The sequence below is a fragment of the Brachyistius frenatus genome, unplaced genomic scaffold, assembly GCF_029030835.1.
Source record: "Brachyistius frenatus isolate BFR_SWC_R1_liver_20210118 unplaced genomic scaffold, ASM2903083v1 Contig_134, whole genome shotgun sequence".
Classification (NCBI taxonomy): Eukaryota; Metazoa; Chordata; class Actinopteri; family Embiotocidae; genus Brachyistius; species Brachyistius frenatus.
The window spans coordinates 1-224,181 of NW_027210733.1; the positions used below are offsets into that span (position 1 = coordinate 1).

The window sequence follows — 224,181 nt, forward strand, 5'->3', positions numbered from 1 at the left end:
CATAGCTGAACCAAAACAAACCTTATGAAATAAAATAAAACATCATTAAATTAAGCACCCAAATACCATCCAAAACACAACAGAGTAAAAATGAGTCAGTTTGGATTGTTTTTACAAAACTACAAGGAACAAAGAGGACCATCGGCTTTAAACTAAACTAACAGCAATTTGAGTTATCCACCCAGAAAATCCCACTGGGCTAGCAAATGTGGCTACAAAACCCTTCGTAAACATTGTAGAGACACATACTATGAACAAAAATGCATTGAATCCTGATCTAAAGATGAAGCCTGTGTAGTTATGTTTAAACTCATTTTGTGATATCTGTCTAAAATAAACAATGGACTTACAACTTGAGAAAAAAAGTAAGCAGAGTTTCTGTCCAAAAATCTAAGTGTCAGCAGGTTTCAGTCCCAGGCCTATCTGTCTATGAAGAGATGTAAAAAGAGCTGCAAAAACCTGCCCACATAAGAAAAAATAGAAACATTAGGAGCATTTATTCCAAGGATCAAATGTGCTACAGCAGTGACCTACACCTGGTATTAGCCTGACCCAAGGCCATGGCTCTGTATTTTGATAGTAAGAGTGTAAGAAATGAAATAAAGGTTACATGTTGTGGTTTAAGTTCCCTGAATAGAGTTGGAGGATTGTCACGCTGCTGCTCAGTAGATAGAGTCATTATCTTGGTTATAAAGGTCACAACTGTAGCTAACAGTAATAATAGGCTCTGTATACTAAATAAAGTGCAACAGAACCCATTAGAGTATTTCAACTGCTGTCGTACAATTAGGGTTAGACATATAAACAAAAACTTTACTAAACTCTTAACATATTTTCTTATTTAAATGTGAATTTATTAATTCAGCCATTTTACAAACAAAAATGCAGCTTGTTAGTAGCAGATAAGGGCAATCCAGGAGGCTAAGGAAAGATCTGGTCATTTAAAAAAAACATTAAAGGGAAACAAAAACATATTTACCGTGGCTCCATGTGTTTTTATTTTTAATAACTGTTGACTTTCAGGACTTCTGATTTGTAGTTCCGAAAAAATTCAAAAAAGAAATAAAAGAAAGAAAATAACTAAACAGAAATAGAACTAAAATCGGACTTATACATGTTATGGTCAACAGTAATGTTCCTTCAAATGACGTGTTTTCCTCCTTATTTGTCATTGTGACACTTCTTGTGCACGTGGTTGTCTATCAATCAACACAAATGAGACTGCCCCTGGTTCCTTATTGCAAAAGACTGAGTGCTTCGCAATCATTCTCTTTGCCTGACTTGACAAGTAGCCTAGTATTTCATATTAGAGTATGGTGTGGCAAATTAGTACTCGTCACCAGGCAAATCAAATGCAGCTGAATCTTTGGCAGTGACAGGAAAAGCTTGTCAACTCTGCCAGACAGACTAGAGGGAAGCCAGCCATCATTTCCAGATTATCTTTACCTTTTGAAGTGAATTTAGAGGGTACAATATTATCTTCTCTGCAAAGACAGTATAAGGTACAGTATATTTATGCAGCAAATGGTGCCAAATTGCTAAAGTCAAGGCAAGTTAGTTAACAACAGAGCCTCTAATCATGACTTTGAAAATCAGACCATGTTGGACAAAAGTGTGTCAGTATTCCACACACAGAAGTGGAGCGGTGAAACATTTGACTGGAGCTCAAACTATAATGGCTCAATCTTACACCTGGCACAAAGTGACACAGAGCGTATCCCAAGCGTCTTCACTAGTTTCAGTCCGATGCAGTTGTTATTTTCAAGCCCAGTGCCCACTTTGTTTAAATAGCAAATGTACTTGTGTCCTTCTGAGCGATAGTGGGTGTGTTGGAATGTCAGATTACTGCACGCTGATTGGCTAAAAACCCACTTATGATTAATGAAGGAACTAAGTAATGCCCCACTGAACCATGCGTCTTACTTTGCACTCCACCAGTAAACTAGAAAAAAGTTGATTTGAACACACCCTGGATTCACATATGACAGGCAGACTGCACACCTAAATAGTTAAATTACAGCCCCAGTATTTCACTTTTGTACCATATCCACACTTGTTGTGTGCCTTTAAATGACCTTAAAAACATATTTTAGCTATTTATGGTGTCATTCAGTCAGCAGTTGTGGCAACAGTTTCCATCTGATGTCCAGCTGAGCCAACTTCCTATTGTTAACACAGAGCTGGATGACCCGGACATCTCCATGTAGCCAACTGAAGGTGCCCATTCACAACTATGATCCTCTGTCTAAACAACCAGCCAAGCATCTGCAATGACGAGGAAGTCCTGACACCTTTGGAAAATAACCAAGGTCATACAGCCAGCTGATTTAACTCAATCCTAAAAAGAAGCAGTGAAAAATACATCTTACAAAACAAATAGCGCTTGTATTAAACATAATGCAGATATAACTTATCACATCCTTGCCATTAAACCGACAGGTATGGCAGCATAGACCAGATGCTGGTTGGTTGGCGTTCAACAACTAAATGGGTCCCCAATGTGCAAAGCAGCTGTGTATACAGTGAAAGTATGCAAGATAAGTATTGAATATACATGAAAAATGTGCATTCTTCTGTGTATCATTTAGCCAAAATGTCCATCACATTCAAATACAATCTTCATATGACGTAACTCTCAGCTTCCTTTCACAAATCCCAGATGATAGGTGGAATTTATGCTCAACAGGGTGATACAAACTCAAAGACTCGGTTGTGGCAGGGCCTCTTGTCCTGTTACCTTTTACATTTAGTTGTTGGTATTAGGCTTGAGAAGACGCGTGTGCATCTCTGCATACAGCTGTATGAGACTGACCTGTTCCTCTTCTTTTTTTTAGATCTTATGTTATGTACAGTAAGTGTTAGCTTATGCAACTCTGTGTCATCATTTATACAAGCTACCATTGTCAACATCCTCTGCATGTTTCGTTGTGTCTCTTCTTTTGTTGTCTATTTACATTTCAGCCATTTTTCCTGTCCTGGATGATTTTGTTGTTTTACTCTGTCCAATTACACCGCCATTATAGTATGGCCCATTTTAACAATTTATAACATTTATGGGACTACTTTTTTTAAGTTAAGGTTTTAAAGTAAAACATCAAAAACCATAAGTTTACAAAATAAAGACTCAACTGCCCCATCAATATCATCACAAGATAGTTAAAGGGATGAAATAAAAATGGCAGTGCTTGTTTAATCCCCTTTCTATCAAGGGAGAGGCTGTTCCGAAGGTTTAGAGCACAGATGGCCGACGTGCGGTCCCCTTTGAATTCTAACCCTGTCCTCGGGACAACCACATTCTGGTGAGAAGACCTAAGAGGTTTAACATTTCACAGAAGGACAGAAATTTTAGAAATGCATGCACGGTTTTCCCCCAGTAGATCCTTGCATCTAAATGCACACCTGTATCCTTTTGTCACAAACGCTGCGTTAAATTCTAATGTCTTGAATAGCCCCTTTTGATTTTAACTGTATTTCTCAAATGAAAGAAGCAGAACTGAACAAATTATTTTATACTGTGTAGTGAATTTTTTATTTTTTTTATTTATTTTTTTACAAACAGTTACATTTTTTTAATTATGACTTGTATGTATCTACACAAAGTTTTCTGGCAATGGTGTTGATTCACTGCCAACCACTGTAGCCAACTGTTTAGCAAATAATTAAGGCATTATTGCCAGTAGACAATAAATTAAATCAATATTCAAGATGGCATTTTGTGGAGCTTGTTTATGCTTGTCTGTTGCAATTTTTTTCTCCTTTTTTTCTCTCTCCAAATAAATGGTGTGAGCCGTCCCGTTTGTTGCATTGACAGCTAATTGCCTCGGGGCAGCAGATTCGCTGGTAGAAGGATGGGGAAATCTGAGGGTGTAGTATGAGGTACTTTCTTTTCCACTGCTTATTCATAGCATTTTGGGGAACTACATCACAAGATGGAGTGGGTTTTACATAATTCAAGGGTTTTAAAAATGTTTTACTATTACTATACACATCCCCCCCCCATCACTTGATAGAAACTTACATATGGAGAAATATACAGTAAGTGTGACGTGACTTAAATATACATCAGGGTTCATAAGACCTTTTCTGATGGCTGTAAATGAAACATTGTAAGTATACTTTTTTTGTGTGTGCATAATCTCATGGATTAGTTTATAGATATATGTTCAAAATATTGAATTTATTTATTTATCCTTATTTGTTTTTTTAATCACAAATATTTACATGACATTCTCTAACAAGTGAAATACGACCGCTGTATAAATTCACCAATAACAGTGTCCAGTGATCTCTCAAATTGAATTTCCATAACAATTTAAAACAATTAGCTGTGAAGACTGGTTGATTATTAGGCTCATTCCTCTGTGACAGGCGGCCAGGTTATTTAATCAGTTTCTTCAGATTTTAAAGATCACCTTTCACGGACACAATCAAAATGTGACATTCTTTTGACTCTCTTGAATGTTACCTTTTTCTCCACTTTAAGTATTTCAGTTTTAATATTTACACTTTTAATACAAATTACTGAATGACTGTTCTACCTTACAATAATAGCATGCAAGGAGAGGTTTTAATTTCATACTGATGTTGGCTTTACCAAAGTTATACGGCCACATTGGCTCTCAATAACATTCAGTAAATACATGTTTTATACACTCTCCTATTAGAAGATATTAGATGTTTTATGTGTCTTACTTAATGAAAGTTCAAGCCCAAAACTTTCATGTTAATATTATGTCTTAATTATCTTGAATTATAATAATTCCTTTACAATAGTCAAGAGCAGTAGTGTTGTAGTTACAATAGTTGAAATGACGAGCAGTCCAGCAGCAACTCTTTTATTCCCATTTCATCAAACATGAAAGTCCAACTGGGTATAAGAGAGGCAGCTTTTAAATCCCAGTTCTCATGAGGTGTCAGATTGATCTGTGTGGCAAGAGGGGAATGATCAGGACGAGACACATTTGAGTTGTTGCTTTGGTCAGCCAACCAGGCGAGTGTGTACAATTAAATATTTTACTTTGACATGTATCAACGAAATGTAGTCCCGGGACTGCCGCCCGTCATCCACTACATTCCTCTGCAAGAGAAGCTCTTATAATGAGAAGAAGGATGTAATGTTTTTCTTGTTGTCATTACACTTTGCATGCCAGCTGAATGAACTATGTTACTCCCTGTTTTATTACAGAAATTAGTTATTTAGTCTGGCCTCTGACTATAAGTCTTTTGGAATGACTTAACCGTTAGCTGCTAGCGCCACTGTTTTGGATATGATGCATGCTTGCAGATGCAAAACCCTCCGGTGTGCCAGCAATCACTATACCACTTGAATACCATTTAGAATAACTCTTTGTTATGCAAATACTTTGCCAGATGGCTTAAGATCTTTTAGTATTTGAGTCCTACATGATAGTAATATCAAAACCTATAGGACAGTGCCTGAATGAATGATCAGTCAAAAGGCTTTTTTTGCGATGGTGGAAAAAGTTGACCTCTTTTTGTCTTCCCTGTATATTATTCAGGACGAGTCAACTAGCGGCCCGTGGGCTGGACAGGGTCCTTGTGAAGTTGTATATAGCCACCTGCAGCTGCCTGCAAGTCAGGCCAGCATGTGTCTAATATAATTAAAAACAACTAAGGTATATGAGCTACTTTAGACATCTAAACTATAGACATATAAGGAAGTAAGCATTTAGGAGTATGCATCTTGAGTCCGAGATTATCTATTTGGGTAACCATGGCGACAGGACAGCGTGGGGACAGGGAGGATCAGGGAAACCCCATGTGTGTGTTGCAACAGCATGTGCTGTGATTAAATGCGACAGGAATACACCCGCTCCAGAACCTGCTGTTCACTCAGTCAAGCCTCATACCACTCTGGGCTGGCGGATCACAGAGAAACTCGCAATAAAATGTCTCTCTCAAACCTAAAGACACAAAAAGTTGATTGTAAAAATTGCCATTTCCAGAACATATGAACTGAAAGGTATTTATTTACTCTGCCAGACACAACAAGTAATAGACCAGTGTACTGGCTGCTGTTTGGTATTGATTACATCATATTATTGAAGTGAATGAAAAGGAATGCACGTGACTAGTTTTTTTCCATGTAGTAATATGTCTATTATCATTATACTGTAAAAGTTATTTGTTGCTATTTATTCACCAAGTCTTCTGTATGGCCCACAAGCTTCCAGTGAATTTCCGATTACACCCACTTTCTATTGAAGTTAAATAAACGTGTTCTACATATATTATATACATGTCAAAAATAAAGATGTTAGCATTTAAATAAGCTGTGGTTCTTTACAATAAAATCCTTCTAAAGGAAAGAAAAAGTGGTGGCCTTTCACTGATCTTACTAGAACAAAAGGATGCATTTATTTTTCCAAGCAGTGTTGAGAAGAGATTACTAAATAGTTACTCCAAGTCCGTACGAGAATCAAGTTCTACAGCTTTAAAACATTTCATCTTTGATCAATTGTCTTGTGAAATATGTGAGGAATGAGCTAAAAATCTCTTTTGTAGCGCTTTGGTATGGTCAAAGCAGACTTGGCAGGGAGATAATAGCAATCAAAGCACTGAAACAAGAGCAACAACTAATGGAAAAATATGCTGCAAAACCAGCTCAGTCAAAAATAAAAAAATGTAACGTGGTTATTAATTTTCACTACTCTTACACTCGCATGGAAGCAATGTAATTAACATGAACAACAAGTAAAAGGAAAATTAGAATAGAAGTACAACAAATTGATTGAAAAATAGTAGTTTTCAATGAAATGACATAAAACAGCCAACACCATAGTCGGCCTCTTCATCCAATGTTATCCTATTTGCTAAGCACCTAAACAAAGACTGCAGAGGGCCAAAACATGGACATTTGCTTGTAAGCTTCTCATCACCTGTAAACCCCTTTTGAAGTTTCACAAGGTCCCAAGGAAAGAAACAATCATTCTCTCTACAAAGCTCTCCTTGAAGAAACATGAAGAAACCTTTTGGAAGGTAAACTTCCCTTTAAAATGCTGCATAAGCTCAACACACCAGCAGCAGTGGTGGGCTAAGCAAAGTCTGCTTTTGTCAAATTTGATTGCTTAGATTATGTTTATGGAGGGTCAGTAGAAATGGAAGCTACACTGTTAAATAAATGCCACTATAAAACTCTGGGCATCAGCAGAGGTACAGCTGCAAAAAACTGCGGCACTAAATAAAATAATTGATTTTACTGTGCTTGTCAAGGACAGTTAAATGTATTCTTAAATTACAAAATTGAACGTGAACTGAATGAGATGTTTCTGGCAGAATCTTTGAGTGTCCGGATGGTGTATCAGTTATTAAGTACTGTAATAACACAACAGTGGAACCATGGGAATTTATGTTTCTGAAAAAAATAAATATGCATGACTCTTGTGAGCATTTCCTTCTTTGGTCCCTTTGAAGAACTGCACTTGAATGGTTCATCTTTTTCTTTTCTTTTTTAATTATTTCACACACATGGCTTTGAATGGGCTGTTCATTAACATTTTATGCAGCACCCGATGCTGCCCCTGGAGGCTCTTAAGGTGATGCAGTACACAGACTCATATTATTTGCTCTTTGTCAAATGAGACTTCATTAAAAACCTAATTACAGATTTTAATTAGAATCCTTGGATTATAGTTTTACATTATCAATTTAATAATCATATCCACTTATAACCCTCTGTGTTAACATGTCATCAGATTAGCAACTTTCAGTTTCTGACACATGGGAAAATAATACTCTAAGAGTATGTTTACAGTCGGTTCTATTGAAGAAATAACCCACATATTTCATTACTGATTTATTGAAAACTCACTGAAATAGCAACACTCAGCTCTGTCCACTAAATCATCACCACTAGCATGGTAAGTAAATAATCCAAACACTCTGCCTCCCCCAAAAAAACTGTGAAAATATGTGTGTATAAATCCTACTTGTTGTCTATTCTGGTTTGGACCACTACAGTATTGTTGCTGCTTTGTAACATCCTTTTTTTAGTGAGTTGTATTCTAAGGGTCAACCTTGTTTTCTTTTTGAACAGAGAGCAAGAATGAGCCATTGTAATCCTAGTATAAACATATGCAGAGGCATAATAGTCACCACGGATAAGCACTGACGCATATCAGCGGGGTCAGCAGGCTCAAGGCCACAAGTATTCTTGGAGTAGCACCAACTGAATGCCAACTGGTTCACTGCATGGGTTTACTGAGGGGAATAAACTAATCCAAAGAGTTCAAGCTGCGGTGAAGGTAGTAGAAGTTTACCAAAAGTCATACATACAGAGCAACACTGTGTCCATTGCTAACGTGAGTGTAGTCTCCTGTGAGACAGTCAGCGGCAGGCTGTAACCACTAATTTCCCCTATCGTGCCACGAGTGTGTCGGCCTCTAATGTGATGAAACCAGCCGAGTGCAGAGCACTGTATCACAGTGGCAGTGTGCCAGAGATAACACAGCGAGGCCAGCTGAGACGGTTACCCCTGCTGCCGAATCTCTTAAGAAAAGTCAAACACACCCTACATTTCTGCACAGAGACAGCCAGTCAAGCTGATAACAGCGGAGACTTTACTGTTGCATATTTTAAGGCGAAATTAGAGAGTTAAGCAGCTGAGGCATGCGGTCGCCTGGCGTGTCGGGCAGGGTCTGCCCGGTCTGTCGACATCCAGGTAGTTTCACCTTGAGGGCTACAGAGGATCCAACTAGGTGTTTGAATTGTTGCTTCGTGCTAACATGGACCCCAGTAATGAGGTATTTCTGGCCCTCAGGATTCAATTTCAAATACAAGAATTCATAAACATAAAAGTAACTGAAAGAACAGCCATTTCTCTTTGTTTCGGGTTAAATTCTAACATTAAAAAGGCGGTATCTTACAGTGAAGGTACTGCAACTAAGAGTAAATGGTTGCCAACTTAAAATGTTTTGAGTTTTGTCATATTATAATGAGATTTAACAACACATGGTAAAAGGTTTGACTTGTCAGCGAACAATTCAAACCTAGTACATCACCAGAGCTGCCACCTATCTGTCTATTACACTTGATGCATCTGAGGTCCCTCAACATGTTTCCCATGTCTCACAAATCCAGGAAGATTTTCTTCTCACTCATTAGCTGCTTCTGCCTCTAAAACATCTTAGTCCTATCCTACATATTTTCACCCTGCAGGCTTGCATAATTATTTGTAACAAAAGTGCAACGCCCTTAATACGGAATATTTCAATTCATTTTGGATTTAAATATTATCCTGCTTCCCAGTGGGACAGCAAAAGGTACGATTTATTTTCTCATTAAATATGGACCCATACATTGGAAATTAATCTATTTTCATTTATAATTAATTTAAATAGAAGCTGTAGACCCAATTAGCATAATTATAATATTTCTGCTTCATGCTTCATTTGAAATGATATTGTTTTATGAATGTAAACAGAACACTGCTGTTGTTGTGTATGACTTGAAACACAATAACAGTGATCTTAATTAGATGGAAGGAGAGACATTCAAGCCACATGAAGACAGTGACTGTCATATCATATCAGTGCCTGGAGCATATACTGACTATGTCAAGATACAGTAGCAAGGATATGCCAATCCTGGATGGAAATATGATAGATAGGACAGCACAAGCTGATGTGTGTCAAGCCATGATTATGCACGTCAAGATGCTATTGGTGGAGGAAAAATGAAACTGTCCTCCCGAGAAAAATCGCACCGTCAACAGCATCAGTCATTTCAGCGAACGTTCCAAAACAACACATGCATATGTTCAAGAGAAGAAGCATAGAAATTATGTTCCTCATCCATCTGGAGCAAAAGGGGAAGTGCAATCTTTTCAGAGAACAACAAAGGTCACACAGGGAGGACTTCTGGGTCAAAAAAACCATTGGACTTTAACACGGGACATTACGTATTAGTTGTTTTTTTTAACAACAACAATGATTATTTCCTGACCACAATGAGTTTGAGGTCATTACCAAAACTATTAGCTTGTTGAAAACAATGGCTTGCTGCAAAGCGGCAGCAAGCACCTTTTATAGTTTTAGAGCGACGCTGTGTACATTTTCACATCCTGCACCCAGTTTGTTTCAACAACAAATGTACCTGTGCTCATCTGATTGGCCATTGGTCTTTCCAATAAGGTTTGGTCAGGCACCTTGTTGGTGCGTTGCTATCTTGAGGCAGCTGAAAGCGATTTTACGATTGACCAACAAAAGGCTGGTCTTAAGTCCATGGCTTAGATCGGTAAAATTGAGCCAAAAGTGTTATTCAATTATCCAATGTCAGCGTTATGAACCATTATTATATAATAATGTTAATAATAATAAACTTTATTTGTATACCACCTTTCATACAAAAAAATGCAGCTCAAAGTGCTTCACAGGAAGGGAATTACATGCAGTGTTTCACATAAAAACAGATATAAAGGAACATTTAAAAATATATTTTAACAGATAAAATGCGTAAGATAATAATAAATAAATAGTAATAATCATTATGAACCATTCATAATTAGTTTGACAATATTGCCAGTATAACTTTATTTATAAATCTTCTCTTTGTTCTTTACCTAGATTTATTACTGATCTTGTATTTCAAGTGTAAAATTTACTCACTTTTACACTCACAAATAAGTGGATTATTTTTTCCTTAAAATCTTGTTCAATTTCTCAAAAGACACCCTGTGAGGAACAAGATTCCTGTACATACAGCACTGATACTGTCCAGTGTAAGACGTGTCTTCAAAATGTCAATTTTCCACAAGCCATGAAAATAAAATCCAGAAAATCCTTTTCATCTTTAAGATTCTGCATTTTTCTGGTTGTCCAATGGCTTTTGAAATGACTTGTGTAACATAAAAGTAATGAGAACTTTTCAACCCGTAAAAGAAAATGTAATCTGTCTATCCTTTTATTTTGAAAAAACATCTAAATTCTAACATCATTTTCACTGAATGACTATGACACGATATATTTAACCCGTCTGCTGTGACTACGTGTGCGCATAATCACACATATTGCTGTTACACCTGTGCAGCTCTTAATTAAGCAATCAGCTCTGTCTACAATTGCTCTGTAATGAATGACTTGCTATTTTTCTATCTAAAAGGATGATTAAGCAAGTGTGGTTTCAATCACTCTGTTCTCCCCTTTGCTTTGCTGATACTTCATTTGTATGCAGCCACTTTCATTGCTTGCCCCTAGGAGACCAGAGGTCCATATAATGGTTATTCCAAGAGCTCTGGTTTGAATATTTCAAAGGGATGCAACACAACTGAGAGAAAATTCAGATCAGTACAGATGGATTAATCAATGTTTTGGTATTTTACAAAGGAAGCCTGTATTAAGTTCAAAGAGGGGAAACTTGTTAGCCAAACACACATGGGGGATGCTGTATTATCTACAGCTTCTGTGGAGCTACAGTCTATGCTTCAGGTATTGACATGTTTATAGACTCTTTTGTATTGATCGGTGTGGAATGTAGGGAGTTTAACTGAAGTAAGGAGTTATAATAAAAAGGAAAGGCAGTTCACGCTTGTCTCTCTGTCCACGTTGCCCTGCAGTGCCAAATACACAGGAGAGAGAGCCGGGTGCTAAAAATATAAAATAAGGACATGTGTCTCTCCATCATCCTCAGAGACTCACCTCTCAGTGCTTAACTGAGATCGTGTGCTTAATTATGCGTATAATATGTTGTCAGAGGAATTGTCTCTAAAGTGTGTGATCCAGGTTTTCCCCAGTCGTCAGTGCAAGATAAGATCTATTAATTGCCCTGATACAAACTCTGTGTAATGTCTCTCTGACATATGTGGAGGAGTACTATATCTAATAAATGTTGATCCCATGCATTCAGTAGACAGAATTCAAAACACAGTCAACGATATAAATGTGAATCTGCTATGTTTTTCCATGCACAACAGATAATGTAAGGTGCCAGGTTGAAGTTAAATTGGCTCAGGAAGATTTGGAAACGTCTCAAAATCTGTTAAGTTTTGCTTTTGATTGACTGGAAATGATTTCATTCTGGGTAGTTATGTGCATGACTGAGAAAAATATCAACAGAAACACATTTGAGAGGATTTCTTCATTCCATTGATCTGCATTTCTCCGCTGACATTTCTGTCTTAGCAACCTAAATTCTCAGGCTCAGTATGAATTAGTGGTTATCCTGTATACTATGGCCACAGTTAACTGAACTTACTTTCAGACAAATGTGCTCAATGTATCGGGTTACCTTTCATCTTATAAACAGAATTAATGTTAGGAAAAGGATTTAGTAGGATTACAATCATCAGTCAGTGTCAGATCAGCTGCAGCATTTAAAAATGTGGCAAATTGACACTTTATTTTTTGTTGTCTGGGGCTATTAAAATAAAATCCTGATGTTCAGTAGAAGTAAAAAAGTTTGATTTCTCATGAAAAAATATGATAACAGAAAATCTGTTTCTGATTAATTTGACCTTTTCCTATTCACAACCTGGAATAAATTATATTTCTCTACATTTTCTGAATTTTATATTATTTTGTGACAAACCTGTGCCTCTAGTATGAAATCCCTCCCAATCAAAAAAATAACATAAGTCTCTACATTTAAAGAAAAGGATAATTGCACTCTTAGATCAAGTGCAAATCATGAGTATTGAAGTCATTTCAAAGGGTATGATGGCTTTGGAAGTTAAATATGCATGAAGCTCATAAACAAGATTGTGGTGTACCTATGGCGCAGAGTCAGATTTAGTACTCTACACACGTCATACTGGAGCACAACAAGGCTGCTGAGCCTGAATGCTTAATTTGCGGCCAGTGGGATGCTTTATCCAGAGATATAAACAAGTGCAGGCCCTATTGCATGCGCCGTCACGTGGGGCAAGCATGGGCTGAATTGTTAAACAGTGTATGGAGCCTCCTTGTTAACCCCCAGAGCCAGATTCCAAGCATTCATTCAAGAAGGACTGCAGACTTTGAAAATCATGTTGTGCATGGCGACTGAAATCATAACTCTGAGGGTCTGGGCCGAGCTACACGTCAAGTTTTTCATTATCGTTGACTCTTTGAATCGCAGCAAAAATACCCCATGAATTCAAATGACCCAGACAAAAGCAAAGACGCAAATTAATAAGACATGATTTTCATGTGAGCATCCAGTTTAAAATATTTCCTGCATCTAGAATTGCAGCGCTTATTAAAAGTAAAAAAAATCGCTACTAATAAATTGTCTGCTTATTGTGTGAGGATCACTGCAAGCAAGACATTTAATATCTTAGCAAGCTACCTCTTGCAAACACAAGACTCCAAATCGTACATGCATATCAGCGACTCTTCCATCGAGTACTCAACCAGAAAAATATACAGACTTGTATTTATCCTGACTTATATACTTTCTCTGTGTCAACACCCTGTAGATACATCTTTCTGTGTGTGTCATCCTTTGACTGTGAGCTTTATTTAGGGCCTACATGACATACATCTTAACCTTTTATCATGTGCCAGATTTACACACAGTGCATGCTCTGCAGTTTTACAGTGAACAGCAGAATACCAGCGGTTCGAGATAATTGGAGGCTGGAGGAAAAACTCACCAAGACAGTACAGAGCATATACAAATCAACACAAAACACAAAAATAGCGCTAACAAAATTACTATAAAATGGTAATCACAAGCTCATTCGTGACGATACGACTGATCTCTGCTTAAAGACAGTTTCAACTCGAAATGATTCGACTCATAATCCTTTTTGAGTTCTGTTAGTAAGAAGCTCCACATATTGATCCTGTGAAGTGAGAGGGACAGCTGTCCAAAGAGGATTTATAAAAGTGCACCTCATAGGTCCCCACAGACACACAGTCCTGAGTTACTGAGCCAGAAAACCCAGAGATCACACTGCCATCATGGTGCCTGGTTAATTAGGTATTTATGGATGAGCTTAATTTGAGCAGCCAGAAAAAAATCCTTTTCCAATTGTGAAGTTTTAAAACATAGGAGTCAAGTTAAGTAAGAAAAAAATAAAATAAAATATGGGAAAGTGATTCTGGTGACAGTTTTCTTTTTTTAGCCACTGAGCACACGCCTCAGAAATACTACTTCCCAAAAAGTACAGGAGGAAGGGGAAGTTATTTTCCTTAAAAGATTTCCTTTTTGGAAGTTTTCTGGGATTCGAGTGGGCCGGGTGAAGTGAAAGCAGTTGTCATTTCTGGGTCACTGTGTTGAACCAATGAAGAGGCAGATAAAGTCTCAATTAAAGATAGCATCCATCACTTTCTGTCCGTCCTTAAATGCTATTACATCACAGACTCAGACAATTTCTGAGTGAAAAAAGTCTTCAGTCTAAAAAACACTAAATTATTCAGTCTGCACATCACATGAAGCGAGTTCTTTACAGTTTTAGCACGTGCCTGTCTGCTGTTGTTGAAAGTGCTCAAAGATTAAATCCTCAATTTTTCCTTTGAAATTATTAAAAACCGTAACATTTACAAAATATAAAGTGACTTTCAGAAATAGCCTATTTTGTGCTTTGGTAACATCTGTTAATTTTGTTTGAGAATGATGGACATGTGTGCAATGTCACAACATTCCTGGACTCCCTGTTTGGCTGATGGGAGGGTGTCTGCTGTGCAATCAGGCTCTGCAGGACATCAATCACACACACACATTTCCGCTGCCAGTGGTGCAGTGTGCTTGTTTTTATACCAATCAAAACCTTCCCCCACTAAATTTACTAATCAGCAAGCCTTCATCCAGACACAGAGGAACAAATCAGCTGGTGTAGCATTTGGCTAGAACTGAAACCTGCATATCTTCCAGGGCACAGCACTGGATACCACTGGCTTCGAAGAAACATGGCAGCACACCTCGGCGATCCCAGCCCTGTCCGTGTGCAATGGATCCTCTGAATGTTAAATTCGGCATAGTAAAATAATGTCTTGGCTCCCTCTTGATGGTGCTGGGTGATGCGTTAAAATTCAACTAGCCTCTGTAAGTGACAAAGCTGTGCGTTCAGGGAACCGTTTTGTCCACCACAATGTGATCAAAATATTTGTGCGCATGATTGGAGAAAAAAATACATGAATACTAATATCCAAACCAAAAAAATATAGTGCAAAATTTCAATGAGGAATTAAGGATTTTAGTTGTATTTAGTGCTTACTTACTCAAAATATTTATCCTTTTAGCCGCCCAAAGCATTTATCTGCATGCAGATTTCAGCTTAACATCAGATGTTGCAGAGTTTTGGGTGAATTAAAGAAAGAAAAAAAAAAGTCTGAGTCCACATATTAAAACTTGAAGGTGGCCTTGATTTCCATATTCATGACCTCAGGTGTGTATCATGCAGGATGCTGCTTATTCCCGAGTGTGTCTCCAAGGTTGGGAGCCGGTGCGGTGGTGTGTGTACTCAAAGTGGCTGTTAAGTGTAGTTCCAGAGGTGGTGGAAGTGTTGAGGGTGTTGTTATCGTTGCTGTTGGGTGTAAAAGCTTTATGGCTTTCGACTTGTTCTGGGTTGTTGAAGTGACGTGTGCTGCACTTGTTTTCTACCTTAAGGGTTTGAAACTGCAAAGTTTAAGAGGGATATAGTTTGAGAAGCAAATACAAAAGTGTTTCAGCTGATATTTTCTGAAGCACGAGCACATGCACATGATCCCCTAAATATTTAATGATCTGGCTCAAACCTTTAAATTAAAGCTGAGCTCATTAATGTTTTATATCATCAATAGAAAAAATGGTATGTGTGATGTGAAAAGGTATCACTCGAGAGGTTTAGTAATTGTGACCTCACTGCTCTCATCAACACAAGCATATTTAACATATATGGCGCATTTAGCAGCTAAACATGTAGATATTTCACTCAGGCTGTAGATGTAGATAAAGAATATAGATGAATGGAGAAAAAGTATTTGATTTATATTCTTCAACATGCCAGAGACATGCCTCTGCATCTCTTGCATGTGTAAATAAGCACTTATTTGCTAAGAACAGCTTTATAAGGTGATACATATATTTACTATGTGCTTAATCCACTGCCCTCACAAGACAAGAACAATCATTGAGATTTAAATAACATAAAATGACATATGTTACACATTTTAACTGTATTTTTATTACATTTAATAGCCTTAGTAGTTTATTTTCTACATAATATTAAAGTTGGCAGGAGACTGTCGGTGCCACAGTGATGTAAAAGTGCACATCTTAAAACACAATCATTTGTAGGGAAAGCATCACTTATCTGTGTGCCCTGCTGTCTATAAAGAACACACTATTCATTACAGTCAACCTACAACTACACAGTTAGCACACAGAGCCGAGCAAACGCTTTGCAACACCCAGCCACATCTATGCTAAACAATAGTGGAGTATTGTTCATATAATTTATGACCCAACAGTTTGTCTTCATTTGAACCCTGTAAACCTTTTTATTTATTCTCCCAGACTAACGCAGTTTGTGGTAATATTATTTTCTGGGTGTTCTCTCGAATAAAACACCAGCGTACTTGTTGGAAATCTAATAGTCGAGATGTGAACCTGAGGCGACTGCTCTCTTGCGGTCTCCAGACGTTGGCCCCCACTCTGGCAGGCATGTAAAATATCTGTTTACATTATAGCTTGACAACAGCGTGCCGACATCTCCATTTCCCATGTGACCGTATGAAATAACCCTGTCAAAAATATATTACAATCCATACTTATGACATTTTGCTCTCCTCAGTCGCACAAGGTCACGGGGGTGAGGCTGCAAACGCACTCTGCAGCAAGAAGGCTTTGGTGCAACTTTAATGACGTCTGCAATCATTGACAGTGACGACAGTTTTCAGGCATCATTTTATCATGTTCAAGGCGCAGTAGCTGGAATATAAAAATCTGTTTCTGCTTGAGTCGAAGCGAGTATGCACCGCTTATTCAACTCGTGTACAAAAGGAAAGAAAAAGAAAAGAAATCTCCCCTAACAGCATCCGACTCTGTGAGCTTTCAGTCAGCGTGTATTAGATTTATCACTTTCTTGTCCCTACACCTTGTTGATGCCTCCAGAGTACGACTACATTGGTATGGGAGGGAAGGTCTAAGCTGTGACTATGACATCTTTCTTGGTGCATTATCTTCACACTCAATTTCCTTGGGGTAGATGGAGTGCACAGAGGAAGTGCTTCCACCAGTTAAGTCTTAACATGTAACCAGACATTGCTTTTAGGGGTCGGCTGTTAACAGGGTTGACAATGCTCTTTTATAGCCTTCAGATTGAATATTCCCCGAGTCTCCCACTGCAGAGGCCATGTCATTACAACTGATAGTTCCATTATTTTTTTGAAAAAGTTGGCAGGACTTTTTTATGTTTTGTATTTTCCCTGCACTTAACGGCTGTCAGTGTTTTTATATTTAGTGTGCATACTTTCGCAAGGACATTTTTGGTTATGACACCGTGGCTTGTGCTCTGTGTGCTCGCTTTTTGAATTCACACTCAGGTTTTCCGGATTACTGAGGACATAAAACCCATGACTTTGTGAAAGTAAGGACTTTCACATTCTTGTTATATATAGAAGGAAGAAATTTTATTTTGCCCATAAGGTCAAAGTGTTGTAAAGTGCCACATAGTGCCTCACATTATGTTATATGGCATTTTCCGAGAGTGACTAAACTAACGACATGGAGCTTGTCCTCCTGCATCTCAACAGTTGCAATGTTTGATAAATTACATACGACGAACCAAAGTGTATGTTATGTAATTAATAAACATAAAATAAATTATCACTAATCCTGTCACAATTCTTACATAATTACCTGATCTCAAATATTTGAGCTGAATGCAACCAAGTTGCATAACTGTTAGAATAGTTTCCATTCATCTGTGTAAAATCAGCTGGATGATACAAACAGAAATGTCCTGTGTCCATCACTATTTTCACATCATTTGCCACTGTTTGAGGTTTGACTATCAATTCTTTCGTTACATCATTTGTTCTTCCGCTGTGGTTTAATAGGACATTAGGCTTAAACTATATTAGTGACATCAAATGAACAGAAAAAGACAGTTAAATTGTTAATTGCCATTATAATGATATTTTTACAATTATTATTAATTATGACAATTAATCATCAACTCAAATTGCATGATCGAGACAGCGCTAATAATCACAAATAAATGCTGTATGAATAGAGCAACTTGTGAAAAAAGTGGAAGAAAATATCAAACCTCAATTAATGATTATGACACATTTGTTATCATTCTTATTTTCATAAAAATATTTGTAATGCATTTTTTGTTACATATGACCATTTTCATTTTTTCATTTCACCTTCATGCCTCTGCCTGCACGCTAGCACAAAAACGACCAAAAATAGCTGAGTAACTTCTGAGCAATAGTAAAAACAATTTGCAACACAGTAACCTATCTGTTTATTCAGCCTAATAATGTACATGCAACTGACTTAACTGGCTAACTAGCTAAACTGTTAGTTTAGATTAAAAAAAATCTGCATCTATGTAAAAAGTCAGCGTTACGGTAGCAACAAACCCTGAACTAGGGCAACCACAGAGAAAGACGGTGTGTGCTCAGTATAGGCTGAGGAAAAGGGGTCAATCCCTGGAAATATGGTAAAAGTATCGAGACTCTCAGACTAAAATACATGAATAAGATGAAAATTTGATCAGCTGCGAGGGGTGTTTGGGTTTTGGGCGACATGAGTTACAATAAGGCCGCTTCATAAATAACTGACGTCCATCTTTAATGATGGAGTAGAAAACACACTGTGCCAAATTGCCCCGACTTTCCCTTGTCGCCTCCTCTCTGCTGCTTCATTCCTCCTCTTCTCTGCTCCAAATTACTTCCTGGAGGAGGAGTAAAAAAGCTGCAGGATCCATCCCTGGTCATCAGAGCTCTGCTGGATTTCTCTCTAACCATCTAATCTGGGAATTCAGCAGAGGAGGAATGATTTAGAAGGGGGTGGGGGGAAGGAGCCTGTGCTATGGTGGAAAAACAAACTACATTTCATCGAGAAAACCAAACCAACAGCTCTACTAATCAATCAACTGACAGGATTTGATTATGTAAGGAGGAAAAATGTGACTTATGATAAGAAATAAAAATGCAAGGAGCATGTGGGAGAAGGTATATTAGGAGAATGTATAGGAATATATTCAAAATGAAAAAGCCAACCTTCCATATTTGTCTGGCCAATGTTGCAGAATACAAATTTTCACACCTGGAAGTCCAAAAAAGGTTTGTGTTTTTGGCACATTGTAAACATTTGATCTGGTTAGTTTGGGTTCCACATTGCAATTATGCAAGTTCACCAAAGAACCTTGCATAACATACCTACGTCCTGTCATTATCAGCTGAGTGGGCTGTATCTCCCAATACTTGACATTGATTGGTCCAAAGACTGGCTCGCATCTGACATCAGCGTGTTGTCAGTTTAGTCTTCTATTGTTAAATGGGTGAAAGCCTGCCTCAACTTCCTGCAACTGGTCCGAAAGTCAGAAACATCCCCAAAAAAAATCTATCCCAATGCAAACAAACCAAACAATGTTTGAACAAAGTTTTTGTCCTTTGGTTTGGACTGCGCTCTGACGCACCTTTCAAACCTGTTATTTTTGCTCGCACCAAACTGGAAAGTTCAAAGGTCTGCACCAAACAAGGTAGGTTTGAAAGCACCGTAGATTATAGTTACAAATGGTATTACAGAGTAAGTGAGTGGGGCTTTCCTCTTATCAGACAGTTTTGCTTGATTAGGGCCTGAATTAATTTTAAACACTACAGATATCAGTGAACCATTTCATGACCTCAATACCTTGTCAAAAATCAGAAAAAACACAACAGTGCTTGGGCTGAAAACTCGAGGATTGAATAATTTTTCTGACTTTTTTTTTTCACTTAGGAGTTGCACTGAGAATAAATGAGGTTGTTACAGTTTCTCTTGCATCCTGAAAAAACAGAACTGTATAATTATGGCTAATATGAAGAGCTCCCTTACACACCAAAGGACGGCATTTAAAAGCTTTTTTAATGAGAGACTTTACAAGTACAATTACATGTATTAATTGGTTCCCTCAAAGAATAAATGACAATGACCGGGTAATTAAAAATTGTGGTGTTAATTTCCCTAAAGATAATATACTGTACGGTGCATTCAAAGTAATTTATTTCATTGCTGAAATTATCTCGACGCAGTTTTACTGCTCTCACCTTTAAAGAGGGTACATGTGTGTAGTAAACCCTGAACAGCGTAGGTGGTTTGATCAACCGGCAGTTAAACTACAAATACTAATAAAATCAAAAGAGGCAAATGGGAAGATAACCAACTGTATATTTTTGTTTGTGGGTACAGTACTGGTACATGCAGTTTAAACTGTGTAAAAACTGGAAATAATTTGATGATGAGGATATTTGTAATTTGAAGGTCAAACCATCAGTAATGAACCTGGGTTCAGATATCAAATAAAAAGCTCATCTTTCATTGATGACATTTACTCAATATTCAATGAGAGAGCAGCTTCTGGATCGTTAACATGAGCATGAAAAACGTATCACCACCCACAGGCCAGCACGCTTAGAAAGCAAGGCCGAACACATTCTGATAATGATTCATTTTATATCTATCAGCTTGTCTGTTTGTGTCTGCATACTCCGCATCATTTCATTTAAAATAGCTCAGTGTAGTGTCATGTAAAAGTAATAAGTCCTATGGATCTGTGGGAAAAGTAAAGAAAGTCTGATATAGACAGTCCAATATGTACAGTAGTGCTGTTTTCCAATTCAGCACAAAGGCTGTTAGAAAAGAACAGTGGACGTTTGGTGAGAATACAGATGCAAACCTTTCCAGAGCGAGAGGAGTAACAGTCGGGACTCGCCTGCTGCACCCTGGATGTACAAGCTGTGAGCAGACCTCAGTGGAAAACAGTGGATAATTAGATAATTCAGGAGCAGCTCACATGATCTGCAGCTGCACCAGTCGCAGTAAAGTTTGTCAACTAAAGCTCCCTGAATCTTAATGCTGCGCCCAGAAACTGTGACTGTTATCGACAGTAATAATAACTGTTTAATTGTACAAGGGCCATGATGGGATTGTTTAAATTACACCATTTCTCCAAAATTACTGCCTCCTGTGAGAAGATCAGGATCACTGGTGGTCTTCATCAATTATCCGTCCCATCACTTGCATTTCCCTCTGACATTTTTTTGTTTTTTTTTTGCTTGGTTTATACTGCATATATTCATCTGCTTTACTGAATCAAGCTTAGTTTAGAGAGTTTTGCTGATTTGCTGGTCAGGCTTTTTTTTTCTTTTGCTATATTTTCAAAACCATAGTTCACCTCACTTCATAATAGCTGTAATTTTTCAGTATTTGAATCACTGATATATTCTAATGAATGGTATCCGGCCATAATTACTTGTAGAAAAAAGGATTCGAAGGTCAGAGCTGGCACTGAATCAGGATGAAAGAAATAAAAAGCACAAATACTTTGGCATGAAATTACATTATGACAATAACAGTTCTCTTTTTAGAATTGTATTATTATAAATGTTATTTGAATGCAGTTGTTCTTTTGTGCCGTTTCATCGCTTTCAAGGAGGCAGAGGGGGCATACATGCACATTCACCACCTATTGCATTCACAAAAATTGAAAACACTTTTCAATAAAATGTGAAAAGGCTGACTGCATACTATAGACATTAAATAATTGATTTTTTTATTTTTTTTTTATTTATTTTTTTTTATCTTGGCATGAAAAAACACTTTAATTTTCCCTCAGGCGAAATAATAATTAAAGCTAAATAGAAAAGTAGTTTATTTGGGATCCTGTGGCGTACTGCTTTTAATGGTGCTGAATTCCACAGTATGCTTAAAATATGGAAATATGAACAACTGTGTTTACTGGCTGTAAATGTTTTGAAGGCAGTGTGTCGATACTGTAGTGGTTTAATGTCATAATTAGTAAATTATTTGTATTTTTTGTCAGTAAGTGACATTAAAGTGTTAGGTAGGTATTATCCTTCCAACTTTATACAGTCAGTGTGTTACCATAGACTGTATATAAAAAGGACATAGTCTCTGGGTGTGATAAGTGAAGCCAATAGGAAGTGCCTTAAATTGCAATACCACTGAGGGACACAAGGGGCTGGCTCCAAAAAACATCTGGCTCCATTCAAAAAGCACTAACTTCTCTTATTAAATTAAAATGCAATAAATGTTTTTACAAGTCGTTATGGTGTCATGACCTAAATTCATTGCTTCTGATCAGTGTTCTAGTGGTTCTTCTGAAAATAATTCCATAATTAATTAGATAATAGGCCTTAAAGAGAGGTATGTTCAGGGGAATGGCTCCTTTGATTGACGTGCCTGGGTTATGATCAGATTTCCGGTATAACTGGGTGGGGCACTGTCCCCTCCAGTTCACATACCATGGCTGGTATGATGTAACTAAACTCTGTTGACAGCAAGTTAACAATCAACTATAATTTACCAAAGGATTGATATATAGAAAAGTGGGGTGTGTCTATCGGGTTCCAGAAGTAATAAAACTGTAACAAAATTAAACAAGTTATGGTCAACTAAAAATATGCTTGTTTAATACTGGGTTACTATGTGTGCACAAAATCAAACTAACTCCAGTGCTAGTTTACTATATAGCAGTTCCCTTATTAACAGTTAATGTTATTATAAAAGAAAAACATTTAATCCCTGCCAAATGAAACATACTGTAATGCATAACAGAAGCTAATAGAAGTTATATTTCTGGTCAAGTAAAGCAGAAACCATCTCAGGTTGCTTTGTGTTATTGTGTAACAGTGTTATTGTTACAGAAAATATTTTTCTGGTGCTTGTAGTTTTTTGGCCTTTTAACCCGCTGCCGATCTTTATTTTCCTCCTACTTGGTAGCCGGTGCATTTTGACTAACATGTTTGTTCTGGTGAGCTTATTTTCTTTTTCTTTTTATGTTTTATGGTGATACACAGTGTGCACCCAAATACACACTGTTTGCCATATTTCCCCTCAAAATCTTTATACCTTGTTGTTGGGGAAGGCAAATATGACAATTTTGTCAGCTTGCAAATCTTAAAAGTTGTCTAACCACTTTTCTGACTAAAATTCCTAAGTAATTGCCTAAAACATCTGGGCACTGTAGTTTTGAGTAAACATGACTCAAACAAGAGCATATAGTGCTGTTGGGAGCTATTTTCAGCTGTGGATGAATACACATTTGGTGCACTGTAATGGCAACAGGATGGTGTATGTGGTATTGACTCAAAATAAACTGCAGAGTGTGTGTGTTAATTGGAATGAAGAAGCATGTCACACAGTGCAACAGTGTGGTTCATTGAGGTGTGACAGTAGTCTTGGCCAGCTGGAGAGCTCCAGGGCACAGAGGAATAAAATACAGTGTATGAAACCAGTTTTCATTGCCCTTTGTATCAGACACCAAAATTACATGGTTTAAGAAAAGAAAATTATGGTTTGGGTTCAAATAAATTCTTCAGTTACATAAGTAACATTACTGCACCCCATGAAAGTTACTTTACATACATTACGTAAGGTAAATATGTTATTTAAGTTTACTCACGTACGTTACTTGAAACAAATCCACATTGACTTTTGCTTTCACACGAACAAGGACAGCAGTCTCCTGGGTGAAAGTCCTGTTAGATCCAGCCCCCCCATTCCTCTGACCTTCGAATCGGGCCATCATAGCACTAACACCAAAGAGCACTTTGTATGTATCTCTGAGATGCCTGGTGGGCTTTGGCAAAACGGCATTATTTTACACCCTGGGAATGAGATCGGGCTGTTAGATCAGACATCGGATACATTTGTTTAGGGACGGGAATTTTGAGCAAAAATATTATTCAACATTACCTCGGGTCTATTAGACAATTTTCCAAAGACATCAGAAAGACCTATCCTTTGAGAAAGCTGATGGGATTAGGGTTAATATAGTACTACCAAGTTCACAAGCACAGGAGCAATATTTTAACACTAAATGTATAGGCCACCTAAAAACCAAAACATCTTGCACACATTCCTTTATATAAGCGAAAGGGGAAAAAATGAACTAAAACCAGAGAGTCACTGAGCAGACTGTACTTTAAAAAAAAAAAAAATCCCAGTTGGCAGAGTCCATTCCAAATCATGTGTCACTTCTAAAACCCCTGCTCAGCGCATGGTCAGCCCAATATGTTGATGTCAGATATGCCAGGGGTTTTTGTGTGTTATTTAAAGTCTGCCAAGAGGTACACAGAGGGGAGTGTGTGTCATCACTGCTGAATCCAGAGCTACTTGTTTCACACCATATAACAAACCTGCCACCCCCTGCAGTGTGTGCTGACCAGCTACAAAGCACCGTCTTCCCAGCTGCAGCGCAGAGCACTGCAGGCACTGTTTTGTGCCGACAGCCATCAGACTTCTGACTGTACACAGCTTCCTGCCCCTGACCTCCGCCAGCTGAGGGTGTGCTGAGGCAGGATGTCTGAATATGTTCTTTCTGCTCTGGGCTACACAGCTTACATAAGTCATATGTTGTATCGTGTGTACATCAGTGAATGTTAAATGTCACAATTTCTGAATATTTATGGTTTCTCCATCTAAATTTTGTTCCCATGTATATTGCCAGTACATTTAAAATGAATTGGCTCTACCAGAATCTGTATTTTCTGAACACTCACGAGCTACTTCACCACCTCTGTTCTTTTGTGTGGCTTCCTGCTGAATTGATAATGAGAATCATGATGGAATAATGTGAAGACAAGCACTTTTTTTTTTTTTTTTTTTAAGATGTTCAGCAATTATCACAGCATGCAGTTTTTCTTGTATGTCCATTTTTTTTTCTCTGTTATGCAACACTTTTTTGTTATTTTCACCTTTTTATTGTAATGGTTTATAATAGTAGTAGCTACACTCTGCATATTGTATTCAGTAGCAACATTTTTGTTGGAGTACTAAGTTCTTAATTACTGCTGAAATTTGCACACAGCCAATATTAAAGTATGATGATCTAATCATTATTTAATGTCAAGGTTGGAACAAAGACCATGTTGACTTAAGCGTTACTCAAACTGCAGTACACATGAAATTCTCCAGATAAGCTAAATTTAATGGCAAAGGAAATAGGTAATGACTCCTGGGCCCAAAAGCAGGCATCCATTAACCATAATAGAGAAACAGTTTAAATAGAGATGAAAAATATATTGGCTTACGGCGGTATCAGTGATATTTACTTTGTTATTCCCAAAAGGCTCTCAGAGATATTCTGCATATGTAACTGGGTGCTCCTGCAAATTACTTCGTCATGTGTCATGCAGAACATACTCCGATCGCTGATCCATTTGCCCTGAGAATTCCCCTTTGTTTACTTAAACCTTAATTCTTAGAGCAACTATTTACAGTCAGTTAATAACTGGAGGCTGTAATTGAATTGCATCATTTAACACTCCTCATTTGATGCTTCCACGGTTCATTGCAGGCATAAGAGGAGTGTAATGCAAAATTTCATTGGCAGAGGCAACTGGATTTTGCCACTACCTTGTGATCATATCACATTTTAAATTGTTGCTAACATATATAACATATAGCAGAGTACTGTATATAGTAGAGAGAATAGAGTACAATGTGAGCTGCCCCATTGCTTGTGTAGTCAGCTGGGTTGATTCAAGTTGGAGGTTATCTGTTGCATGAGATGCTCGAGATGGATGACAGAAAAACATGGCTCAAAAGCTTTCTATTGAGACACAGCTTTAAAAAGGTTACACATGGTACACATTTCTATAATCAATCTGTCAATTTCAGTAGAAGAAAAATTCCTGTACGCATACACAGTGCCACACAAGCATAATGTCATTAAATGTACACACAGCCTCCACCAGAGACTGTCTAAATGAATGCAGCTTTTGGTGTGATTTAGCGGTGCACCAGTTATGCAGTTCTGTACCTTATCCGATCTGCACATACATTCATTCATAAGGTTCCTTATCACTGCCTCACATGTGGGTACAAAAATGCTGACAAACACATGAAATTCTGGCACACAAAATAACTCATGGCATCATTGTAAATAACTGCAAAATTCATATTTTGTACAGTAAGCCTTGAACAGACAGGCCTCCATGTTAATTGAGCACATTTAAAAATGGTTTATGTAAATGTTATCTGAAATATCTGAAACCCTACCGACACCCTTGATGGATGGATAGATGATAAATGTGATGTACTGTGAAAAATAAAGCTGTAATGTGTTGGTTGTTTGTCCACATTTTTCAACTACTCACAGGCGTAAATATACACATTCACAGCTGTCATTAGGAGGCCGTGTGACACTTTGCCTCACCCACTTTGTCATATTCAGAGACAATTTTTTTTTTCAACCTACTGTGGAAAGCTTTACTTCACGGCAATATGATGAGTAAGAATATGTTTTGTTCTTCTTTAGGAATCTTTTGAATGTGTATGACAAGTAGGTAAGAAGACGCTGAATGCGTCTAAGTGTGAGATAAAAGATACTATAAGGACTGATATTGTCTCTGATGTTCCATAGGAAATTGTAAGGAGGGTCGAGTGCACACCTCTCCTCCAACATGTCCTGTAACCTGAGAAATAGACCAATTATCATTGTCTCCCCCAACTGAACTACAGACACTTATGACCCTCAACCCCAGTGGTTAAGGTCTGGTTAAGTTTGTCAGCCACCTTAACACTTCCATCACACTTTCTGGGGCTGTAAAAGTCACAGTACTTCTAATATTAACTGAGATGTTCAGTAATTGCACGACAGCAAGTCAAACTTTAGCCAAATTTTTGTTATTTTGTCATTTTAAAAAGTCATATATATAATGTTATAAAGTTGGATGTCCATATTAAATATGGCCATAATTCAAATAATGAGGTAAATCTCTAAAAAAAGCAATTCCTTTGACTGCTCTGAACTTTCAATTCGTAGACAAAATTTGATATACAGCTTGTGATTGAAAGACTAAATCGACTGTTTTGTCACAAGTAATAATACCAACTTGCAAGTAATAATTGCCAAATGTCCTGCTGGAAATCTTTGTTGCAGTGGACGTTCATGTTGTCTACTTTCATGTTCCGAATCTCATTTGGGCTCCAACGTTTTCGAATGGATTTAAGAAATAGATTTCCAATCAAGAACTACAAATATTGATAATAAAGATTTTACTGTTTCCTTTCGGTACTTCCACACCGACAAGAGGATGAAGCAGGAGGGTCACAAGCACTGGTTGGTGCGAGAATGGATCAGCGGAAGGGATGTCCTACCTGTTAAAGGTTGTTTCATTGTGGTAGGATGAACATCAGGGTTAGAATTAAGGTTAAAGATATGATTAGGGATCAGTTGACTGACAGTGCAACAACCAATCCGCAAAGAGGACACTTTAAAAATCATTGGAGCAGCATTAAGCATGTGTGTCCCTCCGGTTGATCCAATCTGGCAACAACAATAAGCTGTGGGTGCTGCCCCTCAGCAGGCTTTCTGGAAGTTATCAAATCAAAGACACTATGCCTTCAGGGAGGAGGCCTCAAAAGAGACAGGAGCTAAAACAGCTTGTTTCAGACAGAAGATGAACTGAGGGGCTGCATAAAGGGCCAGTATCAGATAAATAAGGTATTTTCTTTTTTTTATTGTGACTCCCCTGTCCCAGAATATAAAAGAAAAAGATGAAAATGAGCATAAAAGGTCCCCTTTGAGCATTTAACAAACAACTAATGAAGTCATTTTTCTCACTGTCTCCACTCTGCTCATGACTAGAAAGAACAAGGGGGGGGGGATCCCTACATGATGAACACAAATCATTGTAAACCTCCCATGGAACTGGCACAGGGATTACAGGTGAAGTTGCATGATGCAGTTGATGTAGTGCATGACCTTGACAAGAGGGAACCAGATGGCTCGTCACAAACAAACAAACAGCAGTTGAACATATGTTAGTATCATGGCCTGACCTGGACACAAGCCAAGAAAAATACATTCTTTACTTTCAAGAAGCTTTCGTATAAAAGGACGGCAGCTAATGAAATAATTATTAATAAATGCACAGTGAAAGATCAAACACTGCAAGGTTCAGTTATCCATTAGATTAAAGATTACCATTAAATTATAATGCACTTTTTCATTTTCTAGCAATTTCAAAGACCTCACAGAACACTTTTTTATTCTGATATTATTTGGATTGTAGGTGATGATTGATGGTCATTTTCATTTGAAACCATGTAAACATGATTTTCTGAAAGGTAATTAAGTTTGTTTAAAAATGTGATGCTGTGCATGCACTTAATACAATTCTGCGGGTTCATTAGAAACATGAAATAGTTGTTCGTGAAATATTCTGTTGATGGTGCACTAAATCGTAATTTTGAAACTATTTTTTGTCATTCGAAACCAGATGTTTTGCGTCGTGTGACTGCAGATCCCTTCACAATTGCAGCAATGTCACGTATTTAAAATATTAATGTGAGCAGGACATTTGAGAGATTTAGACATAAGGAGTGAGATATAGTTATGAGCTACTTGTTATTTTCCCCAAGGAAAAAATACTGTATATCGGACCATCTAGAAGTTGTTGTTTTTTTTTTTGTTTTTTTTTTAATACTTAGTTTTGTGCACAATCAGGGCACAAGAATGCAAAACACATTAACATGGTATACAATTAGTGAATGCAAGTGAAAAAAATGTTTTCCTTGTCTTACCAAAATATGAAAGTGTAGCTTGCTTAAAGATGATCATTTATGAGATCAATAAGGGTTTTACTTAACCTGTGTTGATGCTTTGTGTGTAGTATTTCTAAAGCAAATAAACTAACAACATGTATGTACTGTATATGGCATTATGACAGAAGCAGAAGCAAGAAATATTCTGGACAGTGTTGAAGTATTTAAATGGAAATACTAAACTATAATTAACACCAATAGGCATTAAGAGTTGAGCAACAAACTGCAGAAGTAAATCTCTCCAATTGTCTGCTGGGTGCAGGAGTCCGAAGCAATATCCGCAGGCTTACAAGCTAACAAGAACTACTGTCCATGGTGACGCAGGAACAAGAACAAATCTAGAGAGCATCCAAAGTCCCAAGCGGGTTCAATATTCTTCAGTGTACCGACTACAGTTCAGCCTGTACAGGAAGTGTAAAAGGCAACCGGTGTGTAGGAGACACAAGTCAAGTCAAGCTTATGGGTTTTGTAGAACTGAACTGTCTCAGCACAGTACAGCCTGAGTAAACCCCTGAGGGGAAAACGTGTCAGTTACCTCTTGCCTCTTGTGCACAGTACTCAAGTGAGTATTTGAAGTTGCAATTCTTTCATTTAAGTGGCTGGCAGCTACTTTGGTAGTACATAAGAGGTGAATCTCCCAACAAAATAGTTGTGAGAAGGCTTCTTGCCTTTGTCAGTGTCAGACTATTTCCTCACAGCAGAACTACTGGTGTAGACCAGACACACATCAAACGTGTACAAGTAATAGTAAAAAGGATTCAGAGTTTAATTTCTTGTCAGCCCCAGTCAGTAATGCTTGACTGAATAGTTTAAGAGACTTTCTGATGATTTCACCACACTACTGGAGTGTATTACCTCCATTTTGTAAACCAGGCATAGTTTTGTTTCAACCTACTTTCTGTTAATTTACTGCCATTAACCTGATACAACCTGAATTTTAATGCTCATTAGGGGACATCGTTATGCAGTAAGGGTAAGGACACATATCATCGCGGCGAGAGAGGAAGGTTTTATAATTCATGATTAATTTGTTTACTTGCAAAAAAAAAAACAACACGAGAAAGCAGTAAGTAGACTTTGCCAGTGTCAGCACAATGACGTATCGCAGAGGCAGGCCAGGTGTGACAAGGGCGGAAGGAGGTGGGGAAGGCTCAGGCTTGGAAATAGGGCAAGCAAGGCAAAGTTGAAGCAGTTGCGTCACCGGGGAGGAGAAAAATAGTGGTAGATCAAATACATCCACAGGAGGTGGCAGCCAGGTGTGCTAAAGCAGTGTCTCAGGAAAACCAGGGTCAGTGGGTGAAAGGGGGGAAACTCAGCTGGAGATCGCTATGAAGAAAAACTGCATTAAATTAATCATAGGTGCAGCTTCCAGGATGATGTGTTACCTTCTCCTGTAAGTCTGAACTCCTGGATCTTGCCCGTTGTGTTCAGGAATAGTTACACTGAGCCACGCTGTCTATTGTCAAGACTTGTGTTTGCAGCTATTCGTTTACATGTTTAATCTTTATGATATAACAAACACTTTATAATCGAAGTTAAAAAAAATAAATACAAAAAATAAATAAATAAACTTACGGAGAAAGAAAAAACACAGCTCTAAATAATTATTTAACATATGAGTTGTGTCGCTTCTTTCCTCACTTGCACACCCAGATCATCTGTCAGATCGCATGTTGTCTGTTTTGACAGATGTGATGAACTGTCTAAATGCTAGAATTTCACAACTTTCCCTTTTTTTTATGTTGATATTGTGAAACATAATTTCCTCTTTAAACACTTACAGCACACAGTCTCACTTAAAGTGATTTGATAATGGCATTAAAATGTGTTATTTACATGTATATGTGAGAATTCTCAAAGAACTGAGTTCATGTTTTTTGTGCTTTTAATGTAATTATGTAACATATCAGAGTATGTTAAATAGTTAAGTAATGGTTTATGAAAAAATAATAATAAAATGAACCCTGTGGCAAATGGAAATTAACCATCACAAACAAGGTGTTTCTTTCCAACGTAGTGATTGATTACTGCTGCTTCTACAAGCTGCCTTGAGGGTGATCAAGAGACACTGGACTGTTGTGAAAATGTTTCATGATTAATATGCTATTTAGACCTACTCCTGATATGGCAATAATTTTATTTTGATGATACAATAAGAGGAAAAAGGATACAAATGTTTTTTGATGTGTGAGTTTGTTACGTGAGGTGAAGATCCTGGTTGACGCCAGGGAATCAATTATAGTGGCACAATTTATTAGTGTTTGCAATTTCCACCTAATTTATCCAGGGTTTATTTTTAAGTGAGACTGTTAAGCAAATCATTTAATCCATTAATTTAAATTTTTGCATTAGGAGTGTATAATTGTGGGAGACAAATGAAACGTATCCCTTAGATGATACAAGAGAGACTAAAAAAGGAGGGGAAGGAGGAGTTCTTTTAAATCTGAGTGAATCACAAGGTTTTGGTATGTCAAATAGAGATTTTATTGTTTTTAATAATATAAATCTACACGGGTTAACATTTCACGCACAGTATAACTGCTCTTAAATATAAACTGTATTTAAGACTTAAATTTAGAAGTGAATCTGCCCTAGGAGATAAGTCATGTGAAACTCATTCTTGCAAAAAGGCTTCAATAATTCCTTGCATATACTGTTTGTCAAACATGATTTTGACTCATTGTTTGTTAGAAAACAAGAGCACCACTGATGCTTGTGTGCGTTGCTAGAAATATAGCAAAAATTAAATGCAACATTGTTATTCTTTTTGCGAGGTACGAGACTCTCACCGAGCACTTAATTGGGAACACCATACTAATCCTGTGTACGGCCTTTTTCTGCCCTCAAAACGCTAAAATTCTTTGTAGCATAGATTCCACAAGACATAGTAAACATTTCTTTGATATTCTGGTCCATGTTGACATGACTTAATCGTATAATCTCTGCCTATTTATCAGCTCCGCATTCATTATCTACCACATACTTGTGTTCCACTGATTAAGATCTGGTGACTTGGGTGGGAGGCCACTGAAGTCTGCTGAAGTCATTTTCAAGAAACTAGTTCGATTTGACTTTTGCTTTGTCACATGGTGCATTATCATGCTGGAAGGAGGCATTAGATGATTGTTAAATTGTGGCTATAAAGGGAAGTACATGGCCAGCAACAATAGTCTGAAAGACTTGATGATGATTGATTTGTATTAGGGGTTCCAAAGTGTGCCAAGAAAACCTCCCCACCACGTTTGGCTTGGACTGTTCACAATTGGGTCCATGGATTCATGTTGTAGATGCCAAATTGTATCTCTACCAGCTGCGTGCCTCAGCACAAATCAAAATTCATCAGGCCAGATTTTGTATTTCCAGTCGTCAAGTGTCTAGATTTTGTGAACTTGTACCCACTGCAGCCTCATATTTCTGTTCTTGGCTGACAAGAGTGGAACGTGAGGTGGTTTTCCAACCTACCTTGAGGTTGGATCCTTTTCTGCTCAGCTCAGTTGTAAAGTGTGGTTATTCAAGTCAACATAGCTTTCCTGTCAGCATGATCCAGTCCAGCCATTCTCCTCTGACCTCTCCCGTCAACAAGGTACTTCCTTCTGCACAACTGCTGCTCACTGGATGTTTTTTGTTATCCGTACCATTCTGAGTATCTCTGGAGGCTGCTGTGCATGAAAATCCCAAGAGATCAGCCGTTTCAGAAATACTCAAACCAGACAGTCAGGTAACAACCATCATGACACAGTGAGAGTCACTGAGATACTTTTTTTTCCCCCATTCTGAATGTTTGATGGGAACATTGGCTAAATCTCCAGAGTTGTATCTGCATTATTTTATGCACTGAATTGCTGCCATTATGGCATGAATATGTTGGTTTTCAGGTGTTCCTAAAAAGTTCTTGGTGATTGTCTATTATAGCTACATGGATTTGGACACAGCTGTTGTTCAAAAATAATGTAAATGAGGCTGTGAGGTGTTCTGTTGGTCTTACTGTCTTTTTTGCAATTCCCTTTTTCTTACAGCGCAAACACAAAGTTACCAAAAACTTAGAGCGGTATCCATTTAGGTAAGTAGTTACAAGGTCGAGCCTGTGGCAGAGGAGCATTAAGCAACTGCTCAACTCTGTTCCGAGGAGACCACACCTAGCATTTTCTTTTATTATTTATTCATAATGTATGTGGTAGCAAGGTTGTATCTATGTTCAAATTTGAGAGGGGAGATGTGAAAGGTGTTGATCATCTTAATCCACTGTGTAGCCGCTACAATGACCTCTAATAAAGAGGAATAAATTGCTGAAACCAATAGGGATGTAATTACAAGTTTTATATCACCCACAACCGCCCATGATTAAACCTTGCAGCTATGAAAGGTTTGAGCGCCTTGTCCTACTGGTCCATTCTGTGAGTGTTGTGTGGTTAATTGGCAGGGAATCGTCTATTTAGTGTTGTACATTTTTTTATGCATTGATTTTGCAGTTAAATTAGTGAAAACAATTTGTAGAAACAACGCAAACAAGCAATGGCAGATGTATAAATTATTTTTAAGTTGTATTAAAATTGAGAGACACCTTACATGCATACTATTGCGACATATAACAATTTTTCAAAGTTCCCTAAACATCTCACATGGAAGCTACTACTAGATGCTACAATATACCAATGTTCCCTAAACGCCTCACATGCCATCAGTGGATGCTAGCTACCCGGCTGCACACAGAGATGCCTGAAGTTACTGTAGTGCACACAACTTCGACAGGTACGGCCAAACATTTGTTTGAACAAAGTCAAATAAGACATTCGAATGCAAAATATACTTGTCTAAATTGAAACCGAGGGATTTTATATACGTGGGTGAACCGGCCAAGTAGAGGCTACATATGGTACATGCTGTGGCTCACTGACAGTATTAAGATTTACTGCTGTGTAAATGGAGTAAAAAAAAAAACTGCGTTTTAAAACGAAAATGGGTTTGAGTGGATGTAACATAGATATCAAAATGTTGTCGAGAATGACAAGACGGAGGCAATTTGGTTTGTGCCACAAAAGCATCAAAGGTCGGTGCCCAGCCATAAGTACCAGAATTCTTTTGAGATACATGTGTACTTGCTCAAACGTATACAGCAAGCAGCTGTTATGGAACACTAGAGGTGAGCAAGAAATTCAGCCCTTGACTTATCCACTGGGACCAGACCACCTGCAGCACGCTCTCATGCACACCCTGAATGACAGGCACACAGAGGGCCAGTAAAGAGAGACAGAGACGCTAAAAACGTAACGTTCTGACGGTCCACTGGCCCACCGATGTGGCATCCCGCTGGGATTTGTCACAGGAATTCCCAGTGGTCAGCACACAACTTTGGACCAGGTCTCAGTTGAGACCGAAGACCATACTGCTCTGTACTCATAGTCAAGTAGATCACTGAATCTTTTCAAAGCTTTGACACAAACAAAGAAAAAAAAAGCCATTATCTTACAAGAAGTTCAAGAGCACACATTATCAGTTTCTTCGTGGTGAAAAAAATAGAACCTGTGCTGACACAGAAGCATGACATTCAGCAAAGTACATTAAATTATGACTAATAGGCATGCTAAATTCATTAACTCCTATCTGCACCACGTTACAGGGTGGTTAAAATAATTATCCAAAGCTGTCGCAAATTAAAGAATCAATTCAAGAATCAAATCTGTCATGTTATATAAATGTACAATGTTGAAAGAAAGAGTGAACTGTGAAGTTGAACAAGCACTTCAGTATTCTTCTGTCCTGCAATATCATATTTGTTTGCTGTTTAGGGAATACATCTGTGAATTTCAGTATTTCTTGTGTCCATTAGGTGTGGGTTTATTGATCCTCTGTGCTTCTTTCCAACATGAAATTGACCCAGCTATTTTGTATGTCAGCTCACGTAAGCTGCTTCGCCACTAATGAGCTACTGCATCAACGGACTGGTAGATTTTATTCTAGTCTACTCTCCCCGTTTTTGCAAGGCATTTCTAAACCAAAAAGGAGTTTGTTGCTTTACATTACTAATACTTTGAGCTGTGCATTGGATCTGAATGTTACAGCTCTAATACATCGAATGCTACACACTGCCAACTAGGGAAATATTATTTTTCCTTCTCCACACTTATATTTGATTGTAGAGACATAACACATTCCCTAGCACCTTACAGTAACAGCCCTGGTCTGTGTTAGTTAGTATTGGTTGTTTGGCCCGCCTTCTGGTTTCTTCTTCAGGTCCTAATCCTTGGCACTTCCTACCTCATTAAGGGATTATCTTCACATGTTTGGGAGTCTATATAAAGTGGTTTCCTCTCATTTTGACTTACCATTTATAAATCGTTGGTTTAATTACATTGTGACTTTGTGCAGCTCCCTTCTTTATTATCCCTTGGACAGGCTGGGAATAACATAACCCTAATCCTAATTTAAAGTCAATTCTAACCTGAACACTAAAACCAAGTCTTAATCCTCAAACAGCCTTTTGGAGGTGTGTCAGAAATTGAGGATGGGCCCCACTTCCCCCAAATGTCCTCACCACCAAGGTCTAAAAGTCTATTTGGTCCCCACAAACACCCATGTACAAGCACATACACACACACACATGTGAAACTGTTTGTCTGAAATTGATTGAAGCTGCCTGTACACAGCATTTGCTGAGAGCTTGATCTGTCGTTCATGTTCTGTGTGACCTGAGGGAAGAGAGAGTTCTCCAAACCGTGGGAGCACAACAAATTCAATTGAAGGAATTAAGCCACTGTCCTGAACTTTTTTACTTTCTACATCTTATCCCTGTAAATGTACACATATTAATACGAGGAATGTTCATTGAGTATAATTGTGTTTTCTTTTTGTAGTTTTAGAGACAGTTTTAGAGATAGGCCTTTATTATAATATATGTGCAAAGATTTCTGTTAAATATCTAGTGAGCTTTATGTGAAGCAGACTTTAAATAAATGTCAAAGATCTCTGTGGGCACAGTAACACTCAGACATACTATTAGGCCGATTCGAAATGAACTCAGCCTCGCTTAGAAAATGGACAAGAGCAGGCGGCAGCAGCAGGGAGTGGAGGCATAAGTCGGCTGTCAAGTTGGACACAGTCTACTACCCCCTGCTCGTGGATCGCATGTGGACGGACTAGGGCTTTGGGGGAAGATATCAGGTTTGTGTTTTTGGTCGCTGATGAAGTGGAGGGAGATGAGATTTCCCTGGTGGTCCATGAAGATGGACACAAACAGTGAAAGGGATTTATTTCAAGGATTATTGCATTATAAACCAGAAGATAAGGAGCATTGTTAATGTTTAGTTTGGTCCAGTGCTTTTTCTTTGTGTATGTGAAAAGCTTCTCACAAATAAAGTACAACATAATTATCAGTGACAATAAAGTATTACTTTATTTCATGAATTTCAAGAGGTGAACTTAATGAGTTGGATAAATTCTTCAATTAAACAAATTGACCTAAAAAGAAAAAGTTAATGTTACAAATCTTGGTACAAGAAATATCCACGCACTTGGATCCATGCAGTACTTCACTTTATTTTAATATTTCAGTCTATCAGACCTTCATACAGCCATACGAAGAGCATACTGTATATAGTACAACAATGGACAGGCAGGCAAACATAACTAATTTCATTCTAATCACTGACAGAATGCAGTACACTTGTGCACATCCTGGTAGTAGAAATTCCACTTCTTGGGAACTGTTACGAATCCCAAAACTCAACTGCAGGTACGTGTCTGATAAGTCTATCCTGTGTAGAAATCTACATTGTACAACTTCAGACTGTCAAGAGAAGAAGTGGAGGTAGCTTTATGAAGGGCATGTGGAGCCTTAAGTACTATTATTAATGGTATTTTGATCATCTTGTATCTCCTTTCCTTATTAAGATCATTCTACATGGACAAACAGGATGGACTCTGTCTAACCAGTAGTCATATCGTGGAGCGGCAGATTGAACATATCAAATCCCACAGTTTCTTTACATCGCCATTCCTTTTGTTACTAAGTCAATACACACTTGTCCCATCACATTTCTTGTCCCACAGAAGAAACCTTTATCACTTCTCAGCTGGATTTCTAAATACAGTCTGTGCCGTTGATGACACATTTCCATTGTCAAACCACACTGCACCAATCCCGTAGCCTTTTACAACCATCACTAGATTCTCCAATAGTGAAAGGCAGCTCTCATGTTCGTGAACCTGGTGGCTGGCATGACTCCCATGTTTTCCATAACACGGATGCCGGATGGCAACTGGAAGAGGATCCCCTGGCCCTGGTTCCAGAGGGAAAGCACATCATCTGGGATTGAGTTTACCCTCTGTTGCAACAGTTTACGGAGCTGGACAGAGATAATGGGCACCAAACTGCCAGGCATCCAGCAACACAAAAGACTAAATTCAGCTCCTATGCTAATTGAGCATGCTTTAAGCATTCTAAAATCTAAGCTCAGCATGTTGCATTCTTCCCAACATTTGTTTCAAACCAGATGACCATGTTGAAGCAGATGCTCATCTTCAACAGCTCAGTGAGGACATCAATGATCCATTTCCACCACAGGCCAACAACCAAGATGCATCTCATTACAGAGACAGGATTTCTGCTCACATTTCAGGGAAGGATACATGCCCCCGAGCTAGAGTGCTGTATGCCACACGGTGATGTGAGATATTTCAGGTCAAACTTGGTAATGGATATCAAATTCAATTCCCTCATGGTATTTGTGGATGCTCTTAAGCTTTCAGTTAACTTCTGATTGAAGTGCCTCACCATCATCAAGACTCCCGCTGTGCCTCCAAGTGGCAGCTCATGGAAACTGGGTGGTAAGAAAGCAGGCAGAATCAGCGGGGGATCTCAGAGCTTCAGTGGTCACTCAGTTCCTCAGAGATTTTGTGGAAAAAGGCACATTTCTATTTCAACATTTTTATTCCTCCCCATTTTTCAGCCTCACCAATGACTCCGATGCTGCCGTCTCCTGCTCAGTGTGGGCCTCATATTTGATAAAAAAAAAATGGTCAGCTGGTGGGCTGTTCTTCTGCCAGTCAGTGACGTCTGTCTGCTGTGGGTGGTAGTGAAGGGAACAGGCTGCTGTTCTACAACGTCACTGACTTGCTCTACAGGTGAAGACTGTTCAGTAGTCAAAATCGATAAATGGGTTTGTGTGTCAAAGAGTGGTGTTGAAATGATGGTGCCAGGTGGTGATATTCCTACTCCAGAGCTCCCAAATACGTCATCTATTTGCTGTGAAAGGACACAAGAAAATTTAAGTTGAACAGGTTTGCTCTTCTATTTGCTAGTAAATACCAAACAGAGTAAAAATGGAGAATAATACCAGGATTATTAATCAACTGGAAGGCTTTCATTCACATACGTCCAACTGAAGAAGGATTTTTTTTTTTTTTTCTAAAAACAGAAATTGTTGTCCTCTCCTGTTGCCCAACATTTGTCTTTGGCTCTTTATGGTTAAAAATGTTTTGTAGCAAGTTTTTTTTTTTTTTTTTTTTTTACAAATTTTCTCATTTGAGAATTTGTGTCATTTTGTTTGTGAAAGCTTGTTCAAGTTTTTTTTTTTTTTTTTTTTTGTAGGAGGCTTTTTTTTTTATTGTGATTGTATAGGGTTTGGTATGTCCTGGTCAGCTCAAGTAGTTCCTGTGTGTGAAACATTATACAGATATGAGTAGTGTTTGAGACTGATTTTGTTTAAATCCTCAGAGTACAAACCTTTACTGCACCTGCAGAGACCGATCTGTTTGAAAATGATGACCGTTGTGGTGGAAAGCTGGGTAACTCTGGCACATTGGTTGGATGCAGAACTACCATTTGCTGATTCACAGCACAGTAAACAGAAGAAGGCCAGAAAATGATATTGTTTATGTGTTTAAATAGTAATGTATAATAAAATCAAACGAATTAAAAAAATGTACAATACTTTCATTGTGTCTTATAGCTCTTATTTGCTCCGTGATGACAGTTGCATACTTTTTTTTATCCAGAAAGGAAAATGCCATTAACTAATGACCATCCACATAAGTTCATGATGGTTATTATTTGAAAAGGTTGAGGATCCAAAATTCACAACCCACGAGGCAGGTGGTAAAACAAAAACAGGAAATCCAAACACGAAGGGTGAAAATCCAAACAGGCAAAGTTGACAAAGGAACTGTCAGGTACAAAACTGAAGCAGGAGTAATAGATGCAACTTGACTGTCTGGAAATGTGTGGGTTTTAAACTGGGCGGTAATATAATTGTCCACATAATAAGCAAACTGGCTGCAAGTGAGACAAGACAAGCAGAGACACTGGGAACCAGATGATCAACAGAGTGACAGCAGCTGATGCACATTGGGGAACTAACAGCAGGTGAGGTGGGTGTGGCAAGCAGCAGACCAGGCATGGAGAGGGACAGAAACCGAGGACCTCTAGTGGGTGGAAGGAGTGACACAGGGAGCAAACAACAACAGAAAAGGCAGAAAGGCCAAAACCATTACAATGATGGGATTTAGGTATGTTTGTTTTTTACTAAGTTATTTTCAACTTTTCTGCCATTTCTCTGCTGACTGGAATCCTTTTGATCTTTTAAAGTCATTTTGACTTGATCCACTTTTGCTGGTATCTTTTATACCCAGTTGCAAAACAAGAAATCACCAAACACCTATTGATGCCTATTGAAAATTGTCCAGATCCCTCACCCTTTTGTGTCTGAATTTCCACATTGTGCTCATTAAAAGTGATTACTGTTGTGTGTTTGGATGGCTTTGCTTTTCTTCTGCTTTTAGGTTCAAGGTTTTTAGATCTTGGTCCCAAGTTTCACAAGCTTCTCTTTTTTCTCTGGTTTAAAGGAATGACAGTTCTTAAAAAAAAAAACAATAAGAAGGGGGTTGATTTTAGGATTAATGAAAGTTTACATTTTCATGAAATAGGATATAAGTGAAATGTATAAAGCATTGTTTCACAGAATATAGAGTAATGCATCCAACTTCTACTGAGCCAACAATTACTGCATGATTTGTGCGATACAACAGTATTAGTAGTTGTTGTAATAGTTGTAGATTTATTTATATAGCACCTTTCAAAATACAGTTACACACTGCTTTACTATAAAAACAGAAAATAAAAGTAAATACAATCCAGAACTTTTGAGATAAAAAATAAGTAAGAATAATTTAGAAGAACAATTTTAACATTCTTACCTAATTTAGAAAAATATGTATTTTCAAACAACACGTATCACAACAGGCTTCCCAATTATTTCTTATGTATAACCCCCGACACGGGTGGCAGATTGGCGCGTGTTGGCCCGCGACCCTTCACATCCTTTTTGTTTTCCAGAGAAAACGTTTTTTTTTTTTTTTTTTAAATTTCCTGGCCCCTGCAGCAGGTCTTCTCCCGCTGGAGGAGTTCGCCTTCGGGGTTTTTGGTAGCAAGCTTCTACAAGAATCTAACCCCTTTCCTCTTTTCCAACATGTTTTTGGCAGAAAGCCCTGAAGGCAAACTTCTCCCAAAACCATGACAGTTCGACTTCCTCTCCTCACCTTTTGCTGTCGCCATTTCACATTAGTAACTCATTGTTACCAAAAGGTTTGTGGTTTTTTTTGGTAAGGTTTTTTTTAAGGTTTTGTTATTGTATTTGGAATTTTTTGATATAAATACTTTCTGACTGACAAAGGTTGCTGTGAATATTTAAAGTATTTGTTGATCGAGTAAAAATCTGAATCTCTCCAACAAAAATGAAAAATGTCTATGAAATGTCATATTTTTGAGCCAACATCTAAACCACATTAGATCAGATGAGAGCCAGATGTTTCCCAACATGCACTGAGGCTGTGCAGTTGGTGGAGAACAAATATGGCACCTGGCTCCGAACCCTGCAGTCGTCTTGATCTCATGAGGTTACTGTTGCGTATGTTTGCATGACATCAGAGCAAGTTGAGATCAAGTCGGACAGAAATCTAACCGGCACTGTACTGCGATGGCCGCTGATCGATTCTGCACAGGCCTGGCTCATCTTGAATGTGCTTAATAATTAGAGGAACATATTGAATTAAAGGTCTCCCTGAAGAGAAACTAGGGTCTCGTTTGCAAAACTAAACACAAAGTCAATTTTATTTGTTATTGTTTCAAAGATAAGTTGAGTCAAAGTTCTTTGTTTTCAAAGTAAATTATTTCTAAAACAATTATGACAACAGCTGTTTCATCTTATTACTTACATTTCATATATTTATTTTTTTTAAGTCTATATATGTATGACACAAGTACAAAACTAGTACAACCACTAGTGTTGGGCCATCTAAGATACAAAATATCAACATCATCAACATAAGTAACATGACAAGTAACATTTTCTATGAATAATGATATTCTGACTACATAGAATCAAGAACAGAGAGAAAATAGCACAGAGAACAACATTGGCAGCCTGTTGTTGTGTAAGCAGTTTTGCCACTCTAATTTTTCGCCCCCTAAAATATCTTATGTACTGCCGTAAGTTTGACGTAGGTGACTGGGAATCCCCACAAATATATTGCTTCACTTTAATTTCCCTCCCCTTAGCTTCTTTATTTACAGTATATAATGAAGATAAATCAAGCTCAACAACACGAGCAAACTGCTGAAAGTTCATTCAAATATGTATTTTACCAAAGTCTGCTGGAAAATTACTGTCTTGTGACACCTAATTTGAGCCTGGTGCTTGGTTTTGTGAAAGCATCTTAATGTGCACATTAACATTTGAACCATAATGACTCCGTGCAGAATGAACTCATCGGGACATTAGACTCCTTCAAGAATAGCTGGTTGTGCTTCCACTACTGCTGTCATCTGTTGAATGTTGGAGAAACAAGTGAGGTGAAACTTCAGCTTGTCTGTGATGAAAGTAACACAATAATAATAAAAGAGCTTTTTGGTTTATGGCTGTAACATTGGTTCATACTGACTGAACATGTTTATATTTCCTGAGAGGTTTCCATTTATTTTTCATCATATTACTCGACACAGTGATGGTTGGTGAAACACTGGTCAGTGAATGCTGCATCCCTTGGATTATTTTTTGCTACCAACTATAAATTATGTCAATTCAATATAATGTCAGCCTTATATAGGATATTTAGTTCATTTCCCGGGCACGGGCATAAAAGCTCTGAGCTTCCAACCATGCCTTATGAATACAGAGACACTCACAGAGCAGCGACAGTGGTATGGCTGAGTAATGCAGAACACATTTTGCAAAATAGATTTAAAAATGATGAATTCTTCCTTTAATTGACTTGCCCAGTGTTTAAATACTTTTGTCTCAATTGCAATAGCAGCTGCAGTGACCATGTAATACAGCTCTAACTATCTCAAAGATATCGTTTCAAGAATGAAGGGGAATATTTTGGAGTTGTAGCATCACTGTTGAATGATTTTCCAAGAGAAAATTTATTTCTAGAAAAGCCCTGCCAATAAATCAGCGTTACTATAGTTTTGAAAGGAACCTGCCAGAGTGGTAAAATATCCATCTTGATGAGTGTCTACACATCAGACTTCCTACAAAGTTTACAATGCTGTAAGAATTACCTTTAATCACAAAGACAAATCACCCCCAGAGTGTGCGTCTCCTGCATCTGATGAGTCAGCATATCAGTCACAAGTTTTCCCAGGTCGTTACTGTGCCTCCTTTATTTTATTACGTGTTTTCAGCTTGAAGTTGGTGTTGAATAGTAAAAAAAAAAAAAAAAAAGCAGCTGATTTCTACGCAGGGAAGGTCAGTCAAATCCGGCAGCCTCGCTGCACTGCTGCAGTTGTTATTTTTAAAGTTCAGCAGAGCTCCTGTGGCTGTAGGGGCCATGTGATGCAGATGCAGCCATGCAGAACTTCGTTTGGCACGACATCAGTTCATCCTTAACCTTACCTGAGGCATTTGCTTTGACAGATTATCTAAGATGATTCTGGTCTTTTATTCATGACTAAAACAATTAAACCTTGACTGCTGTGATAAATTGCTTATTAGCCTTTTAATTTCCGTTAAATGATAGTTGCCGTAGTTATTACAATTTAGGGAAATCCTTATGCATTGACTTTGTTCTGTTTAATAGCTATATTAAAGTATCGACTTTAACTTGAATAAAGTAAAAACATGTTATTAGATGCATTATGCAAGTTTCATGGTCTGGCATTGTGTGATAAGTACAATCATGCACATACAGTAACAATCACAAGTTTCTTTAAGTTACAGTTTAAGGATTACTTTGACCTTTTGATAAATGTGCTTATTCACTTTCTAGCCAAGAGTTAGATGAGAAGATTGATGAGGTGACCTAATAGTCAAGTGGGTTGCGCACATATCACTTGTATGCAAATACTGACAGCAGTAACAGCCGGGTCCAATTCCTGGCTGGCTGGACCTTCTGACCTCTCTTTTATCACATTTCTTGTCTGTTTAGGCTGTACTGTCTAAAAAGAGCCAAAATTATGAGAAGATTGATATCATTTTAAAAGTCAGTACATAAATAACAACTTCAGTCAGCAGCTAGTTAGCTTATTTTAGCACAAATACTGCGAACAACTGGCCATCCTCTTTTCACAGATAACAACATTTTCTCACTATTAACACATATACGTATGTCTTTGTTTACTGTAAAACTGTAAAAACAACACACTGCTCTTTTACAATGCTTTATGTCCTGGATTATCTTTTGGCCTGGAGTTATGTCATCCCTGTAAAGTTGACCAGCAATTAGCGGAGAATCAATGATGTAACTGTGCCCGGTCAAGAAATGGTCAAGCATATTACCCACCATAAAACCCCGACCTGTTTTTTTGGCTCTTTGTTACACAGAACATGCTAATTAGGGAATGCTGGTACTGTAGGCACCTTAAGACAGAACCAGACAGAGGGTATTTTCCCCATTTCCAGTCCTTAAGTTAAATTAAATGAGGAGTGATTGTCTATTCATTTAAAACTCTTGCAGACATGTTTCTTGTAAAAAAAATTTAAAAAAAAATGTATATTTGTTTGGTATGAAGTAGTTCAGTACAGTAGTATGAAAAAAAACACCTTGCAGTATATTTAGGGCTAAATTTAAATATGAAACTGTATTATAATGTATATAGCAGCAGCTGGCGTTTTCACTGTGTAAGGGGAGTTGCTATTGTTTCCCCCAAGACAGAGCTCTCTTACAATCCATGCAATTTTCTTGTCAGTTGTCTTGTTGTATTTTTCTATCAGAAATCCAAAATCCTGCCACACAGCACATTTAAAATTTGACAGCACCTTGGTTTCAGTTTCACCTCAGTCTATGCTGTCTCCTGCAAGTTTGTCTACTCTCTAATGAGATCAGCCAGCCTCGCTGCTAGTCTGATGACCCATGCCAGGACTTATAGCAAAAATAACTGAACTTTGCTGAGACAGAGTTGAGCAGTCAGATAATTCAGATGTAAAATAAAAAGGGTTACGACCTTAATCAAGAATTTCATTAGAATAGCAACAACACAGCAATATCTACAGCTTGCCACTACCTCCTGTGTAATCAAGTTTTATTAATCATCCTGTTGTCTGATTCTAGGCAGAAAGCCTTTATTTTTATCTTCATGGCACCAGAAAGACTTCCTGGTATGGGCAGGAGACAGAACAGGCCTGAGGCTCATCTCCGGCTTCTACTAGAAAAGAGAAAATCAGGATAGGAGACACTGTGAAACCATGGTGTGAGCATTACTTGGGTGCTGAGGTGTTTTTCAGTGTCTTATGGGGAGTGGTATCGACAGTGGTCACTTTGTGAATCATCGTGTTTCAACACAAAATTGCACAATCCATTCATTATGAATAGATAACATGGCGACAGACATCTGTGTATCGTTATAAATGTGAAATTAACTTTAAAAGGAACGCCATCTGCTCTTGGCAGCTTATTTAATCCATGTGATTCTCACCTCAAGTGTGTAAGTTTCCTGTTAGAGGAAACACTAACCCCTCCGCTAAAAAGCTGCTGGTACTTCACAAAGAAGAATACGCCTACTCAGGCATAAAGTCTTCCTCCCAATCCGACCCCTTCACCCACTGAAAAGGTGTAAAAATAAAAGACTCTTCCTGCTCTCTGTGTTTTGTGCTGTTGACTTTGTCATTCACCACTGGTTCGTGAAAATCAGGCTCTTGAAGTTCATGATAATTACTCTCACGTATTCCTACATCTAAACTGATGGTATCATGTTATCTTATGATCCATTGCTAATCCTCAAATTAAACATCAAACAAAAATCCAAAGGTTTTGTGTCATTCACTCCAGATATTACACGATTAAAATGCCTGCTCTCATTTATTGCATGGATTCTACACCTTCTGTTTAAAGGTCTTATATTATATAAATTCAGATTTCCATTTCTCTACTGATTATAAAGCAGGTCTAGGTGCTATATACATACTGTTAAAGTGTGAAAACGCTCAGTCCACAGAGCACAAATGCAGGCAAACCGTATTCAACAACTGTGTCTTTTGGATGTACTGTTTGCACCTAGGTCATGTCATACGTCCGACCTCAACGCGGTCCACTGTCCAAGACTTCAGAAGAAAACAGAACTGTTATTCTACCGCGGATCTAAAAAAAAAAAAACTACAAGATCGAAGGAACCCTGTGGTCGTCAGGGCATTCATCCTTCAGAGAAGAGTCAGCCAACCAGAAGAGGTCAATACAATGTCCGACACCAGAAATTTAAAAGATTATAGCTTTTTGACAAATTCAGTTATGACAGTTTAGAGCCTGCTGTCCATGGTGTTTAACATCTGTAATCTTGTCATGTGCGCGGTGCATCTGAATGAGTTTCAACAGTGTGCATGTGAAATGACATGAAAATGTCCCTAATTCAAAAAATGCAAAAGCACTGCTCATTTTTCTGGTAGCCTATTTTCCTGGCTCCAGTCTTACCTGCTTGCACTGAGGTAGGTGGAAAGGTACAACTGAGGGTGTTTGAAAGCACAGCATGTGTTACAGTGCAGGTTTTTTTTTTTTAACTCCTTGTTAACCATGAAATAGCGCTTGCATATGCAATAAAAGCTCATGTGAGAAAGTGCAGCAAGTAGTACACTCCTGTTCATTGAATTATGTGACATGTGAGGACCAAATCATTTGCTTTCAAAGGAAGCACCGTCCCGGGCAGCGGTCATGGCTATGCCACTGAAAGATGATTATTTAGTTTAACCTTATACTACTACAAAAAGGAAACGATATTGAGCCCATAATAATATGGAGAAAAGAAAGTATCATTAAAAAGTTTTTTGTTTTTTTTACAGATCAAGGAGTTTTGACACAGTCCAGTGACTTATTTCAACCTTTTCAAACAGAGACTGAGCTCTCCCATAAGGCAAATAATGCTAAGTTTTAACCTTATGTTCAGTGAAGTGTTCATGGTATTATTCTTACATCAGGTCTCAGTGGACAGATGGCCTCTTATAAAAAAAAAAATTAAAAAAAAAACAGGAATAGCCCAAATGTTGTGGTCACACATTAGATTTTCTAATATGAAAGATATTGGCGTACAAACAGCCACAAAGGCCAAATGTACTGTATATTATCTCTCACAACCGGCCTTTCTATTGTATAAGGTTCTTTTTGTTTATCCTCAGCTCTCTTACGATTGGTGTGATACTGACGGCCAACAAAGAACAACTATCCTTGGCATTGGAGCCAAGCAGAGCTAAACTGGAAACCATGGCAACACAGTGCTTGCCTCTCTAATCCCTTGGCCCTGCCAGAGAGTAGACAAATACCTGCACATGCCACGGCCTTTTCAACACCTGCATAAAAGAAAACCTTCCCAATCTGCACAATATGAAAATACACCAGGGAGGAAGGCTTTTGATGGACTGTATCTCCATATCACACAACCCCACAGACAAACAGGACTGGCTGCTGATTGCATCCTCCGTCTTTAACTCTTCTTGTGAAGCATTTGCAGTCTGAAGACAGCAGAATATTTATTTCCCCTTTTACATATAACATATATTACATTTAATAAAATAGTATTTATGACAGTACCTCCAGCTCTCAACAATTATTTTTTTTGCCAAAAAAGTATGCACCTAGCATGTACATTCATGTAAAAATATAATAATCGGATTGCCACAAAAAAAACAAAAAAAATCACAACTCATTTCACAGTAAAACTCATTTCTTTCACTATAACTTGGCTTCTATAAGGTACAAGGTTTGGTGGCTTTATCTCACATTTTATGCTTCTTTTATGATCCGTACATTGAAGACGCACCTACTGTTTTCACCTCTATGCAACTTCATGCACACAATTTCAATTCAATGCTACATCACAATGTAAGTCATGGTAATGTCAAGACCATACAGCATTATAAAGAGAAATGTAGTGAGAAAATAAAAGCTGCAATAAAAACATGAAACTGTAAGCAGTGAAGTAATTGACAGGATGCATCAATTCACATGTCAGCAAATCCCATGAAAAGACAAAAGCCAACAATGAAGCAAAGTGATGATCCTTATTAGTCTGTGGAGCTGTTTCTAAATAAACTATAAGGCCAATATTTTTCACTATCAAGGAACACGTCACAAGGTGCTCAGTGATGTGGTTTTAATATTTGTTGAACAACAATGGAGCAAAATGTCACCAAGGAGTACGCTAAACCCGGCTATACAGGCAATTCTTATTAGTAGGATAAATAAGAAAAGTATAAAAAAATTAAAAAAAACCAAAGTTATCCTTTAAATTGCTTCTCTAAAAAAGATATGGAGACAGTGATAACGCAAGTGTTTTATCTAGTCAAATGTATCTTTCATATTGTCTAGTGATCGGTGAACCTGAAATTCATTTTAATATCAAAGAAGAGAAAAAGAAAAGGCTCCTTTTTGGTTCGTGTCTTGAGTTGACGTCCTTGAACTTTTTCTTCAAAGTCCATTATTTAAAATGGCTAGTGGATAATGTGATGGACTGTGTAATTACATCTGTGATAAATAATTAGTGCAAAATGGTGCTGTTAACAAAATCTAATTAAATTTCAAATGGGAAAAAAAGGTGAGATTGTCTTACACATCTTTACAGTGTCACCATGACCCAGTGTCACTACACTATACAGGCACGAAGACGAGTGTCACAACAAGAGGACCAAACAATTTGGAGCATAATTTGAAATTCAAAATAGCTCAAAAGAAAACATGTTTGTTTTTTACTGTGTTTGTATCCAGTCGCTTTGTGTCTCTCCCCTCCTCAAACAAATGTTCGCATCAACCCTCCGACAGACAAGGACTGATCACCACACAAAACAGGAAGTTTCTCTGCAACGACTTCATCAGCCCAACTTTAACCTTAACATTATGATGATTAAAAATCCAATGACAAACAACCAAGTCAGCAACTAATTAAATAAGAAGAATAGAACAAGAATTCATAACAGATAGGAATGCACACAAGGCTGTCTGCAGTACAGCAGATGCTTGTGGATGATTCACAAGCAACAAGGACATGCTGTAAAAGACTCATTACTGTCACTGCAGCTCCGATTCATCCTCATTCAAAGACCATGTGAAGATCATGTAGGGGAATATTTTTGAAATGGGTTTTAAAATGCGGATAAAGCTACACAATAAATATTTGTTTTTTAATTATTAAAAAAAAAAAAAAAAAAAAAAAGACACTGTCCTCCAGCTTCACTTGTTTCGGCGAATGACCATTATGAGATACATGTGTTTACACTGAAGTGACAGAGCCCTCTAGCAGCATGATGCGTTATGACTTGTGTCTGTCAGGAACGACTCTTTCAAGAAAGAAAATGGCGTGATGGTATGTTGGGCAATAATTCATCAGTTGTTATTGTCACAATATTTTTTAGTAACATGACACGAAAATAATTATAATTAGAAATTTAGCAGAAGTAGAAGTGTTTTGGATAGTGTTACATTGAAGGTGTGGTAAGCAGCTTCATTGTTGGTGGGTAAAATGTTATAATAACCTTCCAACATGTAATTCAAGTGATCTGAGAGAACACAAGACCTTTGCACCTCCTCATGGGTCTGTATTCAGGCTTTAGAAAACCTACAACGACATACAGTAGATCATTGTAATGAGCGGCTGTTCCTATAGGCTTTTCTACAAATGAAGATGTGCATGCACGTCCCTTCAGATATTAAGTCGATTCAATGGCAGAAAATCCTTGAGAAAAAGTTGCTATTCCAGCATTGGCAAGAACAAGGAGACATTAAAATCTCCACTGGGGGAAGCCGACACTGCACTGAGGTTAAGGTCCCGAGTGGCGGGCCAGGATCAGGGGTCATTGACTATAGCTCACAGTAGTCTGTGTACTGTTCACTAAGAAGGTTGTGTCTCATCATCCTCTTACTAAGGAGTACACTTAAACAGAGGATTTATGTGTGGAGGCTTTGAAGTTGTTCACCTTTGACAGAGGTATGCTGAGTAACAAAAGTGACATAACTGCTAGTGAGTAAGAAATTGCTTTGGCTCGGCGGTATAGACAAGATTAAATATGCAGTACGATATTTTTGACCAAATATAATGCTGGTGCTTTCACAAAGTATTTGCACAATACAATGTTTGATAAGTAATCTTCAATACTGTGCATATAATGACTGAGTGGGAGAAGGCAAATAATATAACAGCTACAGCAGTCTGAAAAGTTCAGAAAATGACATCACTTTACTGTAATGCAGCCTTAAAACCAGGAAAAGACAACATTACATGACAATATCCAAAATATAGGGGTGAAAAAAGTATTCATGTCCTTTAAGTACTTACACCACACTGTGAAAGTACTCCACCACAGGTAAAAGTCCTGAGTTCAAAACTACTTAAGTAGAACTATGTGAGTATTATCAGCAAAGTGTACCAGAAGTTTCAAAAGTAAAAGTAGTTTAATCTGAAGTCATGAAACAAGTTGTTTGTCATTTCTGTTCTGTAAGAACATGTATCTCCCAAAAATTTGAAAAACATTCAATTTTCCAGCAAATCCAAGCGGGTTTTAAAACAGTTCATCTTAAAAATGAGAATTTAATCCTTCAGTTTATCAGAAAATGTCATATTCAAATCCTCAGATTTAAAGTTTTCACTGGACAGGAAGGGTGTGAAAAACTGTAATCTTCAAAGTTACTACTGCTCTCAGAAAAATGAAGTGAAGTAAGGAGTACAATATTTACCTCTGAGATTTAGTGAAGTAGAAGTATTAAGTTGCATCAAATGGAAATACTCAAATAGAGAAATCTGTACTTAAGTAAAGCACTTCAGTAAATGTACTTAGTTACATCCCACCACTGCCAAAATCTAGGAGGATATGTAGAGTCATATCACGATATCCATATAGCATCGGTATATTGCCCAGAACGAATTGTAGAACAAGTTATTTATAATGAGCAGTTGACTACATTTGTTTAAGTAAGTTGCCCACTGATGATGTTAAAGAGCCACAAAATGGCTGCGGGTCACAACTCAAACTTAAGTCACTGCTGCTTGAGATCATTGGCAGACGTATACAACACTGTGGCCCCTCAGCACTCCTCTTTTACCTGTCTCTTACAGTCACGGCTCTCGCAGCTTCCAGAAGAAGACACCCAGGGCCTTCACTTCTGTAATCCAGGCCAACCACAGCAGCGTGTACCATCTGCTGCCAGCCTTGGCATGTCACCTGTAACATCTGCTGCTGGACCTCTTTATCGGTGACCCTCAGCTAAAGAGGGTGTCACCTCTGCTTGGCCACGTCCCCTCCTGCCGGGCTGGACCCTGCAGCAAGAACCTTCCTGATCGTGCAGCAACAGGTAACTCAGCAGCTGATTCACCTCTAACTGCTCCAGGTTTAAGCTTCTGTGACTTTACTTTCACTTTCTTTCGTCCGCCAATAGTAACACAAAACTGAATATAATAGACTGACACAACATCGGCACTGCCCTGTGTTTCAACTATAACTCCATGCCTGCTGTGCGTTCAGTACATTGATCTGCAGCGTTTGCAGTGATGTTGGCACAAGTAAAGTCAGAGGGGTGCGACAAAATTAGAGGGACATACAGGGAACATACTGTATGCTGTCCACAGGCGTCGAAACGCCAAGAAATGCACGAATCCTAAATGGATGAAACAGTTGCAATTTGCAGAAATGAAGCTCAGTGTGGTTTTTGTCTTGATCTCTGGCAGCAGAGATGGCAGGCAGAGACACAACAGCTTTTTGTTTGCCAATATGGTCGCAAGATGGTTTACAAGGGATGCACATCCACCACTAATGGAATGAATAAAATGATTTATTTAGTATGTGCTTCCAGGATATTTGATATGCTTGGCTACGTTTAGCCCATAGCCTCATCATAATGAAACAGCAAGCAGTCAGAGTTGCAGAAGAGGTATCTTACTGGAAGAAGAGAGAAGACTGCGCCTCGGGCTCTGTTAAATGATGCTGCTCGTCCACAGTCACACCCTCATTTCTCTTGTTGTCAATACAATGCTCAGTGGCAGAGATGGGTGAAATAAATCTAAATATATCTGATCACAAATTATATTTGTGTTTAAAACAAATAAAAAACAAATAAAAAAATTTTTAAAAATCGAAATTGTTTAATGGTTAACGGAATTGTTAACAAAGACAACGTCACTTTTTTTAATGAGAGCTCTTTTCCTTTGACTCTCCTCAATCATAGTTGCTACTGGTAATACCATTTTTTTGTAAACTTCCAACAGAAAACAGAAAAGGCTGCAGGGGAACTGGGTCCGCTTTCATTAGTTTTCCCTTTTCTGCGGTTCCAGACTGTTGTGGTGGCCTCACTGGTTCAAATTAGCCAACACTGTGCCTCAGGAGTCTACCCTTGTCACAGTTATTTTATCACTGTATGTAGCTCTAATTGGCCAAACAGTTCCAAAACACGCATCAGTATCTTCAAGTCTAGTGACTTTAAAAGACGGTGCATCTTTAGAGACAATATGGAAGTAAACTGGAGACAATCCCCTTTAGTCACTTCAGACAACACTGGTTGTCTGAGATATTTGTTGAGTAATGATTTAAACTTTAGGGCTGCTACTATTTCGCAATATATTGAAATCACCTACCGTATGATCAGCTATGCTCCAACTACAACCATGAAAAAATAAATCATATTTAGGGGTGCCGCATGTCAGATCCTTTATGATGATATTTATATCATCTTTAACATACCCGTAACGATAAAAACAATTAATGTTGCCTCACTCCACGGTGGAGGAGTGAGTTCCAAAAAGGGGAGCGACTTCAGTAATGTGGACGTAGTTTGGTTACAAAAAAGCAAATGTATAATAAACCACAATAATATGCTTGTTTTTACTGAATATTTGAAGACAAACTATTATACTAAAGCTGGCATAGAAAACCACAACATATCGTTTGTTGCTATTTTATGTTCTTGAAATTATTAATAAAATATGTTTCAGTATCCCGTCATATTGTCAAGAATTGTTGCGGAAATTCCCTGAAATATATATTATACACATATAAGAATGTCTCCACTGTAGTATAAAACTTGTACACATAAATTATTTCACATCTACAGTGACGCCTGATCACTACCAGGGTCAAACTGCAGCCTCAAGATAAAAAAAATAAAAAAATAAATCCTCTTTTTTTCCTGACCTCTCAGTCTCCCTTGCGTTTAGTACTGGCCAACATCGCCGACCTTGTATTGACATCAGCGCCACAGGGAAAGCGCTCACCTGGTCCAAGGTCAGGGCTGAGAACTATCGCCGGCCTTTGGCATCATGATACACAGCATTTCAGATGATCTGCCTGCCAACCTCAGGCTGTCACACAATCTAGTTTTTTTGTTTGTCGGGTTACACGATTTACCCTGAATTATCTTCGCACCGTACATCAGTTATCAAAGGCTAGACCGAGTTCCTTTACATGTACATCTTACATGTAAACGCATATATATATATATATATATATATATATATATATATATATATTTTAAATGCATTTGATGCCACTTCAGGTAAGGCGATAACATCATATTCATATGTGTAAACAAAACAGCCTCTACAACCCGATCTTCCACATTGCTCATACTATGTAAACCACAGCTCACTCTGCACGGTTTCAGCCTTCATGGTCTAAACAATCATGCTTGCTTTGTGTTGCTTTTGCATTTAGTACTTTTCTGTCGTGTCTATAATCCATAATAATAATAAAATGGTTTGATCTGTAATTCAGGTGGAGAATCTGGCGTGTCCATGAAGCAACTCCTTTCCTTCTCCTCACACCGCAGTAGTAATCTTGATAATCCCCAGTCGTCCGCTCCCAAAAATCAACCGCACAAAACACCAACCTGCATATTATTTTGTGTAATTTCAAAGTCGCTAAAATAAACACATGCAGTTTAAAGTAGCACAACAAACAAGGAACAACAAAATACCGACACACGGTTCCCCGGTCTTAAATAACTTTATCATCAACTTCTGAGTAGGAAAACATTATCTTCTCACTCTAACTAGCTTGAATGCCGGCCGCTCCTTATTTACTGCCGTGTTTCTCGCTCCCTCTAAGCACAGTGCGACTCTTTCATCACGAGACAGACGCCCCCTACTGACTACTTTGAAAACTACAACGGAATTTAGCGGGGTTACGTCCATTGAAGAAATAGGAAACATCCAGAAAAAACGGAGTAAAGGTGATTACTAATTTGGTGAGTTTCAGACAGGTGAGAAATCTATCAGCATGCCCATTGCTATGTTTTATGCAGGCAGCATGTAACTATTTCCAGTGGTGGAGAGTAACTAAGTATATTTACTGAAGTACTGTTCACAAGAACAATTTTGAGATACTTTTACTTTACTTGAGTATTTCGGTTTGGTATTAGTTTATACTTCTGCTTCATGGGAAATATTAGGTAGGTAGGGAGGTAGGTAGTTACTTTATTAATCCCTGAGGGGAAATTTTCTTCAATATTGTACTTTCTACTCCACCCCTTTTATTTGACAGCTGTAATTACTTTTATGAAGACGATTTCAGGGGATGCAACGGATCATATAACACATTGTTAAAGATTAAACTAGTGGTTTCAAACCTTTTTGTGTTCTGACAGTTTACAAAAAGCAGTGTGTAGTCAGGGTCACATTTCGGATATCTTATTAACAGTTATTAACAGCTCCACCAAATAGTGAATTTTTTCCCTCTCAAACTCTCGGTTCATTTCAGTAAATGTTGAAATGATCCAATATCTGTATAAAGATTACAGAAAAAGTCCAAAAACTGAAAACAGATTTGTTGATCAGAACTTTGTTTTTCTTCTTTCCTCTCTCATGATGTCATATGAATACTTTAATAACTTAAATGCATTTTGCTGCTGGTAGTTTTATTTTAATTTTTCAACTTAAGTAGAATTTTTCATGCAAGGATTTTACTTGTAATGGAGTATTTTTACATTGCTGTATTGATACTTTTTGGTACTGAATATTTTGTCTGTATTTTTCCATGAATCAAGATAATTTAAGTATTTAGAAGTTGAACAGTAGAACTTTAGTAGCACTTAAAATGACACTTACTGATAGCACTTTGTAGTTTGGCTTGAATAAATTGTATTTTCTTGATTCCTGTTGTTCTGGGTTTTGTACCCTCATGGTTGAAATGCACTTATTGTAAATTGCTTTGGATAAAAGCGTCAGCTAAATGTAATGCATGTTTATCTGAAGATAGCAATACTCTCTGTTCTACATCTCAAATCAGAAAGATTTTGCAAGCACTCACAGTGCATTTCAACAAGCCTGTTATATACCAATGAAGTCCACAAATAATACAGATTTGTAATAGCAGTTGTGTTTTGGGTGACTCACCTGCTTCCTGTTATTAAATATTAAGCAGCACAAGCTCGATACCTGCTTGGATTCTTTGTGAGCTCCGTTCATGAGCAGAATATATTCTGCTAAATCCTTTTGCAACTCCTGGTCAGTTCCCTCACTAATCTCTGACAGAAAATCATTAATGTCAAACTGATCAGCTCATCTATTGTAGTAATATCACTCTGTATTAATATTTACCATTACTTCTATATAGCCTTACTGTTTGGTATGTAACATGATTCCTCATATTTCTGAGATAATTCAGACAAATCTATGACTGTCATATGTGTTTTAATGTGACTTTATTCTTTACTTAATATGGATTAAATAACCATACAAATCTGGCTGCTTTCTGGTGTTAATAACAGGCAGCAGTATTAAAATTAGATGTATTTATTTTTTACTGGTTGCATACTGCACTGCTCATCCAATAACACTGGGCAGAGCTCTACCTGTCTGTCCTCAGGGATCTTCCTGGCACTGCCTCATCAATAACTTGGCTGACTGGCAGTGTCTGCTCACTGACTACAAAACACAACAGCTACAAATTAAATTCTTAATGAGCACAACCTATCACTAATTATGGTGCAAAGTCAGTGCGGCGTTGCATATCACTTATATCAGCACATTTCAAAGTCTTATGGGATATATGGCAATTCAAATTTATTTAAAAAGGGCTACATTATTCAATGACAGGAGAGCACTTATGTTGTGTCATGCCCATTGTGGCGATTGTATGCTAAATGCCCTACCTGTTTCATTGCCATCATTAATGAGTCCATAATTCTGTCTGGAATGAGAAATCAATCAACAATGTGAAAAGAAATTATAATGTTAGAAGCTGTGCAGTGTTTTTCTACACCGGAATGGCTTGTAGTGAATTCTCATACATCATCCAGAGTGTTTCCCCTGCAACAAACCTCGAATCTTGCCTCTTTCACATGTATAATTTGCAGCTGAACTTTATGTTTAACCTCTGTTTAAGTTTAATATGTCCCATTGTACTATTTCAATTGATGCCAGCCAGGCAATAAACTACAAAGATTTCCATGACAGATTATATTGAAGTTTCCATCATTAAATCATTAGCTGCATACTTCTTTGTCGATAACGTTTGAACTTTTGAATTTGGCATACAACATCTTAAAGTTTTATGAAATCAAACCACATTTTATTACTATTTAAAGGCAGTATGTTGGTTTTTTTTCCTGCAGAAGCCATAAGTATGTTGACATTCAGTCATTATCTGTCTGTAGTTTTCATTGGCCGTGTCCGCTAATCCCATGCTGCACTCACACTCCCCACCAAAGCATGACACTTCACAGGAAAACGATGCGTGATCTTAATTGTCAGCCTCACTGTTTATTGTTTGCTCTATTCACACCGTATCAGAGCTATATTAAGATGCTGCTGATGTAAACAAAACATCCTCCTGCTGCTGCAAAGTGTTGAACTACTGAAAAACGAGAAGCATTTTGTTGTGAAGCAACCAGAGCTTTCTAATATCCATTTATGTACAAACCAGATGCACAAAAGAAAAGCAATTTTCTTTATTTGTGTCATCAGGGAATAACTTTAAATAGTGCAGGGGGTAAAAAGCAGCCAATGTGGGCTGTTAGACGAAGAGCTGCACACCTCCCAATCCTGAGCGAGTCAACCAACCTTTCTGTTCCCGACTCGTGTAGGAAACTGCTCAAGTTGTTTGTAGCATGAAATCAAATTTCAATTATTTTCAACTAACTTTTTAATTAAAATAACATGAGTTAGTTTGGCTGCAGATACAGTTGTTCTTCTGTTGTATTTCTGAAAAAGCAGCTGCTTAACAAGTGTTTGCTGAAGTATTAAACAATTTAAAAATGATGTAAGCCTCCAGTTTACAACCTACAGGGTTACACATGAATCTGGAGTTCAAGCTTTTGATGGGTAATGTTTTCTTTTCCAGCAAAATAACTGCGGATGGCTGGCCTCTGTGTGAGGTCACGCAGACTTTTAGAAAATAATATGCATTCTACAGAAATGGTGCCAGTCTTGAGATGAGGCATAATCACAGTTGTTGATGCGAGTGCAGAGCTTGCAATTCTTCTGTTCATTAGAATAAAAAAAACAGAATATACATCAACTTGACACAAACAGAAGTCTTACAGTCTGGCATAATTAATCACTCTGTGACACATCCTACATCTAATGAGCTATCCACATTGTAAACAGTTTATCATGAAATGCTTTGGAGATCTAAACTCTGCACAGGCACGGTGCGTGTGGAGTATCTCTCTGTGATCGTATCAAAGACCAGCGCAGTAAGAGTGAGGCTTTTCACTGACAATGTCATAAATAAATAAAGTGAAAAAAGTCAGTGGATCTCGATGTTACTCCTCAGAATTAACGTGATGTTAAAAACAAACTTTCAAGCGTTCCCCATGGTGATTATTAGACTGCAATATACAAGAATACAGTTTAAAAGAGAATCATTATGAATGTATCTAGCATTACATATTATATGGGTTTTAGTAGAAAGTAAAAACAAACAAAAAACAGTTGGGAAAAGGCTGAATTTATGTCAACCCTGAAAATGAAAGTGTATCTTTTAAAATATGATCTTAGAAATAAACTGAAAAACTGACATAAGAGGAGACATTTAAAGTAATTCTACCACTGGAAAACATTCAAATTATATAAATTTCTTCACCCGTTTCCGTCCCTGTTTTGAAGAAATATGTGTTTAACAGCAGTTGTTAGTCTGCTGTACTGATGAGAGGGTGTGATAGATGTATTCATGTGCCGTGTGATGACATTGTACCAGTGTTTACTGCAGGGTGGTGTCCCTGCATGTTGCACTCTTCAGGGGACACAAATCAAGCTTCCATTGTAAGCTCGTCAGTCATCGCTGTGTTTTGGCAAATCGCTCCGCTCTCTCTGTGGCGTCCTGGCTGCGTCGCTTCTGCCGTGTCAAAATAATGATAGGACACTGCAACATTTTAGCCTCATTATGAAGTTTCTCGGTTTGTCTTTCACAATCCCTAATGTGCAAAAGGACAAAAGAGAAATAACAGTGAAGAAAAAGATTTGAACAGCATATTTATATATCATGTCTTTACCATGCAAGTTAAATATTGTCATCATCTTGCCCGAATGTTTTGCTGTATGCATATTGTTGCTTCATAAAATAATATTTTAACAAACTCACACATAAAAGCATGATGAAAGTACATGAAAATATCACAATGTGAGAAGAATAAAATGTTCTTCCAAATGTTAAGAGTTTAATCGACTGTGATGTGGCTGTAAAAAAGGAAATATACCCTCAGTGGAACGAACAGTGTGTGTAACTATCTTGTGTTCTGAAATCAGCAAGAGAAACATTTTAATTCAAATTCATGGTTCATTCAAAGTTCATTTAACTTTTGTTGAAGTTATGAAGATGAATTATATTTGCTAGGTGTATATAAGCTATTCATGAGACGATAAGACTAAGACAGCTTGAATTGCAATATGAATATGAATAAGAAGTTAAATAAACGACAAAAATCTCTGTGAAATTACTCATGTCTCAAACAACAATGTTGATTATTCAATTATAAAAAAAAAAATAGACATATTGTAACAACCTTCCTACTCGAGGCTTCTGCTGTCAGACTTCGGTGTCTATTGGATTAAAGTTACACAAAAGTTTTATGTAAAATCCTCAGTGAGAGCTGCAACAAAACACAAGAAATGATTTTCATGTATTATTCTGGTCCTTTTTCCCTAACTTAAAGGTACTGTGCTGAGTTATTTTTTTATTCAATAAAAATGTATGTTTACATTCGTTTGGTGCTGAAAAATTCACTGTGTGCATTCTTGAGATTTTTATTCTCATAAAACATTTGTAAAGCCGAGGTGGAAACCTGCATTGTTTTTTTCATCAATGTTTACCTGCTAGCTGTCTTCTTCTTCCTTCCTCCCGCTGCTCGTGCATTGGTGCATTTTTCATCATGTTATCACCACCTATAAGCTGTGGAAATAGTGTGAAATTGAGACGTAGGTCCAAATGGTGGCATGACTGCATACTGTGTCACCCATGTATGTGTTCACAAAACAGGGTCAATTCATAAACAATTGCTGAATATAGCGCAATTAACATCAACAACTCATGAGGGTACCTTTAAATTGTGGGTATAACATGAAGACAGGTTTGCCATTTCCAAAAAAATGAGGAAGTGCACACAACTAAGGAGTATGCAGTCAAGTTTAGATAGACCCTATCAACCAGAGCTTTACTGACATAAGTCAATCACAAAGCTAATTGACAAGGAGGGCTTTAAGAGACCACCTTTAAAACTCTGCACTGTCGAGATGTGATCCCACCTTGGACCACGAGTACTTTTCATCTCGTTCTTGAGCGATAGCAGCAGGGAAACACTGAGCTGCACTGCATAAGTTAGCTCATGGATGTGATGAAAAATGACCTGATTCCTGCAGCACTGCGGACCAAATGGGCAGGATGGATTAAGAACACAGGAGCCGCTATCCTCAATTCTGGTATCCTGAATAAAGCTGCCGGTGCTTGCCAGCAAATGTGGAAGAACCTGCCAAATGTTAAGAGAAAAGAGACTATACTATAAAATTGCTGCATATAGGCAGTTTCGCTTGTATGTAACTCTATCATGATAGAGATTAACAAAAAAAAAAAAACATTAGTCATCAGCTGCAGGGAAACATCGAAAGACACCCTGTATCAATCAGTCCTACATCTGTTTGTGAGCTTTAGTTTCCCCTTAGAAAAATCCCAAACAAGCCATCAGCACATCATCTCTCTTAAAACTTGAATTACTCAGTGGCAGCTGTGACCAAGTTGCACACTGAAGCGCTACACACCCGATCCTAAACCGACTGATGAGCGCTGATGTCAGTGCAACACAAACTATTGCTCCCACAGTGATGCAGCGGGTGCCTACTTTACAACACTTGTTTTTATTCACCTGCTTCTTTGCTAAATTGTCTAACACACACAAGGAGCTGAGACACTCTGACTTAGCTTGTTTGTTATTTAAATATTTGAGTGTCCCAATTTGCAAAAGAATCCACTCTGCCCTGCAATTTGTGACTGGCTAGTGTGAGCTTTAAAACTCAGTGTATTAGAGAAAAATGTGCAGCTAATTAGGCTGCAGCGGTTGACATAAGTTGCACAGGCCCATTGATTCCTCCTTTGGGGTGGGAGTATCTCAGCAGATATCATAAACACACACACACACACACACACACACACACACACACACACACACACACACACACACACACACACACACACACACACACACACACACATACACACTGTCTGTATATATATTTGAAAACTATCCAGCTAGAGGTCCATGGGCACCAGCCCAGCCGGGCGGGTTCAATTTCTCTGGTTGCAAATGGATCCGCTATTGTCCAAGTGGCCAATTTATACACCTATCTGAAGCCAGGGTGCTTATAAATCACTGGATGCATATAATTATGTACTCTGTGCTGAAAGGGATGATCCCTCCTGGGATATTGAACATTTGACTTCACAGCACAGTTTACTGCACTATAACTCCTCTTTAACTCTCTTATCACAGCCCTCCCCTTGGCTGTTTTGCTCCTCCGTATCGGCACACACGACTCAAAATGGCCTCACTCGGAAACCCATCTATGGTTAATGACAAGATATCCTCTTGGCACAGACGACGAGCTGATTGGAAACTTTATTGTCTTCTAAGCGGCAGAGAGGGAGCGCTCCCTTCGAAGAAAGCTGGAATCACAAACTGGGCCTATATTACTGCCAAAAATACGTTTTTCCCACCATACCTCAACCCTCACAAGCAACAACGAGCACACAATTTCTCTGACGTCACTTTTTGTTAACTTCTAACGTGTTTCACTCCGGGGCTGCAGGATTACACAGTTACTAAGTGTTGCCTAAACGCAATCAACAAAAGTGTTGAATTCCCAGACCCACATTCTTAGAAAACACAAGCACACATACATACACTCGCATAAAAACACATATTTTTAGCTATTCCCTATTGTCTCTTCACTTCCAACAGCTCTTTCAACTCCAAGAGTTGATGAGTGGGAATAGGTGTTTCTTGGATTGATCCCACGCTGATACAATAGAGCAAATAAAGGAGGTTTATAGAGTGGTGAGCCAATAGTGGAACCATCAGTAAAGCTTGGAGATACAACAGAGCACTGGAAAAATAACCACCTGAGTATAACATAACTAAACAGTTTTTAGTTGTTTACCGCCTTCCCGCAACCAATGTGGGAAGGCTGGGAAATATTTGTTTTTTATTGTGAAGATTTCATTTCGTAGTCACCAAAAAATATTATATATTGAAAACATAATTCAATCCCTAAATATTTGTAAAATAAAAAATAAAAAAAAATTGCTTCAACAGCAATTTAATTCAGTGTTAAAATGAATTCTTGACTTAGCTGTTCTTGAGCTTTCAGTCATATCACATGATCTTCATCAGCAGATTGGATTTTGCTTGGTTGTCATGGAACTGTACATTTTCAAATCTCCTTTTATTCTGTGCACTTGGAAGACATAGATAAATGGATGTCGCACTTGACCAACATAGCTTGAGGAAAGAGGGAGCATTGGAATACACAAACCACTCTGCTGCCTTCACATCTCTCTTAAAGGTGGCTATCTTCTGTAAATCAATGAACCTCCTCGGTATTGGCATGACGGGGAGCTGACTCAGCTTAATTACCCTCTGGTCCGACCTTTAAATCACACAAAATGAGAACAAATAAATAATGACCAGTTAAAGTACCGCCGTCCTGGCGCTTCCGTCAAATTCGGCATGCACAAATGAACTGAAAATTTATGGAAATGCAACAAGCATGAGAGGAGCGTCTTGCATTTTGGGGGACAAATTGAAAGCAGGGGAACACCCGGGAACTGTCTGCCTGAGTGCCAAGTAAGACAGTTAATCTCTACACGGTCCTGGGCCACTTAATTCCCACTGAAATGTGGCACACTCACCCCTCTCCTTCCTACCCCCCATGTTCTTTTCTCTTATCACTGTAATTTGGTGTGCACTGACAATGGGAAATTTGACAGAGCTATTGACAGTAGCTATTCCACAGTGGGCTAATAACTTCAAGATTTCAGACAATGAGGGGAATATTAAAAAGGATTATAGTGTAGCCTGAATAGCAAAAAAAAAAAAAAAAAAAAGATGAGTAGAAGGGCAGATAGTATGGGATGTTATGGCTCCGTCACCCATGGTACCTTTCTTTAATTTATTCAACAACCAGTTTAGGAAAGGATTAAGGCCTTTTAATTTTAACCTGACTTAGAGACAAGAGCTTCAATTTTGAAGATGACCACAATGCAAAAATTGGAATGTAGCTTATAACTGTGTGTGACAGTTCAACTGTTTAAAGGGTAGAAAAATGCCGTGTCATAGGCCTTACTCTTCCTGTATCTGTGGAGGATAACTAGTAGATAAATAATTAATGAAGTTATGTCACATAAAAGAAAGTAATTCTCTCTGACAACGCTCATATCGATACTGCTGCTTTATTTTATTTTTCTATATGAATAATGTAATATAATATAATATAATTTAGCGTACAACTGTTACCCCCCACCTCCCAGCAGCAGTGGAACGAGCGCCCAAAAGTAAGCACCGCAAATACCAAAGTTCATTAGCTAATGGTACGAAGTTTATACTTGGCAGGAGTCCTCAATGACTTCCATAAAGACACTACAGACGGGTGTGGCATCCCGGTGGAAGCTGCGCGGTCCCTACACACGATGTGAGTGCTAGACATAAACACTCTGTGTGTGTGTGTGTGTGTGTGTGTGTGTGTGTGTGTGTGTGTGTGTGTGTGTGTGTGTGTGTGTGTGTGTGTGTGTGTGTGTGTGTGTGTGTGTGTGAGTGAGTGAGTGTGTGAACTGTTCCAAATCCAAAATTCTTATAATAATAATAATAATAATAATAATAATAATAATAGCTGATGAAATCTATTTAAAATGTGCCGGAACCCGTTGCTTCCTCACTAACTTTAGCTGCTGTGGGTCGAGCCTGTAACTCTGAGAATCTCACAACTCACCAAAGTCTGCGAACTGAGTGCGTCTCAAAGCATCGCTTAAACAGATCTGAAGTTTGACAGCTTTATTAAGCGTTTCCTGGACTTTCGTCTCGTGCTTGTTTGGACGTAACACGCTCTGCTTTAAATCTGCTGCTGTGGTGCACATTGATCTGTGCGCTGGATTCGAACACTAACAAAGGCCAATCAACGGCTCTTGCATTCTGCAGAAAATCTGGTAGGATATATGACTTGTATAGACGGCTAACAAGGCTCTTGACTATACAAACTCTCAAAGGGCACTAACCATCCAGTGTGCTCATCTATTAAAAGTTATTTTACAGTTTCCAAGATTAATAGAAATATATGGAGGATTCTTGTTTTCCATACTGTTCAATTTGACACAATAATAAGAGCTAAGCACTTCATACATGTTTCTCTTTCACTTTGGTGGTATGGTGTGAAAGAATTAACTTTACATTCAAACACTATTGAACACCTGCCTCTGAAGGATGAACGTTGAATGTGAAGAGCTGACATTCAATGCTATTAACACTGTATGCCAGCTACACTGTACAAAAATAATTAGTTTTCAAATCTTGTTACTGCACTACCTTTAAACTGTCCTCAGTGACACTCACAGTTTCACTGAATCTCTAATTAAATGTAACACACATGTACAGCACTCTTTGATTAACATGTGGATGTATGACATCTCCAGACTTTAAGTCATAAAAATGATCTCAGTATCTTTACCAAAGTGCAATTTTTGAATGTTTTTTGAATTATTTTTTTTCTCCATTTAATGCAAATATGTTAACACTGCTTCAAATATTGCGTCAGGAAATATTGTACTTATTTTACATTTAAGAATATAACTCTCATTGTAAGTACATCTCAATTGCAATATATTGATAAAGATTAAACCGGTGCTCAGTATCCGATTCATGAAGCTGGTGACCATAAGAAAATAAGCGTTCCCTTTCTGTCATCCAAAGTTGATGTGCTGATCGTGTACCAGGCACCATCATAGTTTTTGTTGCGTTTTATTCTTGGTGAATGAGAGCAAGGCACATTTATATTTGAAAAAAAGAATCGTGATCACAATTCCAAGCAAGATTATGACAAAGTCTCATTTTATCCAGAATCGTGCCGTATTAGGTGTAAAACTAGCATTGCCTCGCTGAATTAGAAAAGGATTGGAGTGCTTCTTCCACCATTGGTCACTTTACAAGGTGAAACTTCTCTGTATTGCATTCACAATTGACTGAATATGTTATAATTAATGTGTGATGACATGCAGAGAAACTGCTCTGACTGTCGTCGCTCTAAAACTTATCTACTGTGAAGTACCATCCATCAGTTATCATGAGATGCTCGGATGGCTGGTGACGGTGTTTGCCGGTGGCATTGTGCAGTGACAAAGCGAGCGGTGGCTCTCGTCTGCCCTCTGGGTCATTAATAGCTCCCTAGGAAATGTTTCTGCCTGGTTCTCATTTATCCATTAATCCTCTTTAATTAATTCTCTTTCATTTACCTTGGTTAGAAGAAATCAATAGCACAGGTTTCACTTAATTTGACAAATGTTCCTTTGCTTTATCCCTTGATGCTGCATGTGCGAGAACACAGTCGGTGTGTGTGCAGCTGAAGTGATGTGGAGATTAGTTAGAAGTGACTAAATTAAGTCATTTGAGAAATTCTGTGAACGACGTTTCAGCTACGGTTTCCAGGCAAATACACCGAAAAATGTTAATCTGAACCTGAACACCAATTTTTTTGAAACCAAAGAAGAAACAGGCTTTTTATTAGTCAGTGTAGTGGTGGAGCTGTCTGACACATTTTTGTTCCCCTCAAGTACATATTGTTTTTCACCAGAGAAAGGCCCTGATCCTTTGAGCTCTTTGTCTCTTCCCCAACATTTATACGCTTTTTCTGAAAGCGCAAAAGGCAGTCCCAGAGGTTTCAATTAGAAAAGTGCGGTGCATCTGAGTGCATTCACTTTAATAGTAGAGTGATCTCCTGAGTGTTGTAGAAGGGTACTGGTGGAAGTGTTGCTCTGTCTCTAACTGGGGTTAATTGGGTTTCTTTCAGTCCGCCAACAACAGTGCATTGAAAAGAAGAAAAAAAAAAAAAAAAAAAAGGGAAAAATGATTTTATTGGTGAGCTGAAAATCTCAACCAATTGAACATTTTGTGTTTCTCCTGATCGACACACAGAAAAACGCTCACTGGTCTTACCAGATTGTCTGTCATCAACCAAACGTTTAAATAACTCGTGTGTACTTTACATCATACTGCTGACCATTTAGGTTATAGATTTGCGGGTGCAACATAATTGCGAGATACAACCATCATCTCATTCACATTCCAACAATGTCATTTTTGATAAAGAAATCATTAGCTAAAGCAAACTACTCGTGGTGGCCTGCAGTGAAAGCTTATGGAGGGCGGAACAACGCAGTGTCGCATACACGACTTCATAGACTTGTGCCCAGTGAAATCCAGGCTTAACGATGATTTTGATGACTTCCTGTTTTTTTTCCATTTTTCCTTGATTTTTTTTTTTTTTAAGCTTCTTTAAGTAGTCCAAATGAGAAAATGGTTTATTTTTGGTCTGTTTTGCGATACTTATAATTTTCATCCTAATTGATCTGTCGCCTACAGACAGTTAATAGTTGGCTGTGTTTTAGTCGTTTAAAAATACACCCACTCTCATAATTGTTTCATATTTATACGTCAACGCATTTCTTTTCTCACTTGAAAGGCCTGAGTGCTACATGTTGATGTAGTGATGCGGTAATGTTTGGGAGGCTGCACAGCATGCCTTATTTAGAAAATTGACCAGATGCGGTGCCTGTGTTTCACTTTCTGCCCGGCTGATCAGGTCCTCGCTGTAGCAGCGCGGCGTGTCGAGCTGCTTCTGGAACACTTGAGAAACGCGCTGCGGGGCGTCTGGTGGAATCAAAAGCGTTGCTTCGAATGGCCGTGATCAGCCTCAGCGTACGTGATGCAGCCGATCTCGCTGGAATCCAACTGTTACTTGATTTCTCATTTCCGAAACTCACCGCTAGACGCCACTAAATCCTGCACGCTGCTCCTTTCAAACTAACATTACAGTAAAATCACTTTAGGATGAGTGATGGTCGATTTCTACTATGGCTTTTGAAAATGTTTTTATCCGGAGTTAAAATTGCATTAAGGTTCAGTTTAATTTCTTCCACTTTAAGAGGAAAATAAATAATAAGCTGTTCTTAAATACTTTAAATTAGGTCCATCAAAGAAAATGACCGGAGTTTGTCAATAAGCTGAGTAACAAAGTAAATCCCTGTTGTTTTTTAGGACCACATAAAGCTGCTGAACAGCCCGTGTTAATTATCAGGCTGTCCTGCCATTGGCATTGAAAGTGGAAAATGAATACGACATTGGCTCAGTTACGGTAGGGCGACTTCATCAATAGCACACATCCATTTTCTATGATGGAGTAGTAAATAAACTGTCCAAGATGGCCTCCATTTTCCCTTACCCTCCTCTTCTCCACTCTTCTACTTCTCACCATATTTCCTGTTGAGGAGGGTTGAGGCAAACATCTTTGCAAGTGGCACTGAGAGCGGTACAGATGCGACCTTTCATGCTGTTATTCCAACATGAAAGCAGGTGGCAATGCAACTGAATAGTATGTGCTTGGAAGTAAAAAATATGTTTTCCAAGATTGGATATGATGCTCTACAGTTTAAAAAAAAAAAAAAAAAAAAAGCATTCTTACATTTTATGGCTCACCGACATCCTCTGGGAGCGCACTGAAGTTTGGAATTAACATATTTGATGTGATTTTTATTTCATTTAAATTAGCTGAAATGAGATGAAAAGTGTTTGTATATGTTTGAAGGGAAGTGGTGACATTAAGGCTGCAGCGCTAGTGGATAAGGTACAAACATTTCATTTAATTAAAAGCCTTATGGAGTGAGGTACTGCCTTCACTGTAAATATCCGTCATGGAATTTTAGGGCCTCTGCCTGCCTTCAAAAGCTGCAGAAAATGGTGCAATTTTTCCGACGTCCAGTCTAAATATAACCATGGTTGCAGTCAATAATTTTACACTCACTATCTTATAAAAGCTGGTAATAAAGGTTCTGGACCGCCCCAGATTGTGTATCTTGTTAAAGGTCTATATAATTGTAATAGCACTGATAAAGTTTCATTGAGATAGCGCATTTCCAACAAAAAGCTGAAATAGAAGTGCTTAAAAAAATGCACGTACAAAGACAGTCAATAAATAATGATGTTGAAAATGGAGCAGGACAGATTTTCTTCAAACAAACAAAGCTCTTTAATAAAACCTGATAGCAGACAGTTTCCTATTTACACATCAAGCAGACACTTAGTATTTATTAGCTCAATGTCTGATTAGAAAGTGATTATTTTCTGTCGGTTGGTTACTGTAAGCATCATGTTTTAAACTGCACATAGTTATTGGACCTCGACCTAATGACTTAGTGCAGCTTTAGGAAAAATGTTACTTTAATTTAGCTACCCGGTCTCACTGCGAAGCATGCGATGCACACGCCCAACCACTAGAGGGAAGCGTATCAATTTCACATCTTTGCCTTGAGAAATATCAGTGTCATGTGCTTTAGGAAAACCAAACCATGTGGAAAACCTCATTGTTTGAATAAGGAAAAAAAAAAAAAAAACTTTGCTAGTGTTGGGGAAAAACCACCTGGTTAGGGTTAGAACAAAAAAATCATTAGTTAGGATAATGGAAAAACCATGTGGTTACTGATAAGAAAAATAACTCCAAAAAACAGCTTTTGTCACCTCCCTAACTCGAATCTGTGACTTATGCCCCCAAGACACCCCTCTTACCTCCTTACATTGATGTCAGCAGGCTTTGTACTTCGTCACATCGGGTGATGTTTGTCCCGGCCTGTCACGTGACCCGCCTATGTTTACGAACGTGCTCTGTTCACGTGTAGACAATTCGAGGCGTGTCCCTTTAGTGGATGAGGTTTGCCGTGATACCGTGCGAGATTTATGGAGGACTGAGAACAAGCGGGAGCCATGATGCAAGGATGTGGTGAACAGCTTGTTAACAAGCATTGAGATTAAACTGCATAGAGCCGGACATTACTGCTGGTTTCATACAGTGGATTGGCATCATTTTCTGAGCACTTGTCGGCTCGATGGTGTAAAAGTGCCGTTCCATTTTTACGACTTCTAACTTCATGCCCAGGTAGCATCTGCGGAGACCCGTGCGTTTTGCCAAAGAGGTTGCGTATGCTAAACCAGAATCCTGCAGCAGTTACTGTACAGAAATATACAGCTTCCCACACAGAACAGAAGTTAAGAAACAATAGATGGCAGAGCAGCGCGAGAGACTTCCCATGGTGCAATAAAACCACATGAGTGGAACTGAACACTGACGATAAAAAATTGAATCGATGGGAGTGCTTCACATTTCCTATCCCATTGACAGATTATTTCATGGATCACAGCAAACAAAACTGAGGCTCATTCAGCAGAGGGAGTGTCTCGGCTCCCATTTTCTAATATGTTCTTTTGATTACTTTAAAGCTGAGGCTGTTTAAGCTTTTGTCAGGAGTAGAATTAGACAGACAGCGCGGGTCGTGGAAACGTTGCAGTCTGACATACTGCAGACGCCAAAAAAGAGACAGGCAGACAGGGAGATTCACATAATCTAAGTAATTATCAGACGTAAATGAACAGAAAGTGCAACCATCTCAAACGAACAAAGTGATTTCACAGATCACTGATGCCCTTTTCTGGAGATGGCAAATTAATGGCTGCGCTATATATTTTTTCCTGTGCAGTGCAAGTCCTCCTGAGTGCAATAACACTGAGCGTAAGGGCTTGCCATCAAAGAGGTGAAATCGTTTTCTGCCCTGGACATAAGAGTAAAGTGAATGGGGGTAACTGATAATGGGATTCACTTCATTGTAAATTAACAGAATCGTGTTAATAGGATTCTGTTAATTTAAGATTTATTTCCTTATTGATTAATTTACTCTTTTTGCAGTGTGTGTGAAATGATGTTAGAGGATAATTACCAGCAACCTTAAATTACAAAAAATTGAATTCCCAGCATGCCATTAATCACACTGACGATCATGAATTAGGATGCAGATTTACTTTGCTCACAGTCGTTGCCAGCAGCAGTCTGCAAAACCTTGTATTTCCAAATTGGCATTGATGCAGTGGTGCGAATGTAATGTACCACTGCATTAATGTAATTTATGTTTTGGCATTTTGCATGATAGGGACATATACGTATTTCAGACACATTAAAAGGTATAAATGTATCTGTTACAAAATGACAAAGGCTTTGGAGGAGGCTCTTTACTTAACATCTATTGGATTAGTTTGGATCAGTTTGGATCAGTTTGTCCAGTCAATACACAACAGTAAATTCTGAAAATACTCCTTCAGGATGTTATTGAACAAGCAATTTGAATCTATAGAAATTCCTCCAGGGAGCATACAATTTATTATCCTGTAGAAGCTGACTGTGAATCTGTATCAATACAGTCGTGTGTTACAGTACGTTCTGTAAAATTTGAATACTCTTTGTCCCAGCCTCCCCTTGACTCTTTTTCCATTCAATCCTGCCAAACTGCCACAGTGAATCATGCTTTGTTGTGGCTGTTGTTTTGTACTTTCTGGCACACAGTCTGGAAGTGTTAGTGGTGGAGGTGGGGGCAACAGGTACTTGAAAGAGGGACAGGTTAGAAATGATTTGTGCTTTGGAACTGCCTCAAAAAATATTGGAGAGGTGCCTTTGAGCAAGGTATCATTCGCCAACTCCGGCTCACAGGAGTGGACTGTGGTTGACAAATAAAAAGTTGCTGAACTACATTAATATAGGGTTTGTCAGGAGTAATTCCTGCTGCATTAGAGTGAGGAATACTGAAGCAATGGGATTAAATGATGATCAAGTTGTCGTTTTATATCCCAGTGTTACAGTCCAACCTCAGATCCCCGTGTAAGCGTTCAAATCGGTGAGAAAGCAAAATGGGTTTATTTTTGGTTACACAAATAAATTCCTCACATAACAGCTATTTTTTTAAACTTGCGTGATGTACGCTAAGAACGTGTTAATGCCATTCAAACCATTATCTTTTCCTTTTTTTCTAAGCCTGACCACATGGTTTTGGTGCCCAAATCTGAAGGCAGTTTAATGGACGTCCGCCAAGCGGCAACCAACTGGTTGTTTTGGGGGCGGGGCCGGAGGGGGGGGTTGGTTTGTGAATGGCCGTTACAAGGCCTCGAGTTCGTATTTACGGTTTATTTTCTAATTATTGTCGGGATTATTTTCAGGTGGACCAGCAGAAAATGAATAAGAAGGAGTGATTTAAGATCGCAACACTGCGATAACCTTTGGAGAAAATGTACTGACTTCCAATTCCATGAGACAAGTTGAATGGGATTATGGGGCCGGTGGCTTTTTGGAGCCAACCTCTCGCGGTATTGCAGCTCAAAGCACTTCCCATCGGACTCATTTTTTTTTTTTTTTTTAGAGCCGGTAGCTTCGTCCACATTTATATACAGACTATGACTCCACTGAAACGGATGTCCTGTAGTGGTGGCAGATGTGTTGCACTCTTTGGTGTGACACTGGGTTGTGTAAATATATAGTGGAAGAGATGCTGGCTTAAATCTTTTCCCTCTTTTTTTGTTTTTTTTTTTGTATCTTTTCCCTCATTTGTTTCAATAACAACACAAAGAGTGCCAATAAATCAGACATTTTCAATAATTATATCAGACACTTTCATATGTGATCCTTCATCTGATGTGTGATTTGTAGCAATGCAACCTCAGGCTGAACAGTCATAATTCATGCTTCTTTTACCACGAGCCCTGGCAGTTAGTAGTTTCTGACATCCTCAAATTTTGCCTGGTTTTGTCACTCTGTGAATCCATCCATGTAACTGCTCTCCCCCCCTCCCTCCCCTCCACCCCTCCACCCACCCACACCACACACACACACACACACACACACACATCCCCTCATCAGTCCAGAATCAAGTCTCACATCCAAACGTCCATCTGCACAGGAATGTCCCAACCTGCTCCACAAAAAGTCACTATTAAAATCTTGGTTGTTTTTTGTTCTTCCTACTCTTTTTATTATGTTTGCTCAAATTTGCAGCCACTGCACATTTACATAAAAATGACAGGGTGCATGATGGCATTAGTCAAAGCAGCCTGGATGTTCTGTGTTACTTAGAATAAAACTGGTTTACTCTTTAAATCATGTGGAATACAAATACATTGGAGTAAATTCAGAGTTGTGAATGATTGTGGGGGGAACTGCACTGAATGGACAAGTAATCTCTAGTCTACTAGTATCTTAAAAGCTCACTTGTCAGTTTTACACTTTGATTTTAGATTGAATTACCAAGATAGTACTTATTAATTAATGACGTTTTTTAGGCACTCGTAGGTGAATTTTGTTGCTTAAACTAACAAGCTTCTGGCTGTAGCTTCACAGCCTGTACAGAAATGAGCGGTATTAATCTTCTCTCTAACACTTGATAAGAAAAACACAAAGCATATTTGCCATGTGTTGACCTAGACTTTTAATATCATACCTTTTTAAAACTACATCACACATGCAGGGAAACAGAAGAATTTAGTGGACTGGTCAGGCAGATTGACTGGACCTATTCAAGTATAAAAAAAAAAAAAACAACATTTCAGTGTCTTTAGCACACCAAAGATGGGTTTAATATATCTATATTTTCTTTTTAATTTTGGACATCCCTCCTCCACAAACATGGTGTTTGTTCTTGGACAAAAGCAATTTGTATGAAATAAACCACAGCTAATGAAATAAACAGCTACTACAATATACAGCAAATTCAGCCTTGTGGTCAATCTGCATGTGGAAAGCAACATATTTTTAACAAGCTTGTCCTCTTACCACAAACAACAACAACAACAACAACAACACTGGTCAATCATTGAAGGGTTTCGAAATAACCTATATTTGCATTTACAGGGACCTCTAGAGATCATTGTGATTATAACGGGAGAAATGGAGGAAATCGGGTGACCGAGTATAAAGAGTGACAAGAGTGTGTATCGGGAGGCACGTTGGGACTTTCGCCCTGAAGACTTCTGTTTCTGTCACATATAAAAGCAAAAGTTAACGTTGACTCATTTTAACTTTCGTAATTAATTTAAGATGCGTCACATACATAATGTAGTTATTTTACCCTTTTTCCTTAATCTGACCAACTAGTTTTGTTGTCTAACCCAAAACAAACATCTTAGTTTCACAATGTTAACCATGTGTGTAGTATTGTTACCGTGGCAAATGTCATCTCGTCAAAGTAATTCTTGAGATTTTGACTTAAACATTCAGCTTGTGATTCTAATAATAGTTTTTTTGTTAATGACATAGATTGTAATGCTAATTGCATCTTATTAACATTTTATTTTACATGGACACGACAAAATGTGGTTCATTAAACTCTGAATCGTGACTTGTCCTCGCTGGTGCAGTTTTCGCAAGCTGTAATGAGTCTTTGACAAAGATGAGCAAAACATCAGCGTAAGAGGCAAAAATTTTATTTCATAAACAATGCAGTTTTTCCCTCATGAAATGGTCTCTTTTTTTTTCCAATTATTCAGCCCTGTCTTGGCAAAACATTGACTAATTCTGTGAACCTTGTTTTAAGATGTTGCCCAAGGGCCTGGAAATTACTTTAATCCTCTTCCTTTAGTCTCTTTGAGAAGCAAAACAAAGGGGCTGATTTGCAGCCTTTGAGATGCGTGCTTCCTAATCAACACCGGTTGAGACCAGTAAATATTCTGGCCTTTTGATAACATTAACACATCTTCCCTCAGTAGAAAACAATAAAGCCCCCCAGTTGTTTGATCGAAACGACTGGTCAGCGCGCACACACACACACGCACGCGCGCACGCACGCACGCACCACACTTACAATTATTTTCGCGAAGGTTACAGACAGAAAGAAGCGGGAAATTTCTGTGAACTGCTTCTCTTCAAACGTTCGGCACTTAGCGTTTGTTTTAGTGTCGTCCAAGACCCATAATTTCTACACTCTACTGGAAACGATCGGATTAGCCGTACACACTACTTATCTTATGCCTGCTCAACTTTCAGTGGAATTATTCAACATTGAAGAGACAAACCACAAAATAAAACCTATGTGCCGCTGCCATCGACGGCGCCCTTATCACCCCGTTCAAACCAGCTCGAGCTGCAGAAGCGAGACTTCAGCTGAGCGTCTCCCCAAATGAAAGAGAAAAGGTTTTAGCCGCCCTCACAATTAGAAGGAGACAGCGAGCTGAGTTTGACTCGATTGCCTGAAGTTATTAGCTCACGGTAATTAAGTTTGCATTATTCTCCCCCAACATCAAAATGATTTTTTTTTTTCAGTCCTCTGTCATTGCGGGCCGGGCGTTTGCTGGTCTGACTCGCGGAGATACCCATGAGCCAACGCTGTGAGGGTGTGAAGACACAGAGTGGGGGGGAGGGGTGGAGATGACACGGGGACAGAGACTGTCCTCGGCACAGTAAAAACCTTCTCGATGACTTCAAAGGTCTGCCGGTGTCTCGGTCGGGTTTTGATTGCAAGTATGTGGGATGTGAATGTTTGAACAACGGTAAAAAGGGCTGAATAAAAGAATACAAACTGTTCACGCTATCATTTTTGCAAACTGTAAATCATGTAAAATATTATTTTTTTTTGACAGACCAGTGTCTGTTTAAACTCTATATTAAAATCATATTTGAAGTAGGAATGAAAGGATGTTGATACTGGGAGACCAAAAAACAACATGACAGGATGTATCTTTTGTCAGTGGCTCCATACCTTGAAGGTGTTCTATAATTCAGTGCTTCACTCCTTCAACTGCAAAAACCCTTTTCTGACAGCGACAATGGTGTGAAACGCAAAAGTCTCACAAAAACAAACAAGCCCAATGCAGGAACATATGTACTGTAAAATGCACTGGCGTCGCCGTGGGACTGTGCTGGCTCTACTTTTTCTGTCAGAGCAGCAGTGATCTGGCTGAAAAAGCCAGCTAAAATAAATACAGCCTTCTCCTCTAACAACTCTGGTAAAAGCTCATAGCCTTTTATTAATTCAGCGGCCTTTACTGCGTTTTCGGATGACTCTACGTTCGCCTGTCGGTGTGTCTCCGGGTATAAATAAATTAGAAACAGTTGCAACTGGAGCTCTAGATGCCAATGACTATAACAATGTAACCCGAAATTCCATTTTTCGTCTCCTTAACAGTGAATTTAGCTCTTGTTTTTTTACATGAATATGTATAGTCGTTGTTTATTGTCAAATATTTGCATACAGTACGCACTGTTCACTGCATATCTACTTGACTCAGCATTAACTTGTCAAATACAGCGTAATGAGCAGAAACTTAAGGTGGCCCAAAGGTTAAAACAGCGGGTGAAGTTAATGAACACTTGTTGCCCGTTACTCACTACCTACCGTTAAGATGCCCTTGAGCGAGGAACTAAATCCTGCTGAGTGGTTGAGGTTGAGACTGTAGTTGTACCATGATGTCTCAGGTGTGACTGTGTGGAGGTTTTAGGAATCGCAGGAAAATAGAGGCAGTGCTCAGCAAACCCAATCTGGTTAAAAAAAAAATTTAAAAAAAAGTTTATACATGCAGCCTGAATTTTGTTAGTTTGCACGCCACCTATACGTGTTCAAATTTGTGCAAACTCTTTCTGACTGTAAACACATGCGGTTTGACAGCAACAGTTGGAATAGTTACCTGTGGACCGTGTGATAGTATTTTGAGCTTCTCGGAAACTTCTTTTATCATCAAACGATCTACCCTTGAGCTGAAATTGCCGGGGGGGAGAACACCTCCGGGGCTCGTCATTCACACCCTCCTGAAGCCACTGTGTTTAGCTTTCCCCTCCAGTGACATCTGCATCGAGGGAGTGATCAAACATATGACATTCATATCTGCATGTGGAGCGGGACCAAGGGGTGTTCAGTTGGGTGCACCGCTAGATGCCACTAAATCATCGAACCTTTAAAATCCACAACCTGCAAGTGGGTGTTAAAGAAATGTTTTCTTGGAAAAAAATAAAACAAATAAATCACACCATTTATCATAACCAGAAATTGTAAAAAAAAAAAAAAAAAAAAAAAATTATTGTTAGTTTTTAAAATATTTAGCAGCCCTTGAACTAATTATGTCAACCAGATGCTTTTGTCAGGAAAAACAAATCTAAGCTTAAAATTGTGATATTTCATCGCAATCACTGTTTACCAATTTTTATTTGATTAAAAATGAATAATAGTCTTAGTTTTTTTTTAAACTCAAAATTCTGCGATGATCAGAGCAACTGAGAAACGTTGAATGTGTTGGCTTAGAACAACAATCATGTGACAAAAATTTCGCTAATTTTAAACTGAACTGTAGGCTGGAGGTTTGTAGAGGTTGTAAAAAGGTTAACTATTTCAATATATATAGGCTCCACACACACACACATATATATATATATATATGTGTGTCCTGTCCAATATTTGTAACACTTGTATAGATTCCATTTTTGTTTCAAATTTTTGTAAAAAAAAAAAAAAAAATCAAAGAAATTCAACTTGTTTTTTTTTTCTTTTCTTTAATGATTTATGATATTATAACAATGTTATACTTCATAAAAAGATGTTGTAGTTCTCCCTACTTCATGATTGAGCTGTTCCCATAGAAGTGCAGGACTTGCTAGTGCAGTGAAAAATTAACTCACCTTTAGCAAACATGTGACAGAAGAAAAAAACAATCGAGAAACTGCTCGTGGTTCAAAGGGTTAAATAAACCAGAGAGACGGAGCGGACAACCGAGACTGATTGTTGTTTGAATACTCATCTGTCGACCAGAACATTGTGTTCTGGATCCACACTGTCTGAATCCAGCTACCTCATACTTGATAATGCTATATCGTGTATTGATTGAAGCTTGCTCTTTCCTGCTGAGGGTTGACTTTGTTGTACTTGTGAACTGAGGTTCATTTGATGTGTTGTTATTCTGGTAATTTTCTAATCTCACTATCCAACAGTTGGCAACAACAATTGACAAGAAAGGGTGACAAATAATGATAACAAGATCAAATCTTACTCTGTGGAAATACTTTTGGCAGAAGTACAAAAGGGTCTGTGACTCTTTAACAGTTCATTTGATATGGCTGAAAATCCCCTCCAGCGCACAAAGCTGACAATATGAACTCTTAACATCACAGTCGCATTTCACAGTCAAAGTAAGAAGAGAATCAGGCCAAAAACCTCCTAATGTGCACTGTCTGAAAACGTGCACATCTCTGTGGATGGCTTCACAGATGTTTGCCTGAAACCTCACAGTTTTTCCTCTTAAAGTGCTGAAAGGGAATCTGACCTTAGTCGGAGCACCTGCCATTGTCCCCGTGAATAATATGAATGTAACTCCATCCTGCTCTCAAGGGCAAAAATACAATGCTGAAACATGTGTATTAGCAGACTTCATTGTGCCTGACATCTCAGAGGACTGTTGTTTTTCTTTAAGCTTTAAGCCGGAGGAGGTTTGAGCAGATTCTGTTATTGTAAAGACGCACAAGCTGCAGAGCTGCAGGTGCCCGGTTACTTTGGCAACGTGCAGCAATACAGCCGAGGAGATGGCCTCTCCTGTTTATTTAATATGTGCTCCCGAATGTGTGTCCCTGTCCGCCCACGTGTTTTGGAATAAGATATAAAAGGTGTATTTTGTAATGAAAGTGGCCCTTTCTGCAATACGGTAGAAAGCGTGTGTTTAGTCAAAGGGAGCAGTCTGTCCTGATTAAGTGTAGTCAGTGCCGGTCGAAACAGAATCCAACAGTAACAACATATGGTAGAAATATTACATCGTTTGTCAAATATGCTGAGATTTATTTATATATGAATTATCATCAACAAAAAAACAGTACGCAAGGTAAAAGTACTGACTGTAGAAAAGTGACACTAATGAGTGTTAAATAAATCTATGAATACTATTATGTCATTTAATAAATGATTATTATTGCAGATGTATTCATTTCATTGGTCAACTTGGAGCTAGATTCAATCATTTTTAGAGCCTGACTGATGTATTGTCTGATATTGGTCCATCCCAGATACTGCGGATCAGTATGTGCATATATCATGCCTTCATATGAAATGTTTGGTTTTTTTTACAAAATTAGATGCTTATGATATATTTATTTTGTAACAGTTATATATAATTCGGGTTTTTTTATATTAGTTTTTATTTTAATATCTGAATTATTTTACTCCCCGAAATCTGTATCAGAATTGACCCCAAAAATGCAGTATTGGTCAGGCTGTAAATATGTTATATACTGTTGGGTAGTTTTGGTTCATCAACAACATAAAAACGTCATGTTATGTTCTAAAATCTTTTTTCCTCCGCCTATCAGGTATAATGCTTTTATAAAATAAAAATGAGGGAAGCACGGTTACCTCAAATTTGTAGTTAAGTGTGGGAACTCACAAGACCTGCACATCAGAACAAAAAGATTTGATTTCCTTTCTTCCGGCATCTTTATTAATTCCCGCTTATTAGCTAACAAGGTATTCAATGTTGATCAAACTAATCATTTCTTAATTTCTTTTCATCTGCGACACATGATTTTTGCAACGGCACTTTGATTCAGTTCGGTACATAATCAGTGTAATCTGGGGGTCAGTGTTTATCAACTCTATTTAAATCAGCCACTCTCAGCTGGACAAGAGCAGGATTGATCAGGCCTTTGGAATGAGTCCAGGCAATGTGTTTTCTCTACGGATGACTCCTCTTAATCCAAAACACACCATCACACACTTTTCCAGCCTCCTGCTGCAGTTTGCGCACATCTGTTTGTGCCCCAGGGGACTTCCACAAATGATCCTGCAACAGATCCCTGAGCTAATGCCCTGTACACCCACCTCCTTCTTGGTGGTCCTCCTCCCCAGGGAGAGGTGTCCATCCTGCCTGCTCAGTTAATCGAGGCCTGCCAGGAAACTGTAGGGTTTGTGGAAAGACATCCGTGTGACCTTCCTTGATGAGCACACACTGTGTACATCACTCCTGGCTGTGCCATCAAGCTCTGATACTTTGTCATCTTCTCATCATCGGGACTCCTCTGGCTGGTTCTCCCGGGACAAAGTCAGCTCACTTTAAGTACCTGTGCGGGTATTTTAGACAGCAGCATGTTGTTTGGTCTAAGCATGGTCACAGTGATGTGAATTTGAGCTGAAAATACTCCTACTCTTTGAACCGTCTGTTTTTAACTGCTCAGTTGAGCCTCTCGGCTGTGACTTCTCCCCTGCTTTGATGAAAGTGGAGCCACGCCATGCTTGTTGGAGTATCTCGCCTTCAGCACCTGGCTGTCACATCAGTGACGACTCTCTCCTCCCAGCGCTTAGAGCTTAAGATGTCTTACAGTCTTTCTCCTGTGAGGCACAGAGGGCATAATAGTCGCTCAGCGGAAGAAGTTAAGAGAGGCGGAAGAAGACAATATAACCTGACGTGAAATTTGAACTTGACACAATGAGGCCTGGCCTATCGACGCGAAAAACAAGAGCGCCTATGGTCTATCGGCCTGCTTCCATTATGTCCATGCACCTTCCTGCTTTAATCCCACCATTTTATTGGTGTGTAACTGCAGTGCTGCTGGCACTTCCTCCTGGACCAGTTGTCAGTGGAACTACTGCTTCCTGTCTATCCAGATGGCTCTGGCTCAGTAGCTGAGTCTCATACTGTCATCTTCCTCCCTTTCTTCCTCTTAATTCCCAGATGGCTCGACTCTCTTCACTGAAAAACTGTCCTTCCATAGATTACCACAAAATTAACAGACAACGCAGCTTTATTTAGCCCCTGCCATCACGTTAGATCTTCCAGTGAGTTGCCTAAACAGAAGACAGCAGTATTTTGCAGCCAGATTTTTGTCTTGAACTCAGAAGTCCTGATTTCCTCTCAGCTATCCTGGAAAAAAAATTTGAATTGTTGTTCCATCAATGGCAGCGGTAGTAGAGCTGGATGAAGCGATACGAACAGTTGGCCAGAAAGTGTTGAGGACTGGAACCGTGTGCAAGAATAATGCTCCTTGTATCCTTAAATTTACTCAACAAAGTCTGCAGTGGTCATTTACCGACATGGCATTGCGCTCTGGTCTCACTCTGTCGGTTAGAGCTTGGTGAGTTTTGGGGCACGACGTACGTGGTGGTCAAAACCGATTGGTCAATGGCTACTCCAGGGTTTCAAAACTTACCTGAGGTTCACACCCATCAGGATGCAACTATTGGAAACTATCCCCAATGGACAGACCTATATATTCCCGATAGTGGTGATACCAGGCTGCCTCACTGGCATTGGTTTTAACACCAAACTAATCTTCACGATGGATACTTCATCCTGCAGACTGAAGTCAGAGTATTGAACGGATGATGAATAAAATCACTTCAAACACTTCCATCTTCAACAGCCATGAGTTTGTTTTGCTGATGTTTATCTTCCCGCTGAGGTGAGTCTTTAGGGCCCTGTAGATCACCAGTTCAATGACTATAAAATAAATTTTACATGACCAGACAACCATGGTACATTCTTCTCTACCTCCCTCAATTTTTGAAAATTGCCATCAGACATATGTGTAATTACATTTTTGATTGGTATTTTATTGCATTTTGTAATCATATTTCTAAACCTACAGCTGCATTTTCAATTATATTTCTACGATTTGCTTGTGTGAGTTAGAAGTGTTGGAACTGCCCTCGAGCATTTGTACATAAAGTCATCTTTCTTCATCGAGAGGGAAAAAAATATCACACACACATAAATAATACATTGTTTTGAGTTGTTGCAGAGCACTCAGCGAGAGGAGCGAAAAGCAAACTCGACATATTAGAAACATTACAGTTTGTTCTTTTTCTTGCTCGCCTCTTACGACATGGAGACTATTTCCACACATCTGCTGCAGCGCAAGAGGCTTGTGTCGGAGTTATGATACCAAACAAGTTCAAACAAAACGGTTCTCAGAAACGGTAGGATGCATTATGTCCAAATTTGCTTCTAAGTGTTCACAGAAAGCCTTCCTGCTTCTCACTTCAGAAATGAATCAATACGCCATCAATACAGGCATCGTACAGAAAAATCTTTTCATCGTAGTAGTAAAAAATAAAAAGTAAAGTCAACCAGACTACAAAAGCTGTGGTTATTTTGCCTCTCTTTGTGGTCCTCGTGTCCCTTTGTGGTTCATTTTGTAATTTATTTTGATCATTTTAGGTCATTTATTGAGCATTTAGCATGTCTTTGGGGTCAATTTTTTTAGCCTGGTGTTACCGTAGCAAAATTACCCGCTCCATTGGGGATTGTTTACATTTGTTGCGTCCCAATGGGCAGAGACTTTGGCTTGACCTTGAAACAATTGGAGTAGCCATTAACCAATCGGCATTGACCCCTGTATGATATATGAGGTATCGCTTCATCCAGCTCTATCGCAGTTGGTCATCGTTGGAACTACATTTGACTACACTGTCATTGCGTTTGGCCAGCCCCACTGGTCCCTGATTGGTACTTTTTTTGTGGGTTTTTCTTTTTGTCACGTCTCCTTGTGGTCTTTTTGTGTCACTCTGGCTATTTTGCATTATTTTTTGTGTCTCTGGTTTGTTTTGTCGCATTATGTTAATCTCTATTCTTAATCACAGTTCCACACATCTAATTTGAAAAAGTTAAGAGTTCTTGTTTTTAGTGAGAACAAATTTGGCAGGGTTGAAGTTCTGTGTTTTTAAATTCGTAACGTTTCGTTCCAGCTCACTATAAAACAAATAAATGTACATCGGCTGTCTGTACATTTATTAAAAAACAAGTCTGGATATGCTGTCAGATTATTGTTTATAATGTATGTTGGGAGTAGAGCATTTAACAATTTGTTTGGATTTCTAGGCACAAAAGTGAAAGTTCAGGACAGGGAGCTGCAGCCATAATGTTTATAATGGATGCTGTTTTATCCATATGCTATAAAGCTGATACTCTCTCACCGGTTTATTGCAACATTTGGTGCTTTTTTTTCTTTTCTTTTTTTTCAAGAGTGCATCGAATGACGGAAAACACTCCGAGAGAGAGATTTGCTCAGTGACCCTCTACGTAACGCAAATGGTCATTACGAGTTAATGTGAAACTTTGAAGTTCCCCAGATGGTGTTGGTGGTTATTATTCATGCTCACTGTTCAGGCTTCATGACCTGTAAATAATACTCTGAACTGTGTTGTTTGTTGGATCATGACAGAAAAATTCTGCAGTCACAACACCCCATTGTGCAAACACCAGAGTATAAATACATTAATAAACATAAGTGCACCAGCATGCCCACATATCAATGTGATAAAGAGGACACATGAATAAAGTGAGCTACAATAAGCTTGTTATGCCAAAACTGAAACAATAACCGTTTTTGACCGTGTTGAAGAAATACATTTCGAAAAGCAGAATTCCCAGTCGCAGACGTTTTGATACTTAGGCAACAAGACACAACCTGCTGATTCACAGGGACTCATAAAGCTTTGAACACATTCCTAAATGAACTGTTTCAAGCTGCAGAGCACAAAGTTACGAAGACATGCAAGCACTGTGAATACAAATGTAAGATTACTTTCAAATTTAGGGGAAAACCTAATATGTCGCCTAACAAAAGATAAACATATCACATTACTCATTTATTAATTAAGACTGTATTCAGATACAACAACATTTTAAAGAAAAGATACTGTATATATGACCATTATTGAGATTGCATATATGAAAAATGATTTAATTCATGCCATGATACAGGAGGGGTTCACTGGCAACATGATGGCAAAAACGACATGAAATCATTGTCGGCTAATAAGGAAGAACAAGGAGAGAATTACAAGAGTTGTTTTTAGCTCAAAATAACATCGGTCCTGTGCTTTTTTTCAGCTAAATATGAGACCCTCATGTTAAAATGACAGCAAAATGTAAACATACCAAGTCTGAACATATTTGGATTTTTCTGAAGAGGATAAAGGTTGAGGATCAGCACACATTTCTTATCGGACTCGCTGGTCATGCTATCCGCTACCACCTTGGATCTCGTCTAGCCTGTTAAATGGATTTCTGAAAAAATCTGTTATGTTTTGGGTGGCGTATTAAGCTTATCACTCACTGCGAATTTGAGCTGTTGAATTTCTCTGCACAGTAATTTGGATGAATAAAGGAGTCTGTTTAGTATGCAGGTGTAGTTATAGTGGCTATTAGAGTAGCTGCACACCTCAGGAATCAGAAAGAGAGCTGCTGATCCTGACTGATCCTGTGCTCAGGGTAGGCCTCAGCTACAGGCACAATGACTCATCCTTTCATAAGATACATTTATGTAAAGGATCATATTTGAAGATATAAATCCACTTTTATTGTACAGTATTTTCCTCAAAGGCCAACCTTCTCGATTATAGCTTTGACCATCTTTTTTCACCTTCCATTTACTGGCTTATTATATTGTCAATAAATCTGGTAAGTCTGTTTTATAGAAGCATAAACCTGAACAAATTGGTCTTCAAGTGAAAATAATCAACTTCTTTTTGAGGAAGGTGTTGCAGTAAGTTTTCTTTCTTCCATGCATCTCTATAAACACTTGTACACACACACACAGGTGGAGCTCATCAATAGACACGGAGGTTACAAGGGCTGATGTTCATAAACAAAGGGGCGGATTTAAACATCTAACCTGAGATAAAGTTTCCAATAAATCACAGTGATTAATGAGACAAAGACAAAGCTGAAATGAAAACTCTATACAGTAAAGGAAAGAAATATTGGTCCACACAATGAAAAGGGAGAATGAGAAGCGACTGTAAATTAGTAAATAAGGCGTATGCTGTACAACACTAGAATGTCATGGGATCAACTCATCTTTTTTCATTAACGAAAAATACATTTTATCATTTTAAGTTAATTTAATCTAAAATGTCTTCATCTTACGTCATACAATTTCAGAAAGTATTAGCATAAGAGCCTCTGACTTCAAGATTTCTGACATAACTAATTGAATTTAGTTGTTTTTTTTTAAACACAATTAGCATTTTAGCAGACTTCCCAGCATGCATTGCTTTAGAGTTCCAACTCCCCGAGGACCCTTTGTTTTGACTACAAACAAGCATGATTGAACATTTTTGTTCATCTTTACCAATGTAAAGATAAGTAATGTTTGTTCTTTCTTCTTTTGTGACAAAAAAAAAAAAATGTTGTAAACCACAATTTAGGTCAGTTATTAGATTGTTATTAGTCAATTTCTGGAAAGCTGTTCACCATGACCATAAAATCATCTTGTCATGAGCGAAGCGTTTAGACCAGTCAGACACCTGAGCTTTTTTTATTCTCAATTAAAGTACTTTTACATACTTTGACCTCATTATTTGAAACTTTGACCAGATTTGATATATACATCCTATATTGTAATATTATATAAAAATGAGAGAAAATACACATCTGTCCATTTTAAGGAAGCAAGGGGGCTTTAGTTTCTAAATTGAAACAGCTTTAATTGTTTTAGGCATTATTGCATGATATAAATTCAAGGTTTGAACTTGGAGACAAACAACAAGAAAGAATCCTGTGAAACTGAAGAAAAACATGAAGTTTGTTAATCAAATTGGTTTAATTCTGTATTCAAAACTGTAAAGCAAATCAAGGAAAAGTCGGCAGACAGGTGCATGCATGTCAATTCTTTCTTCTATAACTGAATTTAAAAAAATTGTTTGTGCTAGCAAACATAATTGCTGCCTGAACTCTTTCCACAGTTCAGACACAACATTTTTGCACATCTCTACCATGTTGAATATTTCGGCCATTTTACTGAAAAGTTATTTGTAAGCATTTTCAAAACTTGGCCCTATTAACAACATCTCCTTTATATTTTATTAAATAAATATTAAAATTCCTTGAACTTGATTTGCTATTTTAGATTAGTTGTATATAATATCTTACGTGTACAGTCATTTCTGGAAGACAGGGTTGTTTATGCAAACTCAGTTCATGACCGACTGTGTGACAGATATGTGGCAGACAATAAAAAGCACTGAAATGTTTCTTTAAACTATAATGCCCCTTTAAGGCCTGTCTGCTGAACCAAGCCACTGAGTCGGTGAGTTAGATTTGTTCAGACATTTCATTGTAAACAAAATAAATCTGTTTGCTTTCCAGCTCACAGATTCTCCATTTAATGTGTCTGACCATCTGTTACATGAAATATGGCTGATTTCAATCTCTTCAAGTTTGTAACAAAGGAACGTTACCAGCAATTAGTGCCCCGTCCATCCGTCCGTCCGTCCATCCGTCCATCCATTCTCTGTGCCTGCTGTCCTCTATTCCGTCTTGAGCGAATCCCAGTATGTATTGATCAAAAAGCAGGAAAACAGTCAGGACAGTTTAGCAGTCTATCACAGACTAACACAATTTCACACTCACATTCACACATCTGGGGAAGTCAGTGGCTGCAGTCAACCTGACCTGTATGTCTTTGGACTACAGGAGAAAACTGGAGCACCCAGAGGAGGAGGCTTGTGAAGTCAAGTTGAGTTTATTTGTACGGCCCAATATCACATAAGATGTCTCAATGGGCTTCACAGACTCACGACAGCAGCAGTTTCCAGCTCAGCCCAAACTCTCTAAGAAAAGAAAAGGAAAACCCGAGTAAAAGATAACAATAAAAAAAAAAAAAGAAGAAACCTCATGAGAAAAAATTTGACATTCCCCTTCTTCTGACTGCTGGGGTGCAACACAAACTACAAGAGACAAAATGGCAATAAAAAAAAAAAGGATAGCGAGATGTAACAGATAATAGATAAAAGTTAGTCAGTAGAACATCTACGGAAGGCCGTATGCCACAAAGACACCCTTTCCAAACAGAACCTGCTTCATCAATTTATAGTCAGCAAGGTTCATCAACCTCTCATCATCAATACAAACCACATCTCGGTTGACCGGAAAATACAGCAAAACCAGTTCAGGGGAAATGTATTCTAATCCTGAGAATTAGGCAACTATTAATCACACTTCCTTGCGTCACTCTAATGTACTCCAGAAAGCGATACAGCCTGAGGTATCAGTAATTATTAATGCAATAGTCCGTTAGATGTTAGTTTTTCTCAACTTTGGTAATGTTTTTGTTAATGAGCAATCATTACTGTGATGATTTTAAACTGATAGTGGCGCATCAGTTTATGTAAATTATGTCATTAAGCAGAAAGGAGACGGTCCTTCGATAATAAATTGGTCGGTTTTACAAGCATCTTATTATGACCCACAGTTACATTTTGCTGTCACAAAACACCTCTGGTGGGCGTAATAATTATGTCGAGAGCCAAGGAGGAAGATGCTGCAGAGCTTCAAAGTCCAGATGGGGAGGACGTGAGGTTGAACTTTAACATTCAAATTTTAACAGTGGAGACCGCTGTTCATTTCCTCTTTCAAACTAATAGTCAACATTTCTTTTAACCAACACGGATTGTAACAATGCTTCCAGCAGTAGCCTCCTCTGGGTCGTATCAAAGAGTAAGGACAAACAATGTATGGCTGTTCATCACAGAGGGTTTTTCAGAAATTTTCAGAGCAGCAAAATACAGAATAACTGCATCTCATTCATATTTTTCATGCCATCTTTTGTTTGGATAAAACTGTAAATTATAATTAGCTTGTTGATTGTTCTATTGTGTGGCTGCAAACTGCAGCCCGAACAACATTAGACTCAAATATTAACACAATGTTGATGTTCTGCTATGCAATTAATGCTGTTGTCTTGCACAGCTGGATGTAATATATAGCGTAAATAGGAGGAAATGAGAACTTTGTTAAAGCAGTTTAGTGTGAGAAAACGTGGTGTTTATTCACTGTTGACTATGTAATGTGTTACAAAAAAATAGCTATTTAATGGTGCCACATATCAATATAACCCAAAACATACAAAAATGACACTATTGTGTTTATTTGGACACAACGATGGACATAATCAAATTTAGCCTGCAGACATACTCAGCAAAATAATAACTCATTATTTTGACAGAATTGAGTTCATATAACATTATGTAATATTTTAATGCCTTTGCTGTGTGTTTAATCGCTGTATGCACTTAATAGCATCTGTGTAAAATAGAATAAAATTTTTTGACCTGATTATGTCACTGCAGCAGTTAAATTATTTTTATTTTTTTCCTCCTTCATTATTGCTTCCTTAATTCTTTATTGATAAAATGTCACATGACTCGAGACATGACAGCTCTAAATGCATTAGATATAATGTACAATTGTTCCAGAGACACATGAATGAACAGAATATCTGAAGTCAAATCTAACTTCGTGCTTTCGGTCTGTCTCCAATGGAGTCTTCTCGTCTGATGTCCAACTTAATTTGACATTGATTTCTAAGCCCTTTCATTATGTGATCGAGCCTTTGTTACAGCTAAATCTGACAAGCCAGTTTTAGACTTGACATACATGATCAGTGCTTGGCAAGCCTGAGATGAGGTGGATAGAAAGCAAAGCCTGAGTGCCGCTCTGTTTTACAAGCGTGAGCACTTCAGGGCAAAAATATATAAAACATATGTATATATATTAAAAGTAATTACAGACCTGTAACAGTCACCTTTAATGAAATAATCTGCAGCTACTGTCAACGTGTAAGACCTGCAGGAATCCTGCAATTATACAGGCTGTCAGGGAGAGCCCAGGCCACGTGGGGATGCATGTACAGAATGACTGAGATGGCCTCACATGGAGCAACAACTGCTTCAGATGTAAAAGTATCAGAAGAGGAAAGTGCATTCGTATACGTCCAACAGCACCACAGCGTGAGTTACAACAGATTGTAGGTTTAATAGCCAAGCATTTTGATGCAATTAGAAGTTAAATTGGATTCTTCGGGCACCCTATGGATCACTGTGTCTGAGAGTAGGACCCAGACAAGACAAACATTTCTGTCTGGGATTCCTCTTGCTTATGTGGTTGAAGTAGCAGCATGGGGTGCCAGAGCTGGCCCATTATACCTGAAATTACATCCAGATCTTTTTCAAAGAATCACAACCACTTAATATACAGGCAGATGTATCACAATGGGCAGGATTGTTTTAGAAGTCGGCTCTCAACAAGATCTACAGCCCTCATCTGAGCGAAGACACTTTTCCAACAAAGCATGTCTAATTTGAAAACGAATGAATGGGGTGGGGGAAGCGATTTCAATGAGCCAGGAAATGTAATGCATCTGGCCCAGCAGCTTTGATGGCAGTCTATCAACTCCAATATGAATGTGAGGATTTGCGTGGCCATTCATGTGTCGTGTTCTCCAGCTGAGAAAGAACACAGTTGTTATATTACATGGATTAGCACTTCTGTGGGGATCACCTGAGACCTGCTGGACATTTTCCCTCCATGTCCTCTCTCGCATTGTCACTGCTGCGCCGAGTGGAGTGAAGTCAAACAGAAACACCTACAGTATGCAGATGAGGCTGGAAATGGCAGATATACTGTTTGTTATTTGATTCACTTAAGAGCTTTTGTGACATTATCGAGAGGCGAATCATAGGAGCTCTTTCATATAGCCAGTGAATGGGAGACTGATTTGTAGACGTGGCAAATGATACGGGGCTATTTTTATATTGAAAGCAGTACAATAAAATAAAGCTCATTTACATTTGAAAAAAAAGTAATTCTGTCAAACAGTAAGTCTCATTGTAATTTATCTTAGGAAATATGTTTTTCAATTTGTTACCAAGAATTGCATGAGAAATTAGTAGTCCCACGTTTGTACTGTAAGTTTGTAGCTGGAGCCATGAGCCGGTTAACTCGGCTAATGGGAACAAACAACACATAAATTATCGCACACAAGCCCCAATAAAGACATACTAACTGGTTATTAACTAAAAGACAAGCTACCGACATTTTTTTTTTTTTTTTTTTTTTGCTAAATGTACTACTTTTTGTTCTATTATATAGCCGAGCATTAGATAAGAAGATTAATACCACTTCCATGTGTCTGTAGACTTTAGAGATTAGACCGGAAATTAGGAAACAGCGACCTCTCATGGAAGGTAAGAAAAAAAAAAAAAAAAAAAACTCCTGCGCTTTATTAGTACCTCCAGGCTCCCCTGATGTTTTTACACGTTGGAAGAAATAAGATATGACGTGTTAATTAAAACACTTCAGCTGCTAGTTTGCAAATGCTCTTACTTTTGCACAAAGTTGTGCTGTTTCCACTTGCTTCTACTTCATCTTAATCACCTGATAGCTGTGGCTAAATATCTAAGAGTGGTATTGGTCTCATAGAAATCTCGGGCTGGGTGTCGTCCAGGAATTTCCGATACTGGTATGGATGCCTTGACTTCATTACAGGTTCCATAACAATCGTTTTCCATACGAAATGTATAGAATCTATTTAGCTATCGTAAGACAGTACACTGTTCTGTAAATGTCTCACATGCTGTCAGTGGATGGTAGCTTACCGGTTGCACACAGAGAATCCACCGGTTACGGCAGCGCACACAATTCAGACATGCACGTGGCCAAAAATGAAATAAGATTTACCAGGGAGAATTTTAAAGCGAACAGAAGTTATTCATTATCAAATAAAAATGTGAAATTTTTAGCCTATTCACAAGCATTTTTTGACAGTGTGTATGTATAGCCAATGCTTTTCAGTCAATGCCATAAAAGTATCGATACTTAGCACTGAGCCACATCAAACTCTCAACAAGAAAGCGAATGGGTGTATTTCCCAAAATGTTTAACTTTATCAGTAATATATTTATGTTTGATAATAATTCAAAGTCTGTGTTCCAAAAATTAAGAAAACCACACAATAAGCTTTTCAAGCTCCGTAGCTACTTTTTATTGTCTTGAATTATCTTCATCATGTGCAGAAGAGGGAACTGGGCTAGACTGAGCATTCAAACATGATGGGAGCAGTCTATCAATGCAATAGTGCAAATGTCAAAGGGCGTTCAGGTGCAGTGAAGAGCACGCAAATGCCGGAGCTTCTCGAACAAGCAGCACAGCAGTTCACCAGTGGTGGGAAATAGAGGACATCTTGCCAGGGTTATGACTTCAAACATGTAACAGCCTCTGCAGCTCCAGGCCAAGGGAACAGATTGCTCCAATTACAGCAAGCCTCACGCACCAGAGTCCCCCTGACACATGCAGCGGTCTATTGGAGTGGACTTAGGGTAGTGGCATGTTGCTCTTGAGCACTGGGGGCCCACACATCCCACTGCCAATCTGTATTCTGTTTGAACCCGCAGACATCTCCTTTTAGCTCCGCTTTCGTTTCAGATTCTGTTCAGACCGGCTGTTTTTGGCTGCCAACACAGGTGATTGGCACCTTCTCTCTGAATTTATAACAGAATCAATGCACTAACAGCATCCCTGAGCACATCAATCCAAGAAAGATGCACTCTACCCCCTCATTTTCAGCTTCACAGGCTCAGAGTGGTTATAGATGAATCCCTCAGTATACTTACCCGTATCGGATCGGAGAGCTGTGGCGCAGCCCGGCTTTAATTGGCAGCGTCAAGTAATGCACAACATGTTAGGTGCCAGCAGCATTGGGAATCACCTTGTTAATTGAGGGCCGCAGTTGAGAGATTGACTAATTGATCAAGGCCTTTACAGAGTTAGATAATTCATGGCGGCAACACCATGGGGGGAGGAGCCTTGTCAGTGATGATTCATGTGTCTCTTGGAGGCGAGTTGGTCTCCACGGTCTTTTTTGTTCAGCGGGCCCCGTGTGAAGGGGATTGTATCATCAGCACCACCGCCTAACCGCTCGCTTCTCCCTCTAAATCAGAATTAAAAAGGTGAGGCTGCTGTTGATAGGTTGCCACAAATGATACAGTGTTGTATGTCTGTATGCTTCCCCAGATGGTTCGCCGCACTCCCGGAGCACCATCAAGATACAGGGAAGATGTATGGTTGTGTTGTAATGAAAGCATGAAGGGACCCCAAGTCACAGAGAAAATGTCTCCATCACACAGGTAGAGAGGCAATCATGCCCCTGTGTACTGTACTCTGGGAAACAAATAATGAAATGTGTGGCAACAATGCAGAGCTTATAAATTGAAGGAGAGGCAGAAATACCTCTGATCAGGACTTTGGTCTGAGTTGTGGTGTAAATATCATCTGAAGCTTGTGTCTTTTCTGTTGAAATATGGACGTGAGGATGTGGTGCGAACAGGATCGTGAGCAGGACTTATGAATGCAAGGTAAATGTGGCAGTGGTGTGGGTAATGGAAAACATAATGTAGTTTTAGGGCAGATGGAAGTAATGTTAAAGTAAGGCTGGTGATATTCTGTATTTTTGTTTTGGCCAACGAATCCCATCAGAAGACCAAAACCATAACAATCTTGACATTATTCCTTTGTGGCACACAGCGGAGACCTCCTTTGTTGTCCAACTACTATTGAAAACTATTCAAATCTGAAAAAATGTTGGATGCATCCAAGGAATTTAACTTCAGCGTTAACTGTAAAAAAAAAAAACACAAAAAAAACCTCAGAAATAGAGCTAAAAATGAGAAATGAAGAGAAACACCAACATAGAACTGTTATGTTCATAAAAGTAGGTGAAAAGATAAATGCAACAATAAAGAACAACATTGAAATGTCTGTATAAAGGTCAAACTGTTTGAGTGAACTATAAACAACAATATAAACAGTGCAGTGGTGTGTAAGGGTGCAAAGAGGGTTTTAGTAAATATTTAATTACAGAACGTGGATTTGTACAAAATATAAATGAATGTGTATATATGTCTATATATGGTATATATAAAGTTCTTAGATATATTTTTGATGAATGATTTAGTGATACGCTGGAGGCGTTGTATACCCATTATGACCCATACTGTTGTAATTCAGTGAACATGCGCCCTGCAGTTCATTTTGAGCCAGTTCCACACCATCTCAAATACTTAAGCGCAACCAAATACGTATGTATCCACAAAAAACATTATGAAAATAGTACAAATTTAGGGCGTTTTAGAAAAAATATGATTTAAATTATACCGTATACTTGCAAACCTATTTTGTGAAAATGTATGTTCAGATGGGAACTTGAGCCTTCGTGTGATGATACCAACTCTGAGGACAGCTTGACCGTTGCAGCCAAGCTGCAATGAGCGATTAATGTGCTGATTAAACAAAGTTTGATGGAGCCAACCATTGAACAAGCCAATGTTTACACAACATGTGTATATATACACAGGTCACATTGAAAGATAGATGTTGTCAACAATAAGAACACATAATGAATAAGAGCCTTATTGTCCATAATCTTTGAGATGTAATCATTTTTATAAATGAATCTAAGAGGAAATATTTCAGAAGAAGAAATGAAATCTGAGATTCTACTGTTTATATTTTCTCGAGTCGAAGTCATTATGCATTTCCAGCTCCAATCAAACAAGGTTTCAGGGTCTCCGAATGTAATTTTGAGAGGGTGTCTCAGGAGAATTCCAATAAAATATATTTTTGCACAGTGGTAATTTAGGCAAGATTCCTTGGTGCTAAAATTATCGACAGAACCTGAATTTATTATTATTTTTCTTTTAAATATGTTACCCATATTTCTGGATCATTTTCCAGACCTTTATTTTTATACATAAATGTGGAGGTACATTATATATGTATTAATGCATAAAAGTGTGCTAATGTAGGTTATTGGTCATATGTGCGTTCATATACCTCTTTATGTATGATTAGTATTGTATGGTTCACACATGTTTGACGGGGTTTTGCAGTTACTGTAAATTTAGCGTGGTAATGGCAGAGATTGATATAATGATAATGATTTTGATCATGTTTTTTCTATTTTTCCTGTTCTGGAAGAAGAGTCACCAACGGCACAAAAAAATTAGATGACGTGAGCAGCTTGAAACATTTTTCATGATTTCACACAGACTACTCTCTGCTGCAATATTACCATAATAAATCCCAATATTTCTATGTTTTACTTAGCAATGCCATCAAGATTAGAGGCTTGGGAGAGGCTTGAGTTTTGAGACTCTAGTCTATCCAAGCTAAAAACATAACCTAGTCAGGCTTGCCAAGTTTGCCTGGAGTCAGTGAAGTGCCAAATCTTTCACATCCTACAACCAAAGGATTCATCTCAATGTTTCAACAGCATGAAATATGAAAACTGAAAGTGTTTTCTGTGGCCAGACAGAGAATCAAAGGGTCTTCCCACTCATATTTTAACAGTCCATGCAGTACACTATTGATTACTGCAGAACTGCTAAATCATCTTTACTTTGCCGCAAATAATTTTGAGTTTATTAATACAAAATTAAATTAAATTAGAGAAATGACCACCAGGGTTTAAATGCAGAAGTATTTTTTTTATTTTTTTGGTGGGGAGTTAAATTGATGTTGAATTAGTTAACTTCTCATATCAGGATTTCAGTTGTCAATGTCAAAAATACAATCAAATGAAACATGAAACCAGCTGTGGGGCCTCCGGGCTAAGCAGGACAAATCTCCCTTAAGGCAAATCTTCTCTGAACTAACGGAGGAGGCTTATGAATTGCTGGGGTTTTGATTTCAAAGGGAATATAAGAAGCTTACAGAGGACAGCAGTCCTTCAGCCAGTTCAACTTCATGTCCTATAAGTGTTGTTTCATTGATTCCCCTTTGAGCAACTTTTACAAAGAGAGCAAGAGGGAACATATTTGTCATTTGATTAAAGATGTCCCACTTATAGTTTCACAGAGTTAGTACTGCGGCCTAACAAATATGACGAGGCGAGAACATGTGCAAAAGGTGATTTAACATAACATAAAACCTGAAAGTTGTGAACCGTTGAATAATCTGAAATTATGGAAAGCCCGGGGCTGCAGCCATTTCAAACAAGGCTGCTGTTTCCAAGGTTACCAGTAATGCAGCTTTGTTTTTTTTTTTTATGTAGCAGGACTTGGGGATGGATCATCATTTGTGTTTGATGAGGAGCAAAAGGGAGAGGAACATTTTTTTCATCGGAAATCTGTAAAAGTCTGCTGTGATGGGTGAAAAAATATGCCACATTGGGTCTGTTCTTTCTAACTTGCCCTCAGCGAGACAATAAACACATTATAAAGGGTGACATCTGCACACTCGCACAACATATATGTGCGCGTTGCGGATGGATACTCAAAAAGAAACAATTTTGTCTGTTGGAAATTCTTCGCTCTAAATTTCTGCACAAAAACTGTGGACATCCAGCTCATTCAGATATATCAAAGATTTATTCAGAGGGGTCAAAGTGTCAAACTGTGAACACAGAACTTGGATGATGGATCAGCACCCATTTGACAGCTGGGTGTGATAAGAGCCCTTGGGGCATGTTCAGGGATGTGTCTCTGTATTTGTTCATCAGGGAGGCAGGTGCTTGTAGAACTGAATCACTTTGCCCTGCTTTATTCATGGTTAGGCTGCAGCTCCCACACACATCATATACTGCAAGGAAATGAATATATATCCGTACTTTTTAAGTGGGAATAGATCAAAATATTTCCGTTTTCAAAATGCTCATTAAAAAATTTACTGATTTTGCGACTGTCAGCTTCTGTAATTTCCTTGTTTCCTCCGGTGCCTGCCAGTAATGTGTTTGCGTCACTGTGGTTGTTGTCTGGTTTTATTTTTTTTTATTTTTTATTGTTGCATATTTATAGTTTTCTTGCTTTATTTTGCACACTGTGGGACTGCTGGAAACAATGTTTGGATCTATCTGTGTGTCTGCATGTCATATGGTGGATTGACATTAAAGTTGAAGTATTACCAAAAGGTGGCGATAATGCACCTAAAAGTTGTTTGCCAACCGCCATTAAACGGCAAAAGGAGAAGTAGAAGAGTGTGTTACTAGCAGGCTTTGACGGAGGACGTGTTGCCCTTTGAGATGAAATGCTACGGCACAAACGGCAAAAATGGAGACGTCTACAACCACCGAAAGAATACACGAGGCAGAGGAGCAGTGCAACCCTCTTGCCGGGTAGAGCTTCCATATCGCAGGTCTCTACCACCGCTATGTACAGTCGTTTTCTAGAGAAGCATGAAGCAGACGGTCCATCCACAGGTCATCAGTCGATGGCTGGCTTTGTCACCAGACAAAGTAAGTTTGATGGGAGACGTGCAGCGCAAACACCAACCCTCATCTCTAAGATGATAACTAAAGACATGCTTCTCATCAGCTTTGATGGGATTTTGTTGAATCTCTCTCTCTGTGTGTGTGTGTGTGTGTGTGTGTGTGTGTGTGTGTGTGTGTGTGTGTGTGTGTGTGTGTGTGTGTGTGTGTGTGTGTGTGTGTGTGTGTGTGTGTGTGTGTGTGTGTGTGTGTACATGCAGTGGCAGTGATGGTGGATCGTCAATTAATAGTCGAATATTTTTTTCAGCAAATATCAAAGTGGGTTTTTTTTTTTCTGTGGAAGGATTATCCCTAATTCTGATGACGAATATTAGAAACGGTAACATTGATAAAGATGAAAAGCAGGAGATTTCCCTTCCCTACGGAGCATCTCCGTCGCGCTCGCAGAACCGAAGCGAGAGCCAGTGAAGACGGCTCGCTGTCCCGTCCGGAGTGGAAATCATCAATCAGCACCTCGGGTTTCCCGAATCAATACCACGTGACGGTGTTTTGGCAGCTCTCCCCGCGCACTTCCGCCCGAGACTGTTGGGACACAAAACGAGACTCTGCCTCTGAATCTGCCGCCGCGCGTTTCGTCCTCGTCCTCCTTATTTAACCGAGACGGTTGTTTGTGACGGGAACGGCGGGCGGGTCACAGGTGCCGCGAAAATGAACCATCTTCTTCCCTCCGCTGCAAACAAGTGCGAACGTTCACGCTTACTGACACGCCACCCTGCCGACGCATCCAGCCGACGCGTTACGGTATCGACTCGTGCACAGATGAAGAACAGACTCCTCTTCACGAGTGGAGGTGACTGCTGACCCAGTTTGAAGCCGGTAATGTGTGCCAAGGTCGGACACCCACTGCTTTTTATTTGCTCACGAACCACTAAAAGCCATTCTTGACTCAGGTGTGCGCCCTGTTGCGCGCCGTTTGGGCTCATTTTCAATTCTGGGCGTCTTTCGCAGTTTTCTTGTCACCTTTTTGTGAGCTTCTGTTAAACAAAGAGAAGGGGTGTCTGCAGGCGCATGTAATATAGGCGCAAAGAAACGTATTTCGATTTCAATTTGATTCCTCCGTGCCGTGCAGGGAGCTCGACGTTATGTGCAACACGTAGGGCACGAAGGAATGAATGTCTGTACGTCACAAGTTTGATGGGATTTTATTAAGGCAACAGGAGACGGAGAAACAAATCGGCAGTCTGGATTTTGTCAATAGGATCGGACGCATTTAAGTTATTGTTAGAAATAAATGTAATTCGGTTCTTTCAAAAATGAGTTCTAATTAGAAAATGTTTTGCTTGCAGCCGTGGCTCTAAGACACCTTTTATTCACCTGAATGAAATCATTGTTCTGTATATTGAAAAGCATTAGGAAACATCAGTTTTCTGCAGTGTACATTGCTAATATATTTTCCTGTCTCGGCTGTGTTTTGATGTCTTAATCTCTATTTTACAGCCGCTCTCTGTAATGTTGAGGATGTCATTCATGAATCTGACCTGATGCAAAGCCTTTGGAGTCAAAAGCTGTCAACAATGAGAAGAAGCATGACATACGCAACTATCTCTGTTTCCTCTTTGCATGCTAAATTATTAAGCCGTGATGGGGGAGCACTTTGCTGCCACAATACTGCTCTCTGCTGGTAAATGAACTTCTCATAATAGACTGACCTTTGAACAGTCGCGGGACCGGGATGGAGAAAAGAAGGATTCAAGGTGCTCTTTGTTAAACGCAGGCAGAAGATGTGGCATTTAAAAAAAAGAAAAAGAAAAATCTATTTTTGAAGTAAATTTCAATTTTTGGATGACTGTGTTCTGTTACCGTATTATTGAAAATGCACATGCTGTATATTTGCATACACATGAAGGAAGAAAAAAAAAAAAATCATGCAACTGTGATGTCATTAACTCTTTTTCCTCTGCACTTCAGAAGCACGGTACGTCAGCCACGCGCTGTCGAGAACATAGACAAACAGTCGTCCTTCTGATCATATGTGTTTGGGAATCTGTATCCTCAACCCGGTGACTTGCAAATTCATAGACTGCGCAGGGGGGGGCAGTTTTAGCAATGATTCCCCGGCTCCCCTGCTGTCGAGGCCTCCAAGACATTTGAAGTAATATCACTTTGTTCCGATGCTACGGTTGCATGTATGAGCTCCAGACTCACACCTTGTCAGGAGCTAAGAATTTCCTGCAGAGCCCCTGGAGCTGACCACCCACCTCTTTTTAGCCTTGTTAAAGAACCAAAGGGAAATCATATTTCAAGATGATACCCTCTCTCTTCATCTGCACTATGCTTATTACTGCATCCAAGAAAGATCAAAGCTACCTAAACTACCCTCAGAGCTTGCAGCCCACTGAAGATTCTTCACAGTACTAGAATAACGAGGTGAAGACAGCCTCCACTTTTATCTTCACCTTGCTTAAGGAAGTGAGTCATATTTGTCAGAAGTGAATCTTTTTGGCCAGAAGTGCCGTAATCTTCTTCTAAATGCACCGAGGGAGAGTTGAAAACGGGATTATTCAAGCGGTCAAACACATTCGCTGTCATTATTTCTTTTTTTTTTTTTTTATTCCCTGCGAAAGGTTGAAACCGTATATTTCCCAACTGCCCGGTATTGATTCATGTATCAGCATTACCCGAAGCTCGCAGCAATAATCAAATGTGACCAGTATCAAGCGCCGGCTGAGGCGGCAGACTAACCTGGGGACCCCTCCCCCTCTGTCTATCCTGAAACAGCTGTTTGAGCTCTAATTAAAGGGAAGTAGCAGGTGTCACCTGAGCCCCAACTGCAGGGGCACACCTGGTTGCATTAATTTGATCCAAAGTGGTTTTGACGGACTTCCTGCACTCCAGCGTCCCGCATTAAGCCGCTGGAACTGAGCACCTGTTCTGAGCGAGCGCTCCGCTAACACCGCCCCGTGGAGGCGCGCCAAGCTGGCGAGCCCATGTCTTCGCGGTGACCCCGGGGAGATGGGGGGGACGGCTCCGTCATCCGCGCCTCTGACTTTACCGGCAGCATCTGGAAGCGAGCGGACGTGCGACGCTGACCTGTAGTCACGCTGAGCCGAGGGGCTGTGAAGGCAGCTTGTTTCAGATCTCCTGATGATTTCACAGGACATTTAACTTTACACCTCTCATTTGTTACCCTCCCTAGGGTCTCTCCAAATATCCATTACCAGGTTTCGAGGAACGCAGCAACCCCCTTCACCTCCGCTGGCGTACGTAAATCGCCCCGGGCGTAGACGTGGCGCCCGAATTTTGCAGGTACTGGACATGTCGCGTGTTTGTGTTGCAAGGTTAAAAGCGACTGACCGCCAAAACCGAGCAGTGACAAAAACAATAAAAAAAAACAAAAAAACAATCAAATAAAATAAAAATAACAGCTCATTAATGGAATTGCAGATGCGGTGTCGTGCCGTCTCTCTCTTTGACACTTCAATTGCAAATTTACATGACCTGAGGAGGAAGCCGCAGCGGTTCAAATGGGTACTGCCTCAGGTCGTGCTCTCTGCGGCAGCACTTCCTTTGTGCCATGACAATACATTAATTTCATGAGTCAACAGGCTACGACTGGCAGCTTGCGTCAAGCTAAACGGTGTTTTAATTGGATTCCGATCCATGGCAACGCCACCGGAGGATTGTTTCCATCTTTTATTTCAGCAGCACCTGGAGCGTAATGGTGGTGATTACATCCCTCCTGCGGCGACCCGGCGGTTCCGCCCTCGCAGGCTCCTGGGAATGTGCCTTCCTCACAGTCACGGTCCGTGCTGCCCTGTTCCGACTGCTGGCAGACCCCGGAGCTGCTGGGACTCTTCGTTACACCCGCTGCTGAGACAAGCCCAGGTTCAAAGGGAATTATGATAATACAAAAGCAAATTAATTGTTTACTGCACAAACTCAGACACAGTTGAGATTCCAAACAATGTATCGGGAAAGACTCCTATTTGCAGAGGCATAGAATTAAAGTTGTTTACTTCAAAAGGGAAATTAGATTATAAAAAAAAAAAAAAAATCGACTTGGAGAGAGCCGTTATGCAGCAGAATAATTTAATCTTGATTTAAAAAATAAAAAACAAACACTACTTATAGTTATAGTAAATATTAACATGGTTGCGTAAACTGGTTCAGTGGGATTTAGGTGTTAAAACAAAGTCACTGTAACAAACAAAATGCAAATTTTGGGAGTCAGAAATGATTAATGTTTGAGATTGATGAACTGAGATAATTCATGTCGAGAACAGAAGTTCACAAAACAATCTCATCAAATGGTCCGCTCAGTCGGCGACTGTTCACATCGCACGGTCTTCCCGGGCGACTCGGGCGACTTCATCTGCTAACGAAGATCACCCGATACGACCTGATCAGCATCCACGTGACTTTGTTTTGGATCCCCAAAATTATTTGATTTACCAATTCGTTCCTTAAGCCTGGCTGGGCCCACCAACTGCTCCCAGCTCGGGATTACCGTGTAGGAACCTTGTTTGCATTAAGGTTTGCTCAGCCACCGTCATGGGACCCAATCGGGGACCAGCGGGGCGTGTCTTAAGTGCGACGAGGTTGAGGTCGAGCGTTTGGTTCAAACATGTCGTGTCCTCGACGATGGCCATGGTCGAGCTCGATGAATTGATACAGGCAGTCGTAGCAATGCTCGCAGATTTTAAGACGAAGCAAAGGAATGCCTAACAAGTCTTTCTGCCGTAGTTGTTTACTGACGTTGTCCTCTGCTCTCATTGGTCGAGGCCCTGTGTGGTTTACGACGTCATTTTTTTTTTTTTTTTTTTCCATGTACAACATACGTAGGTCATTTGGTGGTCGATGTCATTTGGTTAAAGGCAATCATGTTTATTCAACTAGAGGTGACATTAAAATATCATATAAAATGTATGAAAACAAAGTGGATAACATCACTCGCAACGCCTCTAATGAAATCCTGACATGTTTTCTGAATGACACGAGTTAACTGGGCTCCGGGTGGGGTGGGAAAGGTCAGCGACCCCCCCCCCCCCAATCCCCCCCGCCGACAAAGCGTCGGAGAAGACGGCCGGCACGTGAAGTGTAGCGCTGACAGCACGGGGAGGAACAACATCGCTGGGCCTCTGACCTTCTGTCGTACAACCACAGAGTAGGACGCATCTGAATAATACATCGGCCTCTCCTGCTGGGACCTCCCTCACCGCTCACACCAGCACAGACATACAGCATCCCTCAGCAGCCCCTACAATAATGAACAGCGTGTTTGACCAGCTGACGGCTGGTGTCTGCATCTCACAGCACATACATTATGAATGCATAAGTATTCAGGTTTTTATTTTTTAAATTTTATGTTGTGCTCAAGGATTTATCCTTAATTCAATGTCTTGTGCGGCTTACTAAAGAATCAAATACTGCTGCTTTCTTTTATTTTTTACATTAAATCATCTTTTTATTTCTTGTAATCCTTTTATTCCAAAATCTTTAAAAAAAAAAAAGAAGAAAAAGAACATGCGATTTTGCCCATCACAGCAATTTCTCACCTCCATGCAAGTAAGCAACAACAGATCGAGTCTCGATAATTTCTGCTGTTTATTTACACAGTGAGAGTGAATAGAAATGACCTGAGACATTTTTTGTTGTTGTTGTTGTTGTTGTTGTTTTGTTTAAATCCCCTGTGATTCCCGGAGAGGCACGCTGTCTCCTCTCTCGTTTCCATCTGCTTTACATACAGTAACAGCTCGGCAGTTTGCGCTGAGATTATTTGAATTTCATAGAGTGTTTGACATTTGATAATGGCGCCTTGTGTTTATAGATTCTAGACTTCTCTGCAGAAGGTTTCCTATCATGTTTGTTCAGGCCACCTACCTACCTATCCCCCCTTACCTCCACCACCCCCCCACCCACCACCAAAAAAAAAAAAAAAAAAAAGGCAATTGAATATGAAAAACTCAAATATCTCCGCGTGACATCTAAAAAGTCGGCAAATACATATCAATCAGCCTCGTAGGATTTCTCTATTTACATATAACTTTCCGGAGCAGTGAAAATAAGAGAGAGAGAGAAAAAAAATGTTTGCGTAACAATTGTGCAATCATTTATTATGACAAGTGAAAGGACTTCCGTGGCTCACCTGTTGAGAAAAGAGTTATATATATATATATATATATATATATATATATATATATATATATATATATATATATATATATATATAATGTAAATACATTAAACAATGTGTGTACCTTGAATATGTAAATGAGGCCCGTGCTTGGTCGATAACGTGGAAAGACGGGAGCTCGGACGAGAGAGGAACAGGGTTGTTGTTGTTGTTGTTGTTGTTGTTTTTTTGGAGTTGCTACAAGACCGGAGATGTTGTGGGCAAGTCGGAGCTGCGGAGGAGTAGCGTGTAGGAGGGTGTAGGCGGAGAAGGCAACCGGGCAACTGGTGTTGTTGAACAGGTGTGTTGACAGCGTTTTGAGTGCGCCCGTCCGTGTCGGGGACGGTGGGTTCTCCCACGCGTTATCAAGATGTCACTCAAATTCAGTGCCAGCGTCGGGCTGACACTCCTCGCACGTTGTTTGCTTTCGCAGTTTAGAGCACGCGTAGATGCGACTACCCTCTACTGGATCTCAGAGTGAACGGGACGAAGTTTCTGCTTTATTCATAAAAGAACAACAACAACAACAATAAAAATAAAAAAAGCGAGCATCCTTGAAATCCCTTTCAATCGAACTCACATCCGACTCGCGTAATTAATTATCGTAGTTTTAGGCTTTTTATTTTATTTATTTATTTTTTTTCCTACAAATAGCCGTGAACGGAACGCGGAACCGATGTTTTCCTTCATCCGTGTTTCCGGTCCGGTGTGTTTATGTCGTCCCACCGGTGGTAAGAGAGTCGTGCGCGGAGTTGTTGCAGCTTCGTTGGCGGTGACGACTCTGGTTATTTCACAGATATTCTGGGATTAACTGTGTTAATGTCCTGTTAACAAGGTACACGTGGCGTTTACGGTATTTCATGTAGCTTCAGCTGGCGGCATTTTAAAGATCAGTGGACTTTTTTTTTTTTGGACGCGGTTTGTTCAACGTTGTAGCTTTTAAAGTTGCATTATTTTTCTACACATTTGACACATAATTTGTACATATTTTGTTCACGTTATCAGGTGGTGGTTTGTTTCTGAATGCATTTTTCATAACGTTGCTTATTGTATTTGATATCACAGAGCCAATATAGATTCACAGCAGAGACGTTTAAGAGGCTTTACCAGTTTGAATCGCTATAAAATGAAAAAAAAAAAAAAAAAAAAAAAATATATATATATATATATATATTAATTAGGCAACATTTAGTAACGTACAGTTTTGTGTTAAAAATATATATATTTGTGTCATTTTTTACATTTTTTAATTCAGATGTCATAAGTTGCTTCTGGGTCTTAACAAACATCACACAGCCTTTCAGAAACTGAACTGACATCAGGTTCTTCGGTGCAGCTCTTGTTTTTAAGCTTGTGGGACAAAAGAGTTGACTTTCACAGTTGCAGTCCAAAGAATGGATCGTTTGCCAATCGAATCGATGTACACTGGTTCTGAGCAATTGATCAATGTGGAGTCCGGCTACATGTATTCAATCCTGTTGTGAGGTTACGCTGCCTCGTTTCATTTTTTTATTTTTTATTTTATTGTTTCTTCACGCCGCCTTTTAAACCATCCGTTAGAAAAGTAATGACAACCTGATCAAATGTAATGAGGTAATTAAAATAGTTACATTTCTTATTAAAAAAAAATTAAAAAATTTAAAGGGTAACTAGTAATCAGTAAATGATTACATTTTAAACGTGACCTTCCCGAAGCTGTTTCCGTCAACGTGGAAGTCATTAAATTAGATGAGAAGAGTGAATCTTGTCAATTGTATGTACAACAGTGGCAGGAGGTCGGTGATATTTGTCTTTAAAATGTCAGAACTCAAGACTATGGCAATAAAAAATTAAAAAAATTAAAAAAAGAAGGCTTAACATTTGAGCACATACGGCCAAATGAATGGATCCTGTCTGCACATAAAAAGAACACACTCGTGTGTGGCGACAAGATCCAAAGCAACAAAATGAATATTATATTCTACGTATAAACTTTTGACCCAAAACAATATATTCAGATCTAACCCTCTTTGTAATCACCAACATTTTCAATAGTAACTGTATCTTAATTACATGTTTTCGCTCAGTCCCTGTAACTGATTCCAATTACCTTTATTTTGTTACGTAATTACGTCGCTCCGTTACTAGTTACTCGCCAACACCGGGCAGAAGGACAGTCGTTCCCCAAACTTCCAAAATAACGGAAAATTCTGCCTGTTTTTTTTCGGTTTGTTTGTTTCGGTCGGTGTTGTTGTACAAACCTCTCAGCTCGAGTGACTGCGTGGAAATCGGTGTTTTCGTGAGTACCGCCGGAGTGCACTTCAGGGTCACGGCAAACCTCGGGCCCGCGTGTCTGATTTAATGCGACTGCTCGCTGGGTTTTGTTGAGCTCGGTCTGCCTCGGCTTTCAGCAGCCTGTGTTTCTGCACACCGGTGAATCAGATGCTCAAACCTGGCCGCCTCGTATTTTGGCACCGTCTCTGCGGCAACACAGAGCATCCAAACACGGATGGAGTCACACGGAGGCCGAGCTTGACAGCTCCAGTAGCCGTGCGACAAAGTGTCGTCATTGTGCTTCTGCCACACTTGCGGTTTCTGGCTCGGGGCGCCCTCACCTGCGTTCCGCGGCTGCCAGTTTGGAAATTAGGTGTATACATCTGTTTCACTGTGGCAAAGAGGCCGTCAGTGGTGGAGTAAACAAGTGTCCTGTGTGTGTGTGTGTGTGTGTGTGTGTGTGTGTGGGTGGGTGTGTTGCATTGGCTGGCCCATGACCAGCACAGGAGTGATTCAACAACTTCAGCCTCTGAAAATGTCAGAGAATTGTTGCATTTTCAGACGATCACTGAGTAAATGCAGCTCCAAATGAGAAGCGCTTCAGTCGGACTCTCACCTCTGTTGTTCATCCCCGCAGCATGAATACAAACCTTCTCCTCGATGGCGTCACCGTGGTCCAAAATCTCCGCTGTCCTGCCCGTCAATGAGGAACAATTTCCGCTTCAGTTCAGCGACAGAGTGGAGTCCAGCGTGGTGGAAGCGCTGAAACGGTGCAGGAAGCAGCTGTACGGCGACACGGCGAGCGGCGGCGGCGGCGGCGGCCGAACGCTGAGCGCTCAGATCGTTTTGGACATTTCATGGGAGAGACTCAACACGGGAACGTGGCGGCACGTGGACAAAGAGTGGAGGCGCGTTTACTCCTACGGCTGCCTGTTCAAAGCGGCCGCGCTGTGTCGGCAAAATCCTTCGGAAGAGGAGATGCTGCAGGCTGTCAGGACGTGTGACATGGGTTTGCTCATGGGCGCAGCCGTCATGGACGACATCCTGCAGGTGATCGTTCGGATTCTGCAAAGTGAAATAAGGAAACCCGCTAAAGAAGAGGATGAACGGGAGCATTCGGAGGTCAAGGTCAGTACTCGTGAGTTACTTCCCTTATTTATAGCCGAATGTACCTTTCACTAACATCAAAGCTGTGCTCACCTGTCCACTGGAAACTGTTTGTAGTTGTTTTGAGGAAGCAGTTTTTTTTTTTTTTTGTGACGCAACCAAGAAAATGTTCTTCAACATCAGACTCGCTGTGATTCAAAGTGAGGACATTTGACAATGTGCTGGTGGGAGGTTTTATGAAAGTATTCCCCTCTCTGTCCTTCATCTTGTTGCACTCAGATCAGATGTCACTGACGATGAAGTGCAACAAATCCTTAATGTCAGATCACTTTGTTTGGACAACATCAGAATTGAGGTGGAGAGTTCACAGCAGGGCTAGCGGGTACTTTCTTCGGAAATGGAAATATGAAGGGAAAAAAAAACTGCATCTGTGATTCGACCGCTGCTGCAACTAACAACTATTTATCATGTGTCCTTCAAGCTGCTGTTTATTTTCTTGGTAAATCAGGACAATCAAATGTCAAAGTCGTGACGTTGCTTGTTTTGCCCAGAAACTGTCCAAAAATGATCTCTACTTCACTTTCTCAAAAGATAAAGGAAATAATCTCCCTACAACTGAGAACCGAGGAAAGACTTAAAACGATTAAACGTTGTTTATTCTGATGATCGACCAACCGATCGACTAATCATTCCAGCCCTGCTACAATTGAAATACGATCACAGACACGTTCGTTTTTCTTGTTATTTCCCCCCCCTTAAAGGTTGAACTTGAAATCTTTCTTTTATTCTGCCTGGACATTATTAACAGAGAGTAAAGATTGAGAGCCCATGTGTTCCTGTGATCAAAGAGGAGCTGGCAGTTCCCAGGATAAAGTGTCCTTCACTGGAAAGCTTCAAGACGAACTCTCTGCTCCCCCTCAAACCGGTGATTTTAGAAGGAATCATCGACCACTGGCCCGCCCTCAACAAACACCTCTGGAGGTTTGTGCCTTTTTCAGAATCTATTCTTGTTCAGCGTGAGACTGCGATTTATATTACATGACTTGGTATCAAACACCAGTGCCGTTTTTGCTTATTTTTGTCCAGATGTCCGTTGTTTTGCCTTCTATAATCCGATTTAAAATGAGAAAGCCAATTTGCAAAATGTACATTGCCTCTATAAAAAAATAAAAAAAAAAGAGCTTCACACTATTAGCATTCACATGTATGTGATCCTCCACGTGGTTAAATACCAGAACCCCACTGGTGCTCTGTCCAGACTGCAATCAGACAGATTTACACAGCAGAGTGCACTCATCTCCCTGAGAGCACAGAAAACATGGAGGACTGTGGCGCTCGGGCACAACCGCCACGGAACCCACAATCAGTCATATGATTCACAGTCTTGAGCTTCAGCCTTAATTCCCTTAAAAATGTGGGTAAATGGGAACAACATGAACCGAGCCGAGGTCGGTTCACCCGTCTGCGCTGCTCCCATTCCTGCTTCTTAAGTCTTGACACCAGAGTCTGACATAACTTCCTCTCGACTTAAGAACGCGCTCCCCTCTCCTCCCTCTCACCGCTGACTCCTGACAGCTGACTATTCACTCTGACATCTGACACACGAGCTCCCGGCATCTGATTCACAACCCAGAAAGGGAATATATAACGTATTTTGGAGCCTTGCCGGAGTCCAGAATAACCCGATTTTATTTGGCGCGTCGTGCTGGTAACCGTCTTCCTCCCGCAAAGCATAGAATACCTGAGGTCGGTGGCCGGTTGTCGGACCGTTCCTGTCGAGGTGGGGTCCAGGTACACGGACGAGGACTGGTCACAAACACTGCTCACCGTCAGTGAGTTCATCGATCGCTACATTTTGAATAAAGTAAGTGCGTCCTCATCAAGTCTCCGTTTTGCAGTCTGAACAACGACAAGGAACGGTGGAGACACCCCGCGTGATGTCTAACACTGTGTTGTCACCCAGGACGGAGCGAAAGCTTCTGGTTATCTGGCTCAGCACCAGCTGTTCGATCAGGTACCGCATTTTACTTTGTAAATCACAAAATGATTATAAAAAAAAATAATGAGACGTGAATTTTGTCAGTTTAGTATTCACGGGACATTTTCAGCACTATGAAGAATGGGATTTGTGTTTTCCCCAGCTGTCATCCTCACGCCGCATCGCTTTGGACAATATTGAATCTTTAGCCCTAATTTTACTGTAGAAGTCGGTTCATTGTCTGCATTGAACTTTACAAAAAGGGCACCTTGTCAAGCTGAAGTTAGGTTGTTTTGGGCTGTTTGATAGATCAGAATGAGGCCAAACAAAGTCATCACTCATCCTGATTTTCCACCCGACAGCCTCATCTTTCATTATCATCTCTTTATTTGCGTATTGAGCACGTTATAATGTCACGTTACTAACTAAAGAAAAGACACATTTGAAGTGTTTCTCAAGATGATTAGCATGGCTAAATTCAAATGGCCCTTTTTAGGGAACATTTACATCTTTTACATCATATAGTAATAATAATTTACTTAAAGAGACGAGTATATGCCCGAAATTGTTATTTTAAAGTGTAAGCGTAATGGCGCACAGTATGACCCGGATGACTTGAAAGTGCCGCCCTGCTTGTATTGGGGTCAGTCATGCGATGGGGGTCGTTCGACGAAGTACGAAGGCAGCAAAAGCCCTTGTTGTCTGTGTACATCGTTTGTATCATTTGTACCGTGCGTTTTCAAACCGCGCACTTAAATCTTGAAAACGTTGCCCAGAGTCTGCAGCCGAGCTCGTTGCTCTCCGAGGCCGCAATTAGCCTCGGCAGTGTGAAGTCATCCCCGTGACGCCGCCGCAGCCGACGATAAGCCGAGGGGGTCACCGACGTCATTAGGCTCCCATCTTCCGGGGGACAATGAATATGTATTCTACACAAAAGTTCACGACAATCCATTCTGTAGTTTTTCATATTTTTCGGTCTGAACTTAAGAGCCACGCATTTATTGCATCGATCGGCAGAGTAGACGGAAGAAACAGAATTAGGGAATACTTGCTTAGAAATGTTGGCTGACGTTTTGGTAAAAAAAAAAGAAGTTCTAACTGTCCTCATGCTGTTATCTTGTTGGATCCTTTAGATACCAGAATTGAAGGAAGACATCCGCCTCCCTGACTACTGCTGTCTCGGCGACGGAGATGAAGACGATATCACCGTGAACGCCTGGTTCGGGCCCGGAGGTACCGTGTCTCCTCTTCACCACGATCCTCAGCAGAACTTCCTGGCTCAGGTGACTTTCTCTTGCGGATCTCGTTCATGTCAGAAGATCTGCCACGTGCTCGCGGTTTCTTTACCACATGGGATTTCCTTCCTGTATATATACATCAGGTGGTGGGAAGCAAATACATTCGCCTATACTCCCCAGAGGACACAGACAAGCTGTACCCTCATCAATCACAGCTGCTTCACAATACCAGTCAGGTGGGATTGACAGTCCGTGGAGATAACACACGTTGAACCGGCAAATATATCTATATATATATATATAGATATATTTGCAGTATTTCCAATTTCTGACTTCCTCCGTGCAGGTGGAGGTGGAGAATCCAGACGCAAAGCGCTTCCCGGAGTTTGCCGCGGCTCCGTATCTCGAATGTGTGTTACAGCCCGGAGACGTGCTGTTCATCCCCGTCCGACACTGGCACTACGTCCGATCCTTAGAGCTCAGCTTCTCTGTCAGCTTCTGGTGGTCATGATTGGAGTTAAAAAAAAAAAAAAAATGACAAAATGTCTGTGAGAATAAAACTTGAGTTCAGCTTTATTTCTGCTGCAACGGGGAGAAAAATCAATCCAGAGGTTTTTTTTTTTTTTAGCTAATGTGAGGCTAATTCTCAAATGTTGGGACAACCGCTGATCACACAAACCTTTGATCCATGAACAATGAACACACACTGCCGAATGATTAGTTTAATTGCGCCGCTGATTATTGCAACAGCATCCATTGTGTGGAAAGCTACCAGCGGCAAAAAAAAAAAAAAAAAGTCATCACAAATGAGCAGTTAAAACTGTTTGTGATAATTTCATTTTGCATATAATTTACAGAGGCTTGTTAGTCAACGTATTTGATAGGATATGTTTCCTCTTTCAAATTGGCTTATTTAATTGTGTTCTCAACCTTATTCCTGCAAATATCCTCGGATGTTTGATTTCCATAATTCATCGAAATGAGGCAAGTCTTCAAATTTAATAAGCGAGGGAGCTGCAGGTTCAGATCTGCGGCAATAGACACGGCTCTCCGGTTAAACTGACAGTCGGGAGGCAATCACGCGGGTCACGGATGAAAATTAATAAATGAATTAATCCCCTGGGCATAGACATGGTTAAGTACCCTGACGGAACAACTCTCGTCGAGTGCCCGAAAACACAACACGCCAACTACAAAGACGGCAGCGCCCGTTCCGACTTCGGACCCGTGAAAAAGCCCCCAGTCGTGACTCCTGCAGGTCCGGTTCAATCAGACCTGCGTATTGCAGCGACGACGCGAGGATGTGACTACAAATTTAGCAGATCAGCCCTGATGTGCACGTTTTGATCAGTTGGCTAAAGTAGAGTTCTGGGAAATCAAAGCTGTGCAACGGCGGTGTAGCTGTGGGAATAATTTAATAAAACACAACAGCTCATGAATTCAATTTCAATTTTCAATTTTATTTATTTTAGAGTGTAAAATCACCCTGACAGCCTAACGAGGGGATGATTCAGGTTCACCCGAGCCAGACATAAACCTTAAAGACGCTTTTTTTTTTTTTTTTTTTAGAAAAGGACAATTTAGGAAAAGATTACAAAGGAATTACTAAACAAAATGAAGTAATTTGCTGTAAATCAAAGACCCACACACGTCCTCTCAGGAATCTGCAGTTTTGACGCACCTTATTCTCTAAAACTGATTATTCCATACGATTTACTGCTTTTTGTGCTTTAAAAACAAAACTATACATTTCAGTGATTGCTTTCCCGGTAGCTGCTGAGATGGCTACTGTAAATCCCCCCACGTTTTCCTGTATTTGAGAAGATGGTTTTTTTGTTGTTGTTTTTTTAATTCCATTTTGAATTTGTCATACCACAAATCTACTTACTAAAAGAAAAGTATTAAAAAAAAAAAAAAAAAAAAAAAAAATAGCAGTAGTTTCTTCTGCAGCCTGATTTATGAAATCCCCTCAATTTCATGTAGTTATGCTACTTTATAATTGTTCATTTTAATTTGTTTAATGAAAGATAAAGCAGCTCATTACCACAAAACCAAGATTTGATTTTGCTTGTAGATTGTTTATCCACTATTTAGATTGTCATAACATGGACTGCAGTAGGCCACTGAAATCTCTTTTGCTGTTTTGGAGCATCGACGATCAGTAAGAAGCTTAAAAAGGCTAAACTAAAGGTTTTAATAACAACATTCAAGAAGCTGAAACGCAGTCTGGCTCAACCTCTTTTGTCTCAACTTCCTTGTTTCTTTAGCTAAAGGTGACTTCACAAATCTTCCTTGAGTTAATGCGTTTAACATGTCTGTGTTCAGGTAATGGACTCATCCAAACCTAGTTATTTTCCTTACAAGGTTATCTCTCTAAATCAATGATATGAACCCTCGCAGCTTTTAATTCTGAGTAAACGCTGTATACTTCACTTAGCCCTTCAGTGCTCATCGGTGTCAAGTAAGTGGCACAATTGACTTAAGATCGCACAAAAGTGCTTACTCTCATTATAACGTAATCAATACTCAATTACCAGTGAAGTAATGTGGGACCTCTGGGCCTGTAACCCTTTCTCTTAAACTTAGACCTTGCCCGCTCTCTTTTTTTGATTAATGGCCTCATTGATTTTCAAATAAATCCGGCAAATTAGGATTAAATAAATCCATTAAATTTGACTTGTGATACTTTAAACCTGGAACATCCTCAAACCTGAACCACAGCCCGATCTAAAAAGATTTTTTTTTCCAGGTTTTTTTTTTTTCAGTGAGCTTATCCAGATAAGTCAGTTCAATCTGCTTCTTTATGCCACAATATTAAAGTATTATGGCCAGAATTTAAGGGCTTAGAGTGCCGATGCTGTGGGTGAAATGAACAAACATAAAATTAAAGAGCGAGTTGCTCAATTTGTCTGATTTACAGTTCATATGTAGTTTAATCAATAGGCATGACCCCAGTAAATATTCCCTGCGTCAGTATTTATCGACAGATCGAACCTTTTGGCAGCCGTTTCCTGTGACTGATAGCTGTTTTTATGTTTACTCCAATCTGAGCTACATGATGTTTAACAATACTGTCAAGGTCACCGAGTGCAAAATGCATAAAACTTTATTAACCAGAGAGTCAAAGGACTGTGAAAAGACACCGACATTACTATGCAAAATGTACAAAGAAGGAACAAATAGTGATTGTCAGGCATTAATTAGTATCATCTCTTCTTCTCACTATAATATTATCAGCTTTAAAAGTTCTAAAGTAAAAGTTTAGGTGCGTAAAATATCTTCAACAATGACAGCATATTATTACAAACCTGAGCTGGAAGCAATGCGGAGCACAAGAAGAGTTATTCATGAAATATAAAATGGCAACAAAGTGACACTCAGTGTTACTGAATAGATTTTCTGTCCTGTAACATCAATTAAAATCAGAATTTAGGTACAGGTGAATAAAAAGTGTCGTGTTAATGTGTTCAATTAACAACAATATGTTAATATAATTCATTAATTTAGTGAATCTAAATAATTTGTATCCTGACTCGTTGCCTTATCTCAATTTCACCCAGATAATTAGTAAATATAAATCAATTTTCTTTAATTGAGCAAATCTAAATCAATTACCTCCGGATATTTAGTGAATATGAATTGTCCTCGTAATATTGCTTTATATTTACTAAAGGTTTTGGGGCTATATGAACCCATTAACAACACATTAACCATTCCTTTTATTAATATGTACTTATTCTTCTCATTTAAATTGAGCTCGCTTATTAAAATACACGTTATTTAAAGCTTGGGTAATTAAAACTACAAATTTATTTTTGCGTGCCCCTTTGTTGCCATAATATGGCCACCGGTCACATTTTTGAGGTCGTACAGCAAGACCAGCCGCACCAGACTGTTAAAGATTAACAACGATCACCGCGTAGTGTTGCGTAATTCGGACAGAAAGCGTACAAAGTACAATCCAGCTTGATTGTTAAACATACAACTCAAAGGTTTTCTTAAGGCAGCTCGGTTTCAGTTGCGCACGAAGTCACATTATCCAAATGCACATGACCTTCGGCGCATCGTAGTGGAAAGAGATTTTAAAATAACTGCTTCGTGAAATAGAAGACGCAGCATTGGTTTTCTGCTGAATCGCTTCCTTCCAAAAAAAAAAAAAAAAAACAGAAAAAAAGTGTCTGTCTGAGAAAAGCAATCAATGCTGAAACAAATAAACGACTTCTTCCTAATATTCCTGTAAATCTCCGGAGATGTTCTGCATCCTCTCCACCACGAAGAAGCAGAGGGTTCCAGCGAAGCCCAGGATGACCATCAGCAGGAGCTGCCACATCAGCAGCAGGGAGCCGCTGTAGAAGAACGCCACTGCTGCACAGACGGACTAGAACGCAGGACACACACACACACACACACACACACACACACACACACACACACACACACACACACACACACACACACACACACACACACACACACACACACACACACACACACACACACACACACACACACACACACACACACACACACACACACACACACATTTCACTGCAATTTTCAACCACATTACATCTTTAAACATTACAGTTGCTCCCGCGACCCTGCAAAATCAAGATGGCCTCCGACAGCTGGTCTTTGGAAAGTAACAAGTTTTACTCTCAACCTACAGATACTGTCTTTTAACATGTGCTTCTTTTTTTTTTTTTTTTTAAATTGACTTTACAGCCAAAATCCAAGTCGCAGCTTCGTGCTGTCCACTCGCAGCTTGATCTGTCCACTTGTGATGGGATCACACCGGCTTGCATGTTAATGCCGGGTGTGACCCGGCCCAGAGTGACACTAACTGAGAGCGCTGTGTTTTTAATAGCCTTGACAAAACTGAAAAATATATATATATATATATATATATATATATATATAATTTGAAAATGTGTAAAAGGTGTTAGGAAAATGTCACAATTTCTCCCATTTGGCTCTCGTTAGAGAGCAGTTTCGCAGCGGAGAAGCAGGGTCAGAGGCGGCATATCTGCGTTCCTCGTGTCCTTTCTAATGCGACTTCAGGTGAATTTATTTCACACCCGACGGGACGACATTTTGACCTCCAGCTCCGCCGGCGACGTCTGCGAACCGGAAAGCTCGGGATTACCTGGATGAATTTGAAGATGGCAAAAGCGGGCGTGCTCTGTTCAGCATAAATGCGGCCCAATATGCTGTAGAGCTGCGTGTTGAAGCAGCTGTCCCCGAGCCCGAGCAAGAAGCTGCACAGCAGGGCGATGGAGACGCTGAGAAAGGGGGGGGGGGGACGACACGGCTCTTTGTTAAAAAAAACAAAGCAGAATCGTGACCAGCCTTTCCCCGACGCTCTCGCCGTCTCAACTCGTCAGAGGAGTCGCCTTACCTGGGGGTCAGATAGGGGTTCGTTTGGGTGGCGGTTTCCAGGACGACGGGCGCGTCGCCCGGGATGTTGAGGAAGATCAAATAGAAAGCGACGAAATGGACAACCATCCCCAGAAACACCACCGACGTCCGTCTGAAGCGGTTGTTCTTGCACAGCAGTCCGAACAAGCCTCCGCCTGACGGGGGAGGGAGACAGAGACGGAGACGGAGAGACAGAGAGACAGAGAGGGCGTATTCTGTGAGAACTCGGGTCACCTTCAGTGACCTCAGACCACCGAGGGCGGAAAGTCAACTTACCCACTATTTCTCCGACGCCCACCACGATCCCAGAGATCCCGATCAGGCCTTTAGCTGCTCCTCCGAAGTGCGCAGTCGCTCCGAGGCAGGTCCCGTACACGCCGGTGTAGAAGGACAGCTCCAGGCCTGGAGGACAAGGGAGGGGCGCGTGCTGCAGCTGCTCGCCTTTTTTACCGGAGGCCAAAACACCTGCGTATGCCGTTTAAATGCGTTTTGACTTACCGCTGTACGCCATGCAGGGACTCAGCAGCAGGACGGTTTTCGTCTTCAGCAGCCGCAGGATGGTTTCTGAAAGAAGGGGGGGGGGGGGACGCCACGCGCCGGTTTTGAAATCGCCGATACGTTCCGACATTTCGAGCGCCGAGACGCCTCCCTCCGCCTCCCTCCGCCTCCCCGCGTGGACCTCGGAGGGAGACGCCGACGTTGAGGCCCCCTTTTTTCCTCGGATTCAAGTTCGGCGCAGGCGGAACACGAGGAAAATATTCGGCATCGAGGCCAAAAAGCCACGTTTAAACGCAGACGGAAATTCACCCGAGAGAGACTTGCGCTCCGGCTGCGAGGGAACTTCAGATTTGAAAAAGGAGAAGTCCCACCGGGTTTGCTTGCGCGCACCTCGACGCACTTTCTCGACATGAATCGGCGCGCGTCTTTGATAAACCCCCGATACCTTTAGGGCAGGCGTACACAAGTCTGCATGCGCACCAGATACACAAAGAGCAATCTGATCATCCAAAGAACTCGGGGTGTGGGGGGGGGCTGCACCGAAGGCAGGTGGAAGCGCAGCGGAAGTTTCCGGTTGACAAACAAGAGATACAATCTTAAATAAACTCTGTGCGCTCTGTCGTGATGCTTGAAGATTGTTTTTTTTTTTTGATCCACACGAAGGCAATTTTCACTTGGAAGAAATACAGAACTGCTCGTGACAAAAACAAAAACAAAAAAAATCTATGAAACTGTATTTAGCATGCAAACTTGTCTGGTTGGAATATACTGCAGCGCTTTCTAGAAACCCACGTCGTCTCATTAGTCTCGTTACCGCGCACGACTCATTATTCATCCACGGCGCGCGATGGGATCGGCCGATGCACACTCTGCATCAGCACGCGTCCACTGTATTCATTATGTACGCTGTATATTCAAGCAACGTGCTGTTCACCCAGACACAACTTACTGAATTCTGACTTGGTGTCCTGCATGGCAGCGTTCGCTCTGCGCTTGTACCTGAACGACAAAAAATGAAAATCAATATTTAACTTCCAACGCCCGCGGAAATTATTCAACAGAAGAAAAATAAATAAATAAATAAAAATAACTGCACGCGCGGACGACTGCGGCGCGTCCTCTGAAGTAAAGAACGGTCATTCATAAATCAAAGAGGAGGCTCTCCTCCCCGTGGGATTTCTCGTTATTCTGTTGAAGTCGTTGTTTAGTCAGCAAACTTAGCAAAGGTCCATTGTACTTGTTTCCAGCAGATATTGAAAAACGGCTTCAAACACAGTCAAACAAATCATAAAAATGTAAAATGTCCCCGCAGCAGCGTTGACGGCCGTTCCTGGAGAGGCCGAGGTCTTTAACCGCTGTCACTCTCAAAGTCTCCGTCCCAGCAGCTCCCAGATCTCCCTGATTGCACCCTACTTGTGTGAAGTGCTATGATTAAGTCCGACTCTGTCAAAATTGCATTGATCGAGAAACGGCCCGTGTTATTTCTGTGAAGGACAAGAGCGGTTTTAAAACATCCTTACAGAACTGTAGGCATCTCCCAAGAACTCTTTCAGAAGCCCGAGGTGTGTAATTTGAAGAAAAATATGAACATTTCACAGGGGTTCAACAACGACTCAAGGAGGTCGACTGGATAAAAAGCGAGTTTTTCTTTTGGCGTTATCTCGAATCCGTTTGATGGCTTTTGGCGCGGCGGTTCGGACGTTTTGAGAACATCCCGTTTCTTCTCCTTGTGAGGCGACGCCGATCGCGTCGAAAGAAAAGTGTCGGCTTACGTCACGCGAGTCGAGAGCAGCGACTGCCCTTCTTCTTCTTCTTCTTCTTCTTCTTCGGCGAGCGTCTCCCCCTCGTGGCCGATCCCCCTCAGCGCCAGGAAGCAGAGCGTGCCGACGGCGGAGGCGACCAGCAGGGACAGGAAAATGGTCCTCCTGCTGCTGTCTGAGGGGAGGGTGGGGGGGTGAAAGTGGAGACCCGCCTCGTTAAAATGCGCCGGGCATATTGACGACGTTAAGGCTCGAGCAACATTCAGAATAACCAATCGCTCACATAATCCTCTTGATATTTCACTTTCATCGTCGTACTCGCTCGAGTTTGACCCCACCTGGTATTTCTGTTCTTCCGTTCCAGTCAAAGTAAATGTAAAGATTGCCGAACAGCATGCTGTAAAAAAAAAACAAAAAAAACAAGACAAAACATTAATGGTATTAAAAAAAAAAAAAAAAAAAAGGATACTTTACACCGTAATTGCCGCTAAGTGGAAAAACTTGCATCTCTCCTTATTTAAGTCCTAAATGCACTTTCCTCTGGCTAAACCGAGGCTACCTTTCTCAGTTATATAAAAACGCGACATTCTGGTTGCGCGCGGTTTTCACCCGACGACGGCAAATACAGCGTTCACACTAAAATCCACAGACTTAGAAATGGATGCATAGCGACTAAAACTGCGTGAAATATATTGAAATGTATTGTGACATACCGTCTTCAAAAGGTCAGGCCTCTCCGAGCCTACGTTCACTAAACAATCCCGCAGTGGGAAACGGCACTTTCCGCACATGTGAAAATGATTTGTAATCCATCGTGATGATGGTTCGCTAAAAAAAAAAAAAACAAACAAACAGTAAACTGCTGATTGTTTGTTATGTAGGGAGCAGGTGTGCGAGGTACCGCTTCCCGTTTATCTGCTTAAACCGTGAGAACGCCGTTGCTAAGCAACAGTAACGCGGACGGCGTCCGGAAGCCTCGAAACAGCTGAGCGACCCAACGCGGGGGGGCGGGCGTGCCGGCGGAGCGAGACGACGCGTCGACGTTTTCATCGGACGTCTTTTATTAAATTAGCCCGACCGATCCGGGGGAAAAATGAACTTCAGCGTCGTCCGCCGCTCCCGTAGACGTCGGCGGGTGTGTCGGAAACCCGTGAGCTTCTGAGGTCAGAGGTCGCCGGTGCCACACGAGAGCTGCGTTCTTATGGACTCTTCTTGCAAACGCGATAAAAAAAAAAAAAAATGTAAAAAAAGGCAGCACGGAAAACGCGTGGCGTTAAAAGTTTCTGATAAACGATGCCGACACAGCTCGGGCCAATCGGAGACGAGATCAGGCACTCCAGGTTTTTTTTTAAATTTTTTTATCATAATTAGCGCAGCGATGTCCAGGAAAGTGTTTTGTTCGAACATTTAATTACAAGAGCCTCGGTGCACTTTATTGTGCACATCGAGTTTCACGCGTATCAAACCTCGTGGGGCCTTTCGCAGCTTAAAAACGTGACCTTTAATTAAACTGCTCCTATTTGGGCAATCAGTGGAATTAAAATTAAAAGTCCGCGAACAGGGTGAGCGGAGTCGTTTTGAGAAATGATGTTTGATAGACAGAAAACGTGGATTAGGATTCTTCGTTTTGTTTTTGTTTTTTTCTCCCCCCCAGCTCGATCAAACAACCGGCTTTACAGTACTCATCTGATCTCCGCGTCTGAGGAGGGTTTCTTTTTTTTTCATTCTCTCCAGCTGTTTATTTTTGCCTTCCGTGGTTACCGTTTCAGTTCTGTAAAAACGGTGATCTATTTCTGTCTTTAATCGCATGTCTACCTAAACTAAAAAAATAATAAAAAAAAATGCAGATGAGCCATTAGTCCGCCTCGGAGCCACAAGCGAGGGATGAAAGGGGTTACTCATGAAAGATAACAAGCGATTTTCGGTGGCATTCTGCGTTTGTGTCTGCGGGCTGTGAAGATGGGATTCCTAAGTTTGCTGTGGCGGTGATCACCGCCGCGCAGTCAGATTAGTGTTTAGCTCCACCGGGAGCTTTGGCGCAGGTGACAGCCAACGTAATTATTGTACTAATTCAATTTGCATATTTTAACAAATACAAATTAGTTGTCCAAGCCGGTGTGCAGGATCAACGGGCCAGATACAAGAAATGAAAAGGCCAAAAAAAAAAAAAAAACGCTCTCTTGTTCGAGGAGGCTCTGGTATTTTGCAGAGAAACTAATGACTCACTGACGGACGTGACAATTTGTAACACGATTTATGAAATTTATTTTGAAAGTAAGGCGTGCAGTAATATATGCTGTCGACCTGAAAACACAGACGGGACGAGATTTTGGCAGCTGCAGTGAACGTTTACCTTTGATCTGATGGAATAGCTGCATCAAACAAAAAGAGAGAAACATGAAGATGGATTTGAGTGTTATGTAATGATGGTAAGAAATCATCTAAATGCAGGCTAATTTAATAGCAACTTGGTTAGTGAGCAGATGAAAAAAAAAAAAAAAAAAGTTATTATTATTACAAATCTAATAAATTAGTGTCAAAAATAACTTCATTCCCATGGCGCCGTTACTTCACAGAGGGATTCAAACGAATAAAAGCCCACTTTGATATAAACATAAGGAGATACGGAGGGTTGGTTAAAAGTGCGCGGATGAGTAGGAAGATGATTAGATTTATAAATAAAACTATACTTAACCTACCGAAGGCAGCAATTAAATCAGACTCGCGTGGAATCTAAGCTTTTAAAACACAGTACGGTTCAAATGGACCTTCGATATTTTAAATGAACTAACGCGTGGAGGTGAAGTCTTAAGGCTGCATCACCCCCGAATAGACTGAAATAATAGTGTATTATTCCTGTGTGAATAGCAGCTTACCTGCACTGTAGGAGAGCCCAGAACATCCCGGTGTTCCTGTTGATGGTGGAAGCATCTGAGTTTTCCACCAGGAAGTGTCCTTGGGCGGTCCACAGCACTGCAGGAGGGACGGGGTTCATTTGAGAGGAAATCAAAATTAACCAGTCGCTTAATTCCCCGCATTAAGTAAAAAAAAAAAAAAAAAAAAGACTATCATTCTGTGTTGGTAACTAATGTATCTTAACACATACAGTACGGCCCTGGGACATGATCAAAATTCATTACACTGCAGTGATTTGAGGCCACATTAAAAACAGCCTTGATTCGTTTTTCCTGGTTGTTTTTTGTTCCTTCTTGTAAACGCTCAGCAGAGAGCTGCTCCCTCTTATTTTCACTGACGTTCATGAGCTAGCTCAAGGTGCTGCTTTCTATTCGGAGAAAACAGCCCCTAACCCATTTAAGGTCTAATTTGGGAAATGCTGTTTATATGCATCATCGCATCCCAGCCATGATAATCCCCCTCCGTACGCATGATTAAATACTATTTGGATTTTAAACACAGAAATTGAACTTGCATGGGCTGGAAGAAAAGAAAAAAAAAACAACCTGCAAAGCGACCACGTTGAAGTTGAAGTCTTCACGTGCCTCAATATCTCGGGCTATTGTTAATATGCAGCATCCTGCTCCACTGGTCATATGCACATTCTACTAAAAGGAATGTGATTGAGCATGTGCCAAACAAAAACTTGGAAAACAGCCAATTCTGAATAACAAAAACTGGTGAATAGATGCTTTTATGATATATCAGTCGGACAAAGCGATCTTTAGATCTCTGGCTTCGGTAAATTATGATCCACTTTTCCCCGTTTGTTGGCATTTTACGGACAAAACAGTTAACTGAAAATAACCAAACGATGAATCAACAATGTGAACGCTCACATGCGACCACGCTGGAAAGGGAAAAAAAAAAAAAAATGAGCGAGATCAGCTTCAATATTTCTAAACTAACAAACAGTTAAAAGAGAGTTGTTTTAAAAGACAGTAATATTTTCTAGATTTAGGATTTTGGTATTTTTTTTTGCCTTTTGTTTGTTGTAGGGTATACGTTGTAAATAAGTCAGTGTACTAACTAATACGCTGTAATCCTCAACTCTTCTTTGAGGATGGGTGTCTCTAAATGTCATTTAACCTTTTAAAAACGCACCTATTTTTTTTAGGCCTCTGCTCGAAAATTTCATACCATTAATAAAAAAGAGTATATCTCTCAACCACAATAAAAAAAAAATATTAAAAAAAAAAAATAATAATAAAGGGAACACTTGTGAGATTTGTTCAGATGTGTAAATATCAGTATATATGCCCATATTTTAATAATAGTTTTTGCCAAGTCTTCTCCCCGGGCTTAAAGGGTTAAAATGACTAATCACTGCCTTAAGTATAGGGCATGCTAGTGCAAACACGCATGTGTATTTAGACACTTAACATCTGACCAGATGTCCTGGAACATCTGGATGGGAACTTACTGGCTGCTCCTATGCCGATGAGCACGGAGGTCAAGTAAAAGGACCATGTTGAGGGGTAGATGAACGCCGCAATGTAACCGCTGGACACAAAACACATGTTCGTTAGCCACAAGTTTCAGCACCGTTGTCCACACCCTTTATGTATTTACCTGTAAAGCAGGCCACTCAGAAACATGGTCAGCTTCGGTCCAATTACTGTCACAACCGTCGGCGCAAGGAGATTGGAGAAGGAAAAGACCCCATAGATGATCCCCAGACTGGGAAGAGAAAACAGGGTGAACCACTCTTTCAAAAGAAAAGTTTAGAAGTCTCCACGCTGGGCCGACTTACCTGTGGTACCCACTTCCAGAGAAAGTAGTGTTTTCCAGACTTTTCACTACAGTTTGCTGAAATTGAGAAAAGGCGCACACACGCGCACACACACACACACACACACACAAAAACAACTCTGAGAAGCACAGACAAAATGGGACATGGTTTGGTCCTCAAGTAGGATGATCCGGTTTGATCATTTCGCTGACCATTGAAGAAAATTAGAAACACGAGATGCGTCTGTCTGGCCTGTTTCCTCCTGCCCATTAAGACACTGTGGTCGGAGTTGTTTAATTTATTTCCCAAAAAATATATATATAAATTATAGAAAAACATGTTGCCAAAATATATTTACAATTACACACTTGCGGGTGTGTGGGAGCACCACTGGATTATCTTCGAGGTTGGTTTTTTTGTGTGTTTTTTTTAATGAGCTCTGCACCAGGAAATCTATTCAGTTCAAATCCGAGTCCTCTACATGCTTACTGGAAATATGAGTTTAAGGAATCAGACCGCGCAGATGTGACCTGATTAAGTAGGTTATTCTGATGAGCAAAAAAAACAAACAACAACAACAAAAAAAACTATAACTTACTTCTACGTTTCCACAGGTGGTGAAGGCGGTGAAGATGAACAAAAACCCCACACCCAAAATCACAACGTTGAAAGTCCTTCTGTCTGCCATGGTGTCTTCATTAAATCATCCTAACAGCGCATCTTTAAAAAAAAAAAAATTAAAAAAAAAATCTACCGTCGACTGATTTCGGTTATGAATCGAAAGACTCCCGTCTGGACTCGAACAAGTCCATGTCAACAAAGTCGCGCCGGTAAACTTAACTTTTCCTATTGGAGTTAGTTTAATACGCAGAGAGACGCGGTGGAGAGGATGGGATGTCTGCAGTTCGGTTTTGTGCAGCACTATCATGAGGACACTTCCCTCCTGTTACACCAAGTACGCGTGACAACTTGTGACTTTAATTAAAAGATTTTTTTTTTTTTTTTTTTTTTTTTTTGCAGTCTTCCTTCTGCTGTGACTTCTTCGTCATGGTTGTCGTCACCCTCTTTCTTTTGCCCTGCTCTTCTTCTTCTTCTTCTTGGGCATTTTGCAGTAGTTTTACACTCATTTAGCTTTTTGCTGCCTTCCAGAGGTGACCGGGAGAAATATTCCCCCCACGATAAGGAAGACGTTTCATCTTTAAATCGGTGTCAAAAGAAAAGTTGGTTTCCATAGCGCTGCTACTTTACAGAGAGATGAGACATAATAAAAACGCAAGTTGATATAAGATTTAAAAAAAAAAAAAAAAAGTACTGACATTTTAAAAAGCCAGATTAAATATATGATTAATATCAAATCTGTAATTTATGATCAATCAACACAGGAATTAAAAGTAGCCCACACTCTCTAAATTTAAAATTGGATACTGTGTTAAATATAGGCTCATTTAATTACTGACATTTACAGGAAATTTCAGGAGATCTTTCCCAAAATTCAATACTCGGTAATAGATAATTATTTTTTAAATCGCAAGCCAATTAAATATATATATATATATAAAAAAAAGAAGAAGAAAAACTTAACCAACTGATTAAGTGCCACATCTCGGTCTCGGTTTTCGCTGGCACAACAACAAAGATGCGAAGCAAATTTAGAGGAAACACTGCTACTCACTTCCGTGTTTGCTAACATCCCCGGATGTAGCTATCTAACGCCGTTCGTTTTTTTTCATGGAAACCGCGGAACTCTTTCTTTTCCGACAGAGGTATTGACGTCATTATATCTATACAATATTTACTTCATCACTGATTTTTTTTTTTTTAAATCAAAATCACAAATGTAATTGTAGGGGTTTTTTTTGTTTTTGTTTTTTTCCTCAGCGCATGCGCATTTTCTATCGGTCGGCTTTTCCATTGCCTAACTGAAACTACAAACTTTTTATATATATATATATATATAGTCGTGCAAGTTATTTTTATAATACCATTTTTTTTCTATAAAACGTAATTATTTTTATTTTATTTGCTATGTTATTTCGCCTTAATGTGGGGGCTCGTGAGCGGAATTCGAGTTTTGTTCTTCGACTTTTGTTTCCTGTGTGTCGGACTCATCCCGCTTCCGGTGTAATCTCTTCGCCACAGCCTACAGCAGATTGTACACAATCATCATGGCGACCCAGGACGGTGGGTATTGAGAGACTGTAGCTGTATTTCTTTTCATATCTTTCCTTTTGAGACTAAACCGCGTTAACGAAACGCGGCGCGCTTCTAATTGACGCGGAAACACACGACGCCGTTACGAGACTGGAAACGTAAATGGACGTTTCTCCGCAACGTTTATCTCCAAAAAAAAAGAAGTGTTTTTTCCTCCTCCTCCTCCTCCTCCTCTCCGGTGTTGTAGCTTAGCCAACGTTAACGGCCGCTAACGCACAGTTCGCTGTTTTTAAGTGGGAGGATTCAGGTTAACGACGGAATATTTTAAAGGAAATATTTTAAAAAAGCAAAAAAAAAAACCGGCCGACTTCAGCTGCTAAAGTGCTGAATAAAATACGGTTTTAAGTTGAGAGTGGTGACGACGGCGTCCCGGTGTGTTGTGTTACACGCCGGGTTGTTTTATAATCAGAAAGGCCAGCCGTTTTACAGGATCCGGTGTTTTGCGGTTTTATATATATATATATATATTTTTTGTCTGTTTTGGTGCAGGCGTGGTTCGCTTTTATTTATCTCCTCACCCAACACAAACTGAATTACTCCGTAGAGGAGGAAGGGAAAACAAAAAAGAAATAGAAATACAGTGTGTGAGAAGAAAAAGCGAAACTAGACTTCATATGTGCACGTTGTAATGTTGACTCATAGTTTCAACTTAGTACTTTAGTTCCTTTAGTGTGTGGAAGTCCTGGGAACTGCATATTAATTATAATAATGATATAAAAGAATAACCTTTTATTTATACAGGACTTTTCTAAACGTACGTCACAACGTGATTCTCACTAAAAACAGAAAACGAGCTGTTAAACATGTAAAAAGCTGTGAAATCCGGTAACGCGAGGATCGTATAAAGTAAAGCAGTAACCAAACACAAAATGTACAGTGCCAACGACGGCAAAAAAAAAAAAAAAAAAATGTGAGAGGTAGTACGACAGGGAGAAATCAAAGCGGGACGCTAAAACCAGGAAAGGCTCTCCCGTGTTTAAAATGTGTTTTAAAAAGAGATTTAAAAGACGTCGCTGATCTGATTTCTTCAGGCAGCTTGTTAAAGTAGCTTCAGGTCTCTCGACAGCGAACGCTCTAGTTTTCCGCCGCGACTCGGGAACAGATAAAAAGTCCTTTTGTCGAAAAGAAAAGCTGCGAAGAGCCAAAACAAAAAAACACTGACGTGGTTATCGGGTTGTATTGTTTCCCGCAGTGTTGTCTTGTTGACATTATTGGACTTTCTATTGTTGTTGCCTTGTTATTTGCGTCAACAGTCGGGTGCGGGTTTCCGGGTATTTGCGTCTTGTCCGGGAGACGCGGGACGCGCTGTTTTTTTTTTTATAACTAACGAGGTTGCGCTCGGCAGAAATACTATGAATGGATGTGAATCTCTTCCAGGAAGCGAAGAAGTCGTAATGGAAGCCGAGGCTCCGGCGAAAGAAGCCGGGCCGCTCGGCGAGGACGCCGGGAAAGGCGAAGCGGAGACTTCGTCTCGCACGGACGCGGAAGACGCCACAACTCAGGACTCTAGCATTAGCAACGGGGACGACGCGGACGACGATAAGGAAACCGTGGACTTGAAGATCATCTGGAACAAGAACAAATACGACCTGAAAATCCCTGTCGACAGCACCGGCGCCAAACTAAAAGAGAGGATCCACTCGCTCACCGGTAAGAGCAACGCGTCGCGACGGACGCCTCAAAACCGCACGCTACGGCGGATGTTTTCGGGTCGTTCACAAATTCGGTAAGACCTCAATGAGTCCTTCGTCTGTTCAGGTCTTCCGCCGGCAATGCAGAAAGTGATGTACAAAGGCCTGCTGCCGGAGGACAAGACGCTACGCGAAATAAAGGTCACGAACGGTGCGAAAATAATGGTGGTAGGATCTACGATTAATGACGTGTTGGCGGTAAACACGCCCAAAGAGGTCGTTCAGCAGGAAGTTAAAGCCGAAGAGAACAAGAAGGAGCCTTTATGCAGGCAAAAGGTGAGATGTACTCGATTCCTGTCGGGTCCCGTCAAAACGGTTGACTTTTGACTTTTGGTGACGTTAAACCTGCACTTTCATTTTTAGCAACACAGGAAGGTCTTGGACAAAGGTAAACCAGAAGACATCATGCCAGCGATAAAAGGAACTAAGGTGAGAGGAGACGAAGAACGGTGTGTCCCCCCCCTCCCTCTCCCCTTTTAGCTTTTATTATCCGTAGCGAACGGTGTTTAAACGGATAATCATTTCATTCGGAGGCAGAGTAACGGCTCCCTTGTCCCGCCAACAGGAACGATTACCAACGGTGCCTTTATCCGGGATGTACAACAAGTCCGGAGGAAAAGTTCGACTCACTTTCAAGCTGGAGCAGGATCAGTTGTGGATCGGAACGAAAGGTGAGATCACCGCCGGCCTGATTTAGCACACACACAGAAATAAAAATAAATGAATAAATCAATCACCGCAAAAACACAAACGCACTGACGATTACGATTTCACCGTGCTTGTCGTCCCGCAGAGAGAACGGAGAAAGTCCCGATGGGCTCCATTAAAAACGTAGTGTCTGAACCCATCGAAGGCCACGAGGACTATCAGATGATGGTACGTGTTGTCGCCGCACGTCCGGCCGAAGCCGGCGCGCTCGCCCGTCGCGCCGCCGGACGAACGCCGCACGATCTCGGCTCGGAGAAAACGGAACGGAGCAGCGGAGCCGACGCCGTGTGTTTAACGCGCGAAACGGGCGCTCCGCTCCGCTCCGCTGCTCGGCGAAGCGACGGGAGGACGCGACGCAGCCCCGGCCGGCCGGTTTGCTCTCCGCAGCGCGAGCCGGAAATGTCCAGCGACTCCTGCAGATTAAGCGTTTGATTTCGTAAAGACGCTTCCGGCGCCTTGTTTGTCTGGAATCGGGAAAGTTTCCGGAACGACCGACGTCGTTGAATCTGGTCGCCGGGAGAAGACGGAGATCTCTCTCTCTCTCTCTCTCTCTCTCTCTCTCCGGTACGAGAAGAGAAATCGTGCGCCGTCGCGTTTGTATCGACGTGTTGTTGTTGTTGTTGTTTTTTAACGGGACACATTCGCGAAGGAGGCCGCGCGTAACCGTCGACGGCGTCTTTCTATTTGGTGTCGGTATCGGCCGCCGTCGCGCGAGAACGCTTCAGATCAAAAGCGACGCCGGCGGCTTCGCTCGGGAGTTTGCGTCACTAGAAAGAGGCGGACGAGGACGACGAGGAGGATTTAAACGCGCGAATGGGGAGCTCCTGTCCCAAAGGATGCAGGTCGGACGTTCCTGCTGATTCTCCGCCTTGTTCGCTTTTAAGTTAAAGAAGCTTCGAGGTGAAGGTTTGGTGTTTTTTTTTTTTAACGAGTTTTATTACCGGTCATATTCGATTTTTTTTTGTTTGTTTGTTTTTGATCACGGTGAAGCGCCGGGAGTAATTTAGTGGGCTTTTCATATCCTGCAAAAGGAATTGATCTTTTGGTGTTGAAACGACTTCCCACACAGTTCACGTCAGACTTTCTAAATATTCCCCGTTAACGCAACACCGGAGGAATCTGGCGTTTCACGTGCGATTCCAGCCGACGGATGCTCTTTTAACACCGGCCGGGCGTGTGTTGTGTTGTGTTGTGATCTGATTCGCATCGAAGTCATTCGATACTTTCAGATCTGCAAAAATAACCTCCGTTGACATTTTGAAATCGATACGAGCCGCGACGTTTCGAAGAGCGCGCTGGCGCCTGCGACGCCGTCGGATGCGCTTACTGACCACTCTTGTCTTCCACTTCCGTAGGCTTTTCAGCTGGGTCCAACGGAAGCCTCTCAATATTGGGTCTACTGGGTGCCTGCACAGTTTGTTGATGCAATCAAAGACACAGTCCTCGGAAAATGGCAGTATTTCTAATGTGCCTCTCTTTTTTTTTTTGGTTTTTTTTTTGACAATGATGAACTGGGATCGAGAGGAGCAGCCCATTTAAAAATGAAACTGGAGTCGACGGCGAGGCTTAAGGAACTTCTTGGAATATATTGGAAGGAAACTGATGGATGCCTGCGGACTAATCATATTCTTTTTAGGTTACAAGTGCACTATTGTGGCAGCATAACATTTCTCAGCCCTGTTGATCATTCAAGGTTTTCAGCAAATCCAAGGGAAAAACAATGAAATAATTGTACAGAAATTGCTAACACTTTTCTTCAGTTATTCTTAAAGAAATAAAAAAAAATTATTTAATGAAATGAATGCTCTGGTTCATTGTTGTTTTTCCCACCCAAACAAATTGAATTTTTATTTTTTTATTTTTAGTGTTTCACTTCTAAACAACGTCCCTTCTCGGTTTCTACTCATTTATCGAGATTATTGTCACGGCAACAGCTGCATTAGACGGTGTTAGTTTATTACTGCAACACGGCATGACAAGATTAATAAGCAGCCCTGTGTTTTAAGACAAGAACATCGACATTGTTTGTATTTTCAATTAGTTGAACGTTATTGCCATTGATTTTGTTTGTTAAAGCAGTATTTTTCAGAGCTGTATTCATCGACGTGGCTGCGTGTTTGCTGCCCGGCCACCCCGTCAACATCAGTCTGCCCTGTAATATGCATCTTAAACAGCTGTTCAGACTCACTGGGCGGTCTTCGGCGAATAGTTCATCTTTTAATAATTGCGTGCTTGAAATTTGATATAAAATAAAAAACCTTTATTCTGTAGCAGATGAGCTGCCTTCTGGCTCAGATATTCAGTTTTTACTCACCTTTCCTTCTTATTGTCACCAAGGGAAACTTTTTGGCTTCTTTATAATATCGTTAGGTCTTGACATAGTTTTATGTAAAGCACTGTAACATGACAGATGTTATGGTTTGGTTCTACGTGGACAAAATTGAACTGAATTACAAAACCATTATAATGCCCATAAATTGTTGCCAAAAAAAAAAAAAAAATCAATGGCGAAGTCAGATTAAAGTTCAAATTAAAAGACACGGTTTGATGCAATTTAACCTAAATATGATATGAAAGGAGGAATTGATATTCAGACGTGACGTTTTTACTCTGAAAGATTCCGGGCCGGAAGTTGTTGCTACCGGAAATAAACTGCCGCCGCAACTTCCGGCGGGTTCAACCTTTTCGTCGACGCGGGGAAACTGAAAACTCCTCCAGCCGCGGGACGTCCCGTTTAGAAGCGAGCAGTGCCTTCCGTCGGTAATGTCGAAGCCGGAGAAAACAGACGCGGGACGGAAACGTCCCCCGCCCGTTAAAGTTCTCTCCGGTCAGCTGAGAGCGGCGGGAAACCGGAGCTCCGCCGATGACAGCGGGGAGGGCTTCGTCCTCGGGCTGGGCCGGGGTCGCTCCCTGCGGGCGTCGCTGGTGTGGATGCAGGGCACCGTGATGGAGGTCCAGCTGGACAGAGACGCGGCGCTGCTGGTGGACGAGACGGGGACTTTCACCGTCCAGGGCGTCAACAACATCCCCAGAGGAAAACCGTGTTTGTCACAGGGTAAATAATCACAGACCGGTTGAGGCGATGAGCTGCAGGTGTGAGAGTCTCCCGAGTTTGTTTCCCGACAAAACAACACGTCAGCTTTTCAACGAGGTTTTCAACCAACACGTGTTTTCATTACGGGTCTTACAGGATTATTAATCATCATTTCCTCAATTTTCACCCCAAGTGCCAGTTTTGTTTGCACAAAACGGAATGTTAATTCAATTTAGGAAATAAATAACGAGTTCATTAACCAATCAGAAGTTTAGACTTTAACTCTTGTCATTTGTTTTGGTTCGTTTGTTACATCTCTGAAAAACCAAAGCTGTTTTTTTTTTTTTTTTCCCTTCTTAATCAGCATAAGCTAGATCCATTTACATTAACAACTGCTTTATTTCAACCAGTTAAACGTGACTGTACTATTCTCCATCAGATCTGTCACATTTTTTTTTGATCAAGTTTATTTTCTATGATGTTTCTGCTCTGGTGTTGTTTATATCGAGAAAAAGAGCAGAACTTCCCATTTTTACTTTTTAAAATGAGAAATTCTGAAACAGCCGTTTGACTTTTCTTACAACATCAGTTAACTGAAAATGATTTATAACAACGATAATCATATTTCTTTTTTTTTTTTTTAAATTTCATCCTTAATGTGCTATTAAGAAACTGCAAAAGGGGTAGAAGACTGAAATCCTTTGTTGACTTGTAGCATGAAAAGCACCCGTGCAACTGACGACATGTCCCGTAAGGCCTATCAGAGCACTTCGGCACAAAAAACAAAAATTGGTGAAACAAACTTGTATGTAAACCTTTTTTTTTTGTATTTTTGTTAGTAGTTAAACCTGCTTTGAAAAACATCTGATGAGAAAAGTCTATTAAGGCTGTAACGGTCTCAGACGGGTGCTAATCAAAAGCTTCTAATATGAAACTTTGCTTTATTTAAAGGCTGTTTTTATATATATATATATATATATATATATATATATATATATATATATATATATATATATATATATATATATATATATGGTTTCAACATTAAGCAGTTTTATGATACAAAAAAACAAAAGGATATATATATATATTTATACATATATATATATAGTTTTATAAATATATATTATATATAAATTATATATATATATATATATATATTATATATATATATATATATATATATATTTTTGTTAAATATTGTATTATATATATATATTATATATGTAAATATTTTATAATATATATATATATATATATATATATATTATATATATAAATATATATTTGTATATTTATATAAATATATATATCTCCTTTTGTTTTTTGTATCATAAAACTGCTTAATGTTGAAACCACGCTACAGTCAGTAAAGACAGTTTCAGCTGAAAGAGTGGCAGGACAGGAACATCTTGATCTCAGGCCACATCTCCACGTTACCGTCCCTCGATTCCACTGACAGTGAACAATCGACCTGCTGCCGCTGTTGTTGTTGCCGCAGGCAAATACGTCATGGTGATGGGTGTCATCCGGGCCGTCTCCCCGGAGCCAGTCATCCGTGCGGTGAAGATGGCGGACCTCTCCGAGCTCGGCGCGCTTCACAGACGGATGTGGAAGCTGGAGGTGGAGGACCTGCAGCGGGCGCTGGCCTGAGACGCGGGGCGCTCCCGCCGCAGCGCCGAACTCCCTTCACGAATGCCAAACTACCTCGGAGGACCGAGCGCCAGGTTTTCCCGGATGCCAGGTAGGACGCGAGAGCAACAGAGACCTCCCGCGCAGTTAAAAACAACGGGGTTGAAAACGGAACTTGTCCGGCGGAAGGAAACGTCCGACCGCCTTCCTTTTATCTCATCCGCCAAGATGATTGGAGGAGAAAATGCTCGCGCACGTGGAAACGGTGTCATTTAAGTTATTAGAAATATTCTGTCAATTTAGAGCAGTTGTAATTTGCCAGATGGCTCTACAAATATTAAACGATTCAGATGTTCCTCTACTCGGCCTGTTTTTCTCTGCTGAATAACTGAATTTACATTTTTAAACACTGGCTACCGCATTCGGACTGAAAAACTAAAAGTGTCTTCTAGATTAGTGACAAACTGAAATATAACGACATTTACGCAAGTTCTGTACTTGTTTATTTTGCTCGTAAATATTGCTTTTACTCCAAATATTAGACGGCTGTTTTTATTTTTAAAAGTTGAGATGTTATCATAAGAAAACTACAGGCTTTTAAAATATGAACCAGGGTTGTAGATTGAACTACAGTGGATAAAAGAATAGGGCTGCAGCCATTATTTTCATGATTGATTAATTGTTTGTTCTTTAAAATGTCCAAACACGGTGAGAAAGGTCAATCGGAGTCCCAAAATGCAGCTTAAAACGTCTCGTTTCGTCCCGACCAACAGTTCAAAACCAAAACATCATCAGTTTATTATCCGGGGGATTAAAGGAACCAGAAAAATCTCTGTTATAAAGCTGCAATCAGAGAATTATAGCATTTTCTTTTCCATAAAAAAAAAAAAAAAAAATGTCTTCATGATAAATGTATCATCAAAGTAGTTGACAATTTTCTGCCTATCACTTTAGCGATCAATCTCTAAAATATTTAGAAAAAGAAAAAAAAGAGAGATTCATTCCCCACAAACGGGTAGCAGGGTGACATTTTTGGGGGCACTTGGATACCCGAAATACTTTTCTGCAAAGATGACACGAGGCTCTTAAGCAGTCGGTCACAGATGAACACTTCAGGAAACACAGCAGTTTCAGTACAGATTAAAAAAAAAAGAAACTTTATTTGGTTTGGTGCCCATTACACTGGTAACACTATTAGATAAATGGAAAGTGAAAATGACCTGTGCTGACTGATTTAAAGGAAACGAATGTCAACTGAACTCTGAATTTAAGTCTTCCGTACTTAAAAGGTCATTAACATATAACAAAATTGCTCGTGGAAAGAAATCACTTTGTTTAGGTCAACTGTAAGTATCTGAACATGTCTCTCTGATCAACGTTTACATGCCATTTTCCTCACCATTTCCAGGCGGTCTACTGAATGGTGCATAGCAAAGCTTTCAAGTGTCTCTCACTCAGTGTCTGCTGTTTAATGTCAACACTGCCGTGGTTCTGATCACAGACAACCAGCCACCGGATCAGAGGGGCCGGTCCTGAATGTCCCTCCTTTTTTAAAATCATTGCTGTGATCAGGCTACTTCCTGTGCACGTCAGAGGCCCTCAACGACAACCTTGCTCGAGACTGTCTGAATACTGCATCATTTGTTAAGTAGGCGCGATTACTGTCGTCATATTTATTTAATGTCTTTAAGCAGAAAACTGTATTTTCCAAAGTCATTGTCATTGGGTGCTATAAGATGGTCTTTTCTGGCTTTGGCAAGTTTCATCAAAAGGAATTCCCTGCGCTCCATCCACTCCTTTAGCTCCTGCTCCCCGTGCGCCAGCTTACACGAGTCATCCTCTATGCACGTGCCTTTGAGGAATCTGTCGAAGCACAAGATCAAACGTCAACCAATCGCAGAGCGCCTGGACGAGGACCGTGCGCCGCGTCCGACCACCTTACCTCTCGCAAACTTTGAAAGTGCCCGTGGGAAATCGATACTGCCAGCAGTTTTGATCGTCCTCAGAGTTGAAAACTCTGTCTTTGTGTTTTTCTGAGGTGATGTGCTGCTGCCACTGCTTCTCGCTGTTGCAGTTCTTGCCGCACAGCCAACAATGATTGCCTGCCTGCGAAAACCGAAATTGCACCCGTACGGATTGATTGACGTTCATTTTAATCACTCGGACAAAAAAAAAACCAACCCAACAACATGTCATTAAAACGATATGAGGTGCGATCAAAAGGTCCGAAGGGAACGAGCGCTCTCACTGATTTAGTTTTGCGACTTGATCGACAGTCGAGTCGAACGTGTTCTCGTGACCTCTGGTGCGTCTCCCCCCCCCCCCCCCTGTCGCTGGATTTAGTTCCCCCGAAAAATCGGGCTCCTTTTTGGTTGTTGAAGGTCATCTCGGAACTTTTTGACCGCACCTTTTATCCCATTAAAATGTTTTTATTTGAACCATCGCGTATCAGCAGCTCGAACTACTCAACAGATGCCGACAACTATAATTGACCCACAGAAGCGATACGCCGCCGTCGTTAAGGACGCGTTAAAAGATCCCAAACGGAAAACAAAACCGCCAAACTCATGTCACAGCTTCGTGCCGCGTGCGGCCAGAGTCGAGCTGCCGGCTCTTAATCGTAGCTCAGCATAAACTCCCTCCGCCAACCGGTTTACACATAAGCCAAGACGGCGTGTCGCGTCCGCCGGCTCCTGGAACTCACCACTTCCTCGGCGTAGTCCGTCGGCATGTGGATCTGTTTGCCGTTCTCCCTGACCGAGTTGTTGGACGTCTCGTCGCCCCAGCCCGGCTTCAGAGACTGCAGCCACTGCTCGTAGAGCTGATCCATATCTGGAACTGAATGAGGGGTTAAAGTGACTGGGCTGCAAACAAACAAACAAACAAACACACACACGCGCCAATTCAATTCTACCGAGGAAGAGAGCCAATCTCCTCGACCGAACTCACTGTTGTTTTCCTTCATGTACGTCCAAAGGTCTCTTTCTTCAACACTATGAGCAAACGTGCAATTCCCGATGTACTGACACTTCTTGCCAGCCGTCACATGCATGCAAATCTAACAGACACAAAAGAAAAAAGAAATACATTTTCATCAGATACACAGGAGAATATATATATATATATATATTTTTTTTTTTTTTTGGAGGGTAAAATGTTGGGACTCGAACCTCAAACTGAGACGGGATGGGTTTTTTGGTCGGAAGTGATCTTACTGTCGTCCACTTTTTTCTTTCATGGGAACTTACGAGCACCACCCGTCTGTCTTTCGCCCACCTGAGACACAAAGGCAGATTAGTGGTTATGTAATTGGCATGTTATTTTTTTTTAATTTATTATTTTTTTATTTTTTATTATACCGTACTTACGTGTGTCTCGCCTTGGCTGAGCAATACTTCTTGTTTTTGTCAGCTTCGCTGAGTTGGCCGTTTCTCCAGCACTGACCACAAACAAACATCATCTTCAGGTTTGGGGGGCCGAACCTCCTTTGTGGGATGGAAAGCTGCTGAGGAGATTGGAAGCGCTGGTTTAAAAACACGGCGTGAATACAAATCGGCGACGGTGACACGACCGGAGCAGATTAAAGGAGAGTACGCGAGGCCGCTGGCGGAGCGCCCACTTTGATCAGATATTCATGCTGCAAAATGTTACGTTACACTGATGGCATATGCAACTAGTCAGCCTCGATCCAGGCTGAAGCAAATGAAATGGATAAAAAAAAAAATATATATATATATATATATATATCTATGTATATATCTATATATATATATATATATATATATAGAGATATATCTAGATATATATGTATAGATCTAGATCTATCGATCTACCTATATATAGATCTATATGTTTTGTGCAGAAATACAGATTGTATTGCTGTAAAAATATGAAAAAATAAATAAATTAAAAAAAAAATGGAAAAGTGTGAAATCATTGAGCCGTAATGTCCCTTTTACCTGCACTCCCTGCAACGAAGCTGTGGCGTTCCAAAACTTCTTGGCCTCTTGAACAATACTTTCATGAGTAATACCTGTATACGACACAGAATTAAAAAAAAATATGAATAAAACGTGCTTCAAAATCTGCCGTTTACACCCAACGGTCGTCGTCGTCGTCGTGGGAGAGAAAAGAGCATTTGGGAGGATATTCCAGATATCGGTGGCGCTCGGCTGCCGTGTTGTTTTCATAGACCGTTCTCACCGAGCTCGTGCTGCATCATCCAGACCTTCAGCTCGATGAGGCTGTGGGCGTAGAAGCAGTCGTCCTCCCTCACGCAGCCGTAGCGGACTTCATGGCGACAAAGATCCAGCTGGCACTGAGGACTCAGGGGTCGGATTTTGGAATACCGAACGGTGTTCTCCTTCAAAATGTGGACCAGGCACCTAAAACACACAACAGGTACAACACTCAGGATTTTAATTGCGCTCTTAATCTCTAATCTGTCCCATGTCATTTTTTTTTTTTTTTAAATCTTTCTGTTTTTATTGTTACATATTTGTATTTTGTGTCAAGTTGTCTGCCCAAATTGCCCCGAGCGAATAATACGACTTTTCTCTCCAGATTCCTCCCCAGAATATGTGGGCGATAAATACTGTTTAGGTAAATGTGCTTTTTCCAAGGACTGAAGCACACGGTGGTTTCAGAGTTGTGAGCTGCCGTGTCACTTACTTATGATCCTCAAAGTCATGCTTTGTCACAGGATGAGAACAGAGTGAAGAGTCATCTTTGTTGGTTTTGCTGATTATTCTGGGTTTGTGGTCAAAGCACACCTGCAGGACAAACAAACAGCTTTTGAACTACAGAAATACTGCAGGTTTATCACAATCTCTACGGAGTCACGTTAGAAGTTCTGCCACGAGAGTAGGTTTTGTTATGATGAGCGGTAAATCAACAATAGAGGAGGAAATATTTACATCAACCGAAAATGCAAAATAAATTGTTGCACCGCCGTAAATCAATCGATTCTATTTCGAGTGTAAAATAACTGTTGTCCTGACAGACTTTCCGATCACGACGCACACGAAGACTAAAACACAGATGAGAAAAAAGGCAAAAAGAAAATGATTTCATAAGAAAAAAAATTTAAACAACGACAAAACGTGCATCTTGCATTTCATTTGTCACATTAATAACTTAATATTTAATCGCCTTACTTTCTAATTGTGTTGTATAATTGCTCATAAATGATGTGGCTCATTTGTTGTAAATTGTGTGATCTCTTGAAGGTGGGACGTCTTTTTTTGTCGTTTTTGTTTTGTTTTGTTAAAAGCGCCACCGTCGTCGACCGCACCGACTTCCTGCAGCTTCACCACCGACATTACAGTTCAAGCAGTAAGTACACGCACAGCTACTTTTCTTCTTCGTTCTTCGGGCTCTTTGCTTCAGCACGTAGAATTATGAAATAAAAATGATGAATGCTGCATTAAATACCGGGTCTCAGCTGTAATTTCAGTCGGCATGCGTTCATTTTTGAAACAAAACGGTGTCAGGCGTCGCCCTTTTAACACACGGTGTCCAAATAACAACGGCTCAGAAGTAATTGCACACTTGGCTTCAAAATCGTGTGACCGATTCACTAGAAGGTCCGGTTCACAATAATATATCAAATAAACCGGCAGAGCTGTGGAAGAGGGAAAGGTGTAGCGACAAAAAAAAAAAAAAAAAAAAAAAGGGAAGAGCGCCACCCGAGCTGTCGAACACGGCGGCGGCGGTTCGCGCCTCTACGGCTGCCAATGGAAGCGGCACGCTGGCATTGATTGATAATTACACCGCTGACAGAAGCAACCGGATGAATGCGGAGGCAGATGGGGAGCGCCAGCCAAATGAATCAAAAGTCACATTTCATCGTTCAGCGGGACAACCGTCCCAGACGCGCGGCCAAAACAAGCGCCGAGCTTCTCGGGGTGAAGAGGTGCGACGTCCCAACACGGCGGATTCAAAAATCGCCCGAGCTCGCCGCGGGCCGAGTCGGTGAAGCTGACGGTGTTGTGCGACCGGACTGCCGCGTCGACCGCGGCCTCGGAAATACTCACCCCGCAGAGAAACATGAATATCCCGTGATGCTCCTGTAAGATCTTGGGGACGGTCAACCTGACGTTGGAGCTCGTCCCAAAAGGATCGAAGAGCAGTTCTCTGGAGATGAAGCCTTTCCGCTCCAGAGTCCAAACGTCAATCTCTTCCTGGCAGTAGGCAAACGTGCAGTGGCCAGGGTACATGCACTCTTTCCCAACAGCCACCTCTGGAAACAGGCCAGGCCACATTTTAATATCAGCCTCTCGATGCAGACATGACTTGCGAGTGCAACAAAAGCAAGAGGACGAGTGTTATAAATGCTTCTCTAGTCATGTTTAAAATTTTGAAAAAAAAAAAAAAATCAAAGAGGTAGTCGTGAGGAAAATTTAAACACGCTTGAGGACTTGACTTTGTAATCTTTAAAATCAGAATTAGCTACATTCTTTTGAAGACTTAAATAAATTCCTACTAAGAACAATGGAGGAAATTCAACAACAACAACAACAACAACAAAAAAATCACCTTTGCAAATGTAATAAGGTCCAACATATTGGGTTTTCGTCGGTCTGGGTCGAATGAGCTTCCACGTTTTGTCTGGCGAATGCTTGAGTCTGCCGAGTAATACATCCTTTTTACATTTATGATCTTCAGTATGAAGTGTGTAATCCAACACTCCAGGCCCTGCGAATGTAAGAAAAAAAAAAAAGAAGAAACGTGTTACACCAAACGCCAACTCATCTTCCCGAAAGACGAAAGGCAGAAAAGTGGACAGTCACATTTTCCTTACCAGTTTTGACGTAGCACATCGAGCAGGCTTGTTTGAATTCGTGCGTTTCAGCTAAGGGGTTCTTCGCTAGATCCACAGCGGCCGGGAGGCCCTTCACATCGGGCATCCCAACAGCCATCCCCATGGGGGTTTCATTATTGTTGAGCTGTGTAAAAAATAAATAAATAAATAAAAAGGACATATGACACCGTATAAGCCTGTAACCAACTCTAAACTGATTTTGTCTCGTCAATACTGATGAACTGTAATTACCTGCGGAATGAACGGACTCGGAACAAAATCTGAAAGGAGGAGGACAAATATCAGCGCTTATTCAGTTTGGTACTGATGAAGTAATACGGGCCGGGTATCGTTCAAAGACTTGTTTTTGTACCTATATCTTGACTTCAATGCCGATGTTTAGTTCAATGCCAATTTCACGAAACCCATTTTAAGAAAAAGAAAATTGCATTACAGCACACACCTTTACTTTTCATGCGGTTTAGAGATGGGAGAATGTAACTCGGGTGGTTTATCGTCTTCGCAGCTGTCCCCTTAACGCCTCATACGCAAGCTATCCCCGAATGTAACAATTTGCCAGTGTTCCCTAAACGCCTCCGTGTGCTTATTGGAAGACGCGAGCGGAGCCTTCAGTCTACTGTAAAGACAACGATGTGTTTGAGAATAGTGAAATAAGATGTTTCTAATACAACATCTGCACAAGTTGAAAGCGAGTGATTTTTTTTTTAATTTTTTTTTTGATCCTCGTGGGCAAGTTGCCCGAGTAGAGCCTATGTGTGCTTAACGTTGAGGCTCGCTGGTGAGATTTAGTCAAGACGTGGACAAAGCAAAAGCTCTGCGTTTTTAAAATGAAAACGATCGCTGCAGTTCAGGTGGAACAGCTTGGTACGGAATGAGGACTTTTTATGTCAGCTTAAGTGCCGTAAAGGTTTCGAAGCTCAGTACCCAGCCCCGATGACAACGCCAGGAAGGTGGAAGCGACATACCCGTTTTATAGTCCGATATTGTGAGACTATCCAGGGAGTCCAGTGGCGGAGCCAGAGAGTCAAAAGTGTCCATACCAAAATACGCACTTGACCCTGACTTGTGATACAAAGGCGGCAGAGTTACAGTGCACTGCTGGGACCCGCTGTGGAGGAACGGGCTGATGTGAGATGGCATCAGGAATGGACTCGACATGGAACTGCCCGAGGCAATACTGGTCGGCAAAGGAAGAGGCCCCTTCACCGTGCGAATAACCTGACGGAAGAGACAAAGACGAGTCACACCTCCGTTCAGACGTCCACACATTGTCACATTCGATTCGTCGCCGAGTCCCCCGCGGTCGCGTCCGCTCGCTCACCATGGCTGATTCGGGGCCAGCTTGGTCCAGTAGATCATCGAGGTCGTCCCCGATGATGTCGGCGTCGAAATCTTGACTGGTTTCGAGGATCGGGCAAGGCTTGCTGGTTCGGCACCCGTTTACAAAAGTGAGCGCGGGGAGAGGGACCGACGTGGACGCGGACACCGACAGAGGGACAGACTCGAAGCCGGGGGGCTCGGACGGGGTCACGGAAGAGACACAGTTGTTTGGAGGAATTTCATCCACGACCGCTTCAATCACCGCAGGCTGGATTGGAGACGGGCCCGGAGCCAGAGCACTGTTATCCTGGGTCAACTGAGGCACTTCTAACAAAAACAGAGGGACAAAAACAAGATAAGTGACTTTTGTCCTGCCTCCCTTTTACAAAACCGAAGCTTCCCAAAAGATCCAAAACTCACCAATTTCTATATCTTCAACTGAAGACGAGCCAAGAGAAAACTGAAAACAAAGAATCCTTAGTGACCACGGTATTTCGTGAGAGAGCACGGATACAGACTTCATGTTGTGTTGCTTACTTTTTCACACGATGCATCTTGATAACTTGATCCTCGCAAAACATTCAAGGCAGGCTGTTAAAACGAAAGAAGAAATAACCTTCTGTACATGACTTTTTCTTTTTTTATATATATATATATATATATAGGTTTTGGACATCCATTAACTCATTGGCAGAAAAAAACCCGTCTATTTAAAAAAATAAAAAAAACACCAAAAAAACCAACTAAATTTAAACTTATGACATCAACCGTATCATGTGTAATTATTTCTTGGAGAAAGGAAATGGTGAGACTTTCTAGGAATTCCGGGGACAATTACACACCTTACTCCTTATATAGGCTTTACGGATTTTCAATCCCAAAATTTTGGCAAGGTCCTGAGTCAGCTGTGTGACACTGGAATCCTGAAGAAACAACACAAACACACCGAGTCAGCAGACCGTCGCTGCCTTTGATCTTTGTGCATTTCCATTGTGTTCAAATTGTGGAAAATCCACTGATCCGAATATTTGAGAATCTCGGGTATTCTACTATTTGCAGGCCTCCTGACGTGTCTTGACAGTATGCAGAGCTTTTAAATGTGGGTGTCTGGCGTGAGAAAGCTAACTTTCGGTTATAGAAATACCTTAACTTTGATCGGATAGAAAAAAAAGGATTAAATTGTAGCTGCTATTTCCGACTTCCCAAATGCGATCGGATCACGGGGATCAAATTCTGATTGTTGTTGCGACACTGAAAACATTTTATCCGCCGTTTTGCACCCGCAACAGTTCTGACGCGAGCGCCTGTCGACAAAGTGTTTTTGTCATCCGCTCTCGCTGGCAGAAGGGGGAGACAAGTTCCACCTTACCTGAGGCACTGCTAGAGAACATTTGGCAACGGCCTCGTAGGCTTCCTGATGTCTCCCCATCTCTTTCAAGGCTTTTGCTTTTCTGTACAGCGCCCTGTTGTTCCCCTCGTTCAACTGGAGAGCCTTTTCACAGTCTTCTAGTGCTTGGTCGTACAGCCCCTACGAAAGAAAACCCACACGTTGCACAGTTAGGGGCAGCTGTGCTTACTCGCGGCGTTGCAACACAAAACAAAGAAACCTTCCTTCGATCCGAAATTGGCTTTGCACGCTCAGCGAGTCGAGCATCCGCCGTTTTATCCACCGGTGGCTGCGACTTCCCTGAAAAGGCAGCGGTGGTTTTCGCCGTTGCGAACGTTACTCGGTGCAGAAACACCGACAGGAAAGAGGGACCGGATGTTCATCTGAAAGCAGACGTTATCCCCAAACGGACGTTTCTCCCGATTTGGAGCCAAGTTTCTCGAACTCATTTTCAGAGAGAGTAATGCGCAGATTTGATCTTGACGGAAACATCGGGTCATCAGTAAGTTATGGTGTATTCATAGAAATGAACAATGCGTATATTGTCACTGATTTCAGATTAGAATGCTTCTGCGTAGTAAGAGGCTCGAAAGTAACGTGGTTCGGACAGGCGGCGTTTCCCAGACGTGGGACAGAGCACTCTGTTTCTACAAAATGTTACATTAGAACAACTTATTTATTATCATTTTTGGCCACACGCCCCGTCTTATTTGTGAGCCCGGCAGTTACGGAGTGGAGGGTCGAGGCTTCCCTGAGCACAGCCGGCTTCGCTGGCGTCTACCAATACTCTGCAGCTGAGGCCGTTAGGGAATATTTCCAAAGTGCGGCGACAGAAAATATCCTGGTTTACCCCCCCCCCCTTTAAAATCTGCGTGAGTCTCCGCACGCACATCGGGGCACACGCCACCACGACCCGTGGGAAACATCGGTACGAGCAACAAACAAAGAGCAACAGCACTCTGTCGCTTTAAGAGAAGTGTTTGGGAAAATACGTTGTTTTTGCTTCGTGTTCTGGAGTTAGATAAAAGGTCTTTTGTTTGCAGATGCTCACAGCGATGGTTTTATAGGGTCTGGTCACCTTGAGGTTGCCAGGCAATCAGCAGAAACTCCGAGAAGAGGTTGTGCACTGCCTAGAAACAGTCTTGCAAATAACCCTGATTAAATCCACATTTTTTTTTTTTTTCAAACTGTTTTTTTTACATGGATTTTCCAGATGACTTATAACATGCAAATTAGTGTGCTTTAGAGTTACTGTATGTGGATTTTTATTAAGAGTCAGACAAGCCATTTTCCCATGTGTAAGGTCTTTGTGCTGATATAAGTTAACTGCCTGTGGTTTGTAGGTGTTCAGTGTACAGACAGACTTGACACTGGACAAAAAAAAAAAAAAGGCAGATAAGCATGTTTCCTAAACTGTTACACTTCTCCTTTAGTTACATTTCAATGAATTAGTTTTAAAATGCGAACCATAGCCTGGTTTGTTAGCTTCAACAGTCCTGAGCACAACAACTTAAACTCTCCTGTGATGTGTTGTTACAGGTGAGAGGATAAAACGAGCATCATTCAACACCACAACCAGCGTTTCCTTTACCACAATACGCATCCTATAATGTGTGCAGGGTGGTTTCGTTGAAAGAAAAAACAAAAGCGATCTTGTTATCAAAGTCAGCTGCACCCACCCCATCAGGTCATATTAACCTGCCTGTCCTCTGGCTGAATAACACAGTCAAACTGGAAATGCAGTGTGCTTGTGTGGTGACTAAGATCTATTCCGAGGACACATTTCCGCCCTCCAGAACTACTCAGGAACGGTGGGCAGGAGAATCGCGATTGATGAATCAGAGCGCAGAGACACAATGTCAATTAAGTCCCGCAAGTCAATTTTGTTGAATTATTTTGGTTCATTAATGGCCTTTCCCTGAACTAATATACATTCATTAGGAAATATGTCAAGGACATGTGCCAAGAAAACAAGGTTATGGTTAACGCTGCCTCCCGGGCCTGAAGCAGCAGAACACAACAAGTTTTGGGAATATTTGAGAAACGGCAAATAGGAAAGTGGTAGAAGACGGAGCTGTGCTACTGAAACTGAAGTCATATTTATGAATTTAATTCAGATTGTATTCAAACATTTTGTTTCTGTTTTTTGGGGGTTTTTTTGGACAGCTGGGTGTGTGACGTGTCAAAACAAAGAGAAGGAAATGGTGAGTAGTTTGACTGGCTACTTACCGGAACGATATTTAGGTACGCCGCTGCTCGATTTGCGTACAATTTTTCCAGTAAACCTGTTGGAACACAGATTTCTTCCGAGTCGGCGTAGTCGGCTATACTCAATGCTTCAGTGTACATCTCAATAGATTTAGTCCATTCCCCTTCTTTAAACACGTCATTTCCTTCTCCGAACAGATTCCACACGAGGTCCTTTATGAACACCTGGCAAAAAAAAAAAAAAGAGACAAATTAAAAAAAAAAACTAAACGATGCACAAAAGTAGAGATGACCTTTATTTGGGAAACAGGAGATGACAAGGTTCACGCGACCCAGTCCAAGACCCGGAAATTAGCTGAACTAATAGTGCAAGTGTGGGCAGAATATGAAAGCTGAAATACACCCACATTCAACTTACATAGAAGCTTACCTCATACTGCTCTTGACTTCCAGGAAATGGAAGGGTTGATCTAAAAAACAAAAAAAAAAGACGTTAGAAACCTTCAAAGCTGTAAAAAAAAAAAAAAAAATAACACATTCAAGTGAGAAATAACAACCTTAACTACAGTTCAGCAAAGGATTCACAGCTCGTGGCCTTTGACAGCAACTAATTTATTTATTTCTGCAGAATATCTTGTTTCGGACTTCCAATAATAAAAACACAGACTTGAGTCTAAGCCGCGGGGCCAGGAAGGTGTGTAGGGTTGTGGTTTGTGTATGTCATTGGTTTGAAGAGGTTGCTGTGTGTGCAGCTGTTCAGTTCAAACAAGTCAGCAGAAATGACACTGTGAACAACCCTCCAAAAACCCAGTTCAACAACAAACAAAAAAAGACTGCTATTATGCATACGATTAGCGTGTCTAGTTAAACGACGTGATAATAAGTGCCAGGTCTCCACATGACTCTAATTCATTTGAATATGTCACAAAATACACTTTTAACAGACCGATACCGATTATTGGCCGAGACGTTCAGTACAACAAAGTAAATTGTCCACGTCTACGTGGTGACAGCGAACTACAATTAATATCCTCAGCAATCATCACTCACGGGACGCAATGCTAAGCGGGTCAGACGACCTGTTGCACTCAAAACTGACAGTATACCTCAAAGGTAGCGCCAATATTGATGGAAGAGTTTGTTGAAACCGTGGTTTTGTTTAGCTGCCGCCTGGCATGTCGAGTTGTATTTCCTGTTTTGCACACGGGAGCTGCGAGAGAGCTACATTTCAGATGGTCACACTTTAACCGAGGCGTGCCTGCTTACAACAGATGGAGAAAACAGCTGGAGCATAAAGCTGTCTGGATATCACAGCCTTACCAGACAGACAGACAACAGCCAGCAGCTTGCTCAACTGCCCACCAACTCATTACACTTAAAATAAACAGCCACAGGTTGAGTCGAATTCCTTTAACGCGTCTTCACTTTGTGATCGCAACATCACTCGGTCTTCAGTGTTGAGGTTCATTAAGGGACATCAAAGTATGTGCTAAAACAATGCAGCTAATTAAAGTGGCGGGCTTTCTGTCTCCGTCTTGGATAACTTTAGACGCCCTGACAAAGCGATGACATGCGTCAAACATACCACGAAGCTGCCAGGCCGCGCTCCGAAACAATGTGTGGACAAACCAAAAAGTCTGTCCGATGCACAGAAAACAAAACTCAGGTATGCCAAATTGAAACCAAAACTAATTTAGTTAGTTTTAATTTTATTTAATTATTCTATTTTATTGTATTCTATTTATTGTATATACTGTGCATTTTTATATTTAATATTTTCTATAATGCTGCTGTAGCAAAAAAAAAAGTCCCCTTGTGGGATTAATAAAGTAACTGTCTGTCTGTCTGTCTGTCTGTCTGTCTGTCTGTCTGTCTGTCTGTCTATCTATCTATCTATCTATCTATCTATCTATCTATCTATCTATCTATCTATCTATCTATCTATCTATCTATCTATCTATCTATCTATCTACTGTGTCGGCAACATTGCACCTGCGGTAGACCTCGTTTGTTTCGACAAGGAGGGAAAATAATAGAGGATTTTTCTTCTACCTGTTCCTTTTTCAATCTTGGACTGTGATTTTACATTTTAGCTGATATTTGGAAGTAAACGCAATGAAGTGATAAAAAAATAAATAAAAAAAAAAAAAAGGTCATGAATGATGCAATGATGGTAAATCATTCCTGAGTCATGCAGTTCCACAGAGCTGCTTAAACTTTTTCATGAGCGGGCAAACACTTGTAGTTAATAAGAATTTTCAGTTTAAGGAACCCCAGCAGATGTTTTAGTTATACTCTAATATTAATAGGAGAACTAACAATTACTTTCATTGTCTAGACTGGTGGAGTTCTGGAAATTTCTCGCCGGGGACTAACCGACCAGGTCGCGTCACACCACTCGTACTATTTCAAATCAAAGGCGGGGCGGTGGGGGGGGGGGGTGTCTTCGGAGTCTGATGCGATGTAGATTTATTTAAAAAAAATCAAGGGTCTCGATAAGCCGCGTGTTCTCATGAGAGTAACTGAAGTAGAAGTGTCAAGCACTGCATCATAAGCTGTTTAGGTCCCAAGGAAGACACATGTCATCACATGTTATTCAGGAGTCTTATTCACAGTCATTAAAATACATGTGACCTGCCTCCCCCCCCCACCCCCCCACACACACACACACACACCTGCCTCTGTGCTGCCATAACGGGTCGTATGAGGTGAAGAAACCGATGACTCCTGACCTACACATGACTGACACTTGGTACTGTGAATGGCACAAAACCAATATTCCTACTGTCGCACAGATATGAGAGGGTTTAAAAAAAAAAGAGAAGAAAAGATCATTTCTACCAGTCTTTAAATTGCTTGTTTTGTCCAACCAACAGCCCCAAATCCCCCAAAACAGAGTCAGTTTACTGCCCCGTGTGACATTAAGGAGCGTCAAAATCGTGCTTGATATTGATGTTGCGTAAGATTTGTGATAATCATCCGTAATGCGGTTGCTACGACTAAGTGGGTAGAGGCCAGTAACAAGAGCAGCAAGAACAGTCTGGAGAGTTTAGAAAATTATATCATCTTACGGTAATGCAGCCTTAAAAACCAGTAAGAGACCAAACTTCTACCGTAACACGATATTACAATATGCAAGATCTAAGACGATATCTAGTCCATCAACGTTATGTTGTGAGGTTCATTTTCTGTTGATTGACTCATTGATTAGTCCATACAAGTGTAAGCGGTCAGGACAACAAACAAACATGGGTGTAAAAGTTCAATACACATTTCAAATCTCCCCCCCTCCCCTCCTTCCCCCTACTTTAAGATAAGACTTACTGAATGAACTGGAGGCCTTTCTGGATCTCCTGCCAGCGGCTTCTTCTGTCCTGACACGCTCCGGACATGTTTGCGTAGCCTTTTTTGTTGTTGTTTTTTTCTCCTCAGTCAGCACCTGAAATAAGTACAATATTATTATTAACTGGTGAAAAAAAGTTCCAATGAAACACCAACAACAGCGGTGACGTAAACTAAACCCGTCTCTGTTATCATCAGTCAACGTCAGCAGCGTGTCCCACTGGTTGACTCGACAGTTCCTGTTCCTCAAATTAACTGGAATTCTTCAGGAGTTTCTTTCTGGTTGCAGCTTCCGCATTTATTCGTGACGAAACGTGCAGTTCCGGAAATGGAGGCTTTGACATTTTTGTGTGTGTGTGTGTGTCGTTAAACAAAACGATTTTTTTTTCCGCCGGTCGGTATGACAAACGTTAGACTTTTTAAAAAAAAAATAACTATTATCTCTAAACATGAGGGGAGCGGTTATTAAAGCCTCTTCTGGGGGAAATGTTTCCAACTTGGCGTACGCGCGCGAGAGTTCCATTATCGGACAGCAGCTCGCTGCCAAAATGTTTCTGATTTCTTGTGTCGGTTTTTTTTTTTTTTTTTTTTAACAAACTTTAACAGAATTCACTCGAGCATTAACAACAGGCTATTAACCACGAGTGCCACATAATTAATACCGACGCATATCATGTTTATGGTCCGGTATAACTAACGATTGCACGTCAAAGCGCATTAAAAAAAAAAAAAAAAAAAAAAACCGCCAAATCAAGCCTCCAAACCCCGGCTGGTCACACAATATTATAATCTCCGATACCTGTTGTTGTCGTTATGAAAATGTCCACTTTTACATTTATTAAAAAATTTAAAAAAAAAACCCGGTTGGTAATCGGAAGAAGATCTGTGGAGTCGGGATGACAGCGACGTTAGCTTTTCTGTGCCGACTGGTCTTTTACCAAGCCCGAATTAAACTTTTATTTATTTATTTATTATTTTTTTTGGGGGGGAGGAGGAGGAAACATTTGTTCAAATGTGTGCTTCCGCAGACGTCCGATAAATTCAGTTTAAAAAAAAAAAAAAAAAAAAAAAAGAAGAGAGGAAGCGGGTTCGTGGAGGTGTCCGATAATAGGCATCGGACACGTGTGTTCCCCGCGGCCGGGGGACCATCGCGTTTATTACTTCTCGTTAGCGATTTCTACCGTGAACAGTTTTAATAGCCACCGGATGAAAAGCACAAATTTAACCGATAAAACACGGCTTCTTTTTTTGTTGTTGTTTTTTTTTCTCTCTCTCTCTCTCTCTCTCTCCCCCCACACACCGGGGTTATTAAGTTTTGTTTTTTCTCTAGGAAGTAGACTGAACCTAACAAAGCGTCGGCACGTCCAAGTTAAACTAGTTCCCTTAACGCAAACAATACGCGAAGCGGAAGATGTTTTAGCTCCGAGACCGAGACCGAATAAATTACGTAGACATTACGAAAAAGAGTAATTTCTGTGCACACTTACATGAATGGGTCTTTATTCCAAACAAACCTAACTCCGGTTGTGTAAAAAGGAGGGAAAGTGATTATTTTTTTGTTATTTTTTTTTTTTTTTTTCGTTTTAGCTAGAACAAGCTTGGGCTAAATGTGCTTGTGCCGCTGAAGGCCGCCCTTTGCTTCTTCTTCTTCTTCTGCTGCTGTGACGTCAGGCGGCGTCAGCGTTGACCGCAGCGCCGCCGCGGGGCGGTGGAAGGTCATTGCGACCTGACACGTGAAAGTAACGATGCAACTTCTTGTTGGACTTTCGCCACGGTAATTTTGGAAATATGTTTGCTCACGTGAGAAATAAATAGATTCTAAAACTTCATCAAAATAAATTCATATTATTATTATTATTTTATTTTTTTTAGTTAATACATTTCATGTGTGATTTATCTTGTTATATTCCTGCAGTTCTGCTCGATTCACTTGTCACAATGTTTAGGCCTTCCCCTTTGAGCTGCTTAATGTAGTTTTGTGCTTTTTTTTTTTTTTTTCAGGTAAGTGATAGAGAACTGCTACATCAAGCTGAAGTTCATACTGTACTCATTATACCCTTTAATTCTGGCTGAGATGCTTGGTAAATTAGCTACAGAGGCAGACAATGCATAGCTATGTTCAGAGCGATTTGAAGGTATTTATATGCTGTTATTATTATCAAATGAAAAAATTTGAGTAAAAGTGAAATGTGACAGTAAATTACCATGATTTATAATACATGTTCCTGGCACTTTGCTACTTCAATTGGTCTTGAATTATTTTCAAATCATCCAAAATTATTTTTGTGATATGTTTTGATTGTTTTTGCTGGAGATAAAAAACTTTCCACCTTTATGCTGCAAAGATGAAGATGATAAATATGTTTTTATTTGATTTGGTTTGATTTATGACAACTTCCAAAGCACATCTCCCAATGTATTTAAATGGAAACTTTGAACTCCAATACTGGGGACTCAAAAATTGTCAGTTCTTCACAACTACCAAAGACATTTTGAAATGATGAAAATTGTCAACTCTCCTGCAAATCTTCCTCTTCATTGTTTGTTTCCTGGTAGTTTTCCATTCAACTAGAGGAACGTACCCTTATTAATTATTAGCTACATACATAATTATTAGCCACATACTTTACTATACTGGACCTAGAGTTTTAGACTAAAGGATATTAAATGATCAAAATGACTTAAATGAAAGAAAAAAGTTTTAAAAGTTAAAAGGTTTTTCTGACCTAACATTGAACATGATGCCTTGGGTGGCATAAACACACAAATGCTGCTTTATAACACTGAATAGTGTAGTTATGTAAAAGGAAAAGGACATGATAATCTGTAAACTAAGGACGGTGTGTTTCATGGTTTCGGAGAAAGTTTCAATGTTAAATGTATTTGTATTTTTGTGGAACACAAATACAAGGAGAAAAAGACAGTAATAAAATGCTGCATATTATTTTATTGCTTCTACACTATTATCAGTATTAGTAATACTAGCATTGGTGTTGGTGCTGGTGTCAGAAGCAGGATAAGCACTGACAATTTTTTCAAACCCTCTCTTCCATAATGTATTCTGTTGTCATGTTTGTTTCAGGTGTAGGTTTATAAAAATAGTAAACATGCTGTAGATCTTCAGATCTCTTGGGGGCGGCTGACTGCCTGTTGCTTGCTTTCTTTTTCTGTTTCTTGGTTTTCTGACTTGTTTTTCTTTCTCCCAAATTCAGTTGGAACAACAGTCTGACTTTCATTCAGGTAAATAGAGCACCAGACTTGAAGCAAGCACCTCAAAAATATATAATAATAACAGTAAAATGGCAAGGGAAATGATCTTCTGATACCTACGACAGCACCTTCCTCATTTAGTGAGTAATGTATAAAACGTCATATACGTTATAAAACAGCAGCGATTAGTTCAAGGTTTCTCTTTTTCATTCTGTGCTTAAATCACATTTGGGAAAATAACAATGTTTGACACTGCATGGGACATAAATGTAATGTTTCTCAGATTGAATCTCAGCTTGTCTTTTTTCTTATTTAATTAAAAAGATGAACTTTTGGATTGTTTGTTCATCTCAAATGTTTCTCTCAGATATCACCTCCTTCAAGGAGTCCAATGTTGAAAGAAATACCGCTGAAAGTCACGAATGATCTGGGATTGTACTCTTCTGTTCAGTTCATTGCACATTTTATTCAGGTTTCACGTTGACATTAACATTTTTAGCCTTGTGCGTTCAGACCGATATGATCTTATAGTGCTGGCTGGATGTTATGCGGCAATGAATCTGTTGAGAAGTGAATGATCAGATATGCAGGGATTGAAGGATGCGCCTCGATGCAGCGCAGTCATCCTGGCAGATATAATAACTGCCAGGAGGAGGCGCTTATCTCACGTTGTGCAGAATAATTACTGAGGAACTGAAGCACAAAAAACCCCTGAAAAATATGTCCCCAGTTATCAAAACTCAAAGCGTGTGTCTTTTATGATTTAGCTGGCCTGACATTACCACATTATGGATGATAATAGAGTCAAGGACAACAGAGCTGAGAATACGCTTTCAGAAAAGGAAAAAAAAAAAACATAATAAAAAGATGAAAAGGAAGATACGACACAATTCATGCCATTTCCAGATCAGGTTTGAAATTTGTCAACTAAACAATCTCAGCGGTTAAACTCAGACACTTGAAGTGCTGTTCAGTAAATCATGCTGGCAGCTACAATATGTGCTGAGTGCTTGTTTTATGGAGAGAAGGTCTCGTTCTGTTCACCGCCGACTTGTAAATTTACAGGAGGAGAAGATGGATGACAGGCACGATCTTTATAATTATGCAATAAAGTATATATTATTAGAGCATAATTAGTATAGTTATAATTGCCATAATGATGTAGTCTGGTTGTATTTGTTGTGAGGAATTGGAGCCTTCACACAACACCGTATTGTTTACAGTAACTAAAGATGCACTGGGTGAGCAGATATTTGCCCTTCAGCAACCTGAAATCTTCTTCCCACAAAAATGTACTCTTCATACATATTTTCATAAATTTTCCTGTTTATTCATTTCCATTATATTCTTTGCCCAATATTGCATGAATATACAATGTTTAAAAAGTCAAAAAAAAACATTCGTTTTATGTGTTAAATGTTATTCTAGAAGTAAAATTGTCTCTAGTTCTAAAACAACTGATTTCCTGCCTGTTTTCTAAAATTCATTCTGAGTGTTGTGGTTCAGGATCTGTACAACGTGCCAGGTTTTCCTCGGTCAAACACAAACAAAACAATATATTAGGCAGGAAATTAAATAAATTAAACACATGAAGGAAACGAATGGAAGGAAAAACTTATTTTGGACTGATGTGTTTTCCCATTATTTTGTCACCCATTTACACATCCTAAATGTTAGAAAAACATGTTTTTATATTTGATTTTTATAAAGCTCCCAGTTGTTTTATACGTCTAGAAAAGGCAAACAAAACAAAAAAATCATATATTTAGTTTTGTACTAAACACAATACTGTATTATTAATGCTAGAACTGCAGATGTAAACAAAACCATCCCAAGAAGCCGTGGAAACCTCCAGGCTGTTTCCTCTAGGGGGAAGCACAGTTTGACAAACACTGGATTAGCCTCTGGCCAATGCTGATGCTCAGGAGATTATTCAAACAGCCTCTAAAAAAAGCTCTCCAGTCCACACTACACTCAGAGAGGTGGAGAGTTGTAGCCGCCTGTTGCATGCCATGACAGCGTTTTACCGGATATTTCTCCTGTTATCTGGTGAGTTAATTATTTTACTTTGAAGTGGAGCTCCGAGTAGTGAAGCAGAGCATCAGAGTTATTTACAGAAAAGCAAACAGAGGGAGTCGGTGCAGGTGAGAGCCTTGGAGGGAAACAACTTGTGTTTACATATGTTGAGTGATTCCATTCAAGTTTTTCTGAGGGAAAAGTGCAAACAAATGATTTTGCTTGACAACACTATTGGCTTAAAATGCTTTCCCTGCATTTTTAGTCGGAAGTTGTTGCTTTTTGCTATTTACAAGATGTGTGTAGGAGCAGAGTCAGTCCTCGGAGTCCCACTCAGGACTCTGTGGATTGTATTGCTGCTACAGAAGCATTTAATGTATCTTAGCCATTAAGATAGTGCGTAACAGCTGAGACTAAAGTACAGGAACATTTTACAGTATAAAGCGAGCCAATAAATGTGCAAGGCCATTTAAGATTGAAACTTTGTCAGCGACTGTAATGTTCTTGTTATTGTGTCAAATCCTGCATATAAAACCTCAAATCAAACTCTGAAAACAGAAGTGTACAACTCAGCTTGGTCCAAGAAGATAAGTTTGTCCCTCCTCTTCTGTTGTTTATTTCTCCTTGCAGTGACTGTGGCCTTTGTGGCAGCACGCAGGTCCCTGCGGACAAAAAGAGGGTTACTGGAGTTGGCAGGAGTCATCAAATGCAGCACAGGGAGATCCGCTTTGGCCTACATGATGTACGGATGCTACTGTGGACTGGGGGGTCAAGGCTGGCCCAGGGACAAGGTCGACTGGTGAGGCAGTAGCTGTAATCCCACTCCTGCAAGAAAAAAAAACAAAAAACTGAGAGAAAATGTGTGAAGACTGCGTTTTATTTTGTTTTTCCTGTGAAACACTATGCCGCGGCCTCTCATGGTAGTGTGTTCCAAAATAAAAAGCTGGCACTATGCGTGACCCACCTATACATTATGCTTTGCAAAGGATATCATTCAGAGTGGCTCGGGGATGTTTAGCCCTCCCCATCTCGGGACGGTGTGGACACATTATTTCCTCTCTGTGGTTCCTCCCAGTCATCCTGATGTGTGCGCACAATTTCCATTTCTGAATGAGTTGACTGAACCACAAAAAGCCGTGCGATGGGATGGAAGCAGGGGAACGATGTCCAAGTTCAGCAGGCTCACACTGGGTCCAATGGGTGTTTCAAAATAGGCCCTAAAACTTCCACACCCAAATCCTGATTACCGTCTTTTCCTTCTTCGCCACAAGACATCTCACCCACTCAAACCAGTGAACTGCTAACTATCTGTAGGGAGAGCTCATGTGCTAATGCTGCCCTGCCTTTAAAATAGCCGTGGTGCGATTGCACCCACAGCCCCGTGACTTAATGCTGTCTTGACCCCGCCTGTAGACTGAGCTCAGTCAGCTTTGACAATAACAAGTTCATCTTGTTAATCGTTCTGCGTGCAGGTGTTGCCACAAGCATGACTGCTGCTACGGAAAAGCAGAGCAGCTTGGCTGCCAAACCAAAACAGACCGGTATCAGTGGACATGTGAGGACAAGAAAGCCGAGTGTGGTAATGCATTTTTTTTTTGTATTGCTTGTTTGTTATTTCAAAAATAAAATAGATGCTTCTCTTTTTGTTTTTGTTGAATATGTAAATATGATGCCACAGGAAGCATGTAACACACCGTCAGGAGTAAACTTGTGAAACAGAGAAATAAAACAATATTTCCATCGTACGGTGGTATTTTAAGTCCCCATAAACCACGGTATTTACTGATTATAAATAACAACAGCCATAATGATGTTTACACATTAAAATACCAAACATAGTGACTTGTTTATGATTTTTTTTTTTAAATAAATAAATGTGAAATGAATTCAGTATATTTAAAATGAATGAATTTATCCGATTTTCAGAGGAATTCCTTCAAATTTTCAAGCAAAATGAACATCTCTCTATCATTAGTAGCTCAGACTTTGCAAGCATTATGATAAGTAAACGCAACAAATTTTAATGTGAAGGAAAAATTCACACCAAAAATCATATAGTGAAAATCCTCTTTTCAAATTGTCACTAAGAAAAGACATCTATGTTCTTCATTGCAGATGATCTGGAGGACGAATGTCAAAAGCTGCTGTGCAAGTGTGACAGAGATGCTGCCAAATGCTTGAGAAAAGCACCTTTCATCCGGAAATATGCCCTATGGCCCGATTTTATGTGCGGCTACGATCACCCAATGTGTAATATTTACTGACACAATAAATGCATCTTCATTTCCTGTGTGCCTTTTGTAAATACGAGATGTTACAGTAATAGTTGTGTTCATAAATACACACAAATGTGTTACTTATATTTTGTGGTTTAAAAAACCAACAACAACCTGCTTTTAAATGATATCATCAAGCTTCTTCATGGAATTGTGAAGAATTTATAAAGTAAAATTGTGCATTTTTACAGATCAAAAGTTGTTTTAATAAAATAAAAAAAACTAAGAAAGAAAGAAAGAATTTGCAGTTAATGAACACCAAACATTTTCACAAACGCATTGTAACTGCTGGGAAGCATCAAGGATTACAGAAAAAGGTATCTTGAGCGTAAAGCTCAGCCAGTAGGTCAAGTCAGCGAAGGAAAGATCAGATAACCTGGTCCTCACAATGGTGCTTTATAACTCACACATTTTACTTCCTCAGCGCCGGGAGTGTTTTTGACTGCCCATCATTCATTCGAGTTATAAAAAAAGCATTTGGAAATTTAGTGAGCTAATTGGTAAACTGTGGTTTTCTATATAAAGTCTGCAAAGACAACTTTCTCACTCTCCCCCGTGCCCCCTCCTTTTTCTTTTTCCGTAACCCACATATGACATATCTCAGTAGCAAATGTCAAACTGTTGCTATAGAAATGTGTGACAACTCCGAAGTATTCATTTCCTTTTAAGGTTTATCACAATGTGGTTGAGTAGGCTGTGCTTACGATAACTTTCCCCTGACGTCTACAGATTAAGTTGCATTCACTGAGTAGCTATCAAGTGATCTTGTATACTCTTTATAGAATGACTACATGTGTTCTTTTCTTCACAGACGGCAAAGTATTTTACGTCTACAACCTTTTATATAGTAGGATGCCTTTACAGAAATTAAATAGTGCAGGCCGTCAACTGGTTTGCAATGTGTGAAGTCTAGATATTCGCCTATAGATGGTGCCACATTCACAACAAGCACCTACAGTTACACACCTGCTGATATAATGTATCTTATGTGTTGAAGTTCCTACAAATGAGTGGCCTGCTATTGACTGTGGCTTTGAATGTTTTATGTGTTTTGACTCTATTTTTGGTCCACCGCAGTTGATTCTGGGTTTGGTTCCTGGAGATCAAACTGTTAAGTCTCACTTCCTCTCTGATAGCCAGTAAACAGTTTTGGCATCTGTAATCATAGAAACCAAAGCTCTCCCAGATGTTGCTGCTGAAGGGAGCGTTTACACCCTTCAGCCTCGTCACAGAGTTCACACCGGAAACACAGTCTCTTTGTTGGAGGAGTGCACGGCTCATGAGTGTGGAGGGAAACGGGAGAAGATGCCATGTTGCAGCGCCCAAAGTCTAGGATTGGAAATAAGTATCTGGGTCATGGCCCACAAACACTTGCCCGATTGTGTCCAACCTTTGCTGGCTATGAACTCTGAGCTTATAGAAGTCATACGCTCCATCCACCACGTGACAGGCAGAGAAAGTGATGCAGAGTACCACGCTTTTGTTTGTCTTCTAATCTCTGCAAATGAAAAGACACATGTTATGGCTCCGACATCAAGCTTTTGCTGCACTGGCTGCGCTTGCTACAGATAACATGATGTGTAATTAATTTGAACCATTTCTTCTTTGCTTTTGTGGTGTTGCGATTGAAAATTAATTTCCTTGCTCTAGTCAGAAAGATAACCGATTTTTGAGTTCATGAGATTGGAAAGTTCAATATTGCTCCACAGTTGCAGCATCCTCATGCCTGAGACTTTATGGAAGCATTCTTGATCCTGTTTTTTTTTTTTTCCTTTTCCTGCTTCTGGTGAATGTTGACAAATTCTTTCCTTGAGCTGGTCTTTTGGCAGCAGAACCCACCTGCTTCCTGCTGCCTTTAACCGGCTTTCGGGGAATTCCTGCATGTCTTGACTTTGTTCATGAAATATCACTAGTTGGTATTTGCTTTCATCCCAGTCTGTATCTGTGACGGTCTTTATAGGCTGCTGTTGTGCCGTCGACAGCTGTAGTCGGACGCATTCATGTTTTGGGCTGTCTGTCCGTCCATCCATCCGACTGTTTCATTCTTGTGAACATCTGAAGAACATCGCGAAGGAATTTCTTCAAATTTGGCACAAACATTCACTCGGCCTCAAGCATGAACTGATCAGATTTTGTCCACAAGGTCAAAGGTCAACTTCACTGCGACATCAAAATGTTCTGCAAAACGTTTACCCCACACACAGCTCACTTGCAGACTCTCCATCAGAACACGTGTTATTCGATGTTTCAGTCATTTTCATTGCAACACTACAAATTTCAAGTGCGCCTAAATTTGAACATTGCTAAAGCTCTTCAGTTTCAGGTAGCAATTAAAATCCATCTGCTGGGATTTGGCCATTTCGTATTAATCCAGTGTTACTTTACGGTCTCCTCCAGCACATTACTTATGGCTGTCTGCAGCTGAACTTCAAATCCTGGTTGAAATCGACTCCACTGACCTCATGTTGAGCCACCGGCGCTCTTGAAGAAATCCTGTGTTTGGAGAAATGCCGGTCGCCCATCCTACATACGCATGACAGCGTGGTTGTTACAGTGAATGAGCGCATTCTTTAATCCCTGCCGGGAGATCTGACAGAACCTGTTCCACGCTAATTGCGTTCTTTAATCAACTGTTTGGCTCCCCAGCCGAGAGCCAGACGGCACACAATGAAATCTTGGCTTAAACAAAAGTATGACTTCCTACCAGCAAGAGATCTGTAATGCTTTTTTTTTTTCTTTCTTTTTTTTTTTTACATGCAATGCATACATCATGTGGGGTTGCAGAGAGTCTCCAAGGCTGGTTCACATTGTTTTGACTCTCTACTAATGCAGTGTATTTTTTAGTCTATATAAAGTGTATAAATACCAACTTACATGCAGTTTAAAACTTGAATGGGTTACCAATCCATTGTATTTACTGTATTCTCTTTCAGTTCAGAATATACAGCCCACACAGACGAGGAAATCAGAGCAGCCTGGACCTGCTGCCAGAACTCTGAATATTATTCACTCTTTTGTCCTCCTCCTCCTCCTCCTGCTTTACTCTGTGTCCACTCTGTTCTTTGTTTTGCAGGTGGCAGAGTGGAAAGGACAGAAAAGAAATACAGAAAATCAGGTAATTCATTCGTAAATCATTAGAAAAATTGAAAAGAATATTACACACTGGTTTTATTATATTTTGAATGATCATAATGTGTTGCACAAATTAATAGTAGTGACAGTTTTATGATTATGATGGTAAAAATGTGATAATCACAAGCAAATGATTGTGAATAATGACAGAACAACAACTATAGTGCACAGAATCTGTGCATTTAACATCCTCTTTCCTTGAAAAAACTCTTTATACAGTATGATGTTGTCACCATTTATCATGACCCGAGCTTTCTGTCCGGAAGCTGAATCTATAGTGTTCTGTTTCATTTCATTTTGCTTGGGGCGGTACATTTCCTGCTCTGTGTTTCATAATTGGAAAGACAGCTCGTATTCTGCCTTTCTAACCAGCAGGGAGAAGAATGAGACTCAATGAGTCTCAGTGAGGATACGTGTTCAAATATTTCTCTCCAATCCTGCAGCACACAGCTCCCACCTGATGCAAGTACAAATATGAAGGAAAAAGGCAGCAAACGTCTGATCAGTAAAACATAAGGAATGCAGACACTTAGTCTGTTACTATATCTGGAATTTAAATAGCAGTTGTGAAAGACAAAAGTATTTAGAAGGAGGCTGAGAATTGCTTTTCTCATCTTGTAGCAGGAAATGACTTAGGATGCACTCATTTCCACTATAGTGAGATTGTGTCATTATGCTTAATTGGGTATATTGTATGTCTTTACATCATCTGAGGTGACATGCATCTATTTTGAACTAGCTCCACATTTGAAAAACAAACCTCAATGACAGCACAAATAAAGAAGGGATAGAGTTGTATTGTCTAATATTAGTTACTCTCTTAGATTATTGACCTCCGCCCCTGTCAATAATAATACTACACTTAAAAAAAGAGTGTAATATTATTATTGATAGCATTTACACAGCGAACACACACACACACACACACACACACACACACACACACACACACACACACACACACACACACACACACACACACACACACATCATAGACGTTACCATGGAAACAAGCTGCTAGCACAGCAGCAGGAGCTTAGACATTAACAACCTGCTCAATATCTGTACCATCACAAGAAATTCCTATTTGAGGGAAGCCAAAAGAAGCATTTGTTTTGCATGCTGCTATAAGAGTCATAAAGCAGATTATTTTGCACTATCATGTTGAATATACTTTAGAACCGGTGATTTCTGCCATCTGGATCTCATTTTCGATGACCAAAGTAGATGTCTGTGCTATATGCAGCATTTCATCTCACAGTGATTGTAGTGGGAGTTTGCACATCAACCACCAGTGATGTGCTGTGGACGCTGCTGACTAAGGTTTTTTTCAAACCACTGCGGCTGTTTCCAGTTGTTTCATCACACATCATTTCACAATGGGTCACTCCAACAGATGGAACATGATGATACTGCAGCACGAATCAGATATGAATCATTGATGCTGCAACATGCAGCGTTACCCAGGAAACCGCACAAGTCTGCTAGCTCTGTGTCAGCTGAGTAGGCAAGACGAGTGAAATTATCACAAATTGATATGAAAAACAAATGATGAAATCATATTTGTGGGGGCCATAGCTATCTTCAGTTTAGAAGATGTTGATCTCTAGAGAACCAATAACACATATGGGGAGATTAAATGTAATACAGGCCCCATTTTAGTTTTGCCACGCAATCTGCATCTGGATGTATTATCTGGATACTGACATCTAATCCATGGCTCTTTCTGTTCACACCTGGTATTAAAATGTGTTCTTGTTATCTAGATTGTGCCAGAAATTTGATCCAATCTCAACATGTAAATTATTTCAACTGGCGTGTCCAGGTCAAGGGAAGAAATGGCTTTTCTGTTTTTTTCCACAGTTAAGTCAACTTTACTGTTACTACCTGCAAGTAGCTGCATAACCTGCCTTACTGGAGTTAGGAAGAAGAAGCGAAAATTGATGATCTTTTCACAGATTTTTTTTTTTCTTAAACATGTGGCCACATTGTATAGATTGCATTTACACCTGGTTGACCACCTTCAGATGTAGTCTGTTAGATTAGATTGCATTGCACAGCAGATTATATATCAGGTGTAAAGAGTGTATGCCTGCAGGAAAAAGTGCAGTATTTCAAGTTAAAGAATTTGACATTATTTGGGATTAGCCTCTTCCTGAAGTTGCTGTTTTTGTCTTGTTTTACAGCCCTTTATTTAATGCGTACTTACTACCAGTAGGCTATATCGTAGAAATAAAGTTAACAGCTTAAATTGAAGAAAACGTCATCAATCTTATTGGCATAAATTACTGAATTTAGAATAGTAATAGAGAAGTGGAATTTGTCATCATTATTAGCCTCTGTTTTAGAGTAAACTAAACAGTTGTCCATGGCTTTACAAGAATATAGGTCGGCTAACTTGTTTGGTACATTTTTGTCTGAACAGTCTGGGTTTTGTTGATATCTTTGTAATCTTCTGATACCGTTTAAAACAATTATGGATATTTACAATTTGCAATTTTAGTCACATGTAGGCTATACCACAGCCAAACCAACCATGAAGGAAAAGGCACGGACGGGGTTCGAACCCGCGATCTTCGGTTTACGAGACCGACGCCTTACCACTTGGCCACCGCGCCTGCGCCAACCGTGGCCTCGAACTTGCTTCAAGTAAGTGATAATGATACCACTTGTGTCTTTATGTATACGCTATAAATGATGACAGTACATTTGTTTCACCTTTCGAGGTTTAACTTCATGCCTCCAATAAACAAGGAACCATATGAGCCGCTGAGATCAAATAAGGCCCCGGGATGAATGTATTGCTGTAATCCGGCCACAAGGGGAGGCTGTTATCTACCATGTGAGAACAACATGCGTGGAGCAGAACTCAGCAGGCAGAGGTCTCTGCTCTGCCACAGCCCGTGTTTACTAAAGACCTACAAAAAAAGGTGAGTTTGTACTTTTACTCTTTAATTCTGTTTCAGTTTAATGCTGCTTTCTTGTAAAACCGTCGAGTGTGAGTTAGGAAACAGAAACATCAGTTGGTTGAGGTTTATCACCAAAAAAAAAAAAAAGTTTTCCCTCACAGGGTTAAACATTACTGTTTCTTTGTCTGGTCAATCACAATTTCTCACGGTCAACATTGCAAGGTAGAATTTGAACTATCAAGCCGGACCTTAAAGGAGGCTTCTTCTTTTTCTGTTGAGCTTTAAACTCGTCTAACACTTGACTCACCGTGAAGCTGTTCCTGCAGTCAGGTGTGATTCACCTGTTCCTGCAGATTCACCTGTTCCTGCAGAAAACAGCCTGTTTGGCGACTGTGAATTAAGTTAATCCTCATCATAACAAACCTCCGCGTGCCTCCACCTGCTCCACCTGCTCCACCTCCTCCTCCTCCGCAGGACTGCAGTGATGGACTCTGTGTGAACTTTATTTCCTGCTGGATGTTCCTCGAACTCTTTGATACGAACGGGCACGAAAACTGTATAAAACAACAACCAGAAAACGAAAGACTTCACTGATCATCAAGCCACAGCACTGAGCTATGAAAAGCGATTATAGAATAAGCAGACTTTGTCGGTTGGTTGTGAACTGAACAAATTATGATATAACAAAAACCCAAATCTGAGAAAGGCAGAGTCACGTACCAACGAGCACCACTAAACAACATGTTCTCGGTAACTTTTAGCCGATGTGTTTTCTTCTCAGGGTGGTAAAGTGGGAAGCACTGCTGCATCATTAAGTACATGCCCGTGTGGAGCATAAACAGGTGTCCTCATCTCTGAAGAACATCCTCATGTATTGCAATGTTGGCAAAATGTGGCCTAACAGTGGCACCAAAAATGACCAGAAAGCATCTTCCGAAATCAGTGAATATCCAAACAAAATTGAATGTCAATCTGCGCAGACTAGTTTTCCTGAATCTGCGTTGAACTGACGAGTTTGCATAACTAATAACTCCCAAGAAGCAGTAAGCTGGTTGTAATTCTTCTCCAAGCAATACAATATGCATGAAGCCAGACTGCAGCGCTTCACTGTCTTTCTTTGCAAAACATCAAAGATGAATGCTCGCCTGTGCCGCTTTTCTTTTTTTTTTTTTGTCTCCCTTTTTTTTTGGATCAGATATCCTAGAGGCTGTTTGAAAAATGAATAAGACTCATTTCCATTGGGAATGAGTTAGCAGGGAAAATCACAGATGTGGAGTATTCACCTTGACCTGCTTATAGCACATCGTCAGCAGCACACCGACCAAAAAACGGGGCCTTCTCCTGAATAAATCGCATAAATTGAATTCGGAGCACCTTGAAATGTGACACCGTTTCTTTTAAAATACGCAAAGCAACAAACCTTCACGGGAAATATCGGAGGGAGGACCGTCAAAGTCTAACAACATTAACAAACATGGCTGATAAGTTTATTATTTTGTGCTTATGCTGACTTGAACTCGATGATTTCGAGCACTTCAGGAAAGCTTGAAAGCTGACTAGCTACAGTTGAAATCCTTCTATTGAACTAATATTAGTTTTTTTCTGTTATTTATAATTTAGCTCTGTAATCTCTCAAGTTCAAAGAGAAATAGAGAGGTAGATTTTAATGATCCCAGGATGGCAGCTTCAAAGATAAAACCGGATAAACATCCTATTTTGACTGTCAGGGATTTTAAATTGCAGAGGCTTATAGATTGTTTTATGATGCCACATGTCATTGATTATTTTGTTTTGTTGCTCTTCTTCTTTTTTTTTCCCCATCATCATAAACCCCCGCAATCATAACCTACAAAAAGACAATGTGTTCCAGTCAGAGATCACATGGTTGTGGGGCATTCTTCTTCATGTGGGGAACACCAAGCAGCTCACTCCCTGAGAGAATAAGAAGTATTACTGCAGCAGTCTGATTAATTATTTATTGGTGGGTTGCTGTGAAAACGCGCTTTATTTTTCCGTGCTGTCTGAGAATGAATACTCCTGTGCCCTGAATCTGTGAGAATATTTATTCTTGGTTGAAGAGACACTTGTTTTTCCTGTACTGTGTTTGCATTTTGAGACTAGCAGATTTGCTTGGTCTGAATTCTGATAACTGACAGCAGAATTATGCTAATCTCCCGACTGCTTCACACTGTACTTCTTTTAGCAATGATTTTCGCTCGGCTTGATGAAATTAATTGAATTTTGAAAGGAGAAATCGTCGCCATGTCATTACCATTGTGGTCTGCGGCACCACCAACGCCGCTTAAGTGGGCTTTGTTGTTGTTTCGGCTCGTCGCGCATCTCCTCATTTTTGTAGTCTGGTGTATTTACAAAGTGGATACGCTGGAGGTTTGAGGCATGTGAGCAGGTCTTTCTCCACAGGCACCGCTACCATCTATCTATGTGGGAGCCTTCAAGGACTCGATGAAAGGAGATGAGACGTGCTATTGAAACAACTCTGCAACCACTTTACACATTACATTTATCTCTTCTATTGCTATTCAAGCAGTTGTGACGATTATATATATATATATTTTTTTCCCAGCACCGCTACCTGTTTAGGATGGAGCAGCCAGTTAAGCTCGCCTCAAGCCCGAGTATAAAAGGTTATGACGCCGTGGCAACGACATGGTTAGTTCACGCAATGACCATCGCAACTTAAGAGAACCGAGTAGCCTAGGTAGTAATAACAAAGACAGCGCTAACATTAGCTATATAAGGGGCAATCAAAAATCAGAAAGACCGCTCCGGTTGCATGTAAACGAAGCGCAGCAACGTGTTTTGCATGGAGCCCCTGATCAACACCAGCACCTGAGTTACACACGTTTTTTGTGATTTCACCATGGACCTGAAACTTCAACAGAAAGCACACATCAAATTTTGTTACATTTTTGTCAGAAAGAAATCACAGAAACTTAAATCTGGTGAGTCGGTGCGGTGGGAACAACGCCTCTGTTATTTAGGGGCTAAAAAAAAAAAAAAAATCACGAGTGTTCAACCTTGTCATGTCTGAGGATCAAAGTGCCTTTGCGCCACAGTTGGGGATTTCTGCCCTGAATTTTTTTCCCCCCTCAGATGTCCCAGTAGAACTCAGTTCTGACAGTATGACCCTCGGGGGTAAAGTCACGGTGCGCAACCTTACAACTGTCAGGGTTGTGCACCGTTCCCTGCCGTTGTTCACGTGCTTGTGCTCCTACCCGGACGCGATTTATTTGATCTTAGACGGCGATGTTCTGCCTCTCCAGGAACATGAAATCTTCTCAAAACACTTCTCCCCAGTCATCGATTCACTGCCGTAGATTTGTTTTTGTTTTGTGAAGCATCTCGATGGTCCGTGTTGCCGATTTCCTAAATTTGATGTACGCTCCTTCTACAGTCCGTGGTGAAACGGCAAACACGTGCATGCTGCTGTTTACAAAATTCAGTTGCTGATTTTAAACGAGTAAAGTAACATGGAATAATTACTCTCGGGTGTCTAAGCCTGCTCGTGCTCCGTTTACTCTCTGGAGTCTTTTGATTATCATATAAACTGAAAAGAATTCTACAAATCTACACAAATCATACTGTATCTTGATGTATAGTTTGCTAAGCACGAGATCAAGCTGAACCCCATGACGCAAGTAAATCATAAATAATCTTTATAACAGTAACAGTTTTTCCAAAATGTGATAATGAATTAAAACCTTACTCAAGAAATACTACAATATTAAGCATTATTATATGTTTGCCATATTCAACTGAATACCATACACTCTACTTTAGTTTTAGTAGATAATTGAAGTTATAAAAGATTTCTTGCAACTAAGAATACAAATTTAACTTCCGACAACAACCTCGGTTACAAGTATGTGTGTTATGAGTTAAGATCTGGACATGAAATTAGTTCAAATGCATCATAATTTAGTGAACTCCGAGTGGCAACCGACACTGCAAGTCTTAGCTGGTGCAGTTTGAGGAGAAAACTGGTCATTGTGAGAAGCGTATGCTGGATGTGACCCTGGTCACAGCAAGACATGCCAGTGTGAAATCCAGTTGAAAGGTAAGCAGCTGATAAAGCTACATGACAAAGGCAATATCATCTCTCCCCCTCTCCCCAAATGATCCTTTCACCCATCTTTCGGTCCTTTTCTTTGCATCCGTCGGCTCATTAAATGCTTTTCGTAACTTCATACGGCAGATAGATGTTAAGTTTTGGTAGCAAATCATCTTTTGATGCCGTTGATTCAAAAAGCCTTTCTAAGAAACAAATCTGATTCGACACAAAACTGCTTAATTTCTGTCTCGCTTTTTTTTGTTTTTTGTTTTTGTTGTTGCTTAATTTGTATGCCGCAATTAGGTGCTCATGCCTGTTGGGTCTGTTACCATAGCTACAATACGATTGTGCAGACAATCATCTGGTCCTCGTTTCCTCCAATAGGGTCGCACGGCTAAAGCTGTAATATAAAGTAAAGATGCTCATTTTTCAGCAACACGCTCGTATGAATGAGAAACAGGTTCACGAGTAACAGAAAGTATTGCAGAGTGGTAGACAGGGGACTGCGCCCAGTCATGGCGGACCACAGAAACAAGATCCGACGAGCCACACAGCAGGAGAGGAAGGTGAGAGCATCTACCATTTTGAAATTCAACTAATTTTATTGTTCATTGAAAGAGTTTGGCAGAACGAAACAGTGACGGTAAACAAGCTACGCCTCCGCATTGAAGCTTTTAAAACAAAAGGAGGACCTGAGGGAACAAAAAGGAGATGTCACTTTAAATGAAATGCATCAGCTGGACAAAAGCAGACGGACAGAGTCTGCTTGTACTTAAAAATGTAGTCCGAGGGTGCCCAGGTCGAATTTAGTTTCAGTTGGTGGGATCAAAGAATTCAAGCTGAGCTTTGCTTTAAAGATGTTCTTTTTTTTTTTTTTTTACGTTATGTGTGATGGAAAAGCAGGAAATAGAAAAAAAACAACAAAAGCATCAGAACAGTTTTACGTTTTCAAGTGATCAGAATCTGTCGTGAATGAATTTACAAATCTTAAATTATACAGATGTGGCCTCAAAATCAAAGAGAGCCCCAAATCTCATCAGTCGGAACATCTAAGGAAAAGATGAGTTCAGGGACAATCATGGAAGAGCCATGAGGCCAGGCTTGTTGAAATCAAAGGCCTGAGAGCGGAAATATTTTTTGCGTGCTATCCGTATCACTCTGGGAAAAAAATAATTTGGTCAGTTAATCTGCCGCTTGGAAAAGGACAACAGCCAATGCAGCGTGTTCAAGCTGCCCCCCTGCTGGGCGGCCCATGAGCCTGTCGATATGGTGGTTTGATGTTGGATGGAAAATAAGAACCCCCCACAACAAACAGAGGGCTGCAACAGAGAGACTGGAACAGAGAAAGAGAGGCAAGAAAGGGAAGAACCATCGACAGATGGACTCTGTTGTGATTAAAGATGGCGGCAGTCTTCACTGCAGATTACGAAGGACTATACTCGATCCACAGAAAAGCGGTGGGAGTAGTCTGCGATTCAGCACAACAAAACCGAGAAGCCCACAGTGAGGTAAATCAGCAGGTATGATGTCTGCTTTTGAATCCGACAGGATGAAAACCGCTGTTACCGGTAACTTTCCATTGTATTGTGCATCGCTCTGTTACGTCTGTTACCGTTTTTTTTTTTCATGTCGGTGCCATACTGTTTTGTTGTGTCCTCCCTCTCATCAAAACAAAGCACATCATTTGATTTGACCACTGAATGTGTGTCCCATGACCAGCCTGCCGAAGAACACGATAGACTGAACACCCAAATTAATTAGAATTTCTTCAAGCCGGCAGATTTCTGACAATGTACTTTTGGTACATGCTTCCGCGTGTATGTCTTTGGTATTATATCACCGTAGGAAACGTCGGCCTTTTAATAAGATTTTTCCCATCTTGTGGGAATATGCTGCTCTACAAACTATAATATCCAGCAATATAAACTCAAGTCTGCAAATTGCTCAATCCTCTGTGCCTAATCCAGTCCAAGACTTGTTAGTCATGATCTATTCAGCCTGGACAAAGGACATCAGCAGGACTCCAGAATACATTTTCTGACAGTCTTTTGATATTACTCTTTAGATCATTTTCAGAATTTAAAAACAAATAATTGTGACACAATTTATTAAAACCCTTATCTTAATAATTGTGTCCATCATATCAAAGGTTTTGACTGTTTTAATTTACTCAATAAACCCTTTTGAGTGTTTTCCTTTTCTAATTTTGAGGTTTCTTGTTTCTCCTTTATAACTTTTGGTGAATTCTTTGAAGATAGCCAGTTTTTAAAAACTAGAACTCTCTATTGTGCGCTCTCAAAATGGGAGCATTCATTGAAATGTCTTAATGGGCTTTTGTTCATCAGAGAGTCTTCAGCAGAGATAAGCCTATTTCAGCCAAAGCCTACAAGAGAGTCTAAATCCACACCGACAGGTGGAACAAAAGGCTGCTGAGAGGATTGGATTTGGAGACATGAAGTTGTCCTCTGGTAACACTTAACTGCAGCTGAGTGTTCAAGAATTTGAAAATAGTTTAAAAACATGAGCATAATGTTTAAAAGCTTTAAATCTTGAACAAAACGAAGTTCATTCTTCAAAAGCCAGAATTATAATGACTCCTCTGTCGGGCAACATAATACGGACTTGCATTTTCAGAAACTAGTATTAGTGATGAATGAACACATAAAAGAATTGTCAATATCATCTAATGAGCTATAATCTCTGCCTGAAGGCTTTTCACGGCTGCGTTTCTTTAACGATTCGGACACAAAACACTGCAATACAGAAGGTTTACTGATTTTAATAATAGCAGGTCTTGTTCATGAACAGCAACACCTCCTCTATTGTTCCTCTGAGTGCTGAGCAGCTCGAACGGGCCAGTTGCTGAAGGGCTCCTTGTTTGTAGTTACTGAAGAAGGGAAGAGTATTTTTCATTCACCCTTTACTCCCAGCTGTTTCTGAGGGATTCAGTTTAAAAGCCTTCTGGTTACAGAACTTCTTGATGTTGGGTTGCTGAAACCTTTCATCACTGCAGTTTACTGTACAAATATGTGCGCTGTTTGTAAGTTATCCAAACTTTGATCAAGATTTTATGCTTGGTAGTCAGTTATCTGTCAGCCTCTTCAGCTCTGTGTTTACAGTCCTTGATGTAGTTTTAATGGCCATCTTCTTTTAAATACCTGAGGAACTCCAGTGATCGAGCCTGTTTTGATGTCTAAAATAGCAGCGATGCAGCTCGGAAAGGTTCAAAAACCTGTGAACCTGAACTTGATATTTGATTTGCTTGTCTGTTGACTTTCTGACCGACTCCTACACTTTTCTTGCATGTCAACTTGTAAAACCGAAGCCAGAGTCAGCACTTCCTGCACAGCAACAATTCTCCCAATGAAATCAGCTCTTTAATTCTCATTATATCACACTGGGCTGCTGAAGTTTTATGATATCTGCGGATGCATTGAATACTTCTTCTTTAAAAGCTTTCAACTGTGAACGGTGGAGCTTTACGTTTTATATCTTATCAGAGGTGAAATCTAAAGTGCTATTTTTAAACGGCTTTCGTCTCCATCAGTATTGTTTCGAGACAGAAAATATACTGTGAAGCAAAATATACTCCTCACTGCTCTTTGATTATGTCTAGATTTTTGTGTATTTCTAACATTGATGGTGTCCAACCTGGTATAACACCACGGCATGTAATGCACTCGTCAGTCCACTAGTTGAAACCATGTCTGTGTCGTGTTTTGTCTCGCTTAGGCGTACAAAGTAAAGTGCCCGAGGTTTAGGAAAAGATCGTGGTTTGGGTTACATGTGATAAAGTTGCAATTCTGTAAGAACTTCTTGGTTCAGGTTCAGATATGCGTGTTATACAAGTTAAATATTTCTTACTTGCGTTACTTAAAATAAATCCACATTGACATTTGCTTTCTTACTTAGTTAAACACAGTCTGCTCAAAAGTCCTGTGTTCGTTCCGTCCATCCATCCATACCTACTCAAATGATACAAATCTGTATACCTGTCACATGACCTCTTGTCTTTCACCCCTTTTTCATACCTGCGTGTACTTTTCGTGTCTAGACGAGGTAAAACGTGACACTACCACGATCTCCTCTAGTGGACTGATGAGTGGATTACACGCTGTGGTGATACTGGGCTGCCGTGTCATATGTAGATGCAAAAGACTGCGCTCATGAGAGGTAGTTCATTCTGTAACTCCTTATTTACCCAAAGCCAATGTTGGAAAAACTTTGTTTCAGTAGAGAGCACCATGCAACCTCATCAGTTTATGGCCTCAAATATTTGGAAACCTGACTTATGCTACAGGCTTTGTGATGAAAGTTTCGCTGCAACATGACTTTCTGCGCATATTTATTGAGGAATATAGATTATTGTAAATATTTGTTTTACTTTAAAACATCTGGCACGAGAAATCTTACAATTTTTCAAAAATACAATTACGCAGTAATTTCTTAACCATACATTTCTTCTATGGACTGGACTTAACAAATATTTCCTTCTTTTCAGGAACAAATGGATGGCAAAGACAAGCTGTTATGGCGACGTTCTGCTCCAGCCAGATTTCTCTATTTCATGGATTTGAGAGTGGCTTTAACGTCACTGCAGCACAGTGTGTTAAATAACCATACAATGGAATCTTCAGTTGAAGGATGTACTGCCGGAGGATGTGCGAGGAAGACAAACAAACTGCAGGTAAAACTTGTTGATTTGCATGCAAATCCTGTTTTTCTCAACCATCTTGAGGTTTACCATTTACAAAAAAAAGGAGCCAAAACCTGGTCACAGGCAAACGCACACACACACCGAACATTTCTGCCTTTTCTGGAACACTTACGAAGCATTGAAGTCTGTTGATGGAGACACGGTCACACCCAGCTGGACTTTATAATATATGTTTAGAGTCTGCTTTTTTTATTTATTTTTTATTAGATAATGGACTTTACCCTCTGAGAAGCAGTGAAAATGTGAAGAATTTTGCTTTTGAAAATAACAATACTAGAAATAGAGTAGATAGTCAAACAATGAAACTCCTGAGAATCAGGATGTTTAAATTGCTTCTGCACAAAATCGATTTGGCCTCGAGGAAGCTGCAGAGTATTGGATCCTTTTCATGTTTTATGTTGCTGGCATAAATATTGCAAGCACTGTGCACAGTTCACACAGACTTCCAGGTGTGAGAAGGCGTTTCAGGTGTTATGATGAGAGTGTGAAATTCATATTCCTGTTCATTCAGTCTTCTCAAATGGTTTCATCTAATTACATAATCAGAAGATGCTTTTACGGTGATCCGCCGCTCTTTCATTTCAGACTCATTAAAACCATGTGACTGCTCAGTGATTGCCTCGTATCAAAGCACACATATTGACAACCGTTTTTTATTACTGCGTTTAGTTCATCGCTTAGTCTTCGTAATGTGAAGTCATAAAGAAAAGAGATGATGAAGTGTATCTAACAGGGCTGCTGAACACAGTGATGCGTTCTGGTGAATAGAAGCAGTTGTGCTTTGGATGATTTGTTCTACGGCTCCAGCACTCGTGGTTCTACTGTTTAACTTAATGAATGCTGTTCTGTGTGACTTATTCTCATTTATACAATAGATGTATGTCATTCCTTAGTGTGGCTTTCCTTGAGATGTATTAGTTTTATTTGTAAACGCACCAAACGTGAAGACGTATATCACAACGGCTGTTACAGAACATGGAGAAAAATTGTGGGCAATGAAAACAAAACATACACACAGAATAATGCTACAAATTGGTGGATTTTTTTTTTTTCTTGCATTGAAAGCATCCCTAGTTTTTGAATGGTCATGTCGTTAGTAAATGTGACGCATAATAATATCAATAAAGCCAAGATATAAAATGTAAGTTTCAAATGTTTGCACATTGTTAACATGTTAGGAAATGTAGTTCATTTCTTCGTCATTATTCACGTTAGTGTGTGCATTCACCGTTAACCTGTTGTGTTGTTGGCCAGCTGTCCATGATGTGATGAAGTAAAAAATATACTAGAGTTTACCACTGCTTTATCAGCTGTTCTAGTGAAACTTCCTGGTGGTAAAATTGACGACAAAGGCTGAAAGAATGTAAAAGTAAAACTTCGTGGCACGGCGGGCTGATTTAGCTGATCAAAGCAACTTCAGACTGGGGGTCAGTTTCTGAAAGACATTTAGCATAAGGGGGGACTCTAACAAAAATAATCTATTCAGTTGCATTATGGGCGACGTAGGATAGAGCAGCTGCTGCATATTTACAATTTGGACACCTCCACCTCCGGGGCATCAGTTTTATCCTTAAAGTTCACGATGCGCTTTTATTGTCACGTGGACTTTCGATCTGATATGATCATTAATAAAATGTTCAGTAGCACAAACATCGTCATTATTTGTATACAGCTAAACAGTATATGCACAACGATGCCTTTACTTACTTGTTTGTCATCCATATTATATGTTGATGTAGTGAGGTGACAAAAATATTTTATTCCCCCATATGAGGTCAATAGTTGGATTTAAGTTATTTAAAAAGGCCGGTAATACGTCACACTCTTTTATTTTGTTGTTTTGTGGTATTTCTTCTTTCTTTTTTTTAGCCTATATTTGTAGTGATTGTAAATGAAAAAAAAGCTACCCGTGGAATATTCCTGTGTCTTTTCTAAGATCGTTATTTTAACACTTGAGAAAGAGGGATGGGAGGAAGGGAGGAAAAAAAGAAAAGAATGTGAGTGTACCACATGTACCGAAACTAAACAGTGGCAGTTTGTGTAGTGAACGGGCGAGGCGCTGTGCATCATCGGCTGTGCAGCCTCAGCTCGGCTCAGACAGTGAGAGACAGCCATGGAGAGCTGGAGAGCGGACTGTTTTCTTTGTTATTCTTAAAGTCCTGCAATTCCGTCAACTATGACACGGCCCGCTGTGACCCGTGTCGGTCCAAACGCCCGATGCACCCGAAAGCAGCAAGAAGATTTTTACCGGTTAAGTATATGTCACTTTTTTTTTTTTTTTTTTCTTCTTCTTCTTCTTCTTCCCTTCCCCTCCCCTCGCTCTGAGATTGGGATTGCGGTAGTCGGGAGATATGCCATCGCTTCGCTGGTTGTAAATCTGTTCGGAAATCGGTGCGGGATTCCCCGCGTGTCCTCTGACGGTAGGGGGGGAATGTTTTGGTCGTCATTCTGTTCGTGTAGTTTCGCAGCTGTTTGCGGATACGGTGCAGATATTAATAGTGTGACAAAGTTGTGCACTTGTCGGTCGGCTGCTGAAAGGCCTGGCTCTCTGTGAATGTGTGTGTGTGTGTGTGTGTTTATGTGTGTGTACGGAGTTTGTTTCTGGCTCCCCTCCCCCACTCGTCGCTGCTGTGCTGCTCACTGGAGAGGCCAAGACATGAATGTGATGAGAGGCTCACTTCAAAGGAACAAACTGAGACAGTTTCAGTGAGAAAAGACACACACACAAAAAAAAAAGACATTGTCTAAAGCGACCGGCGCAAATCACGTCCAATGTCCTCCTTCCATCGCTGCCGAGGCGCACACCTGTGACCGCAGAACCACTCATTAATATATTGATGCGCTAACCGAACATCTAGTGCGGATGCATCATCTTCACAGGTAGCAGCTGATTAAATCCTCCCGCCCCATTTTTTTTTTTTTTTTTTTTTTATCTCCTATGTTTGTGGTATGGGTATGTTAAACTGTGACACGTTCCTGTTTCACAGCCAAATTTTGGGTTTCTCATTTTCATCCCTGCACATCTGGCCTGATGCACAGTGCACGTGCTGCCCACACGTCAGAATTTGGGCAGCGAATAAACACTGTTGCCAGTTTTGTCTTCATACAGCCTTTGTTCAATAAGGAAAATGATTTGAATCTGTATTGGACCAGACAGAGAGTGGGTGTGCCCTAAAGGGAAGGGTGATGGCAACCATTAAACAATATTATTAAAGGAATCACAGCTAAACCCAGCTGTCAACCTTGGATGAAATCATTATATTTTATTTATTATTATTATCATTTTTTTTTATTCTATTAGGGTCAAAAATGTGCACATGGCTAGCGGTAATTTAGATTGAAAATGAAACGGTGAAGTCCGGGCTAATTTCTTCTCCATGATTTTGCTCTGTCTGCAGCTGTCAGGAAATAGTGTCTGCTGCATGGATGTGTGAATTTAAGCAGTCAGCTCTGGCTACGTAGGCCTTAAATTGAATATTGAAACTGTATCTGGGAGGCTTATATGACATAAGCTGTACAGAGGTGGAGATAGAAGCACTGCTGTCATCCCTCAGAAAAAAAAAAAGCCCCTGTGAGAATACACGAGGACCAAGATGTGTCCTTGATCGAGACATCTAATCCTTAATATCATTCGGTGCACTATTCCGCAGCTCATCTTTACTAATAGCAAGGGACTGAAATATAATGAGAATATGACACAAGGATCTATAAAGTATCATTTGCAGCACTGATCGTGTCAGCTAACAGTAAGGAGACTAAGGCTGCTTCCTTTTTTGAGTTCATACTGTAAACCTCCAGTGAATTTATCTCTGTGATGGCATGCTAATTCTAATTTGGATAATGCTGGAATAGCTGTGTGGAGTAATGAAATGCCTGTGCATATAAATCAGTATGAAATTACAGAGTACTGCATTAAAACTACATTATAATCGCAGGAAAATGCCCCTAGACTATCAAGCCATATTAAAAGGTTAATGACTTCAGATGTCGGTTTTTGCTCAGGGCTGCAGATGCTGTGATGTGCATGAAAGTTTTTCCAGTTAATGTTTTCTTGAGGCAGTTCCTCACCATTTTACTACTGTATCGATTGACTGATTGAAACGTAAGCTCACTGGACAAGAACTGCGCTCTAGCTGCCAAAAAATGTCGGAAAATATTCCTTTAAAAACAGCTGACTGCACCGACCCACCCGCACACGACGGTCCGCGTCTAAAGAAGCGGCGTTCTGTTTTTTTTTTTTTTTCAAATCCTCTGGATTTCCACAGAATTTGTATTAATTTTAATGTTTGCTGAAACTGGCTACGTGAGTATTTCATGAAAATCTGATAAAGATGCCAACTGAGCTGAATTCTAAAAAAAAAAATGTCCCGAAAGGTATCAGTCATCTGGTAACCAGGCAGAATTTAATGGCTCTTATCAGTATTGATAAATTACTGCATAGAATTTTTTTTTTTTTTTCCATTAATTTAAAAATGAGCATTGTATGTTTATAATAATAGTGTCCTGTCAAGGCTTGCAGTGGTCGGCCTTTTAGTGATGTGATGAAGCTGCATCTCATTATATATTCTTCCTCCTTGCAGGAGTTTTTTTGGAGTGGCATAAGTAGAACTCTGGATCGAATAGTAGTGCGCTGTGGGCTCTTCGGGGACGTGGTACATGGATGCTGGGACTATGAGCATAAGCGACAAAAGGGGCTACTTATCCGACCTGGGAAGCAGCTTCACTGAGGATGCTCCCAGACCTCCAGTCCCCGGGGAAGAAGGCGAGCTGGTGTGCAGCGACGGTCGCCAGCACGGCAGCCCCGGCTTCTCCTCCAAGAATGAGAGCCTCAAATGCGAGGCGCCCGGGGCGACACCCAGGCGACCGGACTTGGACCTGGGTTACGAGCCAGAGGGCAGCGCTTCGCCGACTCCCCCCTACTTAAAGTGGGCAGAGTCTCTTCATTCGCTCCTGGACGACCAGGATGGCATCCACCTGTTCAGGACGTTCCTCAAGCAGGAGGAGTGCGCAGACATGTTGGACTTCTGGTTCGCCTGCAGCGGCTTCCGCAAACTCGAAGCCAACGAGGGGAACGAGGAGAAGAAGGTGAAACTGGCGAAAGCTATTTATAAGAAATACATCCTGGACAACAATGGGATTGTCTCCAGACAGATCAAACCGGCCACCAAGTCCTTCATCAAAGACTGTGTGATGAAGCTTCACATTGATCCTGCAATGTTCGACCAGGCTCAGACTGAGATACAGACTATGACGGAGGAGAACACCTATCCTTTATTCCTGAAGTCCGACATATATTTGGAATACACGCGGACAGGAGGAGAGAGCCCGAAGCTGTACGGCGACCAGAGCTCTGTTTCTGGGAACGGAAAGGGACCGTCGGGTTATTTACCGACTCTAAACGAATACGAGGAGTGGCGATGCGACCGGGGGCCCGAGGACCATGCCGAGTGCGACCCCACGCCGAGCAGCCGGCTCACCCAGAAGCTGCTGATGGAGACGGCGCCGCAGCGAGTTGCCAACAGCGCGAGATTCCAGGACAGTCACGAGTACAGGTAAATCCTCCCAGCAATCTAGGAAGCTTCACGTCAGCTCTTTCTCCAAAGATTCTTCTCTGTAAACTGCTGAATTAGAAATGAAGGTGAACGCTCGCACTACGGTGAACTCTGCTCTTAGTTTGAGATGAAAACGTAGTCTTGAGTGCAGCTTAGGAGGCGACGAAGACGGTGCGCGGAGGGATTTCAAGTGTTTGCATCTACCGCGATGACAAAATGTTAGAAGTTAGAGAATCTATTTTCACTTGTTCGGAGCAGAAATCGTTGCACTTCTTGTGTCTCTGGGAATTGTGTGTTTTCCCGTTGTACAGGGCTTTGGAGTGAAAACATAGATTTCTTTTTTTTTAAATATATATATATATATATATAAAGAGAAGTTTTTGTGAAATCATTCACCCAGGGCATTTTAATCCTGGTTTTTGTCTTGATATTAAGTCTGTGTTTTTGGGGACAACTATTTGTTTCTCCTGAATGACGTGCTGTTAATGTTATGTTCTATTATTGAATCTCAAGCTCCCAAACATGTTTTATAATGTTAACCAGTCACGGCCACGGACATTGACTTAAATTGATTGTTGTTTCTGCTCATTTTGTATTTGTAAGTCACAAAATGATTGATAACAGATGAAAATCCTGGCAACAATGGAAAAGTTTAGTGTGCACCTCTGAGTTGACTTTATCTGTTTACATTAACAGATATAACTGCTGTGAAGTCCCTTTTGCACTATTGGAAATCAAAGACAGTCTTCAAAGTAAAAGAGGAATATTATTTTGCATCCAAATCCAATATTGTATTTGCTATAAATTAAAGTATAACATCTTCATACCCGTTTGCAAATAGCTCAGCCTATCAGCATGTTTAGAAGGTTCGAAATGTTTTGGGGATTTTATGCAAGAGTTGATGCCTGTGATTTGTGTGTGTGTGTGTGTGTGTGTGTGTGTGTGTGTGTGTGTGTGTGTGTGTGTGTGTGTGTGTGTGTGTGTGTGTGTGTGTGTGTGTGTGTGTGTGTGTGTGTGTGTTGGGGGGGGTCTGAGTAGACTCATCCAGATGTTGTTATAATCTCTGTAATACCAGATCTGGTGTTTGCTGCTGAGAACATTAGCTTTCAGTTAGTTCAGTCCCTGTGTGTGCGTGGCAGAGTTGCTTTTATTTTGTGGCTTTTTAACATAATGTTAGTGGTTTGCATAACTGACACTTTTACTGACAGCAGTGATGCATTTTTGTTGTTGTTGTTCTGAACAGACCTGAGTATTTACTCTCAGGTTCGCAGGGTTTGATGGTGTAGTCTGAAGTACTTTCTACTACAAAGGGGCGTGATGGCCCTTAAATGATGTAACCATATTTTAAGGTATTTATTTGATAAGTCCGATAGATTTCAATGTGTCCACTAAATGTTAACTGGGACACTGATCTTTGAGACAGTTCCATTCACAGTTGAACATACCTGCTGGTTTTAATTGATCCTTTCTTGTCTTTTTGTAAAGTTACTTATAAAGGTAAAGAGATTGTTCAAAGTGATGTTTAACTGCTGGGCAGGACTGACTCAAACACTTTGACACCATGCAACGATGCGTGTTCATTGGGGGCGGGGCTACACATTTCATTATAATCTCATTGCAAGATTTGGTATTTCCATTGCTTCAGTTTTCAGGTGCTGGTATTGTGCTTGCTATTGTCACCTGATCAGCTTTAATTCATATTATTATCAACAAATAATATTAGTAACATCTGAATGACTGAAGCAGGTTGCTGCAGAAAAAAAGAGTTCATGGAGCTCACCTTTGATTTCAAAGGTTGCTGGTAAAGATTTCCTTCATTTAAAAAAAAAAATATATATAATACAATGATAATAATTCATAGCTTTGTGATTTGTATAAAGAGTAAGATTTTGTGAGGGAAGACTTTTGCTTAGAGTTCAGTGTGTTGCTGAATGTGCTGGATATACTGAATGTCGGAGCATTTGAGTGATATATTACATATAAACAGACACTGTTAAACAAACAAGGTATCTTAGAAATAGGAGCTTACTTACAATGTAAGTGTCTTGAGATGAAATGATAGTGTCACGATGAAAGACAGGATGAAAACATTAGTAATTTCATGCCACCACGACTAACCTGCTGTCAGTGCTGATAGTGCGTGTGCTTGTAAAGCTTATTATGCAATAAGGTTACATCTTCAACAGAGGATCAAGTCCGACAAAAACATGCCAAGCGTCATCATTGAAACGTCACAAGGAACGTTAAGTGCTGTCGAAGCTGCAAATTAAACGGCAGCATGCGAGATCCTAATGTGCTGACGGCAGCGATTGTTTCATTTAAGTTGGTCTTCAACGCGATCATTGTCAGTTGTGTCACTGCCAGACACGACAGGAACTTTCCCACATTTGACCTCTGTTACTGCAGCACCAGTGTCATTACAGGAATTCACATCAGCTGACAGACAGACAGACAGACAATACCTTCCAGATAAAACTCTCCATGTGACAAAAACACAGAGAGAGACTTGTTCTGGGGACACAACCTATCTTGATAACAGTTTGGTCAGTTAAAATACCATGACCCGACCGCAGCAGCACACTTCCTCTGCCCTCTATTTCCAAGGTCTTGCTGTGTCTCTTTACACTCTCTGTATGGGCATCGCTCCCGTGGTTGATATCTGCAGAATGAAAATGATTGCTCGTACAAGTACGAGTTTTTTGAAAGCAGCTAATTTTATTGGAGTTCGATGTTTGAAATCTTGTCCAAAATACAGAGCAAAAAAGAGAAAAGCCTACACAACGAACCACCACAGGCGTTTTAGCCATGTGGAGATCTGCATGGCAGGCCATAAAAAGCATGTTTTAATTTGTGACTGAAACGCACTTTAGAGCTTATTTTCACATTATTATTTCAGCAATCAAGCATTTGGCTAGAATTATAGAAAGACACACTTCATTTTTAAATAGCCTTTTAGCATCACCCGTTGGGGTTCTGTGAAAATTTTACAGCAGTTGTGTGGGATCTCTTCAGAGACCGGCAACAAAGGACATTAAATAGTCTCTCAGATCAGCTTTAAGAAGTGAAATGACTTGAAAGAGAATGGCCTTTATGTTCATTAATGTTTGGGGAGATTTTTGAAATGTGAACAGCTCAGTTTTGTTCTCATTCAAGTTGGACGTGAACTTCAAAGGCACGACTTCATCGTCTCTGTAATTTTAATGAAAGCTGTTGTTGCCTTTTAGTAATATTAAGAGCCTCTCGACAGTAAAGTTGAGACAAACACGGAATAATATTATCGTGTGCCTAAGATAAAGGTTCTGTATTCAGTTTTAAGAGTTGAACTGCATCAGTAATAATTTTGAGTTTGGGGTTTGAACTGAGTTTATATATAGTGTTTGCATGTATTCAACAGTAGCAGGCAGGAGAACAGGGAATAGATGTTGTTATCACACATGGAAGGCAACATGACATCATGGCCAGTATTTACAAAAAAAAAAAAGAAAAGAAAAGTTTTTAACCAGATGAACTTCTCCTAATTGCGAGTTGAATAAATAAAAGAATATAATTTCCAACATCGGTGAAGTCATCATGATGCTGGGCTCATATCGTGGTTACTGTGAGCCTTCAGGGCCGATGCTCAACCATGCACACAAAGCTACAGCATGTAGATTTCCCCCCAGACGAAAAAGCAATAAAAGGAGAGCTTTTACGAGTTTTTAAATGTGATTAATATGTCCCTGGGGCCTGGAAACAAATTTAATTTGGCTCATTTCATAATGAGGATGCTGCTATTTTCATTGCATGCATTGTTTATTGATATATTTGTGATTAGGTAGTATTTATTAATTGTAGCCACTATGTAGATCGTTTTTTCCGGGTTTTTTTTCCAAGAAGGACATTAGTAACAGAATGCATTAACGGATAAAAAAAAACAACAACAACAATATTTAATCAAATTGAAGGCCTGTTTTTACATCCTGTTTATCAGTCTTTGGAAATAAATATTAATGATTTGATTGGCTACATGTGTGTGCAGTTTTGCAGGTAGCACCTGGTCTTTCATCAAATGAATTAGAACTTTGTCATCACTTTTCTCATCATCAGAACCAAATATAATCACAACTGTAAAGTGACTTTCTGTAGACTGCGTTTGTTATTTGTCCCAGTGTTTTCACCGACTTTCACCGGTGCTGTAATTATTCACTGTTGAATGTAGATGCTAATGAAAATCCGTCGGTCACAAAGGTTTCATTTTGAACTCTGGGTGCTTCTGCATTCCAAACAGGGAGAAAGCTCGGGTAAATGCTTCAGGGAATTCCAATTTGAATATAAAGTAATGATGCCTAACATCTATAATTCATGTGTGCAAAGCCCTTTGAGAAGTGTGCTCAGCAAACTCGATGACTGAAAATGTAAATGGTGTCAAATGAAGTCTCCCCATCTCTCTGTTGATGTTCTGTCAAGAAGGAGCGTCAAGACGACACTTCACTGTTCACTGCTCCGGTATTGAATTTGGTGCGATAAAATGCTCTCAAAAAGGGTGTTGCAGGCCAGAATACTTCCTCTGGCTGTACGTCCATTTTGTTTACATTAAGCCAAACAGTCGCAGGAGGAGTGACTTCCCGTCAGATGTTGACCGGTCGAAGCAATGGAGTGACAATCCCATGCTTGTTTGGAAGGATATCATCAGCCTAACTCTTGGCTGAGAAGACTGGTGTTTCACGACATGTTCAAATCTTGCATATCATCTGAATTTTTTTTAATTTTTATATATATATACGATACTGTTTTCATGGCTTTAGAGTGCATCGCAGAGAATCCAGCGACTACATCCGAGCGTTGCCTCGATAGTACGTATCTAAACACGCCAGAAAGGAAAGACATTTGGCTGTTGTACCTAAAATCGTGGTTATTTTCTGGTACCCAAGAGCTGTGTACTGTCCTTGTTCATGTGAGCGTGTTTGTGTATTTTTCCAGGCCTGTGCCGTGTCGGGAGCCCATCAACCCGTATTATGTCAACACCGGTCACGTTATGGCTCCCGCCACCAGCGCCAACGACAGTGAGCAGCAGAGTATGTCCAGTGACGCAGACACTATATCCCTCACAGACAGCAGTGTGTATGTATCTTGTCTTCTATCTCTCTCTCTCTCACACACACACACACACACACACACACACACACACACACACACACACACACACACACACACACACACACACACACACACACACGCACGCACGTACGTACACACGTGCACGTTTTGTACAGAGTTGTTATATCAGGTCATAAAGGGTATTTCATGGCAGTCCAAACTAACAGTTGCATTTCAGAGGAGGTCTGAAGAAAATAGGTTCAGGTCAACTTAATGGAGTGTTTGCTAAATATATTAGTAGATGTTTTGTCACGCCACTCCCAAGCTCTACCAGCTGCTGGTACAAAAGTAATTTATTTTTGTTGTAATGTAGAGAAATGTTGTTTTATTGGCGCAAAACTGGGCTTCTATATTCAACAAATTCAACAAATATTAAAGCAAAGTAATTATTTGGTTTACTGAGTGTAGCTGCTAGAAAATGTATTTTCAAAGAAATTACTTCAAGATAGAGGACTGGTATGATGTTGTCTATACAATTTTAGTAATGGCGAGAATCACATTATCTGTGATACTTCAGAAAATTCAATTTGAGAAAATGTTATTTAAGTGGTCCTTTTTTTTTTCATGAAATAAAGAAACAAGTTCCATGTTCTGTTTTTTTCCTCCAATAATTACACTTTAAAAAGCTGAGAAGATGTTTCACTCTGTAAAGGTATCCACTTGAAGATGATGGGGAAAACTGTTTATTATGGGATTCCACAAGGAATATAAACTATGTATTAAGTGAAAGACAGTGAGTCAGAGAGTCACACCTGTTAAAAAGACAGATTTGGCATCGGCAGTGTTAAAAGTCAGAAATTTAAGGTTTGTTTGGCCTCAACATTTCACTTCATGTCTATTTAACCAGCGCTTGAACAACAGGAGGAGCAATTCAAGTCCAATCTGTAGTCAAATCTGTGAGAACTAATTTCTAATGTTAACAGGGAATCCCAAAAACTCACTGGTAGCAAACATTAAAATGTGTTGTAGAACGTACGTGAATGGCCGTCCTCACCTGCTGACACAAGAATCCGTTTGAAGTGACAGTGAATGAAACGTCGTCGTCATTTTTGATCAAACAGTACTTTTGTCTTCCTTCACAGTTAACTTTCTTACTTCACAAGCTCGCAGACCAAAGGGAATGTTTTCTATCATCTTGAATCACTTGAAGCAGCATTTCACGAGTCAGAATCAGTCATGTGCTGTCGAAAGAAGTTTTTTTAAAAAATAGTATTTTCTAGGTGCAGAGATGTTACCGGGGAATTAAGGCTTCAAAGCTCTCACAACTGGACATTTTTGTGTTTTGAAGTCGACAGGATTAGAGGCTGTTATCAGCTAATTGGTCCAGAGCTTCCAGCGCAGGAGAGTGTGAAACCCAGTATGACCAATATACCACATGGAATTACAGACTCGCGCACGTGATAGCTGTAATCTGCCAGACCGCTTGTCGGGGCAGCAGGGACACGATAAACCTGTGAGAATACCTGTCCGGCTGCACTGATTAATCAACACCTTTACTAGGTGTTTTCGTTTTTAGGCAAAACAAAAAACAAAACAAAAAAATGCTGTGAAAAGCTCTGAACTTCAAAGCTACCGCTGTTGTTTATTCATGAGGATGTTTTATGGAAAATGTCTTTGTTGTTAATTCCAGAGATGGGGTCCCACCCTACAGATGCCGCAAACAGCATCGCCGGGAGATGCACGAAAGTGCCAAAGCAAATGGGCGAGTGCCACTACCTCATATACCGGTGAGTTATTCATGGGCTCGTTCCCTTTCCTCTCACTTTCCGCCTCTACACCTCTCTCTCTTTAACTGTCTGTCTCGGCCTTATTTTTCCCTGCTCCACCATTGCTGATGTGCATATTTAAGCTGTGCTGTGTCGCTGGGCTTGTGATGGAGTGTAAGAATAGCTGATGGTGAAAGAGAAGGCTGTCTAAATGCAGCTTGATGCTTTCCTAAGCTGTGCGTGCTGAAGCCTAGCAGACATGAATCCTCTCCTGTGACAGCCTGACGCCTCCCTCTTCAGCTTATGCTGTCTTTTGGTAGGAAAACCCCGGCCCCTAATTAGGCCTCGGAGTAAAGAGTCAAATTATAACTCCACGCGCAGCATCCTATTAGGATGCATAAATTGACTGTATAGTAAAGCACAAATCGCTGAAGCATAATTCGCACATTTTCCTGCCCCAGCAAATTAATTGTGACTTTTTATTTTTTTTAGCAATAGAAAAAAAATGACAGGGCTTGGGAATATTTTGTTTTGCTTGTCACTTTTTTTCTTCCTAGCTGGTTCCAAATCAGGGGTTAACGGCTTTGAAAAGACATGATTGCATTACAATAACTGGTGCTGGCAGGAGAGCAAATAAATGTCTCTCATGTCCTTAATAAGGAGATTATGGAAGGTGCTTGTTATTGCCCTTAATACGCAGTTACATAATTCATTTAAAATGTAAACTAGAAGAAAAAAAATGTAGGCTGAGTTCTTGTTGATGTCCTGGCAAACAAAGACTCCCTCATCAAATATGTATTTATGATATTGAAGCTTGTTTGAGAGTCATTTTTTGATGTAAAGGTAAATTCCAATTTCTTTTTTAGGAGTCAAACAGAAGGCACAGAAATGAGCTACATTTCATAGCGAAGAATTAGAACAGAAATCAGCTTCAGTAAATACTCACTGGTAAAGTCGCATTGCAGGTTCACTTTAAATGTAAATTTACGATCGCTTTGGAAGTTGAACACTCGACACTTTCCAGTTTAATGGTTCCTGCTTGTGTTTCGGCTCTTTCATATGAACACTGACGGGATGTAAGGGGTCAGGGTGGACAGAAACGTCCTTGAACAGCCGATGTATGTGACTTTGACAGAAGTGTAGCAGTGACAGAAAAAAAATTCGCAAAGTGCTTACAGTTTGACTTTTTTCCTCCTCCAGCGCACAAACCGGATTCCAAAGGATATCCACGTGGAGCCGGAGAGGTTTGCTGCAGAGCTGATCAGGAGGCTGGAGGGTGTGCTGAGGGAGAGGGAGGCTCAGGAGAAGCTGGAGGAGCGACTGAAGAGAGTACGATTGGTACGTTCACTTCATTTTCTGAACCCACCATCTGCTGTGTGCAGATCCACCGCCGTGCTAATTCCATTTTGTGTGAAGAGGAAGCACCTTCCAGCAGCTGCTGCAGAGGTTCACACTGAAGTGCATTGTCTCGCATACATACAACATAAAAACGTACAAATGAAGCGGGTCTCGGCGACTCGGCGTGATTCTGTGCTGCTTTCACAGAGTTACTGTTACACATTCAAGTCATGCGAGGCACTCCTCGGATCTGAATATTGCTGCCACTGCGTTAGCCTCTGGTGACACCAACTGAATAATATTAGTGGCCAAGGAATGAAGTCAACTGAAGTATGAATCCTTAAAGTAAAAAAAAATACTTCAGGGTTGCAACCAGAAAACATTGATATATTATTTGTATATATGAAAGAAGAAAAAAAAACAGTGAAAAATGCAGCGCAGGAACCTAAAGATGTTCAACAAAGAACAGGATCAAATATTTACATCTGACAAATTAGAAGCACTGAAATATTTAGTTGGATATCAAAATAGCTGTTAATTGTCTGTCAGTTGACGAATGAATTAATTTACTAGATGTTTCATAGAAAGAGCAGTTTGTGTTGTACTGAAACGTTAACACTTCAATATGGGAGTTGAATTAGAGCCTGACTGATCCTGGATTTTTGGGGCCAATATGGAAATTAAGGAATAAAAAAAAACCTGATACCGATATATCAGCTGATAAATAAAATGTATCCATCACTTCTTCTTTTTTTTTTACATCTCTGAAACGTGATTATCAAACCCATTTGACACTTGTGACAAAGACACATAATGGAGGCAGGATACCTTACAGTTATTGCCCACATTGACATCAATCAACTTCTGCAAATTAATTTATTATTAATAATTATATATTAAAACACACGCACATACACACCTAGATGAAAAATTGTCTAACTTAAACCAGGCATCTTTTTCTTCATTATATTCTGTAAAAGAAATGTTCGTATCAGCCAACATATACACAGATAGCGACATACCTGTGATAGGCCAATACCAGCCAATAAATCAGCCGGCTGAAATATTCCTCAGGCTTTAATTAAAACCCCGATATATTTTTTTGCATCTTCAGATTTCTGGTAGACAGAATATGTGATAAATTCCTGGTTTTATGTTGCTATGAGTGAAGATATAGTCATAATGATCTGACAAAGGGCAAAAGTTTGTATCAAAGCTCATTTTTTTCACTTCAATAACTTTGATTAACTGTAATAAAAAAAAATTAAAAAATGGTTAGATAAATTGTGACCATAGACAGGTGTATTGAAAAGCAGACTGCTGGCTGAAGAGTATCAATAGAACCCACCAAAGCTTGTTTCTGAGCCAAACGGCGAGATGTGTGCCCGGCCGGTGGGCTTTAAGTTTTAGTAACAAAGAAGACTTGAATCCGCCTGGCCTTAATGAAATTAATGAGGCCAGCGATTTGAATGGGGAATAAAAAAACGTCATGAATCATTTGGAGAATTCTGTCCTTGGCCTGTCGGCAATCTGGCTTGGTGGATGAATCAGATGGAGCACCTGCGCGCTCGGCCACTTGTAAGCCTGGAACAGCGAGTCGTCCGTTTGATGTCACTTGAACAGTGATAAAATGGTCGCTGTTACCACAAATGAAATCTCCCTCAGTACACAGAGCCAAGTACGAAGTCTCAAGGCGGACAATTTATGTGGCTGGCCCCAAACGGAGAGAAGCTGCCATCACATAGCTAGAGGTTTGCTTTATGAAACCTGCAGACTGGGATGAAATGGCTGCCTTCATCAAGTAACACTCTGGGCATCTGGAAGTGGAAATGTGAACCTAGGTTTTTACCTATAATATCAGAGGTATTAAAAATCCTATGGTTGTAAGATGTGAGGAACATCTGTGGCATAAAATCAGATTGAAAAAAAAATCCGCCATCTGGTTAAAAATAGACGTTATCCTTCTATTGCTGTAAGGAAAAAGTCCACAATCTGTTTTCATGAAGACGTAAGGAAGAGGTCTAGTGAAGCCGTCTGCTAAGAATATAATTATGGCTCCACTTAACATCATTTTTTGGGGAACAGTATGGACGCAGGAGCAGCAGAAAGCTCTTCACATGTAAATTATTGGCAAAAAGACGTGTAATCAGGGTGAATCTGATTTTTTATTTGGTGCGAACAAGATAACAGAACAAGCAGCCATGTTCACTGTTCCCCCTCATGAGGAGAGGCCACAGTATTGTAAAAGTGAGCTCGACTGGCATCAGTAACTCCCCATCCGCCCCGTAACACAACTTGCAGAACGTCAAATATCTGCTCCTGTTTGCCAAGGATTTTTTTTTTAATTTTAAAATGGAGAAAAGAGGCAGCCGGTGGAAAAATGAAGATGTCACGCTTCCTTGTGGAACTCGTGGGCTCGCCTAACACTGATACGTGGATCGGGCGCGAAGATGCATCACTTATTTAAAAATATGCCAAAAAGTATTTGGCTGCGTACCTTTTGCAGTACGGCCGATTCTGAGAAAGCGGTGGGAAGCGAAGTCCGTGTAGAAACGGGCCGAGGATCCCTCTGATTCAGTCAGAATAAATGGACGGCGATTGCAGGGCCGAAACAAACTCGGATGGTTTGGCGTGTCTACAAGTGAGGCTTTATTGAAGGTTTATTTCATTATTAACAGAACTGACATAAAAAGTTTGGGCTTTTGCTGGCTGCAAAATAAAAGTGAAAGCCCAACCTACTGTTGTCTCTCCACTATATATCTTTGTTCTCTGCTCTCCCTTCTCTCTCTGCCAAAATGTTCCTAACTTTAAAGATGGAAGCCGTGCCGTATGGTGCTCGCTCCTCCAGCTGCATTCAAAACATGTTCCTGTGGTTCGGATCTTAATGGGCCGAACATAAACTGTACCCGACCGGGTTTTTGTTTTGTTTTGTTCCAGTAATGTGTTTTTATCGTTTCGTATCGGTAAGGATTACAACTTGACCGATTATAGTCTCCATCCACTGCCGTGTTGTCTTTCCTCGCGTTGCATGTCCTCCACTCCCCACGGCGTCTCCATGTCCGCTGCCCCTCCCCCCTTCCCCCCCCTCCCTCCGGGAGCACATTCTGTCAGAGTGCCATTTCGTCCCCCGTCAGTCAAGAGCCGCGGCCGTATCGCTTTGCACTTATCACGACACGAAAACAAGCAGACATGTGACGTGTGCATTCGTATCCGTGGTTTGTCTCCAAACCTCTGCAGTGAGCAGGAGAGGACACGAGTCGGCGTGTGGTGAAAATCTGCCATCTGCAGGTTAAAAAAAAAAAGTACAACATGAGCAACACTATGGAAAAAAAATTGTCAATAGTTCATAAGGAAATTAGCTGGTAAAATGATCAAATAAGTATTTGTTTTAATTATGTGTTCCTTGTAATGTAGAATTGAATACACCATACTTATAAATTGGATTTATTTATTTTGTTATTTTTTTTTTTTTATCTAAATGAATTTTCTGCCTTTGTTTGTGTTTTTTGCGCCGAAGGAAGAGGAAGGCGATGAAGTCGTCACACTGTCATCATTATCCAGTCACAGGTTCCCCCCCGGTGCTTCTCCGCAGAATTACAACTCTCGCTATGCTGACAACGCCTGCAGTGGTTCCTTTCTCCGAGACGCCCACGAAGAAAACCCAGAGAGCATCTTGGACGACCACGTGCAGCGGGTCATGAAGACGCCCGGCTGCCAGTCCCCGGGGACCGGCCGCCATTCTCCCAAGTCGCGCTCGCCGGACGGGTTCCCGGGCGGGAAAGGGGCCGGACTGTCGGGCCAGGGCAAACATCCGTCCAGGCACGGCTCGAAGGGAGAGACCAGCCACCCGCACCACCACAAGCACCTGCACCACATCCACCACGCGGGCCTCGGCAAGCCCAAGGAGCAGGTGGAGGCGGAGGCGTCCGTGCGTACGCACGGCGGCTTTCCCTCGGGCGTGGAGACGAGTCATTATGGATCAAAGTCCCGCAGCTACGCGGACGGCATGGGGTCCAACCCCGTGGAGCACGCGGGCTACGGGTGAGGAACCTTTCTTGTCGTTCACACGCTCCAAAAATGATTTTTGCTTTTCCGCTTACGTGTTTCTGTTTTCTTCTTTTTTTTAAATTTTTTTTATCCATTGTAGCAAAAGTGGCGCACAGTCTAAAAGATCGTTCAAGAAAGGCGATGAAGTGAAGCCCTATGACACGCCGGGTCCTGTCGAGGAGATGGAGAAAAACCAGAAGATCCTTTTGTGGCTGATGGAGGGACAGAAGGAACTGGTTCAACACAAGAGGAGCCCGTTCGGGTCAGCGGTCACGGCTAAATTAATACGTGTGCACGAAATAGTCACGGTTAAAAGAATATCTTCGGCACAGGCGCGCGCAGTAGTTTTGTTTGTTTTGCGCCCTTCCACAAATCAAAGTAAACATTTGAACGCTGCCTTTTGACTTTTAATTGCTCATATTTTGTTTACATTTTAGGAGTGTCACGGGGTCCAAGAGGACCACGGGCCTCGGCTCGGAGCGATCAGCGTCGATGCATCCGTGCATCAGCGCCCAGACGCGGAACAACGTGCAGCCGTCTCACCCTTTCATCCAGGACCCCACCATGCCCCCCAACCCAGCGCCCAGCCCCCTCATCCAGCTGGAGGAGGTTTGTCGGCGGCTCGAGGAAGAGAAGATCAAGTCTGGGACTTTACAGCCCAAGCAAAGGTGCGAATACCGAACGTCCGTCTGCCGCAGGCTGGCTGTCCAGTAAATACGCGCAATTTCCCAACAGAATCTGTTGAACTTTAGCTGCAAGGGAAGAGAAGCCAGATCGTTCCCTTTTCTTAAGTCAAAATAGAACAGTTGTCCTTTTTGCTGTGTAGCCTGCGTGCCTCTCCGGGCCGGTCTGTGTCTTAACTGCTGGGGTTGTTCGGTCCCTCAGGTATGTGATGGAGGTGATCCAGAGAGGTCGCACCGCAGTCAGGCCTGCACTGTTCCCTCCGCTCAGCGTGGTGCCGGCCGTTTCAGACAGCGAGCTCTCCGAGCCCGAGTACGTCCTCTGTGTCTTGTACCTCCAAAGTCCCTCATAGTTCACAGTAACCCACATCACGTCCCATGTAGTGCCTCGCAATTTTATTTGTTGGGAGTTTGTTTTTCATTCGGTGTCTTTGTCTAGTTTCTCCTGTATTTCATGATCAGCTGAAGCTGGAAGTTTCTACATCGTTTGTTGCACGTTGAGTCGTCGGAGGACATTTTGGCAAGCAATAATGTCCCGGCATGAAATCGGAACATACTCGGCTGCGCCGTCGCTCCTGTCCTACGGCCTGTTTGCCACCAAGTATTGTTGCTTTGGTTACCTGCAGTTGAAAAGGTTATTTTCAGTGACTGTAAACTACAACCCGGCAAAAAAAAAATATATATAAACGCAAAACTTTTATTTTTGTTCCCAGTTTTCACGATTTGAAAAGACGACTTCTTTTATCCGTACAAAAGTTTTATTTCGCTCAAGTTTTGTTCCCAAATCTGTGCAGATAAGCACTTCACATTTGCCAAGATAATCCATCCACCTGACAGGTGCAGCACATGAAGATGCTGATTATACACTACGGTTATTGCGCGAGTGTTCCTGGAACGGTGGCCGTAAAAAGCCACTCTAAAAGGTGCAGATCCATCATGGATGAACTGCACGGTCCTCCAGCGTTGATGGATAAAACTGCACATTTCAGAGTGGCCTTTTATTGTGACCGGTCCTCGGCCAGACCCTTCTGTAATATTCACACCTCGATGTGTCAAAACCTGCCGGGGGGGGGGATGGATCATCATGAACACGGATTCATTTGAGAGAAATACGCTTTTTGTGCGCATTTGAAGGAATCTTGGATTTTTTTCTACTTTTGACTCTCGAAAACCGGGAGCGAAACCAAAAACGCTGTTTATGTTTTTGTCGAGAGCGTATTGCGTCCCCCGGCCCGTCATAAATCATTTTGATCACGCTCGAAGGCCAAAAACACCTCGCTTGTTATTTTCCCACGAAGGGCGGAAATAGGACGACCGAGGAAAACGGAAGCGCATGTTTTGCGCGTCCCCGCGGAGGCGGACTCGCCGGAGTATTGGAGGAGAGAGGGTCCGTTTTTGAGAGAAACCTTTTTTTTTTTTTTTTTTTTTCTTCTTCTGTTTCGATGTCGGGACCGCCCTCTCGGATGCTCGACGGACGGGAGTGGAGCGGGAGCGCCGGCTGCGCAAGGGACGGATGAAAGGCGGATGACGAGTGGGCGAATCCTCCTGTCAGACCGACGAGGACTCGGCGTGTGCTGAAGTCCCAGCGGTCTGCGCGCACTGACTGAAACCTTCGGTTCGCGCGACTTCCCAAATCGCGCGTGATGCTCTGAAGGAAAACAAATCGGTTCAAGCGACCTTAACTGCGGCGCGACGGCGACCGGGTGTTCTCCGGCGCGAGAAGCGTGCATGAATACGAACGCGTGTTTGAGTATGCAAGACCGTACAGCTGTCACTTGGACGGCTTTGATTTGCGACGGACGGGCTTTCATCTGCTGTATGACCGGTGATGTCTCAGTGAAATTTTAGCCGGTGACAGAGGCAGTCATATATATATGGCTGTTCAAGTTTGTCCAAAAAAAAAAAAAATGTCATGCTGTGAAGAACCCAAAGGATAAACATTATTTCATTGCACGTCGCGACGCACCCGAAGTTCCGCTGGTAAGATCATCGTTTCAGGGCCTCGACGAGTGACCGAGGAAACTGCGAACGTGAGAGTCCACCCACGCCTCCGGCTCTTTTTCTACGGCGGAAGAAAGTAGTCAAAACTGTCCACAGCAACATCTCTGGATGTTGGTTTTCGAGCTCCACTTCAGTTCATTTCTTCCTTTCTTTCTTTATTTCCTGCAGCGTAAGGCATGGCGAACCATGTTATTTCTGTTTTGCATTCCATCAATAATTCTTCGATAGCTTCTGTGTTGCTTCCTTCAGAACTGATTATTAAAAGACACCGCTTTGGTTTCACTGGCCTGCTCTGATCCAAAACTGGGAGTCAGCATGCGAACCAGAAAGCAGGAAAACATTACTCCCCCGCCATTTATCCTTTTCACACCTTCCCCGTAATTCAATCGTGAAGCCATTAGCTGAAGTGGGGAATCACTTCAGCTCTGCTGACGCCGAGTTTCTCGTTCGCCGCGACGCTAAGTACGGTAGGATTGACTGCCGCTAGAGGCTGCTGCATGTTGATGTCAGGAATTTAGAAAAGTTGAGAATTATGACTCGTTTTGTAAAACACAGTTTACAGGACATTCAAATTCATTCCTCTCTGTGTTCATTTGTCTTGGAGACTTGATGTTTGTTCTGTGTTATCAATGAAACGAGACACGCGCACATGTATTCTGTTTATTCCATTTATTTGACTCGGGCATTAATGATACGGCAGCGTCGCATTTTTCGAAATGGTCTTCTGTTCTTTTCCGCTTGCAGACATAAAGCCACTAAGAAGCCGCCGTGTGAAAACATCACTGTGGCGTACTACTTCTGTGAGGAGCTGATACCCTACAGGACGTCTGTGAAAGGCAGGGTTGTCACGCTGGGCCAGTTCAAAGAACTGCTCACCAAGAAAGGAAGTTACAGGTGGGATTTACCTTTTGTCGATAACTCCGCACGCCTTGAAAAATTCCAAATGTCAGCATTATTTTCAGTGTTATTAGAGATTTCGTTGTCTTGCGGGACGCATCGGAAATGGATATTGGTTGCGAGTAGACGAGTCGGTGCAATTTTCTTTCAAATCAAACACGATCGGTGTTAACAGACAGCCAGAAGGACCAGAGGACAACATTTTCACCCGGGCGATTTTGATGCCTCCGTGTGGCCGCACAATGAATTCCAGCACGAGCAGCTGATTTATAAACGACTTTATTTTATCCTTCATAAGGCCGCCGGTCTTTTACGTCGATTATCTCAAACCGGTTTCCCCATGTCGTAACCGCGCGAGTGAGCCTTGCTCTTCTGCCTTTTCTTTCTTAGGTATTATTTCAAGAAGGTGAGCGATGAGTTTGACTGCGGGGTGGTGTTCGAGGAGGTGCGGGAGGACGACGGCGTCTTGCCAATCTTTGAGGAGAAGATAATCGGGAAAGTGGAAAAAGTTGACTGAAGTGCACGTTCAAAACGAGGAAGAGAAGACGAGGGATCGACTGGACGGCGAAAAGGAAGTGTTTTAGGATGAAGAGTTGAGAGGAAAGCCACGGGAGCAGAGGTGGCTCTGGAGTCGAGGAGTAAAGCGGTGGTCAATGACTTGTGACTTTTGAGGTCAGTGGCACTGCTGCAGTGACGTCGGACTAGAAGGAAATAAAAAAAAAAATTAAAAAAAAGAAATAATAATTTAAAAAAAAGACCTCATTTACTTTGGAGTGTAACGTAGCATTGTAAAGTTTACTAGATAAATGAAGAACAAAAGTGCTACTAAAGCTACATATTTTTGATAATGGCCTATCAGAAGGTTTCCTTTCTAAAGTAACCACACTTGTAATTTTTTTATATGTATTGGTACCAGATGTGTACAGTTTGTGTTAAAAGATAACAGAACATTTTTATCTATTTAAGTATTTAATATTTTCAACCGTATCGAAGTGTTGCCCCTGTTGAAGACGATCAAAATCCTTTTTAAGGCTGGTATTTGGATGTTGTTTTTTTGTTTTTTCATTCATTGTAAGAGCTCCACTGGACTCATGTTTGTGCTCCTTTTTTAAATGCTTTTAATACTTCACTTACCAGAACTTTATTTCGCGGCATTCGATCAGGCTGCTCGTTCACTGTATTATTTACCACTGACTACATGTCAAATGTAGGACCAGACCACGAGCGACCAGGAACATGGAGACCCCCCCCACCCCACCGTACGGTTCCGCCATCCAGTACGACGACCCTGTTTCTCTCAAGGTCCCATACTTTTTTTTGGTAACACTTTTCCGGTATTTTATTTTCAGTTTTAAGGAACGAGCGCTCTGAAATCTGAATTCCCACGCCGCCATTAACTTAGAAAACCTCCGTTAAGTAGAATTATTTCCTCGCTGACATGTCGTCGAAATGAGTTAGACGTCGGACATTTAAGGAAATGACCTGTTGTATTGCAGTTTTATTGGGTTGCATCCCTGGTTATTGTACAAGTTATTTCATGTTCCTGGTTGTTCTGGTTTGGTGTATGCTGCATGCCAGTGTAGCTGCTAGCTACAGTATGTGCATGTGCGCTGATCCACTGCATTGTTGTTGTTGTTGTTGTTGTTGTTGTTTTTTTTCCCCCAACCCAGATTTTAGATTTAAGAAATTTGCTTTGGAGTGACAGTCGATCTTAGGTGCAATGATACTGTCAAAAAAAAGAAGAAAAACAGATACGATTGGAAATCACAAGATGAATATCTTTGTTGATGTGCGATTTTTGTCGCCCTAATCTGAAAACGATATTAAGCCTTTGTATTTATTAACTCAATATGTGAGTAACGTAAGAAGAATAAGGAATTGCAGGCAATTAAAAACCTATTTGAATAAATGAAGTGATTGTTTATGATTCACCAGCTTTTCGGTGAACTCGCAACCGAGATAAGGTTTTACAATTTCGGTAACGGAGCCTGATTTTGAATCAGGAATTATTATTATTATTATTATTATTAATTTGACCTTTTGTAAAATTGTCTGCGCCAATGAAAAGTTTTTGAAAACTTTTTATCTTTGGAGGCCAATCTTTATTTGAGGTATTTCTAGTCTAACATTGACTGTCCCTGTTTGGGGGCTTCATTATGTGGCGCATTAGAGATTAGTGTTGTTCATGAAGCGGAAAAAGCAGCTTTTCAACCTGTGGGCTTTCACGCTCAAGGTTTTGCTCGCAGTGTGGAGAGAGATCCTTCGACTGATCGGAGTACTATCAAATGTTGGATCACACCTGTGAACTGACCACGCACAAAGACGTGCACACAGAACGTATCCTTGGGAGTTGCTGAGGGCTACTCGCTAATTGTGAGGTGGCCGCACTAAGAGCAGATGTCTAATCTGTAGCCTTCTCTATCTTATCACGGCTGTATTTCGAGCCTGGCAGGAATTGTTTAGTGCAAATGATCTATTTGTGATAGATCACATTACACCAAAGAGACTAAAGTAGATGGTAGGTACGCGCTTAAAAACACCCTTTTTACATCCACACTTATCTTCATTTTTTTTGGCAGCACTTCCTTGCATATCCTTGTAATGCATGTTTTTTTTTTGTATTAAAACATGGAAACTCTCCTTCAGAAAGCCTGAAACTTTTTTTTTTTTGCAGATAATTTTACGTTTCTTGATATCAACTTTAAATATAGAGACTGACAAAAAAACTGAAAAAAAAAAAAAATTCTCAAGCCAGTTTGCATTTGTTGTCTCCTTTACTTGCCAGTGTAAATTATACGTTTGCACTTGAATGGCCCACGAAATGAAACTGAACGTAACAGCACAAAGTCAGCTGGGTTAGCTGGGAGGCTTTAATATTCAGGGCTGCCATGTTTTCTTCATATTCGGCTCCTCATCACTGCTGCAGCCTACAGTGAAGAATGTGATATAATAAATCCGTTACAATAGACCAGAGGGCTGTATTGTATGAGCTGTTGCTTACAAATCCAGTGTAAGGAATTTTTCTTTTTTTGTTCTTTTTGTTTTCCTTTTTTTTTTTTGATGATGAGATGCTGCTTTTTTTTTTTAGATTTCTAACTTGAATCAGTTTAATATATTTATAGTGCTTTAGCCTCCAGTGATCCTTTGCCTGTTAAATTATGCATTATTTGAGTACATGATCACGTTAAATGTGTTTCCATTTCTATTGTTTGTTTTATTTTTAAATATAGAGTATCAAATCTGTTATAATTCTTACTGTGAAAGCCCCAAAAGTGAACCTCTTTATTTAAAATGAATGAAATGTGTATAATAAACAGCAGAGTGCCTTTATTACCATGCTAATGATGTCGACAGTGTAACTTTCAGACAGAGATGCGGACATAAATACCAGCGACTAGCTTTATATATTTGTTTGCTGTTTTTGAGACGTTTTATTTTTATTTTTGAAAAGTTGTCCCTTTTCCGTTTGTCACTGTTCCGCCTTTTTTTTTTTTTTTTTTTTTAATGTAAATATGTACAATTGTCATTGTCCAACAGCCCAGTCATCACATCCAGAACCCTGGACCTGTTTCTGTTCTCTAATTAGCATGGTAACCATTTAAAGGTACCGCGACAATAAATACATGCAATAAACCAGCACTTTGAGTCTCGTTTGATTGGTCAGCCTTCATCTTTTGTCCCTGCATCGGTCGAAGGACGTGCTGTAAATGCGTGATGAAGCACGCCGAAGCGTTTACGAATTCTTTTCCGCACGTGGCAAAATAACGTTTGTGCAGGATTTCCAGAATCCATTGCGTGCTGAAATCGTACCATCCATATCCACGGCGGCGGTTGTGTTTTGAGCTGCAGTGTCCTGCTGCGGACTGTAGATGGCACTCTTTAAGTGATAATAATCGGTTAGCTGCACCATATGGCCGCTTCACACTGATCCGTCCACTGGAACTGTTGGAAGAAGCATATCGGATGATGTAGAGAAAATAAAATGCGTTGTGGATCGATGTGTTTGTTGAATATAAATACAGGTCTGAGAAGGTTTTCCTCTGGATATGAAGAGCAGAGTCTCACTGTGAAATCTGGTTGAATAACCTGCACTGACCCAGTAGCTCACAGGATTATGCAAACACTGCTCTCTCTCTGGCTGTTTAAATATTGATTGCATTAAAACATGGAGTAATCAGTTTCCTGTAGAGATAAAAAAGAATTGCATTGCTTTTTTTCAGGACTCCTACCAGCGACACAAACAACGTTTCTCACTTTGGTTAGATGCTATGATTAACGGGATGCCGGGAGTAAATAAATACGGATGCCGCAGCCATGTTGTCTTAATTATGCTCCCCCGTATTAGAAAACATTTTTGGGTGATATTAACGTGATGTTTCGTCAGTGCAATTTTAATTTCCCACCTGTGAAAGACACTGCGTGATCACTCTTGGGAGGATCTCTGCAACATGTAGACCAACATATAGACACACTCACTGCTGCCTTCGAGTCAAGAGACCTGAGTTTGTAACCTCACTTCACGAGTCTACAGGTCAAATATGAAGGGAAAGTGTGCTATTTGGTCTGCAATAGATATACTGTTTTATACAATATAACAAGCAAAAGGCTGGTGCCATGACCCTGCACACAAACTGTTTTCTTTCAAGTGTTCTTTTTTTTTCTTTTCATTTTCTGATCATTGAACTCATTCAAATTATACATAATCATTTCATTATCTGATAATTATGTTGATTTTAGCTTTGCAATTTGACAATGTTGTTTGGCAAATACATAGTAAACATGATGAATACTGAATATTGATGTCTTTGTCATTAAATGTGTTTTGTGTCATCAAAATGTGAAGGGAAATGTCATGTATTGATTTTCAGTTAGCATGCTTAAGTCCTTGATATTAGGTACTTGACAGCTATGGATCGATGGCCTCAACAAACAAAAGTCTTTTCAAATTAAAATATGAGAATGAAGCAACTGGAGTGAGAGAACGTCAACCTTTTGCATACAGACTTGCAAGATATAAGACATGTTGCTAAATTCAGCTGTAACTTTAAATCTTTTGTTTTTTAGTGTTGTGGTCCACTGCGGAATTAATATATTTAATTATCTTGTTAATCTAATTTTGATAGATGTGTAGATATGAAGTCATTATTTTGGAAAAGGCACAGATGATACAGGAGGAATTTAATTATTGTCACCCTCAGCTGCATATTCATATTACATATACTCAATTTGATGTTTATCTTCTTAAGTTCAGTCAATTGCCTCAAACCCTGCGTGACTTACTGCAGCACTATGCTATTCATAATTTAGTGAAAATTTTTTGGAATCAAAGCATTTTTGTGCTTTGGAGGACTACGTACAGCCGGATCACTTGAACTAAGGCAAAGTATAATCTTTAAATACGCTTCTCTGCTACAATTTACTATTGCATCTGCTGTTTTAGGCTATCTTGACTGCTAAAGCTTGTCTGTTTTTTGGTAGCTGGAATTGTTTGTGATTGGGTTCTTGTTTTCACTCAAGTAACTGTGAGTCTTTGAGAACAAGTTTAAGAGTTAAACTGCTGGTCTTTTATTTCCAATTCTACAAAGGCCTAAGTTGTATTTGACTTTCCACCAGTTTGAGGTAAAAAAAAAAAAGACTCTCTCCAAGAGAAGTAGGGACAAAATCTAGAGACTGTTGCGAAAGTTGTCTTTGTTTAGTAATCAGTGGTGTGATTCCATTCCAGCCCATTTGTAACACCCGGTGACGGGAGGTCTAACGACCAAGGCGTGTGGTCTGACCAGCTGTAGCCAATCCTGTTGTAAAACCAGGAAGAGTTTGAAGCGTCAGCGGGGACTCGTCGTATGAAGACTGAGGAGTCTTTCGTTGGAGTCACAGGGGGGAGGCTGAGTAGAGCTGAGTAGAACTACCGCCACCTGAGAATGTGTGTACTTTCCGTACCTGTGCGTATGTCTACTCGTAGATACTACAGGCCTCACACTCGTTCACACCGACGCCGTAACCTTTCCTCTGCTATCTATCCCACCTGTTTCCACTCTTACCCAACACCTCGTCGCAGGAGGACTCTGGAACTGCCGGTCAGCTACCCGCAAGACAGACTTCATCTCCGGCTTTGCTATCCAGCAATCGCTTGACTTCCTCGCTCTCACTGAGACCTGGATCACACCGGACAACACATCCACCCCTGCTGCTCTCTCCTCTGCCTTCTCCTTCAGCCACACCCCCAGACCCACTGGCAGGGGTGGTGGTGGTGGTACAGGTTTACTCATCTCCCCCAAATGGAGGTTTTCTCTTTACCCACTTCCACTTCCTACCTCACTGTCTTTTGATTTTCATGCTGTGACAGTTACTCATCCGGTACAATTAAACATTGTTGTTCTCTACCGTCCTCCGGGTCCTTTGGGAGATTTCTTGGGACGAATTAGACGTCCTCCTGTCAAACTTCCCAGAAAATGGCCCTCCACTCGTCCTTCTGGGTGACTTTAACATCCAGACTGAGACGTCATCTGACCTTTTGCTCTTACTGTCTTCCTTTGCTGTCTCACTCAGTCCTTCCCCTCCTACTCACAAAGCCGGTAACCACCTGGACTGTATTTCCACCAGAAACTGCTCCACATCTAACCTCACTGTAACTCCACTTCATGTCTCTGACCACTTCTTTATCTCTTACTCTCTCAAACCGACAACCCTCCCACATCAACAGACTCTGTACCTGTCCGTCGCAACATTCGCTCCCTCTCTCCCTCCTCTGTTTTATCTGCCCTCCCTTCAACTGACTCTTTCTCCCTCATGCATCCTAACTCAGCCACAGACACTCTCCTTTTCTACTCTGTCTTCCTCTCTTGATTCTCTCTTGTCCTCTTACGTTACGACAGGCCCGCAAGTCCTCCCCAGCTCCGTGGTTGTCTGAGAGCCACTATGAGAGCGGCAGAAAGGAAATGGAGAAAATCTAACCACCCTGACGACCTGCACACTTATCAATCTCTCCTCTCCTCTTTCTCTGCCTCTATCTCTGCAGCCAAAAGCTCCTAACCAGAATTCAATCCTCTTTTTCCCACCCCAAAAAGCTATTCTCCATCTTCTCCAACCTCCTTGACCCCCCAAGCCACTTTGTCAACTACTTTACTAAAAAGACAGATGACATACGCTCCTCATTTTCAAACTCAGCTTCTATAATTACATGTCCATCATCTTCATCTTCATCCCCTTCGCTTTCTCCTTTCACCCCCCCCTGTCTCCCAATCAAGTCCTCACCTTGGTAACCTCCGCCCGCCCAACCACCTGCCCCCTTGACCCCATCCCATCTCACATTCTCCAGTCTATTGCTCCTGACCTTCTTCCTTTTCTCACCCATCTCATCAACACTTCTCTGTCAACTGGCTGTTTCCCGAACTCTCTGAAGGAGGCGAGAATGAAGCCTCTCCTGAAGAAACCCACCCTCAACCCGTCTGAAGTAAACAACTACAGACCCGTCTCTCTTCTTCCCTTTCTTTCCAAAACTCTCGAACGAGCTATCTTTAACCAACTCTCCTCCTATCTCCACCATAATAACCTTCTTGACCACCAGTCTGGTTTCAAGGCAGGCCACTCAACAGAGACTGTCCTCCTTGCTGTCTCTGAGCAACTTCACACTGATAGAGCAGCCTCTCTCTCCTCTGTCCTGATCCTTCTAGACCTTTCTGCTGCATTTGACACAGTGAACCACCAGATCCTTATTTCCTCCCTTCAGGACCTCGGTGTCTCATTTGTATTACATTTTTCTCACAGGTTGGACGACATGCTATACTATTACGTTTTTTGCAATTTTGGACGACATGCTATAGTATGACTTTTTTTTCTTATTATTATTTTTATAACATGCAGTGGTGCATTGGTTATCACTGTCGCCCCACAGTGAAAACATTCTGAGTACAATCTCTGTCCTGGGCCTTGGGCCTGGGTATGAATTGTACACGTTCTGTCTGGGTCCTCTCTGGGTTCTCTGGCCTCCCACCAAAAAAACATTAATCTCAGGTTAACTGATGATTCTACAAATTGCCCTTAGGTGTGAATGGTCTTCGTGTCCGTCTGTCTCTATGTGTTGGCCCTATGATAGACTGGCAACCTGTCCAGGGTGGACCCTGCCTTTTCCCAAAGTGAGCTGGGATATGCCCCAGCCCCCTGCGACCCTGTTCAGGATAAAGCAGAAGGGAATAAATATATTTAATCATGGGACTCTGCAAGACTTTTCAAATGCTATCAAACAGAATGTGTCCAGTTCTGATTGTAAATTGAATAATTTTCGGGGGATTGTGACACTCAAAACAGGTTATTCATAATTTGACTGCCTCAAAAGCTGCAACTGAGTTGGCTTACAAGGAACCTATGACATAATCATGAGTTAACAGTGTTTTTGTAATTAATCTCAATGGCAGAAGGGAGAGACAAAAGTTCTGCACTGCAGTTTTGGTGCACATTTTGGACTTAACAAACCCCAATTACAGTCTCACAGCAGAAAACTGTTTATTTGGTAATCTGAGTCTGTATTACATTGTGTTCTAAAACATGTTGATAAATTAATTTTTTTAAATAGCCTATATATAGTCATAAAACCTACAGGATGTGATATTTGAAAACACTACAAGATGAAACATAACAGAGATATTTAAATATATACCATAAATGGGGTCTGCAAAATTGCAGTAAACACACCCGAGGAAAATGTTGTGTTTTGAAAGTAATCTCTTAAGAGGAAAATTGCATCTTACACAACCTGAACATAATAAAACTGAGGGTTTCCACAGCTCTGAGGTAGGACACAATCTTACAGCAAAACAGAGACACTGAGGATTTTCTTTCATTTGGAGAAACAAGCAATTTAAAGTCTGTAAAAGCATGATAATCATTTGACAGCTTTTTAAACTTTAAATTCACAAAATACACACATTTTAAAACATATCATTTTTAAATATATAAGTGCACTCATTGATAAACATATTCATTTAAATATATAGTAATTAACAACAAAGCGAAACATGCCATGAATACAATCATTACAAAATACAAGTAAAGCAAGAAAGGTTGTTCTGTTTTTCCGTGGGATCCAAAAGACTCAAATCTTCCACCAAAAACCGTTTGTATTTAATATTTGTAGATTTTTAATGCTGTTAAGAAATTGAAATTTAACTGACTTTCTTTTTGGCAAAATTTTTTGAAAGTGTTACATCACTAACATTCATTTTAATTATACAAATATGATATTAATAAGACAGAACAGCATCCACATGCAAGATACAAAATATATAACGTCCTGCTCCATTTAGAAAAACTACAACCTTAATTTCTCACTAGCAAGTTCAAAACTCACCAAATTTTTTGATTTGGACCACATTGAGAGGTTGAAGTACCTGAACGTTGAGTAGTTGAATATGCTACTGGAAATACTGTGGTTTGTTGATGGCTGGGAGGATGGTCTTCACATGGGTGGAGGAGAAGCACCGCTTTGCAGAGAAATGCCGTTCCTTCTGACTTACTATATGTGCCTGAGCTGTACAGTGACCCTAACCTCCAACAAACCCTGTCTGAAGCCAAACAAAACAACACACAGTGCTGACTTACACTGATTTCCCTCCACAGGGTCCAACCTTTAAACATCGATAGGACCATTTGGAAAAAGAAAAGCTGAAACATAGTGGAACATGATGGAACACATTCTGTGCTGTTCTTAAAAAGTTTTGCTATAATGTAAATTCTCAAAAACGGCCAAAAATGTAATAAAAGTGCAAGCCATGGTTAAGGCAAATAGGGGAAACAGGAACAGAAATTTTTGGTAAATACCAACAAACCATTCTAACTTTCTGCGTGTAACATGGTGAGTAGTACTAGAATAACAAAATATGTAGATAAATGGTTACACAAATATATTTTAGTCGTAGATTTAAACACATTAATACTCTTAATCTCTGGAAATATGTGTTAATCCATGTTGTCCTTCCTGTTTGCCACCAAAATTGTGAATATCATGATAACAAGTTTCTTGCAAATATGAGCTGCAATGTCTTTCACATAAGGCAATCTGCACTGAGCCTGTCAGCCGAACTGAATCACTTGTCAAGTCGGCTGCTGAAAGGGCAAATTCAGGGTCACCGTGGCTTCTCTTGGCTCTGCGATCGGCCTGTTAATCATTTCACATTCATTCTGTCGCATGTTCTCCTCGTTCATCTGTGACACCTCTGTGGAGCCTGCTTCAAACCCCGGCACAGTATTGGCCACATGTACCACGTGAACCTTATTTCTCCCATTTTTACTGAGGATACAGCTGAACACTTTCTTGAAGCCTTTGCGAAAGTGCTTGGACACCAGAGCATACACGATGGGGTTTACACAAGAGTTGGCGTAGGCCATGCAGTGAGAGAGGATCCTGAAGGCGTACGTGGTCTGATTGAAAGGAAAGTCTCCGTACAGGTAGCACAGGATCACCACATGGTACGGCAGCCAGCATATGCAGAAGAGCACAGTGACAATGATGATCATTTTGGTGACTTTGCGTTTGGCCCTCTTGGATTCTGACATGCCGTCCAGAGGGTCAACGGCCGTCCACAGGTATTTGATGGTTCGAGTGTATGAAAGGCTGACGATCAGCACAGGGATGACGTAGCCCACCAGGAAGGTGCACGTGTCCAGCACCTTGCGGTTCTGCTCCTCCCAGCCGGGGATACACACTGTGCTGTTGGCGTAATCAATCAGGTCGTAGTAGCTGAGGTATGGGCCAGCAAAGACCAGGGAAAGACCCCAAATAATTACCATGGCAACCACTGCATTACAAGGGGTTCTTAGCTCTCTGGAGCGCAGCGGGTAGCGAATGGCCAGATACCTACAAAGAGAAAAAAAAGAATCATGCTGACTTATGTGCAAATCGCATGAATGCTGATAATAAGTGGACTTACTGAGCCAGTGTGGAATAATATGATAACTATAGGTGCAGGGTAGTATAGCTAGCCATTTAGGTCTATTGACATTGACTAGGCATTCTGACCTTATTTGGATCTTCATTGCAGTTAACGACAACACAAACCGTACAAACAAACATTGCAAATGGGGTCGATATCTTTTTTTTTTTTCTGGAGCTATTTTCTTGTTACAGTTTTCTTGCTAAAAACAGAGATAAGAAATATATAATATAAACTACATAGTAAACTGACTGCCTTTTTTTTTTGGTTTAATGTCAGACCTTTACCGCAAAATTGCTGAAAATCTGAAAACTGGCCTGACGGCACGCTGCAATGACTCATTATCGCCTCTTACAAAATGGTGTTACAAACAGTACTTAGATCTTACATATATGTGTGTGTGTGTCCATTTTAAAAATATTAGGTAAGTAAAAATATGTTGGGATCATGAGCAAAATTCACTTAAGATATCAAAAGTACAAGTCCTCAAGGCAGAGAAGTGAACCCTGTAAGAGTAGAAATCGTTGTCACCAAATCTGAATTAAAACTCAAGTTTCAGTTCTCCCAGTAAAAGTGAGTTTGCCTGAGAGATACTCTCAAGAGACAAAAGGCAGCTGAAGATACATTTTCTTAAATTTCAGTTTAGATTTACAAAGGTCATTTACTCAAAACCTCCTAACTTCCTAATTTCAGTGATGTATCTTGTAAACTACTTTTGGTAACTTGGCCAACAGTTTGCTCATGGAGATTATGGGGACATCCAGTCTCCACTAGGCATGATGCAGCCTCCACACTTACTGTTAGCCTGGCTCACACTGAAGGTTGTGTGTTGAATGATAATCAGTCACACTACAGCCATTTACTGGTTTTAGTGAGTAAAAAAAACAGCATAGGGAAATATGTCAAACAGCCCACGATATTCACAGCAGGATCTGATCTTGCATCCATTGGATGTTAAAACCAAAAAACAACAGCGATCATAAGTGTGCTTTGTGCTGAGCTTTTGATTTTACTGAGCAGGTAGGTGATACAGTAGATGGTGCGATGAAAAAAGGGCCCAATGTTTTTATGATGCCAATGTTTTTTCAAATAATCTGACCCCACACTGATTTTCACGTATCATTTGTGAAATCACTGCCTCATTATCCCCTGGTTTGTTCATCATTGAATAAATAAAATGCAACCTGCTGCTTTCTGACCTATAGGAGCTATTTGAGGTACTGCAGCCTCTTTTGCCCAAGGTGGGGATTCTGGGTAATCCATGTCCTCGATTTCCACATTTACAAGACACTTCAACAAGCTCTCCAGAAACAGTAAAACAGCCTGTCTGGTCTTTGAAAGCTCAGTAAATGGGAACCAGAGACACTTACATGTTACATTAAAGGCAAAAAAACAGACCATTTTTACCTACTTAGCACATATGGAGCTTCAGTGGTTTATACAACATCAAGTACTGAGACTCTCTGCTTCATCTCCCTTATAAGAGAGAGAGCGAGTGAATGGGCAGCCAGTCGAGGCTGATGAGATGCTTTGCTTTTTGCGATTCTGAATTACGTTTTACTGATTTAGAAACCAAGTAAGTTGCAAAATAGCAGGCTGAGAAACATTTGTTAAAGGTAATATCAATTCCCCTCAGTTTCTGTGAAATCTATCGATTGAATTTCAAAGTATTCTTCACAAAAAGTACCTCCTCAACCCAGTATTTCAGTTTTAGCTGTATTATTATTTTCATCTTGAAGACATAAGATGGGAAATTAAAAAAATCAATACATAGATTTTTTTTCTTAAGTTTTGACATTTATAAACTGCATGCCTTATTAACTCTGCAACATATGTTATCTTGTGGTTTTTTTGTACTGTTACTCTATGTATGCACCAAATGGTTGCTTTCAAACTGCAATATAAAAAGCAATAACCCTAAATTGTTTTCATTTTATTGGAAATGATTTTCATGCTGGATATCTCTGCGCTATAAAATCCCAGTAAACATCTGATCTGCCTGTGGGTAGCAAACGGCAGCAGCAGAAGGTTTAGTATGAGTGTTTGCATGCTGCAGTTCACTCAGGCTGAACTGTGATTTAATTCCAACTGGGAATTCCTGGTCTAAAGTGTAACTATAAGCTGCTGCTTTCTTTTTTTCTTTAACTTCTCACAGAGGGACTGAGGAGAGAAACAGCAGAAACGCATTAACCTTGCGACTCAGATGTTGCTGCTTGTTCTTTTGCAGACTGAGGAGGATATGACAACTCAATCCGCTGAAACGTAAGCAGAGCCATTTGTGAGCGGAGGGTGTCTTCTGCAGAGGGCAGCAGCACACTGGCTGTCCATATTGACTGAACTGATTATGTTGCCCAACAACCATAATGATGACTTTGAGCTTATTCTGCGAAGGGTACAATTTTCAGCCAGGGATATTGCATGATTGTCTCATAAGATATTCAATTACAGATTTGGCATCTCTGTGTGGTCATTTGGGTTGATGACTAATTCCATAAATGTGTATATCTAAGGTCTAAGGTCGTTGTGAAGCATTAAATGCACTTAAGTGTGAACTCTACAGTGTAGAAAAAAGTTGAATATAAGGATAAAATAATGTGTCGCATGACCAGACAAAGTGTGGGCTTATTAAAAAAGCATCCATGCCTCCCCTTAGGAGTCTTTGGGGCTTCATACTCTGTTATATTATAACTTAAAAACCAAAAAAAAAAAAAAAACCACATGTTATATTTGTAATTTATATTATTGTTACCATATTTAATCTAACTTGTCTTCAGATGCAAACATGGAGATGACCCAGTATTTCTTGTCATATTTACAAGCTCGTCAATGGAACGGGAGATTTTTGAGTCATACATGGCTTTACCTGAGGGAACACCTGTCAAGTAAGTAATACAACTCATTATGTTGGCTTCTTCTGTTAAGTTCTGTTACATGTTTTTGGTTTTAAGGCTCCATTCTCCTCCACTTTTTTTTTTTTTTTAACAACAATAAACATATCTGATACAAAATTTAAATAGAAAAATAAAGGAAAACCTCATCTTGCAGTTGGTAAATGTGACATAAAGACCAACGGATCATATAGATGTTTGCATGTGACAGCAAATTTGATTCAAAAAATAGTTTCATATTGCTATTATCATTTGTAAGGACAGGTTCTGTTCTGCTGTCACCGTGACTGACTGAATGCACGGGTACAAAAAAAATGCCCCTTTATTTTAAGTAATTGAAATCCAGATGTGGCATGCAGCATAAAAAGTCAGATAGTTCGATTTTATAGTGGTGAGCAACAGGAATTCATGAAACATTAAATTTAAAAAAAAAGAACATGAACTGCCATTAAGATCTGGATGGATGGATGGATGGATGGATGGATGGAAAAATGGAATAGAGGTTACGCATGACTACAGCTCTTGGAGGAATCTGGTGGAATAAATTAAGTGCTCTGAGAGAACATTGAGTAATCTACATGCAAAAGAATGAATGACTTTTTAAATGGATTAAACACAATATGTGAGAATTAATTATTTCAGTTTCTAATTTAAGCCACACTTTACTGCTACAAAAAAAAAAGGAAAATAATCAAACGGTTATCCTCCTGCTTCCTGACATTTATACACATCCTGTACATTTCTGACACAAAGAAATACAAGAGGATAAGTAGCAGCTACTGATGAACCAATTCATTCATCAGTCGATCCTCTGAATACTAATAACTGCTGTGTAATGCATACTAATGGTAATCATTAATTCACTAATGTCATTCAAGCAAAAAGGCTAAACATAATCTGATTCCAGTTTCTTGGAAGTAATGATATGCTGCTTTGCTGTTCTTTTTTTTTCTTCTTTTTTTCTGCCCTACAGAGTGAATGTATTTTAGGGTTTTGGGGATGTTGCTTGAACAAAACAAGCGATCTGAAAAGGTTACCTTGTTGAGAACCTGTCTCTGTGACTTTGTAACTAAACAAATGCACAGATGTATTGTTTAAGAAAATGACCATAAATTGCAGAGCCAATAGCGACACCTTTTTTTTGCAACAGGAAACAAAGAGATTGAGATTCTAACACTGTAAAATGTAAGTACCTGCTGTGTTTTATAATATACTGACATGTGTTTTCAGCGCACAAACAGTTTCTCCAATTGAATTGACGAGTTTTGATTGTACCTGTCAACAGACACGGCGGCCAGAGTGAAGCTGCTGGCGTACATGGTGAGGTTGATGAAGAAGTGGACCACTTTGCACATGAAGGAGCCGAACACCCATCCCTCCAGGGAGTAGATGGTGGCTTGGAAAGGAACGCAGAAGATGATGAAGAAGAAGTCGGCTACGCTCAGGTTGAGTATGAACAGATTGGTCGTGTTGTATGCGACCTGGCCGCTCCGCAGCAGCACGGCGAGCACCAGGCTGTTGCCGATGGTGCCGAGCAGGAATATGAGGGAGAAGACCACAGACACAATCATACTGGTGGGGTTCAGCTGATAGCTTTCAGACACATTGGCCTGTCCTCCTGGCCAGCTGAAATCTTCAAAATCAGACATGTTTGCAAATCTGAAATGGGAGAAGAAAGAAGATGCACATGTCAGGCAAATAATGAATCACCATCTTGGGGATTTTGGCTGTTTTACAATCATCACTGGGGAAATCTTGAATCCTATCGACTGAAAATATCAATCCCATCTTTTTCGAGGCAGGCTCACTCAGAGGTGGTTTCATGCCAAGTTATTTGCAACTTTTAAAAGCATCCTGAAAATATGACAAGTCTGCAGGCACCAGAAGATTTTTTTTTTTTTTTTTTTATACAAATAATCCCCAGTCGAGTCATGTCACATATTAATAAACCAAGAATGAAAGGCTGTTTTTAATTGGCTGGTGATACTTTGTCAGATGTGTTCTGGGAATTTTTCGAATTTTTAATTGAAAGTATGTTGCAATGCAGTAGATCCCTGGATTTAAATTTCATATAAAGGAAATGTCACTGGATTAATTTCAATCGTAGTGCTAAATTTATAGTTTAATCACAGCTTCTTCTTTTTTTCAGTCACATAGAGAAAAAGATCATCTATAATGTGGATATGTTTTTCTGCTTCTTAGTGTCTTCAAATATGAACTAGATGGTTTTCAGGGAAAATCAAAAGGGGAAAAAGTTCATCTCTTCTGGCAAACCTTTGCTTTACCCAAAGATTACACAAGTATTGACCATCTGTTCGTGATGAGCCGTGGTGAGCAGAGGTTTGTCTATTTCAATTTCTGACCAGCAACAATGTCATGTTAGAGCTTGTGACGCGCTGCAGCCTCCGATGACGTCAGCGTGCACTCTCAGGCTTTTTCGTCAAGATGTAATTTTGCACTTAGGAGAGTGATGCAAAATTGGGGCTTTAAAACAAAACAGGTGCTCTTGATGGTGAGTTACAGCAAATGATGCAAAAGGCAGAATTTCTCTGAACATTGTATATAATCCCATCTATCTGTCAGAGAGTTCAGTTCTGGATAAAAAGGTTGAACTATGTATTATAAGCAGGTGATTCTGCAAACCATGTATGTCTGCTTTTATTTTTTCCTACTGTGATTTGACAAAAGCATCAGTGTGCTGTTTGTCAAGAATTGGCTGGTAGCTATGAAAGCGAGGTAATCGTATGTTTGGTTAGTTTTAGGCACCAAAACTACTTAAACCAGATAAGATCATGGTTTGGGTTAAAAGGTGAGTGATATAGCTCTAAAGTAACAACACAATGTTTTAGGGTATTTCTGTGATGACAATATTCTTGATTATATGATGAAACACAGAAAAGAATAACTGTTTACAGTTTTATGTTTTTCTTCAAATATTCAGTAAAATTAACATATTACTGTGGTCTACTATACATCTGAGCAATTGTATTTTACGTCATACTACTGTGCTTCGTAATGGTATCACATACGTTACGTCACCAAAAGACATGTTGTGTTTCTTTCATGTAATATACTGTTATCATCGCGAACGATACGATATGGCACACCCTAAATTAAACTAATTGTTTGTAATGTAACTTATGTTACGTCAGGTATGTGACTTAAGTTACATTACTTATGTGGCATACGTTAAATGCAATACTTTAAATTCAAATGAGTCCACGTTAATTATTGGTTTCATATGTCACCATAAAGCCTGGACTCAGAAGCTCTGGAGGACCAGAGGTAAAGATGAGTAGCTGGAAGAAGACGCAGTGTATGTGTTTTAAGTGTATTTCAATCAGCTCTTCATCCAGAAAAAATGAGGGAATTATTAATAGACTTCAAAGCAACACTTGTTCAAGGATCATAACAGTGTGGCATTGATATCTAAATTGTAAATCCTCTGTATTGAAAACAATTCATTTTATATCCCCTTCAAACAGTGGACTGAGTATACAAATTTAAATTTTTGTCATAGCTAGTCCTTTTCTGCCACTCAGATTCATTGGAATTACAAAAATTGTCATCTAAAACAGAAATGTTCCTTCTCACCTTGATTACCACCACATAATTTGTGTTGGATTTTCAATTTTCCAGTCATAAAAGTGATAAGAGAGCGGAAACAACTCACATATTTGATAACGCCCACCGGTGTACCCCGAGCTCTGCAACCATCACATGACAAGAGATGAAACACTTTTTTTTTTTTTTTTTTTTTACGGAATCACCCTAAAGCCAGCAAGCAGTGTGATCTAAATTAAACTGAAAATGCATGAATGAAGGCTGCTAATTATCCCAACAGAATTAACTGCCTAGTATTTTATATGAAAGACCATGATTGTCCATGCCAGCACAAATGTAAAATGCTTGTAAAATGAATGGAGCTTTGATGATATTGCTGCAATGAGAAGCTCAGATTGCAACAAAACTACTCGTAAAGGAGAATATTGGATTTTTTTTTTTTTTGGCAGAATAAATCAATCAGACATATTTTAAAAGAGTAAATCAAAATCGTGAGGAATAAAAGCTGGCTTTTTATCTTATTTATCACCATCTTAGAATGAATTATTAAACATGATTAAACTTTTAACATCCTTTGAGTATCAAACTGTGCTGCCAGTCTAACTGCATAATCAGAATATTGCCTGGAGAAAAAAATGAAGAGGACAGTCAATGGCAAATAAGTGACACTTAAAGCAGAGAGAATAGAAGCATAATTATGTCCTTATTGACCTAATAAAGACAGGAGGGATATAACATCCACTGGCTGTTGCTGCAGAGGAATTTTCTTCCCAGCTCTGTGTCAATGCCAGACTTCAGCAGTCTCACTCATGGTGTGGCTGACTCTCTGTACTTCCCACTGGTGAGGACAATCTGGACTGATATTGAATTTCCAGCTGTGGTGGGATATCAGGGCTAAGACTCCAGCTAGCATTAAATAACACGTTTAAGTGTCAGTGGGATCAGAGAAAACAGGGATAGATCTACAGAAGCTTTATGATCTGACAGTGTGGCGTGCAGGCACCCGGCAGGCTGTTAAAATGAATACATTTTTTTTTTTTTTTAGCTCTGTGTGACGGGTGTGAGGGAATACAAATTATTTTTAGAAACAAAACAATGAGCAAAGAGAACAGCAGAGCCAGAGAGGAAGGAGGAGAACGATGGGGACGTAGCACAGTCTAAACCAGACCCTGTGGGAAATACATCTTCAGTTTAACAGGAGATGGTGGCCTTAGATTAAGGAGCACAGACATTATAACACATTGCATCACCATATTTTGCATCATCATCAATATGCAACAGTCTGAGAATGAGGTACACAATATCAGAGCTATTGGGGAAGCTTCACAGCAAAACTTTAGAAAATCAGCTGAACGTTTCTGCATCCTCTGATCAAGTGATCAAAGTGAAAATGCAGAGTGTGTACCATACATTTGAATTGCAAATGACATATAGGTACAGACTTTTTTTTTTTTTGTATTCTGCAAGAGCAGCAGAATTAGAATGCAGATGCTGCATGATAAACCTACCAGACTGCATGATAAACCTACCAGACTGCTGATGGGTTTGACAGTATCCAACGCCTCAGCGCTCCTCTCAGATTAGGAACGACACTTCCAGTAGTCCTGCTCTGTTAAAATGCTCACACTCTTTACACTGAAGCCTATGTTCTTCCAGTGTACATCGCTAACTGCCTGTGCTGCTGCTGATGTCTTACTCTTTCTCCGCCTCTCCCCCTCCACCTCCCACCACTCTCCCCCTAGCGAGGACTCCTCCTCCACATTCATTTTAATGTTCACACTTCACTGCAGAATAGGATTGCAGAGCGAAGGTATGGAGGGAGGCTGCGGCGTCTGGCGATCAGTTCACAATCGCTGCCTAACCAGGAGGTTAACTGATAAGCTCTGCGTGACGCTGACGGTCCCTCTTAAGAATCTGCACACAAATGCTGTATTGAAATGAGACAGTGACCTTTGCATTGCTGTTCAATCTTTACCACGGCTTGGTGTGCAGAGAGGGAAACCACTGTCTGCCGAGATGGATCACACTTCAATTTAGCCAGTTCAGGGGAGGACACTGTTGGAGCTGTAATTAGTGGGTAATGAAAGTTCAGCATCAGCACACTTCCTGTATGGGTAGTTTATCTTGAGCCTCAAGCATCGTTTCAGGTGGATCTTTATTAATGACTGCAGTGTCAATAACTCCTTCTGTGATAAATTATTACATCAAGACTATTTAATAGTTTTTTGCTGGCTTGATGCTAAAACTAATTAGATATTTTCTAATAAGAAATGTCATAATGACAAAGATACCATATGTTTTGCACAGAAATGTTAACATTTCTAGTATTGACAGACTCAACTATTCAACTAAATATGCTGAAAAAAAGCAGTTTATATTATAAAATCAACATCGACTTGGTCTGTTTTATATAACTAGTAGGATTTGCCTTTTTCAGAGCTCGTCTGTCAGTCTTCTTATTGTGTAATGTAATGTTTTATTATATGTATTCACCGTAAGTATGTGACAGTGAATCATGTGTGGGTGGTGTCAAATTGTATTGTCACTATATATACATGTTTTATACAAACTGGACAACAAGCTGCCATGCTACAACTGCGAATAATCCAAACAAATAATTTAAAAAAACATTGAATCAGATTCATGTCAGGTGTAAAATTGAAATGGTTCAAGAATAAAAAAAAATGGGTCAAGCTGACTTCTTGAATAATTTAAGATAAAACAGGGGACAAGAATGACTCATGGTACAGAGAGCAGGCAGACAACCAATGTCATTGATTGTTCATTGTCAGCTATGATTCAGCTTGTCATGACCAATACAATCTGCGGAATAAAAAGTTGCGAAGTGACAAATTGTGTCAGTGATACTACAGGATGAAAACTACAGCAGTAAATGTATCTGATTCCTGACACATTTCTTTGATATTTTATGAACAGTATTCAAGATGTAACGCCTTCTCGTGCTTCCTCCTGTGCCTTTTAACCCGATCATTGTACTTCCAGCCCATCCATCAAACTGCCAAGTGTGCAAACAACATCAAACACTTGTGGTGACCACTAACAAAGAGAGGATTTGCACTTTCTGTTATGGTGAGGCCTCACAATGCAGTGCTGACCACCAGTTGTTTAGTGAACGTCTTGACTTTCAACTCATTTATTTACACAGTGGTTCTGATGAGTCATTCAGGCTCCTGGCCATCTCCAGCTCACTCCAGAGTCACTAGAACATGTTTTACAGAATCATCAGGGTTTGGCGTGGGCTGCACCTCCCTGCGGTGCTCGGGAACGAGAAACCTTAACCAAGAAACATTCAGATACAACCTCAGAACCTTTGGTCTGACAAGTCTCTGCCTCCTCCTGGTCCAAACACGCACCGTGCCAGGCTGATCATCCATCAAAAAACTGCATGACACTGGGTCAGACAGAGGAGGACAGAGCATCATGTCTACACAGAGCAACCACCTGTAGAATAAAAACAGGCTTTCTCATCAATTACTTTACATTACTGTGATTTATATCACTGTCACGATGTCATTTATTATTGCTTTTATGGGTTTTCCAATATTTTTGTCCAACTTCTATAATATTTGGCAGTGGCATGGGAATTCTGACCATTAATGGTATGAAAATAGTTTTCAATTCATGTATTACAACACTAAATTACAGTCAGACTAATTCCAGTTGAAAAATGTATTATTTCCCCTGGTTGCGTATGTAGTAACAGGACCACCTAGATTTAAAAAGGAGGGCGAGAACAATGGTCAATGGAAACAATTCAGTTCGGACAATAATGAGTTCTGGCCTCAGCGTAAGACAAATTAACATTTAGAAATACCTCCGGGTGTTGTTTCATGCTAAAGTTTCCATGGCAACGGGAGATGGATCACTATGAAAAGAGGGGGAAAACACAGGATTGATTTCCACCCAGAACAGAAGGAGTAGCATTACATTTTATACAGAAGTCTACATAGAAATGCTGTGAATTGGTGAATTATTAAAAGGCAGCTTTAGGCTAACAGGATCAGAAATGTTTCTTCTGCTTACTCTGACATAGAACAGTTCTGTGACAGATTCAGCACAATGCTGGGATCTGCAGAGCAGTTGTTTTTAGTATGATTTGCCAGAAATAAGTTACTCTAATCGATTTAAGACTCATCGAATAATTTCAGGTATACAACTTCATTTTGTTGTATCTTCTTAAGATCATTTTAAGAATAAAAATAGCATACGACAAGAGAGCAGCGTCTCAAACGTCTGTTTAACAAATATCTTATTACTAATAAAAATGCAATAAATCATGCAGCGTATCAGTGACACATGTTGACACTTTCTGAGCTGATAAAAGCAAAGTAAAGTGAAACTGCTGTGTGAATAACAGCCGCAGTGTTGATCGGCAATTAAATAGCTCCTATCATAAGACTGTGACAAAACTACTGATAGAATCATTATTTTTAAGTGCCAACATCTCCAAAAAAAAAATCTAAAAGCTCAACATAATTATTTTGAAACGACCACCTTCGCTGCAGTGCAAAAACAAGCTTTCAATATTGAGGTTTTACATTAGAAATCAATTACATGAACACGAGTGTATGGTTTTTAGGCTGTGTGTGGACCCGCTCTATTAGTTTCCGCTCAGTGCGGAAGATCAATCACAGCTGTTGTCCCAGAGGAAATGAGAGCTGTGTCTAAGGTGAAGTGTTGAACTCACATTCTCACCTTGGCTGATGATCACTGGGGCATTTCCATCCACTGGAACCTGCTCTGCACAGAGGTGGAATCAGAGGTAAGTGTCCACACCGGGCAAATGGATCAGCTGGCAAAGACTAGGGATGGAAGAAGTATGCATGTGTTCTGCTGAAAACAAAGTTCTGGCATTACTATTTAAGCATATTCTAATACAGCAGGAGTTATGCATACAAAATCTATAGTTAATAAGAATCGTGTCGGTCACTTGTGGGTCTGAGTTCCACCACTATTTGACAATTTACCGTATCTACCACAATAACAACACATTGGTCATTTACAACAGCACCACTCCGAATCCGCCTGAATGAAATGGTGAATATTAAATCTCACTATGTTGTGTCTCTTTCTGTGGAGGTCATACTGCAAATAAAATTGCTGCAGGGTTTATACCTTTATTTTTTTCCGGAGAAAGCACCGTGTTCAAAGACTTTTGCACAAAAGACGAAGGACATGAATCATGACGTTTTATTCAGAACAAAGCCTTGATGAACTTGTCATGCACACATCTCCATTCATACTGTGTGGCAGGCCTTCAAAGTTGCTGTGATTGAATCATTTCTTACTCATCTTACAAAAAATTGATGCTGCTACAAAAAAAAAAGACGGATTACGACCTATGGTAAAATTCCAGACTCTGACATGGCACATATTGTGGAGGCCAATAATACTAAATGAAGGGCTCAGGTAAGGGCTCAGGCTGAAGCACTTATTTTTTGAAAAGAGATGACTGTGTAAGAAATAGTATAATAAACATGACAGGATAATGAGAAACCAGAATCCTATTGTTTCATCATGAAATAAAAATAAAAACATCGATCAGGTTATTAAAAATTAGGAAATATTGTCTCAGACGTGGAAAATATGCAACATTTCCCTTTTACAAGTTTATTTGTAAAGTATATTCAAATGGTTCTAGACTACTGGTCTGCCTCAGCTGTTCATTATATTTAGTGCTAATCAGCTAATGTTAGCATTCTAACATGCTTAATTAAGATGAACCGGGTAAACATTATTCATAAGCATGTTGTAAGCATGCGAACAGTTAAGCATTTTTGCTCAATGCACTGCAGAACCACTGACCTGTCTGTTTGCTTACAGCCTTTAGAATCAAATATTTTTTGAAATGACTTTTTAACTGCAGTCAAACCAAAATAGGAGCGTGTGCAGCACATTTTAAATAAATATGGCATTGGAGCAAACCTTACATATATACGTTGCTCAAACACTGAAAGCTGTCGTACTTGCAGTGACATCTGAGACTGTGAGCTACAGGACCCTCAGATCAGAAAAGAAATCCAAAGCAGAGCCGTTCTCTTGCCTCATTAGTAGACTGATCACAGTGGCAAAAGAAGGTCTGATTGCAGTTTGAAGTTACTGCAGGACTGCAGTGACACAGAGGGTCAGTCCAGATCTAAGCCGCACGCTGTATATGATTATCCCCTTGTTGTCATAGAAACCAATGCAGATTATATCAAGGCTGCACCTAATGTTGGGTAAGATCAAATTTGTCTTGGGGTGTGTGTGCATCCGCGGATGTTTATTTTTCAGGAACGAAGGAAGAAGCGTGTGGGCTGAGCAGAAACCTCTGCATGCAGGCTTCTCCTTCAAAGTGCATTTTACCGCACAGCAGAGCTTCTGAGGGTGTCGTAAATTGACAATATTTACACTTCAGAATTCTAGCAGCGTTACTTTACGAAAACTGACAGTTTAGAGATGATTTGAATCCACGCTGCATGTTGCGCTCAAACCATGATAATCAGACTGACTGTGAAAATAGGAGAAAACACCACACTGTAATTGTCCTGATCTGGTTACACCGCAGGATTATTGGTTTATTGGCGAGTGTACTGTATCACACTGCTGCACCCCTGTCACTTCACTGCAATAAAACACTTATATCCACTCCATGTAGCATTTTACCTAACTCTGTACACAATTACTGTCATTTGTTCAAGCATCCAGCTCAGTATTCAACTCCGCTTTCACGCAATCCATTTTTAGATCAATCTAACGACACGAAGGCCGTGATAATATAGATTTGGCAGAGCCTTTCATAAAGCCTTTTTTTTTTTTTTTTTTGGTAGGGACAGTCGTGGGTTGCTCATGCCTGCTGTCAATACAGGTATGAATGATGAATGCATTTTTCTTTTTTTTTATGATGTCACAATGGTGCTCAACAAAGAGTGCTCAGCCACGTAGAGAACCTCTCAGCAAACCTCAGCGGGGACTGACATAAGTAATTTGCAGGGGAAGGAAGCATTCATTAGCCTCAGAGACACCACTTCAAACAAAATCTCATCAAAACAACAGATGGACATGGCTCCCTGTGCCACGATCAAATGATTGCTTCTGCAAAATGAACATGCTGGAAGAAACGAGAACAAAGTGAATAAAGTTTGTGGAAGAAGGGAACGTTGGGTAGAGTTGGTTTTGGATTTAAAGTCACCATCATCGGAGAGACGGCCATGTCGCTAAAACACTGTGATCACGTTACATGTATTACTTGTTGAAACACTTGACTTATTTTTTTTTTTATGAATAACTCAGCTTTCCAGCGTCAGAGGTTGTTTTTGTATCTCGGTAGCTTTTTCAGACATCTTTAGCTGAACATCATGAACCCACAGATGACTCTGAAACCATTGAAGTCTGCCCTTGGACCAAAACACGATGACTCAGAAGAACACTTCGTAATCAAACCTTGATTCATAAAAACTGCCTTAACTGGTCATTTAAAAAAAATACAACTTGGAGAAAAGCTGCTTACATTCTTGTAAAAATTTACATTCATGAGTTCAATGTAAAAACATGACCTGGTTTTACCCAGGGAGTAGGTTCGATGGTATTATATAATGTATCTACTGTATAGAATATTATATCTATTTATTTTTTCAGTTGATTCTCATGTAGCTGAAGCGCTGCAGTGCCAAAGTACATGCAGAGACTATGAAATGTGTCTTGTTTTCTGATCAGTTCTGCACCTCCTGTAGCTTCACAGCGGTATATCTAACGCAGTAGTTTAGGCTCTTTTACACCCATCAGATGAAATGACTGCTGTAGATCGACAGAGCTCTTGTGACCAGCTGCACTCTTTCAGCATCACCCACGGTTGACACGCCAATGACCCCAACAAATTGATCGAGATTTATCTCAGCTAAAAATCGAAAGCCAGAAAGTGTCCCACGGTATGTAAACGCTGGAACACTCAAAGATATAACTCTTTATATTCTTACATTTTTCTGTGAGAAAAACATGCATGAATTGTAGAAACTAATCTTTCCCGTGATAATTAAATTTTGCCCAGTTTCCCTCCTCTGACTGACTTGCATTGGCTCCTTATTGATTGCGTCAAAGCAGACACTCCCCTGTGTCCTTGGGCTTGTTGAAGTATGACTGTGTTGGCAAAATGAGAAGTAGAGATCATTACAAGCAGGAGCAGAGAGACACAGTACAAAAGAACACGACTCAATTAGTGGAAGGTGAAGGGGAAAAATAGACAGCGCTCAGGAAGGCCTAAGAAGCCATTTTGCTTTGCATACTGTTTGTTTACTACAGTACGTGTCACTGTAATATAATTTGTACAAATCTGAACATCAAGTGCATATATGTTTTTAAATGAGTCAACTTTTAAAAAATGTTCACAAACTCAGAGCTATTATTGTTGAAATGACTGCTTGCACTGATTTATTCCCTAAAATCTAAGTGCTCACAGAGTTGGTGCTTGTTTGATTCGAAGTGCTGCAGCCTGGTCTGTTCAATGTTTACATATATGTTTCTACAAAATTTGAGGAACAAATACGTTTGTTCTTTACTACAACACACATTAAAACTGTAATTACGGAGCAGCATTCAGGATCAGCTGCCACATCACTAGCCGTCCGCTGCTGCACACATTACATCTCCCAGAATTCCTCCCCATTCAGACAGGTGTGATGCTGAAGACACCCAATTAAAGCAGGATCTGGGAACTCGAGACGAGCAGAATGAAGGGAGCAGAGGGACAGAGAGAACATGGCGTGAAGGAGCTGGCTGAACGTGCTTTGAAAAGAGCACCTACGCTCAGGAAATGATGTTCAAGTGAAACAAACTCTTAGAAGAGGAACACTGTACTTTATATTGGGGTATTTTTTTGGACTGCTATTGAGCTTTTAAGAACTTTTTTTTTTTTTTTTATATCCTCTAGGATGTTGTAAGTTTGTTCTTGGGCTGATTTTGATGGGAAAAAAAAAACGACTTGAGTTAGTTTTTAATAACCTAATTACTGGAGAATATAACTTAAAAACTGCATTTTGAACCTTCTATTTGTGCCTTTTTTTTTTTTTTTTTTTTAATTGCCCCGTTGACCTCTCTTGATATTTGACCTCATGTGTGCATTTGACAGAAGAGCTAACGACTATATTTTACTGTGGTCCGCATCTGACATCCTTTATCCTTGTACATTCATCTGTTCAGTGGCGAAGCATTATATATGGGGAGGAAATAACACTCAGCCGAAACCTCTCCTCCAGTCTGTCCCATTTACATACTTCAATGAGAGTCAAGTACACTGAATAAAATACTTCCTATGAGCTTTTGAGCTCTCACTGAACAACAAGCTCTCAGTGCTGAAAGACTAATTAATGTCTTCTTGCACTTCAGTTTTCATCTCTAATATCTAAAAGCACAAAGGACACGTCATTCTTAGAAAAAGAGCAGCAAATATTTTAGCGGTATGTTCGAGCTGAACTCGCTGAGCTTGCTGCTGATAATACCGCAGTGTTTTCTTGTTCATGTTTTTAATTTGAAAATGACGATTTTCTGTTTTGCGCCTTGACTATTGTGAAAATAATGAGTTACCAACAGCGCCAAGTGAGCTTACAGAAAGTATGGTGGTGCCAACTGTGTCGGCTGCGTGGGGTTTATGGCCTATTTGTGCCAGATCAGTAGCCCTGGTGCTGCTGGTAAACTAATTGGGCATCTCATGTATAGTAAATGCATGTTTGAGCAGTTGAACACACTCAATAGTTGCTAACCATCTGGTTTTACTGGAGCAAAATCCTCAGGAGCACTTCGCAACAGTGAGTTTGTTTTACACACACGCCATTGTGTTCCCACAGCAATAAATTATGTAAAATTCCCTGAAAAGCTACTTATGAAAATGCACATCTCAGCTGTGCACTGGCAAACAACTCGTTTATTTTTGTGTACTTTCAGCAGAAGCTTTTGTTCCGCTGTCAGCCTGATGCCTCACAACTCTTACACAATTCTGGTCCTCTCACCTGGTTCCCTGCTGTGCTGTGAAATGACACTTGTGATACTGGGAAATTGGAGTCATGTTAAAGCTCTGTGGCTCCTCTTAAACTTTCTAGGCCATAAAAACAAAGCATGGCCCCACATGTAGGACCGACAAATGTTGCATGTATGTCGTGAATGTAATTTTGTGTTTTTTACAGTAACATTCATTAAATATGTAACCATTTCGACCAGACCACTCTTCATAGCATGACAAGCTTTTTGTAAACTTTCAGTCACGTTTTTGTCTAAAATTATAGTGTTTTTGCCATAAAGACAATTTTTTTTAATTTTTTTTATTTTTTATATAATTGCAATAGACTGACAAAATATGTAAAGAAATGCATTGTGGCACACCCAAAAATGTGAGCACATTTATGTTAATTTATGATTTAATTGGTGATTGTTTATTTCTAGTGACTTAATATGTGGAACATGAGCTTAGGAATTTAAGTAATAATTCCAGAATGTAATTTAAACACATGGACTGTAGAGGGAGAGGGACAGTAAAGAATTGCAGCGCCTCAGGAGGAACTGTTGACATGAGAGCAAGCAGATATGGTGAAGAATGACAAAACACGACCAGTGCATGGTCATGTGATAAACTCACTGTAAAGACATTGACTGGATTCACTGTCACATTTCATGGCCAGCAGGACTCAATCATTGTCTTCCCACACACAGCGCATCTTTGCCTTTCATCCAGAAACAGGTTGTCAACGCAATCAGTCAGAAAGCTTTGAAGCATCCTCAAGCTAATTCAAACGACACAAAGGAGATCATGTCCTCGCTGTTTACCACTGAGATTAACAACATACCTTGTTTGGCTCCCTGAATGCTGGATGCTGTTGTGTCACAGGCACCAGGTGCATCGGACGTGTACGCCTCATCACGATCTGGACTCAAAATCTGCAGAGACAAGAGGCATCAGAGGTGGAAGAAGCCTCTCTTAAACAAGTCAGAGCCTCAGTTTTCTACACCCAGAGAGGTGATCTTTAAAACTATCACAAAGCAAATTTCTAATCTATTCTTTTTTTCCCCTCTCTCTTCTGTCTCTATAAAATTGTACTCAGAATACATTATTCAAATACAGTAACGTGTACAGGCTTGGTCTGCTATGCGAGTATATTTTAGTAAAATATGAGAGTTGTGGGTGATTTATTGGGATATAATTCCACTGACCTAATTTAATAACTTTGATAACCGTGCTAGTTTTCAGTGGAAACAGCCTCTCTGCCGCCTGCATTATTTAAAACTTCTATTTGTATCTACTGAAGTCAGCAGATTTCCTACTCTTGATAATTGAGAAGCCTTTTTACTGAGGCCACTAAAGAACTGCTGCATCTTATCAGGGAAACACAATTATGTTTCACAGTGTTATGCAGCAATCCTGAAGTCATTTGTGTTTCTCTTCATGATTACAGACACTTTCAGATGTGTCTGCAGTCACTAACACTGTATGTTAATAACTCAGGGCAGGTACAAAGTGTTTTGTTTGTCTGCGTTACTTTGTGGTATAGAAAGCAACTTCCACTGCTGAGGACTGGAGACAGGAAGTTATTGCAATGAAATTGGAATACGATATCTGCATCGGCTAAAATGATTCTCCAAAATCTTCCAGCAGATTATTTCATTTGTATGCTAACAATATGCTATTATGCAATAATGTGCAACCCGGATTCACGGCAAAGCTTGAAATAGACACGCCCGTTCACAACAGCAAAAATGGGAGACATTTACATGTTTTACTGTAGTGCACGGAAATGAAACTTACTGCATTCTTTGAGTCATGTAAAATGTGTAACTTTCGCGCCTAGACAGACATTTACATGCGTGTAAGTTTCACGCTTACAAAATGCTCACAAACACTGGGTTGGCAGATGAGAGGTATAAATATGAGCCCCAAACTCTGTGCAAAGAATCTAATACTTTTGAAAATGACTTCTCTCATGAATATGCAAATTAATGCAGCAAGATGCCACAACTGATCAGATCATCCGTGTTTACAAATGAAGCACGATCAGAATATATATTAAGCTGAAGAATTTAAGTTTGTTATAAGATGCGAGTCACTGCACAACTACAATGTCAGAGATGCAGCCGCAGGAAAAGTGTGAACTGACTGCGGTACCCACATCACCCGCATCTGATTAGATTTTTTTTTTTTTTGTGACACATGATACTGCAGCCGGTTGAAGAGGTCTCATTCAGCAGCTGTACGTTCTTCAGCTGTTCTCATCAAATATTATTATGCAAATGTATTTGATCAGTTAAATGTCACAACACTTTTTTTTCCAACACGGCATTTCAACTGTTGCTGAACATATCAAACAGCTCATCTGAGTTTCTGTCCTATTTGCTCATCATGCAAATAGAAGCAAAGGCAAAAATATGAGAACAAAAGACTTCATCCGATTTTTCATGACAATTGAATATCTGCAAGAATAGAAATGAGCAAAACAAGAGTTCTTTTCTAACTAACAGCTGTGAAAATAATCATCCTGGCAGCTGTGGAAAGACTGAGTATCATCTCTAATGCCTCACTGCCCTCTACTGTACAAACCCTAAATAACTTCTACTGCAACACATGAACTGCAGCCAAAGATGACTGCCACTGAATTACTGATAAATGACGTAAGAATTTCTGGATTATCAAAGTTGTTGCTGAATAATTTTCTGTTAAACAATATCATACGTATAAATATCTGCTCTTTGTTAGTGGTTTACAGTTTGGAAACAATAAGTACTATGAAGTTCTTGCCCAACAGAAAGTCTCATAGATCAGTGCGCACTATTAAATAGTGACAGTGGAAGAACCAAAGAAAAATCAGGCATCCTGTTGATCACTTGTAATCGTTTTATGAATGTTCGGTACGACCTTAAATGGGATTTATTGTGCTTGATCGAGGTCTGAAGGCCAAAGCATTGTAAATTTGAGTACAAGTTATCAACTGTTTGTAGAAATAATAAAATAATATTCCCAATCCGTGGAGTATGGAGTACATACTTCACCCACAAAGATACAATACTTTTAGAAAACTGGCTCACATTTAAGCAACCCTAATTTCTCCTGCCGAAAAGCTGAATAAATCATTTGATGATTCCTCATCACAGCTCTAATGGACTGTCTGATTTGTCATAATAAAAGGCCTCCCCGCTCAGAATTTTAGTGAAAGTGTGTCATCAAATCTGAATCAACAAACCAATTCAAAATTCAGTGTGCACTTTTCACATAATTTATTCAATATTAATTTGAATGGTAATATAATGGTTTCATCATGATCGGCATATAAAATATGTACAGAGCAAATCATTAGTAAAAATGACAGATCCTGCTGGAAAGTATATGTGCTTATACTGTAGAAGGCGGTTATGTCTCGGCAATTTCCAAGAGTGTGTCTTTATTGAACAATCCTGGGTATTGAAATCTCACATGTGAGGTTTCTAGTAAATAATTAGCAGAGCTGGAAGTCTAGACGGCTGTCCGAGATTAAGAAAGGCTGCAGTTGGAAGGTTTGGACTCTCTCCCCTACACAAAGAGAAAACACAGTGTTATTTCACCCATACATTTGAAATAATGATTACATTTGTTTTTTTTTTTTATTAAAACGGCAAATTAGGCTATCATCTGCCAAATAAGGAAAGTTCAAAGGATGGGGTGCCATGACAACACTGTACCTATATGCGTTCCTGTTAGCATGCTACTGATGGCTAAGCTTTCCGGGTACCTGTTGTCTCTGCTGCTGGCGTCTGTATTCTTCTTCGCTGGCAGCGAGCGCCTGAGCGAGAGCCAGATCCTCCTGCTCCTGAGGGCTGAGACACAAACAACAAAAACCTTAGAGAAAAAATAAACAACAACAAACAAAAAAAGGGAAAATCTGTGCTACCTCATCGCTGTCAGAAAATACAAATTATTTATAGTTAAAATTTGTATCCAAACACCGCATGAGATTCTTTCTTGACTTTGGGAACAGCGGCAGGAATCTCAACATGAGGTCCACGCTGTATCTGCGGTGGACTTTTTTAAATTGCAAATTGCACAACAGTCCCGTGGTGAGATTGTCTTTGTAGATTAACGTTACTGGTTCATAAAATCTGTTGTTAAGTAAAACAAACAGCGAGGTGGGCTGTAACTCACATTCTCTTGAAACCATTCCAAGAAAAATGTCAAAACAACATTTGTTGTCATTGTTCACACCACTAATAGAAAGCAGAGCTCATTCCCTCCTTTGTTAAATCTTATAATCAAACCATCTCCCCCGTTGAGTCTCTACATAACAGATAACACTGCTTTCTATTTTACCGAGTTGAGATGAGATTCACATCACAAACACACCGACTCGCTCTCGAAGGCAATCTGCCAACCACGACATTTTCCCAAGAGGGCTGATATTCCCGTAACGCCTGCCGATCTCAGTGTTAGAAAATGTTTAATCACCATGGAGGATGTTGCAGAAGAGAACACTTGGTTCCAATTCTCCCAAACACCGAGCACATGTTGTACTCTTTAGCACATCTGACACGTAAAGTAGGTCTGGGGAATATCACAATATTATATCGATATTGTGTTATGAGACTAGATATCATCTTCGCTTCTGGATATGATATTACTGTAAACTGACGCAAGTGCTATCATAACCTGGTTTTCCAGCCTGCGTTACAGTAATGGAATTTTATTAACTTACCAGACTCGTCTATTATTTGCTTTTACTCACTTCGTCATTATGTGAACATTACTGATGATTATTCATTAAAAAAAAATCTCGATGTAAATCTTTTGTAAAAACATCGAGTCATCCCCACAATGTTGTCTGCCGAGTTCATCTAGAAAAACAGAACACATTTCAAACCTCCCTCTGCACTTTGCATGAATCAATTGAATTTCTATAAACAATATGAAGTAAAATACACAGAAAGTTTCTGTGTACAAATGAAAAAAAAAAAAAAGGAGGTTAATCTTTACACACAAAGTTTTCCCACTATACCGACAGTGAACTTGAGAGCGACGCTCCCTTTTTTTGATCTGATGTTTGTTTGAGGATCATCACCTGCTTTTCCTGTTTCTGAACCGAGTCTTGACAGCCTCCTGTGCACCAGAGCACTGCTGTCAAGTTTATTTATTGATTCAGATTCATTCAACACGGTTTAAACTCTACCCCCCCCCCCGCCCTCCCGTCATAACTCAGTGAGTCGTTTTCACTATTTTAAGCTGAAGGTCAGTGGGAAAAACACTCCCCCACTCCCAACCGCGCCGCACTGACAGCAGCGGTTTGAAGTGATGTGAAGCTCAGAACGGGATAGTTCTGGGATTATCATGGAGTGTGCCCACCTGAGGTCCGGCTGAACTGTCTGCCTCGAATCAGCCAAAGACATCTCCAGAGCCCTTTGTAAAGCCTGCTCCTCCGTCTACAACGACAGCACAGTCAGGAATACATTTTCCTACCATTCGGGAATTGTAATTCTAATGAGGCGGTGACGTGTCAACGATGTTCATACCATGCCGGCCTGAAAAGATGCTGATGGTGGGATTACATTCTGAGCGGAAACGGAAGTAGGAATCCGCTGGGCGGCGCTGGGAAACGAAAACAGGAAAACAAATGAAGCCAGGAAGTATTTCAGGTTGAAAAGTGACTGCATTCAGCATTTTCTCTGACACGTTAAAAAAAAAAAAAAAAAAAAAAAAAAAATCAATATTCTGTAGAAATGCTCACCCAGTGCTGTGACTTCTGATGCTCGCACTCACACCATTAGAAACAGGTCGAAAGTGTCCTGACCCAGATGAACTAGAACCAGAGGCAGAGGTGGAGCAAGCGCCTTGGGCCCTCATTACAGCAGCGTGTCTGAGGTAAACAATAACAATAACATAAGTCAACAGCCCACACTCATATTTCAGATGAAAGGACAACAATATCACAATGTGTAGTGGGAATGTACCCACCCTGTTTTAGACAGAGGATTCCCATCAGTCTTACAATCGTGGTCGAGTGGGTGCCGATGTTTAAGACAGTAGTTCAGATGACACTGGTCGCATGTGACTCGCATCATTTCCTTCTGTTTACAGCCTCCTTTAGAACATTTATTAGTGAAAATCTGAAAGAAAGTAAAACATCTTCTGTTATTGTTGATTCGATTCTGACAGTCAATCATTTCAAACATTCCAATCAATTTTGTTGGACAAGAAAGAAGAAAAACATGAAAAAGCATAAACAATAAAAGCAAATCAACCAAAAAAAGAAAAGAAAAAAAAGAAACATCATTTACATGAGCAAACAACAGCCAAATGAGAAATCATGTTCAAAAGAGGCAGGAATAAGTTCAACAACTTTTCTAGTCCTACCCCCTTGTACTAATCCTAGATTTGATAACAAATAACTCAAATCACAAAAACTAACAAGGACATAATACACGAAAACAAACTAATGCATAACAGAGGAATCACAAATCCATCACATATTTGTCCTCACTGGAGGTTGCTTAAATATGTAGGTTGCTCTCAGGTTATGTGAACTGTGTCTCTCAGTTGGAACAACACTTGGATACCAGCAGGCAATTGTTGATTTATTACTTTGTAGATAAGTTGAACAGTGTTGAAATCCACCGGGTCCTTAAATTTGAGATAAAACACGTCAGTTTGACACAAACCTTTCTCTTTCTTTGTGCGGGGTCTGATTTGCAGTCCCGATCAATGTGTTCACCGACTTTAATATCAGGCATCTCCCCTCTCTTGATGGGGATGGGGATGTTACACAAAGGGCATACTGGGACCTGGACATCCTACAGGGAAAAAAAAGTATGAGATCAAAAGCATCAAATTTAGTTATTAAATAAAAGACACGATTAAAAACCCTCAACAGCTGTTACCATCACTACTGCAGTCAATAGTTAACAACCCTAACAATAAGATGTAGAAGGCACTATCAATACTTTACATTGGTTTATTTATTGTTAAAACTGAATTTAATCTTTCCTATATGAAATTTAAAAAGCAGGAGACAAGCAACGTTTAAAACAATTTTTTTTTTTTTAAATGACACGGGATTATTTATTTATGTATCTAATCTGATACAATCTGTATTTTTGAACGTACACATTATTCAAAGCATGGTTTACGTAAAATGAATAATGCTTTAACAATGAAGTAAAGCCTTTACCTTTTTGTAGGATGATGTGCATTTGTGATTTGCATAGGTTATGTGATCCTTGCAGAAAATGTCTTCACAGGCGTCACATCTCATAGGAAGAAAATCTGGATTGTCAAAGAGATTTTCCTTTTAATTTTTTTTTTTTGTATAGCTTCAAATCAGATTGAGCAAGTTGAACAAACAGGAGGCCAGGTCGGTTTTTTTTATTATTATTATGACAAACGGTACTTGCCTAATCGTTTGCAGGTCTTCTCCGAGCAGTGCTCTCCTAAATCCGGAAACTCCATCTCGGATAACTGTCTGTCCTGAGGCGAACCCACGACCTGAGGGACGAAACAAGAGCACAGCTCAGGTGATCCAAATAATAATAATAATAATAATAATAATAAAAAATAAAAAAAAAGCAACGCAGGCTGATGTCACTTCGTGGTATCAGTGATGAGTCACGTGTTTTTACATCCACATCCACGGCTAGGCTAATTTACGCGATTAGTGTTGGTTCGATTACGTCATCAACAACAGTTTGTTTGCAGACAAACAGAAAAAACAAACAAAAAACTTTTCCTGGGACAATTCAACACGACGGGAGACATTTCCAGTCAGTAAACCTCGTTGAAGATTATAATACTGACAGCATATTGAGGTAAGAGAAGAATAACTTAGTTAGCTTTTGAGTAGCTTAAACGAGCAACACGTAAGCCACCCTTCGTCTTGAAAAAGGTTTGATTAAGTGGGTGAAGACAAGAACATGTGCTGCACATCTAAAAGTCTAAAACGCAGCACCACCGGATATGAACGCTGGTTTTGTAATCCGGTGTTATTCTGTATATGTGACTGAGCGAGCTAGAAGGAGCTCACGGCTAATCGTAGCTCAAGGCTTCATGTTTACTCACCGGATTCGGTCTCCTTTGTCGGTCCGTGTCACAATCGGAGACAACGACGTTATCTCAAAACCGCCCAGCTCGACTCTGACCGACCTCGTCGTTCCTCCCGGTCAGCAGCTGGACCGTAAATCCCTCCGCGCCGCCGTCTTGTTAGCCGCCGAAGCTTGTTTTCATCGGGTTTTGATGTGTCACGCGGGCTCCTCCCACGACAGAACGCGTCACGCGTCGTACGTCGTACGTCATACGTCACCCGCAGGCGTGGTTTCAAAACACGGCCCTTAGAAAAACACAGGTGAAGTCTGGAAAGATCCAGACCTTTTACATCTACTTGCATCATTTCCGTTCAGTGGACGAGGCGTACAGACAGTGAAATATGGGCAAACTGATATTATCGTCTCTTGTTTCTCGGAGATGATCAGCGTGTCTAATGTATATAGGCTATTTACGTATGCTAAGCCATAAATCCCATTTCTTAGGACAAGGCTGATCTTATTTTAACCGTGGTTTGATGTCTTCCAAGAAAAGCTCCGACATAACTTCTATAAATACTATGAAGTAATTATTTGTCTAACACCGTTAACATCTAATAAAAAATAATAATAAAAAAAACTAGTTGACTTGAAACTCCAGTGGTGAAAGTGAAAGTGCTCCACACCATAGGTCAGATCAGCATCTGTACAGACATAGTAAACTAATATGTCCTGAGAGTATATTTTAAAGAAAGGAACCAAACTCAACCAATAATAATAAAGACAAAAATAAAGCCTAATTAAAACTGCAAGCAGTGATATGCGGGCCCTGGCAAGGCTGCTCATCGGGGATTCAGCGGGTCGGGGCCGCCGGCTCCCCAACGTGCAGCACGATCTCGTTCCTTGTTCTTCTTTTACTTTAACATCTTCAAAAACTCATAAAAGTTGGTGCCTGACACATGTGCAAAGTTTCATGAGGTTTGGAGAATCGTTTGACCTTAAGCATAAACGGAGAAAACATCAAACTTAGCCCAATCGCCCTGGCGAATACTATCTACAAAAATGGACTTTTGGGTCACTTTTTGGACAATATCCTATAATATGACTTCTTTGTTTAATTTATTTTTTATCATTTTTTTGGAGTATGACCTTTTTCTGAACTGACATGCATGCCTCAAGTGGGGATTGAACTCAGTTATTTCTCACTTCGAGGTAACTGCTCTAACCACTGCACCACTGACATACAATAATATGTGTCTGGAATATGAAAAAAAAAAAAAAAAGTCATACTATGGCATTAAAATGTTTTAATGGGATAAAGTAGTTTGGACAGAAATCCAAGGAGATGTAGACAACCTTTACTTTTTGTTATAGATTATTATTTTTGTATTAAGGTTTTTGTTTTGTATTATTGTTGGTCTTTGGTTTGGTATTAGTATGACTGCATTTACAATGCAAACCCGTGTGGTTTAACCTAAGGGGGACTCGCCCTCCGTGAACCGTGTGGATTACCTTGAGCGGGGCTCGAACCCGCGTCCTCATGAGGTCGTTTCCAGCTCTGAAGCGGCGTTCATAGACCGCTGGATTATGTTCGTGGACTAACATATAGTATTTGACTCCTCCTCTTATATCGTAGGTCCGATTGCTAGAGAAGTTTCTGTAGCCGAAATGATTTTTGGACCCAGCATATCCAAAGTTGCATAAAACTTGTTGATAGTCAACAACTGTTGTGCCAGTCATCACTAAACCTGCAGAATGTGTCCATATATGTACCTGATACATACCCTGAAAGTTTCAACGAAATCTACCACTGGGGGGCGCTACATATGCAAAACAAAATCAGACAGACTGGAAAGCAGAAGTTGTTTGTGCAATCATTAAAAAACTTGACATGACATGTGTAACATTATTTATAAATCTTGCCACCACCTCCAAACATGGCCATGAATTGTGCCATAAATTAATGAGTTAGTCC

At 40.2% G+C, this 224,181-nt stretch overlaps 9 protein-coding genes and 1 non-coding gene across 23 annotated transcripts; 5 read left to right on the forward strand and 5 right to left on the reverse strand.

The window, feature by feature from the left end:
- Window positions 1–102,689: 102,689 nt before the first annotated feature.
- kdm8 (lysine (K)-specific demethylase 8) lies at window positions 102,690–107,974 on the forward strand. Its single transcript, XM_069714677.1, has 7 exons — window positions 102,690–103,217; window positions 104,005–104,177; window positions 104,928–105,060; window positions 105,160–105,210; window positions 106,308–106,457; window positions 106,556–106,648; window positions 106,759–107,974. The coding sequence occupies exons 1-7, from the start codon at window positions 102,750–102,752 to the stop codon at window positions 106,921–106,923; spliced, it is 1,233 nt and encodes a 410-aa protein (XP_069570778.1). The 5' UTR covers window positions 102,690–102,749; the 3' UTR covers window positions 106,924–107,974.
- A 1,528-nt stretch (window positions 107,975–109,502) lies between these two features.
- Window positions 109,503–120,047, reverse strand: LOC138630377 (UNC93-like protein MFSD11). The gene is made up of 13 exons (XM_069714676.1): window positions 119,374–120,047; window positions 118,797–118,852; window positions 118,616–118,723; window positions 118,467–118,546; window positions 116,965–117,061; window positions 114,427–114,485; window positions 114,101–114,263; window positions 113,278–113,327; window positions 112,329–112,394; window positions 112,107–112,232; window positions 111,811–111,985; window positions 111,559–111,694; window positions 109,503–110,790 (listed from the first exon to the last, which is right to left on the reverse strand). The coding sequence occupies exons 1-13, from the start codon at window positions 119,461–119,463 to the stop codon at window positions 110,638–110,640; spliced, it is 1,359 nt and encodes a 452-aa protein (XP_069570777.1). The 5' UTR covers window positions 119,464–120,047; the 3' UTR covers window positions 109,503–110,637.
- An 828-nt stretch (window positions 120,048–120,875) lies between these two features.
- ubfd1 (ubiquitin family domain containing 1) lies at window positions 120,876–125,187 on the forward strand. Of its 3 annotated transcripts, XM_069714744.1 has the most exons (7): window positions 120,876–120,956; window positions 122,364–122,636; window positions 122,745–122,953; window positions 123,041–123,106; window positions 123,243–123,348; window positions 123,471–123,553; window positions 124,741–125,187. In XM_069714744.1, exons 1-7 carry the CDS (start codon window positions 120,941–120,943, stop codon window positions 124,849–124,851), a joined length of 864 nt encoding a protein of 287 aa, XP_069570845.1. In that variant the 5' UTR covers window positions 120,876–120,940; the 3' UTR covers window positions 124,852–125,187. The 3 variants fall into 3 exon arrangements, with proteins under 3 accessions (XP_069570845.1, XP_069570847.1, XP_069570844.1); XM_069714743.1 differs by lacking the exon at window positions 120,876–120,956 and having other exon boundaries at window positions 121,469–122,636; XM_069714746.1 differs by lacking the exons at window positions 120,876–120,956; window positions 123,471–123,553 and having other exon boundaries at window positions 121,468–122,636.
- An 874-nt stretch (window positions 125,188–126,061) lies between these two features.
- rmi2 (RecQ mediated genome instability 2) lies at window positions 126,062–128,405 on the forward strand. Its single transcript, XM_069714697.1, has 2 exons — window positions 126,062–126,440; window positions 127,921–128,405. The coding sequence occupies exons 1-2, from the start codon at window positions 126,149–126,151 to the stop codon at window positions 128,070–128,072; spliced, it is 444 nt and encodes a 147-aa protein (XP_069570798.1). The 5' UTR covers window positions 126,062–126,148; the 3' UTR covers window positions 128,073–128,405.
- A 790-nt stretch (window positions 128,406–129,195) lies between these two features.
- zc3h7a (zinc finger CCCH-type containing 7A) lies at window positions 129,196–144,786 on the reverse strand. Of its 4 annotated transcripts, none has more exons than XM_069714695.1 (23): window positions 144,619–144,786; window positions 143,114–143,228; window positions 140,220–140,259; window positions 139,811–140,014; window positions 137,564–137,722; window positions 137,037–137,117; window positions 136,732–136,785; window positions 136,615–136,654; window positions 136,196–136,521; window positions 135,840–136,092; window positions 135,106–135,134; window positions 134,854–134,998; window positions 134,589–134,747; window positions 134,087–134,292; window positions 132,723–132,823; window positions 132,255–132,436; window positions 132,011–132,084; window positions 131,420–131,553; window positions 131,222–131,327; window positions 131,001–131,109; window positions 130,756–130,889; window positions 129,994–130,157; window positions 129,196–129,914 (listed from the first exon to the last, which is right to left on the reverse strand). In XM_069714695.1, the coding sequence occupies exons 2-23, from the start codon at window positions 143,179–143,181 to the stop codon at window positions 129,725–129,727; spliced, it is 2,958 nt and encodes a 985-aa protein (XP_069570796.1). In that variant the 5' UTR covers window positions 143,182–143,228; window positions 144,619–144,786; the 3' UTR covers window positions 129,196–129,724. The 4 variants fall into 4 exon arrangements, with proteins under 4 accessions (XP_069570796.1, XP_069570794.1, XP_069570795.1 ...); XM_069714693.1 differs by having other exon boundaries at window positions 131,420–131,556; XM_069714694.1 differs by having other exon boundaries at window positions 131,420–131,556; window positions 143,114–143,216; window positions 144,615–144,786.
- A 3,307-nt stretch (window positions 144,787–148,093) lies between these two features.
- pla2g10 (phospholipase A2 group X) lies at window positions 148,094–150,643 on the forward strand. The gene is made up of 4 exons (XM_069714739.1): window positions 148,094–148,390; window positions 148,988–149,156; window positions 149,830–149,936; window positions 150,473–150,643. Exons 1-4 carry the CDS (start codon window positions 148,354–148,356, stop codon window positions 150,619–150,621), a joined length of 462 nt encoding a protein of 153 aa, XP_069570840.1. The 5' UTR covers window positions 148,094–148,353; the 3' UTR covers window positions 150,622–150,643.
- Window positions 150,644–156,311: 5,668 nt separating this feature from the next.
- Window positions 156,312–156,383, reverse strand: trnat-cgu (transfer RNA threonine (anticodon CGU)). The gene has a single exon. It is a non-coding gene; the product is annotated as a tRNA-Thr (tRNA).
- A 4,747-nt stretch (window positions 156,384–161,130) lies between these two features.
- On the forward strand, window positions 161,131–187,564 carry axin1 (axin 1). 7 transcript variants are annotated; one of them, XM_069714680.1, is made up of 12 exons: window positions 161,131–162,266; window positions 165,248–165,433; window positions 170,044–171,015; window positions 175,975–176,115; window positions 177,782–177,878; window positions 179,058–179,195; window positions 182,713–183,236; window positions 183,343–183,504; window positions 183,680–183,910; window positions 184,128–184,235; window positions 186,668–186,817; window positions 187,211–187,564. In XM_069714680.1, the coding sequence occupies exons 3-12, from the start codon at window positions 170,120–170,122 to the stop codon at window positions 187,335–187,337; spliced, it is 2,574 nt and encodes an 857-aa protein (XP_069570781.1). In that variant the 5' UTR covers window positions 161,131–162,266; window positions 165,248–165,433; window positions 170,044–170,119; the 3' UTR covers window positions 187,338–187,564. The 7 variants fall into 7 exon arrangements, with proteins under 7 accessions (XP_069570781.1, XP_069570787.1, XP_069570783.1 ...); XM_069714686.1 differs by having other exon boundaries at window positions 182,788–183,236; XM_069714682.1 differs by having other exon boundaries at window positions 161,131–162,254.
- Window positions 187,565–195,516: 7,952 nt separating this feature from the next.
- On the reverse strand, window positions 195,517–205,886 carry galr2b (galanin receptor 2b). Of its 3 annotated transcripts, none has more exons than XM_069714767.1 (3): window positions 205,727–205,886; window positions 201,909–202,205; window positions 195,517–197,669 (listed from the first exon to the last, which is right to left on the reverse strand). In XM_069714767.1, the coding sequence occupies exons 2-3, from the start codon at window positions 202,202–202,204 to the stop codon at window positions 196,907–196,909; spliced, it is 1,059 nt and encodes a 352-aa protein (XP_069570868.1). In that variant the 5' UTR covers window position 202,205; window positions 205,727–205,886; the 3' UTR covers window positions 195,517–196,906. The 3 variants fall into 3 exon arrangements, with proteins under 3 accessions (XP_069570868.1, XP_069570867.1, XP_069570866.1); XM_069714766.1 differs by having other exon boundaries at window positions 201,909–202,292; XM_069714765.1 differs by lacking the exon at window positions 205,727–205,886 and adding an exon at window positions 204,307–204,339 and having other exon boundaries at window positions 201,909–202,292.
- Window positions 205,887–217,433: 11,547 nt separating this feature from the next.
- On the reverse strand, window positions 217,434–222,436 carry zfand2a (zinc finger, AN1-type domain 2A). Its single transcript, XM_069714738.1, has 10 exons — window positions 222,247–222,436; window positions 221,586–221,676; window positions 221,363–221,457; window positions 220,854–220,985; window positions 220,150–220,301; window positions 219,923–220,051; window positions 219,708–219,783; window positions 219,541–219,617; window positions 217,940–218,024; window positions 217,434–217,740 (listed from the first exon to the last, which is right to left on the reverse strand). The coding sequence occupies exons 2-10, from the start codon at window positions 221,638–221,640 to the stop codon at window positions 217,702–217,704; spliced, it is 840 nt and encodes a 279-aa protein (XP_069570839.1). The 5' UTR covers window positions 221,641–221,676; window positions 222,247–222,436; the 3' UTR covers window positions 217,434–217,701.
- Window positions 222,437–224,181: the final 1,745 nt, after the last annotated feature.

Excerpts from the sequence above, each read along its gene's own strand:
- LOC138630377 (XM_069714676.1), bottom strand. The coding sequence starts at position 119,463 with ATGGCAGACAGAAGGACTTTCAACGTTGTGATTTTGGGTGTGGGGTTT. Across the intron at positions 118,724-118,796 it reads TCTGGAAGTGGGTACCACAG|TCTGGGGATCATCTATGGGG; the intron begins GTAAGTCGGCCC and ends TTCTCTTCCCAG. Across the intron at positions 114,264-114,426 it reads CGGAAGAACAGAAATACCAG|ACAGCAGCAGGAGGACCATT; the intron begins GTGGGGTCAAAC and ends CCCTCCCCTCAG.
- ubfd1 (XM_069714743.1), top strand. The coding sequence starts at position 122,339 with ATGAATGGATGTGAATCTCTTCCAGGAAGCGAAGAAGTCGTAATGGAA. Across the intron at positions 122,637-122,744 it reads GAGGATCCACTCGCTCACCG|GTCTTCCGCCGGCAATGCAG; the intron begins GTAAGAGCAACG and ends TCGTCTGTTCAG. Across the intron at positions 123,107-123,242 it reads CAGCGATAAAAGGAACTAAG|GAACGATTACCAACGGTGCC; the intron begins GTGAGAGGAGAC and ends TCCCGCCAACAG.
- zc3h7a (XM_069714693.1), bottom strand. The coding sequence starts at position 143,181 with ATGTCCGGAGCGTGTCAGGACAGAAGAAGCCGCTGGCAGGAGATCCAG. Across the intron at positions 136,786-137,036 it reads AAGCCTATATAAGGAGTAAG|CCTGCCTTGAATGTTTTGCG; the intron begins GTGTGTAATTGT and ends TCGTTTTAACAG. Across the intron at positions 134,293-134,588 it reads ACCTTATTACATTTGCAAAG|AGGTGGCTGTTGGGAAAGAG; the intron begins GTGATTTTTTTG and ends GCCTGTTTCCAG.
- zfand2a (XM_069714738.1), bottom strand. The coding sequence starts at position 221,640 with ATGGAGTTTCCGGATTTAGGAGAGCACTGCTCGGAGAAGACCTGCAAA. Across the intron at positions 221,458-221,585 it reads GAAGACCTGCAAACGATTAG|ATTTTCTTCCTATGAGATGT; the intron begins GCAAGTACCGTT and ends TTGACAATCCAG. Across the intron at positions 218,025-219,540 it reads ACAGTTCAGCCGGACCTCAG|CCCTCAGGAGCAGGAGGATC; the intron begins GTGGGCACACTC and ends TTTGTGTCTCAG.
- galr2b (XM_069714766.1), bottom strand. The coding sequence starts at position 202,282 with ATGTCTGATTTTGAAGATTTCAGCTGGCCAGGAGGACAGGCCAATGTG. Across the intron at positions 197,670-201,908 it reads GCCGCCGTGTCTGTTGACAG|GTATCTGGCCATTCGCTACC; the intron begins GTACAATCAAAA and ends TTCTCTTTGTAG.
- rmi2 (XM_069714697.1), top strand. The coding sequence starts at position 126,149 with ATGTCGAAGCCGGAGAAAACAGACGCGGGACGGAAACGTCCCCCGCCC. Across the intron at positions 126,441-127,920 it reads AAAACCGTGTTTGTCACAGG|GCAAATACGTCATGGTGATG; the intron begins GTAAATAATCAC and ends TTGTTGCCGCAG.
- kdm8 (XM_069714677.1), top strand. The coding sequence starts at position 102,750 with ATGGCGTCACCGTGGTCCAAAATCTCCGCTGTCCTGCCCGTCAATGAG. Across the intron at positions 105,061-105,159 it reads ATCGCTACATTTTGAATAAA|GACGGAGCGAAAGCTTCTGG; the intron begins GTAAGTGCGTCC and ends GTTGTCACCCAG. Across the intron at positions 105,211-106,307 it reads AGCACCAGCTGTTCGATCAG|ATACCAGAATTGAAGGAAGA; the intron begins GTACCGCATTTT and ends TGGATCCTTTAG.
- axin1 (XM_069714680.1), top strand. The coding sequence starts at position 170,120 with ATGGATGCTGGGACTATGAGCATAAGCGACAAAAGGGGCTACTTATCC. Across the intron at positions 177,879-179,057 it reads TGCCACTACCTCATATACCG|CGCACAAACCGGATTCCAAA; the intron begins GTGAGTTATTCA and ends TTCCTCCTCCAG. Across the intron at positions 184,236-186,667 it reads AGCGAGCTCTCCGAGCCCGA|ACATAAAGCCACTAAGAAGC; the intron begins GTACGTCCTCTG and ends TTCCGCTTGCAG.
- pla2g10 (XM_069714739.1), top strand. The coding sequence starts at position 148,354 with ATGACAGCGTTTTACCGGATATTTCTCCTGTTATCTG. Across the intron at positions 148,391-148,987 it reads GATATTTCTCCTGTTATCTG|TGACTGTGGCCTTTGTGGCA; the intron begins GTGAGTTAATTA and ends TTCTCCTTGCAG. Across the intron at positions 149,937-150,472 it reads GGACAAGAAAGCCGAGTGTG|ATGATCTGGAGGACGAATGT; the intron begins GTAATGCATTTT and ends TCTTCATTGCAG.